We start from the raw sequence: 273,432 nt of genomic DNA on the forward strand, positions 1-273,432 counted from the left end.
TGGAGAAAAGGAGAGGAAGCCAGGCTTCAGGCTGAGGAGCACAGTTTTTGGATTCAAACAAAAAACTGGCACTTGTGTGTGTAAGTGGGATTCAGTGATTAAACCCAGGGGCATTCTCCCATTGAGTCTCCCCCTACTGTTAATTTTGAAACAGGGTCTAAGTTGTTGAGGCTGAACTCGAGTCTGCAATCCAACTATTTTTTTTTTTTTTTTTTTTGCAGTACTGGGGAATGAACCCAGGGACATTCTACCTTCAAGCTACACCCTCAGCCCTATTTTTTATCCTTTATTTTGAAACACAGTCGTACTGAGTTGCAAAGGGCCTCATTAAGTAGCTGAGGCTGTCCACGAACCTGGATCCTCATGTCTCAGCTTCCCAAGTACTAGGATTACATGTGTATGCCACCAAGCCCAGCTGCAATCCACCTGACTCAGCCTCCAAAGTACTAGGATCACAGATGTGGGCCAGCATACCGGGCTCTACAAGTCCTTTTTCTTCTTCTTCTTCTTTTTTTTTCTCTTTTTCTTTTTTCTGGTGCTAGAGATGAAACCCAGGGACATTCTACCTCCAAGCTACACCTTCAGCCTGATTTTTTTATTTTTTTTATTTGAAACAGGGTCTCACTAAGTTGAGGAGGGCCTCACTAAGTAGCTGAGGCTGGCCAAGAACCCAGTCCTGCTGTCTCAGCCTGCCAAATGCTGAGGTTTCAAGCATGCGCCACCACGCTCGGCTTCTGCATGTCCCTTTAAATTGTCCATCTTTCCCCACTGAGGTCTTGCTTTCCCCAAATCCCATGAGGCTAGAGAACCCAGGACTCAACAGGGCACCTAGCTTCCTGGAAGCTCTCTAGAGTCAGAAATTGTATGAAAATAATAACTATGTTAAAGAGCACTGCTTTTCCCCACCCTGAAACTCAGAGAGGGGACTCCCTTCCCCTAGAGCTCCGGAAGTTCCCCACCTCCGCCCACAGTGGCTCTCATAGGGCAGAGAAGGAGGCCCTGGCCCAGGGCACCCTGCTTTTGCAAAAGAGGAGGCTACTCTGCAGACACAGAGGCCATGGCACGTGGCCACTGGCAGAGCTCGCTGAGGGAGGGGCCGCAGCGCCTCTCCGTAAGAACTCTTTGTTCTCCCTGAAGGCAAGGATGTGTCTTTTTCACCTTTGAGGACTAGGACAGAGTACTCAGTACACAGGAGGCACTTCACATACTTGATGAGTGAATGATCTTAAGAGTATACTCTGCTTGTCATCCCAGCATTTGGGAGGCTGAGACAGGAGGATCGTGATTCAAGGACAGCCTGAGCTACTTAGTGAGGCCCTTTGCAACTCAATGAGACCCTGTTTCAAAATAAAGAATAAAAAATAGGGCTGGGGTGTAGCTTGGAGGTAGAATGCGCTGGGGTTACATTCCCAGTACCAAAAAAAAAAAAAAAAAAGAATACTTGCTTTATAGCAGGGTGTGCTGGTGCATGCCTATAATCCAGTACTTGGGAGGCTGTGACAGGAGGATCAGATCAGATCCCAGGTTCAAGGCCAGCCTCAGTAGTGGAGTGAGACGTTCAGCAACCTAGTAAAAACTTGTTTCAAAGCAAAAAATGAAAAATGGCTATAGATGTAGCTTGAAAGGAAAATGGCTTCGAGTTCAATCTCCAGTACAAGAAGAAAAGGAGGAGACGGAGAAGAAGGAGAAGGAGGAGAAGGAGAAGGTGAAGGTGAAGAAGAAGAAGAAGAAGAAGAAGAAGAAGAAGAAGAAGAGGAGGAGGAGGAGGAGGAGGAGGAGGAGGAGGAAGGAGGGGAAGGAGGAGAAGGAGGAGAAGGAGAAGGGGAGGAAGGGGAGGAAGAGGGGAAAGAAGGGGAAGAAGGGGAAGAAGAGGAAGAAGAGGAAGAAGGAGAAGGAGAAGGAGAGGAAGGAGAAGGAGAAGAAGGAGGGGAAGGAGGGGAAGGAGGGGGAGAAGGGGAAGGAGAGGAAGGAGAGGAAGGAGGAGAAGGAGGAGAAGGAGAAGAAGGAGGAGAAGGAGAAGAAGGAGAAGGGGAGGAAAGGGAGAAAGGGGAGGAAGAGGGGGAAGAAGGGGAAAAAGAGGAAGAAGAGGAAGAAGAAGGAGGAGGAGGAGGAGGGGAAGAAGGGGAAGGAGAAGGAGAAGAAGAAGAAGGAGGAGGAGGAGAAGGAGGAGGAGGAGAAGGAAGAAGGGGAAGGAGAGGAAGGGGAAGAAGAGGAAAAGAAGAAGAAGGAGGAGGAGGAAGAGGAGGAGAAGGAGGAAGAGAAGAAGGGGAAGAAGGGGAAGGAGAAGAGGGAGAAGGGGGAGAAGTGGAAGAAAGAGGGGAAGAAGGAGAAGAAGAAGGGGGGGAGGAAGTGGAGGAGGGGGAGGAGGAGGAAGAGGCAAAACAAAAGACTATGCATTGCCCAGAGGGACTGAGGAGAGGCTGCCAGACTGACAGATAACTCCATCACACTTTGAAGGATTCTGGGGCAGCTTTAGCACACCTGTATTTGACCCCACTTGTTAAGGACTTTGTGTCTGTTTGGGAACATGGACTTATTGCTTGTCAGATCTGTACGTGGCTTCAGAGCTTAAAAGAAGCAGCTGGGGAAGCAGGGTAAACTAGAAATGTGACAGCAGAAGCAGAAGTCAGAGATGTGGAAAAATAGCCAGGCATAGTGTTGCACGCCTGTTATCCCGGGACACAGAAGCGGAGACAGGAGGATCCAGGCCAGGCTTAACAATTTAGCAAGGCCCCCAGCAACTTAATGAGACCCTTGTTTTGTTTTGAAATAGGGCTGGGGGTGTATCTCAGAGATAGAATGCCCCTGGGTTTAATCCCCAGTACCACCAAAAAAAGAAAAAGAGAAGAAGTAAGAAGATACTACACTCCTGTAAGACAAAGGGATTACAAGCCAAGAAATGTAGGCAGCGTCTAGAATATGGAAAAAGCAGATTCTCCCTTCAGAGGGAAGTAGTTGTGCTATGATAGCGAATCTCATGTGTCAACTTGAATAGGCCACAGGTGCCCACAGAGTTGATTAAACATTCTTTCTGGAAATGTCTGTGAAGATGCTATGGTATAAATGTCTATATCTCCACCAAAACTTCCATGTGAAAATGCTACCCCCCAAGGTAACGGTGCTACACTCTGGGGCCTTTCGTAGGGGGAGGGAATGAAGTCACAAAGGTTGGACCTTTCATGAACGGGACTAGTGCTGTTATGAGAAGGCCCAGAGAGCTACTTGTCCTCACAGGTGTGCTCTGTTTGACTTCAATTTCTTCCCTGAAAATATCACCATCAGCTTTCCAGCTTCCTAAAGGCCTGCTTGTGCCACCAAATGGTCAAGAGACACACAGCTTCTTAGGGTGAACAGCTTGGAGGCACATGGCTGTCATTCATCAGCCATTGATGGAAAGGACAGGCTCCATCACCCACAAGGCCTTGTGGTCTGGTCTGGTCCCCTATTTATTTTCAGGTTGGTTTTTCCTATGACAAAACCAACTTACCTCCAACACATGCTGATTATGGTTTGGTGCTGGGCAGCCAAAACACACTTGGCTGCACACAGAGGTCAGGACCAGCTGTCCAGCTACAGCTTGGAGAATTACTGAAAGCTGTTGATGCCAATTTCTTTTTTTGGTGGTACTGGGGGTGGAACCCAGAGGCTTTCTACCTCCAGGATATACTCCCAAACCCATTTTATATTTTATTTGGAAACAGGGTCTCACTAAGTTGTTGAGAGCCTCACTAAGTAGCTGAGGCTGGCTTTGAACCTATGCAATCATCCTGTCTCAGCCTCCCAAGCGCAGGGATTACAAGCGTGAGCCACCACGCCCAGCTTGTTGATGCCAATTTCAATAGTACTTTTCTACCCTTTGAGGCAAACACCTCAACATGTGTGCTTTCAGTGGTCCCTGCACACCTTCAGAAGCCCCTTTCAGCCCTGAATTTTCCTGGAGACCTCCTCTAGGTCAGACTCGTTTTCCAGGAGGTTTTCCAGAATGTCTCATGGAAGACATGCTCAACAGTAGATCTGCCCACCCCAGAAAGCTTGGCACAGAGGCACTGGAGAGGCCAACAAGGAGAGTCCAGTGTTTGCTTTCTGAGGCAAAGAAAATGGCAATTTCACATGAGTGGCTACCTTCTGAAGATGCAGGGTCAACTTTGTACAGATATATAGTAAAATGTCTCCCATAACATCTGGAAGGCTGGCCTCTAGCTGTTAAGATAAGTCTGCCTACTCAGAAGTCCCTGCCAAGGATGAGCTGATATGAGGAAGCCCTATGGGCTCTTCTTCAAAGACAGCAGGCATCCGTAGCTCTGTGAGCAGAGAGTAGAGACCTGCTGAGCTCCTCCAGGTATGGAGGGCAACCCGATTCAGGCTGATCTGCATGGTCTGGACGGCGGAGCCACCTTCTCAGCCTTCTCATCTCCACTACAAGCATAGTAGGGATGGCTCCTGTTTGTAAGGCAGTTTGTACAAGAAGTTGCAGCCCGCCCAGAGCAGGCTCCAGGGTGGTGGGGGCTCATGAGTGCATCCGGTAGACTGACAATGAGTGTGTGGGCCTTTCCTAATGAAGGTTCATTAAGTTCTCCCCCAGGTGAGTGTGGGCACCAGGAAGCTCAGGGTTGAGTTAGCTGATGAATATCAGACCTTCTATTATGATCCGGCTGCGGGTAGGAGTGTAATTACATCTTCCTAACCACTTATCAGTGTCTTCCATCCATTTTCTTACAGATTCAATTAAAAACACGAAAACTAGAATAAAACAGCTCAGCAAAGATGACCAGATTCTCAATCTGGGCAACAGTCTGCATTTTTTTCTTCACAGGTAGACTTCCTCTCCTGGGTGACTCCTTCTAGGGGACTTTTGATTTCTCCTAGCCTTCTGCCTCCCTCTTTCACCAAGCCAACACCTGTGCAAAACTCAACACGAAGTCCTCTGCCACATACTAAAATCAAGAATCCTGAAAAACCATACTACCTCACCAGCTGGTTTTACTTGTTCAGATCATCTTGTGATACGATGTTAATCTCAGTTGAGAGACACCTAGAAAGTTAGTGAAGCATACCGCTCAGTGTGTCTGGAAGGCTGTTTCCAGAGACACTGGCATGTAGATCCATTGCACCACGTGGTGAAGACCCAGGAATGAATGCTGGTGGCACCCTCCAGAAGGGGGAGGACCCCAAATGAAACAAAGAGCAGAAGGGGAGCACACACAGGCTCGTGCACACGCAGGCCTTCTTGAGTGGAGCGTTGTTTTGCTGCTGCCATTGAGGTTGTTCTAGATTCTTCTGTGAACGTAGACTTGTGCCGACGACTCTCTGGGGGCTTCCCGGTCTTCGGCCTTGGACTCCGGCTGTATCACTGGTCCCTCTTGTTCTGAGGCGTCCAGCTTCTGGGACTGAACAGCTACTGATCTCCCAGTCTCTCCAGTTGGCAGGTCCAGTGTTGCTACATTGCTTAGAATATTCTCTAAGCTGCCTAATGCTAGAGCAAAGGGCGGGAAAGGACCTCATGGCCCACCACCCTTTCCTCTGTACCGCAATGCCTTTCCTGCTTACGCCTTTCTTTCTCCCTCCCTTTCTTCCTTCCCTCGTTCCTTCCTTGGTACTAGGCATTGAACTCAGGGCCACTCTCTACCCCCAGCCCTTTTTATTTTGAAACTCCATCTTGCCAAGTCGCTAAGGATCTCACTAAATTGCTGAGACTGGCCTCAAATCTAGATCTTCTTTTTTTTTTTTTTTTTTTTTTTTTTTGCAGGTCTGGGAATGGAACCCAGGGGCATTCTACCTCCGAGCTACAACCCCTGCCCTATTTCTTATTCTTTATTTTGAGACAGGGTCTCACTGAGTTGCAGAGGGCCTCACTAAGTAACTGAGGCTGTCCGCGAACCGCGATCCTCTGGTCTCAGCCTCCCGAATGCTGGGATTACAAGCATGCGCCACCACGCCCGGCTTTAGATCTTCTTGTCTCAGACTCCAAAGTACTAGGATGACAGATGTGTGCCACCATGCCTGGCTTGTTTCTTTCTCAATGAAAATCTACATCCATAACATCGTGATGTGTTTTTCGACAGCTCTTTCTCTAAGAGCTGGTGTCCATTTGGCAGGAAAAGTCAGATAATGTATTTATACATTAGCTCCATAGACCAGGTGACCTTGTAGTGGGGGCCTGCTCCCAACCCTGACAGCTGACAGAAGACCTACTTCAAAGCTGACATTTTTCCTCCTTTCTCTTTCCCCTTTCCTTCACCTCCTGTTAACATGTTCTTATCTATTTGCTGATGGAAAGAACATGGCACCTGTGGCTTTGAACTGACTCAAGGAAGACTTAGACATGAACTGTGGCCCTTCTGATAAATACACCAGCACCAGCACTGACCCTGGTCTGCGGATCTGAATAAGAACTGACTCAAAGAAGACTCAACCATAAGCCGGGCATGGTGGCACATGCTTGTCATCCCAGCTCTTGAGAGGCTGAGATAGGAGGATTGCACAGGTTCAAAGCCAGCCTCAGCTACTTAGTGAGGCTCTCAGCAACTTAGTGAGACCCTGTTTCCAAATAAAGTATAAAATAGGTCTGGGAGTATAGCCCGGAAGTAGAAAAGCCCTTGGGTCCCACCCCCAGTACCACCAAAAAAAAAGAAAAAGGAAGACTCAAACATGAATTGCACCCCTTCTGATAAGACCCTGAAGAACTCACCCTTGAAAGGAACTTGATTCTTTTGTTCAGGGAGAATCCAAGGCTTGCTCCCAAATGTTTATGTTCACTGGTTTCTATGATTTACTAGCCAACCAATATTTTTTCCTTCTTCCCAAAGACTTGTCCCAATTATCTGATTCAGCATATTAGGGCAGTACCCTAATACCAGTACCAGGATTCGTTAACACCTAAAATAAATAAATAAATAAATAAATAAATAAATAAATAAATAAATAAAACTACTTTCCCATTCTGTGTCTTTAGCATTCTTATAAAACAAATAAGTTGGCAGGCGTGGTGGTGCACACTTGTAATCTCAGTACTTAGAAGGCTGAGATAGGAGGATCACAGATTTGCAGCCAGCCTCGCCTACTTATTGAGGCCCTCTGCAATTTAGTGAGACCCTATTTTAAAATAAAAAACAAGCCAGGCATGGTGGCACACGCTTGTAATCCCAGCATTTGGGAGGCTAAAATAGGAGTTTGCAACCAATCTTAGCTACTTAGTGAGGTCCTTTGCAACTTTGTGAGACCTTGTTTTGAATTAATAAAATATAGGGCTGGGGGTACAGCTGGGAGATAGAATGACCCTGGGTTCCATCCCCAGTACTGAAAAAGAAAGAAAGAAAAGGAAAGAAAGAAAGAGAGAGAGAAAGAAAGAAAAGACAAGAAAAAACAAAAGAGTAAATGAATAAAAATTAAAAATACAGCTGGTGGTGTAGCTCGGATGTAGAATGCCCATGGGTTCCACGCCCAGTCATGCAAAAATAAAAAGTCTAAGGGTGCAGATTTCCCCTCACCACTTCCCTGTACTAGAGAATGAGCCCAGGGTCACTCCATCCTGAGCTACATCACTAACCCTTTTAATTTTTATTTTTAGACAGAACCTCACTAGGTTGTCCAGGCTGGCCACTAAATTTGAGATCCTCCTGCCTCAGGCTCCCAGATTGCTGAGATTATAGGTCACATCACACTCTGGGCACAGATTCTTAACTTTACCAGGACTGCATATTCTGGTGAATAATGCCTTAGATGAATCTTTACGTGTAGTGACAAAACTTATTTCCTAAAACTCTCTGGGTGGGAAAGAGTTGGTTAGTCACTGCCACAACCTAGTCTCAACGTGATGGTGTCCTTCCCGCCCACCTGTCTGGAAACTGACTCTGTTCCTACACTTGCTGACATCCCTCGCTAGGAAATGACAACCTGGCCTGCAGCCACTGATGGAGAGGAAATGTGGGTTTCTTTGCCTTATGATTTCCTTTGATGCAAGACACCTTCATAAGCAGGCTTTAACAATAGCTCCTCCCAGTCACACTCACAACCCTGCCCCATCAGCTACTTTACTTCCTCCTGAGCTATAATTAACGCTGGTTACCATTTAGGTGACTGCTCTTTCTGTAAGGTCATTTGTAGTTCTCCAAGCAGTTACAGACTGGTCTCTTTGGGCGGGTGAGGAGAGGTAGAGGTGTGTGTGTGGGGGGGGGGGGTGCTGCTATGTCTCCCCATTCTACTGCCCAGTTGTGCACAAGCTCATCTAAAAAGACAGAAAAAGGGGGCTCCCACGCAGGTTTTTTTTTTTTTTTTTGTAATACTGGGGTTGGATCCTAGAAGCCTTCTACCTTCAGACCACACCTCTAGACCTATTTTATATTTTTATTTAGAAACAGGGGCATGCTACGTTGCTGAGAGCCTAAGTGGCTGAGGCTGGCTACAAACCTGCGTGATCCTCCTGTTTCAGCCTCCCAAGTACTGGGATTACAAGCGTGCGCCACCACTCCTGGCTTCATGAACAGCTTTAAAAAAAAAAAAAGAGCCGGGCGTGGTGGCGCACGCTTGTAATCCCCACACTTGGGAGGCAGAGACAGGAGGATCGCGCAGGTTTGAAGCCAGCTGCGCTGGCTTAAGAAACCCTGTTTCCACATAAAAATGTATAAAAATAGGTCTGGGAGTGTAGCCCGTGGGAGTGTAGCTGGAGGTAGAAGGGCTTCCAGGAACCCCATTACCACCAAAAAAAAAAAAAAAAAAAAAAAAAAAAAGCTAGTGCATAACTGTAAATCCACTTCTTGGGAAGCTGAGACAGGAGGATCTCAGGTCTGAAGCCAGAGGGCAGCAACTTAGTGAAAGACTTATTTCAAAATTTAAAAAAATAATAATAATAAAGTCTTCCTGCCTCTGCCTCAGGAGTAGCTGGGATTCCAGGCTTGCATGTGCCACTGCACCTGACTAGTTATTTTTTAAAGTAACTTTTATAAAAAGATCTTTTAGCTTGTGGAAGTTTAAAAAAAAAATTTAAAAAGCTCCAGGCACTCCTTCCTACTATTTATCCAGTTTTCCCACTGTTTCCTTTCTTCTGCACATTCCGGCAGGTTTAACCTGGGGTGGGGGTCCCTCTCATTCTGAAGACCACTGGAAGGATCTCTCCCACCCTCCCTGAGAGGTGTGCACGTCCAGGGATGGAAAGTTAACGTTGGAGTTAAGGAACAGTAAACGGAAATGTCCGTCCGCCTGAGGTCACCGGCGACCGCAGGGCTCAGGTTCAGACCTCAGAGACTGGGCACTGGAAGTGATCGAGCATCTGAATATTCCAAGCCGGCCCTGAGCATCTTGTGATGAGGGAGAGCTGGTGTGCAGGGGCCCGGGGGGTAGGCGGACCTGGCGGGGACACCTGAGCTGGGAACTGGGCTTTCACCAAGAGACAGCTACGATAGGAAGACAGAAAAGGGAGAGAGAGACTGACCATCTGGAAAACAAAAACAAAACAACAAAACTTCCAGCCCACAGTGCTGGCTTCCTTCTTCCTCTCCTGGTGACGATTTCCCTGAGTGATTATAGAACAGAATCCACAGCCATAGTAGTTTTTGCTTTGACTGATTAGTTGACTGCTAGAGGACTTGGGCTGATAGAGAAATAAATCTTAAATTCAGCCTGTAGCTGGCGGCGCACACTTATAATCCCAGTGCTTGGGAGGCTGAGACAGGAGGCTTGCAGGTTTGAGGACCGCCTCAGCAACTTAGACCCTCAGAAACCTAGCGAGAACCCATTTCAAAATAAAAATAAAAGCCAGGTGTGGTGGCACACGCTTGTAATTCCTGCGCTTGGGAGGCTGAAACAGGAGGATCGCACAGGTTCAAAACCAGCATCAGCTACTTAGTGAGGCTCTCAGCAACTTAGTGAGAACTTATTTCAGCAATAAAGAATAAAAAAAAATAGTGCTGGGGGTGTAGCTCAGAGGTAGAATGTCCCTGGGTTTAATCCTCAATGCAGCAAAAAATTAAAATTAAAATTAAGCCGGGTGTGGTGGCGCACGCTTGTAATCCCCGCGCTTGGGAGGCGGAGACAGGAGGATCGCGCAGGTTTGAAGCCAGCCTCGCTGGCTTAAGAGACTCTGTTTCCAAATAAAAATATGTCTGGGAGTGTAGCCCAGAGGTAGAAGCATTTCCAGAAACCCCAGTACCACCAAAAAAAAAAAAGTATTTGGAAAAGAATATTCTGTGCAGAGAGAACAGGGAATGAATGGGAAGACCCTGCCGCCTCCTGTACCATTGGCCACAGGGATGAACTCCTCAGTGCCTTCTAAGAAGTAGGTAGTGCACTATTTTCGCATAGGTGGCGTGGTCCTGATGTTCCAGGCCATCTGTGATGCGGCTGCATATCTCACCTCACTGCCCGAATGACCATCTTTTATTTGGCATCCCCCCCACTACTGGTGCAATCCTATGCCCTCTCTCACACCCTGGCAGTGTCTCTGACTTCTTTCTGACTTTCCTTTTACTCTTATCTCACCTGCAATATTCTTTCCCACTCTTACCCTCTGACATTTAAGTTTCCGTCTCTCCCAGTGGTGACGGTTCTTCAGTTGGGGCTGGTCAGTTTCTTGACCGCAGTGATGGACAGGTGTGACTACCTAGGTGATAACATTTTGCAAAGCCTAACACACACCAGCGAGCGAATACAAGTAAAACGAGAGGGAGGAAGATCAGTAGATCGCGTCAATGTCGATTGTACTGGTATCTATATCTTTACAAATATAATCACCGAGGAAAAGTGTGCAAAATGTACAGGACATTTCTCTGTATTATTTCTTTTAAAATAAGCATTCTTGCCGGGCGTGGTGGCGCACACTTGTAATCCCCGAGCTTGGGGGGCGGAGACTGGAGGATCGCACAGGTTCTAAGCCAGCCTCTCTGGCTTAAGAGACCCTGTTTCCAAATAAAAATATAAAAATTGGGTGTCTGAGAGTGTAGCCCGGAGGTAGAAAGGTTTCCAGGAACCCCATTACCACCCAAAAAAAAAAAAAAAAAAAAAAAAAAAATATATATATATATATATATATATATATATGAACAAAATAAGCATTCTACTTCTGAGCAACATCCCCGGCCCTATTTTTTATTCTTAGTGAGACACTAAGTTGCAGAGGGCCTCACTAGCTGAGTCTGGCCGCGAACCTTCAATCCTCCTGTGTCAGCCTCCCACGTACTGGGATTACAAACGTGCACCACCACGCCTGGTTCTCTCTGTATTATTTCTCATGACTGCATAGAAATCTATAATTATCTCAAGTTTAAAAATAACCACAGCTAGGGATGGTAGCGCATGCCTGTAATCCCAGTGCTTGGGAGGCTGAAACATGAGAATCACAGGTGCAAGGCCAGCCTTAGAGAGACTCTATTTACAAATAAAAATCAAAAGGGCTGAGGGTGTAGTTCAGAGGTAGAATACCCCTGGGTTCAATCCCCAGCACCACCACAGAACAAATAAATAAAATAAAAATGAATAACTAAAAAGTTATATTTTAATGGATGCAATGACTTACAATATCTTTACTCATTTTGAAAAAATTGGTATTTCTACTTGTTATGAGTCTACCTGCTTTTTGCTCATGATAATGAAGAGTCCCAACTTGTTCATTATCATGAGCAAAAAACATCGTCTAAATAAAAAAACACCAACCTTTTACCTTATCAAAAAGAGGAGTGAGGTACATCTGGAATAGTGTCTTTTCAGTGAAAACTTGCTGGTACCAGCCATGACTTCTCTTTTATAATATTTTATAAATTGTTTCCTCCAGAATTTTGTTCAGGACTCCGGTTTCCAGTTTGCAGAACCAACTTTCTTGCCTTTTCATAAACTGGAACAGAGTGTACCCAGCTCCAGCCTCTGGCATCTCGCCCTGGCTCCGCAGTCCCTGAAAAACTGCCAACAGTCTTCTCATATAGAAATTCTACTGGGACCCCTCTCGGAATGTGTCCAGCCCTGGAGACAGCGCTCTCAAAGCCCAGCGTCTCCTTACACTACCCCACTCAGCTTGTGTTTCAGCGTCTTCCTGCTGACATTTGGATGCAGAACATTCATAGAAGTTGGAGCCCAGATGCCGACATCTGGAGCCCTGGGTGCACATGCGATTCTGTGGTTCTTCAAGAGAGGGGATGCTGGACAGAGCTATCCAGTGCTTTGAACTTGAGTCACCTCACCTGTAAAATGGGAATAGCGATCGCTAAAGATTCAACAAGATAATCTGTGTGAGGGCACTGAGCACAGACAGTAACAGCAGGGCAATGAGATGGGCAGATCTGCTTCCTTATAGAAGGGGGTGTGTGGGATCTCAGAACTGGAAGATGATCTATGAGGACTCAGGAGTCTTGGGACTCCGAGCCCATGTTATTTCAGCGTGAAGCAGCTTCTCTTTGGTCTTCTGCTGCTTTGACAGGCCCTGCCCCTGAGCAACATTCCTGGGCCTTCCGTGCTCTACCAACACCTGCAAAAGATCTTCTCTCCATGGCAGGTACTTTAAAGCCTCTATCTCATTAATCCTTACAGCAACCTTATCCCAGCGCTTGGGAGGCTGAGACAGGAGGATCGCACAGGTTCGAGGCCAGCCTCTGCTACTTAGTGAGGCTCTCAGCAACTTAGTGAGACCCTGTTTCCAAATAAAGTATAAAATAGGTCTGGTAGTGTAGCCCGGAGATAGAAAAGCCCCCCTGGGTTCCATCCTCCATACCACAAATAAAAAGAGTTTTTGGTTGTTTTTTTCTTCTTCTTTGTACTAGGGATTAAACCCAGAGTCATTCTACCTCTGAGCTACACTCCCAGCCCTTTTTATCTTTTGTTTTGAAATGGTCTCACTAAGTTGCTGAGAATCTAGCTAAATTGCTGACGCTGACCTTGAGCCTGCATCCTTGGGTTTCATCCTCCCAAGTACTGGGATTACAGGCGTGCACCACCACGCCTGACTTTGTGCTTACTCTTGCCAAGCAGCTCATTCTTGGCTTTATCCATTGTGACAGCTGTCCTAGAAAGCTGTTTTCATCTTTTGCTATGAACAGAAGGAAGGGTCATACATCTCAGTCATAACCCCCAAGGTGATGGTATTTGAAGTGACACCTCTGGGAGTGACTTAGGGGCCACTGCCATTGTGAAGGTCAGACCCCCATGATGGGATCCGTGTCTTCATGGGAAGAGGAACCAGGGCGCTCGCTGTTCCACACTGCAGGCAAGAGACGAAGGTCCCGCGAGCGCAGAATGACGTGGGTGAGATGCAGGCATCCACAGACACAAGAAAAGGCCTCAGAATAAAACCTTCCTCATCAGACTCCCTGGTGTCCAGTCCTGTATGAAATAATTTTCAGGTTGGCATGGTGACACATGTCTTCAACACCAGTACTGAAACAGGAGGATCGCAGGCTCAAGGCAAGCCTCAGAAACTTAGCAAGACCCTATTTTTTTTTACTTTTCTTTATTTCTCTCTCTCTCTCTCTCTCTCTCTCTCTCTCTCTCTCTCTCTCTCTCTTTCTCTCTCTCTCTCTCTCTTTTACAGCACTGGGAATTGAACCCAGAGGAATTCAACCTCTGAGCTAGCCTTCCCAACTCCAGCTCTATTTTATATTTTATTGTAAAACAGGTCTCACTAAGTTGCAGAGGGTCTCATTAAGTTGCTGAGGCTGGCCACAAACCTTCAACCTTCCTATATCAGCCTCCCAAGTACTGGGATTACAGGTGTGTGCCACCACGCCTAGTTAGTAAGATCTTATTTTAAAACAAAACCAAAAAAATAAAATAAAATAAAATCCAGAATAGGGCTGGGAGTGTGGCTCTGAGATAGAATGCCCTGAGTTCAATCCCTAGTACCAAAAGAAAGGAGAAAGAAGAAGAGACAGACAGACATTTCTGTGATGTGCGTGGTCTAGTCTATGGTATTTTATTATAACAGGCTGAGCAGACTAAGCCATGTTTAATGTGTCTGCGCCCTCCTTACCCAGCCTGGCATCTGTCAGATCTGAGCTGAGGAGCAGGCTCCCCTTTCCGCCTCATCACTCTCTGCAGCTCCGTCCTCCTCGCCTGTCGGGTCTTCCTGTTTGGTTTCTCACAGTTCTCTCTGGAGACATCCTCCTGTTTAATATCTCAGACCACACAAGCAGACCTGTGTTTTTTCTCTGAATGGCTTGACATTTGCTTTTATAAAAACCTGCCTGTGTCCTTTCTTGGGCACTATAAACTTTGTAAAAGCACGAATCCTTTTCACCCAGATGCCTGGTGTTTCAGAGCATCACGCTGGCTTCTGATTTGAGAGACTCTAGTTCAGACCAGAGTGCATTGCGGTGTCCCAGAGTCGGGAGCTGCGGTAGGCAGCCCGCACTTCAGTGAGTAATCCGTCCAGCAGTTGTTCATTTTGCCCAATTTTTAAAAAAAATTTTTATTAGTGTCATTTTGCCCAATTTTACCGGAGGTTCCAGGGCCTTGTACCCATTATGCCAAGTGCTCAGAATCAACAGTTCTTTCCTAAGGGCTGCAACAATATTTGAGACTTGAAATTTTTTTTCAAAAAAATTCACAAAATCTAAATTAATATATATCTTTAAGCCGGGCATGTGGCGCCCGTTTGTGACTCCAGCATTTGGGAGGCTGAGACAGGAAGATTGAGACCCTGTTTCAAAATAAAGAATAAAAAATAGGGCTGGGAGTGGAGCTCAGAGGTAGAATGCCTCTGAGTTCCATCCTCAGTACTGAAAAAAAAAATTTTTTTTTAAATGGCATATGTGCCTTTGCAACTCAGTGAGACCCTGTTTCAAAAATAAAAAGACTAAAAAATAGGGCTGGGGATTAGCTCGAAGGTACAATGCCCCTGTGTTCCATCCCCGGCACAAAAAAAAAAAAAAAAAAAAGGAAAAAAGAAATGAAAATGGCGTATGTGGTTTAAGGAGTTCCGTGTTCAATTTGGCACAAAGTGCTTCTCCACTTCCCTTTGCCTCCCCTGGCATCTTTTAGTTCCTCAAATTCATTGAGCTCTTCCTTATTTCCCGACGCCTTTGCTGCCGCTGTTTCTTGGGGTGCGCTCAGCTCCTATCCATCCTGTAATCTCCCCACTCCACCTGCCTCCTCCCTGCATGCATCAAGTCCAGGAGTACCTGCTATTCTTTCCAGAGCTTCCCAGCGTTTCTGTTTTTGCCTCTGCAGCATTTAACAGGTGGAATTCCTTTAATTTTCTTATTTACATTCTATCTTGCCTCGCGGAGGGCAAACGACTCTCCTAACCAGGACTGTTGCCTACGGAGCCAGTGCCGATTGCATCGTCTGGCAGACAGTAAGTGTTCATTAGGCATTTGTTTATTAAATGAGAGGAAGGATACACACACTCCTACAGCCATTACACAGCAATGGAAAAATGCCTGGAATTAAGAGGAAACCAGAAGCAAGATGTGGACTGGGGGAGACTGATTGCAGGGTGGATGGGTACTGAACTGAGCCCGGAACAGGGAGATCAACTAGCAAGCCCTTGCTTGTGGTGTCCCTCGGCTGACAGCCTAAGGGCGCTTTCAAAGGAGGGATCCTAGTTTTTATTCTTTTAAATCATCAATGCAGCTGGGCATGGTGGAGCACGCTTGTAATCCCCGCGCTTGGGAGGCGGAGACAGGAGGATCCTGCAGGTTCGTAGTCAGCCTCGCTGGCTTAAGAGACCGTTTCCAAATAAATAAAAAATATTAAAAACAATAGGTCTGGGAGTGTAGCCCGGAGATAGAAGGACTTCCAGGAACCCCAGTACCACCAAAAAAAAAAAAAAAAATCATCAATGCACCATATTAAATTCCAAGCACTTTAAGGTTTGAACCGTTGCTGCCACAGATAAGAAAACATGATTACATCAAAGAATATTTAATTAGAAAAAATATGAAATCACAAACATAAATCTCTTCTGATTTTTCAGAGCAATTGAACCATGGATTTCTTTTGTTTCGTGTTTTATCGTCAAGTGCTTGAGGCAATTAGAACTCCAAGTTTACTTTTTTTTTCTCATTAAATCAAGAAAACAATCACTCAGTTCCTACTGCATACATGAAAAATACAGACAGACTGATGAAGGGGAAGAAGGAAGTCGCCTCCATCCTTTGTGTTTCTTGTGCTAGTGTTGCTGCTATTTTTCTCGAGCTGCCGGATAGGACATCATCTGATGTCCTATCATCAGATGTATGTCCTATCATCATCTGATGTCCTACATGGAGGAGCCTGAGGAGCCAAAGGTTCCGAAAGAGTCACAGTGGTTTGGTGAAAGGCCAAATTCTCCAAGACTCTGGGTGACTCCTGGTCTTTCTGGAATTTCATGCCCCCGACCCACCGGTGAGAGCGGGAACTGACCTCAATCTCATTTTTTTTTTTTTTTTTTTTTTTTTGCGGGTCTGGGGATGGAACCCAGGGGCATTTGACCTCCGAGCTACACCCCCTGCCCTATTTTTTATTCTTTATTTTGAAACCGGGTCTCACTGAGTTGCAGAGGGCCTCACTAAGTAGCTGAGGCTGTCTTCGAACCGTGATCCTCCATGTCTCAGCCTCCCTAATGCTGGGATTACAAGCGTGTGCCACGACTCCTGTCTACAATCTCATTTTTAATAATCTTTAACCAGGTTGCTTTTTTCCTCCCTGTTCCTGCAATTCCCCTTCGATAACTGTATCTTGTACGCATATGACTGATGTTTTGTATCAATCATCCTCTATTGCACCTTGATGTTGTCTTTCTCTTGAAGTCATGATTTTTAGCATAGTTGTGAAAAGAGTATAAAAACTTAGTTCTAGAGAATAAAGTTGTCAGTTGCACGAGAGGCAATTGTCCGTGTCTTCATTTCAGGTCTCTCTCTCTCCCAAGTCCCAGAGAGGAATCTCCGACAATCATCTGGCTGCCAAGGGCTAACAGAGAATCCTGGAGTCTCTGGAGGGCTTGGGATTCACGGCTGTCATCTGTGACTGGGTGTCTCCTGGTATCTCCTCATCCTTCCTGTTCCTTTAAACTTCCTCTTTGAAATGGAGATCTGACAAAGCAAGAAAAAAAAAATGCTTACTTCATGTGAAAGACAATGCCTGCAAATTAAAACCAAATATGAAATAGAAATATGCATTTGTTTAAAATGGCAATGTTAAAGCCAGGCATGGCGGCGCATGCTTGTAATCCCAGTATTCCGGAGGCTGAAACTGGAGGATTGAGGTTTGAGGACAGCCTCAGCTATTTAGTGAGGTTCTCTGCAACTTAATGAGACCCTATTTCAAAATAAAGAATAAAAAATAAGGCAGGATAGCTTGGAGGTCGAATGCTCCTGGGTTCCATCCCCAGACCCCCCAAAAATAGCAATGTTGTTTATATTGGGGTGTGTATGAGTTTGTGTGTGTGTATGTGTGTGTGTGTGTGTGTGTGTGTGTGTGTGTGTGTGTATACGCGCATGCTGGGGGTCAAACCCAGAGCCTTGCACACATTTTGTGTGTGTGTTACTGAGACTGAACCCAGGGTCATTCTGCGTCCAAGCTACACTCTCAACCCTATTTTATTTTTATTTCGAAACAGGGTCTCGCTAGATTGGTAAGAGTCTCGCTACTTGCTGAGACTGTCCTTGAACCTGCGATCCTCTATCTCAGCCTCTGTAGTACTAGGATTAGAGGTGTGCACCACCACGCCAGGCTTTGTATTTTTTGCTGTAGAAGAAACACATGGGGCAGCAAGCCCCGCGTCCACTGTCCCCGTGGTCCTCACAGTACAGCTCTCAGTGATCAGTTGGACCCTGCCTGCAGAGCAAGGGCAAGCCATGTGTCTAAGGCCTTTGTGTGACTGTGGCACCATGCTCAAATCGGAATGTCATGTATGTTACATCATATCCTTTCCTAAAAAGTCGAAGCTTTTCATAGCTGGGTATGGTGACACATGCCTATAATCCCAGCTCCTCGGAAAGCTGAGGCAAGAGGATTCCAAGTTCAAGGCCAGCCTGGGTTACTTATTAAACCCTGTTTCAAAATAAAAAAGTGTTCTGGCAAGGCTGAGTAGGTAGTTGTCTACTTTGAAGGACACCGGCTGCAGAGTTTGTGGCTATGGCACAATTGAAATTGCGGCAGGTCCAGAAAATGATGCCCAATTCCAGTTCACTGGCATTAAAAAATATTTCAACTCTTATACTCTCACAGGAAGAATGAATTGTGTACTGGCCACATATGGAGGCATTGCTTTGCTTGTCTTATACTTTAAATTGCCGTCTAAAAAAACTCCTTCTGTGAAAGCAACATAAATGAATTCCAAAGGGTCTGACCACATCTGTTAAATTCCCATGACTAGAGAAGCTAACAGCAATTCATCATGTAATATTCAATTTGTACACTAAATTATGAACCTGGAAAATAAATAAATAAAGAAATAGTGTTGAGTTGGGCGTGGTGGCGCACGTTTGTAATCCCTGCGCTTGGGAGGCTGAGACAGGAGGATCGTACAGTTTCGAAGCCAGTCTCAGCTACTTAGTGAGGCTCTCAGCAACTTAATGAGCCCGTTTCCAAATAAAATATAAAATAGGTCTGGGAGTATAGCCCGGAAGTAGAAAAGCCCCTGGGTTCCGCCCCCAGTACAACAAAAAAATTAATAAATAAAATAAAAAGTGTTGGGGTGTAGGTTAGTGCTAGAGGACTTACAGGGCATATATGAGGCCCTGGGTTCCATCCCATTACTTCCCCTGCCCTCATAAAAGCTTTTTATATATTTTTTAAATATGTAAAATAATACATCTTAACTGGAACTAGTGGCATGCATTTGTAATCCTCGTACTTGGGAGGCTGAGACAGCAGGGTCACAGGTTTGAGGCCAGCCTCAGCAACTTAGCAAAACCCTGTTTCACAATAAAAAAAATAAAAGGTGCTAGGGTATTGCTTTGAGGTAGAAGGTCTCTGGGTTCAATTCCCAGTATAAAAAAAAAGTATAAAAAAACTGATGCATGGGAACTTTGCAGAAGCCAGGTTTTTCTGAAGTAAGTAACAGAAGTCATCTCCAGCTCATTGAGGAACAAAAGAGATTTATTTTTTAAATATTGGGAAAATCATAGAAATTTCCGGGCTGTGAAAACCAGGCTTAGCGTCCACGTTGCAGAACTGACATTCTCTGGGAAGTTCAAGGTTGTAGCCTGACAAGTGGAGCTGCCTGGAGAGAATAAAACATCCTGGCCACGCATTTGCTGACCTTGATGTGCCCTTGAGGGGGGAAGGCATACTTGATTATAAAAACAGGAAATGATGGCTTAAATTAAGTTTCCTGGATGGAAGACGACCAATCTTTCTAACTTAATTCAATGCAAATACATCCACTGTCTCATAAATCTTACAAGATTGAAACCACAGGACATTTAAATGATGCATAGATCCCCTCCATTGCATAACAAGTACTAATCAACATGCCCAATATTAAATAGCCATTTTATTGTATTCATTTATGTGGGGGGTACTGGGGATTGAACCCAGGGACATTCTACTGCTAAGCTATACTCCTAGCCCTATTTATCTATCTATTTATTTATTTATTTATTTGGTGGTACTGGGGTTCCTGGAAGCCCTTCTACCTCCAGGCCCCACTCCCAGACCTATTTTTATATTTTTATTTGGAAACAGGTTCTCTTAAGCCAGTGAGGCTGGCTTCGAACCTGCGCGATCCTCCTGTTTCCGCCTCCCAAGCTCGGGGATTACAAGCGTGCGCCACCACGCCCGGCTATTTTTTTAATTTTTATTTTGAAATAGTGTCTCACGAGGTCGATGAGAGTCTCACTACTTGCAGAGGTTATCTTTGAACCTGCATTTCTCCTGTTTCAGCCTCCCAAGTATTGGGATTACAGGCCACCACACCAGTAAATACTCACTTGATTTGTGCATATTTATCGTTCAGAAAGTTACCCCTTTTCCAAGTTTTCAGTCACTGAAGCAGCTATTTGATTTTTGCAGATTTGATTTTTGGTACTGATGATTAAACCTAGGGGCCTTACCTCCAAGCTATACCCTCAGCTCTTTTCATGTTTTATTTTTATTAATTAACTAATTAATTAATTTTTTGCAGGTCTGGGGGTGGAACCCAGGGGCATTCTACCTCCAAGCTACATCCCCTGCCCTAATTTTTATTCTTTAATTTGAAACAGGGTCTCACTAAGTTGCAGAGGGCCTCACTAAGTAGCTGAGGCTGTCCGTGAACCGCGATCCTCCGGTCTCAGCCTCTTGAATTCAGGAAAGTGTGTGCCACCACGCCTGGCTCCTTGTTTTTTGTTGTTGTTGTTGTTATTTTGAAACAGGGTCTTGCTAATGCTGAGGGTTTTGCCAGGTTGCTGAGGCTGGCTTCGAACCTGAGATTATCCTGTCTCAGCCTCCCAAATATTGGAATTACAGGTATGTGCCACTACTCCAGGCTCACTGTCAGGATTTTTAAAGGGATTAAATGAGCTATTGGCAATGGTCTGGTCTAGAGGCAGGGAGCCAGTCCTGGCATTCTAAATGAGAAGGTTGCACTGCAAAGGGGCTTGTTAATTCTTCCTCTGAACACAGCAGAAAGCCACTCTTTGTCCTGTCTGCAGGTGGTTGCAATGACTCACCGAGGTGTCTTGACTCTGGCTAGTTTCAAGGTGAGAGAGCAGGGTGGGTTATGTTTCTGGGGACCAGCTTCCCAAGAATGTCAAAATCACTTGATAGTGAGGATTGACGGTTACGTGCTGCTTATGAAAGAGGAAATGTCAGCCTGGTGTTCCCCCATTGCTTATTCTCCCGACCTTAAAGACAAGAAGAGAGAATGGCAGCGATAATGCAGGTGTCTAGCATTTCCTGAGCAGATGTTGCTCTGTGCCTGGGACTGTGGCAGCCAATTCTGTGCACAAGTCACCACTCTCTCCCTTTGAAAAACAAAGAAGCTGAAGTTCTTGTGTGGCTTCTCAGGAGGAATCATGCAAGTAGCAGGAAACAGCCCGGGCCCCGGAGCGTGCAGTCTGCAGGATGGCTGCAGAAGGGTGAAGCGCGTGATCGGAGCCACCTGCCACACCTGCTCCTTCTCTGCAGGTTCCCGCATCTGCCTTCCTTCTGTAGCATTTTTTTTTCTAACAAGTACTGCAACCTTTCGCCACCTCCACACCCGCTAAACTCTCTTTCTGTCAAGCTCAGGGCAATGCCCTGGGAGTGTAGGCCTGGAGTACTCGTGAGTTTCTGTATTCTCCCAAGAACCTCACAGAATCTTCCACAGAAGGATGGAATCGTTTAACTAAGCACCGTCTCCGAGGCCCCTGCAAACTCCTACTGCGCCCTGGCTGTTGTGGTGTCATTCACAGTACTGTTCAGGCTGGCCTTGTCTCTGCAGGCTCAGACTGGAGATCCCCCCACTCCTCCACCCCACACCCTTTCCCCTGGCCACCAGAAAGAAACTCAATCAGACCAGAAATGACCACCAGGAGGAAGACCAATTCAAACTGAAAATGACCACCAAGAAGACCAATCCAGGCCAGAAATGACCACCAGGAGGAAGACCAATAGAGATCAGAAATGACCACCAGGAGGAAGACCAATAGAGACTGGAAATGACCACCAGGAAGAAGACCAATAGAGACCGGAAATGACCACCAGGAAGAAGACCAATCCAGACCAGAAATGACCACCAGGAAGAAGACCAATCCAGACCAGAAATGACCACCAGGAGGAAAACCAATAGAGACCAGAAATGACCACCAGAAGGAAGACCAAAAGAGACCGGAAATGACCACCAGGAAGAAGACCAATAGGGACCAGAAATGACCACCAGGAAGAAGACCAGTCCAGACCGGAAATGACCACCAGGAGGAAGACCAATAGAGATCAGAAATGACCACCAGGAGGAAGACCAAAAGAGACTGGAAATGACCACCAGGAAGAAGACCAATACAGCCGGAAATGACCACCAGGAAGAAGACCAATACAGGTCAAAAGCTTCACTCACTCTAAGACACAGAATCTATTTTCTTGCTAATCTGGCAAAAGAGCCCTGTGGTGCCCCTCTGACCTCAGCCTGGGTTATACTTCCGGATGGTAGGATCACAGGTTTGAGGACAGCCTCTGCAAATAGTGAGACTCTTGTCAACTTAGAAAGACCCTGTTTAAAAATAAAAATAAAATAGGCTGGGGGTGTAGCTCAAAGGTAGAATGCCTCTAGGTTCAATCCCCAGTACCCCCTCCACACACACAATACATTGTAGTCTTGTGCATTTTAATGTATTTAGGGCTAGTCTGTCCTTTTTCATTAACTTGTAAAGTTTTCTGATCTTTTTGTGTGTGTGTGGTACTGGAGATTGAACCCAGAGGCATTCTACCTCTAAGCTACACCCCCAGTCCTTTTTCATTTTTATTTTGAAACAAGGTCTTACTAAATTTCAGAGGCTAGCTTCAAACCTGTAATCCTTCAATCTCAGCCTCCCACATCCTGGGATTATAAACATGGGCCACCACGCCCAGCTTGCTGGTCTTTCTTACTTATTTATTTGTCTATATGAATTTTAGGATCGCCTGCTAGTTAAATTAGAAGGAAGTGATTGAATTACATTTATAGAATTAGAAAAAACAGGAATCTTTATAATGGGTCATTGTCTTCAAGAATATGTTTTGACTTTCCATTTGTTCAAATTATCTTTGCTATTGCTCACTGGTATTCCAAAATTTTCTGTAGCCAAGTATTATGTATCTTTTATTAAGATCCTACCTAGGTACTTTGTTTTTTATATTTTTTTGCAAATAGAGAATTTTCTATGAATTTCTAACTCATTGTATATATGAAGGCAAATTATTTCTCTAAGTTAATGTTTTGTGTGTGGTACTAGAAATTGAACGCAGTGATGTTTTACCCTTGAGCTACACTTTCAGCCCTATTTTATTTTTTATTTTGAAATAGTCTAAGTTGCTGAGTGTGGCCTCGAAACTGCGACTCTCCTGTCTCAGTGTCCCAAGTACATGCGCCACCACACCTAGCTGTATATGTTAATTAATTAATTGATTTTTTTTTTTTTTTTGCGGGTCTGGGGATGGAACCCAGGGGCATTTGACCTCCGAGCTACATCCCCTGCCCTATTTTTATTCTTTATTTTGAATCCGGGTTTCACTGAGTTGCGGAGGGCCTCACTAAGTAGCTGAGGCTGTCCGTGAACCACGATCCTCCAGTTTCAGCCTCCCCAATGCTGGGATTATAAGCGTGCGACACCACGCCCGTCTTGTATATGTTAATTTAAAATGCAATCACCTTGCTGTATTTTGTTACTGTTAATAATAGGTGTGTGTGTGTGTGTGTGTGTGTGTGTGTGTGTGTGAGAGAGAGAGAGAGAGAGAGAGAGAGAGAGAGAGAGAGAGAGAGACAGACAGACAGACAGACAGACAGACACTGGGGACTGAACCCAGGGCATTCTACTTCCAAGCCACACTTCCAACCAGCCCTATTTTATTTTTATTTTGAAACGGGGTCATGCTAGGTTGATGAGAGTCTCTCTACCTGCTGAGGCCGTCCTCCAAACTGCCATCCTCCTCTTTTAGCCTCCCAGATCGGGGATCACAGGCTCTCGCCCCAGGCCTGGCTTTACAATAGTCTTTAATTAATTGTCTTACCGTGCTAGGTGGGTAGTCATACCACTCGCATGTAATAATATCTTTACCTCTTCTATTTTCAGGCCTCTAATTTCTTAATTGTGCTTTAAGACATTTTAAAGCACATGATTCACAATAAGTCATTTTGACAGCTGGGGTTGCCACAGTCTATGGTTATAATTACATATTGTACTTATATTCATTCTAGTGGCTACCTCTGTCTTTAAATTATGACGTTTGGGACTGGGAATGTAACTCAGTGGTCGAACATCTGTCGCTTGTGTGTAAGGCCCTGGGTTTAGTTCTCAGCACTATAAAATAAATTATGAACTTCATTGAGGACAAAAATTGTTATTCACCTTTATATCCCCAGCACTTAGCTTAGTTTCTCAACAAATGCTTTTCGATGAAGAAAAACCAATAGTCCGACCCCCAAGAAGTCAGAATAACTAGCATGTACAAGTGTTTGTTAAATGTCACCTGGCATTATTGTTAAGTAGCCTATTTATCTTAAAATTTTTTGAGGCCACAGAATATAGTATAATGTTTGAGCGGGTGTGGTAATCCTAGTAATCCTAGTACTCAGGAGGCTGAGACAGGAGGATCCCCATTCACAGCCAGGCTTAGATACTTAGTGAAGCTTCTGCAACTTAGTGAGACCCTGTTTCAAAATAAAAAATATAAAATAGGGCTGGGATGTAGCTCAGAGGTAGAATGCCCCAGGGTTCCATCACTGAATAAACATTATATGTAAATTATGTATAAACATTATATATAAACATTATATATAAAACATTATACATAAACATACATAACCATTATATATACAACATTATATATAAACATTACACACACACACGACATTATATATAAACATATATAAAACATTATACATAAACATTATATATACAACATTATATATAAACATTATATATAATATTTCTGGCCTACTTCTCAATTCTGTCAACCAAATATGTGCTTCAGATAGCCAACAACTTTTCGCTATAACCAGATACCATCTTCCAAAGACTAAGTGAAGTGGAGCTGGGCACAGTGGGCCACAGTTGTAATTCTAGCCATTGGGAGGCTGAGACAGGAAGATTACAGATTCGAGGTCAGCCTCAGCAATTTAGTGAGGCCTCTGTTTCAAAATTTAAAAAAATTTAAAAGGGTGGGGGTGTAATTCAGCATGTTCCTGGGTTCAATCTCTAGGAAGGAGGAAAAGAAGGAAGGGAGGAAGGGAGGGAGGGAGGAAGCTTGGTTAAGTGAACTGTGCTGCTCCGCTCCAGTGCCCTGGGTACCAGGAGCGTTGAAGACGCCAAGGTCCAGGCGGCAGGCAGAAGTAGTGTGTGCACTTCAGGTACCGTGTGACACAGCATTTGAAGGGCGTGAAGGGAGACTGAAGTCCTTCTGACCAGTCTGTATCTTAGGTTTGTGTCATTTTCAACTTTCTTTTCAAAAAAAACAAAAGGAATCAAGCCAGGTGTGGTGGCACTCTGCTTTAATCCTAGTACTCGAGTACTCGGGATGCTGAATAGGAGGACAGCAGGTTCGAGGTCAGCCTCAACAACTTAGCAAGACTATTTCCAAATAAAAATAAAAAGGGCTGGGCTGTAGCTCAGAGGTAGGATGCTCCTAAGTTCAACCCCCAGTATTAAAAAAAAAAAAAAAGAATCAGAATAGAGGCCAGTCTATGTTCAGGTATTACAAATGTTTACCGCTCCAAAATAGTCTCAAGATGCCGGGGATGGTGGCGGACGCTTGTAATCCCAGCATTCGGGAGGCTGAGACTGGAGGATCGGGGTTCACGGACAGCCTCAGCTACTTAGTGAGGCCCTCCGCAACTTAGTGAGACACTGTTTCAAAATAAAGAATAAAAAATTGAATAAAATAAAATATTCTCAAGATAAACAGGTAGTCACTGTCTCACCAGAGCTTGAGGCTGCAACCGCTGACCCCCAAGTCTAGCGTGCTTTCCAGAGCACGACCAACTGAATTCTGCTTGAGTTTTATAATCGAAGTCCTTTTGGTTCTCTTCCAATTGGTGATAATGTGGAAAAAGTGCCTTCCAATGTCAGTATGCAAAAGATACACACAAGAGGAATTTTTTTTTTTTTTTTTTTTTTTTGGTGGTACTGGGTATGGAACCTAGGCACATTCTACCTCTGAGCTACATCTCTGCCCTATTTTTTATACTTTATTTTGAAACAGGGTCTCACTGAGTTGCAAAGAGCCTCACTAAGGAGCTGAGGCTGTCCACGAATCATGATCTTCCTGTCTCAGCCTCCCAAATGCTGAGATTGCAAGCATGAGCTAAGAGAAAATTTATTTATTTATTTATTTATTTATTTATTTATTTATTTATTGCAGGTCTAAGGATGGAGCCCAGGGACATTCGACCTCTGAGCTGCACCCCCTGCCCTATTTTTTATTCTTTATTTTGAAACAGGGTCTCACTAAGTTGCAGAGGGCCTCACTAAGTAGCTGAGGCTGTCTGCAAACCAGATCCTCTGGTCCCAGCCTTCGGAATACTGGGATTACAAGTGCATGCCACCACGCCCAGCGAGAAAATTTAAATAACAGTAAACATTAAAATTTCAATCACAGCCTGGCTTGGTGGTGCACTAATTCTAGCACTTGGGAGGCTGAGACAGGAGGATTGCACAGGTTTGAAGCCATCCTTAGCTAGTGAGGCTCTTAGTGAGACCCTGTTTCCAAATAAAGTATAAAATACACCTGGAAATATAGCCCGGCGGTAGAAAAGCCCCTGGGTACCACCCCCAGTACCACACACACCAAAAAAAATTTCAGTCAGAAGTTTTTTTGCCAGCCGGCGCGGTGGCAGAAGCTCGTAATCCAGGGCTTGGGAGGATGAGACAGGAGGAAGCAAGGATGGCTGTGGGTGAGGCGGCTTTCTCCAGCCTGCTGGAATCTGTAAGAGGAAAGTCAGTGGGGAAAATACAGTCTCCATGACTGCAACTGGGCTTGGGGCTCCCAGGTAATATTTACGATCTCCCTACGCTAGCACTTTTGCTGGCCTTGCTGGCATTCCTACGAGAGATGGCACCGACTTATGCCCCGTGAGCTCCAGGCACCTGGCCCTTCCCAGGCACGGCTACTGTGAGGAAACAGGAAACCGGTCACCTGGCGTCAGATGCACCGTCCCCACTTTGGAACGATGGACCTCCCTCCTCCAGATGACCAAGGTCAATCACTCCTTTGCACCGGTGACTCCCTTCCCCGCCTGATGATTTCTGGGCAGGAAGAACTTGAAGTGAGTGGGCAGTAGACCAAACTGGAACGGGATTCTTGTTGTGTCTCAAGGTGGAAGAGCCTCCTTCTTCTAGCCAAGATCTTTCTCTCTAAACTTGTGGGTTTCAGAGGTTCAGAGACAGAAAGCAAGAATTTTCCAAGTGGGTACCTGGGCTTACAGGTCAGCAGGGCCTTTGCTGAATCTACCCGCTTGGTTTTCCCATTCTGCCTATTATGGTCTACAACATATGAGGATTGTCGACTTGGGGTGTACTCTGTAAGCAAGCCATTCTTTTGCTCTATTCAGAGTAGAAAGGGGTGGGCATGTGCTCACTGGCGCATCTCATTTGTTGAAAAGTGATCTTTATTTCTTTTTATTTCTTTTTTTTTAATTTTTTTGGCGGTACTGGGGTTCCTGGAAGCCGTTCTACCTCCAGGCTACACTCCCAGACCTATTTTATATATTTTTTTAATTTGGAAACAGGGTCTTTTAAGCCAGCAAGGCTGGCTCCGAACCATCGCGGTCCTCCTGTCTCGCCTCCCAAGCGCGGGGATTACAAGCGTGCGCCACCACGGCCGGCTAAAAAGTGACCTTTATTTCAATGTGGCCTTCTGTAGCATCCTCTTAGCATAGATCCTCAAAGTCAGTGATACTGCCTGGGTTTGGGGTACAGAGAAGCCAAAATGATGGGAGGTGGTAATGCCCTTGGGTACAATGGGGGGCACTGAATAAATAAAAATAAAGGAGGGGCAAAAGTATCCAGAGGGGCACTGAATATTATTTTTTCTGAAAATGGGACAATAAGCCAATACATTTGGAAATCTGTGCATGAATCCCAAACTCCATAAGCCTTGAATAGTAGTGTTGACTGTGGCCCTGTAAACTGGAAATGCAGTCCCAGAACAGGGCTATTTCTTGATTTCAATCAAGACGAATTGTCTCTTACCAGACTCTATTGGATTCGCAGAGAGTCCTCTGAATCCTGCCATGGGGAGTGGTCAGCTGAGGGGTTTTCCAGCCTTGCACTGCAAATTAATTCAAGCGTGTTCCTTCCTGTGAGATATCTGGTTTCTTTTTCCACTGTCTGCAACAGAAGTTCTGGCTCTCATTTCTCATTTTGTGTGGGTATCACTCTCACCTGTGTCTAAAAAGCTGCCCCCGCAGTAGCTGCCCTGAGGTCTGTACCAAAGTGCTGCATCCTGCACCTCAGGAGAATACAGCATCCTGTATCAGCCAATACTCTCTTAGCTCACTGTATGTTTGTTTGTTTGTTTTGTGGTACTGGAAATAGAACCCAAGGGCATTCCACCTTCGAGCTACACCCCCAGCCCTATTTTTTAATTCTTTATTTTGAAACAGGGTCTCACTGAGTTGCAACGGGCCTCACTAAGTAGCTGAGGCTGTCCTCAAACCTGGATCCTCCCGTCTCAGCCTCCCGAATGCTGGGATTACAAGGGTGCGCCACCACACCTGGCTTGTTCTTTTTCTTTGTCTTGGGAATCATGATAATTCCGAGGAGAGTCCAGAGGCATTCCCAGAGTTAGGGAAAGGAAGCTTACCTCAGAAACTTGGGGTCCTCGGCCTCCATGGAAGAAAAGAATTTCAGCACATGCTAGTCAGAGACAAAGACAGAGGTTTATTTAAGAAAGTGGGGGATATATATTCAGAGAGAACACAGGTGGGGAGCAGTTCCCTTTTCCTGAATCCTCAGGTTCCTGACATTTCATTGGTAGGTGCTGGGTGATGCCTGGGCTTGACCAAGGATCAGACATTTGTAGGGATCCTTTGTTTGCCAAGCTTCTCAGGAATTTCACATGGGGAGATGGGCCATTATGCTAAACAACTGTGAGTCCACTGAGGATTTTTGCCTAAGAAAGAACAAACTCTGCAGGGTAAATATAAAAATTATCCTCCTCCTCCTCCTCCCCCTCCTCCTCCTCCTCCTCCCCCTCCTCCTCCTCCTTCTTTTTGAACTGAAGATTGAACCCAGGGGCATTCTATGTCTGAGCTACATCCGCAGCCCTATTTTTCTATTCTTTATTTTGACACAGAATCTCACTAAGAAGCTGAGGCTGGCTGTGAACCTACGGTTCAGCCTCCCAAGTCCTGGAATTAAAAGCATGGGCCACCACACAGGCTCCTTGGGCTCTTCTGCAATATTGGACTAGTTTCTGCAACTCCTTTATTTATTTATTTATTTATTTATTTATTTATTGTGGTACTGGGGGTGGAACCCAGAGGCTTTCTACCTCCGGGCTATACTCCCAGACCTATTTTATATTTTATTTGGAAACAGCGTCTCACTAAGTTGCTGAGAGCCTCACTAAGTAGCTGAGGCTGGCTTCGAACCTGTGCGATCCTCCTGTCTCAGCCTCCCAAGCGCGGGGATTACAAGCCACCACTCCCGGCTCTGCAACTCCTTTAGGGTATAGACTCTTTCTATTTAGCCTCTGGGAATTTAACTCTTCCCCAAAACTTTGCCTGATCTTCGTCTTTACCTGCCCTCCAGCTGTAGGAGATCCTTGGTACTCTGCCCGGGAACCCTGTGGCTGTGAGCTTTTACTTATTTCATTGCTGATGAATAGCCTTTCTCTAGTACACCTTCTGCCCTCTGCAACAGCCATCTGATTCCATTGTTTTTCTGATTACTAATTTCCTCATGCCGTCCATATACTGTTTTTATTGCCCTCGCCAGGACTTTCCCTTCCAAAGGTATGTCACATCCTAGCAAAGATTAGCAATCAAATGACACCACTCCAGTGTGCCTGGCTTTGCCGGGCTCCACCAACCACTATGATGGTCCTTCTTTCCAGCCGTCAATGGTCAATGGGCAACAGCGGCTGCTGACTAGCACCATCCTTCCATCACAAGCGGAGTCTCCTCTGCAGTGAAGGTTAATATTCGGGATGTTTACTGGGAATGGGGTTCTTGGGTCAACATCTATAGGGAACAGGAGAAGAACTTGTTACGGATTGGGAGAATATGGTTTGTGGAAACTGTTCCCCGGGGACCCCTGCTAGGGTCCCGGACACACTTTCCCCCAACCTATAACAAAACCCAAAACGACCCCAAACAGAAGAAAAAAACCATGAATTCTTGTCCTAAGCTAAGAATAAATATGCATAGCTTGGACAGTTGCTGAAGATTAAAAAAGTTTATTAGAAAGACAGAAATACAGAAAATAGAAATACAGCCCCACGCCAAAATGGCACGGGTGGGGGGGGGGGGGACTCGAAATGAATACACCAAAGAGCTTACACGTGGACCGGACTTTTTATACCCATGACCTCCATCTTCTTTACGTAATTCTGACGTAGTGAACGTCCCTGTAAGGTACCTCCCCTAAACCCTGTAAGGTACCTCCCCCAACCAGGTGTCAAACCCTGCCCTATCCTCCCTAGATCATCATGTAGATCTCTTTAGATAAAGGCCTAGTTCTCCTCTCCTGTTGACTGGTTAATTGCTTTGTGCTAGGTTAATTTACATTGGAATAGCTGCCTGGTTTAGGCAGAAATCAAGTCCTTTCTTTACCCACGCCTGCCACCATTTTGACACAACTATTTTGAAATATGCCAATTATTTTCTTTTGAAATATATTAATAATCAGAGCTTTCCCAAATCTTCCTAGGCCGTTCCCAATACTGGTACAGAACTGAGCAGAGAAAAGTTTGACTATTGATGCCCTCCCAGCATGATGGCGGCAGATTCTATGAGGGTCTCTGGAACTGGGGTGGCCTTGAAGCATTGTCCGCAAACTGGGAATGTTGACCAGAAATTGGATGGGAGCTGCCTGAGAAGAGGAAGTAGCCCTGGATAAAGAGCTTCTCTCCATTGGAGGTTAACTTTAGAGAGAAGGACTTAGCTGGGAGTCGGCTACCAACTATCAACCCTTACAGCAGCCATAGATTAAGTTGGTGTGAGAGGAGGTCCTGGATCTAGGCAGCTCACTGAAATACCCATTATAAACAATTTTAGAATTGTATTGTAATAGCAAAAGAACTAGAGTCATTTTCTATTAATGTCTAGGAGAAAATGGCAATACCCTTTGTGTTATTTTGTCTAGAGACTTAGCAATCTGTCCTGAGGAAGTTTCCATACCAGAAGAATGACCCAGACCGCCCACAAAACAAATAAAAATCTGGGAGAGGCTCAGAGAGTGAAACTTCTGATGAATGGTAATTAACCTCTCACCTCCCCTCACTCTATTTAACCTAGACCAGAAGCGGGTGTGTCAGGTTGTGAACTCTAGGCTGCCCCAGGCCTGAATGCTGAGGAAGCAGAGCAAATAAATCAGGGTGTTGCCATATGCCCCCCACTAAGATACTTTTTTAAAGTTATGTGGTCAGTATTTTAGATTATAGCTGCAAGATATTGATGAACACAAGTGCTATGTAGCCTTGGAAAAAAGGAAGGGTAAGGGATGGGTGGCCATAAAGAAGGTACCTCGCTCAGCCAGGACATTAGGTACAGGCTGAGAGAATAAGCAGAGATTCTTGGAGAAGGTGATGGATGCACAAAGAAGACAAGAGAAGGAGAAAGATGTTCTCTTTGGAAGAAATACTATTTCCAAAGACTCAGGGGCAGGAAAGAGGCATTCGCATTGGGGAGCTTGCCACTGGTTTGCTAGCACTGCCTGGGGTCTAGACATGGAGACAGAAGCAAGCACTAATCCGTGGAAGGCCTGGTCTGAGGAATGTACTCCTTATCTCAATCGATGTGTGGCCTCAGAAATTTCTTTAGCAGAGCATTATGTAATCCAACTTCAGGTGCAGTGGAACTCACACCATACCTAGATATTGAATCAACATATAAATTACATTTCAGCCAGGCTTAGTGGAGTACACCTGTAATCCTAGTATTTGGGAGACTGAGACAGGAGAATCCCAGGTTCAAGGACAAGCTCAGCAATGTAACAAGACTATTAACAATGTCATAAGATCCTGTATCAAAACAACAGATTTAAGCCAGGCATGTTGGCATGCTTGTAATCCCAGTGCTTGGGAGGCTGAAACAGGAGGATCACACAGGTTCGAAGCCAGACTCAGCTACTTAGTGAGGCTCTCAGCAATTTAGTGAGACCCTGTTTCTAAATAAAATATTTTAAAAATAGGTCTGGGAGTATAGCCCGGAGGTAGAAAGTCTCTGGGTTCCACCCCCCCATGCCCCAGTACCACCAAAAACCCCACACACACACAAAAAAAAAAATTTAAAGGGCTAGGGGCCAGGTGTTGTGGCACACACTTAAAATCCCACAATTTGGGAGGCTGAGATGGGAGAATCACAGTTCACGAACAGCCTCAGCTACTACTAAGTGAGGCCCTTTGCAACTCAATGAGACCCTGTTTCAAAATAAAGAATAAAAACAGAGCTAGGGGTGTAGCTCAGAGGTAGAATGGCCCTGGGTTCCATCCCCAGGTACTGCAAAAAATGTATCCCCAGTACTGCAAAAAAAAGGGCTAGGGGTGTAACCCAGAGGTAGAATGCCCCCGGTGTTCATTCTCCAGTAAAACACACACACACACACACACACACACACACACACACACACACACACACACACACACGGTTCAGTCAAGCCAATAGAGAATCCATGAGTCAGAGCCACCCATGTCTTGCAAGAATGGGCTGAACTGGTACCCTCCCTTATGCTCAGCCATTAGCTGGGAGAGCCCAAAGGCTCAGCCTTGGCTAGTTTTGCTCCTCTTGGAGAGAGATCTGAGTGACATGTTCACATCAGCCTGGCCCTTGCATCATAACACCGCACCAATCATTTCTAGGGCTCCAGGGGTCCACTGAGTCATTCCGGGAGCCACATTCCTTACACCTGACCCTGCTGGTGGACTAACATTCTCTCCATTTAGCTGGTAGATGAGGATAAAACATAGGGATGTGAGGGAGGGTTCTGTGAGTTTTACCTGATCTTTGCTCATTCTACCTAAGTCTACATTACATGGCCCATGCGGATGCACTTAGTTGCAGGAAGACTAGAAAATGTAGACCAGCTACTTACCATAGCGAGCATTTGCATGAGGCAGGCAAGGGGCGGAGCAATGTTCCTGTTTTAGGTTTGAGACATTCGCTATAGTAACCTGAGGCTGGGCATGGTGCTGCACACCTGTAGTCCCAGTAGTTTGAGGCTGAGACAAAAGGTTTGAAGATAGCCTTAGCGACTTAGCAAGATTTTTCAAAATAAAAAACAGGATTGAAAGTGTAGCTCAGAGGTAGAATGCCCCTGGGTTCAACCCCAGTACCACACTAAATAAATAAATAGAAATCAGAAGGGGAGATGGCTTCGGAGGAACTGGAGCTATGTAATAACCAATTAGACATTTGAGTCCGGAGCTCAGGCAAGAGATTTGGGTTCTCCATAATGTAGACGGTGGCTGAAGCCATAAGTTGCTCCAAAGATAACACTATAAAATAAAAAGGCTAGCCAGACATGGTGGTACACTCTTGTAATCCCAGTACGTGGGAGGCTGAGACAGGAGGATTGCAGGTTTGTGGCCAGCCTCAGCTACAGAGTGAGGCTCTCTGAAACTTAGTGAGACCCTGTTTCAAAATAGAGAATAAAAAAAAGTAGCTGAGGCTGGCTTAAGAATCCCTGTTTCCAAATAAAATATAATATAGGTCTGGGACTGTAGCCCAGAGGTAGAAGGGCCCTGGGTTCCATCCCCAGTACCACTAAATAAATAAATAAATAAATAAATAAATGGCTGATAATATAGCTCAGTAGTAGAGCACTTCTGGATTCAATCCCCAGTACTGAAAAAAAAAAAATTGAAAAACCATGTTCAGCCAAGAAACGCAGCAGAGACACCTCAACAGATAGCAATAGGAGTAACTGACTTAGCCAGGAAGGCTCCGGCATTCTTGCAGGGCAGTTTCAGAAGATCCATCTATTTTTATGGTCTCCATTTACCAATCAGATGCTGACCACACAATTTGAGAGTTGCAGGAAGGTTATTTTATTGCTTAGCACTAAGGCCAACATCCAACATGGTGGTCCAATCTACATGTTGTAGGAATGTGTCTTCTGGCATCATTTAGTTAAAGGTGCTCGCCAGGCATAATGGCGCACGCTTGGAATCCCAGGGCTTGGGAGGCTGAGACAGGAGGATCACGCAGGTTTGAAGCCAGCCTCAGCTACTTAGTGAGGCTTTCGGCACCTAAGTGAGACTCTATTTTCAAATAAAATATAATATAGGTCTGGGAGTGTAGTCCAGAGGTAGACGGCCCCTGGGTTCTATCCCTAGCACCAATAAATAAATAAATAAATAAATAAATAAATAAATAAATAAATAAATAAAAAGGAGCACTATCTTCAGTAATACCATTTGTCTGCAAAATAGTTGTCCAAACTTCCATTTTATTTATTTATTTATTTATTTAGTGTTATTAGGGATGGAACCCAGGGTCATTCTATCTCTGAGCTACACCTCCAGCCATATTTTTTTTTTTTTTTAATTTTGAAACAGGGTCTCACTGAGTTGCAAAGGGCCTCACTAAGTAGCTGAGGCTGTCCGCGAACCGCGATCCTCTGGTCTCAGCCTCCTGAATCCTGGGATTGCAAGCACGCACCACCATGCCCGGCTCAAATTTCCATTTTTAAAAGAGAACAAAGTCTTATAGACAATGGGCGTACTAATTAGCCTGCCTTCTGCATGTGCAGAATGGTGCGGATCAGACCCCAGTCCTGGTTTCGCAGTCAGCTCTGTGACCTTGGCAAGGGAGGGACGCTTACCTTTCTCCTCTCTATGTAGGTATAATCCCACCAACCTCCCAGAGTGGTTCAGATGATTTACTGAAGTATGAGAGGCATTTAACACAGGGACTTGGCAAGTCAAAAGCACTCGGGACATTTTATAAGTGGTTAAAAATACCTCTTGGAAGGTAATGCCCATACTGCTTTCTTCATAGAGTTTCTGGTCGAACGAGATAGTGTACAGAGAAGCCAAACGTAAGATCTATTATTAGGATGAAAGTATGCTACACGGAAGGTCTCACCTTAAACCAGAAATTCACTGACGATTGAACTGTGCGCAGAGCTGGTGGGGAGGCCAGGCCGGCAGAAAGAGGGGGCAGAACAAGAAGCCCCGTTTTTGCAGTTTTTCCTGGGGCTGGGGCCCTTGTTACAGTAACAGATCATAAAGAGGCAGCTGATTAATATAGGCCTGTTGGGGGAAAAGGACAATCTGTGCCTGGTGGAGCGGGGTGAGTGGGACGGATAAAAGGAGCAGAAGAAATATCGCCTGGAATTAGGCAGAAGGGTCATAAATCAAGAAGCCACATTCTGCCTGGCTTCAAAGTCAAACCCCCTTCCCCTCGCGGCATGCTTCCTCCCGCTGGGCCTTTGCAGAACACACACACACACACACACACACACACACACACACACACTGCACAAAGTAAGTATCCAAATTAGTGCATCTGGAAATAAATCACCTGCTGTACAGACAGGAAGAGCAGAAACCCCCAAGGACGGGCACTGGGGCTCCTGGTTCCCCGCTTAGCTCAGCCCTTCCCATGGCTCCAGCACCACCACAAAGAAGTAGAGCTAATGCCATTCTCTCTGGTCCCCCTTCTTTTTAATTCCTCCCAACAGAAACACATCAATAAAGGCACCGACTGGGGACCACAGGGGACCGCTGGCAGCGCCCCCATCCCACCTGCCCACCGCCTCGCGATTACTTTATTCCTGTGAGGGACTAAACCCTGTGGAGGGCCTGAGTTTTTCACTGAAGGCCAGTAAATGTTTTTTGTTCCCAGTGTTCTCATCGGCGGCCATCCACCTTCCCTGTTCGCTCATCCTGGGAGGTGAAGAATGTAAAGCCGGTTTCAGGTCTAGAGCAGGCTTCCTTCCGAAGCTGGAGGCTCACCCTGCCGCTGGTGAAGGCAGAACGGGGCTGGTGGGCAGAGGCGGTGCGACCAGCTCTGCCGCCTACCAAACAGGTGGCGATGCTGGCCGAGTCCGTCTGCCAAGAAGGACGGCCTTGGGTACTGGCCCAGGGAGGCTTAGTGAATCCCTCCTGAGTACTCACCTCTGAGATCTCACATGCTCTATTTCCCAAGTCAGATCTGTTATTAAATGTGCAACCTGATCATCGCTGCCCAAACCCAGGTGCTTGCGAAGAACAATGTAAGCTTGTACCAAAAAAAACGACAGGAGCTGATTGCCCGGAAGGCATTCAGTAGAGCAGAGAAACATGCGCCATCGTACCGCCCGCCTTCTCCCCTCTCTGCACAGCGCCCTCCTGAGCTCCCTGCACACCGCCCAGTCGTGCTCCTATCCTGGCTGCCGTTTTATGAGCTGTGCTCAAGTTTTATGGAAAATCATTCAATGACATCTTACTCAACTCAATGAGTTTGTGCATTTGTATTAACTTGTGATGTGTGAATTAAAATATTGGGTCTGTCTTGAAGGGACATTCAACGGAGTTGTACATATAAGAACCTTCGTTTTTCCACAGTGGCAGCTGAGAGCAGTGGGTACGGGTGCCCCGGCTTCCCTCCCTTCTCTCCACACTCTCTACAGACCACAGACCATCTTTCATCTCATCTTGCTTTGAAGGGAGAAAAAATTGAAACCTTTAGCTAATGTTTCTCTTTTCTTGGAATTTGAACTTCACAGTGGACCTTTTTATTTTTTAATTTTTTTAAAGTACCAGTTATACAGAATGTATCAGTTATACAGAATGGTGGGTCTCGCTGTTGCCTGTTCAGATATACATCAAAATGTGATTTTGTTAATTTTACTCCACAGTAGCCATTGCCAACCTCCCCTCACTTCTCTCCCTAACTCCCTCCTTTACCCAACTGGTTTCCCTTCTACTTTCATTGTTTGTCTGTTTTCCTGTCCCCCCCTCCTCCAGCTTCCACATATGAGAGAAAGCATAAAATATTTTTCTCTCTGATTCACTTCGCTAGAAATTAAGTTCTCCAGCTGGGCATGGTGGCATACACTTGTAATCCCAGCATTCAGGAGGCTGAGACCAGAGGCTGGCGGTTCGCAGAAAGCCTCAGCTACTACTTAGTGAGGCCCTCTGCAACTTAGTGACACCCTGTTTTAAAATAAAGAATAAAAAACAGAGCAGGGAGTGTATCTCAGAGGTCCAATGCCCCTGGGTTCCATCCCTAGACCCGCAAAAAAAAAAAAAAAAGAAATTAAGTTCTCCAGTTCCACCCACTTTTGACACAATAACATTCTTCTTTATGGCTAAGTAACAACACTCCATTGTGGAAGCTAAGTTTGGTGGCTCACAACTGTAATCCCAGTACTTGGGAGACTGAGTCAGAAGGGCCACAGGTTCGAGGCCAGCCTCAGCAACGTTGTGTGACTCTATTTCAAAAAAAAATAAGAAAATAAATAAATAAATAAATAAATAAATAAATAAATGGGGCTGGGCATGTAGCTCAGAGGCAGGTGCCAGCGAGGCCGGCATCGGAGCCTGCCTTGAGGCAAGGCCGGTACTGGGGCCTCTGAGGCCGGGATCGGAGCCTGCCGAGGGGTTAGGCCGCTGCTGGGGCCAGAGAGGCCGGCATCGGAGCCTACCATGAGGCAAGGCCGGTACTGGGGCCTCCGAGGCCAGGATAAGAGCCTGCTGAGGGGTTAGGCCAGTGCTGGGGCCAGCGAGACCGGCATCGGAGCCTGCCTTGAGGCAAGGCCAGTACTGGGGCCTCGAGGCCAGGATAAGAGCCTGCCGAGGGGTTAGGCCGGTGCTGGGGCCAGCGAGACCGGCATCGGAGCCTGCCGTGAGGCAAGGCCGGTACTGGGGCCTCCGAGGCCAGGATAAGAGCTTGCCAAGGGGTTAGGCCGGTCCGGTGCTGGGGCCAACGAGGCCGGCAGCGGAGCCTGCCGTGAGGTATGACCAGTGCTGGGGCCTCCGAGGCCGGGATCGGAGCATGCCGAGGGGTTAGGCCGGTGCTGGGGCCAGCGAGACCGGCATCGGAGCCTGCCGTGAGGCAAGGCCGGTACTGGGGCCTCCGAGGCCAGGATAAGAGCTTGCCGAGGGGTTAGGCCGGTGCTGGGGCCAACGAGGCCGGCAGCGGAGCCTGCCATGAGGCATGACCAGTGCTGGGGCCTCCGAGGCCGGGATCGGAGCATGCCGAGGGGTTAGGCCGGTGCTGGGGCCAGCGAGGCCGGCATCGGAGCCTGCCGTGAGGCAAGGCCGGTACTGGGGCCTCCTAGGCCAAGATAAGAGCTTGCCGAGGGGTTAGGCCGGTGCTGGGGCCAACGAGGCCGGCAGCGGAGCCTGCCATGAGGCAAGGCCGGTGCTGGGGCCTCCGAGGCCGGGATCGGAGCATGCCGAGGGGTTAGGCCGGTGCTGGGGCCAGCGAGGCCGGCATCGGAGCCTGCCGTGAGGCAAGGCCGGTACTGGGGCCTCGAGGCCAGGATAAGAGCCTGCCGAGGGGTTAGGCCGGTGCTGGGGCCAGCGAGGCCGGCATCGGAGCCTGCCGTGAAGCAAGGCCGGTACTGGGGCCTCCGAGGCCAGGATATGAGCTTGCCGAGGGGTTAGGCCAGTGCTGGGGCCAATGAGGCCGGCAGCGGAGCCTGCCATGAGGCATGACCAGTGCTGGGGCCTCCGAGGCCGGGATCGGAGCATGCCGAGGGATTCGGCCGGTGCTGGGGCCAGCGAGGCCGGCATCGGAGCCTGCCGTGAGGCAAGGCCGGTACTGGGGCCTCCGAGGCCAGGATAAGAGCCTGCCAAGGGGTTAGGCCGGTGCTGGGGCCAGCGAGGCTGGCATCGGAGCCTGCCTTGAGGCATGACCAGTGCTGGGACCTCCGAGGCCGGGATCGGAGCCTGCCGAAGTGTTAGGCCGCTGCTGGGGCCAGCGAGGCCGGCATCGGAGCCTGCCGTTAGGCAAGGCCGGTACTGGGGCCTCTGAGGCCGGGATCGGAGCCTGTCGAGGGGTTAGGCCGCTGCTGGGCCAGTGAGGCCGGCATCGGAGCCTGCCATGAGGCAAGGCTGGTACTGGGGCTCCGAGGCCAGGATAAGAGCCTGCTGAAGGGTTAGGCCGGTGCTGGGGCCAGCGAGGCCGGCATCGGAGCCTGCCTTGAGGCAAGGCCGGTACTGGGGCCTCGAGGCCAGGATAAGAGCCTGCCGAGGGGTTCGGCCGGTGCTGGGGCCAGCGAGGCCGGCATCGGAGCCTGCCGTGAGGCAAGGCCGGTACTGGGGCCTCCGAGGCCAGGATAAGAGCTTGCCAAGGGGTTAGGCCGGTGCTGGGGCCAGCGAGGCCGGCATCGGAGCCTGCCGTGAGGCAAGGCCGGTACTGGGGCCTCCGAGGCCAGGATAAGAGCTTGCCAAGGGGTTAGGCCGGTCCGGTGCTGGGGCCAACGAGGCCGGCAGCGGAGCCTGCCGTGAGGTATGACCAGTGCTGGGGCCTCCGAGGCCGGGATCGGAGCATGCCGAGGGGTTAGGCCGGTGCTGGGGCCAGCGAGGCCGGCATCGGAGCCTGCCGTGAGGCAAAGCCGGTACTGGGGCCTCCGAGGCCAGGATAAAAGCCTGCCGAGGGGTTAGGCCGGTGCTGGGGCCAGCGAGGCCGGCATCGGAGCCTGCCTTGAGGCATGACCAGTGCTGGGGCCTCCGAGGCCGGGATCGGAGCCTGCCAAGGGGTTAGGCCGGTGCTGGGGCCAGCGAGGCCGGCATCGGAGCCTGCCTTGAGGCATGACCAGTGCTGGGGCCTCCGAGGCCGGGATCGGAGCCTGTCAAGAGGTTAGGCCGGTGCTGGGGCCAGCGAGGCCGGCATCGGAGCCTGCCTTGAGGCAAGGCCGGTACTGGGGCCTCTGAGGCCAGGATAAGAGCCTGTCAAGGGGTTAGGCCGGTGCTGGGGCCAGTGAGGCCGGCATCGGAGCCTGCCATGAGGCATTACCAGTGTTGGGGCCTCCGAGGCCGGGATTGGAATCCTGCCAAGGGGTTAGACCGGTGCAGGGGCCAATGGCCAGCATCGGAGCCTGGCGTGAGGCAAGTTCACTCCTGTGGCCTCTAAGGTCGGGACCAAAGCCAGCTTAGGGGTTTGACCGGTTCAGGGGCCAGCGAGACCAGAACTGGGTCCTCCCATGAGGCAAGGCCGCTGCATGAGCCAGCGAGGTCTGGATCAGTCCACTGAGTAGCCAGGCCACTACTGGGACCATCAAGAGTGAGATTGGTACTTGCAACGCAGCATGCACAGAGAAATATCGCAGAAAATATAAATCAGACGCTTCTCTTAATCAGCAATAACTAGGAGGAAAAGGGCAACAGGAAGAGGTTGAGCTATAGAAAGGGCCCTATAGTGAAGCAACTAATGTGACCAATCAGAGGGTATGTAATACTGGAGGACGGAGCCTCTTTAAAATGCAGGAGGTACATAAACAAATGTATCAAAGTAAATCACCAAAGAAGTGTGGGATGGAGGGAGGGGGAGGGAATGGGACGGGGGCTGGAGGAGGGCTAATTGGATGATGTGTGCTTGTGTATCCTCTCAAGTCTTGTACTCCAATGTGATTGATATATGACTACAATGCACCAATTTAAAAAAATAAATTAATTAAAAAAAAATAAGAAAATAAATAAATAAATAAATAAATAAATAAATGGGGCTGGGCATGTAGCTCAGAGGCAGGTGTCCCTGGGTTAAATCCCCAGGAAGCAAAACAAACCAAACCAAAAAACTTTCATTTTCTATATATACCATATATTTTTAATCTGTTCATCTGTTGATGACCACCGAGGCTGATTCCATAACTTGTCTTTTCACAGAGAATTTTGCCCGATGAACTTTCTTTTACTCTTCCCCCTGCCTCAAAAACATGTTCAGATCTAGCCCATTCCTACAGTTCTTTCTCTACTTTCAGCTTCTCTTTAGACACATTCACGTTTTCAGTCGTTCCTTCTTTGGAAACATAAAAATAAACAAGGCCTTCTTAAGAAGTCATTGGCTTTGTGGTGCCCACTGCGAGGCTGAGGTAGCAGCCTGGATCAGGCGACTGTTGCTGTCTCCATTTTCCCTTTCGTGCGAAATTCCCTGGAAAAATAGGAACCCCTTCATTACTCCATGCCTTTGGCCCTCGCAGCTCTTCCGAAGTAGCCATCGTGGAAGTCGGCTGTGGCTTCCCGAGGGCTCAGTGTCTAGGCCTGGTCCCCACTCACCCCAGGCCTTGGGCTGGATTTGACACCTTGCTCAACTCTGGTCACAGCGTGGTGTCTTGGGGACAGAAATAAATGGCTCCTGTTTCAGATAAACCACCCACTAGCTGTGTGGCCTGGGTGAGTCGCATATTTTCTCTGGGACTCAGTTTACCCTGAGCTTCTGTTCACCAGAAGTAAGCATAGCTATAGCAGCTTTATTGTGAAGCTTCAATCAGATATTGCAGGAAATGTTCCTGTCACATGGTAGATGCTAAGCAAATATTAGTCACCTTCCTGTGGACATTATATATTCTTAGCTCATTACCTGTTTCTCTGACCATTTCACCTGGAATTTCTTTGCTAGCGCTTGGTCCACCCTATCCCTCTGAATTGCAGACATTACTTAATAGAAATCTGGTTTGGGGTGGGCCATCCAGGATCCCCTTACCAAATTTCCAGGGAAAGTCCAAGACTTATGTTTGGAGAGTCAATCCTTTCTCAACCTCAAAGTTATCTTTCTTCCGCAATCTCGGTGGCTTTGGTAAAGCAGATCTGGGATGACCTGTGATTCAGACTTGGCCAATCAAAGCCTTGCATTCTCCTGGACAAATAGTGATTGGTTTGGGAGGGGACAGAAGCTCCTCAGAGTCTAAGGCTCCATGAAACATCTGCTCAGGCTTGTGGGAGAGAAGCGAGCAGTTTCCCCCCATTGGGCTTGCAAGCCCAAAGACGTAAGACCGGAAGTTGCTGTAGCATCTTGTAGCCATAAGGGATACCCAGCCCATGAGTGGAGCTAAGCTAGGAGAAGCGGAGTCAAGGGTAGGGAAAGAAAAGATGAGTCCTGTGACCTCTTTTGGACCTCTATGTCAAGTCATACTTGAAACCAACATGGCTTCTGTACTTCTTTGGTTACATGAGCCATTAACCCCTATGTGGTCCTCAGGATTGAACCCAGGGACATTTTACTTTTCGAGCTATACTCCCAGCCATATTTTTAAAATTTTTATTTTGAAACAGCTTTTCCCTAGGTTGATGAGAATCTTACTACTTGAACCTGTGATCCTCCTATCTCAGCCTCCCAAGTACTGGGATTACAGGCATGTGACACGTGCCCAGCTTCATTAACTCCTTTTTGGCCTCAGCTACATGAATTGCATTTTCTGATGCTTATAAGCAAAAGAGTTTTAACTGAAAGAGATGTGCTAACATTCACTCCTTGTCTATGCAATACCTGTTTATTGAGCATCTTTTGTGTACCAAGGACCGGGCCAAGAACTAGAGATGTAGTAGCAGCCCAGGCTTCCTTCATCCCTGCCCTCAAGAAGCTAAGATTTTAGTAAGAAAAGAGTAAATGGGGCATGACAGTACAGTGCCATTAGAATTACAGAAAGAGGCGTTGGAAACACACAGACAGGACACTGAGCTGGCATCAGGGAATCATGGAAACTTTCTGGAGTGTATACGGAGACTAAAAGATACAAAGCCAGGCAGTGATTAGGAGAGGGATGGAGAGTGTTTCCTGGGAAAATGGGAACAAAGGCTCAGAGAAAACAGAGAGCACGTGATACTTTTAGAGAACTGTAAGTAGTTTAATAGCGTTCAGGGAGAAGGTCAACCACAACTCAAGGGAGGTAAGCAAGAGCTAAACTATGGCCAGGCGTGGTGCCGCACACTTGCAATCCCAGCATTCGGGAGGCTGAGACAGGAGGATCGTGATTCGCGAACAGCCTCAGATACTCAGTGAGGCCCTCTGCAACTCAGTGAGACCCTGTTTCAAAATAAAGAATAGCTGGGCATGGTGGCGCACGCTTGTAATCCCTGCACTTGGGAGGCTGACACAGGAGGATCACACAGGTTCAAAGCCAGCCTCAGCTACTGAGTGAGGCTCTCAGCAACTTAGTGAGACGCTGTTTCCAAATAAAATATAAAATAGGTCTGGGAGTATAGCCCGGAGGTAGAAAGCCTCTGGGACCACCCCCAGTACCACACACACACACACACAAAAAAAAAAAAAAAAAAAAAAAAGAATAAACACTAGGGCTGGGGATGTAGATCGGAGGTAGAATACCCCTGGGTTCCATCCCAGTACCACAAAAAAAAAAAAGAGCTAAACTATAAAAGACCTTCTGAGCTTTAGGAGTTTCAGTGCTAAATGTATTAATAGATTGATTGATGATGGTTCTGGGGATTGAGCCCAGGGATATTCTAGCTACAAGCTATACCCACAGCATTTTTTTTTTTTTTTTTGGACACAGGGTCTCATTAATTTGCTGAGGTTAGTCTCAGCTTCCCAAGTACTAGGATTATAAGCAAGTCCTACTGTGCCCAGCACTCAGTTATAATTTTAAGGGCTTTTGAAAGGGAAGTATGTAAAAATGGTCACCTACGCCTACATACATCAATGTGCCACCCGTCCTCACAGCTGTGGATGCCGTCTTCTTCTAGGTAGACAATGTCCGATTCTGTGTCTCAGGTCTCTGTCACGTGCATGTCCTATGGAAACCTCAGGCGAGCCTCCATCTTTTCCTTTCTTTCTCCCTCTGCTGGAATCCCCAGATCCAGTAACAGCGCTGCCTTCTTTCCAGTCACGGGCTCTAAAGTCCCAACTCATCTTTCTTTCTTCCTTTCCCTATACCATAATCAGCTGTTGCCAAATCACAGCAATGTTATTTCCAGAATGTCTCTTTCTTTTTATGTGAATCAAAAGGGCTATATTTTTAATTTCCCAGAAATTTTCCCATCCTCCTTCTTCCAAGCTGGGATGATGACTCAGACCTGGTGACTGGCACAGACTCCAGGGTGTCCCTGCTCCCCTAAGCATTTATATCTTTATGATCCTCTCTCCTTGGGTATGGAGGACCTATGACCTGCTTATTTAAAAAATATATTCTAATTGGTGCAATGTAACTATACATCATAGTGAGGTTCAAAGTGATATAAACACACATCGCTTGATGTATTTATCTCATATATCCCCTGGCCCTGCTCCCCTTTCTACCTCCCCACACACGCTAGTGAGTAGCAGCGAAACCTGGTGCAGAGGTAGCTTTATTTGAACTGTTCTCTTCTTGATCCTCGATATCCTCCTCCCCACCTCTTCCCCCCCAAGCCCTTTTCACTCTTCTCTCATTTGACTGAATTACCTTTCCTTTTCTATAATTATTCTAGCTTCCTCTAATGAAAAAATGCAACCCTTACCCTTGTCCTTCTTTCTTTCTTTCTTTCTTTCTTTCTTCCTTTCTTTCTTTCTTTCTTTCTTTCTTTTTTTCTTTCTTTCCTCTTTCTTTCCTCTTTTTTTCCTTTCTTTCTTTTTCTTTCTTTTTTCTTTCTTTCCTCTTTCTTTCTTTCTTTCTTTCTTTCCTCTTTCCTTTTTCTTTCTTTCTTTTTCTTTCTTTTTTCTTTCTTTCTTCTTTCTTTCTTTCTTTCTTTCTTTCTTTCTTTCTTTCTTTCTTTCCTCTTTCCTTTTTCTTCCTTTCTTTCTATTTTTATGGTACTGGGATGAAACCCAGGGGCATTCTACCTCCAAGATACACACCTGGTCCTACTTTTAGTCTTTTTTTTTTTAAACAGGGTCTCACTGAGTGGGAAGGGCCTCGCTAAGTAGCTGAGGCTGTCCGCGAAACACAATCCTCCTGTCTCAGTCTTCTGAATGCTGGGATTACAAGCGTGCACCACCACGCCCGGCTCAACCCTTTACTTTCTAAGACTGGTTTACCTCCCTAAGTATAAGATTCGCTAGTTTCATCTCTTTTCCTGCAAATAGTTTTATTGTTCTTTATGGTTGATTAAAATCCCGTGTATATATACCCAGTTTTTGTTATCTATTCCTATGAGATGCTTTTATCTAATAAACTCTGGTAAAGGCGATGGAATGCCACTCCCATGTTGCACTGGATTACATGATGTCAGACAAATCTGGCTAGGAGATTTGCTTTAGAGCCGCCTCTGGCTTGCTGATGAAGGAGCCACACTGGAGAAGCCTACATGGCAAGGAACCATGACCATCTCCAGAGCTGAAGCAGCCTCTAGCCAGAGGCTGACTGCAAGCCAAGGACCTCAGTCCTACAACCTTAAGGAAATTAATTCTGCTAATAACCCAAGTAAGCTTAGACACAGACCCTGTTCCAACTGATCCCCCAGAAGAAAACCCAAAATTGGTCAAGGCCTTGGTTTCAGCCTCCTGGAGAACCAAATTAAGCTGGGTCGAAACTCTTGGCCTCCAGAAACTTAGCTGGTGATAAAATAAATAAGTTCCATTTTCATGCCTAGTAGATATGTTAGTTGCATAGGTACTGACCATTTTCCTGCAATTTTTTTTTTTGTGTGTGTGTGGGGGGGGGGTACGGGCATGGAGCTCAGGGGCGTACTGCCTCTGAGCTAAACCCTCAGTCCTATTTTTTATTCCTTATTCTGAGTTGCAAAGGGCCTCACTAAGTAGTAGCTGAGGCTGTCCACAAACCGCGATCTTTCTGTCTCAGCTTCTCAAATGCCGGGATTACAAGTGTGTGCTGCCATGCCGGCTTCCTGCACTCTTTCTGTTGGAACACTAATTGTATTTTAGACACCATCAGGTCTTCATATCTTTGAGTTCCATATCTGCTAATTCAACAAATTATAGATTGAAATTTATGTGTGTATGTACTTATTTATTTATTTATTTATTTATTTTGTGGTACTGGGGATTGAACCCAGAGGCATTCTATCTTTGAGCTACACCCCAGCCCTATTTTTTCATCTTTAGTATTTGAAACCGGGTCTCACTAAGTTGCAGAGGGCCTAAGTAACTGACGCTGGCTGCAAATCTGTGATCCTCCTGGCTCAGCCTTCCGAGTACTGGGATTACAGACATGTGCCACCACAATCGCTGAAAATATTTTTAAAAAATTTCGCCAGGCGTGGTGGCACACGCTTGTAATCCCCGCCCTTGGGAGGCAGAGACAGGAGGATCGCGCAAGTTTGAAGCCAGCCTCGCTGGCTTAAGAGACCCTGTTTCTAAATAAAATATAAAATAGGTCTGGGAGTGTAGCCCAGAGATAGAAGGGTTCCATCCCCAGTACCACCAAAAAAAAAAAAAAAATTTCAAGGGGGTCCAGGCGTGGTGGCGCACGCTTGTAATCCCAGCATTTGGGAGGCTGAGACAGGGGGATCATGGTTTGTGGACAGCCTCAGCTACCTAGTGAGGCCCTTTGCAGCTCTGTGAGACCCTGTTTCAAAATATAGGGCTGGGGGTGTAGCTTGGAGGTAGAATGCGCCTGGGTTCCATCCCCAGTACCACACACACACACACACACACACACACACACACACACACACATCTCAAAGGGGGAGCTGGGCATGATGGTGCATGTTTATAATCGTAGTACTTGGAGGCTGAAGCAGGAGGATTGCAGATTTGAAGCCAACCTCAGCTACTTAGTGAGTTTCTCAGCAACTTAGTGAGATCATGTTTCCACATAAAAAATAAAATAGGTCTGGGAGTATAGCCCGGAGGTAGAAAAGCCCCTGGGTTCCACCCCCAGTACCACAAAAAATGAAAGAAAGAAAAAGAAAGAAAGAAAGAAAGAAAGAAAGAAAGAAAGAAAGAAAGAAAGGAAGGAAGAAAGAAAGAAAGGAAGGAAGGAAGAAAGGAAGGAAGAAAGGAAGAAAGAAATAGGGTTTGGGGTGTAGCTCGAAGGTAAAATACCCCTGGGTTTCATCCCCAGTACTGCAAAAGTTAAAAATAAACATAAAAATAAAAAATAAAATAAATGAGCCGGGCGTGGTGGCGTACGCTTGTAATCTCCATGCTTGGGAGGCTGAGACAGGAGGATCGCACGGGGTGGAAGCCAGCCTCAGCTGCTTAGTGAGGCTCTCAGTAACTTAGTGAGACCCTGTTTCCAAATAAAGTATAAAATAGGGCTGGGAGTATAGCCCCAAGGTAGAAAGCCTCTGGGTTCCACCCCCAGTACCACCAAATAAATAAATAAATAAATAAATAAATAAATAAATAAATAAAAGAAATGAAAGTATTAAATAAGTCAGACATGGTGATGCAAAGCAGTTTATTTAATACTTTTAAATTCAATCAATGCAATCTTACCTTGAGATACACAATAGCAATAAGGTTTTCTTTCTATCTTTAATTCCAGGAATCAGTTGTTTAGTGACTTAATTGAATTTTATTTTAAAGTCTCATTTCTGTCTTTTATATATGTGAACAGGAAATAAAATATCATTTTCAATAAGCATGAATATACTTAGAGATTCAAAGTTTTCCCCAAGAAGAGCTCATTTGATGATTTAATTCAAAGGAAGCCAGTAGAAAATGTCCCGTCAAGTTGCCTGAAACACATCAGGTCCTTATACTTGGAATAAATTAAGTGAATATGAAATTTGCGATCCTGTCCATGTAACAAGTCCCCGTGGAGATGAGCTGGCTTGCTGTGCGTCCGTATTCTCCGCACTGCCAATCTCTATTACGAGCTCATCTCTCTACCTTCTAAACATCTTGTATTCTTTCTCCAGAGATTCTGCCAGGCTCCAGCTACTATTGTCTTTTTCATACATTTTTTAACTTTTTATTTTGAGATACTTGTAGACTCACCCACAATTATAAAATATGAGAATATAAGTATACTTTTCTTTTGCAGGGCTGGAGATCAACCTTAAGGCCTCATGCATGCAAGGCCAGCATTCAACTGTTGCACCAGTTGGAAGAAATGCTACAGAGAGGTCTCTTCCAATGGTAACATGCATAATTCTAGCACAGTATCATAACCAGGAAACTAATTTTAATACAACCAACTCACTTCGATCAAATGTCACTAGTATGTACGTATGTGTATGTGTGTGTAGTTCTATGAGACTTATTGCAGGTATAGATTGGTGAGACCACCATCATATTCAAGATATATAAAAGTCCCAGGCATGGTCGCACATGCCTATCATCTCATTACTTGGGAGGCTGAGACAAGAGGATCACAGGTTGAGGTCAGCCTCAGCAACTTAATGAGACTCTGTTTCAAAATTAAAAAAAAAAAAAAAATAGAGCTGGGGGTGTAGCTTGGAGGTAGAATACCTCTACGTTCAACTTCCAGAACCAAAAAAAATTTTTTCATCATGGAGATTGTTCATGCTACCCTTTAAAAACCATAACTACCTACTGCCCTTCTCCATCCCTAACCCTTGGCAATGCATCTGCTCTCCATTTTTATAATCCCACCACTTCAATGCTATCATAGAATTAACTGGATCATTCAGTAAATCACCTTTTGAGGTTTCCTTCTCTCTCTCTCTCTCTCTCTCTCTCTCTCTCTCTCTCTCTCTCTCCTCTCTCTCTCTCTCTCTCTCTCTCTCTCTCTCTCTCTCTCTCTCTCCCTCCCTCTCCCCTCCCCTCCCCTCTCTCCTCCTCCTCCTCCTCCTCCTCCTCCTCCTCCTCCTCCTCCTCCTCCTCCTCCTCCTCCTCCTCCTCCTCCTCCTCCTCCTCCTCTTCTTCTTCTTCTTCTTCTTCTCCTTCTTCTTCTTCTTTTCTCTCTCTCTCTCTCTCTCTCTCTCTCTCTCTCTCTCTCTCTCTCTCTCTCTCTTTGTGGTACTGGGGATTGAACCCAGGGACAGTCTACCTCTGAGCTACACTCTCAGCCCTCGTATTCTTTATTTTGGATTTTTTTTTGTGTGTGTGTGTGGTGCTGAGGGTGGAACCCAGGGGCATTCTACCTCCAAGTTACACTCTCATTTCTATTTTATTTTTATTTGGAAACAGGGTCTTGTTAGTTTGATGAGATTCTCACAACTTGTTGAAGCTGTCCTCAAACTTGTGATCCTCCTGTCTCAGCTTCCTAAGTACTAGGATTACAAGCATGCACCACGATGCCTGGTTTTAATGGATTTTTTTTTTTTTTTTTGGTGGTACTGGGGGTGGAACCCAGAGGCTTTCTACCTCCGGGCTATACTCCCAGACCTTTTTCATATTTTATTTGGAAACAGGGTCTCACTAAGTTGCTGAAAGCCTCACTAAGTAGCTGAGGCTGGCTTCAAACCCGTGTGATCCTCCTGTCTCAGCCTCCCAAGTGTGGGGATTACAAGAATGCACCACTATGCCTGGCTGGTTTTAATGGATTTTAAAATGCTGCTATCTTGGCAGAATTCTGAACAGTATTTGAAGTTCATTTGCCTTCCAGAAGTACACAGCCTCAGATAGGCAATACTTATTTGGCTAGATATAATTATTTTGGTGACAAATGAAAAATATATAATAAATGATTATCAGAGCTATGAATTTCTAAATAACAGATTCAGAAGTAAATTCACAGTGCATTTTGCATAAATGAATTGAAACGGGGAAGATGATGTATCAGCCAGGTATGGTGCTACATGCCTGTAATCCCAGGACTTGGGAGGCTGAGACAGGAGGATTGCAGGTTCAAGGACAGCCTCAGCAAGTAGTGAGACTCTCATCAACCTAGCAAGACCCTGTTTCAAAATAAAAATAAATAAATAAATGAAGTGGGGCTGAGGGTATAGCTTGGAGATAGAATGACTCTGGGTTCAATCCCCAGTACCAGAAAGAAAAAAAAAGATGTATCTACAGGTACATTGAAAGTTGTGATCTGTCTGAGGTTAAAATCCAGAGTGCCCACCTTGAGTGGATGATTAACCCTCAAGAGGTGACCTAGTTTGGAGTTTTCAGAGCGCCCTTAGAGGGGAGGTCCTCTGTCCAGGTAGACACGGGAATGTCTACAGTCTGGTTATCTTTCTTTCTTTCTTTTTTTTTTTTTTTTTTTTTTTTTTGGTGGTACTGAGGTTCCTGGAAGCCCTTCTACCTCTGGGCTACACTCCTAGACCTATTTTTACTTTTTTTTTTTTTTTTTTTTTTTTGGAAACAGGGTCTCCTAAGCCAATGCGCACGGCTGGCTTCGAACCTGCGCGATCCTCCTGTCTCCGCCTCCCAAGCGCGGGGATTACAAGCGTGCGCCACCACCTCCGGCCTGGTTATCTTTCATCTCGGCATGCGCAAAACTTCCAGCTGGACATTGGCATTCACAATCCTGGTCGGGGCTCAGCCAATGAAAGAAGCATTGCTCAACCCGTGACGTAGGATGGCCCTGATGACTCACAACCTTCTAGGTTTCCTCATCTCCCTTTGCCAAGTTTAGACCAGGACACGGGATGCAAAGAGTGGCAGTGCGCAACATCTTGAGATGAGAAGACAGTGGCTCGCTGTGTCACGATAGGATGGAGCGACGACACCGGGACAGTCTCTGACTTGGCATCAAGAAAGCAAAGGATGGAAGAGCTTCTTACTGTGTCCACGCTGTTCACTGGTGTCTTTAATCAGTACTAGGGCATCAATTCCTGCCTGCCGGCCACAGTCAAGCTCTCATCACAATCCAGCAAGGATTGATTGACTGTGGCCACACGCACGCCGTAAAACATAGTTGTGCCATCCTTACTCATTAAAATAATCAGGGTAAAGCCGGGCGTGGTGGCGCACGCTTGTAATCCCCGCGGGTGGGAGGAAGAGACAGGAGGATTGCGCAGGTTCGAAGCCAGCTGCCCTGGCTTAAGAGACCCTGTTTATAAAAATTAAAAAAAAAAAGTATAAAACAGGTCTGGGAATGTAGCCCGGAGGTAGAAGGGCTTCCAGTAACCCCAGTACCACCCCCCCAAAAAAATAAAAATAAATCAGGGTAAAGAGTAAGAGCAGTGACTCATATTTCTTCTGCAATTAAATAACACAGGCTTTTGCCATGTTTGCAAGGTGCCCGGAGCGTGGTTTCGGCCTTCGTGGAGTTGCACAGAAGACTTTAATGAAAAATTCTATCAAGATGAGCTGAGAACTCACTGCAGGAAACACAAGAGCCTTCATGAATGCACAGCACAGGGGTCTGACCTCTAACTGGTCTCCAAATGCCCTTGATTGGGGTTCTAGAAATCAATCTCTCTCTCTCTCTCTCTCTCTCTCTCTCTCTCTCTCTCTCTCTTTTTTTTTTTTTTTTTTTTGGTGGTACTGGGAATGGAACCCAGAGGCATTCTATCCCCGAGCTACACCCCAGCCCTATTTTTTATTCTTTATTTTTGAGAGGGTCTCACTGAGTTGCAAAGGGCCGCACTCAGTAGCTGAGGCTGTCCTTGAACCGTGATCCTCCTGTCTCAGCCTCCCGAATGCTGGGATTACAAGCGTGCACCACGACGCCCGGCTCTAGAAATTTCTTAACGCTGGTGTTTGCTCTTCACCCACAGCGGGCTCCCCTCCCTTCCTGCCCTCATTGCCTCTCACCTACACCACCACCGCTTCCTGCCTGGCCTCCTCGCCCCTGATTATCACCAGCCTTAATAGATAGTCTCAGAGTCGCCTACCACACGACTGCCAGCAAGATCTTTCAGAAACAAAACATCTCCTCAGGAGAGTCCCTGCTTGTAATACACTTCCTATAGCAGGCGACCCCGTTCCTGGGTCTCTGTAAATAGTGCCCTCCTAGCAGAGGCCCACAAAAATAGCAACATGAATGAAAAGTCGATGACATGAAGAAGGTCTGTCTCTCTTTCCCAGTCCTGGGGGGGTCATCGTGTAGTTGAAGTTCTTAGCACGTGCAGAGTTCTCCATCATATGAAGCATCAACACACTGAGTGTGTTCCTTAAGGGCGGAGAAGTTGACAGATTTTCTTTTGATATAATAATTTGCTATAATCCCGAAGAGTCAGGCGACTGAGACAGGAAGATGCCAGTTTTAGACCAGCCTACATAATTTAGTGAGACCCCTATTTCAAAATAAAAATGACTAGCCGGGCGTTGTGGCGCACGCTTATAATCCCAAAGCTTGGGAGGCTGAGACAGGAGGATCGCACAGGTTCAAAGCCAGCCTCAGCTACTTAGTGAGACCCTGTTTCCAAATAAAGTATAACATAGGTCTGGGAGTATACACCAGAAGTAGAAAAGCTTAGGTTCCACCCCCAGTACCACCAAAAATAATAAAAATAAAAATAAAAACGGCCGGGCATGGTTGCGCATGCTTGTAATCCCCGCGCTTGGGAGGCGGATACAGGAGGATCACGCTGGTTCGAAGGCAGCCTCGCTGGTTTAAGAGACCCTGTTTCCAAATAAAAAATATAAAAATAGGTCTGGGAGTGTAACCCGAAGGTATAAGGGTTTCCAGGAACCCCAGTACCACCACCAAAAAATAAAAATAAAAACGACTGAGGATGAAGCTCAGAGGTAGAGCACACTTGGGTTCAATCCCCACTACCACAAAAAAACATTATAATAATAACTTGCAACTGCATTGCTAGCAGGTGGTTAAACCAAACCACATGAAAAGCCTGATGATCTTTTTTATATATCTGATTCGTTCAGACAAGCCACTTGGTGTAAAGCCCTGACCCAGTCTGAGCCACCAAAGTGGAGATTGCCTGGCTGCCAGCCTAAGACTGAGCAGGAGAAGGGCTGGGACACGAGCAGGGCCGGGAGTGGAGGGAATGAAAGAACTCAAATGGAGCGAAGGACAGGGTCAAGGAGAGAGGAGCGAGAGAGCGCAGAGAGTGCAGAGAGTTCTCCAGCGCTCACTCATACAGGATGCTGACCAGGGGCCACTGTGAGAGCAGAGGAGGAGGTAGGCGTTGGTGCTAGTTGGAAGCCCCAGTGGTGAGTAGGATGCAGAGGAAGCTTCTCCCGGACACCTCTTGTTCTGAGGATTCTGTATTCCTTAGAACATGCAACTGGAGTCCAAAGTAAAGGACCCTGTGTTCTCTCTTTTATAATCCCTGGTGTGATTAAACAACTAACAGAACAGCTATTTGGCCCTGGTCTGCTCCACCTCTCACACTGACAAGCAGGGTCTGCACACACTTGCCCTGCGCATCAGCCATCTTGCTGTGCCCCTCTGTAGTTCCTGTACACGGAAGACTTTCTTTCCTTCTTGTCTGTATTCAAGAGTCACAACTTAGCCTGGCGCTAATGCTGGTCCTCCCAACACTAAAAGGCCGGTGTGCAGAGAGCCAGGTGCCCCTCTTCTGTTTTTCCTAATAACCACTGTCCCTCTCTCATAACCCTTGCAACCCAGCACTGAGATTATTGGTTAAACTATGTCTTTTCCACTGATGAAAGAAGGATGAGGTTCGCATCAGCCTCTCCTCCTCCTCCTCCTCCTCCTCCTCCTCCTCCTCCTCCTCCTCCTCCTCCTCCTCCTCCTCCTCCTCCTCCTTTGGTACTAAGGATGGATGGAACCCAGAAGCATTTTATCTCTGAGCTACACTCCCAGCCCTTTTTATTTTCTATATTCATTCGTTCATTCTGGGATTGATCCCAGGGGCATTCTACTTCCAAGCTACACCCCCATCTCTATTTATTTTTACTTTGCACAGGGTCTTGCTAGAATGATGAGAGTTCACTGCTTGCTGAGGCTGTCCTCATACTTGTGATCCTGCTATCTCAGCCTCCCGAGGACTGGGGTTACAGGCGTGCACCACCACGTCTGGCTCAGGTTCACCTCTTTATCCTCGCACCTTAGAAAAGTGCTCTTAGCACCTAGGTGGCTTTCAATAAATATTTTCTGGATAGACAACATAATAATAGAATATTGTTAAATAACAGTCTTGTGTCTTTTTGTCCACAGATTTAATCTTATTTAGTATCCCCAGAACATCCTAACAAGGTGCTTTTCTTCTGACCTAAACAATTTCGTCAGCCCTCTTCTCAGAACTATAGAGGGACCACTAATTGGATTTGTCTAAAGAGGAAGAGAGAGAAATTTAAAGCAGCCAGGTTGCATCTTGCTGCAAAGTTTGCTGGCTCTGCTGGCTCAATCCTTTCAGGTTTGATTTAATAGAGGGGACAAGAGACGCTGATTGTGCCATTAAAGAGACTGCTCAGATCTGATGAGCTTGGTGGAGGAGCCATCGAGCCCATTGGTGGCTGTTAAGAGGGAAGCACCTGGCCCGTCACATCAGTGTCCCCCAGAAGCCTCGCGGGTTCCTGGAAATCTGAGCACAGAGTCTGACCTTTCTGCCTCCCGCTCCCACTGCGCCACGGACGGACGATGAAGTGGCTCTGACGGCTTATGGTTGCTCTCAGCAGGTTACTTGTTTTAACATCTAATTTAGAGAAGAATAAAGACTCTTTGTTGTTAGAGCTTATAAGCACAGGGTGTTTGCAAAGTACCCTGTCCACATCACCATCACAATTGCTCTTATTAACTTCATTATATTTTTGTTCCCTAATAGTCTTTAGCTAATTATAGCCCATTAGAATTATACTTTGGTGCCAGGTGTGGTGGCCCACGCTTGCAATCCCCGCCCTTGGGAGGCTGACACAGGAGGATTGAGCAGGTTCGAAGCCAGCCTCAGCTACTTAGTGAGGCTCTCACCAACTTAGTGAGAGCCTGTTTCCAAATAAAATATAAAATAGGTCTGGGAGTAGAGCCCAGAGGAAGAAAGCCTCTGGGTTCCACCCCTAGTACTACCAAAAAAAAAAAAAAAATTATACTTTGGCACAAAGCCATGAACAACAGCCATTCATTTAAGTATTTATTTTCATTAAGAATATTATGAAAAATATTAAAATTATATAAAGAAAATTAAGTTCAGGAAATATAAATGTACACCTTTATTTTTCTTTCTTTTTTCTTATTTTTATAATGTGCGTTTATATATAGAGATAAAAGATATATACATTTTTTAAAAATTGGTAACACTACTTTATAATTTGCTATTTCATTAAACTGCAATGACAGCTTACATATTTTTCTGTGTCATATGATCTATGTGATTTTTGAAGACTGTTTTTGTTTATTTATTTATTTATTTATTTATTTATTTATTTATTTATTTATTTATTGGTGGTACTGGGGTTCCTGGAAGCCCTTCTACCTCCGGGCCACACTCCTAGACCTATTTTATACTTTTTTATTTGGAAACAGGGTCTCTTAAACCAACGCGGCTGGCTTCGAACCAGCGCGATCCTCCTGTCTCCACCTCCCAAGCGCGGGGATTACAAGCGTGCGCCACTATGCCCAGCGTCTACATCCAGGTTTCTGAGAAGTACAGATCTGAACTGGAGAAGACCCCGATATACCTGCCCTGCCCTGAGGTCTGGATTGGGGTATAGCATTGGTCTCATCCATTCTTAGAGGCCTTCCAAGTGGCCACATGGACAGACGAGCCCTGGCTTCCGGGCTATCCTCTCTCTCTACAGTGAAAACACTCAGTAAACATGATCTGGATTAAACCGGCCAATTGTCGCATTGATTTTTTTTCTTTTTAAATCATTAAAACCCTGAAACCACGCCAGGATCAAGCATGAATAATGCAATTGTTACTCATCTTGCCCAAGATTGCCATTTTCATCTTCTCATCCTATTTAAAGGAAGCAAGAGCCCAAGCCATCTCCCTGACATGGGTCCAGCTGGAGAGCTGTGCACTGTTCCTCCAGGGGATTCTGATCCCCAGGAGTTCAACTAGGGTGATCTAGACCTTGTTCCTTAGCCTAACTTAGATGATAACTGAGGGACTGGAAGGAGCTCCATCACAGCCATCAGCACACCACCCAAGGGAGTGATGAAGCCCAGAAACCCAAGCCTCAGTGTCCCATCTGGACAGAGTTCACATGGCCCATCATCTCTGGTCCTGAATCTGAGCAATTCCTCTCTAAAACTTTCTTTTATAACATAGTCCGGGGCCATCAAGCACCACTGCATGTATGTCAGTGTCAACATAATTAAGAGTATGATGTGAGACTGTAATGCACCAATAAAAGCATATTAAAAAATAACATAGTCCAAGGCCAGGCACGGTGGCGCACGCTTGTGATCCCAGCATTTGGGAGGCTGAGACAGGAGGATCACGGTTCGCGGACAGCCTCAGCTACTTAGTGAGGCCCTTTGCAACTCAGCGAGACCCTGTTTCAAAATAAAGAATAAAAAATAGAGCTGGGGGTGTAGCTTGGAGCTAGAATGCTCTGGATTCCATACCCAGGACCGCAAAATAATTAAGTAAGTAAGTAAATAAATAAATAAATAAATAATATCGTCCAGATTGAAATAGAATGGGGCATAGTGATGATGGTTTTCTTCCCCCAAGTTTTGGCATCAGTTTGAAGTTCCAAGTTTTCTTCTTTTACAGATGCTCAAGACTGCCCACTTCCCTCTCTCCCCCAGGTTATAATAACTAAGAACCCAGAGCAAAGGGAATGGGCCAAACACAATCATCAGGACCTGTAAAGAGGAAGGGATCAGGGCCATTCACCATGAGGCTTTGGACCTGCAAATTCCTGCTAAAAAAAAAAGGAAAGGCGAGCCAGGCGTGGTGGCACACGCTTGTAATACCAGCATTCGGGAAGCTGAGACAGGAGGATCTCAGTTCGTGGCCAGCCTCAGCTACTTAGTGAGGCCCTCCACAACTTAGTGAGACTCTGTTTCAAAATAAAAAAGTAAAAAAATAAATAATAGGGCAGGGGATGTAGCTGGGAGGCTGAATAACCCTGGGTTCCATCTCATTTTTAGATCCACCCATTAAGTTGCCATGAAGTTCTATGATCCAATTATATACTATATTTTCTTAGCTTTTGCTTAAGTACCAGTATGAAAATTAATATACACATCAAGTGTTGTTTCAATTTAGGAATTCAAGTTATTTTATTAATAATAGAAAAAGCTCCTGGCTGTTCATCTGATCTTTCATCCCTATAGTTTGCCATCTGAAACCCTTCAACCAAAAACTAGTTATAGTTTGAAAGTAGGTGTTCAAGTACAAGAACTTTATGTTTGTTTGTTTGTTAGTTAGTTAGTTAGTTTGTTTGTTTGTTTGATGGTACTAGGGATAGAACCCAAGGTCATTCTCTCTCCAAGCTATACCTCCAACCCTATTTTATTTTTATCTTGAAAAAGAGTCTCACTATGTTCATGAGCGTCTTACTACTTGCAGAGACTATCCTCGAACCTGTGATCCTCCTGTCTCAGCCTCCCAGGTACCTGGATTACAGGTGTGTGCCACCACCCCCGGCTAAGTGCATGAACTTTAAATGTAACCAAGCTTACTGAGAGTCAAGGAGCAATCTCCACATCTCTCTTTTGCCTGCATGTGTCAAGTGACTTATTTCCATGATTGATAATTGTTTGTTATTAAGAAATTAAAAGGAAAAAAGAGTGAACAACCCCAAATAAAAATTAAATTAGCTTTAGGAAGACCCTACTATTCCATTATCAAATGAGATAAAATAGATACACAATACAAAAAAAACATTGTTCTTATTTATTTTTAACCTAATTTAATCTCAATTCTTTAGCATTCTGTATATGAAATAGGTGAAATTAGTTTTCCCAATAAACCAATAAACCAGCTAGCAAGTGGTCTAAATAGAAAGAAAAAAAAAGCCAGAATGAGTGGTTATCTCATGACAGAATGTTGAGTTACTAATGTATTTGACTTTAGAGTTCAAAAATATATTCAACTTTCTCCAATTTTTTCCCTTGCACCATCTGAAATAGTATATCTTTCTTCAAGTAAAATACATTGAAACAAGCCACGCACAGTAGCACATCCCTGCAATCTCAGTACTTGGGAGGTTGAAACAGGAGGATGACACGTCCAAGACCAGCCTGGGTCATTTAGCAAAAGTCTCAAGATAAAATGTAAGAGGGCTGGGGGTGTGGCTCTGGGAAGAGTGGTAGAGTGCCTCTGGGTTCAGTCCCTAGTGCCATGAGTAATTGTTTTTATTTATTATTATTATTATTATTATTATTATTATTATTATTAATTATTATTTTCAGTACTGGGGATGGGACCCAGGGGCATTTTACTGCCGACCTGCACCCCCAGTGCTATTTTTTTTTTTTTTAGTATTTTATTTCTGAAACAGGGTTTCACTGAGTTGCGGAGGGCCTCACCGAGTAGCTGAGGCTGTACGTGAACAGCGATCCTCCGGTCTCAGTCTCCCGAATCCTGTGATTACAAGCGTACGCCACCACGCCCGGCTATTTTTTTAAGTATTGAAACAAAGATTTATAAAGAGCCACTTAAGTCGAGCAATTGCCTTTTTACCCGTGTTTGCCAAGCTCTGGTTATGTGACAGGCACATTGTGAAGAGCATAACGTGTGACCTCTCATTTCATTCCAGCAATCGCTAGGTAAGGTGGGTAGGATGAGTATTTCCATGTTACAGATAAGGAGCCGGAAGCACAGAAAGGTCAAGCTACTTCCCAAAGTTTTTAAGAGGTGGTATTAGGTCTCAGACTCAGTATGGACTAACTTCCAAGCCCACCATGCAAAAGTGCCTCTCCCTTTCTTTGTCAAGACAATGAAGAAATGAATGCCTCTCAGTCCTTCCAAAAGATGTAAAAAGAAGTCAGGTGTGGTGGCACACAGTTATAATCCTAGTACTTGAGAGGCTGAGACAGAAGAATTGCAGGCTCGAAATCAGCCTCAGCAACTTTGTGAGACCCTGTTAACAAACAAACAAACAAACAAACAAACAAACAAACAAACAGAGCCGGGCGTGGTGGCGCACACTTGTAATCCCAGCATTCAGGAGGCTTAGATCACGGTTTGCAGACAGCCTCAGCTACTTAGTGAGGCCCTCTGCAACTCAGTGAGACCCAGTTTCAAAATAAGGAATAAAAAATAGGGCAGGGAGTGTAGCTCGGAGGTCAAATGCCCCTGAGTTTCATCCCCAGACCCGCAAAAAAAAAAAAAAAAAAGCCCCTGGGTTTCATCCCCAGCAACACACACACACACACACACACACACACACACACACACACAGAGAGAGAGAGAGAGAGAGAGAGAGAGAGAGAGAGAGAGAGAGAGATGTAAAAAGAATACAATAATAACTACAGCTTTTAAATCACTTTATTTACTGCCTAACAGTTTACAGGTAGGTCTTGTTATAGTTTTTCATCTGGACTAGACCAATACAAACCCGGATATGTTCCAGGATATTCCAGGCAAGTGGTTTTATCTGTCACACTTCCATTTCTTCATGTTACAGTAAGGCCAACAGTTCCTGCCCCTTTCTACTTCATGTAAACCTTGTGTGAAGTTTAGTAACAAGATGCTATCACGTGTACTGCGAGCTCCTTGGAAAAGGGGTGCTATATAAACACAAAGCAAAACTTGTATAAAAACACTGTCAGTTTGGTATGTATGCAACATAAAATAGATCCAATTATTTTTGTTAAAGGTTGGGACATCTTGCATATCTATTTTCCGATCAGTTTGTGTGTTGCCCATGTCTGTGGCTTTCAAAGGCAATCTGAAAGGGGAATGGTGTCAGGTAGAACATAGATTGGATGAGCGGTTTAGCCTTCTCCTTAGAGCAGAAATTGCAATATCCAAGACCTTGCCTATTTATGGCTTTTAGAAGAAGAAAAACAACCCAGGTCAAATGGTTATATTATATGAAGCTGTCCTGACTGTCTTTTGTGAAGGACCCAACAGCCTTTTATTATGATTCAAAAATAGAAGGGTAACTCTAGGACTCTTTTTTCCCTCGGAGTTACTAAAACATCCCTTTGACTGCTTAAAGTCAAGTATCTATCACCTCACAGAAGAAAATGGAAAAATCTTGCATGGGAATAATAAGGCAGAAAGGACAGGCAACTACTTGAACCCTGGACCCAAAACGCTGAACTACATCCCCAGCCCTTTTATTTGGGGTCTCCCTGTGTTGCACAGGCTGGTCTTGAACTAGGGATGCTCTGGCTCCATCCGTTACCACATAATCAAGGTTATAGGAATGTACCACTCCCCCACACTCAAGAGAAACTGCCATTCTTATCTAGTGGCTCCAGACAGCTTTACTGTAAACAGAACAATGCCTAACAGCTGTTATATTTACATGCACATTAGCACCTGCCCTTTGATAAAGGACAAAGAAAACAATAGTTACCATTAGAAAGTATTAAAGGACTGGTTCATCTCCAAGTAGAACTTTCCAGATAACAGGCTGTAAGAACTGCTCACAGCACCCTGAGCAGGCTCCTCCTCTCTCCCTAGACAGCTCAAGGTTGAGGATGTGGGAAGGCCTTCGAATTTGCCCACCTGTAATTTCCTTTCCAGAGTGGCTCACAGCAGAAGAGGGAGCTTTCATTTCTTTTTAACCGATTTTATTATACAACTATGATCTCTAGCTTAAAAAAAAAAAAAGAATATCTGCTAAATATCCAATTCTCACATTTTTGAAGATATGGAAGAGTGCCTTGACATCTTTCCTGATTCTAACGAAGGAGCTCTAAACCTGCCAGGTAACTGCCCAGAATCCTAACATCTTCATTTATGGAATTGATATAACCTTGCTACATCATCTACTTTCTTTTCTTTATGTTATTTTCTAAGGATAACCCCCTAAAATGGATTTTAAAATGTTTTGAACAGTGAGTTATTGTTAGATGTGTCACTGACACAGGAAGTTGAAAGGGAAAGCTCTAGGAATCAATCAATAGCCCAGAATTAGGCCGAGCTGCCTGGGAAGAAATAAATGGACCTCTTAGGGTCCCACTGATACAGGACATCTTCCTCGATCGCATCACGTTCCTTTTGCTCTAGGTAATGCAGCCTGCTTTTTAACAGCAAAGCCAATACAGTTTGTTATTTGATGGTCCTACTTCTTAAGTGCATTGTTTTTCTCTCTCATGGTAAAAGAGAGAGAGCATCGTGGGTGTGGATCAAGTCGAATGGATAGCTGTCTCAGGCTGTGGTCGGAGGGCACTAGACAGGATGTTGTGGAGATGAGCCTTGCACGGATGGACCACAAGCCCGTGATCTGCAAGGGATGTCCGTGGTGTGTCATCAGCATGGCCCTGAATGCTCACTCGCGAAAGTGAGAAAATAAAGCCTGGCTGGGCGTGGTGATGCACGCTTGTTATCTCAGTTTGGGGGAGGCTGAGACAGGAGGATCATGGTTCCAGGACACCCTCAGATAGTGAGGCCCTTTGCAACTCAGTGAGACCCTGTTTTAAAATTAAAAAAAAAAAAAAGCCGGGCGTGGTGGCGCACGCTTGTAATCCCCACACTTGGGAGGCTGAGACAGGAGGATCGCGCAGGTTCGAAGCCAGCCTCAGCTTCTTAGTGAGGCTCTCAGCAACTTAGTGAGACCCTGTTTCTAAATAAAATATAAAATGGGTCTGGGAGTATAGCCTGGAGGTAGAAAGCCTCTGGGTTCCACCCCAGTACCACCAAAAAAAAAAAAAAAAAAAAAAAAAAAAATAGGGTTGGGAGTGGAGCTCGGAGCTAGACTGCCCCTGGGTTCCACCCCCAGTATTGCAAATAAATAAATAAATAAATAAATAAATAAATAAATAAATAAATAAGAAATAAAGCCTGGCTTTAAATTATTTAAGATGGCAGATGAAGTTTGTTGGTATTTCCCTCTCCTTAGGAAACGGCCCCCTGGGGTGGGTTTGGGGGAAGAACACGAGTTCTGTTCTCATCCCTGTGGGGGTTTTCTGCAGCTGCAAAGGGGCTGCAGCGGGCCCGCGCCCCAAGCGGAAGGAGGAGGCATCAGTCAACTTTCTTGGCTGTGTGCGAGGACCGCGCTTCGCCGCGGGAAGGGGCGGAGCCATCCTCGCGGTCCCCTCCTCCCGGCCGCTCCCACCGCGGAGCCGGGCTGTCGTGCGGCGGAGGGAGGCTGCCAGCCGGACCGGGCGGCCAGTGCAGGCTGGGCGGGCTGCGCTGCGCTCGGCTCGGCCGCCGACCCGCCGGTGAGTGTCGCCCGGGATGGGCCGGGCCGGGCGGGATCGGGACCGCGGGGTCGGGGAGACGGGCCCGAGCTCGGGAAGGGGGATGTCAGGATCGCGATGTTTGGGGAGCCCCGGACCGAGGCTGGAGTTGTCCAGAACCGCAGCGATGGGGTGCCCGAGCCCAGGGGCGGGGATTAAGGAGGACCCGATGCCGGGGAGCTCCAGCGCCCGGGCTGCGCGTCGGGGCGCCCTGAGCCCCAAAGGCGGCGCTGGCCGAGCGGGGCGGGGCGGGGTGGGGTGGGGGTGGGGTCCGGACTGCAGCGCGGGGGAGGACGCGGGCCAGACCCGGGGCATCCTGTCCGCATTCTTGGGGCGCCCTCGGCGGGGCCCAGGAGGGTGCCCGAGGGAGGGGAGCCCCAGAAAGAGCGGGCGGGGCGAGGTGTAGCTTCTCCCTGGAAGGATGGGTGGGGGACTTCTCCGGGAAGACGCGCAGGGCACCGGGGAGGCGGCTTTGCAGGCCCGGAGGCTGCAGGGGTGGGGGTCGCGGGGCGCTGGGGGCCCAGACTCAGGGAAGAAGGTCTCTGCCGTGAGCGCCGCGAGAGGGCAGCCGCGGCAGGGAGCCGGCCTGGGCATCCCCAGACCCGCAGGCGCGCCGGCTCTCCCAGCGGCAGGAGGCTCGGGAAGAACCGGGAACCTACTGTGTGGGTGTTGGGGTGCTTGGGTCCACCCGGTGCGGGAATTGGGAGGCGGCCTCACCATCTCCCCCGGTGCAGCCACGGCGCCCGGTACCCACCGAGAGAGCGATCGGGCTCTTTATCTGGCTTTAATTCTCACCCCATATTTCTGAGCTGGGTTAGAAGTGATTTTGCCCAGGGAGGGACCCGATGAGAAAAGGCTGAGCTAAAAATAATAGTGATGGAGTGAGATTTTACATACATACAGGTAATATTTATTGTGTGTGTGTATGTGTGTGTGTGTGTGCGCGCACACACACACACACACACACAGGCGCGTGCACACCTTAGGCAAAACTCACATAATAAAGGAGTGTGTAATTTTTAGATCTATACTTGTGGGAGGCTGTTTCTGAGTAAAAACTGGAGGAGGAAAGTCAACACACACACACACACACACACACACACACGCCCACGAATGCATTGCATTCCACAGTCAAGTAAACATAAGGGTTATTGTAGTGTTGGGGCTGTTTATGCCAGTGAAAACTGCCTTTACTGCAGTTAATAGGAAGTCTGCCTGCCTGCGAGCTTGGAGACCACCCTGACTGTTGTGTAAAGATCCTCCCCTCCGCAGCTTGTCACCCCACCCCCAGCCCCAGCTGTTGCACCCTTGACCAAGTCAACTGGAGGAGAGCCCAGCGAGGCCTTCACGCTCTGAAGGAAATGGCATCTAAAACAAATGACCAGGGCACATTCTATTTATTTTCTCTTTTCTTGCGTTCCCGACTCCCTTCAATTAGTTCAATATTGTTGACTCTCTTTTATTAACTTCTCTTATCTTATTAATTATGTACAGTAATTAGTTTATTTGGTGTAATAGCTAATTTAGGAAGACCCAGGGCCTGGGAATCCTGTTAATTGGATTTCTCCTTTGGAAGATACCTGGGTTTGGGAGAGGGGGAGCGCCCTCCCTCCCTCCTTCCTCTTGCTGTATGTAGGTTCTTAAACATAGGGAGATACAAGAACTGTTTTGTCAAATAGCATATGTTGAGTCTTTTTATTTTATTTTTTCCTTAATGCAAAGGAAATCTCTTTAATAATTATGCAAGTTAAAAGGTGTGTGTGTGGGGGGGGGTACTGGAAGTTGAACCCAGGGACATTCTACCTCTGACCTACACCTCCGGCACTATTTTTCAGTTGTTTTTTTTTTTTTTTTTTCTCCCGAAACTATTTGCTGAGGCCTCTCCTCAAACCTGCAATCCTCCTGTCTCAGCCTCCCAGGTATGGGATTGCAGGCCTGCACCACCAGGCCCAGGGCAATGTATTCATTTTACAAAGATCATTTCAGGACAAGCATTGTTACTTGGAGGAGATGCATAGAGCTTATCGAATGCTCAGAATCTTGCACCAAAAACCTGCATTATCATTAGCGCAGCAGCTTATTTATTCCCTTGGACATAAAGCCAGCTGATGCTTCCAAATCTTTATCCAAATGTTAAGTAAATATGGCAATATTTATACATTCAAATGAGTATTGCGCCCAGTCAGAAGCCTCCTCTTGGCAAGCTCTGCACTAAGTCTGGTGATGCTGTTGTTGTTGAGAATCAGAGCTGCCTTCAGCCTTGGCCGCACATTTACGAATCGCCTCGGTTGTGATGGCCGGCCTTCCTCGGTGGGGAAAGAGCCAGACACCTTGTGCAACCAACGTGGACTTCTGAGGTGGAGAACGGAATTAACAGCATGAAGTATGCCCATTACTGTAGTGAAAATTATCCTGAAGGAAGTAACGGTTCTAAAGGGGGCATCCACTAAAGGTGTGTGTGTGTGTGTGTGTGTGTGTGTGTGTGTGTGTGTGTGTGTGTGTTCAGGATTGAAAAGTGATTACTCTGAAGTTCCACCTGCACTTGGGTGTGTATGCCCTAGTGTGTCAGAGAAGAACTTGGTTGTTTCACTGCACTGTTATTTCTTACCGCCTCCTGGGCTAGAGAAAATGAACCTCGCGTTTCCTCTTCTTGATGTTCTTTTTTTTTTTTTAACTTTTATTTATTTATTTTTCAGAAAAAAATCTAATATGAAATATGAACTCTAAATACCCAAACAATCTCGACTTGACGTTCTTTTCTAGGCGGTTTCCATCACTGCAGATCTTTTACAGAAAGCAAAATCAACAGCCAAGAAATGTATTTCTACACACACACACACACACACACACACACACACACACACACACACAGGTACCTGAAGGACACTTAACCCGGGTGCAGGTAATGCCTGCTGCTTGTGTTTTTTTGTTTTGTTTTTGTTTTGTTTTGTTTTGTTTTGGGGGTCTGGAGATGGAACCCAGGGGCATTCGACCTCCGAGCTACAGCCCCTGCCTTACTTTTTTTATTCTTTATTTGGAAACGGTCTCACTGAGTTGCGGAGGGCCTCACTAAGTAGCTGAGGCTGTCTGCGAACCGTGATCCTCCCGTCTCAGCCTCCCGAATGCTGGGATTACAAGCGTGCGCCACCACGCCTGGATGATGCTTGTGTTTTGATGTGAAAGGGTTTGTGTAGGAGCGAGGGGGAAAGCGTGATTTCTGAAAATACATTTCAACTTTAAGATCCCAAGGCACATTGAGCCGGGCGTGGTGGCGCACGCTTGTAATCCCCGCGCTCGGGAGGCGGAGACAGGAGGATCACACAGGTTCGAAGCCAGCCTCAGCTACTTAGTGAGGCTCTCGGCAATTTAGTGAGACCCTGTTTCCAAATAAAATATAAAATAGGTCTGGGAGTATAGCCCAGAGGTAGAAAGCCTCTGAGTTCCATCCTCAGTACCACACACACACAAAATAAATAAATAAAATAAATGATATGATTTGCATACTATAAAGCAGACCAGGAAATGCTCAGCTTTGTATGAGTTAAGTGCTAGAGACGGGGCCACAAGACACAGGCTTTGACCTCCAGAAGTATGCATCATTGTGCTGTCTCATGACTGTGCTTTAGCAAAAACACTGTTGTTCTTAATGGTCTATTGAGCTAAGGATTGATATGGATTTTACGATATGTTCTTTGCCTTTAATTTCTTGGAGAAGGCTAAATAAGTAGATGTCTCAAGGGTGTTCCTGTGTGTGTGTGTGTGTGTGTGTGTGTGTGTGTGTGTGTGTTGCTGAGGATTGAACCTAGAAGCATTATACCTCCAAGTTATACCCTCAGCCCTATTTTATTTATTATTTAGATACAGAGTCTTTGCTAAGTCGCTGAGGCTGGCTTCAAACCTGCGATCCTCCCATCTCAGCCTCTCAAATACTGGAATTACAAGCATGTGCCACCTCACCCAGCTGTGTTCTTATTTTTGAGGATGAGCTCTTGCTATACATTCAGATGCCATGAAAGGAGATCGTGTGTATGAAAGTACTCAGCCATGTAGTGACATGTACCTGTAAAATAGGTACATATTGTTATACCATATTTTCCTGGTTCTTGCTCTCTCTCTTTTGAGTATTTGTAAAGTAGCAGAAAAGAATATATAATCCTAATACCTGTAATCCCGATACTTGGGAGTGTGAGACTGGAGGATTGCAGGTTTAAGGCCAGCCTCAGCAAATTAGCAAGACCTTCAGTAATTCAGAGAGACCTTTGTTTAAAAAAAAAAAAGGCCAAGAGGGTAGTTTAGAGGTAAAATGGCCCTGGGTTCAATCCCCACTACCCAAAACAACAACAACAACAACAACAACATCTGGGTGGCTTAGTTTACATTGGTGGTTCCTAATGGGGAGGGAGAGTGATCTTGACCCCCCCATACTTTTGGCAATGTCTGGAGACATTTTCATTCTCATAACTGGAGGAGGGAGGGATGTTACTGGCATCTGATGGGTGGACACCAGATATACTGGTAGGCATCCTGTAAGCAGGGCCAGCCCCTCCCAGTGAAGAACTGTTTGGTCCAAAATGTCAGTAATGCTGAGGATCCCTGGCCAGAGCCTGGGGTGTTGAGCAAAGCTGACCAGCGCTAGTCCTGGTACCACCTGGGGCGAGTTATATAACCTGACCTCTGCTGGAATGTGCGCCTGAAGAGGCATCATGGGGCTCAGTGTTTGGGTACCGGAAGTGCTTAGTACAAAGGAGGTACCCAAGCTGGGCGTGGTGGCGCACGCTTGTAATCCCCGCGCTTGGAGGTGGAGACAGGAGGATCGCGCAGGTTCGAAGCCAGCCGCGCTGGTTTAAGAGACCCTGTCTCCAAATAAAATATAAAATAGGTCTGGGAGTGTAGCCCTGAGGTAGAAGGGTTTCCAGGAACCCCAGTACCACCAAAATAATAATAATAATAATAATAATAATAATAATAATAGTAATGAGGAGGAGGAGGAGGAGGAGGAGAAAGAAGAGGAGGAGGAGGAGGAGGAGAAGGAGAGGTATCCAAAGAGATGGTCACTCTCAGAGTTATGACTGGTTAGTAGATCTGGATTAAAACTCAGGGACTGTGTCTCCAATAGATAGAGCCGGGGCCTGATCAGCCCATTACCTACAGAAAGAATCAAAATTTCTTGATTCATCCGTGCGCCCAAAGATGGGGTAGAGTCATGGACTTACAGTTCCGGCTGCTTTCTGGTCCACCTTCTGCCAGACAGTTAAGTGCAGTCTGCAGGTCCCTCCCACCAACTGATCAAGACAGTCCCCCGGACATCTCTCATGCAGAGGAACAATGAGGGTGAAGAAATTGTCTCATCTGTCTAAAAGAGATAGATAGGAGGAGACTGCCAGGCTGGGGAGCCCTGCTCACCGAGCTGAACCCCCAGGCTGCAGGAGGCTCTTTTCAGATCCCTGTCTACACATGGCCTGAGCTTTGGACAGGTGAGCAGGCAAGGAGCTCTGGCCGTTTCCATAGCCCTGCCGACTTGAGCAAAGGATTCTTAAAGGGTCTCTTTACTTGTAGCAAAACACTTCAACCTATTCCAGGTTTTGCTTTGCATGGTGTCACCCTGCCATGTGAGAGGGGGAAAGCCAGGCTCCGAGTTAATCTTCATTTCTTTCTGCGTGAGTAAGAGGGTTCACAGTAGCAAAGTGTGAATAATCACTTCACGGTACTTCGAAGACCTTTAGCAGGACAGGGTGGGGTGCAGGCAACCATGGGATGTTTAGCAGACAGATATGTAAATGACAGTGGTGTTTTGACTGTGGGCTAGAAACCTGTAGGACTGCAGTGGTTCTTAGTCTTGGCTGCATAATAGAATTACCTGGGGCTGTCATAGCCCTGCCCCAAACCACTGATTCAGAAACTCAGTGGGTCAGGCCGGGTGTCAGATTTTTAGAACATGTCTCAGATGATTCTGAATGTCCAGTGAGAGTTGAAGGCCAAAGAACCGCTGCTTTGTGAAATTAATGACCTGCGATTTAAAAAGAGCGAGAGAAAGAGGGAAAAAAAGAGAATATCATTTAATCCTCATTTTAGAATTAGAATATCAAAATAACATAATTACTGTTAAGCGTTTGCTCTAGGGATAGGGGTATGCTGGCTTGAAGTAGAAATTGTTTCTTCTAGCTGGGCGTGGTGGCGCACGCTTGTAATCCCAGCATTCAGGAGGCTGATACTGGAGGATCGCGGTTGGTGGCCAGCCTCAGCTACTTAGTGAGGCCCTCCACAACCTAGTGAGACCCCGTTTCAAAATAAAGAATAAAAAAATAGGGCAGGGGGTGTAGCTCAGAAGCCAAATGCCCCTGGGTTCCCGACCCGCAAAAAAAAAAAAAAAAAAAAAAAAAAAGTTTCTTCTAATGGGCTGTAGTCCAAGACATTTGAAAAAAAAAAAAAAACATTTAGAGCTTTAGCAGCATTTAAATAATATTGACGAATTTACCTTGTCAATATTTCTGTGTGTGCATCTGCAAGATAGTTTTCAAGTTGTTTTAGCCGGGCATGGTGGCACATGCTTGTAATTCCAGTACTTGGGAGGGTGAGACTGGAGGGTCACAGGTTCAAGGTCAGCCTCAGTAACTTGGTGAGACCCTGTTTCAAAATGAAAAAAAGAAAATAGGTGTGGGGTGTAGCTTGGAGGTGGAATGCCCCTGGGCTCAAATTCTCAGCAAAAGAGTTTTTATACACCTTGTCAAATATGACTTTGCTAGCATCCTACAAGTGTGAAAAGCAGGTGTCATTATATTGATCTCTTTTACAGATGATGAGTTCACAAGTTGGAGTTGGAGAGGGGAAGAAATCTGTCAGTCACAATGAGAAACTGGCAGAAACAGAGATTCACTCCCAGGGCTTCTGATCGCTGCTCCGAGGCTGTGCCCACCACCTCTTTCTACCTTTTGCGATTGAGCAGAGAAGGAAGGAACCGAAAGTCCAGCATGAGTCTTGCTTTGGTATTATAAGATAATGACCATCAGCTGAGCACCTACCAGTCATTTAATTCTCAGAGCAGCTCCGTGAGATAGATACTGCTGCTAGTCCCATTTCACAGGCTAAGAAACTGATATCCAGAGAGGCTGGGACTTGCCCAAAGAGCCCAGCGGGCGCTACTCACCTACCGTTCTTAATTTGTGCTCTCGGTTGCCTCTGTACGAGTCTGTTGGCATTTCTGTAGCATGAAGACTCGGGGTTCCTTGAGTTTCAGTAGACGCGAAATGGTCCTTGTACCTGTAGATTTTATTCGGCTTTCCTTGCATGTCTGGAGCCTTCCGCCCTCCATTGATGGAGGGAGAAAAGTCCTCTGTGGCGCGGACCTCTCTTGTGGCCCTCGTCTAGGTGGCTTGTGATGCCTGATGCCACCACTGCTGGGATTCCTGCTGTGGCTTGGGTAGTCCTGGCTGAAAAGAAATCTGAACGGCAGCCTTGCGGAGTGAGATCGCGGTCAACTGCCTAGGGGGTTGGGAAGCAGAGTCCCCTGTTCATTCATTCCTTTGTCAAATATTAAGATCTACCAGGTGCTAGAGACTATGATTAAACATCGGGGATAGAATAATTAGCAAAAAATGGCATCCCTTGAGAGAGGAGGATTGCAGGTTCAAGGCCAGCTTCAGCAACTTAGCAAGACCTTGTTTCAAAACAAAAGAATAAAAAGCGCTGGGGGTGTATTTCAGAGGTAGGATGTATCTGAGTTCAATCCCTAGTATTTTTTTATGTTTAGCGCTAAGGATTAAACCCAGGAGGCATCAACATTTGAGCTATACCTTCAGCCCTTTTTACTCTTTATTTTGAAGCAGGATCTTGCGAAGTCGCTGAGGGGCTTACTGAGTTGCTAAGGCTGGCCTCCTGTCTCAGCCTTCCAAGTACTGGGATTACACCTGGCACTGGGGTTGTTGATTTAAAATTTTTTTGTTGGTCTTGAGACATAGGTAGCAGTGAAGGTGGCAACATTTATCTTTGTAGAGTAATGTAATTAGTCAAAGATTAAGAAATGCAAAGAAGAGCCAGGCGCTTGTAATCCCAGCATTTGGGAGGCTGAGATGGGAGGATCATGGTTCGAGGACAGCCTCAGCTACTACTTAGTGAGGCCCTGTGCAACTCAGTGAGACCCTGTATCAAAATAAAGAATAAAAAATAGGGCTGGGGTGATACTCGGAGGTAGAATGCCCTGGGGTTCTATCCCCAGTACCGCAAAAAAGAAAGAAAGAAGGAAGGAAGGAAGGAAGGAAGGAGGGAGGGAGGGAGGGAGGGAGGGAGGGAAGGAAGGAAGGAAGGAAGGAAGGAAGGAAGGAAGGGGAAAAGAAAAACTGAATAGAGAATTTGGTGCTTCTCATTAATGTCTTGAAATTATGTGTTTGCCCCATGCTTACTATCCACTTTTTTGAGTCTAAGAGGATATCCAGGAGATTCAAGGAAAATCTGTAGTCAGGAGACTAAAGGAGTGCCACCCTTAACCTAACCATAGATAGAAATAAGACATACATTATATACTATGATCGATATTTCTTGTAGATCATAGTTTTGTGAGAATAAAATTTAGTTGATGGATGCTGTCTTCCCACTTCTTTTTTGGACTCATTCTAGAGAGAAACTGGTAAAACTGTAAAAATATGAAAGAAAAAGGAAGATAAAATCAAATAAATGGTAGAGTGTAATGGCTCTTGGATTATAAAATTTATATTCTGTATGTTGAATTCATTCCTTAAATTCCACCTTAGTTATTATACTTTCATAATTAAACAAGATAAGGTATTAATATTATTACCTTAAGTTGCCAGGGATTCATATCACTTTTTAAAATGTATGTATGTATATGTGTACATGTATATGTATGTGTGTGTATGTGTATATGTATGTGTGTATGTGTGTATGTATGTGTGTATGTATGTGTGCGTGTGTATATGTGTATGTGTATATGTATGTGTGTATGTGTGTATGTATGTGTGTATGTGTATATGTATGTGTGTATGTATGTGTGTATGTATGTGTATGTGTGTATGTGTATATGTATGTGTGTATGTATGTGTGTATGTATGTGTATATGTATGTATGTATGTGTGTATGTATGTGTGTATGTGTATAGGTATGTGTGTATGTGTGTATGTATGTGTGTATGTGTATATGCATGTGTGTATGTGTGTATGTACATGTGTATGTGTATATGTATGTGTGTATGTGTATGTATGTGTGTATGTATGTGTATATGTGTGTATGTGTGTGTATGTGTATAGGTATGTGTGTATGTGTGTATGTATGTGTGTATGTGTATATGTATGTGTGTATGTGTGTATGTACATGTGTATGTGTATATGTATGTGTGTATGTGTGTATGTGTGTATGTATGTGTATATGTGTGTATGTGTGTGCATGTGTATAGGTATGTGTATATGTGTGTATGTATGTGTGTATGTGTATAGGTATGTGTGTATGTGTGTATGTATGTGTGTATGTGTATATGTATGTGTGTATGTGTGTATGTACATGTGTATGTGTATATGTATGTGTGTATGTGTGTATGTGTGTATGTATGTGTATATGTGTGTATGTGTGTGCATGTGTATAGGTATGTGTATATGTGTGTATGTATGTGTGTATGTGTATAGGTATGTGTGTATGTGTGTATGTATGTGTGTATGTGTGTATTATGTGTGTATGTGTGTATGTATATGTGTATGTGTATATACATGTGTGTATGTATGTGTGTATGTGTGTATGTATGTGTGTATGTGTATAGGTATGTGTGTATGTGTATATACATACACTTGTAATTCCAACATTCGGGAGGCTGAGACAGGAAGATTGCGGTTCATGGACAGCCTCAGCTACTCAGTGAGGTCCTTTGCAACTCAGTGAGACCCTGCTTCCAAATAAAGTATAAAAAATAGGGCTGGAGGTGTAGCTCAGAGGTAGAATGTTCCTGGATTCCATCGCAGTACCGCAAAAGAAAAAAAAAAAAAGGGCTAGGGATCCCCACACATAGTTTTTAAGAGCCTGGCATGTATTTGGCACAGTAAAAAGTGCTGGAGACACAGATATGAACATGTTTTCTACCTTTGTAGAAAACATTTATTTTCTTGGGCAGGCTGTGCAGATACTAAACAAATAATGAGGAAATAAATATATAATTATAAGTAGTGAAAATGCCATACAGGGAAATAAATCAGATTAAGGTGAAAGAAAATGAATTTAGGTGAGGAAAAAGATAAGATTAAGATTTTAGCTCTTTGCCTCTGTAGAGAAGCCAGAGACGACTGAAGCCCTTGCTACAGGAGTTCCAGCGATGTTTACACTCAGCCCTTCCATTAACGCTCCGTGTCATTGAACAAGCATTTCATAATGATAGTGCTCCTGCTGGGCTTGAATCAGGACACGTTTTTTGTGCTTACTTCTTCTTATAATTTTTCTTTCAGTTTAAAATGACATGATCATAAAATATTTAAGAAGCATCAGATAGGATAAGATGTATGGACTCGTGTTCCTAACGTAGCTGTATCAGCTCTGTGGAGGAGAAGATTGAATGCAGCTGCATCACAATCTTGTCACATGAAATAGAAAATATTAAAATGTTTATGATTAAGTGGCTGTGATCCATCCCATCCCCTGGACAAACCCTGGGTCTAAATATTAACCAAATTCTAAAGGAAGCGGTGATACATCTATTCACACAGAAGGGCTGGAAGACACAGTAATTATTGGGTATTGAGCAATCTCTGTGTTCCTATTACATACTGGCAGTGTGCAATGACTCTACTTGGACCATCCCCAATCCCTACCACAACCTTAGGAGAGAGAGGATATCCTCTTGTACAAATGAGAAGACAGATATGACAGCCAGCCCAAGGCCATTTTAGTTATACAGTCAGAGCTGGGATGGCAAATTCCTCGTGTGTGCGGGGCCATGGGATGGAGTTTGGTAATGCTGGTTTAATTGAGGGTTCTCTTAATAACTAGCCTGGAATTAGTTCAGGGTGCGGTTTCCTGTCTGTCCAGTTCAGCACCTTATCAGCACCTGATTCTGAATTTATGTAAGTGATTCCTTAAATCTATTAGAGGCATAGACCGGGAAGGGGAGAGTTGAAGAGTCCACCGAGCATTTTTTCATTATTCGATATGCCTATAAAACCATATATTTGTGTTTCTGTTAAGCTGACAGACCCTTGATACTTGGAAGTGCTTTGCTTTGGGCTCACGGGATGGTCCAATTGGAGCCACCCCTCTGCTCTCTGACAGCTGACTTGCAATCCTCTGTATCTATAAAAGACATGGAGTAGTGAATACTTAATGAACGCTTTTGATTCAGTAAATTTCCAAAGCAGAGAAAAATAATAACAATTTGTTATTATTGATGGGGAAAGCTTGGACAGGCATGGAAGGTCTTGAGCAACAGTCAAGTTCTCACTGGATCTCACTGCCTCGTGCCGGCCCCAGAGCCCACACAATATTTTAGAGAGGGAAGCTGGTCTGGTGGTATCTCTGTGACCTGAGAACAATGTAAGGCCTCCTTGATACAGAGCACATTATATTTACTGAGAACATGTATTGATTATGTTGAAGGGTTTTACTGTTCTCTGTCCTTCCTTCAAGCTTGTGTTATAGAATTTTTCAAACAAAGAAGTGGATAGAATGGGATAACCATCCCACTGGGTGTTCGTCATCCACCTTCAACAAGTAGCAGTTCATGGCCAACTTCTTTTGTTCATACTTTCTCTGCAGATTATTTTGAAGTTCATCTTAGCTGTCATTATGGTGAATCTTTTAGAACTCTATTATTATAATTCTTTACAATTGACAACAATTCTATTAGTAAGGGGCCATTCTAGTCTCTATGTTACAGATGAAGATAATGAATCATGAGGAGGTTAAGTGACTTGCCCAGGTCCCAGATCACACAACTTTCTCTCTCTTCCTCTTTCCTCTTTCTTTCTTTCTTTTTATTTTGTGTGTATGTGTGTGTGTGGTGCTAAGGATTAACCCACAGACATTCTACCTCCAAGCTATGTCCCCAGCCCTATTTTATTTTTTATTTGGAAATAGGGTCTTGCTAAGTTGCTAAGAGCCTCACTAAGTTGCTGAGGCTGGCTCAAACCTACAATCCTCCTGTCTCAGCCTCCTAATTACTGGGAGTACAGGCATGTGCCACTGTGCCTATCTAGGTCACCCAACTTTTAAGGGGCAGGGTCAGCATTCACACCCAAGCTGTCTGACCCCCAGAGCCTGCCCCTTAACCACCCTGCCATAGGATCGCCTCTAGACCCCTCTGCTGCAGCTAATCCTTACACGGCAGAACTGGGTCGTGGGACCAGAAGCGCAAGCTCCCAGGGTCTTGACTGTTGGTTTCCATGGATTCAGTCACCCACCTACTGCTGTAGATTGGGTCTTAGGTACACAGGAACAGGATGGCTGGGATGAGTCTGAGTGGTTCTCGCTGGGAATGAAGGGACCAGCTTGAAATTTTAATGGATTTTTTTAAGCAGAAAAGCAAACAAAGCAGCCAAATCATTATTGTGTTATTGTTTGAAATGTTGGAAATAAAATCCGTGATGAAAAAGGACTCAACAGAAGATGTGACTGTCATGGGGTTACAGCTGCCAAGGGGACTGGAAGGTTTCTTTTTAAAGGAAGTCTTCTTTGGTTCGCTCTTGGCAGAAGGAATCAGCCTTCCCACTGAGTTCTTTCAGTTTGTTTCTAGCACGGCTGATTGTGTTTATTTGTCTGCAGAATCACATGGCTGCCTCTTCTCCCTTGCCTTTTCTTAAGGTCTCCCCCTGCTGTGTCTTGCTTTCACTGCCAAAAATGTTCTCCTCACCTGGGAGCCCTTTGGCTGACAACACAAAGATGCTGAGAAGCCAGCTCTGCCTCTCCAGAGATCTGACCTAGCCCCAGGCATCCATGCTTGTGTTAAGAGGGAGGGAGGGAGGGAGCGAGCCCAGATAAACTATGAAAGGAAGCCTGTCTTTTGCATTATACGCATCTTCTTTATCACAGTGTTAAGAGCAAAGCAAAACGCAGGTCAGTAATATTTATTATTGATCGAGAGAGTTTTGCTAATTCCTGTTCAAGAAATTGATTCTCCATTTTTTTCCCCTACCAAAACAAACATCAACATTGACGTTTCTGCTTAATACTTTCCTCTCTCATTAGAATCACTGGCGTTTGCCTGATTCTTACACCTCGGTTTCTTCTCCTTCTCCCATTCTGGCCTAGTCCCATGACAGAAGCCATGTAACTGCTGGAGAACTACCTAGCTCCTCAATCCTCTTACCTGTGAGCCCTAAAAGGTGGTATCTGTCATGGTGCTGCTGAGAAAGAGCCAGGGAATTCCACCTTTGTCCCTCCATGGGATATATCAACAAAGACCTCAGTTGATGGTCTTTTTTAAAAAAATACTTTTTCCCTAATATGCAAAAACTAGGAAGAAATGGGTAATAGGAGGAGATCTAGTTGAAGAAAGGGCCCTATGGAGGGGCAATTAAGGTGACCAATCAGTGGGGATGGGAGGGGGGAAGATGGAATCTCTTTAAAACAGGATGTACATAAACAAATACATCAAAATTAATCACTAAATCAAGCATGAGATTGAAGAAGGGGGAGGGAGTGGGATGGGGATTGGATAAAGGCTAATTGGATGATGTGTGCTTGGATATCCTCACAAGTCTTGTATTCCATTGTGATGTTTGACTACAATGCACCAATACAAATATATTTAAAAATAAAATAAAACACTTTTATTGGTGCAATTGGAATTATACATTGTAGTGAGGTTCAAAGTGCTACACGTACACACACACACGCACACACACACACACACAGCCCTTAGTCTATTCCTTCCATATCCAACTCTCCTTCTGCCTCTTCTCTCTCCACACATAAGATTGGTAGCGATAACTTCATATCCGAACCTGACGTTATTTGAAGTGCTTCCTTCTGCAGTCCTCCGTTTTCTTTATCCCGTCCCTCCCCAACCTCCTTCCACTATTCTGGTTTCTCTCCTCATTTAACTAAAGTCCTTTTTCTTTCCTGTTTTCTCTCTAGCTTTCACCTATGAGAGAAAACAAAATACCCTCGACTCTCTGAAACCAGGTGATCTCATAATATTCTCTAGTTCTTTCCATTTTCCTGTAAATGACACAATATTGTTCTTATTCGTGGCCAATCGAAACGCCTTTGTGTGTTTATACCACATTTTCTTTATCCATTCATCTGTTGATGGGCGCCTAGGTTGGTTCTGTAATGCAGCTATTGTGACTTGTGCTGCTGTAAACATGGTTGTACATACACCACTATAGTATTCCCACTTTAATTCTTTTTTTGTGTGTGTGTGTGTGTGGTACTGGGGGTGGAACCCAGGGGCTTTCTACCTCCGGGCTATACTCCTAGACCTATTTTCTATTTTATTTGGAAACAGGGTCTCACTAAGTTGCTGAGAGCCTCACTAAGTAGCTGAGGCTGGCTTCGAACCTGCGCAATCCTCCTGTCTCAGCCTCCCAAGCGCGGGGATTACAAGCGTGCGCCACCACGCCTGGCATCCCACTTTAATTCTTTTGGAAAGACGCTGCGGAGTGGTATAACTGGGGCATATGATGTCTCCATTCTTAGTTGCTGTCCTTTTCAGAGACCATGTATTTTTTTATTGGTTACTGAAAATATTTAATTTAATTTTTTTTTTTTTTTTTTTTTTTTTGCGGTACTGGGGATGGAACCCAGGGGCATACTCCCTCCAAACTATATCCTCAGCCCTATTTTTTATTCTTTATTTTGAAACAAGGTCTCACTGAGTTGCAAAGGGCCTAAGTAGTAGCTGAGGCTGACCACTAACCATGATCCTCCTGTCTCCGCCTCCCGAATGCTGGGATTACAAGCGTGCGCCACCGCGCCCAGCCTAAATGGTTTTTTGATATTGCTATGACTTCTAGTTTTTTAAAAGTCTAGTGAGGTCGGGCGTGGTGGCGCACGCTTGTAATCCCCGTGCTTGGGAGGCGAAGACAGGAGGATCGCACAGGTTCGAAGCCAGCCTTGCTGGCTTAAGAGACCCTGTTTCCAAATATTAAAAAGTATAAAATAGGTCTGGGAGTGTAGCCTGGAGGTAGAAGGGCTTCCAGGAACCCCAGTACCACCAAAAAAAAAAAAAGTCTAGTGAGAACCAAGCATGGGAAGGAGGGAGGCAGAAGGAAGGGGTTAGGCACTGGGTAAGGGCTGATTGGGTGATGTATGCATGTATATCTCCACAAGTTATTTTTTTTTATCCCATTAAGATGTATGACTACAATGCACCAATAAAAAATTATTAAAAATTAAAAAAAATAAAAGTCTAGTGGGAAAAATAGTGGAGTGGAAGTCACTTAGCTCTATATGGTAGAGTCAGCTCAGGGACAGTGAGTTCTGGCTCTGTGCCAAGGCCTCCCTAAGGAGCCGGTGGCAGCCATTGCTAACCAGCCACAATGCCCTGCCTCTGAGCTCCGGGCCAGGTGGAATGCCCTTCCATACGTTACTCCAAACTTCTCAAGTAATGGGGGTTGGCACGGATGGTGACATCTACTTCTTTGTAAAGCCCTCCCCACACTAAAATTCTGTGAGCCTTTTATGTCTGTGGTTACATTAGGTTCCCCAAGGCTATGAAGTGGTTTTTCTTACTAAGAATCAGATCAAAGGAAGGAGACATAATACCACACGAGGATGCCAGAGTGTTTCTAGGAAGCAGATAACGGGAGAAAATGTTGAGACGTTGATGGTTCACGGAGAATTGGTTGGTCAAACTCTCCCTCTCGACCCATAGTAGGTTGGTTTGTAGCCTGGTTGGTTAGACAGGTAGACTATATAAAGTCATACTTTAATGGTGGGGGGAATGCTTAATGCAATCCTCAAAGTAAAAGGAAAACAAAAGCAAGGCCAGTCCTCAGCTGGGTTAGGCTTTCTATCAGGCTGAATTTATATTCACTGTAGTTTAATGAGACGAAAAGGCAAGAAACTTGGTATCTCGTTCTAACATCCTCCGCCGACATAGTTCTCTATACTTGTGAAGAAATTTGGAGGTATTATGGGAGACAGGACTTACTTGACTGATGTTTTTAGAGATTTTTTTTTTTTTTTTGGTGGTACTGGGGGTGGAACCCAGAGCCTTCCTACCTCCAGGCTATACTCCCAGACCTATTTTATATTTTATTTGGAAACAGGGTCTCACTAAGTTGCTGAGAGCCTCACCGAGTAGCTGAGGCTGGCTTCAAACCCATGCGATCCTCCCGTCTCAGCCTCCCAAGCACGGGGATTACAAGCGTGCGCCACCATGCCTGGCTTGTTTTTAGAGTTTAAAACATTATTATACAGAATGTTTTGTGCAATAAGAGTGGTTTAGTGAGGACCATGGTCACCAGAAATAATTTCCAGTTAATCAGCTGTGCAGGCAGACACTGCAGGAGCTGCCGCAGCCCTGCCTGTCTCTAGAAAGATTGACAGAGGGTGCCAGGCTGTCTTCTGGGTGCTTACGATTTCGCTGTGAGGGGATGGTATGGTTTTCTATTGTTGTTTGATCAATAGTATAGTCTCTCCAGGGAAAAACCAACCCAGAAACATTTTTTTGAATCCTCTGATTTAACAACAAAGATGGACAGAGGTACATTTCTATTTCAGAAGTCTCAGCTATATATTGGGGTTACAGGAAGGAAGAGAGAAAAGAAAAAACCATCTAGGTCAGATAAAGTATTAGGTTGGCCAACTATTTTAAGAGTATTTTTTAAAATCAAGTAAGATTTAGACGCCACCACCCTAATTAAAGGTATACTCTTATCTAGTAATACTTATCTAAAAGTCATAATTCAGCTAGAATCACTTCAGGCATTAATTCTTTATTTTCTGCTTCTTTGGGGATGTCATATGAAAAGAGGCCAAAAGAAAATCATTTGCTTGTTATTTGGGAATGCTGAAGCAGCTGGATTCTCTGGAGGGATGAGCGGCTGTGGCGGAGGCTGGTTGGGGAGTTGGGGAAAATGAATGCCACCTTTCAGTAGAGACGATGAGCTTTGTCAGAGGGAGTGCTGTGGGGATGGAGTGAAGCTGCCGGTGCTGACCTTGATTTTCTGGTAACACTGAGTACTTGTCTCTTCCCGGCCCATGTGATCTGTGCGTTTGCCCAAATAGCTTCTTGCTGGAACTGGATGCTTTGTTTGCTAAAAGCGCTTTAGGGACTTTAAAATGTACCCTTTGGGCTTTAAAATGCAGCGTGTTTATGGAACCTGGGGCCTCGTGCATGTTAGGCAAGAGGTCTACCCCTGAGACACATCTCTAGTTCTTTTAAATTTTATTTTGAGATAGTATCTCACTAAATTGCTCAGGCCAGCCTTGAACTTGGAATTCTCCTGCCTCAGTCTCCTGAGTAGCTAAGAAACTGGAATTGCAGGCATGTACCACCATGCTCAGCAAAACGTATCTTCACTTGAAGGTAAATTTGCTGGCAAACATATGGATTTGGTTATAAGGCACTAAATAAGCTTAACCCACTAAGTCTCAAGTTTTCACTCAGAAAATATTTCAATAAAACTGACATGGGTACATGAAGGTATATTGGAAATCAAAATCTAGAGTTATGTTTCCTTTACATATATTTTCATATATATATGTTCAAATAATCTAATCATTCATTTATTGCTTTTCTCAAAAGGATAGAACTCTAAGAACATTATATTTATTTCAAGGATTATTAAAAGTGGTATATTGCTGTTCAACTTAAATTTTGATATGTGCCTTCACATCTGGAACGATAGGACTTAGTGGGTTAAAATTCAAAACTAACACTGCTGAACCTTGTAGTCATCTTAATACTTGTAATTACACTCATTTTTTGACTTTAATACAAAAGCCCCGACTTGTGAGTCTTTATTATTTTTCAGTTTACAGATTGCACTGCTGGAGCCAGAAGGATTGTGGTTTATTTTTAAATACGTGCTTCATTTAATTTGACAAGAGTAGGACTTGGGCTGTCTGCCTCCCAGCCCACTGGGCCTCAAAAATCAATACAGCCTCGAAGAAGAAAAAGCTGTCCGTTTTTAATGGTGTTTATAATGGCTGTGCCTTGTTGATATCCATGACTATCTACTACAGCATAGCTTTGATTAAACATACTTTTCAATTAAACTGACTTTTAGAGGCCTCTTCTATTTTGAAGACAAAATAGAAGACAAAACAGGATGACGGAGTGCTTTAGAACTTTCGACAGCAATGTCCAACCAGGCTGCACTGTAGAGACAAAAGACCTGGATAGTTCTATTGTATCAAAATTGTATTCCCTTACCCATTCTGGAATACATGCTCAGACATATTAGAATCATTTCCAGTAAATAAAGTTGAGACAGAAAGCATTTCCTGGATGGCACAGAAGTAAAGGGCCTAGCTCTGCGGCCAGACACCAGGGTCAGGATTGATTCTTAGCTCCACCGCCTCCTGTCTGAGTGACTGTGGGCAAAGTACTTAACTCATTACCTCATCGGTCCCATAGACAACAATAGTAGATTCTGTTTCATCTAGCTGCAAGTACTAAATGAGTTAAGACGTGCAATGAACTCAGAACTGTGCCAAGCCTAGAGTAAGGCTCAGTATATGTGTCATAATAATAATTATCAGCGACTGGATAGAGAGGTATACCAGTTGTCTCTAACTTCTGACTTGAGCATCTGGGTGTGGCCATTTACACAGATAGGGATGAGAAGCGCAGGACAGATAGGGTTAGTGCGGGAGCTTGATTTTCCTTGGAGAGTGTTCATTTTGAGATAGCTGTATTATAGTTTAGCAAAGATATCAAATAGTCATTGAATATACCCATTTCATAACTGTTTCCTGTGTATTGCAGGTTCTCTCTTTGGTTTTCCTATGGACTTCTGAGCTCTCCCAAACACCAAATCCCACGTGTTTCAGAATTTCTACCTGAATAGTAATAAACACAATAATGGCACATAGTAGACACTAGGCAAGTATTTGTTAAAGGGAAAATTGCTTTCTAAAAGTACTGAGTTTCTTGTGTAATGGTAATATGTAAACACACTATGAAAGCTTAGCACACTATTGATGGGATTGTAAATTACTGTAGCTACCATGGAAACCAGTATAGGAGTGCCTCAAAAAACTAGAAATGAACTGCCATAGGATCCAGGTATCTCACTTCTCGATGTCTTTCCAGAAGAATTAAAGACAGCGTACTTTAGAGATCTGTCATCCCAGTGTTTACAGCAGCACAATTCACGATAGTCAAGTTATAGAACCTGCTTAGGTGTCCCTCAGCTGAGGAGTGGGTAAAGAAAGTGTGGAAGCCAGGCGTGGTGTTGCACAACCGTAATCCCAGCACAAGGGATGCTGAGACAGGAGGATTGCAGGTTCCAGGACAGCCTCAGTGAGGAAGGAAGAATCTCAGCAATCTAGTGAGACCCTAGGAAATATACGGACATATATTATATATAAATACATATATGCATACATATACATAGCTATGTGTGTGTGTTTATGGAATATATGGAAGTATATACATTTCCAAATATTTTAATCATTAACATTACTTTTCTCAAAGTATATAACTCTAAGAATATGATATTTATTTCAAATAACATTTATTTTACTTTCTTTTTTTTGTGGTGGAACATTTATTTTACTTTCCTTTTTTCCACTGAGGGTGGAACCCAGAGGATTTCTACCTCCGGGCTATACTCACAGACCTATTTTATATTTTATTTGGAAACAGGGTCTCACTAAGTTGCTGAGAGCCTCACTAAGTACCTGAGGCTGGCTTCGAACCTGTGCGGTCCTCCTGTCTCAGCCTCCCAAGCGCGGAGATTGCAAGGTCGCGTCGCCACACCCGGCTAATAACATTTATTTTATACCAAAAAAAATGGCGAAGGGTATATCTCAGAGGTAAAATGCCCCTGGGTTCAATTTCCAGAGCCAAATATGATATATAGTATTACGATATATATATTATATATTATTATATGATAACATAATATATGTTGTATAATATATCATTATACAACATATAATGACATGTATGTGTGATATATAACGGATTTGGTTTTTTTGTTATTGTTTTTGTTTTTTTGGTGGTACTGGGGTTCCTGGAAGCCCTTCTACCTCTGGGCTACACTCCCAGACCTATTTTATATATATATATATATTTTTTTTTTTGGTGGTACTGGGGTTACTGGAAGCCCTTGTACCTCCGGGCTACACTCCCAGACCTATTTTTACATTTTTTTTTATTTGGAAACAGGGTCTCCTAAGCCAGCGCGCGGGGCTGGCTTCGAACCTGCATGATCCTCCTGTTTCTGCCTCCCAAGCGCGGGGATTACAAGCGTGCGCCACCACGCCCGGCTATTTTATATATTTTTATTTGGAAACAGGGTCTCTTAAGCCAGTGAGGCTGGCTTTGAACCTGCGCGATCCTCCCGTCTCTGCCTCCCAAGCGCGGGGATGACAAGCGCACGCCACCACACCCGGCTATATAATGGATTTGGATATATATAATGGATAAAATGTGATATATATATATATATATAGCAGATTTTTATGCAGCCATAAAGAATGAATTCATGCCATTTGCAAGAAAATGGATGGATCTAGAGAGCATTATGTTAAGCAAATTAAGCCAGACTCAGGAAGACACGTACAATATGTTTTCTCTTACGTGTGAAAGGTAGAGTAAAAAAAAGCGGGAAAGGCGACTTCAGGAAAATAGAAAGAACACTATGAGGGTGGAAGAAAAGGGCTGGGGAAGGAGCGGTAGGCAAGGGAGATGCTGGGAGTGAAACAGTGAACTGTAAGATGCATGGATGAATATACCAATGAAACCCACTATTCCGCATACATAATACGCACCAGTGGCATTATTTTATTTTATTTTTATTTATTTATTTTATTTTTGCAGTACTGGGGATTGAACCCAGGGGCATTCTACATCTGAGCTATACACCAGCCCTATTTTTTATTCTTTATTTTTGACATAGGGTCTCACTGAGTTGCAAAGGGCCTCACTAAGTAGCTGAAGCTGTCCTTGAACCAACCGAGATCCTCCTGTCTCAGCCTCCCGAATGCTGGGATTACAATTATGCGCTACCACGCCCGGCTACCAAGAACATTATTTTAAAAGGTAGTATTCTGAAACATGCTATAAAATGAATGAACTTAGGAGACGTTATGCTCAATGAAATTTCAGCCACAAAAAGATCAATAGTCAATGATTCCATGGATATGAAGTCTCTAGAGTGATCATAGGGACTGACAGTAGAACCATAGTTTCCAGAGGCTGGGAGAAGGGAGGAATGAAGGGCTGGGTTTTTGTCTGTTTGTAATTTTTGTTGTTGTTGTTGCTTTGGTACTGGGGATAAAAGTCAGGGGCATTCCATATCCAAGCGTGAATCAAACAGTATGAATGTTCTTAACATTACAGAACCGTACGCTTAGAACGGTTAAGATGGTGAATATGTGTATTTCGACACACACAAAAAAAGTCTGAGAAAGTAATATATTGTCACAAAATGATAAGTATTACGTAAAACAGAGAAGTCGAGGGGAGGGGCTAGACAGCCCAGGAGAGCCCCAGTGCAGCCTTAGGTCAGGAGGGTGTGCGGGAGCCTCCTTGGAAAGCAAGGGACGGGAGGGATTGTGTCTTGGCTCGCCGCGGAGATCTGTGTCTAACTCCTCTGGCGCCCTGTGCGGCAGTGCTCAGTGTTCGCGTATGTGTATGCCAAGTGTACCTTGTTGGGCAGCTGACCTAGAAACTACACATCTGTATTTCACCTACTTTGGGAAAACAATCCAGGCAGGCTGGTAACTTGCTACATTATAATCAGGTGTTATCTGAGCCCAGAGGTTGGGTTACTGTGAGGATAAACGTTGTTCTACGTGGCCCTTTCTAAAACCAAACTATAGCCTAGAAGCAAAAACCGGGAATGTGATTTTCTTTTTTTTAGTTAGTCGTAAAATTGCATGTTGTTATTTAGCCTGAGGAATCTTGGTTCCTTGGGAGCTGAGAAAACATTCATTTCCAGTATGAGTTTTGAAGTCTTTCATAAAGGCGAAGGTTTTCAAAGCTGCAGCCGACCTTCCTGTCAACTCATTACCTAGGGAGAGCAGCGCAGAGGTGCTTATTTCAGTTTGCTCTCCCTCTGACAGATCATATGGCATGGAATGAGGAGCTGTGTACAAAACTCCTGTGACCTGGGCATATTTTATTCTGAATTTATAAAGCTGATATAAACAGGCATCAACTTGCTATTATTTAAGCCAATCCTTTGTACTTGGGGAAAAATTGAAAGAAGTATATAGCATTAGATTCTTGAACTGATTTTTCTTGTGTTTTCTGTTTGTTTGTGGTACTAGGGCTAGAACTCAGGAGCAGTCTACCACTGGGCTATGCCTCCAGCCCTCTTTTATTTTTCATTTTTTGCTAAGTTGCCAAGCGCTTCACTGAGTAGCCGAGGCTGGCTATGAACTTGTGATCCTCCTGTTTCAGCCTCCCAAGTACTGGAATTACAGGTGTGAGCCACCATGGCCGGCTAAGTGTCATTTTTTAACCTCATTTTCTCAGGTTTAATGAGAGAGAGAGAGAGAGAGAGAGAGGAAAGAAGAAAAAAGAGGAGGAAGAAGAAGAAGAGGAGGAGGAGGAGGAGGAGGAGGAGGAGGAGGAGGAGGAGGAGGAGAAAGAAGGATTGACCATGGATATTGAGCATGAATCTCTACTTTGGAATTAGAAAGAAATCTTCCTCTCTCTTCCCATTGAACTTGAGGGAAAGATTAATAACCTTTGCCTCTCTGTGGTTCTGTTCCCAGACCAAAGATTCTAAAACTATACTAGCAACCATTCAATACATGCATGGCTAGCTGGGCGTGGTGGCGCACGCTTGTAATCCCAGCATTCGGGAGGCTGAGACAGGAGGATCTCGGTTCGCGGACAGCCTCAGCTACTTAGTGAGGCCCTCTGCAACTCAGTGAGACCCTGTTTCAAAATAAAGAATAAAAAATGGTGCTGGGGGGCCAAGCGTGGTGGCACATGCTTGTAATCCCCATGCTTAGGAGGCAGAGACAGGAGGATCACGCAGGTTCAAAGCCAGCCTCTCTGGCTTAAGAAACCCTGTTTCCAAATAAAAAAATATATAAAGTAGGTCTAGGAGTGTAGCCTGGAGGTAGAAGGGTTCCATCCCCAGTCCCCCACACACAAAAAAATGGTGTTGGGGTGTAGCTCTGAGGTAGAATGCCCCTGGGTTCCATCCCTAGTACTGCAAAAAACAAATAAAAATATGAAAACATGATGGCTGCTTGTGACTCTCTCCAGGTTAAAGTTGTGGACTAATTGCAAAGGTCATAGGGACTGGGTGGAAGAAGGAAGAACTGGCACACAGAAGGTCAAAGAGAATAATACAACAATTATTTATAATTTTTACAAACAACTGTATTATTTATAATTTTTATAAACAAATGTATTATCCTCTACAATCTTCTGTGTACTTGAAATATTTCATAATTTTTAGTCATTTATTTACTAATTGGTACTGGGAATTGAACTCAGGACTATTCTACCTCTGAGCTACACCCCCAGAATTTTTTATTTTAGAACAGAGTCTCACTCAGTTGCCGAGACTGGCCTTGAACCTATGATCCTCCCCTCTTAGCCTCCCAAATACTGGGATTACAGGCGTATGCCTCCACAACTGACTCATAATTTTAAAATGAAGGAGTAAGTCAGCACAGTGGTTTGTCAATTTAACCCTTGGTAAAAAAAAAATTAAAAATATATTATTTTACTAACCAAAAATTTCATAACAGTACATATCCTTACCTTGATTTGTTCTGTTTTATTTACTCTCTTTTGGTCTGCATGAAAGCAAACAGTGGACAATGCCTGCAAATCAGGGCCAGGTCACGGAGGGCTTTGGCTGCCAGGGATCAGGCCGTGAGCTCTAGCTGGCAGAGGGAAAAGGACTCCCTGAGGCATTGGGGCGTGTTATATTCTGGGTTGAACTTTAACTAAATCAAATAAGGTAGAACTGGGGCCCAAAGTGGAAAGACCCAAGATCAGTTATGTGATTTTTTTTTTTATCAAAAGTTGAAAGATTCAAGATTAGTTACCTGATTTTTTTTTTTTAATCGCCATTAGTATAGCTGAGACAGATACAGGTCTGTAGGGAAAGTGAAAAGAAAGATCAGGTTCTTAAGGCAAGCGTGGCAGCACATGCTTGCAATCCCAGTACTTGAGAGGCAGAGACAGGAGGATCGCAGGTTCAAAGCCAGCCTCAACAACTTAGTGAGGCCCTCTGCAACCTAGTGAGACCGAGGTTTCAAAATAAAATATAATATATTTAAATATAAAGTAAAATATAATATAGGGCTGGGGGTGTAGCTCAGAGATAGAATGCCCTTGAGTTTCGTCTTCAGCACTGAAAAAAAAAGGAAGAAAGAAAGAAAGAACAGGTGTTGGTTATGCTGTACCTTAAGGAAAAAAAAAAGGAAGGAGAGATTTAATGACTGGGGGTTAAAGGAGAAGAATTTCCCTCTTGCTTTCGAGGCTTGGAGGATTAGTCAGACTAAAAGAAGTAGGTATAGCAATGTCAGATGAGTTGTACTAATAGCAGAAGTAGGCGTAGCAATAGAAGTTTGGTTTTAAGCACAGTATTTAAGGTACGACTGTGGACATCTACATGGCTATAGTAAAGTTTTGGTTGAAGCTAATGATCTCATGATGTGTTCAGACTTCCATAGTCCTACACCGTACCTGGTAACAATGCCATTAGGTGGCATCACGGTGGGTTAGGCGGGCAGACCCCGTGGAGGTGTGTGCGGGTGGGCAGTGGAGCAGGGGGACAGCTGGCCGGGGAGAAGTAAGTGGCTGGCATCGGGGCAGGTGTGGGATGGGGTGTCCCTGGGTCCAAGTGAGGTGCGTGCATTAGCAAAGAAGAGTTGGAGGACTTGAGGGTACGAGGAGCCCAGAGAGAGAGTTCTGCAGGTGTGAGGGGGCTCAGGTGGGAACAGGAGGCTGCAGTCGGGAAGGAGGGATTCCAGACCTGAGCTCCTGGAGCTAAAGGCGTTCTGCGTGATCACTACCTTTGTGCGAACTGCAGGCGACACAGGTGGCTGGCCAGGACATCATGAGATGGGAGCACACGATGGCTGACTCGGGAGTCAGACGGCTGTGTGGCTGTTCTCAGTGACTGATCAGAGCTGACCAGGCTGACTTTTCAAATGAAGCTCCTCTGGGGATAACTGATGGTTTGAACCAGATCAACAAAGGATGGACTAGGAAAAACGCTACTGAAAACTGTGAATAGGTCACCCCGGAAAGTGCCCTGTGGCCTTGGGGGCACCTTCAGGAGAATCCTCTGGAATATCCTGGCACAGAAGGATCTGGGTGATGCTCCCGGTGGATATCCAGGATTCTTGCCCATCATCAGTGCAGAGGTGGGAAGGTACCATACTCATCTGGCTCTTTCCGTTGCGTGGTTGATGGACTGTCTGTTACTAAAACAAGAGCTGGGCTCTTGGGACTCAGGAGTCTGAAGCAGCCCACTCATTGTGGCTGATTTGGTTTAAGGCTCTGGACAGGTCCTGCAAATTCTCTGCACTTACGTTATTCTCACCATCAGGTAATGCAAACTCATTTTCTTTTGCATGTAGTACTAAAACATTTGGGAGACTGAGACAGGAAGGAAGATGGCGGCTCACGGCCAGCCTCAGCTACTTAGTGAGGCCCTTGGCAACTCAGTGAGACCCTGTTTCAAAATACAGACTAAAAAAATAGGTATAGCTTGGAGGTAGAAAGCCTCTGGGTTCCATCCCCAGTACAGAAAAAAAAAAAAAAAAAGATTGAACTCAGGGCCTTACATATGCTAAACAAGTATTCTACCACTGAGCTACATCCCTATACCTTTTTTTTTTTTTAACTTTTTTAGTAGTGGGGATTGAAGCCAGCGGTGTTCTACCTCTGAGTTACACCTCCAGCCCTATTTTTTATTCTTTATTTTAAACAGGGTCTCGCTGAGTTGCTAAGGGTCTTGCTAAATTGATGAAACTGTCTTTGCACCTGTAATTCTCCTGTCTCAGATGTCCGAGTGCTGGGATTACACGGGTGCACCACCATGACCAGCTTTAAAATTTATTTTGAGGTAGGGTCTCGATGAGTTGCCCAGGTTGGCCTCAAACTGTGATCCTCCTGCCTCAGCCTTCCAAGGAGCTGGGATCATGGGCTTGTACCACCATTCCTGGACACAAAGTGAATTTTTAAGAAATGTTTCGAGTAACTTCCTGGTGTACCTAATACATTTTTACAACTTAATATAAAGGAAGACGTGTGTACAGCCAATTACGGCACAGTGCTGGGAAGGTCCCTGGACTGGATGATTGTGTCTTCCCAAATTCATACCCCAGCGTGAGGGTATGCCCTTAAGACAGAGACGCTGCAGGACTCCCTCGCCCTTTCTGCCTCTGTGAGAACACAGCTAGACGGTAGCCATGCGTGAGCCAGAATCGACTTTTCACCACACAGCAAGGCGCCCGCGCCTTCATCTGGGACGCTGCGGCCTCCACGACTGGGAGAAAAGCTGTTGTTCATGAGCCAGCTCGTCTATGGCATCGTGTTACAGCATCCTGAATGGACCTTCTGAGGGCTTAACAAGACACGATTGGTTTTGCTGGAGGCTGGTGCTAACCTTCACAGAAGAGGTTCTATCCGAGCTGAATTCAGGGAGCGGCCGTTTTCGCCAGGCACGGCAGGGTTCAGTAACACTGGTGATTTCAAGAGTGGCTTGTTCAGGGAACCAGGACAGTCTGTTCTGGTTTTCTTTCCCTCTTTGCAGCCAGAATAAAAAGTAGGTCTCAGAACTCTTCCAATGTTCTTCTACATTACAATCATTATTATTATCATTATTCTTTATTATTATTATTATTATTATTATTATTATTATTATTGTTATTATTATTATGTGGTACTGGGGATGATACCGGGGCATTCTACCTCTGAGCTATACTCCCCACCCTATTTTTATTATTTATTTATTTATTTATTTGCAGTACTGGGAATGAAAGCCAGAGGCTTTCTACCTCTGAGCTACACTCCTCACCCTATTTATTTATTTATTTTTTATTATTTTTTTTTTTTTTGCAGTACTGGGGATGGAACCCAGGGGCTCTCTACCTCTGAGCTACACCCTCAGCCCTATGTTTTATTCTTTATTTTGAAACAGGGTCTCACTGAGTTGCAAAGGGCCTAAGTAGCTGAAGCTGTCTGCAAACCTTGATCCTCCTGTCTCAGCCTCCCAAGTACTGGAATTACAAGCTTATGCTACTATGCCCAGCTATTTTGTTTTTCTGCCTAATGTCTCCATTTCCTAAATCTTTGCCTGGGCATCCTTGGGTACGAAAGTACCAATCATTGGAGGTGATAGATCAAAATCGAGCTGGCGATTAGAAATCCAGTTAGCAATTTAAGTGTTTTTATCCAAGTGGATGAACCACACACAGATAAACCATGTCCAACCCAAAGGTGGTTTCCTTTATTATTTTTTAAATACCCCACATTCTCATTATCTAAAATATGACTGGTTTGCTTTAGAAGGAGACTGAGGATAGTCTTATTCCATCTCATCTTTGAATAATTACTATATATTGGTGGATTCTGGGGCACCTTTCCTCTGATCGTTTGCTGGTAAGAGAGAGACGGGATGAGTAAGTTAGTGTCTGCAGGAGCTCGTATCTGGCCAAGCAGGAGTAACGGGCTCTCTAGCACAGAGAATGAGGGAACGTGCACTTCCTGATGTTTTACTTCCAAAGAATGTGGAATGGGTAGGTAAGTATTAAAGGGGAGAAGAAACCAAAATGGCCCAAAGACGGTGCCTGGCGATTCAGAGTTGAGGTAGGGTCTCACTAAGTTGCCCAGGCTGCCCTCAGCCCGTGATCCTCTTGCCTCAGCCTTCTACGCAGCTGGGATATCTAAGGAGAAAGTGAGAATGAAGTAATTTGTTTGAATTTGTAGCAAATTAAAAGGCCGGGTCTGGGGCCTCTCAGAGAGTGGACGGAAGGTATCAACGAAGGTATCAGCGAAGGTACCAGCGAAGGCATCAGCAGTGGCTGTAGAATATAACAATCTTCCCGTGGTGCTCCAAACTGTCTTAACTTGTTACCAGATTCTTCTGCTGTGGAAAGAAAGGACACTTCCAAGATTGATTTCCTGCTCGTGGCAATCGGCAGCTCTCTTAGGGTTCACTTGGGCTGGCCCAGGTCCCAGCAGCTTTGCTTATCAGTGGAAGCTTCCTGCTGGTGCTAGATCAAGCCGAGAGACTGCCTGACCGACGCCGAGCCACACTAATGAAGCTGCTAAGTTACGCTCATTGGAAAAGTCCAGGGAGACTCCCGATCCCTCGGCTTTAATTAGCAGACGTTTCAGACAGCGGAGCTTGCCTTTACCCAAGCAGACAGTCTCTGAAGAAAAATGATCCTACCCTAGGTGACCTGCTGATTAGCCTTAGATGGTTCGATGTGTTCTAATTTTGTTTCCAGTTCCTCTGTCTGAATCCTCCCACCCGGCCAAGCTAGAGCAGGCACTGTCTGGTCCACTGGGTAGAAGTGTTCTGTGTCTGGAATGATGGTGCACTTTGGAAACAACCTGCTCAAGCATGATTAGCTGATGTGGGAGGTTAAGAAGTGAACAAAAATGATCAGGAGTTCTAGCTGGAAGAAAAAAATTTAGAAAGGCACTCGGAGCAATTATGCTCTGCTCAGCTTTCCCCAGGGCGCAACACAGTCCCGCTGCCTTATCTTTCTTCCCTTATGAAGACTATAGGAGCCGCAGAGGACAGTACTCAGAGGTGGAGTGCAATGCTTACTGAGTTCAGAGGTGGCCATGTTCCTGCCACGTCCCGCACGCAGGCGCACCTCGTCTTTTTTTAATTTTTTTTTTTTTTTTTTGGTGGGTCTGGGGATGGAACCCATGGGCATCTGACCTCCGTGCTACACACCCCCTGCCCTATTTTTTATTCTTTTTTTTGAAACAGGGTCTCACTGAGTTGCAAAGGGCCTCACTAAGTAGCTGAGGCTGTCCGTGAACCGCGATCCTCCGGTCTCAGCCTCGCGAATGCTGGGATTACAAGCGTGCCCACCACGCCCGGCTCAGCACCTCGTCTTTTTTATAGACAAGATTCATCCACACCATGAGCCCATGTGGTCAAGGATTGTCTTTTGATAATATTGTGTATTGGCTTTCCCAATCTAAGAGAATATGGTTGTTGCATTAACAGATGTGCCATATTTTTCTTCCTTAAAACCTCCCACCCAAGCCGGGCGTGGTGGTGCATGCTTGTAATCCCCACGCTTGGGAGGCTGAGACAGGAGGATCGCGCAGGTTGGAAGCCATTCTCTGCTGGCTTAAGAGACCCTGTTTCCAAACAAAATATAAAATAGGTCTGGGAGTATAGCCTGGAGGTAGAAGGCCCCTGGGTTCCATCCCCAGTACCACCAAAACAAACAAACAAAACCTTCCGCCCAACGTGGTGGCCATGTCTGTAAGACAGAAGGATCTCAGGTTGGAGGCCAGCTCCAGCAACGGAGACTCTGAACAACCTAGTAAGACCTTGTTCCAAAAGCAAAAAATAAAAAAAGGGCCAAGGATGTAGCTCAGAGGTAGAATGCTCTTTGAGTTTAAGCCCTGCTAGCACAAACAAACAAAAACCTTTCATGACCATTAGCTTAATTTATAGCAAATAATCAAATATAGTCAGGTTACACATAATGATTTTGTTAGTATGGGATGCAGACTAGTCAAGCTCAAAATCCACAGAATAATGCACCTATGTATGTCTTTATAATATTGAAATGTTTTTCGAAGGGTGGGAGTATATTGGTAATATCTATTTTACTAATGTTTTACAAAATTTTCATATTTATGTCAAGTGTTCCTACTTGTAAAATAGCAATAGCCTTATTTTTCAAAAATTATAAAAGTAGACATTCATTGTTCAAAACTACTATAATGATTACATCTACCCGAGAAGTAAAGTAAAATTCCCTATAATGCCACCACGTCATGATAGTAGTATTCGTGTGTGTGTGTGTGCGTGTGTGTGTGTGTGTGTGTGTTACTGTTGACTGAACCCAGGGCCAGTCTATCTCCAAGGTATACCCCTACTCCTTTTTATTTTTTTTTGTTTTGAAACAGGGTCTCGTCTCGCTAGGCTGCTGAGAGCCTCACTATGTTGCTGTGGCTGTCCTCGAACCTTCCGTCCTCCTTTCTTGGCCTCCCAAGCACTGGGCTTGCAGGCATGCGCCACCACCACTGACTAACGGTATTGTTTGGATTATATACACTTCGATCACTTTTATTTTTGCGTCGTATTTGTATGTTTACAAAAACAAGACACATGCTTTTAATTTGCTTTTTCCTGTAACAGTGTCTTTCATTCAGTTGTTCAGCAAATCTTATTTGCCAGATCCGATGGGCCAGCCAGTCTGTGTTCTAAGTGCAGGAGAAAATACAGTGAAAAAGTGGGACACGTATGTATCACGTGTCTGATTATTGTAATACGTGGAGAGTTTTCTATTGTACAGACTTACAGTTTACACAATCATATCTTCATTTTAGGATGTCAAGATGTTACTTACAAGGTTTTCCTAAGTACAGGGGGCAATAAGCACTGACCTTTTGCAAATCCAGAGCCATGTTCAAATCGTCTCTGCTAATAATAGGATTTTGCTGGTAGCGCTCCTCTTCAAAATATGACTTCATAAGCAGTGATATGATTCTTGGCAGATGTGGCCACAAAGATCAGTCACTGCGAGCCCAGCAGTCCCTCACTCGAGGGAGGACTGTAGAGATCCTGGAGGCGTATGAGGCTGTATCCTGCACCACCTCCATCTCAAAGGCCGCTCAGATGATTGCGGGCCTCATAAACGGGCACCACGCTGTCGCTTCAGCATGGTTCCCTCTCAGCATTTATGCTTAGGCAGTGATGTGTGAAGCTGGCCTTTGGGGGTTCCTGGAAACAGTTCTTTTGCCCTCTTGGATGGGAAGTATTGCAGTTTTGTATGCAGTTTTTGTATGCCACCTTCCTGCCATCTGTTTGATTCCTACTAGACTTGGTGGCTCAAGGCGATGCCATAGGGTCCATTTGTTGGTGACTTTGGCACCCTGTTTGAGGTTCAGTACCACGCAAAGAATAGCTCAAGCAAATTATAAAATTTTACACTGCTAGAACTTGTACCAGTTATACCCTCTAACCCTCAAGGACCTTGAGATATAGAGAGGTTGAGTGATCCGCCTAAAGTCACAGAGTTAGTTGTACAGCTAGAATTAGAAGTCAGGAGTGCTAGCCGGGCATGGTGGTGCATGATTGTAATATTGGTACTTGGGAGGCTGAGACAGGAGGATCGCGGGTTCAAGGACAGCCTTAGCAAATAATGAGACTCTTATCGACCTAGTGAAACCCTGTTTCTGAATAAAAATAAAATAGGGCTGTGGTGTGGCTTGGACGTAGAATGCCCCTTCCATCCCCAGTACCAAAATAAATAAAGAAAACGTCTTCCATGGTAAACTCTGCCAGTGTCCCATATATGGAGTTATTATTAAATTCTCTACTTGCTCATCTGGGAGATGCTTTCTGGCCAGCACGTGACATGAGTAGCAAAATGCAGTGGTTACTGTCAGCGTCCGCGCTTCCCAGCGGCAGCTGACATATGACGTTCATTTTAGACTTGTGATTGGAATGTGTCATCGCACCAGCTCCTCAAAGCCAGCCGCAGTGAGCTGCATGTCTTGTGGAAGAGCCCCAACAGGTTTATGATCACACTCATCTGTGCTGCGGGCACACTTGGATTCACTGGTACATTCCACCCGATTTTGTGGAAGTTACATTTTGTGTGTGTGTGTGTGAGTGTGTGTGTGTGTGTGTGTGTGTGTGTGTGTCATTTTTGTTTCCTCTTGGAGAGTACTGGCATCCGAATTACAGATCAACTAACCGAGAAGGTTTGCAGTAGTGATTGTTTGTTTTTATAAGGCTGGCTGCAAAGTATCTTTGTCAGGAGAGCAGAGAAGCATCTCTAAAATTTCCAATCATCAAAAATTGCCGAAGTTAGCCGGGCGTGGTGGCGCACGCTTGTCATCCCCGCGCTTGGGAGGCGGAGACAGGAGGATCGCGCAGGTTCGAAGCCAGCTGCGCTGGCTTTAAGAGATCCTGTTTCCAAATAAAAATATAAAATAGGTCTGGGAGTGTAGCCCGGAGGTAGAAGAGCTTCCAGGAACCCCAGTACCACCAAAAAAAAAAAAAAAAAATTGCCGAAGTCTAGTCTGAGAGTGCATTTTTGGGGGGCATGGTTTTGGAGAGACCACACTCCAGGGCCATCTGCTAAGCTTCACCTCCTGGATCTGCCCCGTGCTGCGTGACCTTGGGCAAGCTACTTAATCTTCCTGCCTTCTGTTTTCTACTAGTGCTGCCGCCAGGTCATTATTGGGACGTTTTTGTTTGTTTGTTTGTTTGTTTGGTTGGTTGGTTGGTTGGTTGATTTTTGCAGTACTTAGAATAAAATCTGGGGGCATTCTACCTCTGAGCTACACCTCCAGCTCTTTCTGTTTTTTTGTTTTTAAACAGGGTCTCACTAAGCAACCCTGTGCTGGCCTCAAAATTGTGCACCTTCCATCTCAGCCTCCCAATATTGGAATTACAGGTGTGTACCATTGTGCCTGGCTTCTTGTTGGGAAGCTTAAAAGAGGTAATAAAGCCAGACGTGGTAATTCAAGTACCTGGGAGACTGAGACGGGTTCATGGGCAGCCTCTGCAACATGATGCCCTCCAAAACTTTCAAAATAAAAAATAAAATAGGGCTGGGGTGTATCTCAGAGGTAGAATGGCCCTGGGTTCAATTCCCAATAAAACACACACACACACACACACACACACACACACACACACACACACACACGGTAATATAATAACCTGGGCATGGTGGCACATGCCTGTAAACCCAGTACCTAGGAAGCTGAGATAGGAGGATCAAAGTTTTGAGGCCAGCCTCAGCAACTTAGTGAACCCATCAGCAACTTAGCAAGACCCTGTTTCAAAAAAGAAATGATAGTAAAAAATAAAGAGGTGATATTTACAAAGCATCTAAGACACTATCCAGTATTTGCTATTATTATTATTCTGACATTTTCATTCCATTCTTTCATTTATCCAACAACAATGTACTGGAATATCCTCTCTGTGCTTGGCATAGTGCTAAATAATGATTCCCAGTCCTCGAAGAACCTTGTAGAACCAGGCGTGGTGGCACACTGTAATCCCAGTCCTTGGGCGGCTGAGACAAGAGGTTTGCAGATATGAGGACAGGTCCTCCGCAACTTAGTGAGACCCTGTTTTCAAATAAAATGTAAAATAGGGCTGAGGGTGTAGCTCAGAGGTAGAATGCCCCTGGGTTTGACTTCCAGCACCACAAAAACAAAACAAAGAATCCCGTAGTCTAGTGGGCGGACATAGGATGTAAAGATGATATAGCAGGTGTGTAGTATGGAAATTGTCATACTGAAGAGCTGCGATTGCCATGGCAACACAGGTGGAGAAGCGCTTCTCAAAGGAAGCGTGCACAGGAGATGTTTGGGCTGGGACAAGAAGAACGAATAGGAGTCGGTCGGTCGTCTTCGGCGATGGGCGTCCCAGGCATGTGCGGGATCAGAGAGACCCAAGAGGGGGCAGAATAACTCACACAAGCAGGGTGGCAGAATGGAGCATGGCCCAGGCAGAGACCCGCAAAGAGGGACCAGAGAGACCTCCTGCACCCTAGAGAGGTCCCCACGAAAGATGATGGGGCTTACATTTGGAAAGTGGCCAAATTCAGACCCAGCTAGAGTTCTGAGGGTGTGTGGAGCACTTTGGAGGAACTTCTAGTCAACAATCCAGGCCTCGGCCGCAGAGTAGCCAGGGGTAGCCGGGCGTGGTGGCGCACGCTTGTAATCCCTGCGCTTGGGAGGCGGAGACAGGAGGATCGCACAGGTTCGAAGCCAGCTGCACTGGCTTAAGAGACCCTGTTTTCAGCTGGGCGTGGTGGGGCACGCTTGTAATCCCCGCGCTTGGGAGGCAGAGACAGGAGGATCACGCAGGTTCGAAGCCAGCCGCGCGCGCTGGCTTAGGAAACCCTGTTTCCAAATAAAAATGTAAAAATAGGTCTGGGAGTATGGCCCGGAGGTAGAAGGGCTTCCAGGAACCCCAGTACCACCAAAAAAAAAAAAAAAAAAAAAAGAAACCCTGTTTCCAAATATAAATATAAAAAATAGGTGTCTGGGAGTGTAGCCCGGAGGTAGAAGGGGTTTCTAGGAACCCCAGTACCACCAAAAATAAGAATAGCCAGGGGTATACATATATGTATATAGCCTTTGAACTGGGGAAGAGCTGAACAGAGAAAGGACCTGTTTGTAGGAGAAGAGCTTAGAATTTGTGTCTTAGATAATAATCATATTTCCATTTTTTAAAACTATCCCCATGGGAGAGTGAAATGAGGGTGTTGTTGTGCAGGTCATTACTTGAGAACGAAAGGGCGTTTATGAAAATTCTGTGCTCATCAGCAACATAAGATTTGAAGGCACGAATAAAGGGAAGGATGTAGAATTGGAATGGACAAATCGATTCCAGAAATGTTGAGATAAAGTCAGATCCCCATTTACACGTAGGAGCGGGGTCCAGCCTGGACTGGTAGAGATGCTGGAGGATACTGAGTCTGCAGTCCCCGTGGGGCGTTCAGTTAGGCCCATACAGTGTGGCTGGTCTGGCAGGAGGTGTATTTGGGAATCAACTAACGCCGAGTTTCTGGGTGACTTACCAGGTGAGAGGCAGCGATGCTGCGAAGGGTGGGCCTTTGGGAACACAATTGGAAGGGATATTGGGAGACAGGGCGGAGAGGGTGGTGTCACTTAAGAGAGGAGGCCCTGGTTAGCAACAGGAATCCTGCCGAGCTCAGGACAGATGAGCCGTGCAGCAAGCTAACAGTTTCAGGGGAGAGAAATGAGTCCCATCTCTTTTCTGTAACATGAAACCTAAGCTTTAGCTCTGCCACAGCATTTACCCCACTTCCTGCCTCCTTATTCCCCAACAGCTCCTCTGCTCGTGTACCCTCAAGAAGCCAGAACACGTTTTTTTTTTTTTTTTTTTGTATTGGGGATGGAACCCAGGGGCATTCAACCTCCGAGCTATACCTTCTGCCCTATTTTTTATTCTTTATTTTGAAACAGGGTCTCGCTGAGTTGCAGAGGACCTCACTAAGTAGCTAAGGCTGTCTTCTAACCACGATCCTCCTGTCTCAGCCTCCCGAATGCTGGGATGACAAGCGTGCCCCACCACGCCCGGCTCAGCCAGACCACTCTTACGCTCATGTTTCACCCCCCTGAATTCTATTAAGCCTTCCAGACCTAACATAAGCCCATTCCCCATGGCTGCCCCAGTTGTTCCGGGCATCCTCAGCTCTAACCGGCCTCAAACTTGCAACCCTCCTGACTCTACCTACCAAATAGGAGTTTTAAGGAAGATTTCAATGTCAGTTATCAGCTGGGTGTGATGGCACACACTTATCATCCTAGTACCTGGGAGGCTGAGATAGGAGCGTTGTTGCAGGTTCAAGGACAGCCGCAGCAAGTAGTGAGACTTTATCAACCTAGTGAGATCCTGTTTCAAAATAAAAATAGGGCAAGCCGGGCGTGGTGGCGCACGCCTATAATCCCCGGTGCTTGGGAGGCGGAGACAGGAGGATCCGCACAGGTTCGAAGCCAGCCGCGCTGGCTTAAGAGACCCTGTTTCCAAATTAAAATATAAAAAATAGGTCTGGCAGTGTAGCCCGGAGGTAGAAGGGTTTCCAGGAACCCCAGTACCACCAAAAATAAAAATAAAAATAGGGTTGAGGGTGTGGTTCAGAGGTAGAATGCCCCTAGATTCAACCCTCAGTGCCACTATCAGTGGCACTAATAAATATATTCATTAAATAAATAGATTAATTAATTAATTTCAATTACCCAGGAGTGAACCCTGGGCAAGGGAGATCATTCCTAGGTAGCCTCTTGGTCAGTTGATGACCACATTGGCCTAGGCAGGTATTAGGGACAGGCCAGGAGTGATTCGGGGTTCTCACTCAGAGGAGCCACCCAGCAAGCCTGGAAGGTGTGCTGTGTGCCTACATCAACATAGTGATACCAGTATATGGTTTTCCTTTAAAATGAGCTCAAACTGCCGGGCGTGGTGTCGCACGCTTGTAATCCCAGCATTTGGGAAGCTGAGACTTGAGGATCGCGGTTCGCCGACAGCCTCAACTACTCAGGAGGCCCTCTGCAACTTAGTGAGACCCGGTTTCAAAAATAAAGAATAAAAAATAGGGCAGGGGGTGTAGCTCAGAGGTCAAATGCCCCTGGGTTCCATACCCAGACCCTAAAAAAAAGGGGGGGGGGCTCAAACTTGCCAGATGTGGCAGCTCACACTTGTAATCTCAGCACTGATCTCAGGCTGAGACAGGAGGATCGCACAGGTTCGAAGCCAGCCTCAGCTACTTAGTAAGGCTCTCAGCAACTTAGTGAGACCCTGTTTCCAAATAAAATATAAAATAGGTCTGGGAGTATAGCCCAGAGGTAGGAAAGTCCCTGGGTTCCATCCCCAGTACCACAAAAAAAGGGGGGGGGGCTCAAACTTCACAGCTGATCCTTTGAACCCTCCTTTCTTCCTCCTTCCTCTCTTTCTCCCTTCCTCTCTTTCTCTTTCTCTCTTTCTTTCTTTCTTTCTTTCTTCCTTTCTTTCTCTCTCTCTCTCTCTCTCTTTCTTTCTTTCTTTCTTTCCTTTTTTTTTTTTTTTTTTTTTTGCGGGTCTGGGGATGGAACCCAGGGGCATTCAACCTCCGAGCTACAGCCCCTGCCCTCGTTTTTATTCTTTATTTTGAAACAGGGTCTCACTGAGTTGCAGAGGGCCTCACTAAGTAGCTGAGGCTGTCCGCAAACCGCAATCCTCCGGTCTCAGCCTCCCGAATACTGGGATCACAAGCGTCACCACGCCCGTCTTCCCTTTCTTTCTTTCTTTCTTTCTTTCTTTCTTTCTTTCTTTCTTTCTTTCTTTCTTTCTTTCTTTCTTTCTTTCTGCAGTACTGGGGACGGAACCAGGGGCATTCTATCTCCAAACGACACCCCAGCCCTATTTTTTTATTCTTTATGGTCTCACAGAGTTGCAAAGGGCCTCACTAAGTAGCTGAGGCTGTCCTGGAACCACTGTCCTCTTGTCCCAGTCTCCTGAATGTTGGGATTACAAACATGCGCCACCACGCCTGGCCCTCTGAATGCTCTTTCTGAAGTGCCGCCCACTCTGGCTTGGTAACAGTGAGGCTTACGGGGGAGGAGGCAAGACCACCGTGAACAGTGGCTTCTAAAGTTACTGTTGATAGAAGAATTCTCTTACAAAAAGCAGTGTAGTTGTATTGATTTATCTCAGAAAACCAATACACGGCATGTTGGAGCGGGGGGAGTAGTTGCTAAGAAATAGACAAGAAATAGACCCCCCTCTCTGACCACAAGTTGAGAATTTTCATGACCCCACATATCCAAAGGAAATTTAAGTCCTTTTCACCACAGATAAGAGGACTTGGATCCTTGCAATGCCCTCGTTGCTGAGTGAGACAAGGAATCATATTCTGAGTTAGAGGCCATTGTGATTGTGTCCCTGGACTACCTGATTCCTCTGGTATCAGATTACACAGTCCAGAAAATGGAGGGTTTTGTTGTTGTTGTTTTGTTTGCGGTAGTGGGAATGGAACCCAGGGACATTTTACCTCCAAGCTATATACCTCCAGCCCTATTTTTTATTATTCTTATTTTGAAACAGGGTCTCACTGAGTTGCAAAGGGCCTAAGTAGCTGAGGCTGTCTGCGAGCCACAGTCCCAGGAGATGGAGTCATTAAAGAGAATCAAGCCGGGCGTGGTGGCGCACGCTTGTAATCCCAGCATTTGGGAGGCTGAGAGCTGAGGATCGCGGTTCGCGGCCAGCCTCAGCTATTTAGTGAGGCCCTCTGCAACTCAGTGAGACCCTGTTTCAAAATAAAGAATAAAAAAATAGGGCTGAGGGTGTAGGTTGGAGGTAGGATGCCCCTGGGTTCCATCCCCAGTGCTAATAATAATAATAATAATAATAATAATAATAAATAAAGAGAATCAAAGACTGGTGTGGCTATGTTTTTAAAGATCTTAATTGCTCACAGAAATTGTCCATTTTGTCTTCTGTGTTCCTTTTCCTTTAAGGTAAAAGTTAATATCCCTTTGGTCTTATATTTCTCTGTTCTTTTGTTCTATAAACCTCTCTCCCACGCCGGGCGTGGTCGCGCATGCTTGTAATCCCAGTGCTTGGGAGGCTGAAACAGGAGGATCGCACGGGTTCGAAGCCAGCCTCAGCTACTTAGTGAGGCTGTCAGCAACTTAGTGAGACCCTGTTTCCAAATAAAATAGAAAATAGGTCTAGGAGTATAGCCCGGAGGTAGAAAAGCCTCTGGGTTCCACCCCCAGTACCACCAAAAACCAAAACAAAAAAAAAACAACAACAAAAAAAAACTCTCTCCCTAGTTTATTTTCTGTGAGAGTGAAGTAGAGACGATTTTCTGAAAAGGGCAGATTAACATAAAGCCACAGACTTGTCAACACGAAGCCACGGGGAAGTTAGCGCTGTGAGGACCAGATGCCTGGCAAGGTCAGCTGTGCTGTCGTGGTTTTCTGGAGAGCAACAATAAAGGCGACATCACGTTCTGTCCTTTCTCAGAACAGACAGATGCGAGCTAGTTCTCAGGACTGAATCACCCTCCATTCCACCCATTAGACAACCAGAAGCCAAAGTCTTCGTCTTTAGAAATTCGGTTGAGTCATTAGGTTTATAAGAACCTGCAATTTAATAGATAGCCTATTTTAAGGGATCGGAAGATAAGAAGGACCTGTGTGGGTTATGTATTATTTAACTCTGGATGCAGGACTGTCTCATCTTGGATTGGTTTGGGTACCCAAAGGTAATGGGAAACCCTTGACATTAGATGACATCGATGGCCCTACGAGGAAATACCGCTAGAGAGCTCGTCTTCTAAAACCGTGTCCTACCGTCTCACCTCAGTGTCCCCCAACCATCTAATCAGACTGGTGATTTCATCTAATTTTCCTTCTCTGCTTCACAAAAGAGAAGAGAATCCTGTTGTCTAAAGAAGAAAGCAACAAGCCTGGATGCACGGATAATATGTTGCTAACAGCAACAACTTGAAAAAACATCCCTTTTCCAAGGGCCCATTTTGGCAGCGTTTCCTGTTTAAGGTCAGTTGTAGAAGCCCAAGCACTTGGGTCCCTCTGCTGGCCGACAGTGGAAGTACTTCTTAGATTTTTTTTTTTTTTTTTTTTTTTGGTTTTAAGTGAATTAAAATATTTCCATGATCTTTTTTTTTTTTTCCCCCTTCCACACACTCTGTGTGCCTCTTGCTGGCTAACTCTTAATTCTTAATACATTTCTTTTCTCATCTTTAATTCCTATGTTGAGACATAGGTCATAGCCTGTTCCTGATAGGAGCCCACCATCTGGTAGGTGCTGGCTAACAGGTTATAGGGGAGAGACGTACAAAATATGGAGTGGGCACTGAACTCTCTACTTATGAAACATTTCTGTGCCTCACACCAGTGATGGCAATAATGACAATTATAATTGCAATTGTTTTCTTTGCATTTGGATCCAAGCATATTTTATGCCTGTACTAGTATATTGCGGTTATAATCCTAGTGAGGTGCAATGTGATAAAACATCCATGCACACAGCTCTCCGTGTATATCCTTCTCCATCCCCACTGACCCATCCTCCCTCCTGGGAAATGTTAGTGAAATCAGTAGTAATGCTTTCACATACTGCCATAGTATTATTATTATTATTATTTTTTTTTGCGGTACCAGGGATGAAACAAGGGGCATTGTGCCTCCGAGCTACACCCCCAGGCCTGTTTTTTAGTCTTTCTATTTTTTAAAACAGGTTCTAACTGAGTTGTGAAGGGCCTCACTAAGTAGCTGAGGCTATCCACGAACCGTAATTCTCCTCTCTCTGCCTCCCGAATGCTGGGATTGCAAGCGTGCGCCACCACGTCCGGCTTTATTATTTTATTTTCTAATTTTTTTGTTCAGCACATCACAGGTCATATGGTCCTTGCATCAACCTGCGAGGGGGCTTCTCCATCATTAACTATACTTTAGGGATGAGAAACTCAGGCTAGAGTCTGTGAGTTGGATTAGGGCTCAGGTGTCTCTGGTGCCAGTGCCACCATCAGCTACACTAACACAGCCTCCTGAGAGGCTCCGGGCTTCGGCCTCATCTTGGCAGAAGTTCTTTGACCTTGCTCTCTTCCTGGAAATCTCCCTCCCATCTTCTTTTAGGAATTGTGATGTTTCCTTTAAGACCCAGTTCAGGGGTCACTTGGAGAGGCCCCTTTCCCTACCTGCTGTTTTGGTCGTGTTTGCAGGGACCCTGTGAATGGGTGCTCTCCTCTTGTGGTCCTCCTGCACACGAGCCTACTGTTTGTCTGTCTCCCAGGTAGGCTGACCTCCATGAAAGCGGGAAGCCTACTTGTCCTGGCATCCTTAGTACCTAGGACAGAGCCCAGCTCATAGAAACAGAAAGAAAGAAAAATAAGAGGTGTTTACTATGTACTGAGCGTGTGTGTGTGTGTGTGTGTGTGTGTGTGTGTGTGCGCACGCGCGCGTGCGCGCCCGCGCGCAGGGACATCTATCCCTGAGCTTCACCTCCAGCCCTATTTTATTTTTTATTTTGAAACAGGGTCTCACTAATTTGCTGAGGCTGGCTGTGAACCTCAGAGCCTCCTTTTTCAGGCTTCCAAGTGCGGGACTTATGCCTGGCTTAATGAGCCCTCATCTTAAGCCAAGCAAACCAATTCAATTTTTAGACTTTCCCATTTATTTTATTTATTTATTTATTTATTTATTTATTTATTTATTTATTTTTGTGGGCTTGGGGATGGAACCCAGGGGCATTTGACCTCCGAGCTACACCCCCCTGCCCTATTTTTTATTCTTTTATTTTGAAACAGGGTCTCACTGAGTTGCAAGGGGCCTCACTAAGTAGCTGAGGCTGTCCAAGAACCGCGATCCTCCGGTCTCAGCCTCCCAAATGCTGGGATTACAAGTGTGCGCCACCGTGCTCAGCTTAGACTTTCCCATTTAACCTTACAACAGCCCATACCATATACAAAATTATTGCTCACATTCTACAGATAAAGAAACAGAGGTTTAGAAAGTTCTGTAACTGCTGGGCGTGATGATGCATGCTTGTAATCCCCGCACTTGGGAGGCCGACACAGGAGGATCGTACAGGTTCGAAGCCAGCCTCAGCTACTTAGTGAGGCTCTCAGCAACTTAGTGAGACCCTGTTTCAAAAAAAAATTTTTTTTAAATAGGTCTGCGAGTATAGCCTGGAATGAGAAAGCCTCTGGGTTCCACCCCCAGTACCACCAAAAAAAAAAAAAAAAAAAAAGTTCTGTAACTTGCCCAAGAACATCCAGTAAATGTCCAGACCAGGGCCTGATTTCGGGTCTTGCTGAATTTTCTTCGCATTTTATTTTTCATGCCCTTTAGTTCTTACCTGACCAGATACTTTCTGTCTTTCGGGATTAAGAAGTAGGAAATAGTGAGATTACATTTTCTTCACTAAAATTGGTAGTACCTGAGCAGCACTTGATGTGTATTGTGCAACTGATGTTTTATAGAGGAAGGGGACATTTAGATAAATAATTATTTAACTATTTTTAAGGAAATATAAAGTTCAGTTCATTGTATGCTAAAAACTTATTTATTTACCCAGTAGGCTCACATGAAATTTCACATCAATGTTATGAAACAGTTGCTATGCTCATCTGATTTACCCGTCACCTAGAAATTCCAAGTGTTAGTTAAGCCTTTCTGAGGCCTAAACTCATTTAATACGGATGTAGTTACCCAGGATAGGCAAACCCAAAATTTACTTGATTTCCAAAACTTTTTTTTAAGATGGTGGTGGTATTGAGGATTGAACTCAGAAGCATTCTACCTCTAATCAACATCCGCAGTCCTATTTTATTTTTATTTTGAACCAGGATCTCACTAAGTTGCTGAGGCTGGCCTCCAAACTGCAATCTTCCTATATCAGCCTCCCAGTTTTATCATCATACCACCCCGAATTGTGCCCAATCTCATCAGAACATATTTTTTTAAAAAACAATAATAATCTTGCTGGGCGTGGTGGTGCACACTTGTAATCCCAGCATTTGGGAGGCTTAGACAGGAGGATCGCGGTTCTCGGACAGCATCAGCTACTTAGTGAGGCCCTTTGCAACTCAGTGAGACCCTGTTTCAAAATAAAGAATAAAAAACAGGGCTGGGGGTGTTGCTTGGAGGTAGAATGCCCCTGGGTTCCATCCCCAGACCCACAAAATCATCATCATCGTCGTCATCATCATCATCATCTTTGCAATTAGACTGTCTGTTAAATTTAGGCCAATTTTAACTGTTAAGATATCCCAGAATATGCATTGGTCTCTGCCAATCAATAAACAAGTAATTTGCCTTTAATTTGAAGTTTAATTGCTTACCTCAGATTTTCAGGTTACCAGTGAAATTAGTGGGTAGCCGAAGATGAGTTGGGTACCCATGAAACAGAGGTATCATTAAGCCAGTTGTTGCAGTGGGCACCTGTACTTCCAGTTACTCTGGAGGCTGAGGCAGGAGCATCATGAGTTGAAGGCCAGCTCCAGCAACTTGTTGATATCCTGCCTCAAAATGAAAAAGGATGGGCATGTAGCTCAGTAGTAAAGTGCCCTTGGGGGTTCCATCCCCAGTAAGGCCCCAAAAAAGACTGTTATTAGTAATATCAATATTTACTATTCTTATATTTCAACAGATTTATAATATCTCAATAACAACTAGAAAACCCTATATATATTTTTTAATCTACTTCTAAGCCAGACATGGTAGCACACACTTGTAATCCCAGTGCTTGGGAGGCTGAGACAGGAGGATCCTGGTTCAAGGCCAGCCTCGGCTACTTAGTGAGGCCTTCCACAATTTAGACCTTGTTTAAAAAAGAAAGAAAGAATAAAAACAGGTCTGGGGGTGTATCTCAGAGGTAGAATGCCCCTGGATTTAATCTCCAGCACCACACACACACACACACACACACACACACACACACACACGAAATCTACTTCTAGATATCATTAAATCATTGATCTCATTCAATTGTGCCAGGGTGGCTGACAGTCCCATTTTACAAGCCGTGACTCCACCTCTGCGGTAGAGAGCAGTGGACACAGAGTCAGCTTGCTGGGATGGTGAGGGAACTCGCTCCATTGCCATCATTCCACAGATGAAGAAACTGAGGCCCCGGGAAGCCAGCTGCAGCCCCGTGCACGTTCCCTTAAGAAAAGACACCGTGTGCCGTGCCTCACTGTGGTTTTGTGGCTCTTCCCCGCAGGTTGCACCCCACCCTCAGCCGCCGCCATGACCACGGCCATCCTGGAGCGCCTGAGCACCCTGTCCGTCAGCGGGCAGCAGCTGCGTCGCCTGCCCAAGATCCTGGAGGACGGGCTGCCCAAGATGCCCTGCACTGTCCCGGAGACCGACGTGCCCCAGCTCTTTCGGGAGCCCTACATCCGCACCGGCTACCGCCCCACCGGCCACGAGTGGCGCTACTATTTCTTCAGCCTCTTCCAGAAGCACAACGAGGTGGTCAACGTGTGGACCCACCTGCTGGCGGCCCTGGCCGTACTGCTGCGGTTCTGGGCCTTTGCTGAGGCCGAGGCCTTGCCCTGGGCCTCCCCGCACTCCCTGCCCCTGCTCCTCTTCATCCTGTCCTCCATCACCTACCTCACCTGCAGCCTGCTGGCACACCTGCTGCAGTCCAAGTCCGAGCTCTCCCACTACACCTTCTACTTTGTGGACTACGTTGGCGTCAGCGTTTACCAATATGGCAGCGCCTTGGCCCACTTCTTCTACAGCTCTGACCAGGCCTGGTATGAGCGGTTCTGGCTCTTCTTCTTGCCGGCGGCTGCCTTCTGCGGCTGGTTATCTTGCGCTGGCTGTTGCTACGCCAAGTACCGTTACCGACGGCCCTACCCAGTTATGAGGAAGATCTGTCAAGTGGTGCCAGCCGGGCTGGCCTTCGTCCTGGACATCAGCCCCGTGGCACACCGGGTGGCGATCTGCCACCTGGCTGGCTGCCAGGAACAAGCAGCCTGGTATCACACCCTCCAGATCCTCTTCTTCCTGGTCAGCGCCTACTTCTTCTCCTGTCCGGTGCCTGAGAAGTACTTCCCCGGTTCCTGTGACATCGTGGGCCACGGGCATCAAATCTTCCATGCCTTTCTGTCTATCTGCACGCTCTCGCAGCTGGAAGCCATCCTCCTGGACTACCAGGGGCGGCGTGAGATCTTCCTGCAGCGCCACGGTCCCTTGTCCGTTTACTTGGCCTGCCTCTCCTTCTTCTTCTTGGCCGCCTGCAGCGCCGCCACAGCGGCCCTCCTGAGGCACAGAGTCAAGGCGAGACTGACCAAGAAAGATTCTTGAGGCTCTCCGTTTTGCAAACTGTGGGGGTGGCCTTTGTGATTTGGGGGGAAACTTGGTACAACAAGAGAAGTTGACTTCTTTTTTAATTTGTAAAGGGTTTGGTTTCTAAGTTATTATGTGTCCCCAAGGATATACTCTGACTGCAGCATTTCAAAGCCAAAGGATTTAAGAGTTTTGTTGCTAATTAAAGGAATGTTCCTTTTCCTGCTGGGCCAGAGTCTTACTGGGGAAGGGATCTTGGCCAAGATTCATGGACATTGAACTGAAGAGAGGCGTCTTCATGCCTGGAGGTTTACAGAATTATGACTGTGGCTTCGGGGTCAAATCCTACAACTGAAGGGATATTGAAATTGTGCCGGAATGTGAGGGGGTGGCTGGTCCTCACCCTATTGGAATGACCATCCTACTATGCTGGTCTTTGGGTGATTGGATAAATTGACCCAAAGACCCTGTTTTATTTTGATCTCAGATGGTCCATGGTAGAAAAGTCAGAATCTCTTGAGATTCTGACTTGGTTTGGATGACTCCATGAAACCCTTAGAAATAATGAATTACCCAGTTGATCGCTCTTCTGTCCCCCACTGTTCCACTGACCCTGTTCTCAGGACAGCTGTCTGCAGGGCTGTTGTGTCTGACGTGCTGTTCGTTCCCATCTTTACTTTGCATGGCGATACAAAGGACTATGAGGCAGTCACACGTCCGAGAGACGCTCGAAGCCATGGGTGCATTCAGGAAGCTTACTCTTGTACAGTACTAATGTAAATGGTACTAGAAGGTACAGTGCCAAGAGCCACAGGAGGCCCAGCCAACAGGCATGAGGACCATTATTGTTTGGTTATCATGGGACTGTTCTTGTATACCTGTGAAAGCTATTAGGGCTGCCTTATAGACCAGGAAGTCTGGGGGTTGCTCTAGGGTTCTTTGGCAGACTTGACCAGTATGTTTTTTTTTTTTAAATAAAAGAATAACCTTGGTAAAGTGAATTGGATCTAAGGACCTTCTAGTGATCTGATTATTCCCAGAGGAGCCCAAAGTCCAATCTTATGTGTCGATGCTGCCTCATGAGGCCCAGCATAACTATTCAGGGTCCTCAGGCAGGTAGATTTGCCTCAATTTACAGCAAAACCCTTAAAATAATCAAGTCCTAGGACAGACAAAGGTGTGCTCCCTGGGGTTGGTTCCTGAAGGCCCCTTTGGTTAAGAATGAATCAGGCACCTGTAACCAAAATGCTCTGCTTGGACACAGCTGCGCAGCAGCTTCTGTGAGCTAGCGGGGGCTTCTCGTAGGTGTGTTCTGGCCACGCAGCTCTCTCTGAGGACGACTTCTGTCCTAATCCAGTGAAGGAGGCTGCGTCAAAGGAAGCTGGGAAGCCGCGGGCTACACTTCCTATCAGTATAAGGTCCCTCATTTACTAAAAAGGGGAGCGGTTTGTTTGACCCTCCTCTAAGATTACTTTCTTGTCTTCAAAAACAAAGATGGCTTCATTCCTTTCTCTGAGAGATTTCTGAGTTTTGTGCCTTACAAATGGAAATGTATGAACACTTTATTTAATATATGCACGTATAGAATTTCCCGTTTGGGGTTAATTGGATAACAAAAAAAGACTCTTGCTTTCCAACCAATGAATGAAAGAAACATCAGAAGGCTAGAATTACTTATCAGTCAAAAGACTCGATCTGTATCCCCCCCAAAAAAATCCAAGTTTAAGCTTTCCTATATAATCTTTAAATCAAGAAAGCATGTGTCTTGTCAGCCATATCATTTTGCTGAATGGAGTTCTTGTTAATTCTCAAGTATCTAAGCTTTCCTGTTCCCTAAGCGTCTTAATGTAAGCTTCTGTTTGTCTAGGCCAAATCCACAGTAAATTAAGTTAGAAAAAAAGAACTGGGTCGAACTGAACAGAGAGATGGGAGAACTGTGCAGACAGTGAGAGTAGAAAGTGACTTTTAAAATGGGGACTCGGAAATACCTGAAATCTTCGTTATTATGGATTCAAGGACTGTATTCTTGGACAAGGTGGTGGGAGAAATGAGAGAGGAGAGGTAAGTTTGACTTGAGCTCTTGAGTAGGTGGTACTGGTGGTCAGAGGTCATTAGATCAAAGTATCTGGATATTTTTTTTACAAGTGAAGACAAGGGGTGGAGGAGCAGTCCTCAGATGCTTATGGCAGCGTAAGTGTGGATGGAGGGGAGACTTGTGAGACCTTGCCATACAATTTTGACTTTAATTTTTGCCAGTAGTAAGTAACCCTCAAGTGATTGGAAAATTAAAAAAGAAAAAAGGAGAAAAAATAAAGTATTTTTATGAGAGCTAACTGCTAGGAATTGAAGTCGGGGTCTACAATATGCTCTCAAAGCTAGCCTTGGCAATTTAGCGAGGCTCTTAGCAACATAATGAGACCCTGTCTCCAAATAAGAAATAAAAACTGGGCTAGGAGTGTAGTTTGCAGGTAGAATGCCTCTGGGTTCAATCCCCAAAACAAACATATATTTAAAATTAGTGTCTCAGGAGACCTAGTTTAAGTATATACATATTTAAAATTAGTGTCTCAGGAGACCTAGTTTAAAAGAAATAATTAAGAATTTTAATAAAGGAGATGGCTATCTTACTCCACCTAGCCTAATATTTGACATCCACTAAATATTCTGTTCATATCTCTGTCTCTCACTCTATTTAAATTAAGGCTTTTAACCTATTAAAATGTAAATGCCTCTGATAAAACTAAACTGTCATTTACATCTTGTGAATAACAATTCCGATTTGGTGCCAGGTGGGTGCCTACGCTGCTGCAATCGTAGTCTTCGGGAGGCTGAGACAGGAGGATCGCAGATTTTAGATCAGCCAAAGCAACTTAGCAAGACCCTGGTTCAAAATTTAAAAAAAGGGGGTCTGGGGGCATAGCTCAGAGGTAGAATGCCCCTAGTTTCAATCCTAAGTACCCAAAAGAAACAACAACAACAAAATCAAATTCGGATTGCCTTCTGTGAGGCCCTCCTTAGGGTAGCAGGACAGAGCAATTTGGGAACACATCTGCCTGTTCTCCTCCTGCCCGGTGCTTCCTGACCTGTATTTACCCATGACCTGATTTTAATGCTCTTAGGATGTCAGGATTTCATTTCCAATTTTGCCTGGAAGTATCTCAATAAAAATGTTCTCAAAAGTTAGCTTGAAAAAATCAGAGTTCAGAGCCATGAAATGAGAAGCATGTGTGCCTGCCTCTGTTGCCCACCTGTTGTAAATTGTACCTTAGTTCTAAAAATGTTAGGTTTTGGTTACTGCTCTGGAATTTCAAGTGCATCCCCCGGATATGGCGATCATGTCTTGCCAGAGAGTGCGCAGCCATCGTCTCCAAGGCTTCTGCCAACGGACTGTATTGGTTTTGTGCTTTGCTTGGCAAAGAAAAAGTGGAATTCTTTTCTGTATCTATAAATCTACTTATACAAATAATCATTAAATGGATTTTGTATATGGACTGTTGTAGTGTTGACACTTTAAGGAAACAGTTACCTTCTTTGACAAGGGCTACCTTGACAAAGCCTATCCTAAAGAAAGGTTTTACTTACACAAACGTTTCCAGAAGAAGGTCAGGACACACTTTACACCCATATGCAAGTAGGAAAGTATAGAAACTTTTTAAAAGTCTCTCTATCCAGTCTCCCCCCAAATAAATACACACACACACACACACACACACACACACCCTGATCCCTACTTGTGAGCAGAACAAATTGCCCCTTTTAAAAAACTATGGAGAGCCGGGTGTGGTGGCGCACACTTGTAATCCCAGCATTCAGGAGGCTGAGGCCAGAGGATTGCAGTTTGTGGACAGCCTCAGCTACTTAGTGAAGCCCTCTGCAACTCAGTGAGACCCTGTTTCAAAATAAAGAATAAAAAAAAAAAATAGGGCAGGGGATGTAGCTTGGAGGTCAAATGCCCCTGGGTTCCATTCCCCAAACCCGCCAAAATAATAATAATAATAATAATAATAATAATAATAATAATAAAAAACAAAATAAATCAATAAAAAACTATGGAGTTGATTTCTCTGAGATCTTCAATCTAATGAAATAACTACTTCCAGTTTCACAGACAACAGTATTAAAGATTTCAAAATCCATCCAGTGTGGTGACGCAGGCTTGTAATCCCAGCACCTGAGCGGCTGAGACAGAAGGTTCATAGGTTCGTGGCCATCCTCAGCAATTTAGTGAGGTCCTTTGCAATTCAGTGAGACCTTGTTTCAAAATAAAGAATAAAACAGGGCTGAGGGTATAGCTCAAAGGTAGAATGCCCCTGGGTTTAATCCCCAGTAACACACACACACACACACACACACACACACACGTCAAAATTCTGAGTTATCTACATTTTTTTGAATTTTTTTTCAAAAAATTATCTACATTTTTTGAAATCTAAAAATTGTGAATTATATAAAAATTCCATAACAAGTACTGCAACACATGTATTGTGAATTGTGCCCGCTATTAGCCAAACCATCTTGTGGCCTTCACTATTAGGTTAAAATGGCTACGTAAGCAGTGGTTATCTGGGTTACTGCTGCTTCTTTTTGTAGTAATATCATGATAACAGTAAGAAAACAGCATTTTGATGGCTTGAGACTCCACTGGTAGAACTACGAACCTTTCTTTTACTCAACCTTTTTTTTTTTTAATCAATGCAGTTCCAAATGCTTCTGTTGTCGTCGTTACTAGTTCAACCACTCCTCATCTGTTACTGAGTCTGCAAGAATTTATTGAGTAACCTGCTGGTAGCAAGTCCCATGTTAGCTCTGGCGATACCATTTACCAAAGATAAATAGATACAGAGCCCGCAGGCAGAGTCTGCAGTCGGCTAAAGGAAGGCCAGCATCTTCCCCTTCGGCTCCATGACAGAATTCCCTTTCTAGATTTTGGGCCCAATCATAACCTCATTACCAGATGGCCTGGGCAGGCTGGGACCTGCTTTGGCGTTTTCAAAAGGATTGTGCTGTCTTCTACCCTTTCCTCCAAAGTCTGGAGACATCTCCCCCACCAGCTGGGCTGTTACCTTAAAGACACGTCCACTTCCTGTTCCTTCTGTGTCTCCAACCCTTCTCATCGCCCTCTGCTTGTTTTAATTTAGGCCTGGAGACCATCGACACATCCAGACACAAGGAGCTCTAAATTTCTACAAGCAGTCTAGACTTCCCAGGTACATAAAGTCTCATACTTTGGGGAAGGAAATAAGACATTCTGAGCAGAGAACAGGTTTCTGAGTTGATAAATTAAAATAGCACGCCCCACTTTATCTGCCTCCTTTAAAACAAAACAAAACCTGATCCCTCGTGGAATTCTCATGGAAATAATATACTATAGAAGGAAGATGACTGCATTAAAAATAGTTCATTAAAAATAAATAGTAACTTTGGGGACCTATCTAAAGTAAGGGTTTTTCTCACCTCCCACAATTCTCATAAAAAGAGGTATTTTAAGACCCCAAGAGGCCTTCACCAGGTTGAAGAGTAACACTTTCGATTTTTATCTTGGAATCTCCTTTCTCAAACATTTCCACATCCATCTGTACTCCTAGTAACTGTCTGAGGCAAAGGAGACCAAAAAGTGTCCATCGATCTAGGATACAGTGGAGTGGCTGGTGTGAAGTCACGCAGTAACATTTAAACACATTTTCCCTTCAGATAAATCAAGGGCCCAGCTCATCAGAAACATCAGCACGAAGTATTTTCTGAAGTATTTCTCAGTGCATGAAGCAATTTCATGTATACTCTAACAAAATTTCATTTTAAGTTTTGTTTCTAAATATCTCACAAATGGCCAAGGTTGGATGTTTCTTTTTGACCAAAGGTGACTTAACTCTACACCATATCCTTGGATGCCAAAGGAAACACTTCTTGGACCACAGAGACATCTCAGAAACCCCAAAGCTCCACTGGCCACGGTCTCGTCCATTGTGGGCCTAGATTACAATCAAATTCCACTCTCCAGTCGCAGTTTCTTGCAAATGGCCTTGGAATCCTTTGGATGAGAAACTGGTCCAGTCTTGACAGTCTTGCTTAACCCCAAATTCTCCCTCCCATCTTTCACTGGGTTTTTTTCAGTTCCTCAAACAATTGGCTCTCTTACACACTTTGACAAGTGATAAGAATGAAGCATGGGATTAAAAAAAAATGTTTCTCTGCCTTATAAAAGAGTTATGCACTTAGATTGGTAGGAGGTTTTTTTTTTTAAATCACTGTTTTACACTTTAAAGGAATATTAAAAAAAAAAAACTTGGAAAAGTAAGAAGATAATTCAAGGGTCCATCACTAAAAGGAAATCCCTCTTAGGGGAAAAATAAGGCTTTTGTGAAAATACTGTCAACCATAAAAGTTAGCAGTGGCGTATATAACTTCCTCAAAAACCAGAAATAAGGAACTAAAAGTTTCAAGCAACTTAGCACTTTCACTTTACAAAGTGTAAAAACAGTCTTCGTTTTTCCGTTTGCGGGAATATCAAGAGCGTTAAATCATATTCCCTTCTGACATGACATTACACAGGTAATTCGACGATGCTGTGCCTGAGATACTGGCTCGTAAAACAAAGCCAATGGTACATCATCTCTCGTGTTGAAAGAATTGTGTGTGATACCTTTTCTGAATCAAGCCTCCCGAGAGTACTGCGCTAGGAAGACCTTCACCGGCGGCAAGGCCAGCTTGTTGAGCGGCAGAGTGTGTGAACTTTGTGGCGGCCATTCCACAGACGGCAAGTGCCACGAGGTACCCGGCTCCATTCTAGGTGCCTGGATTCAGCGATGGCTAAAACGTGCAAATCTTTGCCCCTAAAGAGGAACAATAAACCAGGTAAATAAATCATATTGATGTTAGAAGACAAGGGTACCAGTAGGCAAAAGAGAGAGGTAGACTGGAGGGCTGGAGTGTTTTAAATAGGCTCTGGGAGGATGGCTGAAAGAGATGTGGGGAGACCTGCCAGTAACAACCACAACCGAACAAGAAGGCCAGCGTGCGCAGACTGGGGGAGGGGGGCAGCGGGTGACACTGGACTACGTCAGGCCTTGTAAAGACTTTGACTTCCACGCTTACTCCAGGCAGGGGCATTGTGGAGAAGAATTCTGACCATGGAAACTTGGTGTAGCTGTTTATTCCTAGGGGTTAGTTTCTAATAGCACATTAATATTCTACTTCCTACAATTTGCCCCAAAACAAGTAATCAGGGTGTTATTCCAATTGTGGGCCTGGCCAAACAGACCATGATCCTGTGGACACACTCTCATGACAAGTTCATCCATAACCAACTGGAAGACCTTCAGGATATTTAAACTTGCTTTAAGAACCACTGATTGCTCTCAAGAGGATTTCCCCGCCCTTCTTTATAAAGTGACGCCAGTGGTCCTTCATCTTCAGGACGGATTAAATGGATCTGATATCTCATTAAAGTGAATTTGTGCACTACGCCAGGTGAAACCAATTTCTTTTCCCTTTTTCTTTTTTATGGCGACCAGCAAAACGTCTGCATTCAGAAGTTTTTGCTTTTTCTTTTCTAGACCAGAAAGTTTATCTTGGAATCAGACTGATTTTATAGTGAGGAAAATACCTAGCCCAGCTCCTGGCACAGAGTTTGTGGCAATGTAACTGTCATTATTACTGTTTCCATCACTTCACACTGAGCACAGTGCTGGGGATTTTGTACAAATATGTCCACCCTCTCCCTGTTAGAGAGGCAGGGCATATTTGATGTCTGGGCTTCCAGACATCTCTCAGAGCAGGCATCTCTTTTTCCTTGGGAGAGGGGGTTTCTCTCCACCCATTGTAGAATAAGATGTGTTTCATTTCCCCAGGCAAACAGTGGGGAATTCTGCATGTGTCTTGGTAGATAATTTCTCGACTTTCTCCACATTTGTTCCCCTACACGCAGTCCCCATGATTACAGACTCTCTCATGCATCAGAGGAGAACCTTCTACTAGCTTCCAGAATCACCCAACTGTCTGCACTTTCCTGTTTCACTGTGGTGCTCAAGTGTTTTCAACGGAAGCCAGATGTGGTGGCTCACGCTTGTAATCCCAAGTACTTGGGAGGTTGAGACAGAAGGATCACAGGTTCGAGGGCAGGCTCAGCAAGTAGCGAGGCCCTCTGCAACTTAGTAGGACCCTGTTTCAAAATAAAGAATAAAAGAGGGCTGGAGTGTAGGTTAGAGATAGAATGCCCCTGGGTTCAATCCCTAGCACCACAGACACACAAAAAAGCGTTTGCAGTCTATAGAAGACACATCACTGGGCCACTCACTTTAAACCTCTTGATTCCCATCTGATTAAGTGTTGATTTGTTCCCCCCCAAAAAAGATACATTTAAACCCCTTCCCTCCAAACCTCAGTTAGTAACCTTATTGGAACGTGAAGATGTCATTCTTCCCCAACTATCCCATATTAAAGGGAGGACGGGGATGTTCGGGTCTCGGGTGTGAACTCAGCAAGGATGCCAATGGATGTTCCTTGTCAAAAGGCTAATGCAGTAGAACCTCTCTGGTAGGGAGTCATACAGAAAAAAATATTTTAATATTTTTTTGCTTTGGATTTTTTTTTATACTGAAAATAGAACCCTAGGGCATTCTACCTCCGAGTCCCATTTTATATTTTTTATTTTGAAACAGGGTCTCACTAAGTTTAGCTGAGGCTGTCTGCGGACCTCGATCTTCTTGTCTCACTCAGCCTCCCAAGTACTAGGATTACACGCGTGTGCCGCCACACCCAGCTTAAGATTTTTTAAATTTATTTTTTGGTGGTACTGGGGATGGAATTCCAGGGCATGCTACCTCCAAGCTACCCCTCCAGCCCTATTTTATTCTTTTATTTTGAAACAGGGTCTAAGTTGCAGAGGACCTAAGTTGCTGAGGCTGGCCATGAACCTGCATGCAATCCACCTGTCTCAGCCTCCCAAGTACTGGGATCAAAAGCATGCATTACCCCACTCGGTGGGAAAAAAATTTAAGTGGTCAGTTTTCATGTGGTTAAGTGTGAAGCAGGTGCTCCTGGGCACACTTGGCCACTTCCCACCTGGACCCCCGTTCCCACTCCTGTGTTCACATGGACTCATTCACCTTCAAGCACCTTCACCTCTGAGTGAAAAGGCTGTACATTGACTGCCTGCTCTTGTATTTCAGTGGTGATTTAAAAAACGAAAAGATAGCCGGGCGTGGTGGCCCACGCTTGTAATCCCAGGGCTTAGGAGGCTGAGACAGGAGAATCGCATGTGTTCGAAGCCAGCCTCAGCTACTTAGTGAGGCTCTCAGCAACTTAGTGAGACCCTGTTTCCAAATAAAGTATAAAATAGGTCTGAGAGTATAGCCCCAAGGTAGAAAGGCCCCTGGGTTCCACACCCAGTACTACAAAAACAAAACAAAACAAAAAGGGACAGGGGAAAGGTCCAAGGCTCTACAGGAAGCCTCAACCTTCAGTCTCTTTCATGGCACACAAGAAAATCTCTGTGATGTATTCCAAATTCGTGCTCTATTCCAAAATAGAAGAGCCGGGTGTGGTGGCACACGCTTGTAATCCCAGCATTCGAGAGGCTGAGATTGAGGATCGTGGTTCACAGATAGCCTCAGCTACTTAGTGAGGCCCTCTGCAGCTTATTGAGACCCTGTTTCAGAAACGTAAAGAATAAACAATAGGGCAGGGGGTGTAGCTCGGAGGTAGAATTATCTAACACAAAAATCACAATCCTTTTATCATGTCTAAGAAAAATGGGGCAACAATTGCTTAACATCAAATAGCCAGTGTTTGTATTCCCAATGGTCTCATAAATGTCATCATTATTTTAAAGTTGCCTTGAATCAGAATCCTAGTAGGGCCCAAGTGCTGCAATTATTTGACCCATGACTTGACAGCTCCTTTTATCTGGAGCCTCCCTGTTTTCCACCACACCCTCCCAGATTTTTGGGCAGAACAGGCTCATTTGTCCTGGAGAGCTTCCTACATGCTGCACACTTAGCTACTACCTAGTTCTACTACCTAGTTTTGTAGATCATTATAAATATATTATGGACTTCTCTTTCTGGAGGTGTCAAAGAAGGAGAGCTCAGTAGAGTCATTCCTAGACTCACTGGAACTCATGTATTGACTCCACGGAATCACACGTAAACTCTGTCTATGTGAATCTGTGCACTTGGGGAAGTCTATGTCCATAGCTTTTTTCAGCATTTTCAAAATGATCCCATGACCTCAAAGCAACGAATGATTGTTAACTCGGGTTCCGGCTTCTCATTTTAGAAATGAAAGCAGACTTGAGTAGGTAAGTTGCTTACGTTCACACAGACATTCCTAACAGGGCGAGAACATGGCTCTAAGAATCCAACCTGGTGTTTCATTTTCCATCGTGTGGTGCACATACGGGAGAGGGGAAGAAAAGTCGTTTCAGATAGCCCAAGGGAAAGGAACAAAGTCTTTCTCCAATTGTTTCAAAACTCCCATTTATTTCTCCATATCTGGAATCCAAAATTACTCCACACTTTTCTTTCTCTATACATTTAGGGGGCTTAGTTAAGATTCTCTTTCTCTCGACAGATTTGGAGCTTTATTAAAACAGAGATGTCTCATAACCAGGATGCCGAGATCAACGAATACTTATGCCTTAAACAAGGAATATCTTTCATGGTTGTGAGAGGATTGAGGTAGAATGTAAACAACACGCTACTGGGAGCCAGACACTCACCAGTGGCTCTTTGAACTCTTTTGAACGCCGGGCGTGGAGGCGCACGCTTGTAATCCCGCGCTTGGGAGGCGGAGACAGGAGGATTGTGCTGGTTCGAAGTCGGCCTCACTGGCTTAAGAGACCCTGTTTCCAAATTAAAAATATATATATATATATATAAAAATAGGTCTGGAAGTGTAGCCCGGAGGTAGAAGGGTTTCCAGGAACCCCAGTACCACCAAAATAAACAAATAAATAAATAAATAAATAAAGTAGTTGACTAGACTCTCTGTTGAGATAAGAGATTCCAGAGTCCAGGGAGGGATGGAGGTGAGTGTTAGAGATCACTCTGCCCGAGGACATCCAGGGGCGGGGGCTTATCCTCATAGTCACACATCTCCACACTCCCAGTGCTTGCAAATCTGCAGGTGTGGGACAGTTGCCCCATCTGTACTTCTTTCCAGAAAGTATTCTGTACCTTTTGTGCCCAGCAGAGGGCAGCAGAGCACCAAAATCACCGCAGAAATAATCGGAGCCGGTCCTTGGGTCTTTGTCCTGTGGATTTAGTGAAGAGTGAGAATGAGCTGGTTTGGTGGCCCAGGCTTGTAATCCCAACGTTTGGGAGGCTGAGACAGGAGGATCGCAGTTCGCGAACAGCCTCAGCTACTTAGTGATGCCCTTTGCAACTCAGTGAGACCCTGTTTCAAAATAAAGAATAAAAAATAAAGAATAGGGCTGGGGTGTGTAGCTTAGAGGTAGAAGACACCTGGGTTCCATCCCCAGTACTGAAGAAAAAAAAAAAAAAAAAAGTAAGAACGTCACAGGATTGACAATAAATTCTGGGCAAAATGTGGAAAGAGGAGATGTTTGTTTTAGACAATTGCACATGGCCATTCTCAGACATCCATGAGGATATCTTGCATCAGGATTCCCTGGAGACGTCTTCCATTCTGAGGCTCTTTTAGGCTTGGCTGCTGACATCTGACCCTTCCTTTTTTTTTTTTTTTTTTTCATTCCTTAAGCTTTGAAACACCTACTCTAACATCATCCGATGTCTATGTTCTTCTGAGTCCAGGCTTTATGCAGCAAAATTTCAACCATGGAACTTTCTCCTTTAGCTGCCAGAGATGGTCAGGTCCCTGCCTTCTCCTAACCCACAACATGGGAGATATAGGCTGAAAGCTCTTGTTTGGGAGGAATGCGATTAAACTTCTTAATCACACCAAACCTTCTCAAGGTCCAAGTTCATTTTCTGAAGCCCCGCCTTCTTCTCCTCTCCCTCTCCCCCCTCTTCACAGATCTAGCCTTGTACATTTTAGCGCTGATGCAATGGCTTTTTCTCTCACCATAACAGACTAGCTGAGAGAGGGGGATTGATAAAGAACGGAGATTTGTCATGACTCATTGTTCTGGAGTCTGGGGAGTCCACGAACATGGTGCCGTCATCTGCTTGGCTAGGGCAAAGCAGTGCTCTCTCCAAGAAGTTAAAAAACCAAAGAGCAAGAAGAAGAGAGTAACCCCGAGGGGCAGTCTCACTTTGTAACAGCCCGCTCTTGAGGTAACTAATTCAGTTCTATGGGATGAGAACTCGATCATCAGAGAAAGGCGTTAAGTCGCTTATGGGGGAAGAGCCCTCGTGACTCAGTCACCTTCCAATACTGCCACAATGGTGACAAATTCAACATGCATTTTAGAGCAGGCAAACCATAGTCAAACCCTCAAAGCAAGCCAGGCGGGGTGGTGCATGCTTGTAATCCCAGTACTTGGGAGGCTGAGCCAGGAGGAGTCCAGGTTTGTGGCTACCCTCAGCTACTTAGTGAGGCCCTGTTTCAAAATAAAGAATCAAAAATAGGGCTGGGGGGTGTAGCTTGGAGGTACAATGTCCCTGGGTTCCATCCCCAAGGGTGCACACATACACAAAAAAATAGTTTCCAGTAACTTCAACAATCCTGTCAATTCACCAAAGTTTTTTTTTTTTTTCCTTAAAGTCCTGCATTGTGGCAATGTACCAACAAAAAAGGAGAAGAAAAAGGGAAAGAAGAAGAAACAATTCGTAAGAGGGAAGGGATATTTAGTAGAAAAGAGACTCTTTGGGCAGTTGTAGGCAGTAGTCACCAATAATTGCTTTAGGTAACAGTGCATTCATGGACACACACCCCCAGCTTTAGGCAATTAGTGAACCCCAACAGGAGGATCTGCTCTGACAAGCACCAATAAAAGTAAAGCTGCGTCTGATCTGGCAGCAGAGTGCCCATGACTCTGAGCTACACTTCTCCATCATGTTCTTACACTGGCCGATCAGGAAGACCTGTCATAAAAACCAGATTCCGGACCCCGCCTTGGACCTAATGAACCCAAATTGCTGGGCATCTGGGATCTGTTTGCTTGCTCTTCTTTTTCAGCTCCCTGGTGCTGATATACAGCTTTCTGTCCATTTTCCTTAAAATGTTTCAGGAATAGGATTACATTTTTGTGTGTATATGCATGTGTGTGTGTGTGTGTAACTGGAGATTGAACCCAAGGGTATTCTACCTCCAAGCTATAATCCCAGCCCTTTTTATTGTTTATTATTTTTATTTGGCGGAACTGGGGGTTGAACCCAGAGGCATTCTATCCCTGACTTACACCCCTATTTTTCATTCTTTATTTTGAAACAGGGTCTCACTAAGTTGCAGAGGGCCTCACTAAGTAGCTGAGGCTGGCCTCGAACCTGCGATCCTCCTGTCTTAGCCTCCCAAGTACTGGGATTACAAATATGTGCCACCATGCCCGGCTTTTATTGTTTATTTTGAAACAGGGTCTTGCTAAGTTGCTGAAGGCCTCCATAAATTGCTGAGGCTGGCTTTGAAATTTCAATCCTCCTATCTCAGCCTCTCAAGTACTGGTGGTGTCCCCTACCACACCCAGCTTGGATTACATTTCTTTTAAGGGAAAAATAAACAAGATTTGTAAGCAGTACCGAATAAGAAAGTATTTATGGTGCTGACAGTATTTCACCTCACTTAACTTATTTGCTTCTTTCTCATGGCTTAAGATTTCCGCTTTAAAGGAACTGCATTCTCCCCTACTGGCTCTGATCTATTCATTGTTCCTGACGTGATAAGCCAGAAATCGAGATGAACACCTTTCAGTCTTCACGGAATAAATTCTTAGCACTAGCCTAGCACCTCAAGGTCGGGTCTGAAAGAATGGAGAGGGTGCTGGGCGTCGGGGACGGACAATAGACTAGAGGGACGAAGAAGTTTAAAATGAGGCAGCGGAAGCGTTAGGGATGAGAATGCTTCACGTGTTCATTGACCATTCCTGGGCAACAGAAACACAATCATGAATCATCCGAAGCCCCCGCCCCCAGGAAGCAGCGTCTTGGGGACAGCTAACATTTTCACAGGGACAACCATTTACACTTGAGAGTGAACTGGGACAGCAGCCCCTTTCCCAGAGCTGGAGAAAGGAGTGCCTGAGCTCAGAGACTAGCGAGGGACAGGCTGGAAGGAAGGAAGGGACGTCCCTTCTTCTGCAACTCATCTAAGGAAGTGCTCGGATCCGGGACCTCAAGGCTGAAGCCAAGTCTCCCTTCTGCCACCTCGCCCTCCCAGCTCAGCAGTTCCCACGTCGCAGCTTCTGGGAGTCCGGGGGGCGTGGCCAGCACAGGGGCGTGGCCATGCGAGGGCGGGGCCACGCTCAGCTCCCACCAACCGCGAGAACGCGGAGTCCGCGGAAGGCGCATGCGCAGACCCGTCGCGCCCGCGCCTCAGGCCCCGCCCACCCCGCCTCCGGAGCTCAGGATGTTTGGCGTTGCCATGGAGCCTGCAGCGGCAGGCGGACGCTGCGCGTCGCCACGGCAACCGGGGAGGACTGGCGGCGGCGAGACGGGCTGCGATGGTGTCCAACCCTGTGCATGGCCTGCCCTTTCTCCCGGGCACGTCCTTTAAGGACTCCACGGTGAGGATTTAAGTGTCCACCTCCCACCCGTCCCCAGCCCCCGCTGCCTCAAGGGTTCGCCACTTTGTGCACCTCCATTCCCCTCCTCCCGGGTCTGTCCTCTCTCGCTGCAGGCCCGTCCTTGGACGATCATTCTTTCTCCAACGCCAAAGTTCTGTCGTCGTACAGCAGCCCATCCGCTGACACCATCCTTCCTCGCACGCCCCGGGGCTCCCCTTCGTTTCTGAGCTGCATCTTGGCCGCCTGTGACACTTTTACGTTCTCATCGCCCTAGCTATTTCTCACTGCGCCGCCCCGCCAGCCCCTGCCCTTTCCCCTCTAGATCACTGCTTCTCAGGCCCTGCTCCCAGGCTCTCCCTAGGCCCTCTCCTCGCTCAGCCCGCACCACACCCTGCCTTGGCCCCCCTCGCCTCGTTCAGCCCCTCTCCATCCTGGTCCTCACCTCCCCACCTCCCTGGGTCGTTCTTCCCCGCCCCTTTCCTCTTCGGACCCAGGACTCCACTCCCAGCTCCATATCCCGTCTTGGTTTCCACTCCTTTATTTCCAGTAGGTCCTTTCCCCCAGTGTCCACCCTTCGCGCTTACGCGTCTACCCGGCCTTTTTCTCTCCACCTTTGCCTCGCTGGAGTCTAATCCCACCCTCTGCCCATCTTTGTTTTCTTTCTTCGCTGCAGCTTCTTTTCAAAACTTGCCTAATCTCCCCCCCAAAACCGTCCGATTTCCCTGCTGTGCAGGAGATACCCCACTCCAGCTCCTTCGCCCCACGGATTAATTGCCTTTTACTCTACTCTCAGACCCACGCCTTTCACTCGAACATTTTGGTAAAAGATTCCCAATTAGATTGCGTTTTGCTCTTGATCCCAACCCCAAGCGTTCGTAGTCGCATTTTCTAGACAGAATTCAAGGGGAAAAAAGCCCAGACAACAACGGCTTGGATTCTTTTTCCCTCTTGACATAGTTTAGCTCTTCACGTTATTTGATGTTTGCTTTAATTCTAACAAGGTTACCGAAATATATGTTCCGGAGAGTCAGTGTTGAGATTCAGTAGACTATCATAGCTGAGCCAACAGCAGTGTATATTATTTATTTATTTATTTATTTATTTATTTATTTATTTATTTTTGCAGGGCTGGGGATGGAACCCAGGGGCATTCTACCTCTGAGCTACACCCCCAGCCCGATTTTTATTCTTTATTTTGAAACAGGGTCTCACTGAGTTGCAGAGGGCCTCATGAAATAGCAGAGGCTGGTTGAGAACTTGCAATCCTCCTGTCTCAGCCTCCCAAGTACTAGGATTAAAAGCATGCACCACATTCCCGCCACAGCAGTGTATATTTTTAATAGTTTAAGATTTTAAACTCTTAAGTTCTTTTCCACATTTAAATAGTTAAGACAAAATATTTAGTCACCTTATTTTCTTCGGGAGAATGAATTTAAAATGTACATGAAAGTGTGAGAGAATTTGGTTCTTGAGCCTCTTCCTGAATTGAGACACAACATCATAGATTTTTAGTTTTACCGAATTTTTCAGTTTTATGTAATGTAGATAAAATTGAAATTTTTAGCCATTTTCCTACCTTGTACAGAATCAGCTTAAGTGTTTGGTGTTCATGAATATGCGTTCCCCCACAAGGCGGGGATGAGTTGCTTTGGGGTATCGCAGAGAGTAGATGGAAATTCAGGGTTCTAAAGATGTATATTGTTACAAGTAAGATGAACTGTGCTTTGGACATATTTCATATTTTAAGCACATTGGCAAAGTGTCAAGCAATTTGCCTTAACTGAAATTTGAAGTTTGGTGTGGTGCTGCACGATTGTAATCCCAGCATTTGGGAGGCTGAGACAGGAGGGTCGCGGTTCGCCGACAGCCTCAGCTACTTAGTGAGGCCCTTTGCAACTCAGTGAGAACCTATTTCAAAATAAACAATAAAAAAAAAAAAAGCCTGGGAGTGTTGCTTGGAGGTAGAATGTCCCTGGGTTCCATCCCCAGCACCACCAAAAAAAAAAAAAAAAAAAGAAAAGAAATTTGAAAATTATGGCTGGCCGGCCTTCCTTCTTTCCTTCCTTTCTTTGCAGTACTGAGGATGGAACCCAGAAGCATTCTACCTCCGAGCTACACCCCCAGACCTATTTTTTATTCTTTATTTTGAAACAGGGTCTCACTGAATTGCCGAGGGCCTCACTAAGTAGTTGAGGCTGTCCGTGAACTGCGATCCCCCTGTCTCAGCCTCCCAAAAGCGGGGATTACAAGCGTGCTCCACCACACCCGGCTGCCACTGTATCTGTAACACTGAAAGTATGTGTAACTCTGAAGTAAAAATATTCAGAAGGTGAAACATGAGTTGAAAGGGCGAGGAGGCCTGAGGATGCTTTCCCTAGGGTGTCCTGTGAGTTACAGCTGAGCGGTGGGAGAGGCCTCTGAAAGAGCACTGAAGCCACTGATGTTGCTCTTTCTTATGTTTTTTCTACTGGGGGTCAAACCCAGAGCCTTGCACATGCTAGGCATGTCCTCTACCGCGGGGCCACACCCTCCACCCTCTGCTGCTTGTGTTCTGGACCTCAAAGCAGGAGCCAGAACCTCACTGTATCCACCTCCTGTGTCTAGACGAGGGACAAGAAGAGGAGCTTGACGCTCTATATGTTGCCCTGCGGGGAAGTCAACCCAGTGCGTTCTGTTTTGTGTCTTGTGAGTTACGTACCTGGAGCAGTTCCTGTCGGGGGACTTGTGGCCCTGAACACGTGACCCTTTGTCAAAAGTCCACAGTCCATAACTGTTTAAACACAGAAGTTGTATCTTTTGTATCTCGCATGTTAGTATAGATCTTGACAGATGGTAGGCTGAGTTGCAAAGAAATTAGGTCAGGAGATAGACGAGTAGGTCTTTTCTTTGTAAAAATAGATTTTATGATTAGTTTCAAACTACATATTTAATGCCAGGCGTTGTGGAGCACACTTGTAATCCCAGCATTCGGGAGGCTGAGACAGGAGGATCGCGGTTCGCAGGCAGCCTCAGCTACTTAGTGAGGCCCTCTGCAACTCAGTGAGACCCTGTTTCAAAATAAAGAATAAACCACATATTTAAATATATGTGTAGTCAAGTATTACATACATAAAATAGTGAAAGTAACCTCACATTGCAAAGAACAGAAAAAAGAAAGCCATTCATTAATATAACGCCTTGATTTCTACTCTTTCCTTTTAATCTTTCACTTTTCTAACTACTAATAAAAAGAAAAAATCAATATAATTCATAAATGTAAAATACAGAGGATATTTGTCAAATCCAGTCTCCTTTCATGTACCTGTTTGTGTGCTTATACTTATATTATACGTTTCTGTTCTTTATTAAATAGCAAACATTTTCCTCAGATTGCTACATGGTCTTTAAAGGCCATTGTTTTTAATGACTGCATAATGGTCTACTGGTGAGATTTTTATCACCTGCAAGATCTGGTAGATAAATTGGGTATTATAGAGTATAGTGTTTTATTTCAAGATTAAGGTGGCTTCTTCCATTCTTGTTTTAGTCCAAGCGTTTTAGTTTAAAACACAGAATCTTTTAACAGAGATAAACCTTTCCTTTCTTTTCTTTTTTCTTTTTTCTTTTTTTTTTTTTTTGTGGTACTGGAGATTGAATCCAGGGGCATTCTGCCCCAAGCTATACTCCCCAGCCCTATCTTTTATTCTTTATTTGGAAAGTTGCTGAGAGTCTTAGTAAGCACCTGAGGCTGGCCGCAAACCTGCCATTCTCCTTTCTCAGCCTCCCAAGTACTGGGGTTACAAATCGTGAGCCCATGCCCATCCTAGAGATATGCTTTTTGATAGAAATTTTGTGATCTTTATAAGAAAAAGTTTAAGTTATAATAGTTTAAAGAGCTCAGCATTTTACTTAACAAATACTTGTGTGGTGTCATTAATAGCACAGTTTTCTTTTTCAGAAAACAGCCTTCCACAGAAGCCAGACGCTGGGCTACAAGAACGGCTATGCGGTTGCTCGACGCCCAACAGTTGGGATAGGTGGGGACCGGCTCCAGGTCAACCAGCTGTCCCAGGCTGAGCTGGACGAGTTGGCCAATAAGGCCCCAGTTCTAACCTATGGCCAACCGAAGCCGGCCCCGCCTGCGGAATTTATTCCTGCACATGTAGCTTTCGACAAAAAGGTATCATGTGGGATTCTGGGGTACCACTCGAATTCAAGTGTCTGAGAGCCAGCTGGGTGCAGAAAAGTTAACAGTAAACCACAGGCTTCCCAGAGTGCTCCGAGAAGAACATTGTTCAGATGCCCCAACCCTTAGTCATAGACAGCTGAACGCCGGCTTGAAAGAAGCTTTCTTTAGTCAGGAGGCTGATTACAGAAAATAATTCCCTGTAGACTTCACTGGACTATTTTCTAAATACAGTTAAACAAAAGTTGGATGGTTTCTGAATTTGTGAGTTTGTATTTCCCTTACGTTTACCTGCTTTGTGTTTTCTGCTTTGAAAAAGCACTGCTATTCTGTAATGATAGATCCTTAATCTTAACGAAATGCAAAATATCATGACAACAATGGGTCCATCTATAATCAGTTTTCTCCAGGCTACCTCCATACATTCCCCCAACCCAGAAAACATTTTATACTTAATATTATATAACCAAAGGGTAGTATAGCATTTTTGGTTGTGTTTTATTAACCTTTATGATTTTGTAATGTGAGTTGCTTTATTTCTATCTGTTCTTGGGCATGGTGGTGTATACCTGAAATACAAGAATTTGAGAAGCGGAGACAGGAGGATTACTGGTTCAAGGCTAGCCTCGGCAACTTAGCGAGACCCTGTTTCAAAATTAAAAAAAAATTAAAAGGCCCTGGGGTACAGTTTGGAGGTAGAAGGCCCCTGAGTTCAAGCCATACTACAAAAATGTGTGTGTGTGTGTGTGTGTGTGTGTGTGTGTGTCTGTGTATACTTCCATCCAAAATATATACATATATATACTCAATATATATTTTATTTATATGTGCACACATGTATGTACATCTAACTGTATGTAGGCATTACATACTACACACACACATACCTGCATCTGTCGACATTCCAACGTCATCCTTGCCTTTCTTCATCAATGAATCTCCTTTTCCCACTAAAAATTAGTCATCCTACCACCGTCCAGGCAGCAGAATGGCTGGTGAGACTTTTAAGAAACCCGGATGCCATTCCAGCCCCACGGATTCTAATTTCCACATGACTTTTATGTATGACTAAGTCCCAAGAGCTACTGATTAGTTTTTATAAGTTAGCTTTCTTAATCTACTCCTATCCCGTTTTCTTTCTTTAATCTTAATTTTCATTTCATGATTTCTGTTGTGTATAACACTTTCACCCAGCAGACCAACTCTCATCGAGTCTCTGTGATAAGCTAGAGACGGAGAGCTCTGTGATTTACATTACACTTGCTCAGCTTGAAATTATTTTTCAATCTATCATTCAGAATCCATATCATCTCTTCTTTCTCATTTCAGTGAACTCATTTATAGAAACACATTCACATATCCATTCATAGACTGGACCTAATATCTACCAAACAATATAAACTGGTTCTATCTTTTCCTCTTGCTTGTTTTTCTTGTTTACATACCTCTAATAGATACTGCCCAATCAGTGCAGGAGAGAAAGGAGTAAAAGCGTAAGAGAGGAGTAGGCTGAGGTCCTAATGTACCAACATATAAATCCCAGTGCCTCCAATTATTACCAAATAGAATACAAAGAATTATTATACGGTAGAAAGTGACAACGTGATACATATCAAAAGATAATATTCAAGCGGGCGTGGTGGCGCACGCTTGTAATCCCAGCACTTGGGAGGCTGAGAATCGCACAGGTTCGAAGCCAGCCTCAGCTACTGAGTGAGGCTCTCAGCAACTTAGCGAGACCCTGTTTCCAAATAAAATATAAAATAGGTGTGGGAGGCCGGGTGTGGTGGCGCACGCTTGTAATCCCAGCGCTTCGGAGGCTGAGACAGGAGGATCGCACAGGATCGAAGCCAGCCTCAGCTATGGAGTGAGGCTGTCAGCAACTTAGTGAGACCCTGTTTCCAAATATAAAATAGGTCTGGGAGTATAGCCCGGAGGTAGAAAAGCCCCTGGGTTCCACCCCCAGTACCACCAAAAAAAAAAAAAAAAAAAAATAGATGTGGGAGTATAGCCCAGAGGTAGAAAAGCCCCTGGGTTCCACCCCCAGTACCAAAAAAAAAAAAAAAAAAAAAAAAAGAAGGAAGGAAGGAAGAAAGGAAGGAAGGAAGGAAGGAAGGAAGGAAGGAAGGAAGGAAGGAAAGAATTCATGAACTTCAGAGAGGGGAAAATTGTGCCTGAGTAGCAAACATGCCATTTTTTGGTGTTATTTTATATGAACTGTAATCACTTTATTTTTATGTTATGCACTAGTAATTTCTATAAGGATGGCGTGTGGGAAGAGTATTATTCACATTTTTATTTTCTAATTTATTTTACTTGGATCTTTACAATTTCTAGATAAATAAACCTTAGCATTGATAATGAGGCAGACAATATTTATTTTTTATTTTAAGCTACAACCCCAGCCCTATTTTTTAATCTTTATTTTGAAACAGGGTCTCACTGAGTTGCAGAGGGCCTCACTAAGTAGCTAAGGCTGTCCGCAAACCATGATCCTCCTGTCTCAGCCTCCCGAATGCTGGGATTACAAGCGTGCGCCCCCAGCCCGGCATCCCACTCTGATTCTTGACTTTATTTTTCTTACATTTTTCATCTACCACTTTCATGCGATTTCTATTTCACACACACCCTGGTGACTACTTTCCCTAGCGAGGGTTATTATCCTGCCCTTAAAAAGTTTTTTTTTCCTTCTACCTATGACTCCTTTAAGCAAGAGAACTTTATTCCTCTGACTGTCACTCACATACAGTCTGGCTTTTCCCAGCCTCAAGCTCAAAGCCACCTTTCCCTGGGTGGCCAGTCCTGATGGAGAGAGGCTTGCTGGGCCAGTGGCTTCTGATGTTTGCCACTATCCTGGTCCTCTCTGGCTTCCTCTTTCTCTGGTCTCCCTTCCCCCGCGGCCTCCAAGCTGTAAGCATTTTCAAAGTTCGGTCCTGTCCTCTCCCTATTATCTTCTTGAGAGGCGTCATGGTTTTGGCTCTGGCCCCAGCGCAGACAACCATCAGTATTTACTTTCAACTCTGACCGCACAGCAACCCCAGGCCTCTGTCCCTCTGCCCACCGGATGTGGCCCTGATGGGCCCTGGCACCCAAGCTGCCTGTCTCCACTCACCTCCACCCGCCCCTCCACCTGCTCCGAGCCGCCCGCGCAGTGTGGTGTGGCCAGGTAATCTGAGCTGGAAACCTGAGCTCCGGGCACCTCTGCTCAGCTCTTCTCCCCAGGTCTGTGAGTAGCCACATCAGGTATTTCTGGCTTTTGTCTCCTCGATCATTTTCATGGTTCAAATGAGCAACATGACAACCATTGTTTTAGTCTCATACTTGGGCTTTCTGCTCAGAATAGGTGCACCGCCGACTCTCTGCCTAGAACACAGCTCTGATGATTCATTTCCCTGGGAACCTGCCTTCAAGCTCCGTTAACCGATGCAGTAAACATTACCACCGCCCCCCTAGCTGCTTTGGTCCCTGCTTGAAGGTCATTTTTTATTCTTCTTTTCCCTCACAACACACATCTAATTTTATTTATTTATTTATTTATTTTTTATTTTTTGTGTGTGGTACTGGGGGTGGAACCCAGAGGCTTTCTACTTCCGGGCTATACTCCCAGACCTTTTTTTATATATTTTATTTGGAAACAGGGTCTCACTAAGTTGCTGAGAGCCTCACTAAGTAGCTGAGGCTGGCTTCGAACCCGTGCGATCCGCCTGCCTCAGCCTCCCAAGCGCGGGGATCACAAGCGTGCGGCACCACGCCCGGCTATTTGTTTATTTATTTATTTTGCAGCATCGAGGATTGAACCAAGGGACGCTACCACTGTGCTCCATCCCCAGCCCCTTTTTATTTTTATTTTGAGACAGGCTCTCCACACCCAATCTCTTAGCAAGTGCTGTCATTTCTACCTCTAAGATGTTATAGCTAATCTTTTCATTTATTTCTGTCTCCAGTATTACTATAAATTCCCTTTTCCTAGGGTAGCCAGGCTTATCTTCTAAAAATTAAACTGAGTCACACACTGACCTAAAACATTTCCGTGACTTCCCGGCCACAGAGAGAGTCATGTTCCACTCCACAGGTTCCTCACGGCCCTCTAGGGCGGCCTCCCTGCTGTTTCCCCAGCCTCTTCTTGGGGCCATCTTTCCCACACCTGCTGTGTTTCATTGCCAATGGATTTCTTTTTTTTTCTTATTTCCTTGGAATGCAGACCCTCGGCCCCCACGCGCACGTCTGCTTCGGGGTCCTTTACACGCGCTCCTCCTGGCTCTGCTAGCTCCCCTTGTCCTTAGTGCCTGCCTTCGCGTGCCTTACGTGAGGCTTTTCCTGGCCACTCCACTAAAGAAGTCCTTCCTAATTTTATCTCTCACTTATCTTTGTTTCCTTCACAGAGCTAATTTCTTATCTGTGTCACTGCTGAAAATTGACGAGCTTAACATGTAACACACAGGTAGAAATAAGATTGGAAGAATGTGACTAGGCTTGTTACAATTGTGTGTGATGTGAAAATATTCAGGGTCTCCCCCCTCAATCCTAAAGTAAATACAAATAGTTCCATGTTTATTTTGGCATTCTGAGCGCTTCCTGGGAGTCAGGAGACCTGAGTTCTACCTCTGGGCTCTTTACTTAGAGCATGGTAACCCTGGAAAGTCACAATCTCTAGTTTGCTCGTGTATAAATTCAGGAAGTTAGGATATATAACAAAGAACACAGACTGCTGTGAAATTTCATGAGAAATACATTTTCTTTTTCTTTTTTTTTTTTTGGTGGTACTGGAAGTGGAACCCAGGGGCTTTCTACCTCCAGGCTATACTCCCAGACCTATTTTATATTTGGAAACAGGGTCTCACTAAGTTGCTGAGAGCCTCACTAAGTAGCTGAGGCTGGCTTCGAACCTGTGCGATCCTCCTGTCTCCGCCTCCCAAGCGCGGGGATTACAAGCGTGCGCCACCACGCCCGGCGAGAAATACATTTTCAACCCAGTATTCTCCCTTTCTATACAATATATCACGTTATTCTACCTGAGAAAGTGGATGTTATTCCAGCTACTTGCTAAAGAGCTTTTTCACATTAACTTCTTTCCCAGAGATTTCTTTATATTTTTATCTTTAATGGCAAAAGACCTAAGTGCCTTTTTGATGACTAGTTAAACGAATGAGTTCTTTTTAGGTTGGAGGGTCCTTGCCCTGAGCCCCGCATGTTCACATGGCTCTGTGACATGACTCGCATGCTGAAGTTATGTTGTTAGTCAGTGCACACCGATGCCAGGAAGCCCACATTCTCCTCCCTGCCCTATCTACCTCCCTCCCCGGGCCAAGTTCCTGTCACCACAGGCACTTGCTCCCCTCTCCTCTTAGAAAACAGACAATTTTAGAGCGTGGCTGTGACCCCAGAATCAGCCTCTGATCCTCTTCTCTCTGCGTGCTCCTTCAGCAGGCTGCCCAAGGGTCATGGCTTGAACTGTCCTCTTTATGGTGATGGGCTGCTTCTGAACACATGCATATGCAATTGCCTGTTTGATGCCTCCTCTTGAACATCTAAGAGTCTCTCAAACTGAGCACGCCTAAAGCCGACTCCTAATTTTGGCTCCTTACGCCCCCTGCCAGTTTGCCCCACCACAGTCTTCCCCATTACTAGAGGCTTGACGTTCTATCCTGCCAAAATGTTCAAGCCATGTGTGGTCTATCATCTCTTGACTTTTTTCGCCAAACCTGGTCCTACACCTTAAATTACCCCCTGCAATATCTACCTGTGCTGTCACTGACACACAGTAAATCTAAAATGCAGCTCCCCATCTGTCCCGTTAAAATCACCTGCGCCTTGTTTCCAATTCTGTGGATTTATCCCTGTATTCCTAGCACTGTGATCATCTCCATACCTCATCTGGCCCGCAGCCTCCCACTCCCTCGCTGTCAGTCCAGCCCGCCTTCCTCTGCTCTTCCTCTGCTGGTAATTTACTACTGCAGACATGGACTGTGGGGAGGGTCTCAGCGTGATCGCCAAGCCTAGTGAGCACCCTATCCTGCACGCTGCTGTGAGTTTCCTTTCTCTACCTCTGGTGTTTCCGTTACCTACAATCCCCACTATTCAAATCTAATACATTTTTGCTTCTCAGTTAAGCTTTATCTGACCCCGTTAGCCAACACAGTTAAACACCACAGTGCTTGTTACGTAGGCCGTAGTGAGATTCACCCAGAGAGCACTGGGCTGGGAGTCAGTAGCCTCGCGGAGTTTTAGTCCCTGTTCTGGTCCTTAACTCTCATGTGGCCTCAGGAAAGACACTTTACCCACCTGGGTCCAAGTCTTCTCCTTTGTGAAATGGATGAGATTGGACTATCTGATCAATTCTAGCGTAACATTTTTCATAGTTAGATATCTGTGGTTCAAATACAGGCTGCTTCGTGTATAAAGTATCGTGATCATATCCCCACCTTGAGTTCCACAGTTGACCCTCTTTGTCATTTAATAATCTTTGCCGTTTGTTTTCTCATGTTACTTTTCTCCCTTGAACATCCTCCTCCACGCGTTCCTTTTATCTTTTCATTATGAGTTTCAGGGACTTCATTCTATGCTCACTTTTTATCTTAGGCGATAGCCAGTTTCCTTTGAGTTTTTGCTGGCTCTTCCATGGTAGATCCTATACTCCTTTACTCTATCCAAAACCCTAAAACATAGAATTATCTCCCCACTCACTCATCAAGACATAGTTGTGTCTTCATGGAGGGATTTTCTCAATTTATTCCTATAGTAGAATCCAGTAGAGGTTTCTCTTGCTTCCTTAGAAATCAATTTACTGCTTCCTCTACCTGAAGAGAAATATTAAACAAAACGAGAAGAAGAGAAATTTAAGAACTAATCTCAAGGGACGCCCACGCACGCTTGCATAGCGTTGTTTTCTGTCTTAAATGTGCAGTAGATTGTGGCTTGGCCTTGCCTTGGTGCCGACGCTCCCGGGAGGACCAGGGACTTGCGCTCTCTAATATGTATATTTCTGAGCACACTGGGAGTGTTTACACGCTCTCCAAAGAAAGGTGATTTAAAGGTTATTCAAACAGAGGTTATGGGAACATGTGTCTCCAATATGTATTTACAGGGTCTCCATTTCTAAAGAATTGGACTTGAGCCTGTGTTTTCATTTTGAAACCAAAAATTGTAATACTGTCCCCAAATCTTTACTGCTTATCAGAAACCTGCAAGGGGCTTTTGACATAGAGGTGGCGCCGGTAGACGTAAGGTCTTTAGTCGTTAGACCAGGGAAACACTCAGTTGCTAATCTGTACATGCTGGGATTACAGAGTGGACGTCAGCAGACTTCTGTAAAGGGCCCAGTAGTCAGTATTTGGGGCATTGATTTTAGTGTGCTTAGGCCGCAATAGCAAAATGCCGCAGGTTGGTGGACTTAAGCCACAGGAATTACTTCCCCACAGATCAGGAGGCGAGTCCAAGAACAGGACCCAGCTCCTCTGGTTTCTGGTGAAGGGCTCTTCCTGGCTGGCGGACAGGCACCTTCTTGCTGTGTCTTTACATGGCATCTTCTCAGGCCATGCCCACTGCCTTGACTACCCCATAAGGACATCTGTCTCTCAATAGTCACACGAGGGAGTAGGGGTTCAGTACATGAATTTAGGGGTCGGGATGTAATTCAGGCCCTAGGGGCAGCGTTTGCATCTCTATTGCAACTACTCAACTCCACCCTGTAACAGAGGAGCCACCATTAGTAAGAGTGTTCAGTATTACATAACTGCTTTTTAAACTTTTATGGGTACACACAATTATACATAATATCAGAATTCACTGTTACATATTTGTATATGCAGGTAACAGAATTTGGTCAAATTTTTTCTCAGTTATATAATTCTTTTATTTTTGGGTAATTTAGATTTCAAGTGATTTCTATGTATTCATATAATTTTCACGTGTTGTGAAATTTTGTTCCTTTGGGTGGGGTACTGGGGATTAAACCCAGGAGCATTCTGCCTCCAAGCTACACCCCCAGTCCTGTTTTACTTTTTGTTTTGAAATGGGGTCTGGCTAGGTTGCTGAGTCTTGCTACTTGCTGGGGCTGTCCTCTAACCTCCAGCCTCCAAGTATAATATATAATCCAAGTATTAGGATTATAGGTGTGAGCCATCATACCCAACCTTTTTTTAATTTTTATTTTATTTATTTGTGTGGTGTGTGTGTGTGTGTGTGTGTGTGTGTGTGTGTGTGTGCGCGCGCGTGTGCGCGCGCACGCGTGTGCACATGTAGTGTTGGGGGTGGATCCCAGGGGACTTCTACCTCTGGGCTATACCCTCAGCCCTATTTTTTTTTTTTTAATTTGGAAACAGGGTCTCACTAAGTTGTTGAGAACTTCACTAAATTGCTGAAGCTGACTTTAAACCTATGATCCTCCTGTCTCAGCCTCCCAAGTACTGGGATTATAGGCATGTGCTACCATACTTGGCCTTTTTTGATTTTTCAGCTATTTAAATATGTAAAAAAAAAACCTTAGCTTACATATCAGACAAAAAAAATCATAAATCAGGTGTCAGGCTAGATAGATGTGTGCCACAGCCTGTAGTTTGCCAGCTTTTGATTTAGAGAATGGGTGTGATAATAACATCATATTTTTTAGATGGAATGACAAACTAGTAACACACCATTCCTCCTTCTCTTGGGTGCTATAGGTGCTCAAGTTTGATGCGTATTTCCAAGAAGACGTCCCCATGTCCACTGAGGAACATTATAGGATCCGCCAAGTGAACATTTATTACTACCTAGAAGACGACAGCATGTCTGTCATGGAGCCCATTGTAGAGAACTCTGGCATCCCTCAGGGCAAGTTCATCAAACGCCAGCGGATAGCCAAGAACGACGTGGGAGACCACTACCACTGGAAAGACCTCAACCGAGGAATAGACCTCACCATCTACGGCAAAACTTTCCGCATCGTTGACTGTGACCAGTTCACACAGGTAACTCGTGTATTTTGGGAAGTTGTAGCATCTGAGGCATCACTCCTATTTACAGCAGAATGTACTCATTTATTAGGGTAAAGGGAGGACACTGGTAATCTGTCCTCTGTGAGATATTATGCAGGTTAATTATCTGTGTATATGTGCTGATAAATGCCAGCACTATGCAGCAGCATTTTTTTCAGGATGATATTAATAGATATTCACTTAAAATCAAACTTGACCATAGCTGAATCATTTGGCAAGAAATCAGCTCCAATGGCAGTTCAGACAGAGTAGGGAGGTGACAGCTCTAACGGGATGAGAGAGGAAGAGGAAGGGCATGGCCATTTTGACTTAAATTTGCATGTATAAAAGTAATACTGCCTTTATTATCAAGGAACCCCCATTTTGGGGCAATTTATATATAGTTTTATAAATGATGCTTGGCTATATTTGAAGGAGACTTGTTATCCAAAGGAATCCTGAAATAAAACTATTTTTAAGTCTTAAAAATAATACCTTGGTGCTCCCTTATTGTTTGGGAGATTGTTTCCTCTGAATTCCTAGCCTTGGTCTTCCAGTTGGCATTTGTTTGAAATAGTATTGAAACAGCTTAATTAAAAATACTAAATACTAGCCAGGCATGGTGGCACATGCTTGTGATCCCAGCATTTGGGAGGCTGAGACCGGAGGATCACGATTCGCAGACAGCCTCGGCTACTTAGTGAGGCCCTCCGCAACTTAGCGAGACCCTGTTTCAAAATAAAGAATAAAAAATAGGGCTGGGGGTGTAGCTCGGAAGTCAAATGCCCCTGGGTTCCATCCCCAAACCCCCCCCCACACAAAAAGCTAAATACTTAGTGAGACCCTGTTTCCAAATAAAGTATAAAATAGGTCTGAGAGTATAGCCCGGAAATAGAAAAGCTCCTGGGTTTCACCCCCAGTACTGCAAAATATATACATATATATGTTATATATATGTATATAAATATATACATATATATAAAATATTTCATTTTGAATGACAAAAAAACCCTCTTTTTTTGGTATTGGAGATTGAACTTAGAAGCATCTACCTCCAAGTTATACCCCCACAACATGATTTTGTTTCTTATTTGGAAACAGGTTCTCACTAAATTGTGGAGGGCCTAACTAAGTTGCCAAGGCTGGTTTCAAACCTGTATCCTCCTGTCTTAGCCTCCCAAGTACTGGGATTACAAGTGTGGGCTGCCGCTGCCACACCTGGCTTAAAAATACTTTTTTTTTTTTTTTTTTTTTTGCGGTACTGGGGATTGAACCCAGGAGCATTCTACCTCCCAGATACAGTCCCAGCCCTATTTTTTATTCTTTATTTTGGAACGGGGTCTCATTGAGTTACAAAGGGTCTCACTAAGTAGCTGAGGCTGTTCTCCAACCTTGATCCTCCTGTCTCAGCCTCCCAAATTCTGGGATTACAAGCATGTGCCATCATGCCTGGCTGAGAAAGTTTCTTGATGTAAGAAAAGTTTTTTTTTCAGGCATGGTGGCACACGCTTGTAATCCCAGTCCTTGGGAGGCTGAGACAGGAGGATTGTGCAGCCTCAGCCACTTAGTGAGGCTCTCAGTAACTTAGTGAGAACCTGTTTCCAAATAAAATATAAAATAGGTCCGGGTTGTAGCCCAGAGGTAGAAGGTCCCTGGGTTCCATCCCTAGTACCACAAAAACAAAACAAAACAAACAAACAAAAAAAAAAAAAACAAGAAAACTTGTCACTTTCTCTAGTTCATAAATTTTGAATTTGGGGGGTTTTGTTTGTTTATTTTTAGTACTAGAGATTAAATCCAGGGGCATTGTGTCTGAGCTACACACCCAGCCTTTTTTAATTTTTGAAACAGGGTCTTGCTAAGTTGCTGAGGCTGGTCTAAACCATGGGATCCTCCTGTCTCAGCCTCCTGATTCATGGGATTACAGGTGTGAGCCACCACACCAGGCTTCCAAGTGTATTTTATAAAGACACTCACCTGATTGGATTATAGTTTCATTCAACCTTAATTACTGCTATAAAGGCTCTATCTCCAAATTACCATGTTCGGGGTTAGAAGTTCAACATATGAATTTGAGGGCACCCAAACATTCAGTCTATAACAAAAGGTCTTTCTAGAAACTGAGCTTTGCCACGGATTCCAAGCCCTATGAACAGTAAGGAAGCGGCCTCCCTCCTAGGCTAACGGTCCCACAGGCAGGGCTGGTAGACTGTCTGAGGTCTAGGGCCCCTCCCTGAGGCTGGGTGCCTGGTAAGAAGGTCCTGGGGCTCCGAAGGCCTGCTTCTGGAGGTTAGGCTGCAGGTGAGCTCAGAGCACTGCCACCGAGCTCATGTCAGGTCCTGCCCTCAGAGACCTGCCCCTGCACCTTTGCTACTTTGAGAAATGACTCCTTCTCTTGCCTCAAAGACATCCCATTTTCTCTTGGGACTTTTTTTTTTTTTCTTTTGGTGGTACTGGGGGTGGAACCCAGAGGCTTTCTACCTCCGGGCTATATTCCCAGACCTTTTTTATATTTTATTTGGAAACAGGGTCTCACTAAGTTGCTGAAAGCTGCACTAAGTAGCTGAGGCTGGCTTCGAACCCCTGCCATCCTCCTGTCTCAGCCTCCCAAGTGCAGGGATTACAAGCATGCGCCACCATGCCTGGCTTCTCTTGGGACATTTTAAAATGATATCTTCAAAGAGTTTAGGCTTTCTTTCTTTTTTTATTTTTTATTTTTTGTTTACAGTCCTGGGAATGGAACCCAGGGGCATTCTATCTCCAAGCTACACCCACCTATTTTTTATTCTCTATTTTGAAACAGGGTCTCACTAAGTTGAGGAGGGCCTCACTAAGTAGTTGAGGCTGGCCACGAACCTCGATCCTCCCGTCTCAGCCTCCCAAGTACTGGGATTACAAGTGTGTGCCACCACGCCTGGCTTGCATTTTTTTTTTTTTAAGCTAGGAAAAACAGTCAACTTCAGGAAGATTCTACATTTCTGCCAGGTAAGGTAAAAAAAAAAAAAAAGGTGCCTGATTATGTGTTGGATTGTAACAGAAGAGAGAAAAGCATTGATCAAATGCTTTGATCATTAATTCTATTGTACTAACCCTTCATTTCAAGGGAAATTTTTTGTGTGAGTCATTACCTTCAGCTCAACAGTGTAAGAGAAGTTAAGATTATAATATTTTTATATTGAAAAGATCTTGGAGTCCTTAGTAACTCTTTACATACTGCGTCTATATGCTAGGTGATAGTGGAGCCCAAACCAGCATCCACAGATTCAGGCCCTGAGTTCTGTGTATTTTCTAATAAATTACCCAAATTCTTCCATAATTTCCCAAGTTTTTGATGAATTTTTATTTTTACAATATAAACAGGAGCGGGGCATGGTGGCACACACTTGTATTCACAGTATCTGAAAGGTTGAGACAGAAGGATCGCCGGTTCGCAGCCAGCCTCAGCCACTTAGTAAGGCCTCTGTAACTGAGACCCTGTTTCAAAATAAAGAATAAAAAATAGAGTTGGGGGTGTAGCTCGTGGGTTCAATCCCCAGTACCACAAAAAACAAACAAACAAAAAAACCCAAAACCAATATAAACAGGTATCATGAAGTCATACAGTTATTGTGGTACTTTTTAAATTTTTATTTATTTATTTTTCCATACTGGGAATTGAACAGTAGAGCATGCTGCCTCTGACCTACACCCTCAGCCTCCTTTTTTTTTCCAGGTGTGGGGATTGAGCCCAGGGACATCTTACTTCCAAGCTACATCCCTGCCCTATTTTTTATTTTGAATCAGGGTCTCACTAAGTTTCAGAGGGCCTCACTAAGTAGCTGAGGCTGTCCACAAACTGCGATCCTCTAGTCTCATCCTCCCGAATGCTGGGATTACAGTGTGCGCCACTACACCCGGCCCTCCGCACCTTTTTAGATTTTTTTTTTTTTTTTTTTTTTGGTGGTACTGGGGTTCCTGGAAGCCCTTCTACCTCCAGGTTACACTCCCAGACCTATTTTATATTTTTATTTGGAAACGGTCTCCTAAGCCAGTGTACGCGGCTGGCTTCGAACCTGTGCAATCCTCCTGTCTCTGCCTCCCAAGTGCAGGGATTACAAGTGTGCGCCACCACACCCGGCTCCCTTTTTAAATTTTTATTTTGAGAAGTGCTCACTAAGTTGCCCAAGTGAGCCTCAGACTTGCTCTCCTCCTGCCTCAGCCTCCTAGTGGCTGGGATTGTTGGCATGCTGCCCCATGCTCAGCTAGCTAGGTGCTTTTAAGAGGATGAAATGTTAAGATGCATTAAAAGGTATAATGACTCTGAAAATCACGTATCTATTTATCATTAATGTAATAAAATTGAAGCTCTTGCCAAATTCAGATGCTTTCTTTGAATTTTTCTAGTGAGACCTGAGCACTTGCTTTATCTTTGATTTGTTAAAAACATTTTCCAGTCTAAAATAGCTAGTTGGATACGCTTTCTTTTCGTTTTGGTAAACGAGAGGAACTTAATCATACCTTTGTACAGTGAGTTAGAAAGTTGGCACAGGATTCGCCATTGTACAGCTTTCTTCTGTATCGAGAATAAGCTACATTAGGTTTGGAACCATGGTGGGTTCCGGATGTGTGCCTTTAAGCAGTCTTGCATATGGAGTAACCCTAGGACTTTCAGCTTTGGGTACCTAGCACGATTGCTCTAAATTCATACTTGAATTCAGTTACTTTACTATCATCATATCTCCCTACCAGTTTAGCATATTACATAGTAATTTTATAATATAGACTACTCCAAATAATTACCAACAGTTACCTACATTATAGAGCTGAATTGATTGGAGACAGTACTTTTTTTCTTTTTATATTTTTTGGGGTCTGTTTCTATGACATGCTAAACTGCAAACCAAGGGTGAATTTGAGCAATGGCACTGACACTTATTACATTTATTTTGATACCAAGAATTTCTTTCTTTTTTTTTATTATGTTGCTGGAGATTGAGCTACACACCTAGTCCTATTTTGTTTTTTATTTGGAAACAGTCTGACTCAGATTCCTGAGAGCCTTGCTAAATTGCTGAGGCTGGCTTTGAACCCGTGATCCTCCTGTCTCAGCCTCCCAAGAACTGGGATTTCAGGTGTGTGCCACCACATATGCGTAAGAGTTTATTTCTTATTCTATGAAGCTCTAAGAAAGCTGATTAATTAATTGTGAATTATTAATTGTAATAATAATTAATAGTGAATTATTTAGGTGTTTTTGGAAAGTCAAGGAATTGAGTTAAATCCGCCAGAGAAGATGGCTCTCGATCCTTACACTGAACTCCGGAAACAGCCCCTGCGAAAATACGTGACCCCATCGGACTTCGATCAACTCAAACAATTTCTCACCTTTGACAAGCAAGTAAGTGACTCAGGCAGGTAGGTTCTTTATTTAAAAACAGGGTGGTGGTTTACTGGCAGCTGCTTTAATAGCTGTGTTGATAACTGTTTGGGGGCATTGTATCTATAATTTAGCCATTGGATACGCCACTGTCTTTCTGGTTTCATCTGGAGTTAGAGCTATGCCAGTACCCAAGTTTCTTGCTTGAGATCTGAAGAACATTGTGGAGTTAAGTTTTGTGACTCGACATTTACATCTTAAAACAATTCCTGAGTTATATCCATGTCCCATTTCCCATTGACTGTTTCTTCTCCCCAAAATGTGCTGGTCCCATTGAATCATTTCTTTATTACTATGTGTATGAACAACTGCACAGAGAACCCATTGCACTTTTAATTCAGTTTTTCTTTCACTGACTAATATTTTGGGTCAAAGTAAGCTACCGTTTTTCTTAGTACTTTTTTCTTTTCTATTTTATCTAGCTATTACTATTTGGTATATAATTTTAGAATTATTTTTTTTACCTTTAATGAATAGTTCTCTTTTTCATTTTACCATCTGAAATTATTTAAGTCTTTCCAGCTAATCTTTTCATCATTGTCTGATATATCAGTGCTAAAATGAAGTCAAATTCTCCACTTTTGAGCTGGATGCAGTGGATAATGCCTGTAATCCCGTTAGCTGGGAGGCTGAGACAGGAGAATTGCAGAGACCAACCTGTCTGCAATTTAGGGAGTCCTTGGTTCAAAATAAACAAAATGGGCTGAAGGTGTAGCTGGGAGGTGGACTGCCCTTGGGTTTAATCTCCAGTACAAAACAAAACAAAAATCTTCACTTGTAGGATTCTTACTTAAGTTATTACTTTGGATTTCTCCAAGGTTCTCCGATTCTATGCAATCTGGGATGATACAGACAGCATGTATGGCGAATGTAGGAACTACATCATCCATTACTATCTTATGGATGACACGGTAGAGATTCGAGAGGTCCATGAACGAAACAACGGGAGAGACCCATTCCCGCTCCTGATGAACCGGCAGCGAATGCCCAAAGTTTTGGTGAAAAATGCCAGTATGTTTGATTCAACTTATTCTCTGTTCTTGAGATTCCTTTGGGATCGTGAAGGAGTAAACCCACTGAGCATGGTTGTTCCTTTACATTGGGAAACTCCAGCTGTGTTTTCCCCGTGCTCGGCAAGTGGCTTTCCCGTCACTTCCTCCTCTGACTTGCCCCTTGGTTCAGGCGCACACACACACACACACACACACACACACACACACACACCCGCCGACATCCTGGTGGGGATGCTCGGGGTGCGGATCAAAGAAGCAAAACCTGAAGGAAAGGTAGAACCAGGCTTCTGAACAGAAGCACTTTAGGATTGGATTTTATTACATTTTTCCAACAGGCCTGTTTTCATTTAAGGGTACGGCTCAGCAGTTCTCGTACGCTTTCCCAACTTTGCTTCTCCTCTCAGCTACTTTGTAAATAGGAGGCTTCTCTGTGGTTTAACTTGTGATTGGGAAAGACAAGTCTGACTCAGAAGGGGTGGAGCCCAGTTGCTCAGATCCCACTCAGTTCAGAGAGTGAGCAGGACAGAGAGAGGGCTGCAGCTCGCCAGCTCCTGGGACAGTAGGCTTGTTTGCCTACTGACTTAGCGGTTGAAGAGTTTTCTCATAAAAATGTCATTCTGACCTGCTGTAGTGACGTCTCTCGTGTTCGAGTGGGTGACAGAATTCTGTAAACGCTTTCATTGATTTTTTTTTTCCTTATCACTACATTTTTGGGAACTAGGAGATAAGAAATTCCAAGTATTGGGCAAAAAGTTCATCTCAATTAGAGACTGAGCAAGTTTGACAGTCTGAGGGGTAAATCAACCTGTGCACATGTATTGCTTGGCCGGCATAAGGTTTTTTGTTTCGAATGCTGTGTTATTTTGGGAAAGAAGTTAGAGGGTTTTTTTTAAGTCACTGAGAGAGTAGATAAAATATGGTGAAGGTGCATCTTGATTAATATGCTATAGTTAGAAGCAATAAACAAGATGTGTGCAGAAAGCAAATAGATTAGTCTTAAAAATAGTGCTGTGCAGGAAAAAAAGATGGGATTATGTAATAATATTTACAGAATGTAAAATCCACTCAAAACACAGTCCACATGGTCCACATTCACTCAAAGAAGCTGCACGTTAGTGACAGAGGGGCCTGGGGCTGCCCTCCATAGCGATTCTGCCCAGAGGCAGGCAGAAGCCTACCGTGCCTGACATAGGCCACTGAATGAATGAGACGTACAAGCCTACGCAGCCCAGCGGACAGGATGGACCACTCTTTTTAGGTATTCTCTAGTTCATGCTGATCTCACATAAACTATCACTGCATCTCAAAGAACTAGGAAAACCAGATCAAAACGCTTGCTCTTCAAGAAAATAAAATTGATAAACCCTTACCTAGACTAAGAAAGAAGAAAAGAAATAAAAACAACAGAGATAAACTGCAGCTGACACCACAGATCATTAGGGGTTGTGATGAACAGTTATAGGGCAATAAAATTGATAGCCTAGAAGAAAAGCACAAATCCCTGGACCAGATTTAAGCATAAGAAATAGAAAACCTGAACAGACAAATGACAAATAACAAGATTGAATCTGTAATAAAACGTCTTCCATTAAAGGAAAGCCCAAGACTAGACAGCTTCACTGCTAAGTTCTACCAAGTATGAAAAGAAAATATCATACCAATTCTTCTTAAATTATTCCCCCCCAAATTGAGAAATAGGAAATCCTTCTAAACACAGTCTATGATGCCAGCATTGCCCTAATGGCATAATCAAAGACACAATAACAACAAAGTAAATTATTCTAAAAAAATGAAAGGGAGGGAATTTTTCTAAACACATTCTATGATGCCAGAATTACTCTGATACCATAACAAGACAAGGGCACAACAAAAAAGAAAATTATAGGCCAAAATCCTTGATGGATATAAATGCAAACATTCTCAATAAAATGCTAGCAAATTCCATCCAACAGCAGATTACAAAGATTCTTCACAGTGATCAAGTGGAATTCATACTGAGGATAGAAAGATGGTTCAACATATGCAGATCAATAAATATGGTAGATCATATTAACAGAATGAAGGACAAACACTGGCTTATCATCTCACTAGATTCAGACATGCATTCAATAAAATTCAACATCTCTTCATAATAAAAATACCAAATAAATTAATTAAAGAATGAATGTACCTCAACATAATAAAAGTGAACTAGAAGAAACTAACAGCTAATGTTACACTGAGTGGGCAAAAAGCTGAAATCTTTCTAAGATCGGGAACAAGACAAAGATGCCCATTTTTATCTCTTTTATGCAATATAATGCTGAAAATCCTGGCAAGAACAATCATGCAGTAGAAAGAAATAAAGGTATTCAAATTGGAAAAGAGGGACTTAAATCGCCACTGTTTGAATAGGGAATGATCTTAAATGTATAAAAAATTCAGTAACATTGCTATATGCCAACGGTAAAATATCTGAACTAGAGATCAAGAAAGCAATTCTATTTACAATAGCTACAAAAAAAACTACTTAGGAATAGAGGTGAAATATCTCTACAATGGAAAGTATAAAATGTTGATGAAATAAACTGAAGAGAACAGACAAAAAATGGAAAGACATCCCATATCCATGGATTGGAAGAATCAGTTATGTGGATCATGGTTAGCATGTCCATATTACCTGAAATAATGAATAGATTCAATGATATATCTATTAAAATGCCAACAACATTCTTCTCAGAGTTAGAAAAAAAAGTCATAAAATTTGTATGGAATCACACACACACACACACACACACACACACACACACCCAAATAAATGGCTAAAGCTATCTCGAGAAAAAGGAAAACTGAAGGCATTATACTGCCTAATATCAAGCTATAACATAAAGCTATAATAATCAAAACAAATGCTATTGGCATAAAAAATGCATATATACACCAATGGAACAGAATGGAGCCTGCAAGTAAACCCACGCCTCTACAGCCAGCTGCTTTTGGACAGAGGCGCTAAGAACGTGCACGAGAGAAAGGACACTTGTCAATAAATGGTGCTGAGAAAATTGGGTATCAACATGCAGTTACAACAATCAACTCAAAATGAGTTGAATATATAAACATAAGACCCCAAACTATGAAAGTACTAGGAGAGAACATAGCAGATTCACTCCAGACGTTGGTATTGGCAAGGATTTTTTTTTTTTTTTGGATGGGGCAAGACCCCAAAAGTAGAAAAAACAAGAGCAAACTAGACCAATAGGAATATATAAAACTACAAAGCTTCTGTCAGCAAACAGTCAACAGAGAAAAGAAACAACTTACATAATGAGAGAAAATATTTGCAAATAATTCTTCTGATAAGTGTTTAGCATCTAGGGAACTCCAAAAACTCAATAGCAGAAGATAAATAAGTAAAATAGCCCAATTTAAAAATGGGCACTAGAGCCGGGCGTATTGGCGCACACTTGTAATCCCCGCACTTGGGAGGCTGAGACAGGAGGATCGCGCAGGTTCGAAGCCAGCCTCAGTTACTGAGTGAGGCTCTCAAGCAACTTAGTGAAACCCTGTTTCCAAATAAAATATAAAATAGGTCTGGGAGCATAGCCCAGAGATAGAAAGCCTCTGGGTTCCACCCCCAGTACCACCAAAAAAAAAAAAAAAAAAAAAAAAAATTGCCGGGCGTATTGGCGCACACTTGTAATCCCCGCGCTTGGGAGGCTGAGACAGGAGGATCGCATAAGTTCGAAGCCAGCCTCAGCTACTTAGTGAGGCTCTCAGCAACTTAGTGACACCCTGTTTCCAAATAAAATATAAAATAGGTCTGGGAGTATAGCCCGGAGGTAGCCTCTGGGTTCCACACCCAGTACCACCAAAAAAAAAAAAAAAAAAGGACACTAGACCTAAGTGGGTGTTCCTTTAAAGAGGACACACAGATGGCCCACAGGCACATGAATATGTTCAACAGCACTAATCACCAGGGAAATGCAAGTCAAAACCACAGTCAAATGTCGCCTCACTCCAGCCAGAGTGAGCAGGCGAAAGATTGCAAGTGCTGGTGAGGCGGTGTGCAAGGGAACCCTTGCATGCCTGCTAGGATGTAAGCCAGGAGAGCTGTTGCAGAAAATAATGGAGACTTCTCCAAAAACTAAAAATACACTTCCATATGACCTAGCGGTCGCACAGTTGAACATACATTCCAAGAAAATGAAATCAACGTGAGAGGGACATCCGAACGCCCGTGTTCACCGCAGCGGCGTTCACAAGAGCCAAGCAACAGAAACCAGCGGCTGATGAGTGGAAAAAGAAACTGTGGTTGTGTTCACAATGGAAAAACGTTCAGCTATTTAGAAAAGAATGAGGCTGGGCGTGGTGGCGCACGCTTGTAATCCCAGCCCGGTAACAGTACTGGGGAGGCAGAGACAGGAGGAGCACAGGTTTGTGGCCAGCCTCAGCCCCTTAGTGAGGCCTCCACAGCTGAGTGAGACCCTGTTTCAAAATAAAGCATAAAAAAAGAGGGCAGGGGGTGTAGCTGGGAGGTAGAATGCCATGCTGTCTCAACAGCATGGATAAAACCGGAGATCATTAAGTTATTAAGTGAAATAACCCACACACAGATAAGTACCATTGGGACATTACGGAGTTGCTCTCATACAAGTTGAGAGCGGGAAGAGAGATGGGCTGGGTTGATCAGTGGGCACTAGGTTAAAGTTCGACAGAAGCAGGAAGTTCTGTGTGTTGTTGCAGTGAGTATAGGAAACAATTATGTACTCTAAATTCCAAAAAACCTAACATAGGATTTTGAATATTTTCACCATAAAGAAATAAACATCTGAGGAGGATAGATATGTTTAATCTGATTTAAGCATTACACAAAGCATCTCTCAGTACTCTATTAATATACGTCATTTTTTAAAAATTTATTTATTTATTTATTTTTAGTCTTTATATATATATATTTTTATTGGTGCACTGTATTCATACATCATAGTAGGATACATACTTTTGTAGACATACATGCACACTTTTCCCAGTCAGCCCCCACCCAATCCCCACCCCATTCTCTCCCTATCCCTCCCTCCCATGCTTGGCTTAGTAGTTGACATCTAGTATTATGGCAATTTATCTAAAATTAAAAATGATAATCTCACATAACAGTTTCATTTGTCTGATACCAAGCTTTTGATGACTTAAAGATAACATTTCAATATTTCTTTTTGCTTTCTTTCTATTTTTTATGTATCAGTTTTGTTTTGTTTTGTTTTGCGGTACTGGGGATGGAACCCAGGGGCGTTCTATCTCTGACCTACACCCCCAGCCCTATTTTTTTTTTAATTCTTTATTTTGAAACAGGGTCTCACTGAGTTGCAAAGGGTCTCACTAAGTAGCTGAGGCTGTCCGCAAACCGCAATCCTCTGGTCTCAGCCTCCCAAATGCTGGGATTATAAGCGTGTGCCACCATGCCCAACTATCAGTTTTTAAAAGCTGTATATTAAAGTGATTTCAGGTGAAGAAGAGGAGAATGAGTTTGACAAAAGTTATTTGTAAAAGGAAGCAAAAAAATAGAATTTTTAAATGTACAGGATTCACATTAAATGTCTCTTAAAAAAAATGAGAAAAGCTGGCCTTGGTGGCACATGCTTATAATCCCAGTACCTGGGAGGATGAGACAGAAGGATCGTGGGTTTGTGGCCAGCCTGAGCTACTTAGTGAGGCCCTCGGTAACTTAGTGAGACCCTGTTTCAAAAAATGAAGAATAAACTGGGTGTGGTGGCACATGGTTATAATCCCATATTTGGGAGGCTGAGACAGGAGGATCCTGATTTGAGGCCAACCTCATCTACTTAGTGAGCCCCTCCACAACTTAGTGAGACCCAGTTTCAAGATAAAGCATAAAATATTGAACTGGGTATGTAACTTAGAGGTAGAATGTCCCTGGGTTCAATATCTAGCACGACAAAAAACATAATAAAAATAGGTCTGGGGGTATAGCTTGGAGGTAGAATGTCTCTGGGTTCAATCCCCAGTACCAAAAACAAAAACAAAAACAGATTTGAGAAAAACTGCTAACACAGCTTGCATTCCTAAATAGCAATAATTGAATCTGTGCCCTATTTTAAATATCTTAACTACCGCCTATCATATGTATTCTTTATAATTGACCCCATATCAAACCTTCTTAGGTTTCTGTGACACTGGGATTCATATACTACATTTGCCCTTCTAGAATACTTAAATGAGCCTAAAATTTCTGCCATTTAGAGATAACAAACATTAGACTATGATAAAGACAAAGAATGGGAATATACTGAGAGAGGAACCCCTTGGGTTGTACGACTCTTAAGTTGCATGACTGGGGAAATACTAGCGCACCCTTTCTCATGCTCAGCTGCTGGAGATCAAGCCTTTATTTCTAATACAGGAGAAACTGCATCTCATCCTATTTTTTCATGTTAGCAGTGACTAGTTAGGAGAATACCAGCCTACTTCCCACTGTCTGTGTGATCAGGGAGCTGCCTTCAACTTTTGTGGCTACAGCTGTAAAATGGGCACTTTACCAGCAGTTACTGACTCACGATTATCAGGAAAACCAGACTGCCGGGAATCAGTGTTAAACGCGTTAACCCTTAGTTCTCGTAAAACACTATGGCAAAACCGGATGTATTAAAAAATGCAAGACTTGCCGGGCGTGGTGGCGCACGCTTGTAATCCCCGGACTTGGGAGGCGGAGACAGGAGGATCGCGCTGGTTCGAAGCCAGCCGCGCTGGCTTAAGAGACCCTGTTTCCAAATGAAAATATAAAAAAAATAGGTCTGGGAGTGTAGCCCGGAGGTAGAAGGGTTTCTAGGAACCCCAGTACCACACACGCACACACACACACACACACACACACACACACACACACACACACACACACACAATGCAAGACTAATTCCATATTTGAAAACTTTTTGATTCCCATGTGGGTGGGTTACTATAATCATCTTGTTGACTGCTTGACCAACCCCTGGCCCCAGTACTAGGTCACACTGTCCTCATAGCCGTGGTGTCACTTGACATGAAGCCACTGTTTATATACTTGTTTACTATCTGTGTCCCCAGAGTATTTTCTCTCTGAAGGTAGGAATTGTGTTTATATAATTAATCGCTGTAATCCCAGTATTTAGCTGTGCGCTTAGTACCTAGGTAGTCACTAATAAATGTTGGATGGCCGCATAAATGGGTTGCAAGCTTCGTGACTTTTGGTGACGGTGCCAGCTGCGTATGGAAAAGGGACGTGATAAAAACCATCTGGGAAATTGTGTGTCCTATCAACAGATAGAGACATACAGCCTTATATTCTTGTGGGAATGGAGTGAACTTGTCACAGCTCTTGTCTATGTCTTTCTTTCTTCATAGACTCTTTCTTCTCTTCCCTCTAATCCCACCTTATGTTAGAGACCTTCCCCCAGTGCGTGCTGGAGATCTCCGACCAAGAGGTGTTGGAGTGGTACACCGCCAAGGACTTCATTGTTGGGAAGCCAGTCACTATCCTCGGGAGAACCTTCTTCATTTATGACTGTGATCCATTTACCCGACAGTTCTACAAAGAGAAATTTGGCATCTCTGATTTACCAAGTATTGACGTCAGCAAGCAGGAGCCACCTCCAGTAAAACAGGTAATGGATGAGAGGTCGGCGTGTGGGGAGGAAAGAAAGTCTTCAGTGTATGTAGAAATGGAAAAAAAAAAAACTCCTATATGAATACTCAATAGAAAAGGGCAAAGAATATGTAATAAAGTAGCTCACCAAAGAACTACATATGGAAAGATCCACAATCTGATAATCGAAGAAGGATGAAAATAAGTTTTTTTTAAATCTGTTCAATTTAAAAAGATTCATAATATCCAGTGTTTGTCTTGTATAAATAAATAGTAATTTTCAGATACTATTAATAGGAAATTCAGTCAGAATAACCTTTCTTAAAAGGTTTGCCATCACTTTAATTTTTTCTATAAAATATTGCATATCTTTGGCCTAAAATATTCTTTAAGGTATATAAAGATGTTTAGCTTGTCATATCTCAGCCTGAGGTGTCTGCATATTCACTGAGTGATGGTTTTACAGTCAAAGCAAAGGAGGTCATTGTCCATCTGCCGAATCCACTACTCATATTCTATAAAATATTGCATATCTTTGGCCTAAAATATTCTTTAAGGTATATAAAGATGTTTAGCTTGTCATATCTCAGCCTGAGGTGTCTGCATATTCACTGAGTGATGGTTTTACAGTCAAAGCAAAGGAGGTCATTGTCCATCTGCCGAATCCACTACTCATATTCTGGCTAAGGGTATCACATTAACTGCGGTCCTGGCCAGCAGCAAGGCTTAGCTTTCCAAGTGGCACACCCTGGATGGACATAATGGAGCCGTCTGTTGTTGGGGTAACATGCTATTGAGAGTACTAGAGACTGCAGAGACTAGTTTGATAAATTATCTGAATACAATATTCGAAAAAAATTTCAAGGGAAATATCTATAAGTAAAAAAGAACAGGCTGAGTTTCTTGAGAAAACATAGAAAAAAGAAGACAACAGAAAAGAACCCACCACTGATGTTTGCCTTGTATCGACACAGAAGAAGACGCTAATCTTAGCCTTCTACAAAAATGCTTTGAGCTCTTCAGAGAACCTGAACAAAACATATAAGTTCAACCAATACCTACATGCTAACTCATCAAATAATTTGCATCTGGAGTTTGGTTTTCTAAGTGGAAAGGGCCCTGTGTGAAGTAGTGAACAGAATTCTCCAAAAGCATAGCTGCCATCCTCTTTTGTGAGGCCTGAATCAAGAAACAAAAATATAAAAAATATGACGGTACGTAGTAGAAAAAAGAGCACAAATCACACTCTGAGCACCTCTCCTCCAGCCCCAACTCCAAGACACACAATTGCACACACGGTTTGGGTGATTTGAGAAAATGGTTTCCAGACCGACCAGGCTGAAGTCAGCTCTCCAGACAAAGTGATCACAGACAGAGCCAGGGGCTTCCACTCCCAGGGTGCTAGCAGGCCATTTGCAGGGGGGTTGGCAGGAGGACTCGATCCTGCTTGGTGGTAGGACTCAGTGGGCATCACTAAGAAGGTCCATCTAGCCCAGCCATTGCCCTGTGGCATCGTTAGTAACTTCTGTGATGAGTAAACGTAACGTCAAATGATAAAGAGAAAAGAAATGAGTGATGTTATCTATATTTGTGTATATAGAAGTTATTTTCTTTTGCTTGTTTTGGAACTGGGGATTGAACCGTCAGGTACACCACCTCTGATCTATACCCTCGGCCTATTTTATTTTTTATTTTGAAATGGGGTCTCACCAAATGGCTGAGGGCCTCGCTGAGTTGCTGAGATCAGCCTCGAACCTGTGACCCTTCTGTCTTGGCCTCCCAATTATTGGAATTACAGGCATGTGCCACCATGCCCGAGTAGAGATTGTTTCTGAAGAAGTGTTTTACGAAGTTATTGTTGTTGCTGTTTTAAGTTATAGTTAACTCTAATGTCATTTTAACAAAAATACAATCTGCTTTACTTCTTGCTTCCTGTATATCTCTAGGAATTACCTCCTTATAATGGTTATGGGCTAATTGAAGATTCTGCTCAGAATTGCTTCGCTCTCATTCCAAAAGCTCCCAAAAAAGACATTGTTAAGATGCTGCTCAACGACAACAAGGTGCTTCGGTATCTGGCTATAATGGTGAGGTTCGTTTCTGTATACTAAGATCCTGTTATTCTTTATTTATTATTATTATTATTATTATTATTATTATTATTATTATTTGGTGGTACTGGGGGTGGAACCCAGTGGTTTCTACCTCTGGGCTATACTCCCAGACCCATTTTATATTTTATTTGGAAACAGGGTCTACTAAGTTACTGAGAGCCTCACTAAGTAGCTGAGGCTGGCTTCGAACCTGTACGATCCTCCTGTCTCAGCCTCCCAAGCGCGGGGATTACAAGCGTGCGCCACCACACCCGGCGGATCCTGTTATTCTTAGTGCTGTGTATAATTTTACATTTTGTCTATAAATTGTAAAACAACAGGTATCAGAGTTATGTGTTTACTCGAACAAACACTGGATCTGGCAACCAGTCTTCAGGAAGGCTGGACGGTATTCAGTGCCCCGAGTTCTCCCTTCTGCTCCTCAAGTGTTGACAGACCTTTTTGCCTCTTTATGAAAGAGTTATGAAAGTCTGTGCTATATTCAAATAATTTATGCATTTATGTACCTTTCCAGGGTAATGTGATGTTCTTAGTGTAGAGATCATGTCTTACTAAATTAAAGCATTATCTGTGATATTGAGCTTGACACACATATACATATACACACACACACACACACACACACACACACACATATATATATATACATACATACATACATACGTACATACATACATATTTTGGGGGAGTACTGGGGATTGAACCCAAAGATATTCTACCTCCAAGCCACACTCCCAGCCCTATATTATTTTATTTATTTATTTTTTGTGGTACTGGGGGTGGAACCCAGGGGCTTTTCTACCTCTGGGCTATACTCCCAGACCTATTTCATACTTTATTTGGAAACAGGGTCTCACTAAGTTGCCGAGAGCCTCCCTAAATAGCTGAGGCTGGCTTCGAACCTGGGATCCTCCTGTCTCAGCCTCCTAAGCGCTGGAATTACAAGCGTGCACCACCACGCCCGGCTCCTATTTTATTTTTAAATTTGAAGCAGGGTCTCACTGAGTTGCTGAGACTGGCCTTGAGCCAGCGATCCCCTGTCTCAACATCCCAGGTACAGGGATTTTAGGTGTATACTACCATGCCTAACTTAACTTGATAAATTTCATATTCATTAAAAGTAATGAATTGAATCATGCCAATTTAATAGACACTGTCTTTGAGAGATTAGAAAACTACTGGAGTTTGGAGATAAATATAAGTTAAAAATTAAACACTTTTTTTGTGGCACTGGGGATTGAACCCAGGGGCATTCTACCTCTGTGCTAAACCCCCAGCTCTATTTTAATTTTTATTTGGGAACAGAGTCTCGTTAGGGTGAGAGTTTCACCACTTGCTGAGACTCTTCTCAAATCTGCAGTCCTCCTAATCTCAGCCTCCCAAGTACTGGAATTAGAACCATGTGCAAAGCCGGGCGTGGTGGCGCACGCTTGTAATCCCAGCATTCGGGAGGCTGAGACCCAGAGGATCGCGGTTCGCGGACAGCCTCAGCTACTTAGTGAGGCCCTCTGCAACTCAGTGAGACCCGGTTTCAAAATAAAGAATAAAAAATAGGGCAGGGGGTGTAGCTCGGAGGTCGAATGCCCCTGGGTTCCATCCCCAGACCCGCAAAAAAAAAAAAAAAAAAAAAAAAAAAATAGAACCATGTGCAACCATGCCCAGCTCAAATTCAAACACTTGTGTTTTTGTTTTGTTTTGTTTTGTTTTGGTACCGGGCTTCCTGGAAGCTCTTCTACCTCCGGGCTATTTTCTACTTTTTTATTTTTGGAAACAGGGTCTCTTAAGCCAGCACAGCTGGCTTGGAACCTGAGCAATCCTCCTGTCTCCACCTCCCAAGTGTGGGGATTACAAGCGTGCGCCACCACACCCAGCTCAAACACTTAAAAAAAAAAAAAACTATATTTACTCTATTTAAGGAAAGAGAGAATAAAATTGGGAATTTTAGCAGAGGAAAAATTAAACCAAAAAGGCCTATTTCAGTTTTGAAAAAAAGGATCTAAAAAGAATTTGATAAAATGCTATTGTGATTTTATTTATTTATTTATTTATTTATTTATTTATTTATTTATTGCAGGTCTGGGGATGGAACCCAGGGACATAAGATCTCTGAGCTACACCCCAGCCCTATTATTTATTCTTTATTTTGAAACAGGGTCTCACTGAGTTGCGGAGGGCCTCACTAAGTAGCTGAGGCTGTCTGCGAACCGTGATCCTCCGGTCTCAGCCTCCCGAATGCTGGCATTACAAGCGTATGCCACCATGCCCAGCTATTGTGATTTTAAAATAAATATTTTAATAACGAGGCACAGTGACACATACCTATAATCCCAGTGCTTGGGACACTGAGACAGAAGGATCACGGATCAAGGCCAGCATGCGGTAACTTAGCCAGTCACTGTTTCAAAATAAAATGCTAAAAGGGCTGGGATTGTAGCTTTGAGACAGAATGCCCCTGGATTGACTCCCCAGAACCACAAGGGAAAAAAATCATTTAATAAATAGAGAATAAATCGCTCATTTAAAAAGCAATTTCTTTAATCTGATAAAGAAAATCTACCAAAAATCTACTATAAACGATATACACAGTGAATGAATTAGTTTGTGGATGAGAGTATGGGTCCATGGGAACTCTTCATACGCGGTGATACTCCCACTTAGAAGACACTTTTGGTGTAGTCAAGTATACTAGCTTGTGCCAAAATGGTACACTCTATGTACGCCAAAAGATACGAATATTGCTCTTGGAATATTGTCTGCCTGCCCCAGTATGATTTATAATAGCTATAATAATAGCCATAATAATAAATATCCAAAATAGACCTACGTCCATCCAGAGGAGACTGAATAAATAAATTATGGCTTATGTATACAAGCTCTGAACTATATTTAATAAAACTTGATGACCTAGCGCCTCAAATAGCAATATGGATAAGTCATACAAACTTAACTTTGAATGTAAAAATCTAGGCACAAATGAATATAAATACATGTTCTAAAATTCCATTTATATGAAGCTTTAAAAACAGGCGGGATAGATTAATAGTTGTCAAAAGTACCCAAGGTCCTGGAAGACAAAAACAGACTAAGGAAGTATCATGGATGGAAGGAGACTAAAAAGAAATAGCGACTAAACGCAGTGTGGGGTCCTGAAAGAAAAGGACGCCTGTGAAGACAGGTGACATCTGAATATGGACAGTGGCTGGGTTAACAACACTGTACCACTGTCACTTTCCTGGTTTTTGTAATTGTACCGTGGTTATGTTAACTTTAGGGGAAGCTGGGCTAGAGGTACACGATAATACTTCATTTTGTGTATTAAGCCTTTCCATAAGTATAAGCTTAGTTCAAAAAAAAAATTAAGAATGTTTTTAGGTTTGAAAATACTCTTTCCTGCCCTGGTAAATCGTTATCACTTTCCCCAACCCGCATGTATACCTGTGCTTAGACCTTTGTATCTTATTCTAAGTGTGATAAGAAAAGAATCTTTGATGGTTTTGAGAGCAGAGAACAGCATTAAGAGCATTAACTATGTTGCTGGTGTTTGTTTAAAATTTATTATTATTTATGTGAATGTGTGTATATACAGTACTGGGAACTGAACCCAGATTGCTTTATCACTGAGCCACATTCCCAGCCCTATGTATTAATTAATTTATCTATTCATCTGTTTTTCATGGTGCCAGGGGTTAGAATTAGAGTCATTCTATCTCTGAACTACACCCAGAGCCCTGTTAATGTTTTGTTTGGAAACAGGGCCTCACTAAGTTGCTGAATGTCTTACTACATTGCTGAGGCTGTCCTCGAACCTGCAACCCTCCTGTCTCAGCCTCCCAAGTACTGGGATTACAGTTGTGTACCACCATGCCTGGCTTATTTTTTTATTTTGAAACAGGTCTCACAAAGTTGCTGAGGTTGGCCTCAAACTTGTGATCCTTCTGTCTCAGCCTTTCAAGATACTGGGATTGTGCCACCATGCCCAGCTAAAATTTATTTTTATTATATGGGCTTCAAATCAAAAAGTAGATTAGGAGGTAGTATGAGAAAATTATATTACTAAGAGAAAACCCAGTGACCTACTTTGATAGATGAGAATTTATTAAACAAATAAGTGCATGGTCTAAATAAGGAGGTATGTGCCACCGTTGCACTATAAGAAGATTTCAATCAGGAATAATATATCTGTTAAGGTTTGTGCAAACTGCAATATATTTTATAAGGACTGTGATCACTCAGTAATTTGATTTAGTAAAAGTCTTTACAAGACTTATAAATTATCTTTACAAGATAATTTCTCTGAATCACTTTCAATTTTGTCATCTTCTATTACTCATTCCTCCCTTAACTTTTATTTTTTAAATTGTGTATATAAGGAAGTATGCTTTAAAAAGATGAAACCTTGCATAATCATCTCATTGTCTGCAGAGTTGAATATAATTGCCAGCCAAGAGTTCTCAAACTAGCAGGCTGTGGGCAGAATGTAGACCACACATTTAGACCACACATTTTTTTTTTTTTAAGTGGGGGGATTGCATGTTTCTTGAATTAATTGAAAGGGTTAACTGACAGGGTTGGAGAGTTGAAGTCAATGTTTTATTTTTATTTTTTATTTTTTTATTTGTGTGTGTGTGTGTGTGTGTGTGTGTGTGTGTGTGTGTCTGAGGATAGAACCCAGGGGGCATTCAACCTCCGAGCTACACTCCCTGACCTATTTTTTTTTTTTTTTTTTGGTGGTACTGGGGTTCCTGGAAGACCTTCTACCTCCGGGCTACACTCCCAGACCTATTTTTACATTTTTATTTAGAAACAGGGTCTCCTAAGCCAGCGCGCGCGGCTGGCTTCGAACCTGCGCTATCCTCCTGTCTCTGCCTCCCAAGTGCGGGGATTACAAGCGTGCGCCACCACGCCCGGCTTCCCTGCCCTATTTTTTATTCTTTAATTTGAAACAGGTTCTCACTAAGTTGCAGAGGGCCTCACTAAGTAGCTGAGGCTGGCCTCAAACAGTGATCCTCCCGAATGCTGGAATCACAAGCTTGCACTACCATGCCCGGCTAAAGTCAACGTTGTTTTAATCAGGCATTTTAAGTATTAATCCGGATTTTTGTCTTCTCTTGATCAACTAGAAAATGTCTCAGCTCGGGCCTGCGTCCCCACAGGACGGCCATGAGCTGGAGTTGAGCTGTGGTGCCCTCCTTTGGGGGCCTTTCTTAGGTGAGGCAGGGCCTCTCCAGGCCGCCAGTCTACCCGTACACGGTGTGTTTATATTTTATGAACCCCGCTTGCTTCGTGTATATCATATGCCTGGCCCCTGGAGGCATTTAGGTACGGGGAATCCGGATAGACCCCAGACCTCATAATATTGTCTCTTCACCTTTCCAGGAATCCCCTATCCCAGAGGACAAAGACCGCCGGTTTATCTTCTCGTATTTTCTAGCCACTGATATGATTAGTATCTTTGAGCCTCCTGTTCGAAATTCTGGTATCATCGGGGGCAAGTACCTTGGAAGGACAAAAGTTGTCAAGCCGTCCTCTCCGGTGGACACCCCCATCTACTACGGCCCCGGTGACTTCTTCATCGGCGCTGTGATTGAGGGTAGGTCTAAGCGCAGTTCAGGATTTCCTCCTGGCTGGTTAAATGGAGTCTTCTTAGTTGTCATGTGATTCATTTAAGCCTTTTTTTTTTTCTTTGTAGTGCTGGGATTGAACCAGGTGCATTCTACCTCAGCGCTATGCCCCCAGCCCCATTTTTTCCTCTTTATTTTGAAACAGCGTCTCACTAAATTGTGGAGGGCCTCACTACATAGCTGAGGCTGGCCACGAGCCTAGATCCTACTGTCTCAGCTTCCCAAGGACTGGGGTTACAAGCGTGTGCCACCACACCTGGCTTCATTTAAGCCTTTTAAGAGGTAATTAGGCCAAATTCAAACTCAGATAAAGTTAAAATTTTTATATGAATGGCGTAATGAGTTCATCTTTTTTATTAATTAAACTCCAAGTCAACTGATTTCTCTTTTCATGTGTGTGTGGTACTGGGGATTGAACAAAGGAGCATTCTCCCTTCAAGCTACACCCCCCAGTTTTATTATCTTTATTTTTTTTTTTTTTTATTTTGAAACAGGGTCTCACTAAGTTACGAGGCTGATCTTAAACCTGCAAGCCTCCTAAGCACTTAGATTATAAGATGACCTACCTACCATACCTCGCTAACGGGTCACACGTATTGATTGTATCATTAGATGCTGACACTGAGCTTCCTAAACACAGAAAACTACTGCATATTAATTCATACAACTATTGAAAATTCATTGGTTTGGGTTGCAAATGGATACCTGTAGATTTATCATTGAAGTGTTAATATTATTCTATTCCTGATTGCATAAGAGAAACACAGCCAAATTCAGTATATTGCTACTCTCCCCAGTGTTTGGCCACCGATTCATCATCCTTGACGTAGATGAGTATGTTTTAAAGTACCTGGAGACCAATGCTGACCAGTATTCACCAGAAGCACTCTCATCCATTCAGAAGCACGTCCAAAAGAAAGCAGCTCCGGCACCTGAACCAGAAAAGTACGTTTGATCACCTAGGGTCCTTTTGGGGTTTGGCATACGCAAGATATTCAGGAAGTAGTTCCTGTCGAAAGAAATGAATAATCACATTTTTTATTCCCACCAGATTAACTCACCAGGCGGGAGTTATTAGACACACGCTGAAGGTCCACTAAGTTGCAGAGGGCCTCACTAAGTAGCTGAGGCTGGCCTCAAACAGTGATCCTCCCGAATGCTGGAATCACAAGCTTGCACCACCATGCCCAGCTAAAGTCAACGTTTTTTTAATCAGGCATTTTAAGTATTAATCCAGATTTTTGTCTTCTCTTGATCAACTGGAAAATGTCTCAGCTCTAGTAACTTATCTAGTTATCTAGTAACTTGGAAATTTGTTAATTTGAAGGTCCCCTGGCATATCTAGTTGCTTAGAAATTTGTTAATTATTGCATGTGTGATGCTGAGGATTAACTCAGGGACACTTTAGTCTGAGTTGCACCCCAATCCATTTATCTATCTATCTATTTACTTATTTATTTATACAGGGTCTTACTGAGTTGCTGACGCTGGTCTTGAACCTGCAACCCTCCTGTCTCAGTTTTCCATGTACTGGGATTACAGGATTGCGCCCTGGTGTCCAACTTTGTTAGTGATTTTTAAATCTTAAGTCCCCTACTGAGGAAGAGGAACCTTTTATTAAAGACAGGATCTCTGTCATACTCAACAGTTTCTTCTCTGTCAAGCTAGCGTTGAGCCTTTCATGTCCAATAGTTCTTTTTATTTTTCTTTCTTTCTTTCCTTTATTTTTCCCCCCTGGCACTGAGGATTGACCTCAGAGGCATTCTGCCTCTGAGCTACACCCCCAGCCCTATTTTTTATTCTTTATTTTGAAACAGGGCCTCGCTGAGTTGCGGAGGGCCTCACTAAATAGCTGAGTCTGGCCACAAACCTGCAATCCTCCCATCTCAGCCTCCCAAGTCCTGGAAATACGAGCGAGCGCCACCACACCCAGCTCCAGTAGTTGTTGAAGGAGTGAAGGAATGTTTCTACCAGGACTGTCAGAGGAACTTTGTTAACCAGTACCATTTTGTGTCTTTGTGTGGCAAGCACTAAGGGACTTTTATGGAATAAGTCTTTCAATTCTGACGACAACCTTTACGAGGTGGCTTCTTTTAAAAGCTCCCATATTACCTGAGCCACAGAGCAATGAAGTAACTGAATCCAGACGCTGTAACATTTTGTGCAAATACATCCCAGTGAACCCCACTATCATGTATAAATACAATGCACCAATAAAAAAGAATTTAAGAATCATCTTGGAGCCTTTAGGTGGCAAAACGGAGAGTCTGAACCAGGTGGTCAGATCCCAGAGCCCAGGGTCCATTCCTACACTCTCTACTTTACCAGAGAAAAGCATCCCTACATCGGGGGCGTTTTTATGTAGCAGAGCTCTGGGTCACACTGAAGCTGTCCCGGCAAGCTGTCCCGGGAGCGGGTTTGCCTTCACTAGGGCAAGGAGGCCCTGGGTCACAGAGAAGAACTGAGGTCAGGACGCGTGGTCCACGCTCAGTCTTTGCAATGCTGATGGCCACTTTAAAGGTCTAACGCAGTGTCAATACCAGAGTTGCCTGCACCAAGAAGGAATTCAATAGAAAAGGGAGAACTGAGGCCGGGCGTGGTGGCGCACGCTTGCAATCCCCGCGCTTGGGAGGCAGAGACAGGAGGATCGCGCAGGTTCGAAGCCAGCCGCGTGCGCTGGCTTAGGAGACCCTGTTTCCAAATAAAAATATAAAATAGGTCTGGGAGTGTAGCCCGGGGGTAGAAGGGCTTCCAGGAACCCCAGTACCACCAAAAAAAAAAGAAAAAAAGAAAAAGAAAAGGGAGAACTGCAGGATTGGGGAATGCATCTTTAGTGTGTGTGTCTTTTAATATTTATTAATGTATACCTTCTTTATCTATTAATATATTTATAGCATCATTAATATTATATATTAATATATTCATATCATCTCTTGTATAGATATGACTATATACATACATGCATATATATTTTGTGTGTATGTATAAATGTGTATATACGCACAGGCACATTTCCATCCGGTTCCTGTTAAGTAGAGGCCTTTGCCAGGGTACTCATAGCAGAATATTCTAGGAACAGACTGAAGAAGCCCTGACCTCCATCTGGGGTCTGGAGTCACCCTGTAAAATCACGTGTGTGTTTACGGATGGTGAAGGCAGGGTGTTGGCAGGTGTCACCTAGCACATTGGTCCCTCCAGCTACCTCCCAGTCGGCAGCGCCTGGTAAGCACAGCCAGCTGGCCCTCTGTCCGCTGGGTGGCTGGAGGGAACCAAACCTTGCCTGGGCCTGGGCCTGGCTGTTCTCTTACAGAAGGGGCCCTGGCTCGGCCCCGTGGATGAAGTCGGGGCTGGGACTCTGTCTCTGCTTTAAACAGCCCGACCTGTCTCCATCCGCCTGCACACACATCCCCTCGCGCTAAGATGGCCAGAGCCACGGTCTCTTCCCGCGGTGTGAGTGGATGGGCACCCGGCTTTACGAAGCGAGGGCGATTGTCTTTGTTCTTTGTCTTTTTCCCCTAATGATGAAATCATTATGTTTTTATGTGCCCCATGGCTTTAACTCCTGAGACTGCGCGGAAGGTTGAGGTTTGACTGATTTCTGCCTTAAATAGTTCCCTGCTGGTCGTCTAGAGAGTTACACCCTCAGAAACACATATTCTGCTTCCAAATGAAACAATGCCAGAAAGCATTTAGATACTGGGGATTCTTATAGTAATTTTGTTTTTGTCTTACTATAAAAGTAACACATGTCCAAAGTTTTTCCATTGAGGGGCCAAAATTGAGGCAATATGCATAGAAATAAGCAAAAATATTTTGAAAAACTCATAACCTAGAGATGAGTACTTCTAGTATTTGTTTTAAACAAATGTATTTAAAATGTAATAATTCTGGGATCCTGTGTGACTGCCCCGCCCCCCTTGATTGTCCATCATGAGAATTCCTGAAATACTGTGTGGACCCCTGGCAGGTGAACATTTTGAATAGATATTACACTCACATACCCTCAAAACTACCTGTCAATGCTCTTTTTAAAAAATCTCAGAGTTTCTTTGCCCAATATGAGCAATTTTAAATACCTTTTGTCCTCCCATTCGTTTTACACAGAAGCTGCACATACGTCCGTGCCTCGACTCCCTCACCATCAAAACCTCCCCTACTCTCTGCAGCATTGCCAAGAGTTCATTGGTTAGAGTCTGAAATAACTAATTCCCCTTTTGGGATATTTAGGCCATTTCAGAGCATTCAAATAGGCTTATCTTTGCAACAATCCACGATCATCTCCTTAGGATAAATTATTTGAAATTCTGTACTCGGCTTTCTCTTCCCGCTTCCAAAGGCTCCTTAGAGGTTTATTCCACTAGGTACTTCTCCCAGGAATGGTCGCCCGCAGGTAAAAAGGAGAACGGAATGAAAAAGAGGCTGTGTGCAACAGTCAACTGTCTGAACATTACCTACAAGAAAAAAATGTTAACACAAGAGCAATGATGGGTTGGCGGTTTTGAAGTCACAGAAGGAGAGGGATTCAGTACGAGGTAGTCAGGCGTATTTCAAAGAAGATGTTGGGAGGGGAGCGAGATGTGAATACTGGTCTCCACATGAAATATGGGACAAGTCACTAGGTCTTTTTCCATCATTGAAAAAGGAAAGAGTACTTACTGGGTTTTGCTCTAAAAGGATTTACAAATATGAAGTCTTTTCCAGCTCTAAAATCCCTTAATTTTATAACTGTAGTCTCCTGTTAAATGAAAATAAAAATTGAGCTTTTATTTATGGTGACTGCATTCTGAAGAGATACATCTCTCTCTTCCCAATGCTCCGTGCTACTAATCTTCTTCATTTCACCAACTGCTAAGCCTAAACTAACCCCCACACAGAGACGCCTCTCAACTTCCATAGGCGAGCTTTCACAAAACTCAGAATTGGAGGGAGAATATGAAAACCACAAGAGATTGCTGGCTGCATAGTTACAGGCATATTTTTAAACACGCAGGCATTTATTTTTCGATGAGGTAATGGTCATCTGCAACATCAGTAAGAAGCAATCGTGTGATTCCCACAAATACCAAATTTGGGATGGTGGTGGGATTTGATGTGGCTCTTTGTGGCTCAGTGATTTAATAGACGGCAAGAAGGAGGCAATACAAAAACTGTCCCCTCAGGCCTTGCTGATGTGGGGGTCGGTCACCCGCCAGCCTCTGTTGGCAATCGTTCAGTTACTGGTTAACTTGGCGTCAAATCTGTTTATCATAAGAATTTCTCTGAGTTCACCAAGTGAGAACTTTGGTCACTGAGATAAGATTGGTCAAGAATAAATACCACATCCTATCATGTCCTTCCTTTCTCTGCAGCAAGCAAGCTAAAGAGGATCCAGGCGGGCAGGAGCTGGAGACGTTAATAGACGCAGTCCAGAAGCAACTGAAAGATTATTCATGCCAAGACAACATTCGAGAAGCATTTCAAGTTTATGACAAGGAAGAGTCAGGATATGTGGACAGAGAGGCGTTCTTTAAGATCTGTGAATCATTTAATGTTCCAATCGATGACTCCTTGATTAAGGAGGTCAGTATCAACTGCTTTTTTAAGTTGGTTGCAGAGTGATTATTTTTTATTATTATTATTATTATTATTATTACCATTTTTTGTGTGTGTTTGGTACTGGGTATTGGACACAGGGGCATTCTACTTCTGAGCTACATCCCAGCCCTTTTTATTTTTTATTTGGAGAAAGGGTCTCACTAAGTTGCTGAGGCTGTCCTTAAACCTGTAATCCCCCTGTCTCAGCCTCCCAAGTACTGATATTACAGACAGGTTCCGCCATGCCCACCGTATATTTTAACTGGGGAAGGTATGGGATGATCAAAGCAGAACTCCTGCTCTGTCCTGATTCAGGTATTTTCCCCTGATTCTAGCATATTGGCATTTTTTTTTTTTCTAATTTCTGTTGCAGGACACCTCGTTAAGTGGGCCTGGGACAGACCAACATGTCAGGGCTGAAGGAGAGCAGCAGAGAGATCCCGGTTGGGGGGCGGGGTGGGAGGTGGGCAGAAGCTGCAGAGAGACCCAAGGCAAGCTGGGAGGACAAAGTCCATCCTGGTGAACAAAGTCCTACGTTTCAGTATGAAAATAATTGTAAGAGTTTTGAAAATGGCACTGCCCTAATAAACGTGGATGCGAGTCCTGAAACCTTAGACAAGCCACTTATTCCATCCAGTTTTAGTTTCATTAAGGTGGTGCTAATGTCTGACCTACTTATCAGGTTCACAGGATCATTTGAGAATGAGGATATAGAGTCTGAACTTTGGTTTACAGTGGCTGGGGATCATCAGGCATAGGCGTGCTCTGCAGTTAAACTGAAGGAAGGCCCTGCTCATCCTCTCTCTTTACTCTCTTCTGCAGTTAATCCGGATATGCTCTCACGGAGAGGAAAAGATCAACTACTATAACTTTGTCCGTGCCTTCTCAAACTGACCTGGCTGAGCAGAGAACGCAATATAAATGTTTTATGTTGAGTCTACTGGGAAATGCATCTCTTATTCTTCATAGAGACACTAACAGAGCTTCTGGTGTTGCCTTTTAAAAAATTTTTATATATCATTATTCAAAAGTCTAAATTATTTGGTTTTTATAGGATCAAGAATGGCACCCTGTTAGGAGTGGCTGGTGTACTGTGATAGTTTCCTGTGTCAACTCACCTGGGCCACAGGGCGCCCAGGTACATACTTGAACATTATTCTGAGTGTGTCTGTGAGGATGTTTGAGTTGGTAAACTTAAATAAAGCAGACTGCCCTCCCTAAAGTGGATAGGCCTCATGTAAATATTTGAAGGCCTGAACAGGACAAAGGCCGACCCTCCCCTGAGCGACAGAGAATCCCGCCCACCTGCCTGCCTGCCAGCCTGCCTTCACACAGCCACTCTGTGTAACCTGCCTTCAGATTCAAGCTGGAACAGTCCATTTGCACGCTGAGCCTTCGGGCTTCAGCCTGGACCTGCACTGCCAGCTCCCTGGGCCCAGGCCTCTGGACTCAGACAAGAAGTAACACCCTCAGTCCTCCAGGGGCTCCGACTTACAACTCCCTGCAGCTCAGAGCCTGTCTAATAATCACATGAATCATGTTCTAATGAGCTAAGCCACCTCCTGCCAGCTGAGTTAAAGGGCTGTAAATCCAGCATGGACTCCTTTTTTTCTGCTCTAGGTTATCTCGGGGAAAACTCATGTTTTATTGTGTTTATTCCTTCAGTCACTCGTAACTCTTTAAAAACCTTCAAGTATTTAAAAAGTTCATTTCAGTCTAAAAAACAGTATCCTGTCTGCCCAACTCAGTCCTGCCTCGGGCCTGGAAACCATTAGTACATGGTGCGTGTGCTGGGACAAATGTAGCCCTTCCTCTGGCTTCTGCTGTGTTCAGCCAAGCTGCTGCTTCTGCCCTGCGCGGCTCTAGGAAGGGAGAAAGAGCAGAACCAGACAGAAAGGGTGACAACTTAGTTCATAATTATATGAAATGTCATAATTCGGGGTCAGGGCTGGCTCTTCCTCTCACAGGGCACCTCTGTGGGGTGCGTGTGAGTTCTGAGGTGACCTCCCCACGGGGCACCTCCTAGCGTGCCCACCTCAGATCCAAGTGCTCGAAACGCGAGCCCCCTGGTTCTCCCCATCCTCGCAGGTCCTCCTGCGCCGCAGCCTTCCAGGTGTGCCCTCCTGCCCTCGTGCTCACACAGAGACTGGTTCTGCACGTAGGCAGCTTGACCTCTTTCCTTGAGACTTTTTTTAAAATTTTTTTATTTTTAGTTTTTAAATTGGTGCATTGTAGTTATACATCTTAATGGGATAAAAGACTTGTGGAGACATACATGCACATATCACCCGTGTAGCCCTTACCCCATCCCCACCCCATTTCCTTCCCCTCCCTCCTTCCCATGCTTGGCTTAGTGATTGACTTTGATATGTTTGTTTAATTACATCATGTGCTTTAGAGAGGTTACCTCTTCCCCCTCCCATCCCCTCAGGTCGCCTTATTTGCTCCTCTAGAGAACCTCCTTCTTCATCTGGGGTTCCTCCTGTTACCCATTTCTCCCTAGCTTTCGCATATTAGAGAAAGCACCCGATTTCTTCTTTTTTATGTCTGACTAATCTCACTTACCGTAACGTTGAGACTTCTTGTAGATGAGAAGCAGGCACTCCAATTCTTGTGCACTCCAAACTCTGGAGGACACGTGCCAAGCCGAGTCTGCTAAAACATCCCTCGCTGAGCTTGCAGATCCAAGGCACCCTGACAGCCCTGAGAAATCACAAAACTGGAGCTGGGTATGGTGAAGCCCGCCTCCAATCTTAGTATTTGGGAGGCTGAGGCCGGAGGATAACAGGTCCGAGGCCAGCCTCAGCAATTTAACAAGCCTCTCGGCACCTTAGCAAGATCCTGTTTCAAAAAATAAGAGCCGAGGGTGGTGGTGCACATGTGGAATCCCAGGACTTGGGAGGCTGAGACAGGAGAATGGCAGGTTCGAGGCCAGCCTCAGCTACTTAGTGAAGCCATCCACCACTTAGTGAGATCCTGTTTCAAATTAAAGAATAAGCCATAGGGCTAGAAGGTGTAGCTTGTAGGTAGAATGTTCTTGGGTTCAATCCCAGTATCAGGAAAAAAACCATCTGCCATGTGGAGGAAGATTGGGTGGATTTAGCCATTACTCTCTTGTACCTGCTTGTACCACTAGGGGGCCTTGGAAAAATACCATCTAGTAATCAAGCGTATCAAACCAATACCTGTAAGATTTGAGGGTATTTGGGGTCAACAGGTAGGGAAGATCTCTCTCTCAATGTTGCTTCTAGAGAATCGAGTCACGGGGTAAATGACTCCTGAGTAATCAACTTATTGACTGCTTTACTTATACCACGAACTTAACATTCAGTCACCCTTGGGTGGGGGCTAGGACACGAATGACGTCGGTCACTTCACTTCTCCTGAGAGGGTCAGTGCTGGAGGTCACCTGGCTTCCCACACCACGGGCGCAAATGACGACTGCACAGAAGCCGGCCCTTCATCAGGTCACCAGGCTCCTCAAGAAAACGCTCCCTGGTAACTCGCACACTCTCGGGCTTCCTTGGCCGACTGCCACCTGTCACGACTCACTCCTTAGCTCTACCAGAAATGTTTCCAGAAAACATAGCATACAGATACAGGCCATCGAATAACCCACTGCCCGCCATTACGTACAGGGCTGCCTTCTGGTCAGCACCCACACAGAGGGAGGCCCCGAACCCCATCTTCTTCAAGCCAGGAGATTTCACAGGTAACAGGCTAAGCAGCGAATGCTGGCTTCTCGCGCCTCCTGCTGCCCACAGACCCCATGTTGAGAAAACCCCTTTCCCAGTTGAAAATTACGGACTAAAAAAAGATGCATGTTACTATCCAGCGCTCAGTATAACTGACTGTCCATTTTTCTAATTCCCTCGTTCACACAACAATGGACAAATATATCTCAAGAAATACAAGAAAAGGCTATGCAGCGAGCAATCTTACACAAAAGCTGAGTATTCAGTTTAAGAAGCATTAATATATATTGAATGATACGTAAGCTTGTCAAGGAATTATACCAGAGATGCTTAGGACTGATAACTCTATGCCTTTTATTCAGTTATTACAGAAAATATTTGATCATTTGTTTCAAAATGTACATTAAAAAAAACTCATACAAAACTGTCATCTGTTTTTAAACCAGACAAATGGTGGGACAAGGATCTTGAAAAAAAGTCCACCAAGAGTAAAAAGACGACCCTCCCCCCACCCTTTTACACAAACGCATAAATATGGCAGGTACAAATTTTTCCTTGAGTTCCTTGTCGAAATTTGGTCCGTAACATGAACAGGCGAAAGTAGGACAACAAAAAGACAGTTTGCCCGCATTTGCATTACAAGTTGCTCAGGACACCAGCAGCCTCAGCTCAACCTTCGGATGGATTTCACACCAAGGAACTGAAAAGTGAGGTGTATAGTCTCATCGCACACACGCTCGAATCTGTACCCGGCAGGACAGCGGTACTCAGGACCACAGCCGCACGCGAGCAGGTGAGCTCCACCCACAGCTGACCTCGGGGAAGTCTCCATCCTCTCCTCATGAACAAGAAAGGCTGGGATGCCTCCATCCCAGGCAGAGCCATCGTGACACTGCGGCCATCAACAGGTCTCACCCCAGACACTCTGTCACATAGGATAGTGTTTTTTTTTAAACAACTTTTTAAAAAAATATAAGGACTTCTAATAAGATGATAGCACATGTTCTACAACAGTGCCACAGAAATCCACTCAGGATCCCAAGAAGGACAGTGACCGGCATTTCTTCTGTAAGGGATGACGACTGCTCCCAACATCTTTACTTTCCCATTATTGCAGGGCAGAGACAAAAAGGACCAGGGAAAGACTACCGGCGGCTGAGAGGTATTGCACAACCCGGAGAGCAGAGCAGCCGGTAACGGCAGGTAGGGAGCAGGAGGAGGCTGAATCAGGAGCTCCGGCCATTCCCAAACACCAGACCCACTGGCAAACAGGGTACCTGTGAGCTCACACTTGGGACTAGGGTACAAGCAAACACCTTCCTTGTACAAACTTTAGGTTGAATGGTTAGAAGACTAGATTGGAAGGGGTTACAGCAAGGATGCTTTTTGATTCTAATCTGGGGTGGGAGGAGACTTGGAAAGGCAGGGTTTGCATGTGGGACAGAGGAGCATGGGGTTGGGGTGCTGGGGCTGGGAGCCTCCTCTTGCAGGCCCAAGGCAAGTGCCTGCGGCTGGGCTGGGCCACTCCCAGGCTTCCAAGCCCCCCATCCGGCTAGAAGGAACTGACCCAAAGGACAAATACAGGAACAGCACAGAACAGAGCAACTGCTTGGGGGTGGAGGGGTAGACAAATGAGACAAAGCTGTCAACCCATGTCCCTTTTGTGTGTCTATACTGAGGTATGGCATTGCCCTGGGCCCTGGCAGCTGGGGGCTGCCCACAGTACAAGCCAAGGCCACCAGGCAACATAAGGCACTTGGTACACAAGAAAGACAAGGGTCTGCTTCAGAGGAGAACAACATTTCTGGGGGCCAGGGCCGGGGCCTGCTAGGCCGGGGGCTTTTCCTCTCTTCACGGTTTTGCTGATCAGAGGCCTCGGTGGGAGCGAGGCTGGTGGCAGTGGTCCTGTTCAGCTTTGGGGAGGTGGAGTTCATACTCAGGCGTAGAGGGTGCAGGGTGCGAAGCTGGTCACGGGCTGGAGGAATCCTATTTAGTCAGGTTTTCAAGTGATCTGGCACAGACCTAATTCTTCAGGGGCCCAAAGCCCTCTCCTGCGGCAGGGCTGGGGAGGCCGAGGGAGGGGGCAAGCCCACCCAGAAGCACAGGCTATAGGAGACTAAGACCCACTTGGGACGTGAGGCCCCGAGGCAGGGAAGGGAAGTTAGTGATGCCCACACTGTCTTCCTCGCCTTCCCACCCAGGCCTAGGCAAAACCAACAAGGAAAGCTAAGGCCTCTAGGAGAGAAGGGTAAACTGAGGCCTTCCCCAGCCGCAGGGGTCCACAAGCCCTCATCAAAGCATCCAGGGACAGAACTTTGCCCTGTGGAACTTTCGGAGGGCATGGCCGCTCTGTCTCCACCTCCTTCTTATTTACCACTTAGGAGAAAGGTTAAGGCGCTCTGAGGGAGGAGTCTCAAAAGAGAACCCAGAAGTACACATTCCTCCTTCCCTCAGGGCCTCAGGGTCGGGAACTCCGGCAGGAGGAGCACTTGCAAGGGTGGCTGCGCACAGGTGTCGATTTTGGTCTATTACGTGTTGGTAAGTAGTGCCTCGGGGCAGGAACAGGCAAGGTTTTTAGCATCACTTAAGTCTGATGGCCCAGGCACAGGTGGCATTGGGCCTCCCGGCCCAGCCCGCCCCCTTCCCTCCAGAACCATCCCCTACCTTCAAGAAGAGCACATGGGCTTATTAATAGTGCCGCTACCAGTGCCTGGAAGGGAACAATAGCTCCCCAACACTGAACCTCACGGAAGGGGACTCAGCGGCAGGGGATCCCCGTGATGGCCCCCTCTCCTCCCACTGCTGGCTGCTGGTGCCCCACACAGGGATGCCAGCCAGCCAGGGATGCCCAGGGAGAGGCAGCGGTGGCTGAGGTAGATTACATCTCTTCTTCTGCTCTCGGCGGATGGTGCTGAGCTGCCTCTCTCTTTGCGGGGGTCTGGCAGGGCCTTCACAAGTGGCTTGGCACTTCGGGGACAGGAGACAACAAAGAAAGCGGCCAAAGTGCCCGAATTAGTACAAGCTGGCCCAACACGTTCTCAGGATGAAGAGGAATCGGCTGGTGAAACTCTGGCCCGATGATTTGTACCAGCATGCCAAAGATGTGACTTTGCTATGACGGGGGAGGCAGGTGACAACGAGAGAGGACCCTCTGACTGCCTTCTGACCCCCACATCACGGAAGCCCAGGCTGGCCAGACGTCAACCTTATTCAGGGTCTCGGGATTTTTCTTTTAATGTAGAATAACATTTTCCTAACTCCTATCACAGAACCAACCCTTATCAACTTCAGAAAACAGCCTAGGTCAGCCCCAGCCTCTGGGTTTTGGTTTATTTCGGTACCACATCCAAGGCCAATAAACTAACCGCCCTGGAAGCTTGCAGGAGGCCTAAGGAACATGAAGTCATGTCATCCTGAGAAGCCGAGCGTCCTGGGACAGAGGAGGAAACCTACACATGAGCGCAGGGCTGCTGGATCCAGGACCTCGGCTGCTGGGCTGGCCACCTCCTCCCACGCGCAGCACATCCCAGCTCACCTAAGCATCCAGCCTGGCTCTCCTGAGAGAGGCCTCCTGCGGGAAGCTGGCGGCCCCGCTGCAGGTCCAGAAAGAGTCTGGGCCAGTGGGGAGGAAGGTGGGCCTCAGAGGCCGGGGCTGGACGCCGCCTCTGTGAGCAGGTCCAGCAGGGTAAGCATGCGCCGTCACAGCCCACGTCACGACGGCTGACCTGAAGTGGCCAAGGGGCACCAGATCAGCCCTAGTGGGTCGACATCGCTATCCTCTTACCAACGTTCTGCTGTGCAGCCCAAAGGGTCAGGGAACGAGGGAGATTAGGGGGAAATACTCCCAAAAATGCCGTCCTGCTTTCTAAGGGTAATCCAAAGAAACCCAGGGGACTTCTTGCCACTTCTGTTCACCTATCCTCGACACAGAGATGAAAGTTTTGCAATGATGTTTGCAAACAAACCCCCTCGGTGACTGCTAAGTTAAACTTCATGATGCAAGTGATATGGGGGGGTTGCCTTGATGAAAAGACCCATCGCCCCCTTTCTGGATAAAAATTCCAGGTCTGATCTCTACTACGATGTCAGAGAAAGGACCTGTAGATTCCTGTGCCACCTGGAGCACTCGGAGCTCAGGGGATCACAGGACCTTTTAAACCTACCTCCCCTCCCGGAGTCCTCACAAGGCACCCTTAGAACCTGGAGGCCTTGTCTTCAGGTGAGCGGGAGAGGGAGAATACTGCAGGGAGGGACTGAGAGTTCTGAAGACACGGCTTTATCTGCTCGTCCAGCTTGAAGAGTGACTCCGACACATCAGCAAACGGGAAATCCAAAGAGCGCTGGACAGGTGGGGCCGAGGGAGGTGGCCGGTGACCTTCCTGGGACACCAGGGGACCCGCGGGCTGGAGCCCTGGACGCCTAGGGTCTCTGCAGCTGGAGAGATGAGGTCAAGGTGGCAAGTGAGCCCCTGAAGGCTGGCTGGTTCTGGACTGTAGTCCAGCATGCTGCTGTTTGGTTTGGTTTTGAATGCTGGTGAATGGTTGAAGAAACAAGGCAGCTGGCACTGACGGAGGGAGGTCCAGGTCAATTCCCCTTGTCACTCCTGTCGAGGTGACCTTTCCAGAAGGGCCTGCTGCCCAGCATGCTCTGCTCTTGCCCTACAAGTAGGAAGACGTGTCCTCCTTCAGTACTTCCCCCGAGAGCGAAGGCATGCTGGTTTCCAATCCAACTCCAGCACTGGTGAGCTCTCTGCAGTCACAGGACGCAAGAGCGTCAACGCCATCTTTCTGGATCGCGTTGCCAAGTCCCAAAGCCAAATGCTTCGGCTTCCATAACTAGCAGTGGCCACTATGCCACTAGACGCCATGCGCAGAACCGGAGTCACACTCTTGTCAGTTAATCAGCACCAAGGAAATTGTAATCCAGGAGGGCTGGCCTCTCCTCTTCCTGCCCATCCACACGAGGGCCACCAAGGGCGCTACTGGCCCCAGGCGAAGCTCCTGCACAGGTTCCAGGTGGACAGGTCCTACGAGTGATGGACAGGACCACAATCTTAGCTCCCTCCCGTGGTGAAAATCAGACACAGAAAGATTGCACATTAAGGTAAAACGAAGAAATAAGAAACAGCTATGAAGGAAGAGGAAGAAGAGGTAGGCAGAAAGAAAACCGTGAGAACTGAGGCCTCCAGAAAACTCAGCAAGGACAGAGGTCAGGCCATGAGGTGGCTTGAGGGTGTGAAAGAGGAAGATTTTTGGCTTTATTGAGAAGGGTTTATGGAAAAATGAAGAACCAGAAGCCAAGAAGTAAGAAAGAGAAAGCGCCTTTTGAAGATAGGTTCCTGCTGTTTGAGATGGAGCATTGCAAGGTCGAGGGGGAGGAGGCTGCGGAGGCTCTGGGGGGCGTGTGCCTTGCCTCCCTGCCAGGCCCCCACCAAGAGGATTCCTGTGCACAGCACTTTGGCCTTAAGGAGACTTGAGTTTCTTAGTCCGTGGGGAGGTGCCGTTCTCTGCTTTCACAACTCCATTTTCATGGTAACCTGGAAAGTGGAAGAGACAGACATACCTGGGGTTTCTGCTGAGCTAAGCAGGGGAGGGGGCCCGAGAGCGCTGGGCTGCAGCTGCCTGGGCCCATGGGAGCAGCAGATGGCTCTGGGAAGGTCTCTGCTCCCCGCCCCGCCCAGTGTCTCCCACAGGCGGCCCCACTTGAGGCTGAGGCTCTGCCCTTTAGAAGGGGGCCTAGGCTGATACACAGAAACCCAGGAACAGGCGGCGGCCCAGAACCCAGCACAGAGGCTGGGCAAGACACTCGCTGGAATCACTTAGATGCTGCCAGAGTCCTCAGATCCTCTCAGGCCCCTGCAGGGTGCCTGCCCATCTGCCCATCTGCCCGACTGTTTTAGCAACAACTCCCAGAAATGGTGCAAGAGATGAGAAAAGGACAAGAGGCTGGAAGGAGAGGGTCTCACTCAGCTAACTGGCCCTCCTCTGTCAGAAGAACTACGTGTGTGTGTGTGTGTGTGTGTGTGTGTGTGTGTGTGTGTGTATTACCAGGGATTGAACCCAGGGACATTCTACCTCTGAGCTACACCCACAGCCCATTTTTATTTAGAAACAGAGTCAAGGTAAGTTAGCACACGCTGGCCTTGAACCTTTGATCCTCCTGTTTCAGCCTCCCAAGGGTTGGCATACTATCTTTTATTGTTGTGAAAAACACCTCCACTGTGCTTGGTGCAAATTAAAGAGCTCAGTGGCTGCAGGCTCAGAGCATCTTCCCAACTCAGGCCGCCTCCTGCTCACACCCAGCGCACGCCTGCTTCAAGCACTGGAGCCCTTGCCAAGCAGGCAGAGGCCTGGAGAAAGGCAGGCGAGTTAGAAAAGTGATCCTGGCGTAGAGAGGCCCCGCAGAGAGGACAGGCAGTGTGTGCTGGCCGAGGGCCTGGGGGTGAGGGCGCCAGGAGAAGGTGGGGGGATGAGGGTGCCAGGAGAAGGTGGGGGGACTGGGAGGGGGTCCTGCCCTGCCGCCCACCTAGCAAGTCACCGTGAGTCATTCATGAAGGTGGAGGAGGAGCCAACAGCCTCGGGGGCAGGGGCTGGCCGCTGCAGAACAGAGGGCAGGTGAGGACAGGGCAGCCGCTGAGCAGCACCCGGCATGGGCGGTGGCGGCTGCAGACCCTGGCTGCGCACCAGAAGCACCCGGAGGAGGAACTTCCCACCAGAGGGCCCCACCCAGTGCTGTCCTGCCCTTGGGAGGCCGGCCTCCAGCCTAGGCCCAGCCCTGCCCACACTGCCCCTGGCCACGCCCAGCCACGTGCGGTCAAGGAGCCCCAGCCCTGGAAAGCAGTCAGGAAGGAGGAGCCGGCAGGACTGGTCTGCGGAGCATCCAGGGGCTGCTCCGCACCTCCCGGGCAGCCCTCACCCAGGGCTCCGCCTCCAGCCCGGCACTCACCAGATTCCCTCTTGCCCAGCCTGGCTGGCAGCCGAGGGACGGCTGGGCCTCGCCGCTTGGCGCTCTGCTCGGTCCAGTACTCCCGCCAGTGCCGCAGCTGGGAGTGGATGAAGCGCCACATAAGCCAGGCCTGGGCGGCGCACACCAACAGCAGCGTGCAGAGCCTGCAGGGGAGGGTGGAGACGGGCCTGAGGCTGTGGCCCACAGGGCCTGGGGGGCAAGGCCAGGCCCCTGCAGCACGCCATGGCGCACCCAGACGCCAACACTCCCACCAAGCCAACACTCCCACCAAGCATGTGCATCACACGCCAGCAGTGGTAAAGTGATGGATCCAGGCAGAGGGGAAGGTCTAAGTCCACGCCTCGGGACCTACAGTAGTGCCTGTCTGTCTGGCCTGTCTGTCTCTTTTTGTGGTACTGGGGATGGAACCCAGGGCCCTTCTACCTCCAGGCTACCTGACCTATTGTATATTTTAGTCGGAAACAGGGTCTCGCTAAGTTGCTGGGAAACTAAGCGGCTGAGGCTGGCTTTGAATCTGCGATCCTGCTGTCTCAGCCTCCTAAGTACTGAGATTACAAGCGTGTACCACGGCACCCAGCTTCTCTTTTTTTTTTATTTAATAATTTTTTGGTACTGGAATTTAAGCCCAAGGGGTTCTGCCACTGAGTTACACTCCCAGCTCTATTTTATTTTATTTTTAACAGGGTCTCGTTAAGTTGCTGAAGCTGGCCTCGAACCTACGATCTTCCCGCTTCACCCTTCTAAGTACTGGGATTATAGATGTGTGCCACCACTCGGCTGTCTTACTTTACCAGTCTGATATAAGCTCCACAAATATTAGTAGAATTCAAACGACTGAATTATGATTTTCCCTCAAGGAATGGCTTCTTGTCCAGCACGTCACTTTAGAGCCCAGCAGCCCTGCACAGATCACACCCTCTAGGGCCTATGGGCTCATGGCAACACAGGGTTCCTGACAGGCTTTCTTGGCCACTGGCCACGAAGGACACAATTTTAAAGAGCCCACAAATGGCTCTGATGATCAACTGAGAGCCGGGTGTAAAACCTCTCAGGCAGTGCTGCTCAAATGTGCAGGGGTTTGTAGGTGAACTGAGATCCTGAAAACCAGGGCCAGGAAGTGAAGGAGCCTGGGATGGAGGCAGAAGGCTGGTATCTCCTGCCCCCTCGGGCCTGGTGTGCAGGAGGCTCCGGGGTCTGCCGCTCCCGACGTTCTGCAGAAAGCATACCAAGCCCAGGAGGCTGCCGGCTGTGCTCAGCTCAGGGAGCCTGAGTCAGCACCCCGAGCCACTGCCAACTCACCTGCAGAGCAAGGTGTTGAAGTTCCCTTTCTCGGGGTCGAACGCCTGGTTTTCCGTGCGGGCCAGTCCAAAGCCGATGGCCAGCACAGCGAGGGTGAGGATGAAGAGGCGCGTGACCCCAAAGACAGCTGCCCAGGCATGGAATCTGCTCACAGGGGCAGAGAAATGATGTCAGTCTTTAGGGCCCTTTGAAGCAGCTGCCTTCACTAACTTCTCCAAAAACACAGTCCTTGAGCGAGAAAGGGACTCGAGATGGGGGGCCTAGGAAGATGCTTGAGAGATGTCTAGAATGAGATCCCCCATAAAAAGAATAACCTTAGGGTGGTGCCTGCAGACACGTGGGTGGTGAACCCCCAAGACGGGAGCCTCTAACTGTCCCATGCTCCCTGTGCCTCTGAGCCGGCCAGCCCCCAGCAGCCCTACTCACAGCTTCTCGTTGTTTTCGTCTGCGAAGTAGAAGAGCCGGGCCATGTGGAAGAGGAACTCGGTGGAGTACTGCAGCAGCAGCAAGATCAGGCCCAGGCGGCTCAGGCTGCGGGCGGGGGAGATGAGCATTACCCTACTGGCCAGATGCCCTAGAGCAGAAGCCCTCACCCGCCTCGGCCAGCTTGCTCCCATGCAGGCCTCGACTTTCCACACCACTCCCTGGCTGGCCCTGCCACATCCTTTAGGGTGGCATTTAGCAGTCTCCCCTGGAAGAGGTTTTCCTAAGACAGCTACTGAGCTCTCACCTGCTTGCTGGGTCAGGTGCCCTTGCCTGCCCCCAGAGTGAACTGGACTTTGGCTCTTCACAGTTCTCAGCACCTTGTAGGCACTGCCCTGCCAGAACTGAGTGCAGAAAAGGTGCTCAGAACAAGCTTGCTGAGCCCTGGCTGAGAGGCGCCTGGGGGAGCAGGGAGCGCTCCTGCGCGGTCCTCAACGCATACCGCTAAGGGGACAGTGAGACTGGCTTCCTCAGACCACCCCCCCCATTTTTTTTTTCAGTTCTGGGGATGGAACCCAGGATCATTCTACCTCTGAGCTACACCCTCAGCCCTATTTTTTATTCTTTATTTTGAAACAGGGTCTCACTGAGTTGCAAAGGGCCTCACTAAGTAGCTGAGGCTGTCCACGAACTGCGATCTTCCTGTCTCAACCTCCCAAATGCTGGGATTACAAGCGACCGCCACCACGCCCAGCTTCCTCAGACCTTTTTTATTTATTTATTTATTTTTTGCGGTACTAGGGATGGAACCCAGGGGCATTCTACCTCTGGGCTATATACCCCATCCCTATTTTTTATTCTTTATTTTGAAAAAGGGTCTCACTGAGTTACAAAGGGCCTCACTAAGTAGCTAAGGCTAGCTGCGACCCGTGATCCTCCTGTCTCAGCCCCCTGAATGCTCGGATTACAAGTGTGTGCCACCACACCCGGCTTCCTCAGACCCTTTCTATCAACCTGACAATGTCCAGAGCAGGGCAGAGTGGATGCAGCCTGCGGGCCAGGGATGCTGCTCTAGGTCCCCAGTGACGGGAGAACAGAGACAGCTGCGGCCCTTGCGGACTCCAGGCTCCCAATCAGTGACTCTTGCTGGAGGCCTGTGGTGAGAACACAGGAGACAGGGGCCCTGGGACACCGCCGCCTACGGGACGTACAGAGTGTTGGACCCTGTGTGGAAGAAGCCCAAGGAAAGCCCAACCGCCAGTGGCGCAGCCTCTCCATGGGTTCATTTCATGATTCTCTTTCATAAGAGACCCTCGAGGTAAAACACTACAGCAACTCTTTTTAAAAACTTCTACAACAATCAAGCAATGAGTGACTCTCCATTTCATAACAAAGAGAAGGGGATCCCAGAGCCATTAGCTCTAGTAGCAGCTGGACAGGGCGGGCCACCTGGAACCTGTAGAGCTAGGGTTCCGGGGCCCACTGCAGTCAGGAAGGCCCCCGGGCTTCATCTCCCGTCCGGCTTCCCAAGGCTGACGACGCACATTGTATTGCGGCAAACTATCTTCATCTAAGCCTTTCTCCCACCAGGTGGGGACTGAACCACTGAAAATCAGCATCCCCTCGTCTTTCTTTGCATCTCTTTTGTGCCTCAGCAAGGCGCTTGGCACACCAAGGGCACCCACTAAGTGCCTGCTGACTGAATGGGCGGTGGCCGCGAGGGGCATCAAAAGGCAAAGGAACCTGGCGGGCTCGGGTCCTACTCACTTTAAGAGGTATGCTCCAGCTATGTGGACCAGGTACAGGCAGATGTAGTGGAGCTGGCGGGGGATTTCCTCCTGGAAACAAGAGAAGCCACAGTCAACGAGCTCATCCCCTGCCCAAGGTGCAGGGGACGAGGAAGGTCCCCTGGTCTCCTCCAGTGCTGAGTGGTTAAACACAGAGACCTGCGTCACAGCAGAGTCCCACACACTGGGCTGCCGAGGACCGAGGGGGAGGCAGCAGCTTTGGGTCTAGGGCCAGAGGGCAAGGTTTAGGTTGAGAAAGAAGACACAGGCACTGGGGAAGAGGGCTTCTGGAAATAATCCAGAAAAAAACTATTAAAAAAAAAAAAAAGGCCGTGGGAATGGCCAAAAGCTCTCCATCCAGTATCTAGAAGTTAGACTTTGCCCATAGCCACACATCTGGTAACGGAGGCGGCAGGAGACTGCGTGCTGCGTGGCCTATCATGGCGCCTCTACAGGGGCCGATGCAGCGTTTAACTTCAGCCCCCAACACCTGCCATCGCCAGCCAGCGCTCTGTGCTTCTAGAGGAAGGCGAGGAGGTACCCGGGAGCAGCGGGAGGGGAGCGGAGGACATGCGGCCTTCACAGGGCAGGACGGTGATACTTACCTTCCGTATCTTCTGGAAGTAAAGCTCAGGAAGTGCGTGCAGCCAGTAGGCCAGCTGGCACAGGTAGAAAAACTTCACCTGGAAGCTGGGGACAAGGGGGCGGGTCACACGGGGGGCTGACCACCCCAGGGCAAGGCACGGGGAGAGGCCATGGGTGAGGACCTGGTCCAGGAGCCAGGGAGCAAGGCTGGCGGCCATCCCAGCCACCATGGCCATGCACATACAAGACCACCCAACGGGACAGGGAGAGTCCAGAAAGAAACAGGAACCATCAAAACTACGCTGCGGAGGGAAAGTCACAGAAGGAGCGGATCACGGGGCACGGTGGACAAACATGGGGACTGCGGAATGCACTGAACAACCAGTGGCCCCGAGTTCTTTGCTACTGATGCTCTTAGGAAATGCCAAGGGTGGCCGCCTGCCTTCAGGGCTTGGCAGCAGCAGAGAGGCAGGGACGCTGCCTGTGACAGAGCTTCAGGCACAGGACAGAGGGAAGACGTGCTGTGGATGTCGGGCAGGTCACTAAGAAAGGTAGCTTTGTGGTGGTTCTGTTTCATATCTGTCTCATCTCACTGGGGGTCTCTGGTCAAGCACATCGGGAGGAAACAGCTCCCACGTGGGCCTACTGTCCCCAGCACCATCTCCTAATAGGCACAGGGAGCAATCAGCTCCTCATATCAGCGGGTCTGGCACTGCTCCAACTGGCGGACCAGCTTGCTCCTCCCCGGGGACCGAGCCACAAGAATACTCACGAGAGGTACACGTGCGGGTAGTCTTCCCAGAGGCTTCTTGGGTTTGTTAAGTATCCTTCCTGTGATGGGTGAGAAGAGAGAGCATTTAGAGACGCTGGGGCCCTGCTGCTGGTCCAGGGGGATGCACCCAGCCCCCACCTGCTGGAAAGAACTGGAAACGTCAGGATGCCGGCACCTTGTGTGTGGGACCCGCTGGCACTTGTCCGGTTGAGTCATGATGCTGTGGAAGTGCCACACTCTGGGGTTTGCACCCCTGCGGACGCGGGGCCGGCATTTGTACCAGCTGCATCCACACAGCAAGTTCATGTGTTTCCCTAAGCACCTCTAAAGCGAGGATAAAAGTTCTACCTTCGCAGAGTTATTTTTGGGGAATAAATGTGACTTTCTGAGCCAGTGTCAAGTACGATGCCTGGCATGTAGCACTCAGGAAATGCTTACAGAATACATAAGCAAAGGCAGCCGAATCACCTCCCACTTCCAGAAAACTTGAAAGCTTTGTCTGGCTTTGCACATCACCATAATCAAATGACTGGCAGGCCTTACTGTGCGTCAGGACTCTGACCCCTCAGGGCCTCCATCACTCCGTCAGTCTCTTCCCGCCAGGGCATTTTCTTGCTCCCCTTTATATGTCTAGCAACTAGTGTGCACCCTGTAAACAGCTGGGGAGGGAGCTCCAGAATCCCCCATCACACATCGGGAAACGCTGGACAGAATCTAACCAATATTCTCTTAAGAACAAAGCTGAGTTGCAAGAAGAAAAGGCACTATTCCCTCCACCCGAAGACCCAGAGGGACTGGGAGCTGATGCCAGAGAAGTGTCTTTTCATGCTCATGCAGGAACAGAAGATGGTGCCTCTGGAGGGGGAACCCAAGACCCTGGCAGAAAATCAGGGCCCTTGAAGGGCTGCAATCTCAGACAAAGGGGAGGTTGGAAAGTTTTTGCTGACCACAAGAGTAAAGATGTCTGCTCAGCCCAGCCCAGCCCAGAAACAAAAACATTTACCCTAGACATCTGCAACATCAGGTTTGTCCTTCAATGAGACCTAGAGTTCAAACGTATACCACCTGTGCAGTCCGGGAACCGCCAGGCTAATCCATCAGTATTAACAGTGTTAATACTCTGACCCCAGGCTCAGCCACACTTGGCCCTCCACACTGTACATCATCCAAGGAGGAACAGAGTTTATAATCTAAGATTATGCAACACAGAGGGAACAACCGATCTTCAGCAAGAATCAGTGGACAGGACCAGGGTCCAATAAATATGTGTTGGTTGAATTCATGAACAATGGATGCTTTAAGGAATTTCTCTCTTTTGAAACAAACAAACAAAAAAAAGCGCTCTTATTTGTGATTCAGAGAAGTTTAGATTAGTTTGTCTGATCTCTGGTAGAAAGAAGGAAATGACGGAATGGATACGCGAGGTCCCCTGAAATGGGGTGGGTTTTCAGTTGCACAGCTGAAATTTGAGCTGAGCTACCAACCTCCTGCTCCTAGACCTTCAGACAGGTTGCTTCAGTAAATCGAAAACTCAGCTGGGCTGGTGCTTCTGAAGAGAAGGCCGAGAACCTTAGCTGTTTGTCTAGGATTAGACGCAGGGGTTGGGCGATTCCTGGGTGGACGAGGGGGTCAGCGTGGTTTAGTGGGAAGCACCCTAGGCCACTGTCGGTTGGACCTGCTGGTGTATTCCTAAGTGAGGGCTGATCTACCCACCCTCGAGCCATGTAATGACCTCTGATCTACTGGCATGCATGGCCCACAGCCCCCACGCCGCACTCTGGGTCTCCGTGGGCACAGTGGCCTACCTGATGTGTCCAATCAGATCCATGTCCCTGTGTAGCCATGGTAACACAGACTGGAAAGAACAGGTCTCGCCCAAACCCCTACGGCCTTAATTATAATCTCTTCTCACTACCTTGGTCACACTCAGCTGGCAGCTCAGAGGCAGAGGTGGGAAGCTCTGGGCACTGGGCTCTGGGGAGCTCTCCCCTGTACCCCCCAGTGCTGTCTTTCTGCCTCCCCTCTCTGCTATTAACACATGGGGTCTCTGACCCGAGGCTCAGCTACACCTGGCCTTCCACGCTGTGCCTCGTTCCAGGAAAATCAGAGGGGTGAGAACACCCCTTCCTAGAGGAAGCAGCGATGTATTTCACAGGAAAAATAGTACTTCTGGGACGGACGTGGGAGGGGCATTTCTGCCAAAAAAAGACAGTCCAAGAGAAGCAGCCTTGTAAGAACTCCACAGCCTGGAGGAGGCTGCGATTTCACAGAGGAACCCTCTAGGCTTGGCCTCTTTCCTTAGGAGACAAAGAGGTCAGAACTCTGAAGCCAACAAGCCAAGAAAACTCCCCAGAAAACGCTGCCTGCCTGCGAAGGTCCAGTCTGCCGGGACCGGAGGAGGCTGAGAGGAGGGGGAGAGCTGGGAGCCAGAGGAAAATGACTCACTGCTCTGAGGACGGCCTTTTCCAGACCTCTGTCCAGGCAGCTGTCTGAGGGAGGGCTGGGGCAGGGCTGCCTTGGCGCTCACACATGCCACGGCACCAGAGCCCCCTCCCGAGCCCCTTCCACCCACAGGCCTCGGCAGATGGTTTGGGGGAGCTCTCAAAATCCTTTGTTCTCTTCCGATTCTCCACATCCACACAAGCTCATAAGGCCTCCGCAGGCTGGAGTGATTCCTTCTGTTTCTCCAGCAGTCTTCTCTGCTGATGTGTGAATAAGAAAAGCCACAAAAATGGCAGGTGCCAGGCAGGCCACAGCCATGCCACCTAGCTTCAGACGGCCTGTATCACGAGCCCAGCAGTGGGAGCCGTGCACCACACGGCTGCTCAACAGTGACCCGTCTGGGAAGAGCCACCGGCTCCCTCCACCAGCTTCTCACAGAACAGTAGATTTCAGGTCTTATTTGTTTATTGATTTATCTTGTGGTACTAGGGATTGAATCCAAGGACATTCTAACCTCTGAGCTATACCCCAGCCCTATTTAAAATTTTTATTTTAAAACAGGGTCTCACTAGGTTGATGAGAGTCTCACTACTTGCTGAGGTTGTCCTTGACTCTTCAGTCCTCCTGTCTCAGCCTCCCAAGGACTAGGATTCCAGGTGTGTGCCATCACGCCGGGCTGCTGATTTCAGGCTTTACAATATGAATTTCAGGGTGGATGAGACCACACACCCACTGGAGTGTTCTGTAGGTTTTCCCTCTTTCCCCATCAATGAGCAGGAGTATATCAAAGACAGCTTAAAAGTTAGAGGCTTGATGTTCTTAGAAAATCACTGGAGGGTCCAGCCACACCCCCACCATTCTGCCTACATAAACGCCAAGGAAAGCATCCCAGTTAAACACCCAAATAAGCCGATGGTTTTGGTGGGAGGAAGTTGGGGTATATTTTTGCTTTCATATTTGAGCTTTTCAGCATAACGTGTGTTGGGGTGGTACTGGTGATGGAACATGATATGCAGGGGGCATTCTACCTCTGAGCTGTACCCCAGCCCTATTTTATTCTTTTTTTTATTATTTATTTATTTATTTATTTATTTATTTTCTTTCTTTCTTTTTTTATTTTATTTTATTTTATTTTTTTTTTGGTGGTACTGGGGTTCCTGGAAACCCTTCTACCTCTGGGCTACACTCCCAGACCTATTTTATGTTTTTTATTTGGAAACACGGTCTTTTTTTCTTTTTTTTTTTTTTTTTCTTTTGTGGTACTGGGGTTCCTGGAAGCCCTTCTACCTCTGGGCTACACTCCCAGACCTATTTTATATTTTTTATTTGGAAACACGGTCTTTTTTTCTTTCTTTTTTTTTTTTTCTTTTGTGGTACTGGGGTTCCTGGAAGCCCTTCTACCTCTGGGTTACACTCCCAGACCTGTTTTTGCATTTTTATTTGGAAACAGGGTCTCCTTAGCCAGCGCGCGCGGCTGGCTTCGAACCTGCGCGATCCTCCTTGTCTCCGCCTCCCAAGCGTGGGGATTACAAGCGTGCACCACCACACCCAGCACTCTTTTTTCTTTTTTTAAAGAAAAGAAAAAAGAAAAAACAGGGTCTCACTAAGTACCTGAGGCTGGCCTTGAACCTGCGACCATCCTGTCTCAGCCTCCCAAGTATTGGGATGACAGGCTGACGCTACCACCACAGCTGAAAAAATTAAAAAATGTGGTGAAGGCCAGAGAAGAAAGGTGCATTTGCGGCCCATGGTGCTCAAGCCAGTACTGGGAGAGCACTCAGTACACGCCAGCACCGCGCTGGGCACTTTTACCACCTTGTGTTCAGTCCACACTTCCCCAGCTGCATCTGAGGCTACTACGATTCCCGATGGTCCCAGCATCCCCTGGGACGGTACTGCCCACTTTGGGAGTCTGTGATTGGATGAAGGAGCGAGAGGCGAGGAGTCTGACAGTGTTGGGGTCACTGTGGCCCCGCACGATACCCTGCTCTCCACAGCCCACTGAACACGCCGAGTGGTAAGTGAGTCTCACCCAAAGAACAAAACCTCCGAGAAAAGCCCTGTCTGCTCTCAAACCAGTTTCTACCATCGCTCTCCAGTCCTCAACGGAGAGAGAAGCGGAGGCAGAGCCGCTGGGCTCCTCACAGGCTAGCAGGGACGCTAAGTTACTGCACTCTGGCCTCCAAATCTGGCCCTCATGTGTCACAGCTGGGGGTGCTTAGAGGGTGAAGTGATTCAGAGATGAGGCAGTGCTTCCCGTGGAAGGCCAGCTAAGTGTCCTCTGGAATCCTGAGGCCATTCTGCCTCTAAGCAGCTCAGGTGTCCACGGTAGGCGTGAAGTCATGGGGCGCTGCAAGCGGCTGACACCCAGAAGGACAGAGGCCCCTGTGCACTGCGCCAAGGCAGGGACTCCATCATGCAGTATCCGTCCACCCCTGGAGTGAGACGCGGCACCCCAGCTCAAGGGGACAGAAATCTCGAGTCCCTCATTAAAAATTCCTAGCATCCTGCTTAGAAAAAGGGTTCTGTGATGAACCGATAATAGGAACAAAAGCAATGTACAGAAGGGCATGTCGACTCCTGCTTGGAGAAGGGGAGTGCTACATTTAGTTCTGCAGACAGAGCTCCCGATGACGCAAGGGCCCACTGTGGTCCCTGCGGGCGGAGGAAGAGCTGAGGGAACTGTGACAGGCAGGGAAGGAAATCCCAAGAGATCACAGCGTGGCTGACTCTTCCTCGCCCGAGGGCTAGATTTTTTTTTTTTAATGGGACCTGGTTACAGAGGAGGGGCTCTGGGTAAGGGTGGGTGTTAAACGCTTCCTAGCGGGACAGGCAGGGTCTTGTTACAGCGAACCCCAAAGGACTGTCCACATTCCTTTGTACAGAGGAATTTTGCCGTATCAAAGGTGGCTGGAAATAAGAGTCCTATTGTAGAAAGGGGAGGTGGATACCTCCTGGTCCTGCGAGCAGGGGTGGGAATGGCATCGACTCTCATGGGATTGGACGCATGCACAGGGCAATGCTGGCCTGGTCGGAGGAAGGTCATGTACCAAAGCAGCCAGCGACCTGGACTCGAGGCTGACCTCCAAGTTCAAGCCGGCCTGGACACTTCAGAAGCACACGTGGCTATGGATGCACTGAAATCTGAGGTTGGGACTCTTTGATCAATTACACAGCTACCGTAGCGAACGTGAAATTTTCCCCATGGGCTGGGTCTGGTAACGGGATCCAGTTCTACACAGATATGTGATATGATTATTGTAGTATCATGTCATCACTGTAACAAGTGTTTGCTTTTGGACAGGCGACTCTCTCCGGCTAGAAAATGGCACGCATGCCCCAGGGCCTCTCGCTGCAGCACCGGGACTGCAAAAGAGAGCTTCAGGTTTCCGGAACTTGCTCTTTTTCTTCCTGGCAAGCCCTTCGCAGTCACTGTATCGCCAAGTCCCAGGGCTGCCCGTGGCCTGGCTTCCCCTTCTCCAGCCCCGAGGACCACTCACCGTCACCACCACGTAGAAGCACCATACCACCGAGCTGAGATGAAAGACGACCAGCTGTCCAGACTCGTTGAACTTGCTGTGTTTGACCTTGGAGAGATGTAGCCGTTTGCTGATTTTCTAAAATATGAAGAGAACCCCGCATATTAATAGACAAGTGTATCCGTACCCGACAGGTTTCAAACTCCCATTTCCTCCCCGTGAAAGTGTCGAACACCATCAGAAGTTTGAACCCTGTTAAAATCCCAGTTATAGTGTAAGCCTACTGTGTGCGCACAATGCTTCATTTAAGGCATTCTGAGAAAGCAGCAGGATTGACATCTTTAGCCAACACATAAAGAAAACATCCTTTACTCATTCTGTGCCACAGACCCATACACACTGTCTTGCCATATTTCAGATAGCTTTTCCCCATGTGATAGATACTGCTGTCCCAAGGGCCGATTATTAAAGGCCATGAAGAGGAGACAGGGATCAAAGTGTACTGAGCAAAGCTCACTCCACAGAACCACGCAGGTGGACGGACTCAGATCTGCAGTCCCCTCCGCCCCAAGGCCTCACCCCAGCTTCTCATCTCAGAATCCGGCCGCACACTTACATCTAAAATGTACTCCTGGACCACGGCGTGCAGGATGATGGTGATAAAGATGTAGAACAAGATTGTAACCAGGTCCTTCGGGCCGTAGTGGTAGTACACTGTCTCGCTGTCTGCAGGGGTAAGAACAGTCCCATCAGCATCCCCAGGGTGAGGAAACGCTCAGGGACCCCAAAATGGAAAGAGGAGAGAAGTAAAATGTGCCACCAGCAGACCTATTCGCTGTAGCCCGAGAAGAAGAATGTTTCAGACCAAACTCTGGACTTGGCCCTTTGGAAGCACGAACAAGGAGGCAGAGGGCGCCACCATACTGTGACGACTGCCCAGGACGAGCGTCCTGAGTCTGGGCAGGAGAGCGCAGTGGTCGGGGACAGGGTGGGACACAATGCAGCTCCATCACTCCCTGGCTGTGTGACTGTAGATCCGTGGCTCACCTTTCTGTGCCTTGATTCCTCCCCTGTCAAATGTGACTGGAGTCACACTTCCTTGAGGGGAAGCCCAGTGTGGGGCTCAACAGTGTGGACTCCGAAGCTGGACTGCCCACGTTTATGGCAGCTGTTTGACAGACTGCGTGACCTGTATGCATGGGCCTTCTCTGCCTCAGCTCCCTCACCAGTAAAGCGAGGGTGATGGTTCCTGTATCACAGGGTTATTGTGGGAAACTGATGAATTGATAAGTGTAAAATACTTAGAACAGCGTCTGACATTTTAGATGTTAGCGCCGTGAACGTGTTTGTTACTGATTTGTTGGATGACTGTGAGAATGGAGTGAAATAATTTGAACGCCGGCTGCCTAGGACAGTGCCTATAACTGAAAGCCTGTGACAGATGGAGCTTTGCTACATAACAGTAATAAATTAGACAGAACCCCACCTGCAGAAGTCTTGTAAAACTCTGCCACTATAGCCTTTTCTTCCACAGACAGAAATATGGCAAAGGAAATAGACCAAATAATGGCACGTTGAGTGCCTGTGTAAATGTGCCACAATGAATCTCACAATCATGTACAATGAGGATGCACCAATAAAAATTATTAATAAAAGAATAAACCCCAAGATGGGCGTGGTGGCGCACGCTTGTAATCCCCGCGCTTGGGAGGTGGAGACAGGAGGACCGTGCAGGTTCAAAGCCAGCCGTGCTGGCTTAAGAGACCCTGTTTCCAAATTTAAAATAGTATAAAAATAGGTCTGGGAGTGTAACCCGGAGGTAGAAGGGTTTCCAGGAACCCCAGTACAGGAGGAAGAGGAGGAGGAGGAGGAGGAGGAGGAGAAGGAGGAGGAGGAGGAGGAGGAGGAGGAGGAGGAGGAGGAGGAGGAGGAGGAGAAACAACAACCCCAGCCGGGTGTGGTGGTGAGTGCCTATAATCCTTGTACTTGGGAGGCTGAGACCAGGAGGATCACAGGTTCAAGACCAGCCTCAGTGACTTAGCAAGACTCAGCAACCTAGAGAGACCTTGTTTCTAACAAAAAATAATTAAATTCTACTCAGAGGTAGAATGCTCCTTAATCCCCAGTACCACACATAAAATAAAATAAAATAAAATAAAATAAAATAAAATAAAAAGAATAATTGCGGGTTCTAGCCCGCAGCTTGCTGAGGGCTGCGGGGCTGGAGGCTCGCTGGCTGCCTTTCCAGCTGTGCTGATTCGCTCTAAGTCACACACACATGAGTCATGTCTGTGCTGGGATGCATTTACCAGAAGGTAGGCCAGGGTCGGGTTGTTGCAGCGTGGCCAGAGCATGAAGTAAAGTAGAACCGGGTCACTCCGGGAGCCACCCTGGAGCTCAGCCGCCCTGGGCAGGGAGGACAGGACAGCAGACGGCGAAGAGAACAAGACCTTTGGAATCAGACCAACTTTCCTTTTCCCTCGCCCTTCCTCCTCCTTTCCACAAAGACTGACTCTGAAGAGCGCTGGGCCCCATGGCTGAAATCTGGAGATAAAAGACACTGCCGAGGTGGCCAAGTGCACAGCCCGGCAGGGGACCAACACACATACAATCTCACTTCAGTGCTGCCAAAGGGCAGAGTGGGACACAGGGAGGAGGCTGGGCTCCATGGGCCGAGATGCTGGGGTCACTGGCCGGTGAGCAGGATGCTGTGGACACGTGGGAACAGGCGGGTGGTGCTGTGAGCACCCCAGGCCAAGGCTGCCATGAACAGCAGAGTACACTGTGAACGGCCTGGCCTCCCTCCCGAAGGCAACATGGGGACACCCGAGGAGAATTCAACTGCAACAGATGACAAAACTTGTGTTTTGGGAAGTTTACTCGGCAGCAGAGAGGAGTGTAGAGAAAGGACACCTGCTGGAGGCTGCTGTGGTCCAGGTTATGCACAGAGCAGGAGAGGGAGGAGGGCGGGCCGTGGTGAAGGATGGATGGTACACGGTGGCTGGCCCACCAGACGGGAAGTCAGGCCCCTCGACTGAGGACATCAGAGGTGAGGAAGACCTAGCAGGGCATGGTGGCACAGGCCTGTAATCTCAGTTCTCAGGAGGCTGAGACAGGAGGACCACAGGTTCAAGGGCGGCCTCAGCAGGCCATGAGAGTCTCATTAATCTAGTGAGAACCATTCAAAATAAAAATAAAACCAGGCTGGGGTGTTGCTCAGAGGTAGAATACCCCTGGGTTCAATCCCTAGTACTACCAAACAGGCGAGGAAGAGGAAAACGGCATGGCACGGCCTCTGCACCCCAGCCTGTGAGGCAGGATTACATTTTCCAAGTGGAGAGGTGTGAGCAGTGCTGGGGTGGGGGAAGGCCGGGCCTGCAGAGGTCAGAGATCCTAAAGGTAGTGGCAAACTCCTAAGATCTCAGTTACACGTTCACCAAGATCTCCTCCTATCAGGAGAGTGAGTTAGTATAAGCGTAGGGCATGGGGACGCCGGGCGGTGTCCTGCCCCGGATGGTGGCAGAGTAGTGGGGACAGACAGTTGTTGGGTTGATTTGGCAGCTGGAATCAAAAGTCCCAGCAGATGGAGCAGGGCGGGGTTGCTTCTCAAAGCCCTCCTGGGGTCCCCTGAGCTCCAAAGCCTTCCCTTTGTTTTGTTTGGTTGTTGTTGTGTTTGCGGTACTGAGGATGGAACCCAGGGGCATTCTACCTCCGAGCTACACCTTCAGCCCTATTTTTTTTTTATTCTTTATATTGAAACAGGGTCTCACTGAGCTGCAGAGGGCCTCACTAAGTAGCTGAGGCTGTCCACAAACTGCGATCCTCCTGTCTCAGCTTCTTGAATGCTGGGATTACAAGTGTGAATCACCACATCCGGCTCCTTTTTGGTTTTAGAATTCTTCACCATGTACGTGAGATACTGAGACTGGAGGATCTTTATAAAAAAAATCATTTGACTTTAAAATGTTGGTGACTAATTAAAAAATTGTGCAAACATCATATAGGCCAATAAAAACACATTTGTTAACCAACTGTGACCACAGGCCACCCATCTGTAACCTCTAGCCTGGACGATCCAGCACCTTTCCAACACTGATATCTATGATCTCCTTCCTGGCATATGTCGGTGTGCACTAGCGCAGGATTTTCTCCAGTTCGGGAAGAAAGTGCCTTCAATAATGATCTCGCACCTGTAGATGGGTCATCCCACTTCCCACCAAAAGAGACACTTGCTCTGCTTTCTTTGATCACAGTTTAAGAGAGACCTGAAATCATCAGGAGGACCTTCGGGTGCTTGGGCAAGCTCTGAGAGCGCTGTCCCTTGTGAGAAGGAACCTTCTCCTAGACCCCGTTTTGTTTCCGATGACTCACGCATGCCTGCCTATTTCCTTCGCCCTCACCTGTAGGCAGCAGAGCCCGCCTGCCTTCCCGCCCCGCAGTGCTGTCTGGAAGATGCAGTGTGGTCCCTGTGGCCTGGGCTGCCCTGAGGGTACTACTGACACATTTGCGCTTCAGAACACGAGTCTTAAAACCTGCCAGCAAAATGTCTTGCCTCATCTGAAAATGTGGTGGCTTAATGAGCGCCTCGGTACTCCCTGGACGGTTCTTTCTCTCCCAGTTTCTTTCCTAAGCCCTGCAAATCTGGATTAGTAAAATTGACTTCTATAGGGTCCTGTGATGACAGACAACTCTGTGTTCACATTATGTCAAGTCTTTTACACTATAAATAAATCCAGAGCCGGGCGTGGTGGTGCACGCTTATAATCCCAGCATTCGGGAGGCTGAGACAGGAGGATCACAGTTCGAAGACAGCCTCTACTACTTTGTGAGGCTCTTTGCAACTCAGTGAGACCCTGTTTCAAAATAAAGAATAAAATATAGGGCCGGGGGTGTAGCTTGAAGGTAGAATGCCCCTGGGTTCCATCCTCAGTATTGCAAAAAAAAAAAAAAAGTCCAGATCTTGTATATGAGAAAAACTACTAGAAACACACACACCCGAGTGGACAGTGGGGCCAGGGGGGTGTGGTTCAGTGGTAAAGCACTTGCCCAACACGTGTGAGGCCCGGGGTTCAATCACCAATATGCAAATAAAATAAAATAAAGCTGCAAATGACCACCTGGAGAAAATATTTACAATTCAGATCAGAGACAAACGGCTTACTTATTTACCAATAAGTAAAAAGCTCTTAGACTATAAGGATAAAATGACAAAAAAAATCAGCATAAAATGGACAAAGGAAATGATCAGACAATCCAAGAAAAAGGATACACAGGTGGCTCATACGCATTTTAAAAGATGCTCAGCCTTACATGGCAGAGAAATGCAAATTAAGCCAAGCATGGCGCATGCCTATAATCCCAGTAACTGGGAGGCTGAGACAGGAGGATCACAAGTCTAAGGCTAGCCTTAGCAACCTAGCAAAATGCTGTTTCTTTTTTTTTTCTTTTTTTTTTGGTGGTACTAGGGGTGGAACCCAGAGGCTTTCTACCTCCGGGCTACACTCCCAGACCTATTTTTTTATATTTTATTTGAAAACAGGGTCTCACTAAGTAGCCAAGGCTGGCTTCGAACCTGTGCGATCCTCCTGTCTCAGCCTCCCAAGTGCAGGGATTACAAGCGTGCGCCACCACGCCCAGCTTAAAATGCTGTTTCAAAATAAAAAATAAAATAGGGCTGGAGGTATAGAGCAGGTGTATAATGTCCCTGGGTTCAACCACACACACACACACACACACACACACACACACACACACACACTAGTGTTCACACTTTGCTCTCATCCTAAGACATTTTATTACACACACTTAAATATTCCCAAATCCAAATCTGAAACCCAAAACACTTCCAGTCCCAAGCATGTACAGTGAAGGATACTCTCTACCTGAAACACACCTTTTGACTCACAGTGTGGCCATGGGCAGCAACATCAGCACCACCTGTGAGCATGGGAATGGATGCTTTAGCCTGGTGTGGCGGCACATGCCTGTGCCCTCAGTATTCGGGAGGCTACGACAGGAGGATCACAGGCTCAGCAACTTACGGAGTCCCTCTTTCAAACTTTAAAAATAGGGCTGGGGGGTAGCTGGGAGGTGGAATGCCCCTGGATTCCATCCCCAGCAACACACACACACACACACACACACACACACACACACACACCAAAAAAAAAAAAAAAAAAGAAACTCAGATTCATAGGTCCTACTCCAGGCCTACGAGGTTCAGAAACTTAGAGCAAGGGGCCCAGGAATCCATGCTGAAAAAACACCTCCAAGTGATTCTGAACCAGCTAAAGTTAAAGAAAAGCTCTGTAACAAAGCCAATAAACAAAAAAATCAGGGAGAAATGAAAAACGGGTAAAACAAATCAGGGGACTTAGAATTCAGAACATCCTGGGAGGGGCACGAGGAAGCCATGAATGCTGTATCTTGATGTACATTATGACTACATGGCTGTGCTCACAGGTGAAAATTCAGCATGCTCTACTCCTAAGGATATGTAATCCGCTGAATGTGTTGCACGTTGATACAAAATGATATTCAGGATCTATTATTTAGTGGACATAAAGCAATGTACAGGAGAAAACATATAGTATTCCACTTTTCATATGATAGGTGGTATGTGTGGGGGGAAGACATACTTTCATTTGCATAAAGCATCACTGGAAGGCTGACAAGAAATCCTGGACTCAGGAAAGGACAGCAATTGCCCACAGGAGATGTGAGGAGAGGTTGGTGAGAGAGCGGGAACAAAATTAGCACTCCACCACCTTTTATACAGGTTTATATTTGAACAACATGAGAGTAACTTTCTATTCAAAATTAATTCTTAAAAATAAATGCTGTTAGCCGGGCGTGGTGGCGCACGCTTGTAATCCCCGCGCTCGGGAGGCGGAGACAGGAGGATCACGCAGGTTCGAAGCCAGCCGCGCTGGTTTAAGAGACCCTGTTTCCAAAAATAAAAAAGTATGAAATAGGTCTGGGAGTGTAGCCTGAAGGTAGAAGGGCTTCCAGGAACCCCAGTATCACCCTAAATAAATAAATAAATAAATAAATACTGTTAGCCGGGCGTGGTGGCGCATGCTTGTAAATCCCTGCTTTTGGGAGGCTGAGACCGGAGGATTGCAGTTCACGGACAGCCTCAGCTACTTAGTGAGGCCCTCTGCAACTCAGTGAGACCCGGTTTCAAAATAAAAGAATAAAAATTAGGGGAGGGGGTGTAGCTTGGAGGTCAAATGCCCCTGGGTTCCATCCCCAGACCCACGAAAATAAATAAAATAAATAAATAAATAAATAAATAAATAAATAAATAAATGCTGTTGCTTTCTTTGCCCCAGCAGTGGCCAGGGGTGTGCACGACAAGTCCTGGAGCTCACTCCCGGGGCTGCACTTTGTCTGTCATGGGAGCCAAGGTCTCTCTGACTCAGTAACCTCTTCTAAACAATGGGATTAAAACCAACTACCCTTCCTCACAAAGCTCTAAGAAAGAATAAAACAAATAAGTGATTTATGAGCTGTACAAATAAATAGAATTACTGTGACAGTTCCCAACAGAAAGATTAAGAAGAGAGCCGGGTGTGGTGGTGCACACTTGTAATCCCAGTACTTGGGAGGCGGAGACAGGAGGATCATGGTTCACGGCCAGCCCCTGCTACTTAGGCCCTCTGCAACATAGTGAGACCCTGTCTCAAAATAAAGAATAAATTAGGGCCAGGGGTGTAGCTCAGAGGTAGAATGCCCCTGAGTTCCATCCCCAGTACCATAAAAAAAAAAAAATGCTAGGAAGATAAAAGAAGAGAACAGTCACTGGGCAGCATGCCCCATAAACCCCATTACAGTGCCCATGTAGGATAAACAGTGCGAATGACACTTGTAAGCCGTTTACTGCTGCGCACCGCACTGAGCATGTCTGCTAAGTGACATCATTTGCTCCTCACGGTAATCCTGAGTCTTATCCCTGTTTACTGACACGGCAGCTGAAGCTCAGAGACCAGCAGGAACTGCGTCCACAGGACCTGCAGCTTTGGAGGCGGCCAGGGCCCCCCACTATGTCTCCCTACCGGGCCCTGGCTGCCTGGCTCCCCTTCAGGCCACAGGGACACAGGGCACATTTGCTAACCTTGAAGGCCTGCGCACTCCTGTGGTCCTGCGGTGGCAGGGAAGACGGGCGTAGACAGGCAGGGTCACGGGGCCTCAAAGGGCAGCATTCTGACCTCCGCCCTCGACCCTTCCCCAAGCTGCCTGGCCACTTCCTCTGACCTCCCAACCTGGAAGATGAGACCACTGGCATCTTAACTACAAGCACCATGGTGGCACACACACATGCACACACACACACACACGCACACACACACACGAGACCACTGGCATCTTAACTACAAGCACCATGATAGCACACACACACACACACGCACACACACACGCACACACACAGATGAAACCACTGGCATCTCATCTTAACTACAAGCACCATGATGGCGCGCGCACATGCGCGCATACACACACACACACACACACACACACACACACACAGCAGAGAATTAAAGATCTAGCCAATAGATTTTATGCTCTGGAATATATTTCCTCTAGTTTTACAGCACTACAGGAATTAAAAAAATTTTTTTTTAAACTGGTTTCCATAATAGTTGTACTAATTTACAACTTCACCTCAGGTGTCTAAGTGCTCCTTTCCCCAACATCCTTACCAGTTTTTGTTATTATTTGTATTATTATTATTATTATTATTATTATTATTGTGTGTGTGTGTGTGTGTGTGTGTGTGTGTGTGTGGTACTGGGGATGGAACCCAGGGGACATTCTACCTCCGAGCTGCACCCTAAGTCTTATTTTTTATTCTTTATTTTGAAACAGGGTCTCGCTGAGTTGCAAAGGGCCTCACTAAGTAGCTGAGGCTGTCTGCGAACCGCAATCCTCCTGTCTCAGCCTCCCGAATGCTGGGATTACAAGCGTGCGCCAACATGCCCGGCTTGGATTTTTTTTTTTTTTTTTAATGGTACAAAAAGATGTAGTGAAAAAGATGCTGGGCCAGTCTCAGCAACGTAGCAAGAACTTCAGCAACTTAGTGAGACCCTATTTCAAAATGAAAAAGTAAGGTGGGTGGGTGCAGGGCTGTGATCTTAGTACTTGGGAGGCTGAGACAGGAGGATCGCAGGTTCAAGATCAGCCTCAGCAACTTAGCAAGACAGCCACCTAGCAAGATCCTGTTTCAAAACAAAATATTACAGAAAAGAGCTGGGGTGTATCTTGGAGATAGAACGTCCCTAGGTTCAATACTCAGCAACACAAAAACACACAATATTAATAACAATGATGATGATGATGATGATGATGATGATGATAGGGCTGGAGATACAGCTCAGAGGTTGAATGCCCCTTGGTTCAATCCATACTACCAAATAATAATAATAATAATAATAATAATAATAATAATAATAAGGGAGGTGAAGATCAAGAAAATGTGAGGTGGGTGTGGATGCGAGGATGTGTGGCAGAGGGTAAGAGCAGGATGCAGCCGTTCAAAGATACTGCCGTTCCCACGACCGCAGGCTTCAAGTTGGTTAACAATTAGCCACAGCAACTCGCTGGTTCTGCTTATTTAAACCTCTGGAAGCTCCACACTGGATGGGACAAATTCTCTGGGCTGTGATGGGGAACGGAATGAAATCAAGTCTGGGCTGGAAGGGGACCCCTCTAGGTTGCATGGATATGTTCTGTGTGTGAAAACTCTTCAAGCTCAATGCTTAGATTTGTCCATCTTTCTGCACATTTGTTATACTGAGTAAGTTTTTTTGGGGGGAAATCAAGTCCAGGCTGGCCATATGTCCAGGGCAAAGGCTCCCCACCGCCAGGTTTATTTTTCTCTTATTCATACACACAGGACCTTGGGGCCAGAGGTGATCTTGCTGGCTGTTTGGAACAGCAGGGCCAGGACAGAGCCAGGTCTCTGCCTTCTTGGTTGGCGTTCCTTTATGCCTGCTACCCCATAGGGCAAACGCAGCCTTGCTAAAGCTTTGCTGGGCCCTGGTGCTGCATGGAGTGTGGGCAGCCTGGTCCCTCCTCTACCCTTACTGGTACTTCCTTGGGGGCATAATCAACTCCCTGAGCCCCAGTTCCCCAGGATGTACAGGTATCAGGCCAGCTGTATGAATCTCCACCAGCTGTATGTGCCACAGGGCCAGGTTGGGTAGCTTCCATCTCAGGGCCGCTCCTGCCACCTGTCTCTTCCCGTTCTTGTCCCCCGTGAGCTCATCTTACAAAGGGGCTCAGTTTGCTCTGTGATGCCCATCTTTCAACTATACAACACGAGCAGGAGATGACACTAATTCCTGCCAGCCAGTAGAGGAAACAAGAACCACTGAGCCCTGGACAAAGGCCTCCAGCTGAACAGGGCTTTTGAACAGCTGAACAGGGCTTTCTGCCTGAGGTTCTTTTACAGACAGTGCGTCTCCTGTCTCAGAGGGGCTGTGAGAACCGGCGAGCCTTGGTGTGGGAGGCTCCCGGGCTTTTCATCTCTACCTGCAAAATGTAACACAACTGATGGAATTGATAAAACCAGCTGGATCAACAGGGCCAGGGGATCGATGCCCGTCACCTCTGATCACTGCAAAACAAGCCCTTCCCATGGTGAGATCCCCCACCAGACGCCTTGTTCTAGGTGTTTGGCGATAGGCAGGCTCGGGGACGGCGAAGCAACAGCACTCCTGTCCACATCACGTGGTAAATGTGTCAGGAGTGCTTGGGGACCTGCAGTCCCAGCTGGAAACCAAAACCACTCGGTCGTGCTCCCTACACCAAATATTTAAATAAAAAAATAAACTGGAAGAGGACAGACAGATGCAAAGGAGTTACTGGATTTAGAAGGTCTCTCTACCTTACCTTTGCAGTTAGAAGCATAGGATGACTTGAAAGCCTAACTGGAGCTTTCTCCCCATGCATCTTGTAGCCAGCTTCTCAAACCTTAATGGCCACCCAGGATTTTGCTACATGAGGTTATGATGCCACCCGGGGCCCGGAGTCTGCAGTTCCAGCAAGGCCATGTCAATGGTGCTGGCCTTGGGAAAATCTGAGGAGCAAGCACTAAGGGGACTCCTGGGGCTTCCTGTCTTCAGAAAGCCCTGGAGCTGAGGCTGAGGCAGTGGCCAGTGACCGCTGCCCTCCATTTTGTATAGAAGGGACAGAGCCCATACACACACCATGTTAATGGTTTGTCCAACACAATTCAACAGATTAGTGGCCAAACAACCATGTAATAAAGGCTTGGCTCCTGTGGGCTTCTACCTGCTCCCCATCAGAAAGGAGGCCAACGGGCCTTGAGTCCATCTCTAGAAAAAATAGAACTCGTCTCATTTTTGACCCTTTATAATATGTGTATGTACATGTATGTATGTATATACAAATATACACACATATATATACTTACACATATACAAATACACGTGTGTGTGTGTGTATATATTTGTACTGGGGATTAAACCCAGGTACATTCTACCTCTGAGCTATACCCTCTGCCTTTATAAATTTTGAAGCAAGACACCTCCCCCCCCTTTTTTAAATTATTATTATTATTATTATTATTTTTTTTTTTTGCAGTACTGGGAATGGAACTCAGGGGCATTCCACCTCTGAGCTACACCCCCAGCCCTGTTTTTTATTCTTTATTTTGAAACAAGGTCTCACTGAGTTGCAAAGGGCCCCACCAAGTAGCTGGGGCTGTCCGCCAACCTGGATCCTCCTGTCTCAGCCTCCCAAATGCTGGGATTACCAGTGTGCACCACCATACCAGCTAAAGCAGGACTCTTCAAGTTACTGCACTGATGTCAAACCAGTGATCCTCCTGCCTCAGCCTCCCAAGTACTGACATGCACCTCCACACTCAGTTTATGGTCTATATATTTCTGCTCATAATACCACCCTCTTTCAGGTATTTAAAGCAGAAAGAAGAGATAGAATGCCTATTGGTAAGACCAGACACCTGGATTTCACTCCCTGCCAGAGTTGGCAGGGCACATAGTTACCAGATAAAATCCAGCACCTCCAGTTAAATTTGAATTTGGGGTAAACAATGGATAATTTTCTAGTATAATTATGTCCCATGCATAACTTGGGATATACTTATAATAACAAAAAAGTAGTCGGTATTTATCTGTAATTCAAATTTAACTGGCACTGATAGATTTTCACTTGCTAATCCTGGCAGCCCTAACAGAATGGCAGGTAAAAATGAGAGCAGAGAGCTGTCAGAAAGGGACAAATCCTGCTGTCGACCCTAAAGACAGCACCAGGCAGCCAGCGTGGCGGCCACCCCATGAGGATGCACGCCATTATCTCTGTAAGGAGCCTAATTGTCTTAATTTGCTGATTATAATACAACAAAATCCCAGTTTGTCATGGGTGGTACGGGTTGAATCACATCCTTCCTAAAATTCGTCTGACGTCCTAACTCCCCGCACCCCAGAATGTGACCTTATTTGGAAACAGTGTCTTGGCAGATGTACTGAGTTAAGAGGGAGGACAGTGGAGTGGGAATTTGATCACAGAGACTGACATGTGTAAGGAGACGGCACCGTGTGAGGACCGAGGTGCCTCCACGAGCCCAGGACACGCAGAAGCTCTGAGAGGCTGGCCGGACGCTTCTCCAGGCCCTCAGCGGGCGTGGGGCCCGTGACGCCATCGCAGGCCGCCCAACTGCAGAGGACACACTTCTGTTGCTTAAGCCACTCTGTTACTAGAGCCCTCGGAGGACAAGTCTGGGAGCGGGGAAGAAGGAGGTGGAAGAAAACAGGGAGAATGGCAAAAGAAAGCCGTCGAGAAAGAGCCTCGTCAACACTAATATTACAGCGATTTTCCTCAGATCTTAAAACCTCAGGCAAGGAAGACACAGGGATTTAGAATTGACAGGCCACTTGGTACAAACACAGTCACTACTGTACTAATATTCAATTTTAAACATAACTGAGCAAGTTACATACCATTTAAGGAAGAAATCTTAGAAGAAGTCAGAATTTACCTTGATTATACAAAAAAAAAAAAGAGAGAGAGAGAGAGAGAGAGATACATTTCCAAGCACTTTCAGCCAGAAAGAGATTCTGGGGAAGGGCTTTTAGAAATCACAACCTTAACAAACCTGTTATAGTGACGCTTTTTTGTGTCTTTGTGTGTGTGTTTTAATCCCATGAGATGCTTTCCTCCAGTTCTTACAAGCCAAACATTACCATATTGGGTTGGTGATTAAGGAGCTTGGACCAGTATGAAGCAGCCAGTCTGATTTCAATGACTCTTCATCATTTGCTTTTCATTTTTCAAATATTCCCAAAGAGAAGATGTGATAGGCTATCTCACACTACTTTATCTTCTCTTTCTAAAGTAACTGAAACTCCCTCAATCTAGCACGGATTCTACTGTCCCTTTACCCAGGCCTCTTGTGGGCCTGGAGGAGGATTCCAGAAGCAGAACCCAGCAGTCCAAGCAGGGGCAAATGCCAGCCCTGGCTGGCTCCAGGCACGCGAGCCCATGCATGGTCACTGGACGTGGGAGCCTGTGCACACCCAGATCCCCACGTCCGGGATGATCGTCCTGCCCGGACCTCTCTCTGTCCCCTCAACACACACTTCTCCACCCCACAGCTCAGAGTCAGCTAGCTTCTCGTGAACCTCTTCTGTCTCCATCTATTTATTTTTTCCTACTGCACAATCTTGTATATTATAATTATTATTTACTTGTTTATTACCCAGCCCTCCCCTAAATTGCTTTGTATCGGGGCCTGGCCCACAATCCCTAGGCCAGAAGTATATGTCTACATTGATCAAGTGACTGATAAAACACAGGAAGGCTCGATGTAACCAAGAGAGGCACATTCTCAAGACTCAGAGGGAAATTCTTTATGCCCAGAGGCGGAGTCCAGCCCTGGAGCACACAGCCCATATGTCTCTCCCTGGCTGTGAGAAGGACGCTTTAGGGCATCATGTGTCTTCTAATTTCTCTGCGAAGGCTCTTCCTAGAGATAAATAGATGCTCTGGCCACGTGCATATCAACGCTTATGGTTCCCAGCACAACACTTTCTCATGGTAAGTTTTTTTAAAAAAAACTGTTAGAAAAATAAATAAATAATAAATAAATAAATAAAACCTGTTAGGTTATGATCTGGCGTTGTGTAAGATGTCTTTGGGAATAAATGTAATGAAAATATAAGCACAATATTTCACATAGCTCGATCTCGCTTTATAAATTTACAAATTAACATTCTGACATTAAAAATAGCCAATGTACTTCACACTCAAAATGTACCTCAAAAATGTGGTATTCATGGGTCATAAGAATTACGTGGCAGGAAGTATCTTGACCACGCAGAAAAAACTTGAAAAATACACATACTATTTGACCCAGAAATTCTAGGGATAGGAATTTATCCTGAGAAAATTATCATGAATGAAGTCAAAATCTAGCTATAAGAATATTCTCTGTAGTTTACAATAAAAACTGGAAGCTTAAGTATCCAATAATTTTGAAGTTGATTAGATCATTTATGGCAATCCCTATTAAAAAACACTCTGAAGCTTCTTAAAATGTCTTGTTGAATGGGCTAATAATTAATGTCATGGGGAAAGGTCCGTCATTTGGACATAAAACACAGAGAAGTGTTTTATGAATCAGTACCCTAAAATGCTTTAACTAGTTTTTGCTGGGTTGTAAAGTCAGGTGTGTTTTTTATCTTCTCATGTTTTTCTGTGTTTTATACATTTTATTGAAGAGTTATGTATTGTTCATGTAGATATATATATATATATGTGTGTGTGTATGTGTATATATATATATTTTTTTTTAATTTTTATTTGTATTTTTTTGGTGGTACTGGGGTTCCTGAAAACCCTTCTACCCTCCGGGCTACACTCCCAAACCCATTTTTATATTTTTATTTGGAAACAGGGTCTCTTAAGCCAGAGAGGCTGGCTTCGAACCCACGTGATCCTCCTGTCTCCGCCTCCCAAGCGTGGGGATTAAAAGCATGCGCCACCACGCCCGGCCACCTAGATATATGTTGAATAAGCATTTGAAAATAAATTTCAACCAGTCATGAAAGGACAAATGCTGTGTGATTCTATGCCTACGAGGCGCTTTCCTCCAGTTCTTATAAGCCAAACTTTACCATTTCAGTCAGACAGAAAGTTGATGGTGGCTGCCAAGGGCGGCGGGCCGCATAGACGAGACAGGGTTCTGATTTTACAAGATGAAGAGTTTTGCAGACGAAGGTAGCACCGTGAGAATGTACTTACTGCCCCTACGTTAAGTGCTTATGATGGTAAACTTGGGCTGGGCACAGGAGTTCCAGGCCAGCCCGTGCAACACAGCAAGACTGTCTCAAACAAGATAAGGGGTAAAAAGGAAGCATAGTAAAACATACCTAACATTAATTTACCATCTCTTTTCTTTTTTGGTACTGGGGATTGAACCCAGGGGCGTTCTTCCTCGGAGATACACCCTCGGCCGCGTGTGTGTGTGTGTGTGTGTGTGTGTGTGTGTGTGGTGGTGGGGGTTACTAGGTATTGAACCAGGGGCATTCTTCCTTTGAGCTATTTCCTCAAGCTTTTTTTTTTTTTTTTTTTTTTTAAATAGGTCTCACTAGCCAGGTGTGGTGGCACACGCTTGTAACCCCAGCATTTGGGAGGCTGAGACGAGAGGATCACGGTTCAAGGACAGCCTCAGCTACTACTTAGTGAGGCTCTTTACAACTCAGTGAGACCCTGTTTCGAAATAAAGAAGAAAAAAATAGGGTTGCGGGTGTAGCCATCCCCGGGACCGCAATAAATAAATAAATAAATATATATATACATAAATATATAAATAAATAAATAAATAATAAAATAGGTCTCACTAAGTTGCTGGGATTGCTGTCACTAAGCTGCTGAGTTGCTGAGGCTGGCTTCAACCCTGCAATCCTCCCGTCTCAGCCTCCCAAGTACTGGAATTACAAGCGTGTTGCAAGAACGCCCAGCTCAATCTTTTTTCTTTTGAAGCAGAATCATGCCATGTTGCTCAGGCTGGCCTCAAACTTGTGATCCTCCTGCCTCCCTCTCTCAAGTAGCTAGAATTCCAAGAACATGCCACCATGCCCATCTCCTTGAAATCTGTTATTTACTTACTTATTATTGTTTTGGTACTGGGATTACAGCCAGGGCTTCATGCATGCTAAGCACACTCTCCACACTCTATTACTGAGTTCTCCCTCTAGCCCTGAAAAACAGGGCTTTTCGCCGGGAGTGGTGGCGCACGCTTGTAATCCCCGCGCTTGGGAGGCGGAGACAGGAGGATCGCGCAGGTTCGAAGCCAGCCGTGCTGGTGTAAGAGACCCTGTTTCAAAAATATAAAATAGGTCTGGGAGTGTAGCCCAGAGGTAGAAGGGCTTCCAGGAACCCCAGTACCACCACCAAAAACAAAAAACAAAAAAACAAAAAAACAGGGCATTCCTTTCTTTCTTTCTTTCTTTCTTCCTTTCTTTTCTTCTTTCTCTTTTTGCGGTACTGGGGATGGAACCCAGGGTTATTCTACCTCCAAGCTACATTCCCAGCCCTTATTTTTTATTCTTTATTTTGAAACAGGGTCTCACTGAGTTGCAAAGGGCCTCACTAAGTAGCTGAGGCTGTCCATGACTTGCAATCCTCCTGTCTCAGTCTCCCAAATGCTGGAATTACAAGCTTACACCACCATGCCCAACTAAAATCAGAGTATTTCTACCTAGAGATTTCTTATGATTCTCCTGGGGGCAAAAGAAGAAGCTGTCAGCTACAGTGTTCACAACCCAAGTGTCAAGAACCGGCTGGGGGTAAGTAGCAGCTACTGTTTTAGATGAGCCCTCTCCCCAGCTCAGCTTAGCCCAGCCCAGCCATGCACCTGCCTAACCCTGCTGCTGGCCGGGACACTGCTGTGAGGACCATGTGGTACCTGACACTGTGGCTGGGTTCCCAGCAGGCTTTCAGAAACATTCAGCACCTGCAGGCCGGCTCAGGATGCAACAGCTGGCTGGGGCCAGTGGCCTGCGTGATGGTCCCGTGTCAAGACACGTGCCCAGGCTTGGGTTTACCCCTGACCCCAAACCAGTCGGAGCACAGCACTTCGTCCCTGGCTGCATCTCCATACACCATCAAAGGGCCACATCCTGGCCACCCTCCTCACTGAAGAACTTGGAAAGGCCGGGCGTGGTGGCGCATGCTTGTAATCCCTGCACTTGGGAGGCGGAGACAGGAGGATCGCGCAGGTTTAAAGTCAGCTGCGCTGGCTTAAGAGACCCGGTTTCCAAAAAAAAAAGTATAAAAAAATAGGTCTGGGAGTATAGCCCGGAGGTAGAAGGGCTTCCAGGAACCCCAGTACCACAAGAAAGAAAGAAAGAAAGAAAGAAAGAAAGAAAGAAAGAAAGAAAGAAAGAAAGAAAGAAAGAAAGAAAGGAAGGAAGGAAGGAAGGGTGCTCTTGAGAAGAGACCAATGGCCAAGACGCCTTAAGTCCTGTCCCCAGCAAAAGTCAACTCCTTGGGGAAGGAGGCGCCCCCTAGAGCATCTGGGGCAGAGGGCCGCTCCTACCTAACACCACAGCTAATACCGCTGGGAAGATGCTAGAAGCCGAGGTGAATTAACCAGAAGGTCACACAAGTACTGGGAGAAAAGGGACGTTCTCAGGGATCCCCGGGCCAGGCAGATGGAGACCAGCGCTTTCCTTACCTGCTGTGGGCACGCTAATGTTATACTGAGGTAAAATAAATAGGAAGGCAGTCTTGGCTGTGACCTGTAAAACAAAAGAAAAATGCTCTCGTTTAACTTCTCGGCCACATCAAAAGAAACACGCGAGGCCTGCTCCCAGGTCCAGGGGCCCGGCCCTCTTACATCGCAGACCCCAGGCCTCTCGGGGAGGGTGTTGCCAGTGCACAGTCAGCACGAGGTTTGTCCCATTTGCCTTTAATGACATTCCTCCCAATACCTGCACTAACAGCCAAAACAACCCCGGGCCACAGAGAGTGTCTAGACTTGTATTCACTGCACTTGGCAGGCCGAGAGCTCACGATCTGTCTGCCACTCATTCATTCATTCACTCATTCACTCACTCTCATTGAGGGCTCTGCACTCAGCACTGTGGAAGTCGAGGCCACAGTCTACAAGGGCTTAGGACCCAGCTGAAGTTTCCCCGGCACTCTAGCTGTCTGCACGTTGACAGCCCCGATGTGTTTAAACCTCAGCTTCAGAAACAGAGAGTTCCAGCTGCTCATTTCACATCTACCCCATTGTGGGCCATGCACCAAGATCTTACACCCCACACCGCTGGTTTGTTTATTTCGAAAGTTGCCTTTAGAGTTTTAGTTGTGCTGTGGGGGCTATCACCTGGTTATTAATAGCCAAATCAGTACTGTGACAGTTTACCCAGCAGGGGAGAGATGGCAAAATATGGGCATTGGAAGCTTGAACTCAAGAACTGACTGCCAGGGCAGGGGGAGAGGGATGTGGTAGGTGCTTGCTTAGCATGTGCTGGGCCCTGGGTTACTCTCAGCACCACAAAAAAAAAAAAAAAAAAAATCACTGCCTGGGTTCAAATGCTGGCTCCCAGAGCCAGATAACCAGGAGCAAGCCATTCCCACCCCGAGTCCAGGTTCCTTCTCTGTAGGATCGGGGATGCCCATAGGCCTCAGCTGGTCTGGGTGCTGTAGCCTGTGGCCACTCTCACTCAGGTGTGAGCATCGATTAGAGCTCCCCAGAAGTGCCACCGGCCTGGGAAGCACCAGCCACGCTGTTGTGGGACCTGCAGCGAGGCGGGCGAGGAGGAGGCGCTCTGCCAGGAGGCCTCTGGTGGTTCTGTGAACAGATGCAGAAAGATGCACATGGTGGAGACGGAGGGGGGACGTATGCTACACCACGGCCAGTGCGGCCCAGACATACGTGAAGGACGCATTGCAGACTCCGCTCGCCACTCTAGCTCAGCTCTGGACACACCAGGGGGCGGTGCCTGTCCTCAGCCTCCCCCACAGAGAAAACCCCACGGCCAAGGAGATCTGTTACTCTGCAGTGGAGTGGGGTGTCGTTTACTTCTTATAGTGATGCAAGAAAAAGCTTTTTGTACACTTGTGTGTGTGTGTGCTGGTGCATGCGCTGGTGTGTGTGTGTGTGTGTGTGTGTGTGTGTGTGTGTGCACTCTTGAGCCATACTGAGGACTGAGGCCAGCAGCACCCTACCACTGACCTACATCCCCAGCCCTTTTTATTTTTCATTTTGAGACAGAGATGTGGAAGTTACCCAGGCAGCCTCAAACTAGCGACCCTCCTGCCTCAGCCTCCCCAAGTAGTTGGGATTACATATGTGCACTACTACGCCTGGCTGTGCTGATGCTTAAACATGTACTATCAACCTTGCAGGGAAAACCCAAATGACAGCAGGCATGAGAAGGAGCTTTGCAAACACACAGGTCCTCCCCAGTCACCATCCCCAAACCAGATTACTTTGGTCCTTAAGACCTTGTTCAGTGTCCCCAGCCTATCTCTCAGTCCAATTGTTTGTTTCTCTCTAGACTAGACAGACTTGGTTTCAGCCCAAATGCCCCGCTCACTGCGTCCTTCAGGGGGGTTAGCGCTGCTCAGTTTATATTCTCCTCCTCCTATAGCCCCCGCAGCTAATGGATCAGAACCTCACTCATCCTTCCTGACCCAGCTCACTGTCACTCCACTTCCTTAGCTGCCCCGGCAGAGACAGTGCTGACGCCTTTGTCCTCACGCCCAATGCATTAGGAGGTGCTCATTAACTGCTCATTGGATAAGATCAAAAATAAAAACCCAAGTCTACTTCCTTCTCTGCAAGTGCTCCCAGTCTGCAGGGAGCCACTCCGAGCGCTCTCCCTCAGCTGCCCTGGGTCACCCATGGCCTCCTCCTGAGATCTGTCCAGCTGCTCCACCTCCGGAGTCCAGCTCCCCCGCAGAGCCCTGGGGCCCACTCTCCCTCTCCCAACTCTACTCCCAGTGCTCAAGCTAGACCCAGCCACCCAGCTCTGTGTGGTCTGCTGTGACTCCTTTGAGGTTAAACTTTGACCTTGCAGACTTTGAAATCCTGCTAGGAAAAACCAGAGGAGCTGGAGGAAATGGGAGGAAGGAAGGAGAGAGGGGAGTCGGGCAGAACATATTTACCAAACACTCTATCATGGCCTCAGCACAAAGCTCCCACGCGGTTTCACCTGGGAAATGCACTTGTCTTTTGAGGATTTGGGGCAGAGGGACTTCTGCAGAGAATTGGCCGTGTGGAGACCATTCTCCCCTTCCTAACGGCACCAGGGCTTCCAGGGGGCGACTCGTCCCCCAACAGAGCATGGGCACCCACCCAATTCCTGAAAGAATGAAGGGGCGGGACTCCCTGCCAGGACAGCTGTACTGGGCTCTGAACATCCTGGATGGGACTGGAGGGAATGCCGGTCAGTGCCCCAAGCCTATGGAGTCCATCTATTCTGTGGTTCTTCAAGTTCTGGTCCTGGCGTACACGAGATTCATCAGCCTCCTGTCCCTGTGTGAGCCTCCAGAGAGACTTCTTAAGCTGGCCGCTGTCCATTTAAAGACACTTTATTTATTTATCTATTTATTTATTTATTTATTTATTTATTTTGGTGGTACCCAGAGGCTTTCTACCTCCGGGCAATACTCCCAGACCTAGTTTATATTTTATTTGGAAACAGAGTCACTAAGTAGCCGAGGCTGGCTTCGAACCCATACGATCCTCCTGTCTCAGCCTCCCAAGCGCAGGGATTACAAGCGTGTGCCACCACGCCTGGCCACATTATTATTTAATGTGTAGAGCACTGATGTTCGACCCTGGCTGCAATTAACATCTTGGAGGAGTTTTTAAAATCTCCATGCCAGGCAATTAAACCAGACCCTCTGGGGCACAGCATCCTGCCAGGGCCCCACAACACTGCAACCAAGTCTGAAAAGCCACATCTGAGAACTGGTACAAGACCAGCATCTGCTATACAAGACATAGACATATATATATATATATATATATATATATATATATATATAGAGAGAGAGAGAGAGAGAGAGAGAGAGAGAGAGCTCACGCGCAAAAATATATTCTTGCTCTAGCTCTGCTCTAGCTCTACATGTACAATCACTCCTCATTATTCATCAGTTATACGCTATAAAGTCACTGCAAACTCTAAATTAGTGAAAACTGAAACATTACACCTAGGAGAAACACAAGGTTAAGTTCCCAAAATTTTTGGTCAAGTTTCCACCCACTGACCAATACATAGCCTTGTTTCATATGTGCTTCTGTGTTAAAGACACCTCATTTAACATATATATGCTGATTCATTAACACTGAACTCACAGCCAACAGTGCTGCATTACAGCCAGCTCGAGCCCCAAGGAAGCATATCTAACCCACATATTTTCCCCATATGGTATATCACAGCCCTCGCATGCTTTGCAACGCTGGACCGCACTTCAGCACGACACTTGGGAACCATTTTAAAATAGGGAAATCCCAACAAAAAGTGCAAAAGTGCAAAAATCGTGGCACTAAATAGACTGCAAAGAGGACACCTGCGTGCAGTGTGAGCTGGACGCACAGCCAGAGCCCAGCCTCCGCGCACCTCGGCTGGGACCGTGCCCGTCGGGGGTTCACTTACTGTCTTGTACACGCTGGCGAGTGACCACAGGGAAGCCGCACGTTGACTGGGGGTAGGCTACATATAAATCTTAGTAAGCAAGCAAATTGCAAATTTGTATACAATGAAATCCACAAATTACAAGGCTCGAGTATATTAGGGCCAATGAAAATGTCAGCTCTACCTGGGCCAAGATTTCTTTTAATGTCGTTATTAAGGTATAATTTAACCACCATAAAATTCTCCCGTGTTAAGTGTCTCACTCTAAGGGAGTCACCTTTGTTTTTAAGCCGTCCTTTCCTCCATGAGTTCTAGGAGGGTAGGGAGCTTGCCTGCCTTGATGGTGGCCAGTCCACGGCCTGACGGTGCTGTGGACGGACCTGCGCTCAGCAGTGAGCGCCGTCACCTGGACACAGCCACGGGCACGGGCCGGGTGCGCTCGGCTGGCGGTCACCTGCCCGTGTTTATGCTGTGTTTTCTCTCCCTGGGCCTGGGCATGTAGTAGGTGTCTCACAAATACCCGCTCGATGAGCTCATACTGCAAAGCAGCTCTAATGCTTGGTAACCGAGGATGGATGCTTAGCACGTGTTTTCTGAACGCGACTCTGAGAGAATAGATCTTCTGACTCCAAGAGAACAGATCTAGGGTCCTGAGTTAAGGCAAAAACACCAGATCCAGGATCTTTCCGTCCTTATGCCCCGGCAGTGACCACGGAAACCGGTTCTAAAACGCCCATCTTGCTTTGAAAGCAGCTACACCCACTCCCACTTTACTGTGCCTGAGCCGGACGGCGTCAGTTTCTCTGTTTTACAGATGAAGACGCAGAACGTGTGGCACAGAGAGGTACGTGTCCCCGAGACTCACAACTACCCAGGGAGGGAAGCGACAGTCGCTTGACTCTTTACACACCTGTTCCGTGTTTTGAAAACCCAGTTTTGCAAACACAGTGTGCCTCACAACATAGAATAGTAACAGAAAACAGACGCAGAAGACCCTCCAAAAAGCCTATGAAAAACACATTAAAGGCAGAAAGAAGGCGCAGGGAGTGAGGCTAGTCCACAAAAATGCATTCCAAAGTCCTACTCGTGGGCGGAAGGGGGTCAGAAATTGGGCTCTAAGCTTTTTCAGTCATCTGAAGGAGGAAAAAGTGCTCAGCAACTAAATTCACCATGTTCATTAATAAAGGAGGGAGGGAAGAAGGAGAAGGAAAGGAGGAAGGGAGGGGGAGAGGGAGAAAGGGCATTAGCCGAAAAGAACAACTCTACTTGTTCAGCATAAGAACCACTCGGCTTTCAAAGGCCCTCCGGCACCCCAAATCTTCATCCCGTAACCCTCTCCCGACCTCGGACCAGAAACCAAACAATTAACAAGCCCCCTCTGCAAGCGCCAGCGGGTTCTGTAGCACAGAGGACCGAGAAACGGGGGCCTATTAAAAACGTCATTCCAATTATTTCTCATCCCTCTAAAGCTGTTTATAGGAAGCATTATTGAGTTTAATAACATTTTAAAAGCCACACTCAGTGGGTGAAAGGTTAAAAGTGACAATGTGCTAATATACTAATGCAAAGAAGAACACTAAATTACATTGGTGAGGCCACCCCTCCCCCCTCCCCTCCCCCTCTCTCACACACACACACACACACTATACACATATGGTTGCTTTTACATCTTGCGAAGATGCGTTGTGACAAAAGGCCTATTGGGTCAGCCCACTGGCCCACCAGCCATGGACCCTGGGTACACCTAGGCTGCCAAATGCCCCAGACCCTTCTCCAGAGATGAAAAAGAGAACTTTGATGAATGAATGCAGTCCCGGCGCTTTGCTGTAGATATTCAGCCCTGCGGTTCACTCTACTTCTCTGTGTAGATGCAGCTGTATGTTGGCACTGGGAAGGGACGTGTGGACCTCTGCTCCCAACCACCCGAGTGGTCTCACGGATACCACCACCTCGCCCACCTGCGGGCCCAGGGTCCCCCCACTGCCAATGAGGACATTCTCTTTCTCTTCCTTGGACGCACAGGTTAAAGCCAAGTGAATTCTCCTGCTGTGGCTGGAAAACGTCCTCTCTTCCCCCAGCCCAGCCTCGCTCTCGGGAAGCCAGATCATCTCCACTCGGGCTTCCCAAAATTGATTTTGCATCTTTCTGCTGAGGGGGTGGATAGGAAAATTTCAGTCAGACAGGAAAACATTGGAAAGTTACACCCAATTGGTGAGGAAGAGTGGTTTTTTTTTTTTTTTCTTTTAAATAAGAGACTTCTTCAGCCTTCTCTTCCTGGAGTGTCTGTGTCCTGAGCTTCTTGCTTTCTGAGAGCCAGTGGGCCGCCTGATGACCTGCAGGAGCCTCGTAAGGGGTGAGATGCCAGGTCCCGGGGCTGCAGGCTCCGATGCTGAAGAAAAAGCAGGAGCAGCGAGACAAAGATGCTGTTCACTCTGGGTCTCTGCAAACCTCCGTGCTGGGTGACCAGAGGCAGGCAGGGAGGGTGAGAGCCTGAAATGCAGGGCCAGGTTCTGCCAGTACCTTCCTGAGTCACTTCGAGCAGCACCCAGAGACTCTGATTCCACTCTTGAAAAACTGCCCTGATGGGGGAACAGGGCAAAGCTAGACACACACAGCACAGCTCGCTATTAACAGTCATGGCCACAGTCTCAGGCCTAAAAAGCAACGTGTAGATACATGACAAAAACACCCGCGAGAAACTGCTTCATTAGAATCACCAGCTCAAAGTCTAAACTATGCTGGATAACAAGGAGTGTAGAAAGGGACACATGGAAAGCTTTAAAAATATTTGAAACTGGGCTTTAAATATATATATATGCCAGGCATGGTGGCGCAAGCTTGTAATCCTAGCATTTGGGAGGCTGAGATAAGAGGATCGCGGTTCGCAGACAGCCTCAGCTACTTAGTGAGGCCCTTTGCAAGTTAATGAGGCCCTGTTTCAAAATAAAGAATAAAAAATAGGGCTGGAGGTGTAGAATGCCCCTTGGTTCCATCCCCAGTAACACACACACACACACACACACACACACACACACACACTACAGATAAACTGTGTATGGTGACTCATGCCTGTAATCCCAGGAGGATTACAGGTTAAAGGCCAGCTCAGCAATTTAGGAAGACCCTATTTCAAATAAAAAAATAAAACAGGACAGGGTTTTGTCTTGGAGGTAGGATGACCCTAGGTTCAATTCTCAGTACCAAAAAAAAAAAAAAACCCTCACAAATAAAAAAATACATTAAAAAGCTCAAATTTGTTATTTTTACGCTCCCCCAATTTGAGAAATTAAATTAAGTCAACTACTGAAAAATTAGGAGGTGTCGTAGGGACAGCCCTTCCCAGCTTCCTTTACAGCCCCAACTTATAATTTTAAAAACAATGCATATTTATGCAATCTATGCTTGCATAGATGGATCTTGACCTACATGTCCTACAGACGGCTTTATATAAAATAAATGCATTTGCATGAAGTGAATGCACTCATCCGAAATAATTTACATATATACGTATAAACACACACACACACACACACACACACACACACACAACCCCAACACACACATATACCTACACACATCCTCACCCTCCTCTGAAAAGAAGCCCTGGATAGATATTTCTTATGCCCAATAGCTTTTCCTCTTATTTGGATAGTGCAGTATACTTATAAACCATTCTTTGTGGAAGCTAAAAGCTAAACAGAGAATTACTCATGCAAAATAATTTTTAAGAATATTGATATTCTGTGTGTGTGTGTGTGTGTGTGTGTCTGTCTGTCTGTCTGTCTGTCTGTAAGGTAGGGTACTAGGGACTGAACCCAGGGGTATTCTACCTCCAAGCTACATCCCCAGTCCTTTTTGCTGCTGCTGTTGTTATTGTCTTGAAATAAGGTCTTTCTAGGTAGCTAAGAGTCTTGCTATTGCTGAGGCTGTCCTCCTGTCTCAGCCTCCCAAGTACTGGGATCACAAGCATGGGCCACCACGCCCGGCTTAAACTGCGGGTTTTTTTGTTTGTTTTTTTTTTTTTTCCCGTGGTGCTGGGGATTGAACCCACGGGCATTCTACCTTTGAGCTATACCCTAGCCGAATTTTTTTATTCTTTATTTGGAAACAGGGTCTCACTAAGTTGGGGAGGTCCTCACTAAAGAGCTGAGGCTGGTCGTGAACCCGGATCCTCCTGTCTCAGCCTCCCAAGTATTAGGATTACAAGCATGGGCCACCACGCCCAGCTTAGACTGCAGTTTTCAAGGCGCTACAGCTCTATAAGGCAGAAAGACAAAGGGAGTAATTCTAATCAATGCAGATGGGTGGGCGGAAACAAGTGTTAAGAGTGGGTGCCAGGAGCCGGGCGTGGCACACACTTGTAATCCCAGCACTTGGAGGCTGAGACAGGAGGATCACAGGTTCGCGGCCAGCCTCAGCTACTTAGTGAGGCCCTCCTCAACTTGGTGAGACCCTGTTTCAAAATAAAATAACAAAATGGGGTTGGGGTATATGTCAGAGGTAGAATGTCCCTGGGCCATTCCCAATACCACACAAAAAATGAGTGGGTGCCAGGGAGAATCCTGCCCAAGGAACTTCGAGCATTTCCTGGCTCGAGCATTTCCTGGCATTCGGGGAAATGTAAGGGTCATTCAAGGATCCACAGCCCGGCCGAGCCCTCTCCGCCTTGTCTCCCTGTCTGCACCTTGGGAAGGTGCGGGCGGCAGACCGCGCTGGGCTATGAGCTTTCTCAATCTGTCTTAAGCACCTGGACGGTTTGCTGCTCAGACCATCAGCATGCCAACCCCTGCATCTAGCTGAGAGCCTGGCATGTGCACAGGAGCGTGCTTGGAAGAGGGGCCTGGACTTCCCAGGGATGGACGGGGTGAAAGCGTCCCCAGGGCTCCTTGGGGGGAGCCTAGGATTGCACGGGAGGGGCTGTTCATCTCCACCCTTGGTCAAACTGAGGGGAAAACTGGGGCTGCGAGGTGAATCTACAAATGGTTTATTCTTGAAATGCTCCAGGTGTGGTCCCTGTTCCCATACCTCCCTCCGCCCTTGTGCTGGTGAAAGCCAATGATGGACCCAGGCAGCAGGGGACAGAACCATCCCATGGAAAGGCCAAGCACAGGCCCGGGGCTCTGCCCTGTTGGCCTGGTCCCAGCCACCTCTGCCTCCTGCCACCATCTGTGACCGGGACACACTCCACTCCAGCAGGGGAGGCATCATCGCGGGGTGGGCCGGCGTAAACCCCTTTCGCTTGAGTCTACAAAGACCTGCCAAGGACACGGAGGACACCTGGTAGGCAGAGCCCACTGGGGATGGGGATGCTTTAGATTCAGGTGACTTAAACCAAAGCCAACGAGGGCAGTGAAAAAATGCCAGCAGCAGACACCCCTGCTCCTCAGCTAACACGGCTCACAAGGGGACAGTCAGAGTCGCTTCAGGGTGGAGAAGGGAAATGACAACGTATAGGGCCAGTGCCCTCAGGAAGGGTGCCACAGGAAAACGGAAAATACAGACCTCACACCCCACGTGTGGCCTCGGGAAACACCACCACACTCGGCCACCAAACCGGGCACCTCACAGCCCGGGTGTGAAGAAATAAAGTCAAGCAAATGTCAACAGTTGCATCTAATGCCCTATTTCAGGATCTCTCTCTCTCTCTCTCTCTCTCTCTCTCTCTCTCTCTCTCTCTCTCTCTCTCTCTCTCTCACACACACACACACACACACATGTTGTTATACACATTACTATGAAATCTCATTAACGCCAGGCGTTTGTAATCCCCGCGCTTGGGAGGCGGAGACAGGAGGATCGCGCAGGTTCGGAGCCAGCCGCGCTGGCTTAAGAGACCCTGTTTCCAAATAAAAATATAAAATAGGTCTGGGAGTGTAGCCCGGAGGTAGAAGGGCTTCCAGGAACCCCAGCACCAGCACCACCACCAAAAAAGAAAAAGAAAAAGAAATCTCATTATACTAACTTGGAAGTGATGTTCTACGTCGCACCTAAAAAGACTCGGTGCCTTTTCTCAGCCCGGCACCCGTCTCCACGGTGCCCCCAAGAACTCTGCTGTCTATGGGTGTCGCACCGGGAGGGCAGAAGCTCAGGAAGAACACGGAGCCTCGGGGAAGGGTGCACAGCCTGGACTGAAAGCCGGTCCTTGGAGGCCGACATATCATCAGGCCCCTCACCCCAGCTCCCTGTGCAACCTCCCTGCTGATGAATCCAGCCTCCGCTCTGGTCTCTTCCTCGTTCTTCCAGCCACTGACATACCCCCCCCACACACACACACACACACACTGCACACCCCTGAGGTGGCACAGGGCAGATGAAAGGACTATCCTCAGGGGCAGTCCCTGCCATCTCCCCCTGAGCAGGTAGTGGAGAGCAGGCTCATCTTCCTAATATGCCCCAGGCCCCGTTTCACAGCTCCCCATGGCTCCCTATGGCCGGGAGAACATCAGGACCCCTGCCTTGGTCTTTCAGGAAAGCGGCCCCCACTCTCCTTCCAAGCGTTGCTCCCTCAACTCGCAGACACGGGAACACTGCTCGTCCCCCCCAAGCACCATCAAAGGCAGGACACGCGCCCCCCACATTTGCAGCCCGGCCAGACAAATCGATATGCAAAAGATCATCTCTACCTGCTATGGTTTCCTGTGATTCGAATGTCCCCCAAAGACCCACGTGTCACAAATTTGGTCCTCAGGGTGGTGCCCTGGGAGATGGTGGGGCCTGGGAGAAGGTCCCTAGGTAACTGGGGGCTGCCCTTGAAGGGAACTGTGGGACCCTGGCATCTTCCCTCTCTCCCCCTGCTTTCTGCCTCAAGATAAAAGGTCTCAGGCATGGTGGCACACGCCCGTGATCCCAGTACTTGGGAGGCTGAGACAGGAGGATCACGGGTTCAAGGACAGCCTGGGCAACATAGAGGGACTCTACACAACCTAGAGAGACCCTGTTTCAAAAACAAAAAAACAAGCTGGGCATGGTGGCACACACTTGTAATCCCAGCATTTGGGAAGCTGAGACAGGAGGATCACGGTTCGAGGATAGCCTTGGGTAATTAGTCAAGCCCTCTGCAACTCAATGAGACCCTGTTTCAAAAAAAAAAAAAAAAAAGAATAAAAAAGAATAAAAATAGGGCTGGGGGTGTAGCTTGGAGGTAGAATGCCCCTGGGTTCTATCTCCAGTACCACAAAAAATTAAATAAATAATAACTAAATAATTAAATAAAAGGGTAGCTCAAAAGTGAAATGCTTCTGGGTCCAATCCCTAGCACCATATACATACATACATACATACATACATACATACACACATACTAAAAAGTAAGGTCTTCTGATACTTCTGCCACAATGTACTGCCTTCACCAGAAGGCCAGGCCCATGGAGCTGCCTGATATGGACTTGACCCGCCAGAACCACGAGCCAAAATAAACCTCTCTACTTCATAAGTACCCTGCATCAGGTATCTCATTATAGTATCAGAAAGCTGACTAATACACAACCCACCAAAGTCACTGCTATAGTTTAGATCTTAAATGTCCCCCAAAGGCCCTCGTGCTAAAGACTTGCTTCCTGGGGTGGAGCCACTGGGAGGCGTGGCCTTGTAGGAGGGCTTTAGGGTGCCCTCCAAGGAGATTATGGGACTCCAGCAATTTCCTCTTTCTTTTGCTCCCAGGCTCTTTGGGTGAGGTGGGCAGTTTTGCTCTGCTGCATGTTTCTGCCAGAATGTGTTGCCTTGATACACACTCAAAGGATCCACCCCATCACTCACTGGGACTTCCCAAACTGTGAGCCAAATGAACCTTTCTTCTTTATAAGTTGATTATCTCAGGTGTTTTGTTATAGTGATGGCAAGCTGCCTAACACAATCATCATTCTGAGAGGGCACATTCAAGTGGCTCGGGACACTTGAATGCACTAATATATATATATATATATATATTGGTGCATTGTAACGACGTATCATGTGGAGTTCAACAGCTGTGCGCAGCAGTTGGTGTGCTGCCTTCCACATCCTGCCCATACCTGCTAGTGACATTGGTAGTGACACTGTCATATATATGGACTGTTTGATCTATATCCTTCAATTCTCCTTTCTGCTCTCCCTTCTCAACCCCCTTCCATTGTTCTACTGGTCTCTCCTAATTTATCTGAGAGATAAATCCTCCTTCATTTCCTATTTTTTTCTCTAGCTCCTGCCTATGAGAGAAGACATAGGACCCTGGCGAGTGAGACAGGCTGATCTAGCACACCAGCGGGGGCTCTTTAGGAAATGAGATCTGGAACGGCCGGGAGGGACACCCAACGGAGCACGCTGGCCCTGGGCGGCTCCCACCCGCCACAGCCTCCCTCTGATCCCAAGACCCCGCTCCCTCTGCAGTGCTCACATCTGCCTCGGTGCAGACACTAGGTCTAGGTAGAGAGAAGATGAGCAGTAAACACCCCTGAATTGATGTAATCCAGGAGACGGAGCGTAACTGGGAGCTGCAGAGGAATATAAAATCTGGGGGTGCAGCTCAGTGGTCGAGCGCTCGCCTAGCACATGCAAAGCCCTGGGTCTGATCCTCGGCTCTGGAAAAAGAATAAATAAATAAAATGCAAAGAGGACTTGTGGGGAGACAAAAACAAATGTAATCCCCTCTCCCGTTTTATTCACAAAGCCCCAAGAAATATTTCCTGCTATCCACTGAGTGATTCTTTAAAGCCACGTGGCACTGTCATTCTCCGCAATGGTGACTTCACTCTGCTCAAGAGGGACGGCACCTGCGTGGACTGCTGCTCTGCAGGTTCCCGGGACGAGACCTTGGGGTGCCCGAGGCCTGGAGCTCCACGGGGCCTCCAGCTTCCTATCAGTTTATCAGCCTTCACTGCCTCTTGGCTGGGCTCATCAGTTTGGAATCAGAACCCACAGACACACGGATAAGCTCCTGGCCGTGAGCCTGGCCCACACTCCACGGCGGCCTCACCACAGCACGGGCCGTTCCAAGCTTCCTCCTGGACCTCACAGTGTGGTTGTGTCAAGGGACGCATTAGGGGTGTGTGTGTGTGTGTGTGTGTGTATGTGTGTGTGTGTGTTTGTGTGTATTTTTGTGTGTGTGCATGCAAAGCAGGCACACACACAAAAACGGTGAGACACTTTTACCTGTTCCTCCAAACATGTCTTTGTGCAGTACTATATGTAGACAAATGGAATTAAAAAATATTTAGAGCCATCCTTCAATTACAAAATATTTATTGAGCACGTCTCTAGGCAAGGCACAGCGCTGTCACTGATACCAAAAATTACAAGACCCACGTCCTTCCTGCAAAGGCTCTGAGACGCAAATCAGGAGCGAGCTATGCTGCCCACCGAGCCGCACTCCCTTACTGCAGATATGATCCAATTAACCTCTTTCTGAACACTTAGTGCAAGCCAGGCCAGGTGAAGCCACTTTGCAGAATTACTTCAAATAATCACCCACCACCACCCTGTGAGGAGCAACCTTGGCATCTTGGGAACTGCTGGGCGCTGTTCAAACCACCACACAGGATGACGTCACCCAACCTCCACGTCTACAAAGAACTAGCACGTCACTACCTCGTGAGCGGTCTCCACGTGCCTGGGATGGCGCCCAACACCTGCTGAAGCCATCTCACCTGGTCCTGACACCCTAATGTGCAGAAACGGTGAGGTTCAGCGAGCCCAAGACACCTGCTTGAAGGCACACAGCTGGGAAGCCCCGGAAACGGGACCGGAACCTAAGACCATCTGGACGTGAGACTCTGGTGCATGCAGAGTTAGGTTTAAGAGAGGGCCAGAATACCCACAGAGCACGACGAGTCCCTTCTCGAGAGCAGAGAGCACGTGTCCATTTGTCTTGCATTCCCCATGTCCTTGGCACAACAAACGGATTCAGTAAACATCTGTTAGTGCTCTGGGCTTAGGGGGGATTTATGGCTCTCCTCTGGAAGACTTCTGGAAGGCGGTGAGCTGAGCCAGGAAGATGCACGGGGGCGGTGGGGGCCCTGGACCTGGGCTGGCTCAGCTCAGTGGAGTGTGGTGGTGTGGGCCACCCTCAGAGCTCAGCTGCCCCCACGTGTGTCTAGTCTAAAATGAAAAGTGGAAAGGAAATCTAGCCACCCCTGAAGCTTTTATTCACCCATTCATTTATTCCTTCCTTCTTCCTTCTATTCTACAAAAAGCTACTGGGCGCCGGGCGTGGTGGCGCACGCTTGTAATCCCCGTGCTTGGGAGGCTGAGACAGGAGGATCGCACGGGTTCGAAGCCAGGCTCAGCTACGTAGTGAGGCTCTCAGCAACTTAGTGAGAACCTGTTTCCAAATAAAATATAAAAAAAGGTCTGGGAATATAGCCCGGAGGTAGAAAGCCTCTGGGTTCCACCCCCAGTACCACCAAAAAAAAAAAAAAAAAGCTACTGGGCCCCCAAATGGGCCGCCTTCATCTCCCAAGTTCAACAACTGACTGGGACATCAGCTGACCCAGCCCCAGCCCCAGCCTTGCTTCCCAGAATGAAAAGTCAAGATAAAGAGAAGACTGCTTTCCTCAAAGCATACTTGTAACAAACTTTCAAACTTTTGCTTTCTAGAAACAAAGTTCTAAACACTGCCCATATTTTATAATTCACCCACTCCATTTTTTTTTTTTTTTGTATGTGTGTGTGGTACTAGGATTGAACCCAGGAGCATTCCACTTTGAGCTACACCTCAGCCTTATTTATTTATTTATTTATTTATTTTGAAACTGGGTCTCACTAAATTGCTGAGGCTGTCCTCCAACCTGCAATCCTCCTGTCTCTGCCTCCCAAATTCTGGGATTACAAGCGTGCGCCACCGTGTCAGATTCACCAAGGACATTTGATTAGTTCCCTAATGGACAAGTGAGTCCGAGCTCCTCCACGTGAAACTGTCAAGCAAGCAGGTGCCTGTCAGATGCAGATATTCAAAGGTGTGTGGTAACTAGAGACAGTGAAGAGAACCCATTTGCTCTCCCTGGAAGGGCCTGTGCATTCCTGAGAGCTGTGTGTGCAGAGTGGGGCATCGAAGGAATGAACGGACTTAGCACTACTTGAGGACTATCAAGGCCGGAAGCAGAAGCACTTCGTATGTTGCCACCTTAAGAAGCAAGACTGAGTCTCACAAGAATACAGGGTAATCCCAGCATTTGGAGGCTGAGACGGGAGGATCGAGGTTCGAGGACAGCCTCAGCTACTTAGTGAGGCCCTCTGAAACTCAGTGAGACCCTGTTTCAAAATAAAGAATAAAATATCGGGCTGAGGGTGGCTTGGAGGGAGAATGCCCCTGGGTTCCACCTTCAGCACCACACACACAAAAAAAAAAGTTGCTTAGAGTCAATGTGTTACACTCTTGGGCTGACTGCCACCAGGAGACGTCTGTCCCAAAGCCTGTTGTACTTTAGCGCATCCGAGGATCTCTTTTTTTTTAATTTATTATTATTTTTTGGTGGTACTGGGGTTCCTGGAAGCCCTTCTACCTCCGGGCTACACTCCCAGACCTATTTCATATTTTTGAAACAGGGTCTCTTACGCCAGCGCGGCTGGCTTCGAACCTGCGCGATCCTCCTGTCTCCGCCTCCCAAGCGCGGGGATTACAGGCGTGCGCCACCACGCCCGGCATCCGAGGATCCCTTTCTGCTCATCTGTCATCATGGCCAAGGCAAGATTCAAGCAGGAGGTAGAGGAAAATCTGGACGTGCAAATGAGACTGGGTATCCACCGCCGTGTGAGCAGAGACGCAGAGCTTGGTGCTTATGGGGCCATCAGTGGGCTCTGGCTTGAGTCCAGGGGACGAGAGACCGTGCGGAGGGGACCAGGCCCCGGACCCCTCCTTGCCAGGCGGCTGCTGTAGCGACTCTCATCCTCTTCAAAGGCCCAGCCCCGTCCTTCAACACAGCTCTCACCCCGGCCCCTCTCCTCCTGGTGCTTCCTGACCCACTCCATCCACAGCCCCCCGCGACTTAGGGGCATCCCCCCACTTTTGCCAGCCCCCACGTGCTCTGTGGTACCACATCTGCTTCCCCAGACTCAGCCCAGCCCTCGTGAACAGTGCCTTCAATAGCCATTCCTCAACTGCCCCATCTGTGTCCTGCTGGGGTCTCCGACGGACGTGGCCACATGGCCGTGCTTCTCAAATGAAAGGTTTAAACCCAGACCACAGCATAATAGTTAGCCTCGCCAATGGGACACGGACAACGGGACCCGGGGTCAGGAGAACCCTCCTCTGTGCACGCACACTGGCACCGCCCCTCCTCCCCACGGCCTCGCTCAGGGGCCCTCAGTTCTGAACGCCCCAGTGTGGACAACTGGCTTCTGGAACAACTCCAGAACCAGCTTCTCACAGATTCTGGTCCAGACGACCCACCGCCGTGGGTCAGCAGCCTCCCTGGCATCTCCAGGGACCTTGGCAGAGGAAGGAGGGAGGAACAGGATCTTGAGGACACGGCAGGCTGCAGGGATGATCCCCAGCCCTGGCTTCCTGGACACTCACCCCCTCCAGCTTCTAGAAAAAGGCACACCCATCATGATCACAGAACCTGAGGCGGCACCGGGCCTAGCGCTCTGGGCTCAGGCGCTGTGTGAAGGCCGCTGGGCAGGAGGGGCGACCCAGGGAGCCCCCGGCCATGCCCTCTTTTCTCGAAGGGTCTCTCCTCTTATCTCCTCAGGGGAGAGCAGAGACTGGCGTGAGGGTGGGCAGGAGGGAGAAGCAGGGCGGGCGGGCGGGCGCACGCGGGCCACTTCTCCGCGGATGTCTTTCTACGTTTTCCTTCAGCTGAGTGGCTGGCTGGAGGGCCAGCCGTCTGCCAAGCTTCCCGCCCGTGTAAACACTCTGGCACCAGCTGGGGTTTGGAATCTGCTGAGGCCCTGCCAGCTGGCGACCTGAAGATGGGTCAGATTAAAGGAAAGCATAATAAGGGAGCCGTGGGAGACGGAGGCTGTATTTGCAGAGAGAGGGTCTGCGCAGGTCGCCAAGGACTCTGGCAATGGAAAACTCCAGAGGAAGAGGAAGGGGTCTCTGTGTGCCCGAACACCACGCCTCGCGCGATGGCCCACGGCTGTGACGGTCATTCATTTTGTCTCCCTTTAAAAACTGACTTCTTTGTCCCGTCTCTGTCTCCCAGCAGCATCTCCCAAACCAATTACACTCAGCCCTTTGAAGAGTTCGCAGCTGGCTGCTCCCGAAGGCTCAGCGTGATCGGACAACACGGACACTTGATCCTCACGATCCCAATTCGGGAACGTTAACACGGAAACCCAAGCCACGTGCTGACAAGCAGGCCCTGGGCCACAGTCGGCCCCAAACCCCGGCCAGGCGAGAAGGGAGGGAACGGAGAGCCAGCGAACGGAGCCAGGCTGACCTCCAGCCTTAAAGAGAGAGGCTTTAGGCTGCCGGCTGCAGGGCCCAGAGGCAAGGGTACAGGGGCAGGCCCACTGGAGAGGCCGCCCAGCCCTTCCGCACCCTCCAGAGATTAGGGGGCCAAGAGCAGACTGGAATCAGACATCTTAGCGGGTACCTGGTGGCCACCTGCAGCCATACCAAAACATCTGCACCTATCGAAACCTCAAAACTCAAATAAAAATGTATGTCTACATCATCTATATAAGAAGAGGGAGCTGGGCGCATGGAAGGGGAGAGGGAAATAAGCACAGCAAAGAGGCACCATGAGAACCCGGCTTGGTGGTGCACACCTGTAATCCCAATTCTTGGGAGGCTGTGAAAGGAGGATCACAGGATCGAGGCCAAACTCATCAACTTAGTGAGACCCTCAGTGACCTTGTGAGACCCTGTTTCAGAATAAAAAATGAAATAGGGCTGGGGTTGTAACTCAAGATAGGAGGCCCCTGAGTTCAATCCCCAGTGCCAAAAAGAGGCAAACAAAGAGACCTGTTCTTTGGCAGCTCAGCCGTACGCCACATGGGTGGCCTCTGGCCACCTCCCCCTGACCCCCAGGTATTCGTGTCTCTCCCAGAGTCCTCTGATGTCCTTTGTTTCCGCAGATTCCTCCGTGTGCTTCCTGGACACAGATTCTCCCCAGACCTGGCATCCAGGACTCTGCGTGCCGTGCTACCTTGGAAAACCTCCACTCTAGGCACCCGGATCTCCTGTTCCTCCTCAGAGCTGTGTCCCGGGGAGGCGCTGGCATCTTGACCGGGAGAGAGCATCGTGAACTCCCACAGGGCGGCAGAGCTGGTACCCAGGAGGGATCGCTACGTGCACCAGGCCCGGGCTGCAGCCAGCATCCGCCTGCCCTTACAGCCCCGGGTGGCTTTCTCCTTCACCACGCTGAGAAATCCATTATTTTCCCTCCTTGTGCTACTAACGAGCTATATTTTCATCTCCTCCCAGCCCCATCCAGAAGAAGCTGGATTCTCTGCGTCAGGACTCAGTCCACCTTCCTCCCCTCCTGCCACCGTCCTGGCTAGGCCGGCCAGGCAAAATACACAGGTATCTAGCTAGGTCAGCACACACACGTTTCACACACACACACACAGCCCCTGCCATGGCTCCCTACTGCTTTAAAAACCCCTCTCCACCCTCAATTACGACAACTCATCAAACAAACTCAGTACAATTGCCCTGAGCATCTTACAAGATATTCTGATAATATTATTCCATGTAACACTCCCTAAGGTCAACAAATATGTTTGGTGCAGATGTATAATACTCATTACTACTATATTAAAGGATCTGACAAGACCTGTAATAAAGAAATGCAGTTAAACCGGGCGTGGTGGTGCACGCTTATAATCCCAGCATTTGGGAGGCTGAGACAGGAGGATCAGAAAGAAAGAAAGAAAGAAAGAAAGAAAGAAAGAAAGAAAGAAAGAGAGAGAGAAAGGAAGGGGCTGGGGGTGTAGCTCGGAGATAGAATGCCCCTGGGTCTCATCCCCAGTACTGAGAAAGAAGAAAGAAAAAAGAAAGAAAGAAAGAAAGAAAGAAAGAAAGAAAGAAAGAAAGAGAAAGGGAGGAAAGAAGGAAGGAAGGAAAAAGAATAGGGCTGGAGGTGTAGCGGAGGTAGAATGCCCCTGGGTCCCATTCCCAGTACTGTGAAAGAGAGAAAGAAAGAAGAAAGAAAGAAAGAAAGAAAGAAAGAAAGAAAGAAAGAAAGAGGAAAGAAGGAAGGAAGGACAAAGAATAGTACTGGGGGTGTAGCTTGGAGGTAGAATGCCCCTCGGTCCCATCCTCAGTACTGAGAAAGAAGGAAGGAAGAAAGAAAGAAAGAAAGAAAGAAAGAAAGAAAGAAAAGAAAAGAAAAGAAGGAAGGAAGGAAAAAGAATAGGGCTGGAGGTGTAGCAGAGGTAGAATGCCCCTGGGTCCCATCCCCAGTACTGCAAAAGAGAGAAAGAAAGAAGAAAGAAAGAAAGAAAGAAAGAAAGAAAGAAAGAAAGAAAGAAAGAAAGAAAGAAAGAAAGAAAAGAAAAGAAGAAAGGAAGGGAGAGGAAAGAAGGACAAAGAATAGTACTGGGGGTGTAGCTTGGAGGTAGAATGCCCCTGGGTCCCATCCTCAGTAACACACACACACACACACACACACACACACACACACACACACAGATACACAGATTTTCAGTGCGGTCTTTCATTTATGATGAGTACACTTTCACTGGCACAGTAGTCTCACCTGATGATACAGTTTGAGAGACAATGGACTATGCCAGCGCGTGTAAAGGGACAGCTCCCTCTCCAACCCCCTTTCCCATACAGGGCATTGAGATTGCCATTGGTCGTCTCCCATCAATGCATAATGTCCATGGAAGTAATTCCCACGCGGACCCTTCCCCTCCCCTGCCCCTTCCCCTTGACCACCTCCCCTGGTTCCAACATACTAGCTGTTTCTCCTGCATTATCTAAGTCCCTCTTGTATCCCAATCACGCCCTAGCTTCCGCATAGGGGAGAAAACATATGACCCTGCCCTTTCTGTGACTGGCCAATCTTACTTAACATAATGTTTCCAGGTCCAGCCATTTTCCTGAAAATGACATAATTTTGTTCTTCTTTATTGCTGAGTAAAATTCCATGTGTGCATACCCCATACCCCATAATTTTGTCACCCATTCTTCTGTTGATGGACACCTAGGTGGGTTCCATAATTGGATATCGTGACTTGTGCTGCTGTGAACACGGTCATGCCCACGTCACTGTAATATTGTGATTTCAGTCTCTTTGTGAAGATCCCCAGGAGTGGTATCGCTGGCCCATTTGTCCTCTGCTTGACTGTCCTTTGGCCGGCAGCTCTGGCCTCACCTCTGACCATCTCTCCCCATCCGACCTTCAGCCCAGGAGCTGCTGCGTCCCCCACGTGGAGGCATTCCCGGCCTGTGCCTCGGGTCAAGAAATAGCCTGGCATGCGGGCTAAGAGCTGGACTTTGTATTCAGAAAGACCTGTGTTCAAATCCCAACTCTGCCCTCACTAACTCCGACAAGGAGCCGTTCCACTTACCTGGTGTAGACAGAGACTGAATCTATTAAAAGGATTGTTGAGGGGATTAGTGGGATTAAGTGGTCAAATGTAGCACCAGGCCTTGCAGATCACAGGTATTCAATAAGGAACAATCAGCCATTTTTCTTCTTTTTTTTAATCACTGCTTTGGTCGGTTATGATTTTCAGTGTTACCTTTCATTTATGATTTTCAGTGCTATGGGAAAACCCTGGGCTGAGCGCTGTTCATCTTCCTGCCTTCTCTGGGTTTAACGAGTGTCAACAGGCAACCACCACCAACAGCCCATAGTTCACTGAACAGAACACCTGCCTGCTGGGAGGTAAAGTCAGGCAGGAAATGGTCTCCCCAGCCCTGGTCTAAGATTCTTCAAGGCCTCAAAGTCAAGGCCTCTAACTTCTCAGAGCCCGCTGGCTTCCCCGGCCTGCCCCCACCAGCTGTGTGTGCTTACCATACCCCTGGCGGACAGGGGCTGGGGCAGAAGCCTTTCCCAAACCCGAGTGAGCAGCTCGCCGGCTTCCACAGCTCCACAGGCGGCTTCTGGGCTGGGGATAAACTTTAAATTTCCAACTGACATGTTAAAAAGCTTAAAGTTCAGCCGGGCATGGTGGCCCATGCCAATATGACATTCTACAATCTGCTTTAAGAAAAACACAACCCTATGTTTTAGGTATCATTTTATGATACTACATAGAGAGCCATATGGCCATCTTAAGCAGATCAAACCCATCCCTTACTAGTGGGCATTTAGGAGCAGCCTCATCTTTTAAGAATCCTAACATCTTAGCCAGGCATGCTGGTGCACACTTGTAATCCTAGTCCTTGGGAGGCTGAGACAGGATCACAGGTTTGAGGCCAGCCTCAGCATCTTAGTGAGTCCCTCTACAACTTAGTGAGAACATGTTTCAAAGTAAAAGAATAAAATCAGGCTGGAGGTGTAGCTGGAAAGTAGAATACTCCTGAGTTCCATCCCCAGTACCACACACACACACACACACACACAGAATGCTAACATCTCAAAATATTTGGCTATACTACTGGGTAGGGAAAAAACTCAGAATTATTATTATTTTGGGGGGGGCAGTACTGGGGTTGGAACCCAGGAACATTCAACCTCCAAGCTATACTTCAGCCCTGTTTTTTATTCTTTATTTTGAAACAGGGTCTCACTGAGTTGCAAAGGGCCTCACTAAGTAGCTAAGACTGTCCTCAAACCGTAATCCTCCTGTCTCAGCCTCCCAAATGCTGGGATTACAAGTGTGTGCTACCATGCCTAGGTGAAGAAAATCAGAATTCAATCTGTGCATTTTTATTACAACCATGAAAAAACCATAGTTTCCAGGCATAAATCATAGTCAAAATTAAATCAATTGTGTTAAGAGGAAGAGTGAGACTGAAGATATGTTTATTTATTTATTTATTTTATTTGGTACTGGGGGTGGAACCTAGAGGCTTTTCTACCTCTGGGTTATACTCTCAGACCTATTGTATATTTTATTTGGAAACAGGGTCTCACTAAGTTGCTGAGAGCCTCACTAAGTAGCTGAGGCTGGCTTCGACCCTGTGCAATCCTCCTGTCTCAGCCTCCCAAGTGTGGGGATTATTAGCATGTGCCATCACATCCGGCACAAGATATCTGTTTATAAAGTCACATTTAGCAGGGCGTAGAGCACAGAGTTGTAATCTCAGTACCTGGGAGGATGAGCCAGAAGGATCACAGGTTTGAGGGCCAGCCTCAACAACTTAATGAGACCCTCTTTCCAAATAAAAATAAAATAGGAGCTGGGCGTGGTGGCGCACACTTGTAATCCCAGCATCTGGGAGCCTGAGACTGGAGGATCGTGGTTCGCGGCCAGCCTCAGCTACTTAGTGAGGCCCTCTGCAACTTGGTGAGGCCCTGTTTCAAAATAAAGAATAAAAAATAGGGCAGGGGATATCACTCGGAGGTAGAATGCCCCTGGGTTCCATTCCCCAGTATCACTAAATAAATAAATAAATAAATAAATAAATAAATAAAATAGGACTGGGCTTGCAGATCAGAGGTAAAATGCCCCTGGGTTGCATCCCTGGTAGCACAAAAATAAAAAAGGAAAGAAGGCCAGTCATATTTAGAAAGTCCTGCAACAACAGTGGCCTGTAAAATACAAAACCCCAATTATCTTTTTTTTTTTTTGCTATGTTGGTTAGCTGATGTTTTGGAATAAAATATTCCAAGTAGCAGATTTCCGTGAAATTTAGCCTCCCAGTTTTCTTCCCAGTGGGAACAGGAGACAGCAATTGTAAAGCCACAGGACCCTTGTGAAAGGCAGGGAGACGGGTCCTTGTGGACTAAGCACTTGCAGGAGGCACAGGCTGGGGCCGGACGCGGAGGCTCGAGAGAAAGGAGAGCCCGGCCAGCCGCTCAGCCCGTGCCTCTCCCGACGGTCTCAGCGGCCCGGGCAGCAATGTCTGGGTGGACAAGGTGTGTCCAGTGGGAAACAGACTCACCAGGAGGCACGGGCTGCACATCATCTACAACATGAAAATGAGAGATGCGGAAAGTGGCTGCCTAGTGACAGATGCAATATTCATGGAGTTAATTAATATTCATGTGCTACCAACAGCTCACATCAACTATATACTACACATGCATTCCCGGCTTCCTTGGTCCTTCTAAAAACCCAATGAGGTGGGTACAAGTATTTTCATTCCTTCTTTACTGACCAGCCCACGGGACGGAGTTAAGCAATTTAACCAAGTTGGCTAGTTAGTTAAAGGAATAGAGTCCTGAAATCGGAATTCAAGGCCCACACTTGGACCATGAACAAGCCCCACAGAAACCGGTAACATCAAACAATCCAAACGCATATCCAGGCAGGGGAGGCAAGGGGACCTCCAGCCTGCAGAACCTGCAAGTGCATAGTCCTCAAAACCTCAGAACATCGTACAGGAATTTCACAGTTATCTTCGCTGCCAAGAGGTCACCGTGGGGACGCACATGGCCGAATGCGATCAGAAGCCGGCGCCTGCGGCCCACTGAGGTCTACTCGTGCCCCTTGCCTGAGACTTGGGCCACATCCCCGCAGTCCGTTTTTAGATGTGAAATGGAGAAAAGCGCTTGAAATAATCACAGGACTCACTCCCGGAGGCGGGCGAGCTCGCAAGCTGAAGGACAGTATATTTAGCTCAAACATGACGGGGGGAAGGTCGAGGTTACTATATTTGGGCAAGCCGATGATTTGGGGTTTGGTGAAGTTCTAGTCTTGGCAGCAGTGCCCTCTCCTGCGCTGCCCTCGCCCGGGGCCACGTGGGCCCAGCTGCAGAGCAAGGCTCTGCCGAACTAGCAGGATCTGCTGACTTGGTCTCCCAAGGCTCTGAGAAACAGAAGTGGCACAGTTCCAACAGGGAGTGATGGGGTGTTGGAACATAATCTGTAAGGAGCCGAAGAAGAAGCCCAGGAGTTCTGGGTGGTCATGTGGTCCTGCCCTTGGCACGACCTTCCTCCCCTCCCTGTCCCCACACCACCAGGACCCAACCCTGAAGGAGCACCTCTCTGCTCTGGCCACACTCAACCAGAACCCCAGGCTTTCCCACTGAACCACCTGTCTCAGCCTCCCAAGGCGTGGGAATACAAGTGTGCACCACCACGTCCAGCTTGAGTACTTCATTGACACATGAAGAAACTGAGGTTCACTAAGTCTAACCTGACCAGATCCCCCAAGCTCCTACATGCCAGGCCAAGATTTAAAGCCATGTGTCTGACTTACAGCCTGAGCCCTGTATACATTGTGTGTGTGTGTGTGTGTGTGTGTGTGTGTGTGTGTGTGTGTGTTTTTGTGGTACTGGGATTGGAACCTAGGGGCATTCAACCTCCAAGCTACACTCCCAGCCCTACATTTTATTCTTTATTTTGAAACAGTGTCTCACTGAGTTGCAAAGGGAATCACTAAGTAGTAGTTGAGGCTGTCTGTGAATGGAGATCCTCCTGTCTCAGCCTCCCAAATGTCGGGAGTGCACCACCACGCCCGGCAGTATACCATTTTTTTAAACAAATATTTTTTATTGAACATAAATGGTATACATTTAAACTATATTTGGTGCCCTCTCACCCCTGCCCCCATTTTCCCTTCCCCCCTCCCACCATTGGTTGGCCAGGTTAACCATGTCATATTCATAATTTTACACATGTTCAGATGTAGACCCTCATTAATCAAGATCAGCCTTCCTCCTCTCCTATCTTTCCATTCAAACTTTGCTGGTATTTCCCCTCCATTATCTGGAGTCCCACTGGTGTCCTCTATTTTTCCTAGTTTGGGCATATTAGAGGAAACATATGTACCTTCTCCTTCTGTGCTTGGCTGATCTCACTTAACATAATGTTCTCCAGGATTTTCCATCTTCTTGCAATAGATACATGAAAAGATGTTCTTCATCACTGGCCATCAGGGAGATGCAAATCAAAACTACACTGAGATTCCATCTAACCCCAGTCAGAGTGGCAAGCATAAAGAAATCAAACAGCAACAAATGCTGGCGAGGATGTGGGGAAAGAGGAACTCTTTTACACTATTGGTGGGAATGCAAACTAGTTCAACCACTATGGAGATCTGTGTGGAGATTCCTAAGAAAGGTGGGAATAGATCCACCATATGATCCAGCTATACCACTCCTGGGTATCTTTCCAAAGGGGTTGAATTCAGAGAAATACAGCAACATATGCATACCTATGTTCATAGCAGCACAATTCGTAATAGCCAAAATATGGAACCAACCCAGACCACCATCAACAGATGAATGGATAGCAAAACTGTGGGAAATACACACAATGGAATTCTATTCAGCCATAAAGAAGAACAAAATTATATCATTTGCAAGAAGATGGAAAGCCCTGGAGAGCATTGTTAAGTGAGATCAGCCAAGCACTGAAGGAGAAGGTACATATGTTTCCTCTAATACGCCCAAACTAGGAAACACAGAGGATACCAGTGGGACTCCGGATAATGGAGGGGAAATATAAGCAAAGTTTGAATGGAAAGATAGGAGAGGAGGAAGGCTGATCTTGATTAATGAGGGTCTACATCTGAACATGTGTAAAATTATGAATATGACATGGTTAACCTGGCCAACCAATGGTGGGAGGGGGGAAGGGAAAACGGGGGCGGGGAGGAGAGGGCACCAAATATAGTTTAAATGTATATTATTTATGTTCAATAAAAATTTGGGGGGGGGAGTATTTATTTATTTATTTATTTTTCTTTTTTTTATTGGTACATTATATTCATACAACTTTGTGGGGTTAAAATTTGTAAAATAAAAAAATAAAAAATAAAAAATTGGGTAGGGGGTATAGCTCGGAGGTCGAATAGGTTCCATCCCCAGACCCTCAAAAAAAAAAAAAAAATAGGGCTGGGAGTGTAGCTGGGAGGTAGAATGCCTTGGATTCAATCCCCAGTACCCCCCACACACACACACGAAGAAGAAAAGAAAAAATTTCTAACAAGAAGGACATACAAAAACTTTAAAAAGTAGCTATCTAGAGAGAGGGAAGCATAGCTGGATAGGAACAGGTGGTGGTAAAGGACGTTTCTGAATGTGTTCCTTCTTACAAGTTTTGATTTTTGAGTCACTTCAGTCTATCATCAAATAGTACCTATTCCAAAAAGTTGTTCTTTTTTCAGCTCTGCAAAGCTCATCTTGTTGGCTCTCTATCTGGATGCATGTGCTGGAGCAGCTGGCGTTCCTAACGTGTTCACAAGCATCTCCAACTGGTCACCTGAGAGCCCAGAGGGCCGGCGTGGCTAGGAACGCCTTGGAGGACCAGCAGCAGCGGAAAGCGGCTCGAGACACGCGCCATGCTGTGGACTCGCAGGTTGCCCCCAGGAAATCCACACCAAGCACGTGAGGCCCAGAGGTGCCGGAGACACTAAGAAAACGGGGAACAGCTCCTTCCTTTGGGGCGGCGTGGGGGGACCACAGCAACATGAAAGGGGCCAAGCCTGCCCTACAGCCCGGAGTCGGGTCAAGTCGCCCCCCTGCTTAGAAGCCTCCCATGGCTGCCCGTTACCTGAGCTAAGGACCACATCCGAATCTGTCAGTAAGGGCCTTCATGGCCTGCACATGCCCGCCAGCCCAAACCCATCGTCTTCATCTTTTGTCAACACACACACATACACACACACACACACACACACACACACACACTTTGGCAATACAGAGACACCCGCTGCACCCCGTCCCCTCTCTCTGCCTGGAACACCCTGTCCCGCCGTGACCGCCTGGCCTCAAGCTCCAGCCAAACTTCTCCTTTTCAGAGTAAAGTGTCTCCCACCTTCGCAGGGGCCGTGCGCCTTCCTGGTGTGCACTTTCTCTTGAACCACAAGCACAGCGGTGACACTGTCGCCTCCCTGAGGTCTCCAGCTCCAAGACAGCGGAATCTTCACCTTTTTATCTTTTTATCCCAAGGCACAAGAACAGCGCTTGGCGCAGAGCAAATGTTCAGGCCAAGTCTGGCTGATGGAGAGACAGACAGAAGACGAGAGTCGGGCAGAGAGAAGGAATTTACTAGGGCCGAAGGACCAGCAGAACCATCCTGAGCAGGGCGTTCGTTTGTGACCCTGAGGGGGCACTGAAGGAGAAGCGGGCGTTAGTAAACTCAAAGGGGGGCCAAGAAGTAATTCAGAGTGTGGGGCACAGGAACTGAAGCAAAGAAGCACCAACCGAGAAAAGAGCAGCAGCCTGGAGACACACCTGCAATCCCAGGCCTTGCAGAGCTGAGACAGGAGGATGGCAGGCTGGACACCAGCCTCAGCAACTTAGTGAGACCTGTTTCAAAGTTTAAAAATTAAATAGGGCTGGGGTTTAGCTCATCAATCCCCAGTACCAAAGAGAGAGAGAGGTCTGCAGAGAAGCATGGGGCCCAGGTAGCCTGGTTTGCAATGAGCGTCAGGGCAGGGCCACCTGAGTAATGTGCTGGTCAGGTTTCAGGAAGCCTAAAAGCCTTCTTTAGGAGAGCATCGGGGAGGGGGGTTATATAGGAGAGACCTATGCTCAGCCTTGCTTCTGAGGACGATCCGTGGTAGCACTATGGAGGAAGGACTGGAGGATATGAGACCCTAGGAGCCTCACCAGGGACCCTCAGCCATTCAGGGGACCGATGTCCAGTGTCTGAGCTGAGGCCAAGAGCACTAAGGGCAAGAGGAGACTTGGAGCAACTTGGGAGGTAAAAACAATGAGCCTGGTGAACGCCGTGTGGGCTGCGAGGGTTCCTGGAGGCTATACCACCTACAGTCCTCAGGGGGCAGAAAACTAATCAAATCCTCAGGATCACCAACCAACCTCAGTGACACCACAGATACGCAACTAGAAATCAGACCTGGAGAAAACCTCACTGCGTTTGTTTCTGAGGCCTGGCAACCGTTTAGGGATGGACCCATCTCCCTGTCAAACACACCTCAAAGTTATTTACTGGCACCCCTCATTAGGTAGTCCCAGGTACAAAATGTAGACAGAGCCCGGCACTCAGTGAGCACCTGGTAACTTTTTTGAATGAATGTTACAGACAGGCCATGCCTACGTTCCTCTGTCCACCAATTCCACCATGCCCCGCCTCTCCCCACAGCCCCTAGAAACACTGTCACTAAAGAAGTTCCCGCCCCCCACCTCCGCTGAGCACTGGAACCAACCAGCTTCCTTAGGCAAGGCCGCTGTACTTGCATCTAACTCGACATGGTCTACTTAGCTAAAAACAGGTGAAGGGTAGAGGGGGAAAATGTTCTAACTCACCAAAGCTCTCCCTTACAAAAAGTCAGAAACCACATGACGTGCAAACAAATACCTTTTTACTAAGGCCGCTTCCGTGATAAAGTCACGTAGAGACAACAGGACCCATGAAATGGGACAATGATATTTATGTCCGGGGCAAGATTGGCACCATTGCACGGGGCAAGATTGGTACCACTGCACCCTCCACAGAAACCCTCTCTCTCCGCCCAGCTTCGACTGGGTGTGCCCACCCCGCACAAGTGCCTTGCTGCTTCCTGTTTTACAGAAAAGAGCCGAGAATCTACACCAGAAAGCACACAGGTGTGGGGGTCCCAGCTTCTTGGCTGGAGGTAGAAACAGGTTCCCAGGTGGACGTTCCCACAGGGACCATGGCCACAGCCTCCGGCCAGACTCCCTGTCTCCAATCTCACCCTCAAAACCTCTCCGAGCAGTCTCTAGAGAGAGCTCATCACAAGCGTCCTCCCTAGAGCCCTTCAAGGGCTCCCCATCACCTCCAGGATAAAGTCTCAATTCCAGGCCCTCCATGACCTGACCCACCTCCCCTATCGCCCTTCACTCTCCCCTCATCCCACCTCCAGAGCATCCTATGCCACCAGCCTGCTAGTGCTCCCTGCTCCTCCCCAGCTCCACCTCGTCCTCACTCAGTCTTCATGGAGACCCTGTTCCCTGTGTCTAGGTCTCCCTGCACCTCCTCTGCTCCTGGTCTCACTTACCATCTACCTGCTCCAATTCTGAGTTATAAGCCCCTTGTCCTTGTTTCCAAAGCATCCCCTCTAGAAGACTACCAGACTGAGCACCCCTGGGTGCTAGACACTGACTACCAATATGGCAGCTCAACCGGACTGCCCAGCCTCAGGCGACTGTACCCATTCCTGAGGGACAGGCAGGCTCCTCGCAGCCAGGCAATGGTCCTTTTCTTCTGTGTTCTGAACACTTAGGATGATGATTCTTACAAAAGCACCGTTTCGTCGACATTTGCAAAAATGAAGGGACAAGAACCAGCTAAATCCAAACTGACCTGGGGCAGGACAACGCTGAAGGGCGGGACTGAGGCCAGGAGCGAGGTCACATTACACTCACTCCCACAGCCAAAGGCTAAAGGCGCGTAGGTCATCAGTGGCGATCAGGCAAAGCCATCCGTCATGCCCGGAGCGACTTGGACCTGAGACTCACGGGAGAGCGGCTGCAAGGGCTCCTTTCTCAAGATCCAACAGTGACCAGAGAGAGGCAAACTGTGTCCATACATCTTGTCAGGCAACTCCCCATTTTCATTATTTTGCACAAGACAGATACATTTGCTGGAAGATTAAAAAAAATACAGCAAAAGGGCAGGCAACCGGTTGAACGATGTTGAATGAGAATATTCAACATTATATTATTATATATTATATATTATATATTATATAGCATTATATTATATTATATTATTATATATTATATTATATACCATTAACAAGAATGCTAAAAGTGCTTCCTTCACATTTCTGTGGCTGTTCATACACCATATCATAGACCAATTCTGCTTTTTGTTTCAGGGCTACAAAACTGTTGTTCTCCAGAAATTTCTGGGGATGAATCCTTCTGGATAGCCAACTTTTCCATATTACCACAGATCTGCATTTGAAATCGTAAAATTAGTTATTATGAATATAGATCCTTCTAAAAAGCTTTATGGGTATGCAAATTGATAAGTGTGCTGGTTTATTTTTTTCAGACTTTGGAATATTTGTTTATTTGTTTGTGTTTTTGTGGTACTGGGGGCTTTTCTACCTCCAGGCTATACTCCCAGACCTATTTTATACTTTATTTGGAAACAGGGTCTCAATAGGTTGCTGAGAGCCTCACTAAGTAGCTGAGGCTGGCTTCGAAGCTGTGCGATCCTCCTGTCTCAGCCTCCCAAGCACAGGAATTACAAGCGTGCACCACCACGCCCGGCCCCTGACTTTGGAATATTTGTATACATATCTTAAAATGTCTTGGGGATGAGACTTAAATTTAAATATGAAATTCATATATATATATATATATATATATATATATATGTATATATATATGTATATATATATGTATATATCATATATACTTTGTACACAGTGCCCCCAAATATAAACATTTCAAATAATTTTGCGCATGAAACAAAGCTCATGGTATGAAATTTTCCATGTGTAGTGTCATGTCAGTGCTCAAAACGTTTCCGATTTTGGAGCATTTCTGGATTATGGACTTGGGGATTAAGAGGTTCAACCTGTACTGTATACTTTTTCATGAAACTAATAGGATAATAATATGATCAGATAGTATACTGTACTATTCTACCATAATAACCTTAAAATCCATTATAGCTCTTTGATCATAAACTAAATAATACCAAGCATTCATATTCCCCCTTCCTCTTCTTTCTTATGGCTTCTAAGTATTTAATAATGGATAACCCTTCTGACAGCCAGCTACCAGCAGACTACCTATTCTACTACCACTACTGCTCCCGTTTTCTTATTCTTTCTTGTCCTGTAAGCTCGGATAATGCATAGCCATGCTTCATGAAGTAGTACGTAAAGGAAGCGCAGGTGGGTCTGGAACAGGACCTGGGCATGGAGCGCGGGGTACGGGGCACAGGCTTAGGGAGCTACTCAGTCTACTCTGCCATGCATCCTGCTCTCAGCTCTGTTCCAAATGGATGAGGCAGCCACAAAGAGGAACTACACACGGTGAGGTATCTCGCCAATGCTCTGTACACATGATAATAACAATAAGGAACATATATCAGGTTCTTGTGCTGTACTAAGCCCTCTGCCGAGCGCTGGATTTGTGTTGACATTTCCATTTGTATTGACATGTCCCAACAACTCTGACATATTATTATCCCCATTTTGTTGATGAAGAAACTGAGACACAGGTGAGTTAATGTGCCCAGATAGCTCTACTAGGATGTGGAATAGAATTTAAACTCAAGCAATCTTGCTCTAGGACCATTCATGGCCTTACTCACTGTGTCCATGGCCTATAACGTTTCCTAACAGAGCCACGGCACAAGGATGCTTTGTGATCACTACAAAAAGGCAAACTTATAAAGCACACACCAGCACTGTCCAACAGCCCTTCCTGAGATAATCAAAATGTCCTATATCCGCCGGGCGTGGTGGCGCACGCTTGTAATCCCAGCATTCGGGAGGCTGAGACCTGGAGGATCACGGTTCGCGGACAGCCTCAGCTACTTAGTGAGGCCCTCTGCAACTCAGTGAGACCCGGTTTCAAAATAAAGAATAAAAAATAGGGCAGGGGGTGTAGCTCAGAGGTCAAATGCCCCTGGGTTCCATCCCCAGACCCGCAAAAAAAAAAAAAAAAAAAAAAAAAAATGTCCTATATCCACACTACCAAGAACTTAAAATGTAGTCAATGTAGTCAGTATGAATGAGAAACTCTGTGTGTGTGTGTGTGTGTGTGTGTGTGTGTGTGTGTGTGTGTGTGTGATTGATTTACTGGGCATTCTACCTGATTTTAGAAACATGGTCTTGATAGGTTGATGAGAGTCTCACTACTTGCTGAGGCTGTCCTAGAACCTGCAATCATCCTGTCTCAGCTTCCCAAATACAGAGATTATAGGCATGTGCCACCAAGCCTGGTGAAACTGAATTTTTAACTTAAGCTTACTGTAATAGATTCACATGTAAATAGCCAAATATGGCTAGCCACTACTGCATTGGTTAGAACTATTTTTGGTGAGTCAGAAATTGTGGTATTTCAAATATTAGATACCATAATTAATTTCTATTTAAAATCGAGTGTCAGAAGAATATAATTAAGAGCTGATGCATCCCTGCACAAAATCTTCTCCACCCGGTACTATTTTTAATCCATCCCCATCATTTTAAGGAAGACAGCACACCATTTGGTGGCAGCAGGTGAAGAGACCTGAGAGATGAAGTAGAAACTTGTAGAATTAACACTCCTAATAGGTGAGGAAACTTGATTCAGAGCACTGTTGGGGGTGGAGGGCCGAGGTATGGAAGATCACAGGTTAGGTTCAAACATTAAGTCCACCTTACTGATTTCAAAAAGTAGGCCACAGAAGTACCCGTGTGTGTGTGTGTGATGAATACACACCCAAGTATGAAAATACTCCCTCAGGGTCCCAGACACATGCTGAGAACAGGTGCAATAAAACCTACCTGGCTGAGCAGAGGGCACGGGCCAATCTGCCCAGTAGGGACCACCTTCTGCTGTTCCTGGTTCCCCTGAAGAGCCTTGGAAAGGTCCTGGGGCCTCTGACATGAGAGCCACAAAGCCAAGCCCACCCTTCCCCATTCCAGACAGTGATTCCTTTTCAATATATGGATTTTTCTCCTTCCCCAGCCCAAGTTCCACTAAGCTGTAATTACATGCTACATCCGAATTTAGGCTAGAACCTGATTTCAACTCAAGAAGAAAAGTCAATGTCAATGCTGAGGGTGGTGGCGCACACCTGTAATCCTAGCATTTGGGAGGCTGAGACAGGAGGATCATGGTTTGCAGCCAACCTTAGCTAATATTTTTCTTCTTCTTCTTCTTCTTCTTCTTCTTCTTCTTCTTCTCCTTCTCCTTCTCCTTCTCCTTCTTCTTCTTCTTTTTGGTGGTACTGGGGTTCCTGGAAGCCCTTCTACCTCCAGGCTACACTCCCAGACCTATTTTATATTTTTACTTGGAAACAGGGTCTCTTAAACCAGTGTGGCTGGCTTCGAACCTGCGTGATCCTCCTGTCTCTGCCTCCAAAGCATGGGGATTACAAGCGTGTGCCACCACGCCCGGCCCTTAGCTACTATTTATTGAGGCCCTTTGCAACTCAGTGAGACCTTGTTTCAAAATAAAGAATAAAAAATAAAGCTTGTGATCCCAATTTGAGACAGGAGGATCAAGGTTTGAGGACAGTCTCGGCTACTTAGTGGAGGATGACCTCAGCTACTTAGTGAGGCCCTTTGCAATTCAGTGAGACCCTGTTTCAAAACAATAAAAAATAGGGCTGGGGGTGTCACTCAGAGGTTTAAAAAAAAAAAAAACCTGGGTTTCACCCCTAATACCGCAAAAATAAATAAATAAATAAATAAATAAATAAATAAATAAATAAATGTAGGAGTTTCACTTGGAGGTAGAATGCCCCTGGGTTCCATCCTCAGTACCAAAACCAAACAAACAAACAAAAACTGAAATCAAGATGAGAAGCTGAGCTGTCTAACACAGCGATGCTCAACTCAACTTGGTTCTAGCGACAACATCCGTAGCTGGAGGATGGACGCTGCCGCCTTCCCTCTCCGCCAGTTACTGACGGGCAACCTGAGTTCTGTGTACATTTTCTGTCCCCGTCGTACATGTCAGTGTTAAGAGGGCATGACCGGGCCACAGAACGGCTGACACCCATGAAGCAAGTGTGACCCAGAAGGTGAAAGGCCCCGCGTGGGCGGGTGGGCCACACAGCTATTTACTGGAGGAATCCAGGCCCCACTCCTCGTCCCAACCACCACACACTCCCTGCACACACACCTACAGAAACCCAGCCACAACTCATGCCTCGAGGACTCTGAAAGGGGAACACGTGCTCTCCTTCATGCCCAAACCAGAGGCGAAACTGCTATTGACATACAAAAATGAACCGTCGCCCCTTCCTTTCCACCCCAACAGCCCTCTTCCAAACAAGAGTCACAAAATCCATACCAACAAGTTATTCCTTGCCCACTGAGGTCAAAAGTTGATCCAGTACAAAGAAAGACTGCAAACTAAAAACAAACTCTAAGCTCCAGAAGCATCGGGTCTGAAAAACTCAGTGCGGCTCCGAGTTCTGAGGAATTCTCAGCCGGAAACCAGGCATTGTGAAGCAGGCCCTGTGATTTCCTGTAGGACTCCAGGGATTGCTGGAGGGGAGGCCTGTTTATCCTAGGATTGCTCTTCCAAGTCCGGAGCCCCCAGACTCCTGACTTGGAGGAGCAAAAGAGCTGATGATACATCCCCGGCACCCCTAAACCCAAGCCGCCTTCTCACGACACTCTCCACACAACCTTCTTGAAGCTCTGGCACTGCCCCAGTCACACCGAGCAGACTGCCAACACGTGCTGACCGGCTTGCGTGGTCTTGGGCACCCCAGAAGCATGGGGTGAAGTCAACAGAGGCCCAACTGTACAAATTCCATTCTTAACCCACTGCCCTAAGACACATGCTTTTCCCTCCCCAAAAACCACAGAAGTCTTCATGATGCGCTGGGTCACTCAATAAACCCTCTTCAAATTCCTGTGAAAATTAAAAATAAAATACTCCCTATGAGAGAGTCCCTCGCCTCTATAATAAAGATGAAGGAACAGACTGATTAGTAAACAAACAAGACTCTTGTCCTTGCAAAATCCAGGAGCTGTGTTAAGAAGCCCTCTCCCTACTTCAAAGCAGGGCGTGGTGGCGCACGCTTGTAATCCCAGTACTTGGGAAGCTGAGACAGGAGAATCGCTGGTTCGTAGCCAGCCTCAACTATGTAGTAAGGCCCTCTGCAACTGAGTGAGACTCTGTTTCAAAATAAATAATAAAAAATAAGGCTAGAGGTATAACTTGTAGCCCCTGAGTTCAATCTATAGTTCTGGGGGTGGAGGGAATAAGGACATACTCTCCTAACCTCAATCAAGGTTTAACCATTAAAGGCCTCTCCATACCTGAAATAGCACTTATGTGCACACACACACACACACACACACACACACACACACACACACACACGTAGATAGAATGCTTGTGTCCCTCCAAAATTCCCAAGTTGAAAGTCGAACCACCAGTGCAATGGCATTGCAACCCAAACACCTTTGAAGGATGACTAGGTCACAGGGGTAGAGCCCTCACGAGTGGTATTAGTGCCCTTACAAAAGGGCCTGGAGTTGAATCTCTCCCACCCTCCTTTCTCTTTGCCGTATAGAAAGACAAGAAGACCATCTATGGACCACAGTGGACCCTCCCAGACACAGAATAGTGCCTTGATCCCGGAGTCCAAAACAGGAAAATATATGCTAGATGCATATGCCTCCAAACCCATGGAACTTTTGTGATAGCAACTCCAACAGACTGCCTTGCAGTGGTAACGTGCAGAGGCATATCAGATGTGCCCGAAAGATCTAGGAATGACCACCACTTTTCTCCCCTGAATACTGACAACCTCACACCCAGGGTGTTAGGTCTTAATTTCATCAACCACCCCTCCACCAAGAGCCGTGGCTTGAGGTTGAGGCCCAAGAGTCTGAGGTTGCACCCACCACTCACAGCAAGTTTAAGACCTGGGGCTAAGGGTAGAGTTCCGTGGTAGAGTAGTTGCCTAGTATGTGCAAGAGCCTGGGCTCAGTTCCCAGAACAGCAAAAAGAAAAAGAAAAAAAGACATGACTCCCATGCACAAATAGCATATCAGCTTTAAGTCACCACACAGTGACCTCTCTGAGGACAGGGACCCCACCTTATTTGTCTCTGCATCCCCAGAGCTCAACACAGGCACACAAAAGTACTGAGGCACTCAATAAACAGCTGCCAAATAAGAACACAGAGTTATTAAGAAAGATGCATCAAGTTCAAGGCCTCTGCACATAGACTGACATCGAAAGATAGAGTCTAGAATTCCAGTGGGCAGAGGTGTAAAAGATGATACCAAAGTGAGTCAGAAGACACGGCCCCAGTTTTGCTAAAAATTCACTCTACTGACGTGGGCAGATGCCCCCCCTCTTGGAGGGGGTCTTATTTTCCTTTTCTATAAACACAGTAAATGACTTCTTAGGTTCTCCTCTAAGATCTTAAATTTATAAATAAGGAGAAAAGATGTACCCTGGAGTGCAGCCATGGTATTAACTTGACAATAATAATCAGAAGCACCTTTTCTCACACTGACATGGGGGAACAGCGAGCAACAGCTCCAGGGGGTCTGCACTGCGCCCGCCCCTTCACCCACGTCCTATGTAATACATGCACATCTGGGTCATTCTCTATGGTCTCTATCAGGGAGATGCGAATTTCAGTGACTATTCCTGGCAGAGAGCAGAACAACAACCCACAGACATTTCTTCCAGGTAACAAACAGATTCCACTCAGACAAAGAAAAATAAAGCGGCCTGTGTCTACATTCCATCGACGCCCCGCTCGTGGAAGCATCAGGGCTGAGCTCTAAATGCGAGCCAGACGTTGCTGAATTCTGATTTTGGCTCCGACTCGGATGTGGAGTAGATGGTCCCTGGCCAAGTCTCTCCTCTAGAAGCCAGGATCGGGATGGGTATGACAACCCCCATAAACCATCCTGATTACAGGGTGAGGCCAGTAAAGCATTGCACAGATGGGAACTGCGGCCAGCCCCTCCAGACAGACGAGAGAGGCCGTCATGAGGCAACTTGGCTCTGGCGGGAGCCACGGAGAGGCCCTTTTCCTAACCCAGGACTCCCACAGCCCCACCTGAGGGCGCCGGAGCCTCAGAGCCCCACTCACAATCCCGCTTCACTTCTCCTCTGCTGAAAAGCAAGAAAAGCTGCCATCCAGAAAAACCCCTTGCGACGCTCTTTAAACCACGCCGTGAACCGGCAACGTTAGCCAGCTGTTTTAGACATTCGAGACAGTGGAGGTAAACCAAGGCAAAGTAACAGTGTGATAAAGGTCTGGTCATAAAATAAGAAGGGCTGTTTGGGGGTTATGTTAGTAGATTTACTGTCCCCCCCCCAACCATCACCCCCTTCTTTAACCATTAGGTACCAATGGATACCAGATATACAGCACTGGATAAAAAGGTTAAGCTACGATACTATCAGTAAAGTTTCCCACCAAAGCCTGCTAATAGCGCTCTCGCTGAGTAGAAAGCACTTCTTGTCATGTGGGAACTCTAACCCGCTCTTATCAAACCTCTGGCTTCAGTCACTTATCAGGGTGGGAATGAGAGGTACAACAGCTACGCCACACAGTGATTTCTGGGGCCCCTGCCCATGAAGAAACAGATCAAAAAGGAGTTCGTGCCTGCCAGAGGGAAGCGTTCACCATAGCAACACATGTTATTCTACAAACAGTCGGGACTAAGGCACTCTGTTGTGACGGGTCTGGAGAACGCCTCCAAGAAATGAGGGACTGAGGCTCAGGCAGCACAGGCAGCCAGAGAGCGGAGGCACCTCGTGGGCTTCTCTAGCAAGACCATCCGGTACCCGTGGCCCACGTCCTAGTAAGGTGGATGCTGGGGAGAAGACAGATGTTCTGCATGGAGTGGCTACATTACTGTGGGCCCTGGGGAAAGAGGCACTGGGGTAAAGTCAGTGATCATCCCATTTGGAGACTAGATGGCCGGTGCTAGAGAATCCAGGCTCCATCTCAAAACACGTCATCTCTATGATAAAACACAACCACGGCGCCCAATGAGCCCTCTGAAGGTGAAAGGTAGACTCACAGACCCAACAATGAAGCCGATGATGACCGTCATCAGCGTGGCTGCTGAGACCCTCAGTGAAGTACCCATGTGCCAGGCACAGTGCTGGTTACATACGCTAGACTTCACGCTGCAAGGGGATGCAGGGTGAGTAATTAAAAACTCATCAATACTCATCAATATCAATACCATCTTTCAGGCATCACCTTTTTACGAACAAAAGGAATAAAGATGACTTCTTGTGCCCATAAGACACTAGAGGCTTGACCAGGGTAAAATCTACCTCCAAATATCTGCTTTCTTGCTCAAATATTTCACTGAGCCATGCATGTATACATCCAATCACCAAACAAGGCACCCAAGATAATGAATGACCCCTGTCGCTCTCCCCTCACTTTTATACAACACCACTGATGGACCACATCACAAGCTGAAGATAAAAACAGGAGCTAACTGAGCACAGGGGCACACACCTGTGATCCCAGTGACTCAGGAGGCTGAGGCAGGACGATCACAAGTTCAAGGTCAGCCTGGACAACTTAGCTAGACCCTGTCTCAAGATTAAAAAAAAAAAAAAAAATAAGAAAGGACAATGGTAGAGCACCCCTAGGTTCAATTCCGAGTACTGCAAAAAATAAAAAATAAAATTAGGAAATACATAAGCTGGCAAAGAAATTTTTTCAAAAGTACATTATAAGTTATTCAAGGAAAGATGACTTACATCTACTGATGTATCACTGTGCCAGTTACGTACTTCTATTAACAGAATAGAAGCAGAATCGTCTTATAATGCTAACATTAAGAGACACTTGACGTTCTAAGGCCCACAGGTACGTGCAGCAGGAGATGAACTACTCCAGACTCTGCGTACTAAAACCCACGTGCTATCAGCTCTGACGCAAGCAATGGGCTCCCATTCTTTTTCCTGCAAACATTTCATCCTGAGAAGTCAATTGTGGTGTCAGGAACAGGGAAGAAACTAGTTCCTGGAGAAAAGATAGGCCACACCTACTTCCAAACAATTAAAAAGCAAAACCCAGCCACTACCCAAAAATTCCTCTGGGTCCTAAACCCTGAAGTCATCATAGACCAAACAGAAACCAAACCAAAGAATGACAGAATTTCAGAAACATTTCTTTTCAGCTGCAGATAGAAATTGGGCGGGTTGGGGGGGGGGGAGGTCTATCTCGAAATGACATTTTAAAGGTGGTGAATAAGTTGCTTCCTCTCTCTCTCTTCCAGGGCCCTTTTTCTTTTTCTCCTTCACCAGTCACTAATGAGAGAGTCTTCCTGCTGGTTTCTGTTGGAAACGTGGCACAGAGCAGGACTCTGGAAGATGAAGGAGGAGACACATACACACCCCAACCGGCCACTCACACCCTGAAAGCCCGAAGGACCAGCAGGGCGGACTCTGCTTACGGATAGAAGGACCAGAGTGTTGAGCAGAAAACTACCGCACAAAGCTAAAGAAAGAAGAGTTAAGAAAGAGAAAGCTGGAAAGGAAGGAGGGGGAAATAAAGTTCCACATTCCTGACATTTTTTAGCCAAGTGCTGTGGCTGCACTGAACAGCTCTATTCCAAGCAGTCCCTAGGACAGGACGGGAGGAAACCTGGGTTCAGGGAAAAGCCTGCCTGCCGTGAAAATAAGATGACCCCAAACTAAACCTTTAAAAGGTGTGTGTGTGTGTGTGTGTGTGTGTGTGTGTGTGTGAGAGAGAGAGAGAGAGAGAGAGAGAGAGAGAAAGAGAGAGAGAGAGAGAGAGAGAGAGAGAGAGAGAAAATTAGTTGGGAATTGGGGCCAGACAGCCTTTCATGTGTATTCCCAAAAGGAAGTGATCCCAAGGGAAGAAATTTGGAGTCAAAAGCTCCCTGAAGACAGAGAGCTGAAGTCCTGGGGTTCCCGGGAGGGAATCAAAGTCCCCTGAAAGCTGCAGCAGTGGCCAGCGAGGCAGGACTGAGGCGGCTCAGCTGGTCAGTTTGCTGAGGCCGGGCTGGGGACCTCAGAGGAGGGAGTGGTCAGGAGAGCCGCTCTTTGTGGGAAGAATTCTAATTGAGTTTCCCCACTCAGCTTCTGAATGAAGGAATCCTAGTCTGGCCCAAGACAGAACCACGGAAGCTTGACGGCCTCTCTCCCACCCTCCCTGCTCCTCCTGCACCTCCTTCTACACTCACTTCTAGGAAAAATGGCTAAGTTCCAGGCTGCACCCCCCTCCCCGACACATGCACCCCTACCTACATATCCTATGTAATACCCAGTCAGTCCTGTACTAGGCTTTAAGGTGCCTCTCCCTTCCACTCCCTACTCCCCATTTTACTCCAAGGGTAAAGATGCCCACATTGGTATCTCTGAGATCCCTAGAAGTTTGCTTTCATTTGGGAGGGGAAGCACCATTCCAACCCGACTCCCCACTATGTTCAAACACAGTTAGTTGATAGAACTAGACAGTGAAGACCTACTATGTGCCCGGTCCTTCATAAACTGGAGGTGCAACCAATAGGGACTGATGATCCTACAGAGGAACCCCCTGCCATGGATGTCCTGTAGACCTAAGGCGCTATAGGAAAAGAAGCCAGGTTGGAAGGAAGAGGGAGCCTACAGGCCTTTCAACTGGGGCCTTTCTACACTCTCCAGCCCACTCCCTTCTATCAGGTACCAGGAAGAAGAGTTTCTAGCACCTTTCAGCTTTTAGGGATTGGCAGGCTTAATACATATGACTTTCCACAAGCCAGAGACAGGGAAAGAAGGAAGGAAGGAAGGAAGGAAGGAAGGACGGAAGGACAAAGCTCAAAAGCTAAGCAGCTCTTTTTGCACTAAGATACCAAAATAAAGCAGGTAGAGCCAGAAACCTTAACAAATGTTAAGAATACAGAAGAGGGCCGTAGGCCATAGTCTTGGCTGGTCATGGAACATGTGGCTTTGAGGCTTACAGCTGACCAGCGTGTCTTTCTGGCCTTACCCTCCAAGACTGGGAGACATCTTAGAATGAAGGAGGGCAAACAGACACATGTTTTGTGGGTATCAGCTGAGCAAAACTAATCATCGGTTATTTCATTCAGCTATTATTAAGATAAATAATAAAAGCACACCAAGAGCAAGAAATGCATTCTCACACTGGCAGGTTTTGCTGCTGACATGATCTTGGTTAAAGGTTATTGCCACCGAGTGAGGAAGACAGGCTTGAGCAACTTCTTCAACAATGGGGAAACCGAGGACACAGTCAGTTTCCCTGTCAGACTGGTGACCACAGTGGGGCACACCCTGAAACAGGACATCACAGGAGGGTCGTGGTGGTGGTGGAGGGACTGAACTGAAGACACACTACCAAAAGTGAGTATGACCCCAAATCCTGACTCAGGCTGATTTCCTACAGACCCTGAAGCCTGGCCAAGATCACATGCACACATCCAGCCCTGACCTGGTCACCACAAGCATGTCCCCAGCCTGAGGGCAGCTCCACCAGCCAGATGTCATCTACACAAGAGAGACAGTGGGCTCAGGGACAGAGGCACACAGGAGCAACCAGCCACGCTGGGAATCCTCCATCTCCAGGGAAGCTTTTAAATGGTTACAGCTTCCTAACACGTCCCCCAGAGCTCAGATAAGCAGCCTTCCCCAGGAGGGAGGACAAGGAGCCTAGTCAGAGGAACCAGAGGAGACCACGGGAGTGCCACTGACATATCTCACTCCTGAGACAAGATATACTATGCACATCCATACCCAGTTTCCTTCAGTTCTTCCCACCTTTGGATATCACATTTCCCTCACTCTGTAGGAGCAGGGAGTCCTCCCATCAGTCCCCTTGGGTTCTGATCCCTTGCTGGCCTACTGAAACTCCCTGTGCTGAGGCCTACACCAGCTCACTGCTGTCGGCCCCTCTCTCTCCATCACTGCAGCCACAAGAGAATCACCTTTCTCCTGAAGAGAAAAGATACCCCTGTCCCTCCCCTTGCCCCTGTGAAGGGGGTGAAGATCTAGGTCCATCACACATGGGTCTAAAGAGACAGTCCCTAGAGTGACAAAGGGCATCTCAAAACGGGCCGTTTAAGCCATAGTTGAAAACACAAAATAAAAAAGAACAGCATACAGCCCTAGCTGGGATAGAGCCAGAGCGACACGCGAACACCTAGAGCACGTTCCAGAGGTGGGGATGCAAAACACCCAGAAAATCAGAAGGGAGATGGCAAAGCGTCAGTGTCCTTCCCACTGGGAGAGCTCAGAAGATCTGGTGGCCCCCACTTGGGAGGAAGGGGGTTGTGCAATGACTGCGAGTCTGGGAGTCTCCCGCTTGGTTCCCGGACGCCAGAAAGGAAACCCCACGCGTCGGGCCAGGGTGGCAGCAGCGCGGCGGTCGGTTCCAGGCCAGGCTTGGGTTTCAGGGCTGCAGAGAGAGCTGGCAGGAGACGGTGGGCGCCCAGGGGGGCGGCGGAGGATAGCACTGCTGGCACGGCGCGGGGCTGGGGGACACTCTCTGCGCTGACCCGGCCACAGGCCAGCGGGGTACGGTGCACAAAGCCGGGGTGCAGATAGCGTGCAAGACATCCAGGAGTCCCAGCTCAGACGAAGAGCCGGGGACCTGCAGGAGTACGCGCGCGGCGCACCAGAGGGCACTGCCCGCCCCCCAGCACCCCCTCTCCGGTCTCTCTCACCTCGAACATCAGCCCGATGAGGACGCAGAGCACCAGGCAGAAGCCGATGTCCGCATGGTTGTGGATGACGAACTCCTGGCTGAACAGCGGGTAACTTTTCGTCCTCCTGCGGAAAGCCATGGCAGCGGGCGCGCAGCGGCCGGCGGGGCCCGCACCCTCGCTCTCCAGCCGCAGCGCAAACTTCTCCTGCCCCGGCCCGGCCCGCCCGCCGGCCCGCTCGCCGCCCGCCCAGCGCGGAACAACTTCGGGCCCCGCCCCCTTCCTCCGCCCGCCCCGCCCCCGCCGCCCGGAACCGCCCCCGGACGAGGCCCCGCCCCTCCCGCGCGCGCACCGAGATCGCCCCGCCCCCTGCGCGCATCAAAGCCCGCCCCGCCCTCTGCGCGCGCGCTCAGACCGCCCCGCCTCCTTCCCGCCAGCCCGCTCCGCCCCCTGAGCGCGCGCCAGCCAGCCCCGCCCCCTTTCCGTAAGCCCGCCCCGCCCCCTGAGCGCGCGCCAGCCCGCCCCGCCCCCTACGTGCGCGCGCTTAACCCCTTCGCCGCCGGGACCTCGCGGGGCCGGGCCGGGGCCGGCGGACGCGCCCGGGATCCCCTCGCCTGGCGCCGGTGCCCAGCCAGGCCGTGGAGAGGAGGCGGCACCGGCCGCCCGACAGGAAGTGGCCCGGCTCCCACGCCGCGCGCCCGCTCCCTCCTCCGCGGGAAGGAAGGAAGGAAGGAAGGCCGAGGACGCCGGGCCTCCGCGCCCCCGCGATCGCCCGAGGCCCGCCCGGGGAGCGGACAGGGCGCAGCCCGCCTCGCAGACCCGCGCGCCACCTATACACGGCGCACCCAAAGGCTGCTGCCTTCGGTACTGATGGAGAGAAAGAAGTGGAAGGGTAAACCATACCGCAGAAGAAAAAAAGGAACTTCCTATTGGAAGTTTCTGTGCCAGAGCAAGGCTTAAAAGTGCTCCAGGAAGGACGAAAAATCCTCTTAATAAATTAATTTACATTGGCAAATATTGGCTGTAACCCTACTAGTGATGAAGGAGTCAACTAATCACTTTCTAGGCGTACAGAAATGCAAAATGAACAAAGAACTGTTTAATTTCCATTCATTTTTTAAAATTAGGTCAACAGTTGTTTCACTTCTAAGTAAATATGATTTCTTAAAAATGGCACGGCGTGTGAAATGGCGATTGAGACGAGATGGGAGTACCTAGGAATATAGCACTTCCTAAGTCTGCACTGCTCGGTACTTAGTGTACAGTCTTGTATCTTTAATTCTATGTATCTGATGCTTCAAGGAAATGAAAAAGTGCACTAAGGACTACAGTAATCCTATATTGGACTAAACCTCATTTAACTTCAAGACTGATTTTCTCATTTATAGATGAGATTTTAATATCTATTTCCCAAGACTTTCACCCTGAATATGTCTGGCCCTTTGGGTTGCGAGGGACAGAAGGATCAAGAACTCTTGATCTCCTTGACTTTCTTTGTGTGAAGGGTTATTCACATTTTAACCTAAAGTCACATTAATTGGGCTGAACCCTACACAATTGGCTTTTTTTACAGCTCAGAACTGTAGAATACCAGTGTTTCAAACGGTTCAACCTAAGGACACCCCTGTATTTCTCCGTGCCATTCGTAGATGTTGGGGTGGGGATTTTCTCATGAGATATCATATCGGGATGTTGTCATTCACGAAATTGAGAGTTTAAGCTGGCGGTGAAAGTGGACCAGCCTGTAATCCCAGCTATGTTGGAGGCTGAGGCAGGAGGATCACAAGTTCAAGGCTAGCCTGGCCTATTTAGTGAGATCCTATCTCAAATTTTTAAAAAGCTGAGGGGGCTGGCGCTCAGTGGTAGCACGCCCCTAGATTTCATCCCTAATACACCCCACACACAGAGACATATTCAGGGTGAAAGTCTGAAACAGGGTCTCACTGAGTCGCAAAGGGCCTCACTAAGTAGTAGCTGAGGCTGGCCACGAACCACAATTCTCCCGTCTCAGCCTCCCAAATGCTGGGATTACAAGCGTGCGCCACCACGCCCAGCTGACCCTGGATTCTTAATGCTAAAAATCTGACAGCATCCCTCACGTGCAGGGAATTTGCAGGGAATGCCCAGTACCTTCTCAATCTCTCCTATTCAGTCAGTCATAGTTATTCAAGCCCTTGAACCTCCGAGCTACACTCCCAGACCTATTTTATATTTTTATTTGGAAACAGGGTCTCCTAAGCCAACGCGTGTGGCTGACTTCAAACCTGCGCCATCCTCCTGTCTCTGCCTCCCAAGCGCGGGGATTACAAGCGTGCGCCACCACGCCCGGCTTGTATGCTGGTTTTAAAAGATGGCCTCAGCCAGGCGTGGTGGCGCACGCTTGTAATCCCCGCGCTTGGAAGGCTGAGACAAGAGGATGGCACAGGTTCGAAGCCAGCCTCAGCTACTTAGTGAGGCTCTCTGCAACTTAGTGAGACCCTGTTTCCAAATAAAATAGAAAATAGGTCTGGGAGTGTAGCCCGGAGGTAGAAAGCCCCTGGGTTCCACTCCCAACACCACACACAAAATAATTAATAATAACAATAACAATAATAATAATAATAATAAATAGATGGCCTCAAAATCTTTGATGTTCCTCCTTTAAGTAATGGGAATTTACTCCCCCTTTCCTTGAGTGTAGGCTGCATTTAGTGGCTTGCTTCTCACAAATATGGTATAACTGATGGTGTGTGACTTTCAAGACTAGATTATAAAAGGCATTGGGAAGCCAGGTATAGTAGCGCACACTTGAAATCCTAGCATTTGGGAGGTTGAGACAGGAGGACCATAGTTTGAGGCCAGCCTCAGCTACTTTAGTGAGACCGTTTGCAACTCAGTGAGACCCTGTTTCAAAATAATAAGCCGGGCATGGCGGCGCACGCTTGTAATCCCCGCACTTGGGAGGCAGAGACAGGAGGATTCGAAGCCAGCCACGTGCGCTGGCTTAGGAGACCCTGTTTCCAAATAAAAATGTAAAATTAGGTCTGGGAGTGGAGCCCGGAGGTAGAAGGGCTTCCAGGAACCCCAGTATCACAAAAAAATAAAGAAAGAAGAAAGAAAGAAAGAAAGAAAGAAAGAAAGAAAGAAAGAAAGAAAGAAAGAAAGAAAGAAAGAAAGAAAGAAAAAAAATGTAGGGCTGGGGGTGTAACTCAGAGGTAGAATGCCCCTGGGTCCCATCTCCAGTACTACAATAAATAAATAAGTAAATAAGTGGCATTGGGGTTTCTCCTTTCTTTCTTGGGTCACTCTGTCTGGGAGCAGCCAGCTGCTATATTGTGAGAATGTGTCTTGTCCACAGGACAAGAGCTGAGGCCTCCTGCCCACAAGCAGCACTCGCTCTCACACATGGGAATGAGTCACTTGAGCACAATCTCCAGCCCCTGAGCCCTTCAGGTGACAGCAGCCCCAGCTGACCTCTCGAACTCAACCTCCCAAGAGACCCTAAACCAGAAGCAGCCAGGTCCCAGCCACCCCCAAATGCAGCCAGGTCCCAGCCACCCCCAAATGCAGCCAGGTCCCAGCCACCCCCAAATGCAGCCAGGTCCCAGCCACTCCCAAATGCAGCCAGGTCCCAGCCACCCCTAAATTTCTGCCCCACGGCAACTGTGAGATAATAAATATTTGCTGGGGTTTTTGTTTGTTTGGTAGGTAGGTACTGGAGATTAAACCAAGGGGCATTTTACACCTCCCAGCTGCACCCCCAGTCCTTTTTTCGTGTTTTGTTTTGAAAGAGGGTCTCACTGGGTTGTGAAAAGTTTCAGCTACACAGCTGAGACTGTCCTTGAACCTGTGGTCCTCCTATCTCAGTCTCCCAAGTACTGGGATTGCAGGCATGTATACTGATATATTTGCTGTTTTAAGCCATATGTTATATAGGAAAAGTAACTAATACATACTGCTGGAGCTTGTAATATTTTAGAAGAGACAAAGACATCTTTACAAGCCAGTGTAATGGCGACTATAATGACAATTTGAAATATGTACACTCTGCAAAGAAAAGGTAATTTAATTCTGTCTGGAGTAAAGGAAAAAGGACATTTGGGTTGGGCCTTTATCAGACAGAGATTTTGCTGATAGGGAATGAAGAAGGAGGGTGGGGGCTAAATTTCCAGAGTTAAGGTGGAGCTGCACTGTAACCTGTTTTGAATTCCATGATGAAGATTGTGACTTTGTTCTGAAAATAATAGGAAGAAATAGAAAGGCTTTTGGGTTTTTGTTTGTTTGTTTAGATTGTTTTTGTATTTATTTATTTAGTTATTCATTTATGGAGATTTAACCCAGGGGCATTCTACTTCTAAGATATATCCTCAGCCCTATTATTTATTTATTTATTTATTTATTTATTTATTTATTTTTGAGTACTGGGGATGGAACCCAGGGGCTTTCTACCTCCGGGCTACATTCCCAGACCTATTTTATTTTTTATTTGGAAACAGGGTCTCACTAAGTAACTGAGGCTGGTTTCAAATCTGTGAAATCCTCCTGTCTCAGCCTCCCAAGTACTGGAATTACAAGCGTGCATCACCACGCCCAGCAGCTCAGCTCTTTTTTATTTTTTATTTTGAAACCAGGCCTTGCTAAATTGCCGAGGCTGGCCTTGAACCTGCGATCCTCTGGTCTCAGCCTCCAAAGTACTAGGATTGTAGGCGAGAACCACCACACCCGGTTGGAATGGGAAGTTTTTAAGCATGATCAAAACTATCTTTAGAGGAGAACCATCAGGAATGTGGCATGTGTTCTGATTTAAACAAAATGATGTCAGAAAGACCACTAGGAAAACTATCACAACAGTCTGACAAAGAGATGAACACTTTCTTTTTTTTTTTTTTTTATGGTACTGGGGTTCCCAGAAGCTCTTCTACCTTCGGGCTACACTCCCAGACCTATTTTATATTTTTTATTTGGAAACAGGGTCTCTTAGGCCAGCAAGGCTGGCTTTGAACCAGCGCCGATCCTCCTGTCTCTGCCTCCCAAGCACGGGGATTACAAGCGTGCGGCACAAAGGATAGTTAAGTGGTAAGCTGGGCATCGTTGGCACATACCTACAATCCCAGCACCTTTTTGTGTGTGTGTGGTACTGGGTATGGAACCCAGGGGCATTCTACCTCCGAGCTACACCCCCACCCCTGTTTTTTATTCTTTATTTTGAAACAGGGTCTCACTGATTTGCAAAGGGCCTCACTAAGCAGCTAAGGCTGTCCGCGAACCATGATCCTCCTGTCTCAGCCTCCCAAATGCTGGAATTATGAGTGTGCGCCACCATGCCCAGTTTACAATCCCAGCACTTGGGAGGCTGAGAGAAGAATCAAAGCTTCCAGGCCAGCCTCAGCAACTTAGCAAGACACTCAATAAGCTAGTGAGACCCTGTTTCAAAATAAAATATAAAAAGGGCTGGAGTTATAGTAGTAAAATGACTTGCGTTTTACCCCCAGTAGGAAGGAAGGAAGGAAGGAAGGAAGAAAGGAAGGAAGGAAGGAAGGAAGGAATTTGAGAGACATTTCAAGAATTAACTAATTTGATTTAATGACTGTTTAAATATAAATATAAGATGTAAGGGAATTGAGTGAGACAAAACGTTAGACTGGGATGACATGTTGTGGAGGGGCCATTAAAATATGTATGGAAGCCAGGCGTGGTGGCGCACGCTTGTAATCCCAGCGCTTGGGAGGTGGAGACAGGAGGATCCCGCAGATTCGAAGCCAGCTTCACTGCCTTAGAGACCCTGTTTCCAAATATATATATATATATATATATATGTGCGTGTGTGTATGTATATGTATGCATATATATATATCTATATATATAGATAGATAGATAGATAGATATAGATATAGATATATATCTGGGAGTGTAGCCCGGAGGTAGAAGGGTTTCCAGGAACCCCAGTACCACACACACACACACACACACACACACACGCGCGCGCGCGCGAGCGTGTGTGTGTGTGTGTGTGTGTGTATGGCACAACAGATAAAGAGCAGGTTTGAGAAAAGAGCAGAAGAGGGCTCTGCACTGAACATTCTGGGGTTGAGGAGTCACAGAACACCTGAATGCACACTTGGACAGACTAGCTGGAAACAGCTGGATCAGATTTTGGAAGGGAAAATTAGAACGAAAGGTATTTGTGCCTCTTCTTCAATCGGATTGCTAAAGCTATAAGGTTAAATAAGTGTTCCTGGGAGAGTATGAAAGTCTGAGATCAGCAGAATCCCAGAGAACCGGAACTCTCAGAAGAGAAAGGAGAAGGCAAAGGCAGTGGGAGCCATAGCACAAGAATTTCACGAGGGTGCGTTAGACCAAGGTGGAGCTCCTAGGAGATTCAGCCCACAATGGCCTCCGAGGGACCACGTTTAACTGGACATTTGGAGTGGGCTTAACCATGGGCAGAAGATTTAAAAAGTGGTAGCAAAGAAGTCTAAATTTTAAAAGAAGTTTCATGAGAAAAGGAGAAATGGATGGCATTTTACAGGACCTAGAGAACCTAAGGAAGGATTTTTTTTATTGGTGCATTATATTCAAACATCATATTGGGGTAAAAAAAAAACTTGTGTGTACATACATGTACACATCACTGATGTAGCCCCGACCCAATTCCCACCCCATCTAAGGAAGGATTCTTAAGTCATACTTAATTTTTCTGATTGAAGCATATCTGGAGATAAAAATTCAGGAGAGAGGGACAGAGGGAGAGGGGCAGGGAGAGAGAGAGAGAGAGAGAGAGAGAGAGAGAGAGAGAGAGAGAGAGAGAGAGAGAAAGGGGAGAGAGGAGAGAGAGAGAGGGGAGAGAGGAGAGGGGAGAGGGGAGAGAGAGGAGAGAGAGGAGACAGGGGAGAGAGGAGACTAAATATATTAGAATATGGGAGATCATTGATGAGACCAGAGAGAAAGGCTGGAGGGAGTTCCCCAACGGAAGCAGGGAGGAGAACTCGGAGACAGGACGGGGACCTAAGAACTGGTGACTATATAGTTATGTCTGGGGGTGGGAGAAATAATAAGCCCTCACATTTCTATTGCACTTTACAGTTGCCTTATGAGGAAGCAAGACGGTTATTACCAGCCTCTTCCCTCTTCCTGTAGCTGTTACGAGATACATGAATGACCAGAGGCCACATAATTAGTGGGTAGGTGAACCTAGACTGAGCCCAGCGAGTCGGGCTCTCACGCACGGCTCCTGCGTAGGACCCTCCTGAAGCCGGCCAGGCTTCCTGAGGCAGAGCAAGGGTCAGAACTCCCGGCGCCCCCTCTACCATCCCAGCCATGACAAGTCGGCTGTATCCAAGCCTGTCTGAATTGCACCAGAACCTCTTTCCAAAACAGACCTCATGGTTTCAATTTCTGTGTCTTCATCGCCCTCACAATGTCCTTGTTCTATGTCTGCTTGCTAAAAGGCAGCCATCCTTCAGGAGAAAAAGGAACGCTTACACACTGTTGGTGGGACTGAAAATTAGGACCACTGTGGAGATCAGTATGGAGAGTACTCAAAAGACTAGGAACCACCATCTGACCCAACTCTACAACTCCTCGTTATCTTTGCAGAAGAATTAAAGTAGATTGTATAGTGATATGTGTATACATGTTGATAGCAGCACAATTCACAACAGCCAAGCTTTGGAACCTACCTAGGAACCTGTCAACAGATGGACTAAAAAAATGTGGTATTTATACCCATGGATGGGTGTAAATAAATAAAGGGGAACTAAATGATGTCATTTGCAGAAAAATGGACGGAACTGAAGAACATCATATTAAGTGAGACAAGCTACATTCAGAAAGTCCAGGGCCACATGTTTTTTCTTAAATATGAAAATTAGAAAGAAAAAAAAGAAAAAGGAACAGGATCTCATGAAACTAGGACTGAGAAACCGGGCGTGGTGGCACACACACATCGCCTCAGGACTCGGGAGACTAAGAGTATTGCAGGTTTGCGGTCAGCCTCAGCAACTTAGCAAGACCCTGTTTCAAAATAAAAATAGGACCAGCGGTGTTACGTGGAGGCAGAATATCCCTGGGTTTAGACCCCTGCACCACAAAAATAAAAAATAAATCAACAGAATGTGTACCTGTTTTATTAGTACTCTCAAGGCACTGGTCTGGAGGCAGCCAAGCAGCGCCTGTGAGTACCTCTCAGGTAGCACCAGGTTCTCCTGCAACCAGTACACGTGTCTCTGCATTTTAGCTTCCATGGGATGGTCCTGCTCTAGAGTACTGCCCTATTCTGTGTGTGTGTGTGTGTGTGTGTGTGTGTGTGTTTACTGGGGATGGAACCCAGGGGCATTCTACCTCCAAGCTACACCCCCTGCCCTATTTTTTATTCTTAATTTTGAAACAGGCTCTCACTGAGTTGCAAAGGGCCTAAGTAGCTGAGGCTGTCCATGAACCATGAGCCTCCCAAATGCTGGCGCCACCATACCTGGCCTGCCCTATTCTTACAGTATCAAGTGTTGGCTGAAGGCTTGATTGAATGAGGTGCTGCTTCTGTGCACTCTACAAATATTGACCACCATTTTAGCCTTATCTACATGGACTACAGCATGGTTTTGTGCTAATGAATCTTTTCCACTAGTCGTCCCCAAAAGAGGAAACAAGTTCCCCCCAAAGAGAAAACATGTATTTTCTCATGTAACAAGACCTTGCCAGTTGATTTACTCCCAGGGAAGAGTATTGCTTCAAAGGCCAGAGTCTCACCAACCTTCCTCCTCGGAACATGGTGTTTGCTTTTGTATCAGGCTTGTTCCTCGGGGTTATAAAATGGCTGTAAAGCACTGGGTGGGCATTCTATCTTCCAACAACTGATAACTCAAATAATAAGACCCAAGATGCAGGCAAGAAGGGGAGGGGCACTTTGAGAAGTGAAGAAAACTTTTTCAGAAATTCCAGACTTCTCTTTAGACCTCAGTAAGTGGAACTGTATCTCAAGCCAATTCCTAAACAATCATGGACAACACCAACAGAATGGACAGGATTAAATTCACCAAGAATGCCTCCGCAGAGTCGCCGGTTAGAGGCCCAGCCTCTTTTGAAGAGCCTGGATAACTCTCACCTGGACAAAATAAAAATCCAGATGACAAGAAGAAGGAGAGCCAGATGTGGTGGCGCACGCCTGTGATACCAGTACTTGGGAGGCTGAGACAGGAGAGTCACGAGTTCGAGGCCAGCCTCAGCAACTTAGTGAGACCCTGTTTCCAAATAAAAAATAAAATAGGGCTGGGGGTATACCTCAGGTGTAGCATGTCCCTGGCTTCATTCTGCAGCACCACAATGAATTAAAAAAAAAAATAAGGGCTGGGATGTAGCTCAATGGCAAAGCGCTTGCCTGGTGAGTGCACTGCCCTGGGTTCGATCCCCAATCCAAAAAAGACAAAAAATAAATAAATAAATAAAAATAAAAAATAAAAATAAAAGGGGGAGCGCAGATCCAGAGTATACGTGCTATGATTTTTTTCAGTGTATCTCACCTTTCACATTTTGGCCTTACAGGACACGTGGCCTTTGCCCCAAACAAGCCTTGCATTCTGATTGCTGTATACGAGGCACCAGAGCCTTGTAAAAGTCACTCGCCTGACATCAGCGTTTCTGCTTAACAGGACTTCAGCTTGACACAGTCGTACTGTCTGTGATCTGGAGGTTGGATGGAAGATTGGATGGATCCTTAACCATGACACATCACATTTCCGTATAACCAGTGCGGGGCATTGGGGTGGTCAGCCCCCAGGACAGACAATAAGGGCTTGGAGATATGTAAAGAGTTTGAAGCTGTAATAAACTTCTCAACGTGATATCCTAGATTGAACCCTGGGCGGGGGCTTTAGTGAAAAACACTGGTGAAATACAAGTCTAATCTGGAGTTTGGTTAACAGTATTGTACCTATGTTAACCTCTGTGGTTTTGTTTAGTTTTGTTTCGGGTCTGGAGGTGGAACCCATTAGCATTTGACCTCTGAGCTACACCTCCAGCCCTATTTTTTATTCTTTATTTTGAAACAGGGTCTCACTAAGTTGGCCTCACTAAGTAGCTGAAGCTGTCCACAAACCGCGATCCTCCTGTCTCAGCCTCCCGAATGATGGGATTACAAGCGTGCGCCACCACACCTGGCTCAAAATAAAATTTATTATTATTATTATTATTATTTTTTTTTTTGGTGGTACTGGGGGTGGAACCCAGAGGCTTTCTACCTCCGGGCTATACTCCCAGACCTTTTTTATATTTTATTTGGAAACAGGGTCTCACTAAGTTGCTGAGAGCCTCACTAAGTAGCTGAGGCTGGCTTCGAACCTGTGCGATCCTCCTGTCTCAGCCTCCCAAGTGCGGGGATTACAAGCGTGCGCCACTACGCCCGGCAAAATAAAATTTTTTAAGTGCTCTGGAAATTGGTCGGCTTTCTTGTTATCACCATTTGCTGTCCATTATAAACAAAGATAATGATAAAGTACTTCTTCCCCTTCCCCAAATCCTGTGGTCTAAGTTCTAAGAAATTATTATAAGTGTTATTGAGTGTATTGGTATATATTCATGGTGGCGCATGCCTGGAAGGATAAGACAGGAGGATTGCAGTTCAAAGCTAGCCTCAGAAACTTAGTGAGGCCTTCAGAAATGTACTGAGAGTTTATTTCAAAATTAAAATAAAGCTGTGTGTGGTGGCACATGCTTGTGATCCCATCATTCTGGAGGCCGAGACAGGAGGATCGTGGTTCGCGACCAGCCTCAGCTACTTAGTGAGGCCCTTCGCAACTCAGTGAGACCCTGTTTCAAAATAAAGAATAAAAAATAGGGCCGGGTGTAGCTCAGAGGTAGAATTCCTCTCTGTTCCACCCCAGTACCACAATATAAATGAATAAATAAATAAATAAATAAATAATAGGGCTAGGGTATATCTCAGAAGTAGAAAACTTCTGGGTTCAATCCCCAAGCACTCCTCCACACAAATACACAATTAAATATATAGATGCACACACACGCAACTTTCAGATAGGAAGCGGGTAGCAGTTTAAGAAAGGACACAACTCAATATTAAGATGAGTGAATGTCAGTCAGAATTCCCATCACCAGAAATATATAAAACTACAACACTGGCAAAGAAGAGTAACAATTTCAAGCACTATATTCTACTGAGCGCTCTACTTTGGAGGACATTTTTGGATGGTAAAATATTGGGCTTATATGTATGTATAATATATGTATATGTATACATATATAAACTCATTTTATTATTATTTATCTTTTAATAAACGTTGCACTTTGCATGCAAATTATTTCTAAGAATTTTCTCATACACAGTCTGTCCTGGGCATGTGCAGACTCAGATACACACGTTTGTTTGTGTCCAGTTAGAATCATCCAGTTTTGTTTGGGCGCAGTTTCTGTCTCCAACCCTCTAGCACTACAGATTCTTGTGTTTGAACTGTACTTTTGAAACAAATAATGATAGCTGTGATTGTAAAGACTAAGAAATAGCATTTAATTTCCGTTAGATCTGTCATTCAATGTGGATTAAACCTTTTATTTCTGTTTAAGTGTGTGTGTGTGTGTGTGTGTGTGTGTGCGCGCGCGCATGTGTGTGTTTACTGGAATTGAAATTTAAGGGCTTTCTACCTCTGAGCTATACCCTCAGCCCAATTTTCTTTATTTTGAAACAGGGTCTCACTAAGTTGCTGAGGCTGGCCGTGAACCTGCAATCCTTCAGTCTCAGCTTCCCAAGTACTGGGATTACAAGAGAATCTCACTAAACTGCCGAGGCTGGTCTCAAACTCACTATCCTTCTTTCTCAGCCTCCCAAGTACTGGAATTATAGGCGCTTGACACCATGTCTGGCTCTGTGTTTAAAATAAAAAACAGTGAAACAGAAGACACATTATTATTATTATTATTATTATTATTATTATTTTATTATTATTTTATTATTATTTTATTATTATTTGTTTTTTGGAATAATTATATCTAGATATTTTTTCTCATAGATGCAGGGTGTTAAGCATGAGCTGCCTCAGGTATCTGCTATGCTAACTATGAGAGTTCCCATGCATTAGAAATAACCTTAAAGGTCATACACCCACTCCCTCGACTAAGAGACAAAGAAAGGAAGTCCACAGGACTTGCTAGCCTGATTTGGAGAGAGGAGTGGAGGACAGCTACCTGCCTCCAAGCTACTGCTGCCAACAAGGCAGGCTAGAGCTCTAAAAGCCAAGTCACAGCCTGGCGTGGTGGTGCGTGCCTACAATCCCAGTACTGGGGGGCTGAGACAGGAGGATCACGGGTTCGCGGCCAGCCTCAGCTACTTAGGGAGGCCCTCTGCAACTCAGTGAGACCCTGTTTCAAAGTAAAGAATAAAAAAATATGGCTGAAGGTGTAGCTCAGAGGTAGAATGCCCCTGGATTCCATCCCCAGTACCCCCACCCCCCCCAAAAAAAATACAAGTCCCTAGCACAGACCAGTGACTCAGAAGCAGAGTGAGGCCTGGGAACCAGGACTCCTGACAGAGCCGGGACTCTAACCACTGCACCCTATTTCCCCTTTCCAGATTAATTCCAGGTGACTAATAAATGTAGCACCTGACTTTCAGATAGGAAGTGGGTAACATGTTTAAAAAGGGACACAGCTCAACTTTAAGATGAGTGAACGTCAGACTTTCCACCAGTAGAAAAATACGAAACTACAACATTTGCAAAGAAAAGCAACAATTTCGGACACTATATTCCATTGAGATCTCTAACTAGGAAGACATATTTTGTATGGAAAAATATTGGGCTCTCAAACTGTCCCCCCAAATGCTTGTCCTTCGTTTTCCTCTGCACAAGGAGAAAGCAGGAAGCATCCGGGTGGGCCATTTTGATATGCTGGACTGTCGCTTTGAGGAGAAGTTCTACAAAAAGAACTCTGAAATGCCTGGGGTGATAATAATCCCAGTATTGGTGGCTGAAACAGATTGCAAGTTTGAGCCCATACTCGGCAACTTGGTGAGACTCTGTTTCAAAATAGAGATGAAAAAGAGTTGCGGCTGTAGCTCAGAGGTAGAATTACCCAGGATTCAATCCACAATGCCTCCAAAACAAACAAACAAACAAACAAACAAACAAAAAACCTCAGTGGAAAGAACATTTTCATGGGGTAAAGACAACCCTGGAACTTTTTTATCTGACCACCCTGTTTCTCTTCCCTGCACAGTTTCCTCCTAGACTGGGAAGAAACTTGGATTCTACCTTGGTTAAATATAGATAGGCATCTCCTTGAAACCTTTGTTGCCAGTTCTTTTTCCTCTTCTCTTTTCTTTTCTTTCTTTCTTCCTTCCTTCCTTCCTTCCTTCCTTTCTTTTTTTTTTTTTTTGTGGTACTGGGGATGGAACCTAAGGACATTCTACCTCTGAGCTTCACTCCCAGACCATTTTTATTCTTTATTTTGAAACATGGTCTCACTAAGTTGCGAAGTGTTTTTACTAAGTAGCTGAGGCTGGCCACGAACCTGCTACTCTTCTGTCTCAGCCTCCCAAGTACCGGGATCACAAGCCTGCATCATCATGCCCGGCTTCTTTGCTGCCAGTCCTTGATATCTATTCATTGGATCTCTGCTTCTCAGGTCTTGGCCAATGTTCAGGAGGTATCACTGTGAATTACCAAGTGTGGGCATTGCATGTCAATACCAGGGTTTGGTCTTTGCTCCACTCGCTGTCACAATTTGTTAGGTATACCCTGATCTCCGCTGAACTAAGAGTTGATCTCTTACCATCCATGCTTAGAAGGATGATAACTAAGTGAAGAAATAAGTGGATAGATGGACAGTTAAATATGTGGAAGTTTGAGCCGGGCGTGGTAGTGCACACATGTAATCCCAGAGCTTGGGAGGCTGAGACAGGCGGTTTAAGGCCAGCCTCAGCTACAGTGTGAGACCCTTTGCAACTCATGAGACCCTGTTTCAAAAAAATAAAGAATAAAAAGCCCGGCATGGTGGCGCAAGTTTGTAATCCCAGCGCTTGGGAGGCTGAGACAGGAGGATCACACAGGTTTGAGGACAGCCTCAGCTACTTAGTGCGGCTCTCAGCAACATAGTGAGACCTTGTTTTCAAATAGAGCATAAAATAGGTCTGGGAGTATAGTCCGGAGCACCTCCAGTACCATAAAATAAATAAATGAATAAATAAAATTTCCCTACTTTATAAATTGACTGATTATGGATCCAGAAGTATCTTGTTATGATCAAATATTCCTGGATGTTAAAAACATTAAGCCGCCAGGCGTGGTGGCGCACGCTTGTAATCCCCGCGCTTGGGAGGCAGAGACAGGAGGATCGTGCAGGTTCCAAGCCAGCCGCGCGCGCTGGTTTAGGAGACCCTGTTTCCAAATAAAAATGTAAAAATAGGTCTGGGAGTGTAGCCTGGAGGTAGAAGGGCTTCCAGGAACCCCAGTACCACCAAAAACAAAACAAAACAAAACAAAACAAACAAACAAACAAAAAACAAAAAACAAAACCCAACAACAACATTAAGCCTTTCTATCTGTTTCGCCTTTGGCAGGAACGAGCTGGTCACTCTGCTCTGTCTTGATTCTGTGCAGGGGGCAGGTCCAGAGGTCTCTTCGACTGAGAAGACAGGCTCTTGCTGACAAGTGACCCTAGGCTGGGAGGAAGGACCCAATGGACACCCAAGACTCTCCTCCCTCATCTTCACGGCAGCCGGACCCTGGCCAGGATGCCTTCAGCTCCTGATTTGATGGGAATTTCTCGCTTTTTCCCATGGGTTTCTGTAAACTGAGTGGGGCACTGAGGTATGAAAAGAAATGAAGACAGAAGAGAAAGGTGAGAGTCAGGAGGGGAACCCGAGAAGAAGGGAGGCACACAGGAAAGACAGAGGAGAGGGGCAAGAGAAGGGAGGCTGAGTGCGAGGGGGAGGGATGCAGAGATTAAAAAATAGCTTGTGTTTGCAGCACAATGCCTGCAGTGATAATATTATCATTATCTGCCCGAGCAGATGTGCAGAGACTGCCATCGACTCATTATACCACAGGAAAATGGGACACGTTTCCATCAGCCTCGTTACGCACCTCGGCAGATCCTGTCAGAAAGCGTGGTTTCTGAGATGTGATTTCCAATTGCGTATACTGTACTTTTTGATGGGGGCTGGAGAGTGCTTTCTTTCCGTTCTGCTTTTAATTGGGAAATTCTTCTCACCGAGGGGGTCTTCCTTTAGATCTCCCTGAGCATCTTTGAAATAAAAACAAAACCGGTACCTGGTGCTGGCCCCATGCTGAGAGTCCTTTCCTTGGTAATAGCCCCCATGGCTCTCACCTGCCCTTCCTCCCTCCAGTACCATCCGGAGCTCCCAAGCCCCTATTTCACTCCTGCCCTGACCTCAGTGTCCCAGTCTTGCAAAGGCGCGTGAAGTGCGTGTTTCAGGGAAAAAGCGTGTTTGTTTTCAGCTGAGCGAGGCCCAGGGAGACCAGCAGCACCGGCAAAGGGAGTGGGCACCGCCGGTCTCCGAACTAAAGCCGTGCAGTGTGCGAGTCCCCCGCAGCAAACACCACCTTTCCCGGGAAGGCAGCCAAGGCCCGGAGCCCCGTGTAGGAAATCCCCGGCGAGAGGCCCTTCCTGAGCCCTGCAGAAAATGGGTCTTTTCATAGGCTCTGAGTCTCCTTCCTTTCCAGCCACAAATGCTCACATCACATCTCCCCTTCCTGGCCTTCTACACCCTGTTCTAATGCCAAGTGCCCCCGCCCAGGCGCCTCGGGGCTCCTACAACCCTTCCAGTTCTGTTCTCCTTCGTACTCAGCCCCCCACCCCCATCCCTCAGAAAGCCTCTTCCCTTCCTCAGCTGGACCGTCCAGTCTCCCTCCAGCCAGCACGCTGTGCCTCCCACAGGGAACTGCTTCATGCCACCATCCAACATCTCCATCCTGGGGTCAAACAGAAAAGGTTTGTTGACTTTGCCAGATTAGCAAGGGGAGCAAATTCCGTAGATGCCTCTGTCCCTAGGCCTCGAAGTGCAGCCCTCCAGGCTCAGAGCAGGAGCAGGCGCTGGTGGCAGCCCCAGATGGCCACCCCTGGGAGCAAGCAATTACCAGCTGGCAGGCAGTTGTTCCTTCAAGTGACTTTAGTCTCTGCAGCCGGGTGTGGGGAAGCATGCCTGTAAACCCAGTACTTGGGAGGCTGAGACAAGAGGATCGCAAAGGTTCAAAGTCAGCCTCAGCTACTTAGTGAGGTTCTCAGCAACCTAGTGAGACCCTGTTTCCAAATAAAACATAAAAATAGGTCTGGGAGTGTAGCCTGGAGGTAGAAGGCCCCTGGGTTCCACCCTCGATACCACAAAAATAAATAAATCTAAAAATAAAAATAAAAATAGGGCCGGAGGTGTAGCTCAGATGTAGAATGCACCTGGGCTCAATCCCCAGTAACACACACACACACACACACACACACACACACACACACTCATCATCATCATCATCTGTGCAATAACTCTCTGCAGTAGATATTATTGCTAGCCCCATTTCATAGCCAAGAAAATGGAGCTCAGAGATGTTAAGAAAATTGTCCTATTCCCCAGGTTGGTACCAGGCAGACTCAGAATATGGGCAGGGATGGGATTTCTGCATCACTGGGCTGCATTTCTGGCATGCCCCAAGGATGGCAGGAAACCTGGGCTCCAGCCCAGCTCTGCTCCTCAGGTGAACTGCTTGAGGCCAGCCGCATTGTTTGCTCATGCCTCTGATTTTTAATCAGAAAAAAAAATATGAGATTTGAGATGACTTCTTAATAGCTCACTCCATATGGTGATGCTATATTTTTTTTTCTCCTAATTATATGAGTGCTCAGATCTCCAAATTTTCTGGACTCAAGACTAACTCAGGGCAAAGGGATGAAGTGGGAGGCAAACTGATCTCTGGTGAGCCCTAAAGGTTCTCATCTGTGCAACTTTTCCCTTTGTCCCTATTAAGTGAACAATCCCTGGTGTCCCTCGGGGACCTGGGGCACAATCCCAAGGAGGCTGCAAAGAGAACTTGCCGATCACCCAGTGACTCAAAGGACACACACACCCTGCACATCAGGATGAGCCAACCTGAGCTACTTATTAAAAACAAAACAAAACAAAAACCTGCTAACTGGGCATGGTGCACACTTGCAATCCCAATACTTGGGAGGCTGAGACAAGAGGATCACAGTTTGTGACCAGCCTCGGCTATTTAGTGAGGCCCTCTGCAACTTAGTGAGACCCTGTTTCAAAATAAATAATCAAAATATAGGGCCGGGGGTGTAGCTCAGAGGTAGAATGCCCCTGGGTTCCATCCCCAGTACTGCAAAAAAAAAGCAAAAAGCTGCTCTTCACTGGCTGAAATGGATGAAGAACCAGTCAGCAAAGCAAAACAGAGTCCAAGTGAAAAGAAGCCACGGGGAGTATGTCCAAACCAGCTCCTCCACGTTTGCTGGGGATGCTGGGTCACTACCCGAAAACCCAAGCACAGCCTCTTGGGCATCACAAGACCAGATGTCCACAAGAGCCCCGCTTCCGAGAGCCATGTCATGTAGTGGGAGCCAAGATCAGGGATTTATCTCGGCGAGCAGCTGCTGAGAAATTCAAAGTTCAAGGTGAAGCTGCCTCAGACATTCAAGGAAATACACACTGGCTCCGCTGTGCAGGAGGAGAACGAAGAGGTCAGTGCGACGGGTGTGGGAGTTGAGGACAGACAGTTGGGCAGGTCGCAAGCAAAGCTCTGGAGAGCAAAGGCAGTCTGCGCCTTGGAGAACAACAGTGAGACACTGTACACGCTGTGTGACCCTCTGAAAGACAGAACCGTTTTGGTGTTTCAAGAAAGCAATTGCAGCCGGACGTGGTGGCGCACACTTGTGATCTCAGCATTCGGGAGGCTGAGGCAGGAGGGTCTGAGTTTGAGGACAGCCGCAGCTATTTAGTGAGGCCCTTTGCAACTCAATGAGACCCTGTTTCAAAAAAATAAAGAATAAAAAATAGGGCTGGGGGTGTAGCTCAGAGGTGGAATGCCCCCTGGGTTCAATCCCCAGCACAATCAATCAATCAATCAATCAATCAATCAATGCTGTTTCAGATACAGGAGCCATTTGATGAGAGGAACTAGCATCATAATCTCCTACAGTGGCTTCCTGGGCAGGAGTTCTCTTCCTTTAGCTCGGCTTCAAGTCCCATGAGCACACGCTCCCCATCCCACCTTGGCCTCTGCTTTCCTAAAACTGCTGGTTGTTGGTCCTTCCCAACCCCTTACCAGCTTTAGCTGAGCCAGCAGCAGCTCAAGAATGAACCCTGACTGTTTGTTCATGGGACATGTGTATCATCACACATGGTAGATTCCAAGGTACACACTTTTTCTTATCTGACTGTAACTGATGTTATAATCTGTGTCATGGTAGTTGTTTATTTGGCAACATTCTTCTCCTTCTTAGTAAAATAATGCTATAAGCCGGGCATGGTGGCGCACGCTTGTAATCCCAGCATTCGGGAGGCTAAAACAGGAGGATCGCGGTTCGCGGACAGCCTCAGCTACTACTTAGTGAGGCCCTTTGCAACTCCATGAGACCCTGTTTCAAAATAAAGAATAAAAAATAGGGCTGGGGGTGGAGCTCAGAGATAGAATTTCCCTGGGTTCCATCCCTAGTATGGAAAAAAAATAAGCTATAACCCTGGCATGGTGGCACATGCCTGTAATCCTTGTATTTGGGGGACTGAGACAGGAGGATCACAAGTTTGAGGATAGCCTCAGCAAATACTGAGTCTCCCTTCAACCCAGAGAGATTCTGTTTCAAAATAAAAATAAAATAGAGATAGGAGTATAGCTCAGAGGTAGACCACCCCTGGATTCAGTTCCCAGTAATATACAACACACACACACACACACACACACACACACACACACACACACACTATCAGCTGAGGTCCTTGTTTCCTTGCTGGCTGTCATCAGGAGGCTTACATGAGCCCTTGCATCATCTCTCTGGTCCCACCCCCTACATCTCAGAATCAGTAGCAAATCCTTCTCGTGCCCTTCCCTATTTGGGCTGATGCGCCTAGACTATGCAGCTCGAATAACTCAGGGTAGCTCACCCATCTCAAAGTTCATACCCTCAATCATAAAATCCCTTTGGCTGTGTAAGGTAACACAGTCCCAAGTACCATGGGACTAGAATGTGACCATCTTCGAAGGTATTATTCTGCCTGCTAAAGTATGTGACCCATTCTGGCCAACAAGATATAAAGAAAAATTTTATGGGGTTTGAAAAAAGGATTTTGTGACCTGAAGAGATATTAAGAGATATTGAAAGCCAGGTATGGTGGCACATGCCTGTAATTCCAGGACTTGAGGAGGCTGACGGCCTCCTCCTCAAGTAGTGAGACTCATCAACCTAGTGAGACCCTGTTTTAAAAATATAAAGTAGAGCTGGGCGTGGTGGCGCACGCTTATAATCCCGGCTTGGGCGGCAGAGACAGGAGGATCGCGCAGGTTCGAAGCCAGCAGTGCTGGCTTAAAAGACCCTTTTTTCAAATTTAAAAAAGTATAAAAATTGCCGGGCGTGGTGGCGCACGCTTGTAATCCTCGCGCTTGGGAGGCAGAAACAGGAGGATTGCGCAGGTTCGAAGCCAGCCCCATGCGCTGGCTTAGGAGACCCTGTGTCCAAATTAAAAAAATGTAAAAATAGGTCTGGGAGTGTAGCCCGGAGGTAGAAGGGCTTCCAGGAACCCCAGTACCACCAAAAAAAAAATTAAAAAAAGTATAAAAATAGGTCTGGGAGTGTACCCCGGAGGTAGAAGGGTTTCTAGGAACCCCAGTGCCACCAAAGAGAGAGAGAGAAGAAGAAGAAGAAGAAGAAGAAGAAGAAGAAGAAGAAGAAGAAGAGGAGGAGGAGGAGGAGGAGGAGGAGGAGGAGGAGGAGGGAAGAGGAGAGGAGAGGAGAGGAGAGGAGAGGAGAGGAGAGGAGAGGAGAGGAGAGGAGAGGAGAGATTGAAGTTCCCCCGACTCTGGTCTACTCCGATTGAGGTGGTGTGAGCCTTGGCAGCCGTCTATGACCATAAGGCATCAAGGCTAAGAATAAAAGCGGGCACCACACACAGCGGTGAGAATTAGCGTAAAGAGAGGTGGCCTTTTGGTGGCAAAGCTGGGCCACTGAACCCCTCCCAGAGCCAGAGCCACCCACTTCCAGACTTCTTATGAGACACTTAAGTCTCCTTCTTGTCTGAACCGCTGTTGATCAAACGCGGCTACTTGTGCTGAATTCATCCTGGCCGAAGTTCTCCCGAAGTTGATTATTGGTTCTATTCTACTTGGCAGCTGGCTTGCAGGTCCCACCTTTTATTTTGGTCTTATTATAGCACCAATACCCACCTCCCCAAACATTAACCTGTTTCACTATGGTTATGACCGCCTGCTCAGTCCCGGGCGTATATCCACACTCGGCACTGCTAGAACCTCAGTATCCTAATATGCTAATGGTGGCCGTTCTCTGACTAGACCTTTAAAGTTGTATGCCTCTATATCATTTCTCCTTAGGTACATCAATCAGAAATACCTCTTCTACTGGGCGTGGTGACACATGCTTGAAATCCCAGTACTTTGGGAGACTGAGACAGGAGGATCGCAGGTTCGTAGCCAGCCCCAGCAACTTAGTGAAGCCCTCAGCAACTTAGGGAGATGCTGTTTCAAAATAAAAAAGAAAAAGAATGGAAATGTAGAGACGGGCATGGTGACGCATATTTGTAATCCCAGTACTTGGGAGGCTGAGGCAGGAAGATCTGGGTTCGCGGCCACCTTCGGGTACCCTTTGCAACTCAGTGAGACCCTGTTTCAAAATAAAAAAAATAATAATAAAAAACAGGGCTGGGGACATAGCTCAGAGGTAGAATGCCCCTGGGTTCTATCCCCAGTACCACACACACACACACACACACACACACACACACACACACATACACACACACACACACACACAAATGGGAGTGTAGCTCAGAGGTTGAACATGAACACCCCTGCTTTCAATCTCTAATACAGAAAGAAAGAAAGAAAGAAAGAAAGAAAGAAAGAAAGAAAGAAAAGCTCTTTCTATAATTGTTACATCTTTACCACTAAATTTTCATGGGGATCTTGTGAGGAGGTGCTGTTATCTTGATTTTGCAGGTGATTAAAAACTCTGAGGTCAGCTGAGCGTGGTGGCGCACACTTGTAATCCCAGCATTTGGGAGCCTGAGACCGGAGGATCACGGTTCTCGGCCAGCCTCAGCTACTTAGTGAGGCCCTTTGCAACTCAGTGGAACCCAGTTTCAAAATAAAGAATAAAGAATAGGGCTGGGGGGTGTAGCTTGAGGTAGAATGCCCCTGGGTTCCAGCCCCAGTACTACAAAAAATAAAAATAATAAATAAATAAATAAATAAATAAATAAATAAATAAAAAATCCAACTTTGAGGTCACTTACTTTGAGGACATCACTAGTGTTTAGAGAACTGGGATGCTAACATAAGTCTCTTTGATTTCAGTCCTCTCCTGTTTAGTATTTTAGAGGAAACTGCCCAGCAAGACCTGAAGGGCCTGTTCCCCACCCCCAATCATTCTAAGCACCCCGAGGGCAGAGACTGAACCTGCCTAATGACCCCTAGAGTTGGTGGTGTGCTTGTAAATGGAGACTGGAACCCAGAAAGCCTTCTACCTCTGAGCTACACCCCCAGCTCTGTTTTATTTTTTAGTTTGAAATAGTGAATCTATTTCACAAAGTAGCTGAGTCTGGTTGTGAACCCACGGTTCTCCTGTCTCAGCCCCTGCAGTACTGGGATTATAGGATAGCTGATGCCCACCATGTCAGGCCTGCAAATGGTTAACCACTGACGTGGTTCACCATACCTCCAAGCGCACACTCCCGCTGTGGCCCATGCCAAGCTCTGGGATGGCACTGAGCGAGGAGCTGGGAGGGGCCTACCCACACAGCCTACCCTGTGTTCTACCACGCAGAGAGCCTCCAGAGTGAAATAATTAGGAAACGATGAGTTGGGTATTTATTACCTCTGCCTTAAATCCAATTCAGTCAATTGTAATGTCATGTAATTCAATCTTTAATAATTAGACTTAACAATCGGCTTGCAAATTTCCTGAAAATTTAACAACTGGCCCCACAAACTGGTTTGCGCCAGCTCCGGGTCCCCGCTGGCAGAGTCTAGTGTAATGCTTTGCTTGGCTTATAATAGGCGTGGAATGGTAGTGAGGGTACTAATAAAACAAACACGATTATCCACTTAGAGCTTTGAACGGAGCTGGGACCAGGATCCGGGTCTTCTCTCCTCCTGAGGAGTTCTTAGTTTATCCCTTCTACTTTACAAAAGGCCAAACAAATAAAAAGCAGTCAAGGGCAGAGACCAGAAGGAATAGATAAGGCTCCAGCTCTGGGCTGTGAATACTGACCCCTGCCCAGGGTCAGGGTGGGGCCCAGTGATGGCGTCCAGTTCCAAACTGTCCTCTGCCATTGGGCTTGAGCAAGCCTCTAGGCTACAGCTGTCTGGCCTCTCCCGGGCCACCCCCACAATGAGAAAAGGACTGAAAAAGCACCAGCCGGATGATTATTCTATTCCATTCCGGAAAAGGCTTCCCAGGAACTGGGGAGCCTGAAAAGAAGAGAACACGAAATCTCAGCCTCCCCAAGGCACGCAGCCCTGCACTTAGGCTCTTGTCACTTGCAGTGCTGACCTCACTGGAAACTGGAGTGGGCCGGCCCAGCTTAGGGAGACAGGGACAGCTGGTGAATCAGCTGTGTTGCATTACAGTCCGCGCTAGCCCTGCCGGGGCTGGGGATTGTACCATATATGGACTTAGGCTCAGACCCAGGAGTCACGCTGATTTGCACCCCGGCTCCTCTAAAACTGCATCTTGGGATTAGGTCGTTGTTACCAGCGAGAGGGATACCCCAAAAATGTTGATAAGCATGAAGAAATCGGGATGAATTGTAGTTCTGGCAAAGGAAAAAAGATGAGAGGTGGTTCAGACCCTGTGCAGTCCAGCTGTGCTGAGCGCCCAGGCCGAGCCAGAGGCGGCAGTGATTGCAGGGCAGAGCACCAGCCCCGTCTGCAGGCTCCATCCGGTCTCTCGCTGGCCTAGGGCTGCAACAGCTTCATCCTGAGGTTGACGCCATAGGGGCCCAGGGGAGCAACTCTAAAATGTCAGCTGTAAGAGGCAGTTTCTCTGGATGTGGAGGAAAAGGGCTGTGATGCCACTGAAGCGGCAGGAAACTACAGATCGAGTGGGGGACAGTCCAGGTTCCACGTTATTCTGGGATCGAGGTGGGCTCCCCCTTGTCGAACACGGCCACAGGGCCTCCAGTCTCCTTCTATGTATAGAGGCTGGGCCCGCCTGGAGTGCTGTGGCCAGAGCCACAGGCAGGAATGTAAAAAAAGTGGGGGGTGGAGGAGTGATTTGCAAAAGTGGCTTTTAATAGATGGCCAATAAAATGGATCCAGTTTGTAGACAACTTTGTGTATGTGTGTGTCAGCAACTTGGTTGCTTTAACTTTTTTTTTTCTTAAAGGACACAGGACACCTCTCTCTCTCTCTCTCTCTCTCTCTCTCTCTCTCTCTCTCTCTCTCTCTTTCAGTACTAGAGATGGAACCCAGGGGCATTCTACCTCTGAGCTATACATGCAGCCCTATTTTTTAATTCTTTATTTTGAAACAGTCTCAGTGAGTTGCAGAGGGCCTCCCTTAGTAGCTGAGGCTAGCCACGAACTGCGATCCTCCTGTCCCAGCTTCCCCAATGCTGGGATTACAAGTGTGCGCCACCGCGCCCGGCTTCTATGTGTCTCTTGATTTGGTTCGAAAGACCAGAACTCTGGAACACTGTGCCACACTGTGAGAATGAGCTGCTCGATATGCAAAACACAGAGAAATCTCCCAAGCACAATGTGGAATGCAGAAACCAGACACAAACGAGCACTGTGAAGCCCCATTTCTATCAAGCTCCGAAACGGGCAACACCGATCTGCGCAGACAGAGCTGACAGAGGGTCCTTTGTTGATCAGTACCGGGAGGGGCTGAAGGGCTCCAGGGGTGCTGCTGGTAATGTACTCATTCTTTGGGTACTGCTTACATGGATGTGGACACACAGCTATTAAATGAGTGTACACACATAAAACATATATATACATATATTATACATATTATTATATGTATACAATACAAATAATTATATGTATATATATTATTATATTATAATATATTATATTATATGTATATAATACACATAATATATGTATATAATAACATAATAGATACATATTACACATATATGTATGCATGCATATATATTGTGTAATATATATCTGTACATATATTGCATACATACATGTATACATACATATATATTACACATCAGTCATAAATTTCAAAAAAGAAAAAGAAAAAAGGGAGTCAGCATGTAATCTCTGTGACCCCAGGCCCTGAGTTTTCTACCACCACATATATTCGGTGACCTCTGCAAAGAAAAAGATTACAACAGTTGCTTACTTCATAAACAAATGGAAGTTTCCAGGGCTACTGAGGTGATAACTGTAACTCCCCCAAGGTCAGGGAGAAGTCCTTCTCATTCATCCTTCATCTTTTCCCTTTTGCATCAGGCGTCGGACCCCCATGGGGGTCCCATATGCTCCCATGGAAAGATTTGCAAGTTGGTTTCCAAGAGCTTAGGCAGCCAGGCCCAAGAGAGGAGAGGCTTCAGAGGAGCACTGGATAGCGAGCCTGGCCAGGGCTGGGTGCCAGTAGGATTGTCTGATGATGCTGAAGAGATAACAGAGGAACAAATGCCAGAACCCAGAGGGAGCTATCAGTACCTGGGCACACAGGCTCTGTGACATCTACCAAGTTTGCAGGAAGAAAACAAAGGAAGGGAGAGAAGACCGATGCTTCCCAGAAGAGCAGCCGGTCCTGGAAGGGGGTGCTGCTCCTTGCAGGTTGCCCCAGATGCCTGCCTGGGAACGCCTTCCTGGTTAAGACCACACGTAAGCTCCCATAGCAGCAGCCCTCTGACGTGGGCCTTGCCCGGGTTATTCTGACTCGAACACACACTCTGGCGAGCACACATGGTTGTGGCTAGCAGCGCAGACAGACACCACTGTTTTGGCGTCTGTCATTTCTTCTCCTCTATCTCCAGCATGCCCTCAAGGTCCTTGATCTCAGCTCCTCTGATTAGATGTGGCCAGCAGTCTGTGAGCCCTGCCTGTGCCGCCTGGGGCCCCCGTGCAGGGTGAAGGAATGATTCAGGCAGGAAGTAAAAGCAGGTATGGCGGAGAAGTGGGGAAGGGGACTGTGGGCCTGTCCAAATAGACTTTGAAGAGTGAATCTCTCCCTGTCCCCCGCTGGGTGAATGATTTACTCTGACTTAAGGGTCAGCAAACACAACAGCTTTGACCCTGGAATGGACTTTGATGGGGAGACAAAGCAAAGGAATGGCTTCTTCCCTGGATTTCCTGTTGGATAGCCCCCTACTCTCCAGGGAATTATAAGGTACTACATTTAGAGTTTTCCCCAAAGACCCGAGGACCATGGCTTGAGCAAAAGGTGTTTACTCAACACCGAGGTGGGACTTTTATTGCTAGCTTCAACATCAAGGAGGTGTGACAGTTGTGCAGATCCTGACAATCCTCCCACCCAAGGGAAGCCAAGATGCTGGGAAGTGCTACATTGCAATCCAGGAGTCTGGCAGGGGGTGGGGGGTGGGGCTTCAACAGGTGTAACAGCAGGTGCTATACCATGCCAGGACCACTCTGGGTGAAGAAATCCTCTGGCACTTCTTAGCACCCTACTCCACCTACCCCTCCCTAGACCAAAACCACAGCAGGAGACAAAGAAGAGGAAGAGACTTCATTTCCTGGAAGTGTCTTATAGAAGAACAAATATTTGGGCAGGACTGAGACATTGCATTAAGAATTTCATCACTCCCACTTCCAGAACGGCTTTATGTTTGATCAGGTTGGATGATAGGGCAAAGGATAAAGAGTCCATGGAAACTCTTGGGCAATGTTATAGAATAAGGAGAAATAGTGCTATTACAGCTACTTATTTTTCCTCAAAAAATGCATTTTTCAGCCAGCGTGGTGGCGCTCACTTGTAGTCCCAGCACTTGGGAAGCTAAGACAGGAGGATCGGGTTTGCAGTCAGCCTGAGCTACTTAGGCCCTCTACAAATTCATGAGCGCCTGTTTCAAAATAAAGAATAAAAAATAGGGCTGGGGATGTAGCTTGGAGGTAGAATGCCCCGGGTTCAACCCCAGTACTACCAAAAAAAAAGAAAAAAAAAATGCACTTTTCTTAAGGGGGAAAAGGATACTAGGCATTGAACCTATGGACATTCTACCTCTAGCCATTTTTACACTCCCAGTCTTTTTTGTTTTGTTTTTCTGTCTCGTTAAGCAGCTGAGGCTTGCCTCAAATCCGCACTTCTCCTGTCTCAGCCTGCCAACTACAGGGATTACAGATGTGCTTCAAAAAAACACATTCTTACCTGGCATGGTGTCTCATTCCTCTAATCTCAGTACTTGGGAGACAGACAGGAAGATTGCAGGTGTGCAACTTAGTGAGACCTTGTTTCAAAATAAAAAAACAAGCTGGGCACAGTGGTGCACGCTTGTAATCTCAGCATTTGGGAGTCTGAGACAGGAGGATCGCGGTTCAATGCGGACAGCCTCAGCCACTTAATGAGGCCCTCTGCAACTCAGTGAGACCCTGTTTCAAAATAAAAAATAAAAAAATAGGGCTGGGGGTGTAGCTTAGACGTAGAATGCCCCTAGGTTCCATCCCCAGTACCGCAAAATAAAAAACAAAATAGAATGTCCTTGGGTTCAATCCTCAGTACTACAAAAAAAAAAAAATCTTAAAGATGACTTTGACTGATACTGTTGCATAAAAATTAATAGAAAACAAGATTGAAAGCAACATTTCAAAGCAGGTTTCTGTATTTCCCAAAGAAATTCCCTGCAAAGGAACCTATATTGTTTTCGTTTTTCTTAAAGGCTAAACTTGAAACACCCTGCCTGCATTGTTGAAGCCCACAGGCCTTTCTTTCCCCAGTTCTGGCTGACCCAGATGGAATTTTTAACATCTGAGGGCTGAAACCGTATATACAGGTGCACGTCACAGATAAACGGACTCTGGGGAGGGGGTGGGCCTGAATCTTCTGTTGTTGAGAATCCAGCACCAGCAGGGCAGGACATTGTTGATTCACTGTTTGGCCTTGAAGGAAGGATAGAGAGAGGGCACCGGGCCTCTCTGCCTCCTGAGGTCATGCTGATGGCTTGCGGGCCCGAGGTCTGATTTATTTGAGTTTCTATATCTGCGAGCAAGGTCAATTTGCATGAGTTGTGGTCTGGCATCTTGGTCCGTGTTTACAAATTAATGAACACACTATGTTAATCAATGGACTGTGATCTTGAATGTTTTATAGAAAAGGCACGCTGGGGAGGGAGGCTGGAGAGGGTGTTAGTCAGTGGAAACGGGACCTTTGCGACAGTTTTCCACCTCATGAAATTTCCTTTAAATAAGAGATCCTTGATCTTCCCCGGGGCAGCATAATTTTGGGTAAAGGCACCTTTCTCTTATCAGCTCAGTGCTTACTATACAATAGGAACTCTTTAGAAGGGGAAGACTGAGGTTCCTTAATGGAAATACGACCATCGACTATGTACATATTACGAATATACAAACGGCAATCTCAGCACTCTGTATTGGGAAAGGGGGAGATGGGGAAGCGATGAGGCCCACCAAGTGCTGTGTGCATGTATGTCACTGCCAACATGATTTACATCATGATGTGAGACTGTAATGCGCCGATAAAAGCATGTTAAGAAGAAATGGGAGTGGGACATGGGGGCCCACACTTGCAATCCCAGTACTTGAGAGGCTGAGACAGAACGATCGCAGGTTCGAGGCCAGCCTCAGTTACTTAGTGAGACCCTCTGCAATGTAGTGAGACCCTGTTTCAAAATAAAAAATAAGCAGGGCGTGGTGACACACATTTGCAATCCCAGCATTCTGGAGGCTGAGACCGGAGGGCTGTGATTCGCGGACAGCCTCAGCTACTTAGTGAGACCCTCTGCAACGTAGTGAGACCCTGTTTCAAAATAAAGAATAAAATAATAGGACTGGTGGCCGGGCGTGGTGGCGCACGCTTGTAATCCCCGCGCTTGGGAGGCAGAGACAGGAGGATCGCGCAGGTTCGAAGCCGGCCACGCGCACTGGCTTAGGAGACCCCGTTTCCAAATAAAAATGTAAAAATAGGTCTGGGAGTGTAGCCCGGAGGTAGACGGGCTTCCAGGAACCCCAGTACCACCAAAAACAATAATAATAATAATAATAATAATAATAATAATAATAATAATAAGGCTGGTGGTGTAGCTTGGAGGTAAAATGCCCCTGGGTTCCACACCCAGTAGCGCTTTTTTTTTTTTTTTGTACTGAGAATTGACCCCAAAGGCATTCTGCTGGAAAAAGAAGCCCTGTGTGCATGGGCAAAGTTTGGTGTCTTTGCTAGGTAGAATGTCCCTTGGTTAAAACCACAAAAAACAAACAAATAAATAAACAAACCACCTAGCTGTGCTCTGTCAAAACTGCAATACTCCAGGCTTAGAGTATAGGTTTAGGGCCTGGTCAGAAGCCTGAGGTTTGGTGGGCTACACAATCCCTAGAGCTTTCCGGGGGAATCTTCTAGCCAACAGTAGCCAGCTCAGAATCTTTCTTTTCCTTATATTAGAGATTGAACCAAGGGGTATTCTACCTCCAAGTTACAGCCCAAATCTTCTTTTTTTTTTTTTAAACAGGGCCTCATCACATTATTGAGGCTGGCCTTGAACCAGTGATCCTCCTCTCTCAGCCTCCCAAGTACTAGATTACAGGCCTGGGCCACTCTATCTGGTAACCGACTCTACGTTGTTTGTTTGTTTGTTTGTTTGTTTGCTTGTTGTGGTTTTAACCAAGGGACATTCTACCTCTGAGCTAGACTCCCAGCTCTCCCTCCTTTTAAAATCACTTTTATTGTTTTGAAACAGGGTCTCATTAGGTTACTAAGGTCCCATTAAGTGGCTGAGGCTGGTCTCAAACTCTTGGTCCTCTGGTCTCAGCCTCCCAAGTACTGGGATTACTGGCATGTGCCACCAGCCTTGGCTACAGACTCTTTTTTTTTTTGGGGGGGGTCTGGGGATGGAACCCAGGGACATTCAACCTCCGAGCTACACCTCCTGCCCTATTTTTTTTATTCTTTATTTTGAAACCGGGTCTCACTGAGTTGCAGAGGGCCTCACTAAGTAGCTGAGGCTGTCTGTGAACTGCAATCCTCCGGTCTCAGCCTCCCAAATGCTGGGATTACAAGTGTGCACCACCACGCCCGGCTACAGACTCATTCTTATACACTGACTCCTGACAGAAAGGGGTCCTTCAGTCTCACCGAGAATGTTAGCTAGGGGTAATTGGAGAAATATGTCCCTGGGATGTGTGTGTTTGAGGGGCAGTGCATACCACTTACTTTCTTTTTTTTTTTTTTTTTTTTTTTTTTGGTGGTGGTACTGGGGGTGGAACCCAGAGGCTTTCTACTTCCGGACTATACTCCCGGACCCATTTTATATTTTATTTGGAAACAGGGTCTCACTAAGTTGCTGAGAGCCTCACTAAGTAGCTGAGGCTGGCTTCGAACCTGTGCGATCCTCCTGTCTCAGCCTCCCAAGCTGGGATTACAAGCGTGCGCCCCCACGCCCGGTACCACTTAATTTCTAATATAAGAGCAGTTGAGATTTAACCAAAAAGGACTCTGGGAGTGAGAGGCATAAATGTTACTCATGTACTTATCTTGGGAAGCCCTATAATATGGTGGTTAAACCCACAGACTTGGGCATTAGACAAGTGCCTAGTTGTATTTGTTATGCTGTCCTGGGAGAATTACTTAATTTCTCTAAACCTCAATTCTCTTATCTAAAAGATGGAGATGATTCTGATAATAGTGCCTTCTAAATAAAGTTATAGTAAGGACGGAATGAGCTAATACAATCCAAGAGATTAGAATGGTGCTCTGAGAGTTCCTAAGTGCTCGATAAATGTTAGCTAATACCTCGGGGATGTAAAAGACCCCTTTTTAAAATATAAAAGTCATTTTATTGAACTCTAATTTATACATAATAAGATCGATTTCTTTTTACTGTACAATTCTTTTAGTATTAACAAACTGATATAGGTTAAGGATCCCTTATCCCAGATGCGTGGGCCCAGACACATTTCAAAGGTTGGAATTTTCCAGATTGTGGGATATTCCCACAGAATTTACCTACTGAGGAATCCTAATCGGAAATATCTGAAATGCTCCTTCATGCTTAAAAAGTCTTGGATTTCAGATTTTGGATGTTTGTATAGTCATGTAACCAGTAGCACAAGCAAAGTTCAGGACAGTTCTGTCCCCCCGAAAACATTTCTGAACGCTCCTTGATAGTCCAACCCTCACCCCTATTTTTTATATTTTATTTGGAAACAGGGTCTCACTCAGTAGCTGAGGCTGGCTTCAAACCTGCGCGATCCTCCTGTCTCAGCCTCCCAAGCACGGGGATTACAAGCGTGCGCCACCGCGCCCGGCTTATAATATGTATTATTTCTGGACTATAGACATCAAAGCCCATGAGCCCATTCAGCGTATCCCTGCTCCCATTCTCAGAGACACTACAGCAAAGTAGCATAAAAATTCTTTTTTTTCAGTACTGAGGATGGAACCCAGGAGATTCTACCTCTGAGCTAAACCCCCAGACCTATTTTTTATTCTTTATCTTGAAACAGGGTCTCATGAAGTTGCAGAGGGCCTCACTAAGTAGCCGAGG

At 46.3% G+C, this 273,432-nt stretch overlaps 3 protein-coding genes across 3 annotated transcripts; 2 read left to right on the forward strand and 1 right to left on the reverse strand.

The window, feature by feature from the left end:
- Nucleotides 1–105,120: 105,120 nt before the first annotated feature.
- PAQR8 (progestin and adipoQ receptor family member 8) lies at nt 105,121–106,188 on the forward strand (the record flags this gene model as incomplete). The annotated part of the gene is made up of 1 exon (XM_080699727.1): nt 105,121–106,188. The coding sequence occupies exon 1, from the start codon at nt 105,124–105,126 to the stop codon at nt 106,186–106,188; it is 1,065 nt and encodes a 354-aa protein (XP_080555853.1). The 5' UTR covers nt 105,121–105,123.
- Nucleotides 106,189–120,733: 14,545 nt separating this feature from the next.
- EFHC1 (EF-hand domain containing 1) lies at nt 120,734–162,174 on the forward strand (the record flags this gene model as incomplete). Its single annotated transcript, XM_080700363.1, has 11 exons — nt 120,734–120,808; nt 124,746–124,967; nt 133,634–133,921; nt 139,155–139,304; nt 140,162–140,354; nt 147,770–147,990; nt 149,918–150,058; nt 155,462–155,675; nt 156,504–156,651; nt 161,055–161,265; nt 162,103–162,174. The coding sequence occupies exons 1-11, from the start codon at nt 120,746–120,748 to the stop codon at nt 162,172–162,174; spliced, it is 1,923 nt and encodes a 640-aa protein (XP_080556489.1). The 5' UTR covers nt 120,734–120,745.
- An 8,263-nt stretch (nt 162,175–170,437) lies between these two features.
- On the reverse strand, nt 170,438–242,718 carry TRAM2 (translocation associated membrane protein 2; the record flags this gene model as incomplete). Its single annotated transcript, XM_080700268.1, has 11 exons — nt 170,438–170,511; nt 171,921–172,084; nt 173,241–173,384; nt 173,667–173,771; nt 175,431–175,501; nt 176,056–176,140; nt 176,808–176,866; nt 182,750–182,866; nt 183,345–183,454; nt 200,454–200,517; nt 242,599–242,718. 11 exons carry the CDS (start codon nt 242,716–242,718, stop codon nt 170,438–170,440), a joined length of 1,113 nt encoding a protein of 370 aa, XP_080556394.1.
- Between the last annotated feature and the right edge of the window lie 30,714 nt (nt 242,719–273,432).

This window comes from Muscardinus avellanarius (genome assembly GCF_963383645.1).
Source record: "Muscardinus avellanarius genome assembly, chromosome: 8".
Taxonomy (NCBI): domain Eukaryota; kingdom Metazoa; phylum Chordata; class Mammalia; order Rodentia; family Gliridae; genus Muscardinus; species Muscardinus avellanarius.